Source organism: Elephas maximus, chromosome X, assembly GCF_024166365.1.
Source record: "Elephas maximus indicus isolate mEleMax1 chromosome X, mEleMax1 primary haplotype, whole genome shotgun sequence".
NCBI classification, from domain to species: Eukaryota; Metazoa; Chordata; class Mammalia; order Proboscidea; family Elephantidae; genus Elephas; species Elephas maximus.
The window spans coordinates 72,848,394-73,136,751 of NC_064846.1; positions in this window are offsets into that span (position 1 = coordinate 72,848,394).

Consider the following 288,358-nt stretch of genomic DNA (forward strand, 5'->3'; position numbering starts at 1 on the left):
TATAGGGATTGAGAGGTACCAACTATTCTTGGACCCCTGTCATGGGTGACTGGGTGACCTGAGTAAACCCACCAGTCCTTAGGCCCCTGATGTGGATAGGTGAGGACACTGTTTACTTGGTAAAGCAGTGTGAAACATCAAACATCTACCTGTCCACCGCATAGCTGAAACAGTTGGAATCTGCCAACAAGGGCCTATTCTCCTCATATAGGCCCATACAGGTCCATGCAGGGGGAGAATGTTACTCAAACTCCATGAACCTTTTATGCCTGGACAGGAGCCGCTTCTGTCCTGAGTTCCCCAGGTTAGTGGAGCTGCCAAATTATCTTTTTCCCCAACTGTGAATTTATTCCTTCTCCACGGTCAGGAGGATGGCTCTAGGCACTCAACAGGGCCTATCCCAGGCCCAGGGAAATCAACAGCCCCTGAAGCCAGCTTGGGAGTGGGGGGTACTGTAAAATATATGCAAGTACTTAGCTTTTGCTAAGAGCGCCTTTCTTCTTGGCTCTGGAGGTGTGAGTAGGCTGTGTGGCTGTCTGCTTCTCCCTGAGGAAACTGCAGCTGAACACTAGTACCAGCCCACCACAGCTGCTCCCGGGAATGGTGCCTGAGGGCTCCCAGGTATTCAGCTCCTGTAACTCCTCTCCACTTCTGAGCTGTTTCTTCCCCCGCTGCCCCTCAGTTCATTTTCTAACTTGCCTTTGATGTTCAGGTCTCCTAGCTTGTCATAAATATACTTGTTTCACTTGGTTTTTCAAGTCATTGTTGTAAGAGGACTCACCGGAAGTGTCTGTCTGTCTATTCCATCTTGACCCTGCCTCCAGCGCTATGCCTCTTAATGTTGCAACTCAGAGAACAGTTTTTTAATCATGTCAGCCAGCCAACAGAGTTGGATTATCCTATAAATCAACCTGTTAACATTGTCCTGTATGATCAGGACAATATTTGTTTAATGAAAGATAATACTTTTTTTTTTTTTTTTTTGGTATATAACCACATTCAGAATGAGCCAGAAAATTTTGCTCTTTTTCTTGATTTCCTTACTGTCCTTAAATTTGCTACTTTTCATGTCATGCTGCTGGATAACACACTCTTTCAAACTATGTGTGTTACCTTTTTAGAAAGAATGGTTCTTCAGATTTTGTTTTATCTGTAAATATTATTTCCTAAATTTCTCACATCTGACCTGGGAACAAATAAATGCAATTATATATTTAAATCCTTTAACATTTTGTGCATGTTCTTGTTAAATTTAAGAACATATGAAACAAGATTAGGGATAATAACTTATCTTCTCTTCTTCCAGTATCTTCTGGAATATGTCCTGCATATGGATAAAAAATAAACAGAATAAGCAGTGGAGCTGAAAATGTTACTAAGAGACTAAAAGCAAGATTTGTTAAAGATGAGCTATCATGCAGAAAATCTGCTAGCAGAAAATTGAAAGTTGACTGTAGATGTAAACCTGGTTGTAGCCTACCTTGAAAAAAGATATCTGAAAAATTAAATGTCACATGAAGTAGTTGGTGAAAAAAAAAGAAAATAAAAGTGAGCCTTCAGGACTTACAAATGCTTTTTATAGATATAGTTGTATACACTGGGAGAACTGTCTGTAATACCCGTGATTTGATCAAATCTTAAAAGGCACTCTGGCTGCCTTTTAATGTTCACAGCATTAGTGTTACTACTGAGGAAAATGAATTATTGAAGACCAGCATTGATAAATTAATATAAAACTTCTTTTTATATATATGGGATAAACTTGAGGAAAAATAATGGTGTCAAGAGAATTATCTATTTCCATTAATAAGCCATAAATAATAGGACAAGATAAAGGAAAAAATGTAAATTGATGAATCAAGGAAAAGAAAGTAAAATCCACTGGATTTTTCAGAAGTTATTGGGACTTAATCGAAACAATTCCCAATAGTCGTCCCATTCATCAGATTTTCCAGGAAAGTGATTTTTAACATGCAGGGCCTGTCTTCCTGCAAGACCAGATTGACAAATTCAAGAAAAATTGCATTACTAAATAAATATTTCATTTTAAAGATATCAAAAGAGTCTCACTCATAATGTTTTGAACTAGAGCTAGAAGCTAGAAATTAGAAATTGTACCACACAATATTTATGATCATCAGGAAAAATGTAATTAATGCCTTTAAATAAATTTATTTTTAAGATCTGGTCTTAATAGATTGTATGTAGCTCTTGTTTTAAATGTAACCACATATATCCAGAAGAATTATGTAATCTAATATTAAATATTGATTTCTTTAAATGGTTCTTGACTAATTGATTTTACTATCTGCTTTAAAGCTAGGTAATGTGTACATTTAGTGAACATATATCAATTTGAGTATTTATTTCATGTTTGCTAGATATAAAGGATATAGGAATGTAAGATATTGTCCCTGTAATTAAAAAAAAAAAATAGAGTTATTAGGGTAGGTAGATATATAAACCAAAAATAATTAGTCAGTATTGTTAAGAGCAATGATAGTGAATGCAAAGAAGCTGTGGAATACACAAGAGGTGCATTTAATTAAGATAAAGAGGAATGTGGAGAGATAAGAGAAGCCACAATTGAGCTAAATTTTGGAAGACAAGTAGGTGTTGCTGAAGAAAGACTGGAGGCAATTCTGTTCTAAGGGAAATGACATGAACAAAGACCAGAAGTTTCAAGGTGGCATCTGCTGTCAGGAACTTGAAGTAATCCATTATTGTTGAAATATAGAATGCTCACGGAGGAGGAGACTTAACTATGAGTGCAAGCCTTAGACTGTAAAGAGTCTGGTGGACCATGTTAAGTATCTTGAACTTTATAACCTCAGAGATTCTGAGGCAACATTGAAAGATAAGCTGCAGAGTGACAATGTCAGTTTTACATTTTATAAAAGTAACTCTGGTAACTAACACAAGGTGGGATGAGGTGGGGTGTAGTGGGATGATGTGGGATGGGTAGCCTGCAAAAGACTGAAGATTAAAACATGTTAGCAGTCTGTTGCAACCAAATATGATAGTGACAGTAGAAATGGTAAGAAGGTAGTGAATTTAATAGATATTTGTAAAAATGGGGTGGGGACAGTATCTGACCTCCTCAACCCCACAAAGGGGAAGGAGAACCAAGATCAACAGTGCAAGGTTGACCTCCATGAGGTGGAGGCCAGACAAGCCTCCTCTCTCTGCCATCTTTACTAATTCTGACACCAGCCATCCCTCACACAGCACTCTCTACTTCTCTGCTGGGTTCGATAATCCATTACAATGGCCACACAGAACTCAAAGACCATACTCACAATTATGGGGTTTATTAGGGAAGTAACAGTTACAGTTCAGGCCCAGGAACACTCAGGATACAGTTCTTCCATCAGGATAGCCTCTTCCTAACCTTGCTTGCAGGCAAGTCTCTTCCTGGCCTTCAGTCTCTGCCCAAAGGCACAGAGCTTTCTCTCTCCATTGGCCAGGAAGCCTACTACTCTGTCTTCTGCTGCCAGGTCTCTACTGCTGGGTTTCTCCTTCTGTGGTGGTGGGTTCCTCCTCTCTGCTCTGGAATTGGCTCTCTTTTAAGGCAAAGTTGACCAATCCCCTTGGTGGGCTACAATTACCCTATCACATAGTCCACCCAATAACCTGGGTGGGAGTTACAAGACCATGGCTAGAAAGACTACACACAAAAGTAATTAACTGTACCACAATATTTTTAGGAAGTAAAATTGAAGATATTTAGCTGTAATACCACCAGTGTTCCCAGTTGAGGCATTTTTCTTCGGGAGTACTCTGCAGTCCAGGTACAAGAGCAGAATAGGCAGTTGGTTGAGTTGACCTAGTGCTAGAATTTTTAAGGTGATGAGTATAATTGACAAGGTAGCAGATTATCTGAAGGTGCTGGTGAGAAATTAAGTGATGATTTAAAGTGAACTTTGAATTGTGTAGTATATCCACTCACCCATTGAAGAGCATTTGGTTATTTCCAGTTTGGGGAGAAGAAGGCTTTTTACTATATTCTGACTGTGGTGTTTGTTACACAAAATTATGAATGTATGGAAAAAACCCTGGTAGCATAGTGGTTAAGAGCTACGGCTGCTAACCAAAAGGTCAGCGGTTCAAATCTACCAGGCACTCCTTGGAAACCGTATGGGGCAGTTCTACTCTCTCCTATAGGGTCGCTAAGAGTTGGAATTGACTCGATGGCAACGGGTACAGGTATGAATGTATTAAAACTCAAAGACCTATACACCAAAATAGAAGGTGAATTTTGCTGTCTAAATATTAAAAAAAAATAAATAACTGCACAGTAGTTCAGTAAGAAAGGAGCCCTGGGGGCACAACTGTTAAAAGATTGGTTGCAAACTGAAAGGTTTGCCATTTGAACTCACCCAGCAGCTCCGGGGGAGAAAGGCCTGGTGATCTTCTTCTGTAAAGATTGTTGTTATAGTGTGCTGTCAAGTCAATTATGACTCATAGTGATCCTCTAGGACAGAGTAGAACTTCCCCATGGGGTTTCTGAGGCTGTAATGGTTAAAGTGCTCAGCTGGTAATCAAAAAGGTTGGAGGTTCAAACCAACCAGCTGCTACATGGGAGGGAACAGTCTGTTCCCTTAAATATTACAGCCTAAGAAACCCTATGGGGCAGTTCTACTCTGTCCTAGAGGGTCACTAAGAGTCACAATCAACTCACTAAAAAAAAAAAAAAAAATTTTTAGCAGGTAACAATTCAGTAAGTGAGCTATTGATCAGATGATTCAGATATAAAAACAAAACTTGAAGATCAGTTTATACTTTATACAATAGGAAATATTCAATAAAAACAAAAATTTTCATGGTTCAAATGGCTGGTGTTTCTGTTTTTATTCACTTATTTATCACCACAAATAAGTGCAACATGTATGCAACCTTGTTCATCTGACTCCAATTGATTCAAGCTTTTGTCTTACCCACAGCATTTTTCTTATCCCAGATAACACTAAGTCACAATCAGTCCAAATATAAAAGGTGTCACAAGATTTAAGAAATACATATATTCCTCAAAAGGAAATGCAAAGGAAAGTTTCAGGTGTAAAGTCTAATTTTCTGACTAGTTTACATTATAAAATTGGAGATGGACTTGTATAGTACTATTTACTCTATTAGTGATCTGAAAGGGCATTTGACTCTGGCATGTTCGTTCATTGCTAGTGTTGCAGTCTTTTCTGTACTCTACTGAACAGGATCTGAACCATTGAAGTGTAGTATTATATGGTGCCTCAAGCCTACAAGAAAATTTTAGTGCTCCCATGTCAACTATTTTTTATCCAAGTTTGCATTGAACTTGGTCAAGTAAATGTTGGTAAGAGAAATTATGACAGGAAAAGAATTGGTTTGTGGGAGAATGTGACTGAACACCATTTCCGAAACATTTCCTTAGAATTACACAAGCTGGAATGGTATTCTATAACTTAATTTTTAACAGATGTTAAATTGATACTACATACTGTTTAACTTAAATGTTCAAATCAAATAAAGTATGTCTGTTTATATGTATGCTAATTTTTAACAAACGGTGAACAATTGATGTTGTATACTGATTAACTTAAGCATTCAAATCAAATAAAGTATGTCGGTTTATATTTATGTTTATATCCCTCTATATTTTGAAATAAATTCTTTTTCTTTCATCTGATTAAGCCAGTACACAATTCTCTCTTCTCCTGGGTCTGTCTTTTCCCTGTCAACATCACTGGGGAAATACTAGGAAGAAGAAAAGAGAAACACAGCACATTTGCACATTTCTTAGTTATTTCATAGCATGATATACCTAATTGGCATGATACCAAGCCAAGCTTCCAACTCTACCTGGGTTAAAGGAGTAGGGCGAACAGTGCAGATTCATTATAAAGTGTGCCTGGCAATTTCTTCTCCAACTCCCTTTCTTAATCATTCAATATGAGATTATTTTCATTTATTTTTTATTACTATGATAAGAATAAGAGACAGGGAATTTGAAAAGAATATGGTTGATGTACGGAAGTACCTGTCGTCTTTATTTTTATTTTTATATATGAAAGGTAGTATGTTAAGACATTTAATGAAGTTTCTATGTATTTGAACCCCTGTTAATAAATATTAAATGTGACTTACTAAATGCTAAAGTTTCTTTTTTTTTTTTAAAATATTAAACCATCTCTCTGACACTTTAATACTTACATATAATATCGATAGAAAAAGATCATTGTAGGAAGGGCATTGCATTTCAGTACTTATTTTTCTAGGAAAAAAAAACTGAAAGGAATTTGAAAAAAATGTTTTAAGGAACTGAAAATCTTTTTTAGAAGTAGGTTTTAATGGGGAAATTGAGGTGAACAGCCACCTATGGTTGAGCCATCTACTAAAAGCTGTATACCGGTAACTGTAATTGTGGATGGTGACTGGTTTGAAAGAAGGGTCACATCATTAGCTCTCAGTTCAGCAGCTTTCCAAGGGTCACGGTCTGAAAATTTTGCTCCAGCTAAACATAGACCGGAAGAGGGACATTGATTAATTTTCCCTGGGTGTGTTCTAGCTAAGAAAAACCATAAAACTGGAAGGATTATCAGAGATACTTTAGGGAACCAAAAAGAGCTAAACAACACTAATATAGTCCTTAATCTCTAGGGCTTGGAAAACACCAACAATCTGCTTAAACAAAGCAAATCCAAAAGGCTTTTAATAAGAAGAAATAGCAATGCCTTCTCAACATGAAGTGCAAAAGACTGGAGCTGCAGCCAAATACCAGACCTGGGGTCCAATTAAAAAACCTGGACCTATTAAGCCAGTTGTACGTAGATAAGTATGCACTTCCATGGATTGTTTTTATCAAATTTTGCTTTTGGCCTTAAATCAAGGTAGCAGCAGGCTCCAAGTCATTAAACCAAAACATCCTATAAACACATTACATTCTTAGAAAATGACATTGCCAAATTTAAAAATCAGGTTAGAAAAAGACTCCTTGTATCCTTCACTGCAGCTGCAAAGAGGCCATTATCGTAACTGCATAGCAAGCAGCTTAAGCAATGTACTAGACTAATTTAAAACGTTTTTTTTGAGGACCAAATGCCTCGGCAAGATCCATAAATAAATGTTACCATTTGTGGTAAAATATTTAATAAGCTAAAATTTTCCTATTCTGGTAGAAGTAGGCTTGGAGTCTAGAATTAATGTACAAAATGATCCAGAAAAGAGTTGAACTAGGAGGCAGAGGAAGGGATAATGAACATCTATATTAGCTATAAGGTCTCTGTATGGTGCAGTTTGCCCTTCAGTGTTAAAATTAGAGTTGGTGGTTTGAACCCACACAGCTGCACCACAGAAGAAAGACCTGGAGAGGTGCTTCCACAAAGATTACAGCGAAGAAAACCCTATGGTGTGGTTCTACTCTATAATACGTGAGTTTGCCATGAGCTAGAATCAACTGGATGGCAATGGGTTGTTTTGTTGTTGTTCTATTGATTAGAGCTCCTAGTGGTGACAAGTAACACTTTCCCAAGGGCTGCATGCCTACGTGAGAAGCAGTACAGGGCCTATTCAAAGTCAAAGCAAAGCTGAGGATTCTATTAGGTCTGGTGTTCCTTTTTCCTGCAATAACGTTTATACTTATAAACACATATGCCACAAACTTGAAGCTACTTTAAAAACAAAACAAAATAAACAGAAAACACACACACACACACACACACACACCATTTTACATTCTGGGAACACAGAAGAATTGCTACGGTGATCAGAGAACAAAAAGTTTACTATATCAGCGCCAAAGTTTTTATGATCAAAACACCTTGGATGCCATGACTAAAAATTAAGAATTTGATATTTGAACAGGGCTAAGTACATTTTTTAAGTACATTGTTTTTTTAAGTATATATATTTTAAAATTTTTTATTGTGCTTTAAGTGAAAGTTTACAAATCAAGTCAGTCTCTCACACTAAAACCCATATACACCTTGCTACACCCTCCCAATTACTCCCCCGCTAATGAGACAGCCTGCTGTCTCCATCCACTCTCTCTTTTCCTGTCCATTTTGCCAGCTTCTAAACACCTCCACCCTCTCATCTCCCCTCCAGGCAGGAGATGCCAACATAGTCTCAAGTGTCTACCTGATCCAAGAAGCTCACTCCACACCAGCATCCCTCTCCAACCCATTGTCCAGTCCAATCCATGTCTGAAGAGTTGGCTTCGGGAATGGTTCCTGTCCTGGGCCAACAGAAGGTCTGAGGGCTATGACCACTGGGGTCCTTCCACTCTCAGTCAGACCATTAAGTCTGGTCTTCTTACGAGAACTTGCGGTCTGCATCCCACTGCTCTCCTGCTCCCTCAGGGGTTCTCTGTTGTGTTCCCTGTCAGGGCAGTCATCGGTTGTGGCTGGGCACCATCTAGTTCTTCTGGTCTCAGGATGATGTAGTCTCTGGTTCATGTGCCCCTTTCTGTCTCTTGGGCTAGTAATTACCTTGTGTCCTTGGTGTTCTTCATTCTCCTTTGATCCAGGTGGGTTGAGACTCAATGATGCATCTTAGATGGCTGCTTGCTAGCGTTTAAGACCCCAGACGCTGCTCTTCAAAGTGGAATGCAGAATGTTTTGTTAATAGATTTTATTATGCCAATTTACTTAGCTGTCCCCTGAAACCATGGTCCCCAGACCCCTGCCCCTGCTATGCTGGCCTTCGAAGCATTCAGTCTATTCAGGAAACTGCTTTTGGTTTAGTCCAATTGTGCTCACCTCCCCTGTATTGTGTGCTGTCTTCCCCTTCACCTAAAGTAGTTCTTATCTACTATCTAATTAGTGAATACCTCTCTCCCTCCCCGTCTCATAACCAAAAAAGAATGTTTTCTTCTCAGTTTAAACTATTTCTTGAGTCCTCGTAATAGTGGTCTTATACAATATCTGTCCTTTTGCAACTGAGTAATTTCACACAGCATAATGCCTTCCAGGTTCCTCCATGTTATGAAATGTTTCACAGATTCATCACTGTTCTTTATTGATGTGTAGTGTTCCATTGTGTGAATATACCGTAATTTATTTATCCATTCATCCATTGATGGGCACCTTGGTTGCCTCCATCTTTTTGCTATTGTAAACAGTGCTGCAGTGAACACGGGTATGCATATAACTGTTTGTGTAAAGGCTCTTATTTCTCTAAGATATGTTCGGGGGGGGGGGTTTCCGGACAATATGGTAGTTCTATTTCTAGCTTTTTAAGGAAGTGCCAAATCGATTTCCAAAGTGGTTGTACCATTTTACATTCCCACCAGCAGTGTAGAAGTGTTCCAATCTCTCCACAGCCTCTCCAACATTTATTATTTTGTGTTTTTTGGAATAATGCCAGCATTGTTAGAGTGAGACGAAATCTCATTGTAGTTTTGATCTGCATTTCTCTAATAGCTAATGATCGCGAACATTTCCTCATATATCTGTTAGCTACCTGAATGTCTTCTTTAGTGAAGTGTCTATTCATATCTTTTGCCCATTTTTTAATTGGGTTATTTGTCTTTTTGCAGTTGAGTTTTTGCAGTATCATGTAGATTTTAGAGATCAGGCGCTGATCAGAAATGTCATAGCTAAAAACTTTTTCCCAGTCTGTAGGTGGTCTTTTCACTCTTTTGGTGAAGTCTTTGGATGAGCATAAGTGTTTGATATTTAAGAACTCCCAGTTATCTGGTTTTTCTTCTACATTCTTTATAACGTTTTCTATACTGTTTATGCCATGTGTTAGGGCTCCTAACGTTGTCCCTACTTTTTCTTCCATGAACTTTATCGTTTTAGATTTTATATTTAGGTCTTTGATCCATTTTGAGTTAATTTTTGTGCATGGAGTGAGGTATGAGTCTTGTTTCATTTTTTTGCAGATGGATATCCGGTTATGCCAGCACCATTTGTTAAAAAGACTGTGTTTTCCCCATTTAACTGTTTGGGGGCCTTTGTCAAATATCAAATGCTCATATGTGGATGGATTTATGTCTGGATTCTCAATTCTGTTCCATTGGTCCATATATCTGTTGTTGTACCGGTACCAGGCTGTTTTGACTACTGTGGCAGTATAATAGGTTCTAAAATCAGGTAAAGTTAAGGCCTCCCACTTTGTTCTTCTTTTTCAGTAATGCCTTATTTATCCGTGGCCTCTTTCCCTTCCATATGAAATTGGCGATTTTTTTCTCCATCTCATTAAAGAATGTCCTTGGGATTTGGATCGGAATTGCATTAAATGTATAAATCACTTTTGGTAGAGTAGACATTTTTATAATGTTAAGTCTTCCTATCCACGAGCTAGGTACGTTCTTCCACTTACGTAAGTCCCTTTTGGTTTCTTGCAGGAGTGCACTGTAGTTTTCTTTGTATTCGTCGTTTACTTCTCTGGTAAGATTTATTCCCAAGTATTTTATCTTCTTGGGGGCTATTGTAAATGGTATTGATTTGGTGATTTTCTCTTCGATGTTCTTTTTGTTGACGTAGAGTAATCTAACCGATTTTTGTATGTTTATCTTGTATCCCGATACTCTGCTGAACTCTTCTATTAGTTTCAGTAGTTTTCTTGAGGATTCCTTAGGATTTTCTGTGTATAAGATCGTGTCATCTGCAAATAGAGATACTTTGACTTCTTCCTTGCCAATCTGGATGCGCTTTATTTCTTTATCCAGCCTAATTTGGCTAGGACCTCCAACACAATGTTGAATAAGAGTGGTGATAAAGGGCATCCTTTTCTGGTTCCCGATCTCAAGGGGAATGCTTTCAGGCTCCCTCCTCTCCACCGTACAGCTGAAATGGTTGGGGTTTGCCAACAAGGGCCTATTCTCCCAAAATAGGCCCACACAGGTTCCTGCAGAAGGGAAAGGTGCTCAAGGTCCATGGGCAGTTTATGCCTGGAGAGGAGCCACTTTTGTCCTGAGCTCCCCCAGTTAATGGAGCTATGAAATTATCTTTTTCCCCCATTTGCAAATTTCTTCCTTCCCCAAGGCCAGGAGGACGGCTCCAGGTGATCTCCAGGGTCTATCTCAGGCCCAGAGATTCAGCTGCTGAAGCTGGGTTGGGGGTGGGGGGCACGGTAAAATATACGCAAGTACTTAGCTTTTGCCGGGAGTGTCCTTCTGCTCAGGTTCTGGAGGTGTGAGTGGGTGGTGCGGCTGGCTGCTTCTCCCTGAGGAAACTGCAGCCAAATACTAGTTCCAGCCTGCCTCCGTCACTGCGCTCCGGGAATGGTGCCTGACAGCTCCCCGCGATTCAGGCCTGGTAACTCCTCTCCACTTCTGAACGGTCTCTTCCTCCGCCTGCCCCTCATTTCGTTGTCTAAGCTTGCCTTTGATGCTCAGGGCTCCCAGCTTGTCAGAGATATACTCGTTTCACTTGTTTTTTGGGTCTTTGTTGTAAAGAGGGCTCGACGGAAGTGTCTGTCTATTCTGCCATCTTGGCTCTGCCTCTGTGCTAAGTATATTAATGTAAACTTAAATGTTAGAGTGTGGGTAGCTTTCAAAAAAGCCTGACTATATAATTTATTTTTATTTTATAAGGTTTTATAGAAATGGTTTATGCAAAGTGTTATTCTATTTAGAAAAAATAAGTAACCCAAAAAGATTTGGAAAGATTATCTCAGGCGTAAAAATATCAAGGTCATTTCTTGAGTCTCCCAAGTATGATACCTTTAAAGTAAATGAACAATTTCCCCTGAAGTTTTAAGGCAATGTCTTTTAAGTTGCTAATATATATCAACTTTTTAAGATATAGTAAAAATTCAGCACAAGTCACTTATAATTTGCCACTTTAAGTTAAAGTTTAAGATTACCTACAGAAGATTTTTTTGTCTTATCCACCTCTCTGAAATATAGCTGTTTTTGGGAAAAAAACTGACATAGACAAATGTTTTTATACTAAATCAGCCTTTTTTTTTTTTTTTACCAATTAATTGATGTGTGTTTCATAAGTAAAATATAACATTACTTTCTTTATTCTTTGGTGCTGTATCCCTTTAAGTATCCTGTATCCCTTTTGTTTTCCAACTTTCCATATATTACTTCACATACATACTTTTTCAATTCATTCTAGGTTTTCTGATAAATTTCCATAAAAAATAGTTAAAACTGCCTTCGTGCTAAAAACTGATCAAGAAACTCAATCATAGGCAGGTTTTTGTGTGGATGTATATTTTCAAGTCATTTAGGTAAACTCCTAGAAGAGTGATCATACGGTAAGCCTATGTTTAAAATGTTTAGCTTTGTGAAAAAAACTGCCAAAATAACTTCCAAAGTGACTGTACCACTGTGCATCCCCAGCAGCAATGAATGAGAGTTCCTGGTGCTCCACCTTCTCGCCAGTGTTCGATGTTGTCAGTGTTTTGAATTTTAACCATTTATCCCTTCTAATAGGTGTGGGGGGGGGGGCATTGGTTGTTGAGTGGTAGAATTCTTGCTTTCCACACGGAAGATGTGTGTTCCCTTCCCAGCCAGTGTACCTCATGTGCAGCAATAACTCATCCGTCAGCGGAGGCTTGCATGTCACTATGATGCAGAACAGGTTTCAGAAGAACTTCCAGACTAAGACAAAAAAAAAAAAAAATTTTTTTTTTTTTTTTTTTTAAGACAAGCTAGGAAAAAAGGCCTGGTATTCTACTTCTGAAAAGAAGCCAAAGAAACTCTATGAATCACAGTGGGTGTAATCTGCACAATCATGGCAATGGTGCAGGCCTGGGCAACATTTTGTCCAGTTGTGCATGGGGCGGACGTGAGTCATGACCTACCCTACTTGTCCACAACTAGCAATAGTTGAGTGTAGTGACATCTCAGGGTTCTTTTAATTTGCAATTCCCTAATGACACATGAGGTACTTAGGTGATACAAATGGTTTATGCTCAACTGTTATATTGATGGTTCAAATCCACCCAGAGTTACTGTGGAAGAAATGGACTGGTGACTGCTTCCATTAAGATTACAGCCAATAAAAACCCTATGAAGGAGTTCTACTCTGTAACATCTGGGGTCTCCATGAGTTGAAATTGACTTGATGGCAACAACAACAACAATGGCATATGACATTGAGGATCTTTTCATATGTTCATTTGCCATCCGTATATGTTCTTTTGTGAGGTGTCTGCTCAGATTTTTTGCTCATTTTGTAATTGGATTGTTTGTTTTCTTACTTTTGGGTTTTGAGCATTCTTTGATTAATTTTGTATAATTTCCTTATCAGGTACGTGGTTTTCAAATATTATCTCCCAGTCTGTGGCCAGTCTTTGTGTTTGTCATTTCTTATATACTTCCTTTGGACATTTTACTGCAAATCATTAAACTAACCATTGGTTTCACTTTAAATTATTTGAGAAAACACTGAAGAGATTTTTGACACTACTAGTGAAATTTACTTCTACTAGAGCATAGATCAAAAACCAAATGTGAAAAGATTGTGAGTCTGGCACTTCTGTCATATAAAATTGCTCAGCTAATCATCTAATTCAAAACTGAAAAAGTATATTATATTATCTCTAAGAAACTTGGACCCACAAGTTCCTTTTAAAAGGCATGGAAGAGTTTCAGTAGCAATCTAAAGCAAAAAAAAAAAAAATCACTTTGCTAAAACGAAAACAGAAAGGTAGATTAGATGAAATAAAATAAAATAAGGCAGTCAACTAAAGTAAAAAAATACTAAACTTCTTTCTATACATTCCTAAGTGGTATGCTTCCATTTCTATAGAGCATATGGATTATTGAGATACTGATGAAAGCTAATGACCTAGAGATTTTTTGAAACTAATAAGCTAAAACAAAGATGGGTATCTGATACTGATAAAAAGTTAATTACGATACACAGAGGAAAAATTTGCCCTTTTAGAAGTCAAGGTGAGTCAAAGCTACAGCAAGCAATAAGAGAATTTTGCGGAGTGGAATGAGATGAAGTATGGATCTCTTAAATGTAAAACCACAAAACCATGAGTAAAAGTCCATGTGATTTAACATCATGTCTATTATAAAATTATTGCAGTTCACGTTTAGAACATTACATTTGTAACTGAATTGTATCCAAGTTTTTTGGAACTCAGGGATTATTTTATATATATGTGTGTGTATATATATATAAATATATATATATTAAACCAAATATGTAAAGGATTGATTTAGCCATATATACCTTAGTTCAAATTAAAACATTATATTGTCAAGTCAACCACACAAAAAAAGTATTTAACCCATAATGCATCTCCATGACTACTGCTTTTCCACATTTTTCATTGAAATTTACCATGATTCAGCTTTTCTGTTGATTAAATATGACTTTCTATTTGTTTTGGGGACTTACCTACCATGTACAACATTGCTTCTGTGATAAAATTCCTTCTAAATTGCAAACAACAAAGTGAACTTTTGGGAAACAAGTTGTTGATAAGCTGAGGACTATAGTCAATACAATTCACACCGATGCAAACTATTTTCCAAGCCCACTAGTGAACTTCATTCTATTATAAATGTTTCTTCAGATGTGTTAGTAAGATAAGAAATGTATCTTGACTAGGGATTTATCCACGATAAAAATGGGCAGAAACTAACTTCAAAAATTATATTCTCCTGAGTGATGGGTATAATGACATATACATCAGTATTCAATAACATTCCAATTACTCATATACTTAAGGGCCTGGTGTTTGATGGACGGTTTTTGTAACCATTAGGAACATAATTTTAAACAACGTTAGCTTTTCTGTCATCTTGGTGGTTTGGGAATCAATGATTCACCCTGATCCTGGGGGGACCTCCATTCCAAACCATATTTCAGACAATGATTAATTAAGCCTCACAGCACCTTGAGAACTACTCTCTAAATTACGTACAAGAGACAAAGTAAAAGCATTAAAAGTTAAGTAACTTTTTTTTTTTAGGTCATAATGAAAGACAGGGTTATTACAATTACCCAAACAAAGCTAACTATACTGCACTACAAATGTTAGACTGGCATCATTGTGCCAAGTACCTAAAGTGATCATAGTGCCAGGCACATATGCTACAGGGCATTGGAAGCTGGGAGGTAGTAAGACAAATCAAGATTTTCTCTGGCATAAAAACCCAAAACATCGGGAACTGTCTTTCTTCCTCTGCTATTCTCTGGTGCTCACCCTCTTCCTGCTTGCCATTTTGTTTCTGTGGTGAAGGAGCTGATAATTAGGAAATAAAATGTCTAAATCATCTGGATGACACATGAAGAGTGGGCCGGTAAATTATGCAAGAGGCACACAGTAAATATGCTGGCCCAGTTTAACTAGCAGCTGAGGACTGACCTAGATGCTAGCCACTTTTAAAAGTAGCAGCTGCGGATTTTCTGCCTCTGGGCAAACATTTTCTTAAGTGTGGAAAGTTGCCACAAATGGAGTGTTAGTAGAGGGACTTCAGGATGCTATATCTCCATGAAGAAAATGTGTGAGGTATTTTCTATATGAGAATTACAAAGTAAGTTCTTTAGTTGCCTGAAAATCAGAGACTATGGACAGCTCTCCCTAAGCAAGAAAATGTATTATGCTTGTTCTAAACCCTGGTGGCGTAGTGGTTAAGTGCTACGGCTGCTAACCAAGAGGTTGGCAGTTCAAATCCTCCAGACACTCCCTGGAAACTCTATGGGGCAGTTCTCCTCTGTCCTACAGGGTCACTATGAGTCAAAATCAATGGCAGTGTTTTTTTTTTTTTAAACAAACAAAATGTTCAACAACAAAGAATGTTGAAGTATTATGTTTTCTTGTATGTGTGGAAATAACTCAATGATTTTGTGCATGTTTTGGATCATTGTGTCTACCATGGTCTTGTCAAGAAGGAATGGCACACTCAAAAGGGGTGATTGAAGAGGATTAATGGAAAGACTATTTACAGGTATGGGAAAGATTAAGGGAAAGAAGCAAGGCTTGGTGAAATACACCCGGGGCTGTAAACAGCAGGGAGTTTTTATGGCCATAGGACTAAACTGGTGGCATAGCGGTTAAGAGTTCGGCCACTAACCAAAAGGTTGGCAGTTTAAATCCACGAAGTGCTCTTTGGAAACCATATGGGGCAGCTCTACTCTGCCCTATAGGGTCACTATGAGTTGGAATTGACTCGACGACAATGGGTTTGGTTTTTGTTTTGTTTTGTTTTTGGTTTAGGACTAAACTGGCAAGGATGAGGAGTAGTTATAGCAACTTTAGGAGAGTTGTAACTATAGCTGTAGGAAACTGATGCTCAGTAGGAGCTGCGGCCTTGGGTAGATTATTGTAGCCACTGCCAAATCATAGCTGGCAAGGAGTGAGATAATGGATTAAATACTTGAATTTCTCTCTTTCTCTATTTGTGTTCTTCTGACTATGATTTTTATTGGCAACAAAAAGCCAGAGGGAAAGGTACCTGGGTTAATGCAGTCCATAAAAATCAACATCTCAGGGCACAGAGAGATAGGAAATGGTAAAGAGAATATCTTGAAGAAGCAAACTGAAAACATTTAGCACAGTCTATCGTTTTTGTCTCTCAGAGTCCACTCTTGTGCATGATCTGAATGAAAACGTGTATCCCAAACACAGGGGACACAAAAATTCCAATCAGCTATCCTGTCATTGCAAGATAAAATCAATCATATTCGTACTTAAAATCTGAAACACCATAAATCTTTAGTAGAAACGGGGTTGGGGGGGTGGATAATTAATATAACACATAGCTGTTACTATACCTGCTTCTGTTCACAATGTGTAAGATGGTAATCATAGTTTCTTTTTCCTACGACCCATTCCATATTCCATTTACTTTTGACAGTGTCTTGATTAGATAATCTCTTTACCTAATAATCAAAACTTGCATTTCCATAATATCTGAGTTCTTGATGGTCCTACTTTTTAGTGAGTTTCATATTTTATGTTAACCAGGACCATTACATCAAGAGAATACTAAGAATTGTCTGCTTAATCACCTAAGTTCCAGACAGATTCTGTCTTCTTTGCTCCCACTGTGTAGCAGCAACCTGATTTCCCCTTGGTAATCTGATTTAATTAGTCTAGCCAGTACAGTGACTCTCTTCTGGACCTGTCATTTCAGCATCAGGAACGTAACGAAGGGACAGTCTCAGCTTTAATCTTAACAAACCATGACTGTATTCCTGCTGGAAGTATTCTGCCCTTGAGCACCAGGACCTTCAAATCCACCAAATTCAAGGTCCTAACGATGAGAAATAAACATTCCTCTAGGGAGTTAGGTATAAGAGTGAGCACAGCATTCATACTCAGTCCCTTGGGTCCAAGACCCATGCATTTAGGCTATGGGGAAGAAAGCATCATATTTTGTCCACCAATATGAGGAGTATACCACATCCTGTATGACAGTATCCCAATATCACAAGGTGTTGTCTATCAGCTGGTATTGTCACTGAAATTTCTGAAGAATGTTTGATTGTGCTATCAAAACATTTGCTCCTGGATAGTAGGGTAGTGGAGCATAAACCCATTGAATTGTGTGTGCCTGTGCCCATTGCCATAATTTCTTCTCCGTAAAATAGTATCCTTGTTTATAGAAGATGTTGCATGAGATACAACAACAATAGATAAGACATTCTGTAGGTTTAAGCATGGTGATTATGGTCTGGGAAAGCAAATCCATATCCAGACTATGTGCACATTCTTGTGAGGACAAATTGCTTCCCCCTCAATAGTGGAAAAGGTCCAATATAATCAATCTGCTACCAGATAACTGGCAGGTTCCTCCAGGGTTAGTTACCAAAATGGGGGCTCAAATTTTGCCTCTATTATTGGGAGATTGTGTACTTAGTAGCAATAGTAAATAGTCCATCAGCCTTGGGCAGGGGAAATCTATGTTGTTGCAAATGTGCATAGTATCCAAACCTGCCATCATGTCTAATTTGTCTATGAGCCCATTGAGTAGACACTGTAGTGGGGAGAGAAACTGACTGACATCCACATAATATGCCTTTTTGTTCATCAGACAGCCTCTTTCACAGTGAATGCCTTCTGGTTGAGAAAAATTTACACGATAAATGAATATCCTCATATCCAGTGCCTATTTTGAGAATTCCCTTCATATGACATTTTCTCAAATCCTGTCACTAATTTTCTAACATTATATATCCCTGTCAAGATAGCCAACTCATTAGTCTCTGCCCATGAATCTGCACAGACCCGTAGCTTAGGTCATCTCTCTTTCTATGTACAGTGGACAATGAGATGTATCACTAGAAATTCTGTCTTCCAATAGAATTTCCCTTCACTCCAGCTTTCTGGAATACCCCTAATTGAAGGTCTAATATACTGGCCATCCATTTCTGGTTGGTACTAGCACACCACACAGACTTAAATATAAACCTGGCTTACCTTTATTCTTCCTTCAGTAAATGGTCATAGTAATCTTTCCTTGAAACCATAGCTGTAGGTTAATGAAGAAGGAGGAAAAAAATAGAGATACCAATGAAGTCTGAACTATCTGCTCATGTACTTAACTTCTACCTTTCAGACCTGCTGAGGATCTGTCTTGTATATACCATTTTATTCAAAAGCGGAATGCTGACGCATGCATTCAATTTTATGAATCAGATAACACCTAGTTCATATGTAGTGATTTGGTATGACGTAGTCACTTGGGAAGCCGACGATCAGATGTTCAGTCTCTTTCAGGGACTATCAAGGCAGGAGCTGATTTTCAAATGGAGAAAAGCTATTGGCAAAAGAGAGCATACTCTTACTCCAAATTCCTATATATGTAAGATTTTATTCTCCTTTTGGGACTTGTCAGAGATTCCATGTATTATCTAAGATATCTTAATGAACACTCATAATGCAACTGAGCCTGTTGGGTCATGAGACCCAAGGAAAGATAACATTACAGCCTTAAACCACTGAGGCATCATTTCTAGCTGTATCACTGAAAACTCTCTCTCCAATGGGTTACTTAATAAATGAGTCAAAGCAGCATTCCCAAATGTGATATGTGTTATCTCCAAAATCCAAAGAGGTTCATTGTATCAGTTCCTTATAACTGTAAACAATGTTGTATAACAACTCACCCTGAAAATTAATGATTTAAAACATGCAGAATTTATTTAGCTCTTTTTGTCATCTGGGTGGATCTTCTCATCTGGGCCAGGTTAGGCAATTTGGGCTAAGCTTTACTCATTTTGTTGTATTCAAATTGCAGATCAAGAGGGCTTAGCCAAGATGATAGACTATTCAGACACACTAAGTAATCCCGCTGCAACAAAGACCTGAAAAATCGAGTAAAACAAATACTTCAATCCTACCTCTCTCCTCCACCCTGCCACCCATGGCCCCAAGGGGACCCACCCAGATCCCAGGCCCCTTCCCACTGGCTCCAGACCCCTCCTGCCATATGCCGTGTCCTGGAGGGGACTCGGTTAGACCTCAGGCCATTCTCTGCTGGCTTGGGACTCAATCCACCCACAGACCACAGTGGCCACACTCCAATCCCTGGCCTGGTCCATGCTGCAGACAAATGACCCATCTGTGCCTCTTCCCTTCCTGCTAGACCTGCCCTGCTGCACCATAGCTGAACAACTAGCCCTGCACACCAGGACAAGTTGGTAAGAACTATTGTGTCCACAGATGAGCAAGCAACAAAGCAACCCAGCCCATCCGCCCAGACATAACCAAAAAAAGCAGGATGAAACAAGCAAACTTAACAAATCAAAAAAGAAAATAATACCTGAATGTTTCAGAGACAGCAAATAATATCAAAACATATATATATTAAAAAAAAAACAACAACAACAGACAAAAGGGCTCTAGTAAGTGACCAGAATAAAGCTCCAGCAGAAGAAAAGGCACTGGAACTATAGGGAATTCAAAAGTCTAACATTCAGGGATCTCCAAGAGATTAGGAGAGAGATCAAGGAAAATGCATATTGCAGATCAGCAAGTGGCTGGCTCGTCTAGAATAGCTTTGCCTTGAACAGTTCTCTCTACATAATCTCTTATTTTATTATGGGCTGGGAACTGGCACAACATCATTTCTACCTCATTCTATTGGCTGCTATAAGTCACAAACTAAGGCTGAATTCAACAGGTGGGAAAATAGATTCCACCTCTTTATCAGAAGAACTGCAATATGACATTCAAAAGAATATAGATAAAGGAAGGCTTGAATAGTTGTGTCCACTTTTATGACTGATCTACCATCGTCTGCCCGCTGACCACAATTATTCCCCTCCTTTATACATGCAAAATATATTCTGTCGCTCCCCAAACCCACAAAAGTCTCATCCAACTCATTTGGAGCACTAGAATGGCAGGTAGGGGAGGTGTGTGGATATGTCACAATCTAACTGCAGGCAATGAGGAATTGCATTGTCTGTAGAAAATTCAACACCAATAATAAAACCAACTAAAAATTGGTTTGCTTTTTATTATCATCACAAACTAGCAATTCTAAATAATAAAAAATAATAGAAGTGATAAAAATTCTCTTTGTTGAATCCAGATATAAATCCATCCACATATGCGCACCTGATATTTGACAAAGGCCCAGTGTCAGTTAATTGGGGAAAAGATAGTCTTTTTAACAAATGGTGCTGGCATAACTGGATATCCATTTACAAAAAAATGAAACAGGACCCATACCTCACACCATGCACAAAAACTAACTCCAAATGGATCAAAGACCTGAACATAAAGTCTAAAACGGTAAAGATCATGGAAGAAAAATTAGGGACAGTGTTAGGAGCCCTAATACAAGGCATAAACAGAATACAAAACATTACTAAAAATGCCAAAGAGAAACCAGATAACTGGGAGATCCTAAAAATCAAACACCTATGCTCATCTAAAGACTTCACCGAAAGTGTAAAAAGACCACCTACAGACTGGGAAAAAATTTCAGCTACGACATCTCTGAACAGCACCTGGTCTCTAAAATCTACATGATTCTGCTAAAACTCAACCACAAAAAGACAAACAACCCAATTAAAAAATGGGCAAAGGATATGAACAGGTGCTTCACTAAAGAAGACATTCAGCCGGCTAACAGATACATGAGGAAATGCTCTCGATCATTAGCCATTAGAGAAATGCAAATTAATACTACAATGAGATTCCATCTCACTCCAACTAGGCCGGCATTAATCCAAAAAACACAAAATAATAAATGTTGGAGAGGCTGTGGAGAGATTGGAACACTTATACGCTGCTGGTGGGAATGTAAAATGGTACAACCACTTTGGAAATTGATTTGGCACTTCCTTAAAAAGCTAGAAATAGAGTTACCATACGACCCAGCAATCCCACTCCTCGGAATAAAACCTAGAGAAATAAGAGCCTTTACATGAACAGATATATGCACACCCATGTTTATTATAGCACTGTTTACAATAGCGAATAATGGAAGCAACCAAGGTGCCCATCAACAGATGAATGGATAAATAAATTATGGCATATTCACACAATGGAATACTACCTATTGATAAAGAACAGTGATGAATCTGTGAAACATTTCATAACATGGAGGAACCTGGAAGGCATTATGCTGAGTGAAATTAGTCAGTTGCAAAAGGACAAATATGTATAAGAACAATGTTATAAGATCTTGAGAAATAGTGTAAACTGGGAAGAACACATTCTTTTGTGGTTATGAGAGGGGGGAGGGAAGGAGGGTGGGAGAGGGGTACTCACTAATTAGATAAAAAAGGACAGCAAAGTAGGGGCAGGGGTTTGGAGACCATGGTTTCAGGGGGCATCTAAGTCAACTGGCATAATAAAATCTATTAAGAAAACATTCTGCATCCCACTTTGAAGAGTGGTGTCTGGGGTCTTAAACACTAGCAAGCGGCCATCTAAGATGCATCATTGAGTCTCAACCCACCTGGATCAAAGGAGAAAGAAGAACACCAAGGACACAAGGTAAGTATGAGCCCAAGAGACAGAAAGGGGCACATGAACCAGAGACTACATCATCCTGAGACCAGAAGAACTAGATTGTGCCTGGCCACAACCGATGACTGCCCTGACAGGGAACACAACAGAGAACCCCTGAGGGAGCAGGAGAACAGTGGGATGCAGACCCCAAATTCTCATAAAAAGACCAGACTTAATGTGTGACTGAGACTAGAAGGACCCCAGTGGTCACAATCCCCAAACCTTCTGTTGGCCCAGGACAGGAACCATTCCCGAAGCCAACTCTTCAGACATGGACTGGACTGGACAATGGGTTGGAGAGAGATGGTGATGTGGAGTGAGCTTCTTGGATCAGGTGGACACTTGAGACTGTGTTGGCACCTCCTGTCTGGAGGGGAGATGAGACGGTCAAGGGGTTAGAAGCTGGCAAAATGGTCACGAAAAAAGAGACTGGAAGGAGGGAGTGGGCTTTCTCATTGGGGGAAGAGTAATTGGGAGTATGTAGTTTTTTTAGTAAAGTGTATATAAGTTTTTGTGTGAGAGACTGACTCGATTTGTAAACTTTCACTTAAAGCACAATAAAAATTATTTTTAAAAAATTATCTTTGTTTTCAGAATGGACTGCTCTCAGTGTCTCTCCTTTTCCCCTCTTGCTATGCCAGGTGTCTGCCTTGAAGTCCAGGATTTCATGATCTACATCAGGTCTGCATGCAGCTCCTCAGACCTGGCTCCTCTTGGTCTTCAATCTGTGAACTAATAAGTCAAGTTATATGTCCACCCCACTGCACACAGACATGCCCAGAACACAATGTGCTACAGTGGCAAGAAAATTGTAATGGATACTATCATTCAAAAAAGGGAAGTCACAGGTCCATAGTAATTCTTAAAGCCAGTTGGGTAATTGTCAAAAGGTTCCCTTATCCTGGGGTCATATTATATTCCTTTTTTGTTCCTAAATTCACCAGCCTGTTATTGGATACTCAGTCCTTAGATATTTCTAGCTCTTGAATCTATTCTCTGAGGCAACCTTTCTCGCCCATCACCTTTTTGGCTACTTATAAAGAAAAGGCCTACATTGGCAGTTGAATAGATTTGCATCTACTGTGCTACAATTAGAAGCAATGTTGTTGTTGTTGTTAGGTGCCATCGAGTCAGTTCCAACTCATAGCAACCCTATGTACAACAGAATGAAACACTGCCTGGTTCTGTGCCATCCTCACAATCTTTCTTATGCTTAAACCCATTGTTGCAGCCACTGTGTCAATCCATATCATTGAGGGCCTTCCTCTTTTTTGCTGACCCTCGCCTTTACCAGAAACACTGGTGGTGTAGTGGTTAAGTGCTATGTGTGCTAATCAAAATGTCGGTAGTTCATATTTACCCGGCGCTCTATGGGGCAGTTCTACTCTGACCTATAGGGTCGCTATGAGTTGGACTTCATGGCAATTGGCATGTTTTTTTTTCCTCCTTTACCAAGCATGTCCTTCTCCAGGGACTGACCCCTCCTGACAACATGTCCAAAGTATGAGAGACATAGTCTTGCCATCCTTGCCTCTAAGGAGCATTCTGGTTGTATTTCTTCCAACCAGATATGTTCGTTTTTTTGGCAGTCCATGGTATAGTCAATATTCTTCTCTGACACCACAGTTCAAAGGCCTCAATGCTTCGACCTTCTGTATCCATCGTCCAGCTTTCACATGCATACGGGGTGATTGAAAACACCATGGCTTGGATCAGGCACACCTTAGTCTTCAAGGTGACAGCTTTGTGTTTCAACACTTTAGAGAGGCCTTTTGCAGCAGATTTGCCCAACGCAATGCATCTTTTAATTTCTTGACTGCTGCTTCCATGGGTGTTGATTGTGGGTCCAAGTAAAATGAAATCCTTGACCAGGTCAATATTTTCCCTGTTTATTATGATGCTGCTTATTGGTCCAGTTGTGAGGATTTTTGTTTTCTTTATGTTGAGGTGTAATCCATACTGAAGGCTGTGGTCTTTGATCTTCATCAGAAAGTGCTTCAAGTCCTCTTCACTTTCAGCAAGCAAGATTGTGTAATCTGCATATCACAGGTTGTTAATGAGTATTCCTCCAATCCTGATGCCCAGTTCTTCATACTGTCCAGCTTCTCGGATAATTTTCTTAGCATACGGATTGAATAGGTATTGAGAAAGGATACAACCCTTTCCTGAGTTTAAACCACAAAATATTCCCTTGTTCTGTTTTTGAACTATGTACAGGTTCTTCATGAACACCATTGTGTGTTCTGGAATTCCCATTTTATATTATCCATAATTTGTTATGATCCACACAGTCGAATGCCTTTGAATAGTCAATAAAACACAGGTAAAAATCTTTTTGGTATTCTCCGCTTTCAGCTAGGATCCATCTGACATCATCAATAATACCCCTGGTTCTGTGTCTTATTCTGAATCTAGCTTGGATTTCTGGCAGTTCCCTGTTGATATGCTGCTGCAGCCACTTTTGAATGATCTTCAGAAAGATTTTACTTTGGTGTGATATTAACGATATTGTTTAATAATTTCCACATTTGGTGGGATCACCTTTCTTGGGAATAGGTATAAATATAAATTTTTTTTTCCATTCAGTTGGTCATGTAGCTATCTTCCAAATTTCTTGGCATAAACAAGTGAGTACTTCCAGTGCTGCATCCATGTGTTGAAACATCTCAACTGGTGTTCTGTCAATTCCTGGAGCCTTCAGTGCAGCTTGAACTTTTTCCCTCAGTACCATTGGTTCCTGCTCGTATGGTACCTCCTGAAATGGTTGAACATTGACCAATTCTTTTTGGTATAGTGACTCTGTGTATTCATTCCATCTTCTTTTGTTGCTTCCTGAGTTGTTTAATATTTTCCCCATAGAATCGTTCAATATTGCAACTCCAGGCTTGAATTTTTTCTTCAGTTCTTTCAGCTTGAGAAAAGCAGAGTGTGTTCTTCCGCTTTGGTTTTCCATCTCTGGGCCTTTACACATGTCAGCATAATACTCTGTCTTCTCAGGCCACCCTTCGAAATCTTCTGTTCAACTCTTTTACTTCATCATTTATTCCTGTCACTTTAGCTACTGGATCAAGAACAAGTTTTAGAGTCTCTTCTGATATCCAATTTGGTCTTTTCTTTCTTTCCTGTCTTTTTAATGACCTCTTGCTTTCTTCATGTATGATGCCCTTGATGTCATTCCACAACTGGCCTGATCTTCAGTCATTAGTGTTCAATGTGTCAAATCTATTCTTTAGATGGTCTCTAAATTCAGTTGGGATATACTCAAGGCCGTGCTTTGGCTCTTCTTGGCTTGTTCTAATTTTCTTCAGTTTCAATTTGAACTTGCGTATGTGCAATTGATGGTCTGTTCTGCACTTGGCCCCGACCTTGTTCTTAGTGATGATATTGAGCTTTTCCATCATCTTTCCCCACAGATGTAGTAGATTTGATTCCTGTGTATTCCATCTGGCGAGGTCCACGTACGTGTATGTTCATCGTTTATGTTGGTGAGAAAAGGTGTTTGCAATGATGAAGCCATTGGTCTTGCAAAATTCTATCAAATGATCTCTGGCATTGTTTCTATCACCAAGGCCATATTTTCCAACTCTGGATCCTTCTTCTTTGTTTTCAACTTTCACATTCCAATCTCCAGTAATTATCAATGCATCTTGATTGCATGTTTGATGAATTTCACACTGCAGAAGTAGGTAGAAATATTCAGTTTCTTCATCTTTGGCCTTAATGGTAGGTGAGTAAATTTGAATAATAGTTGTATTAGCTTGTCTTCCTTGTAAGGATATGGATATTATTCTATCACTGACAGCGTTATATTTCAGGATAGACCTTGAAATGTTCTTTTTGATCAAGAAAGCAATGCCATTCGTTTTCAAGTTGTTGTTCCATGGTAAACCATAACATTGTTTGACTCTAAATAGCCAATACCAGTCCATTTCAGCTCACTAATGCCTAAGATATCAATGTTTTTGTGTTCTAATTTGTTTTTGAAGACTTCCAATTTTCCTAGATTCATACTTTGTACATTCCACATTCTGTTTATTAATGCCTTTTTGCAGCTGTTTCTTCTCATTTTGAGTTGTGCCACATCAGCAAATGAAGGTCCCGAAAGCTTGACTCCATTCACGTCATGAAGGTTGACTCTACTTTGAGGAGGCAGCTCTTCCCCAGTCATGTTTTGAGTGCCTTCCAACTTGAGGGGCTCATCTTCTGGCACTATATCAGACAATGTTCCACTGCTATCCATAAGGTTTTCACCGGCTAATTCTTTTCAGAAGTAGACCACTGGGTCCTTCTTCCTAGTCGGTCTTAGTATGGAAGCTCAGCTGAAACCTCCCCACCAAGGGTGACCCTGCTGGTATTTGAATACCAGTGGCATAGCTTCCAGCATCGCAGCAACATGCAAGCCCCCACATTACAAAAATCTGACAGACAAGTTGGGGGTTAGAAGCTATAGATTAGATGTTTACATTGGAACATGAATGGACCTTAAAGGGATAGTGTGAATAGAAAAAAAAAAAGGGAAAAAAGGATAAAATCTAAAATATAGTGTAATTCTCAAAAATTAAAAATACTTTCCTACAAAATGATAACAATTTTGCAAGCACACATATGAACAAATGTTACAAAATTAACACATTAAAATGGTTGCTGTGGGAGGAGGAAGAAACATGGCAAATAATGATAAAATGAGATAAATAAAAGAATGAATGAACAAATAAAACAAGAGAGAAGCCTTGCCTAACCCAGTGAAAAAATATACCTCAATCTGAAATGTATGATCAACTCAATCCTATGGCTATACAGAAAAGATTATTGTTCTTTTAATTTGTACTGGTTCATATTGAAATAAAAGAAAATCATCATGAATTATTTTAAGAATATTTAATCACATAATCAAATGTTTAAATTTCTGGTGGGCACAAAATATGTCTTACTCATAAAGAGCACCAAAAAAATTGTAGGTATTTTGAAAAAAAAAGTTATATCAATGATAATATTTTTTCCCAAATATGATCAATAACTGCCTAAGGATATAAGGATAGGAAAGTTTAATTATGAACTTATTAATTTCTATATACTCCCACATGGTCCACTGTTTATAAAGTCTATTTTCAAGGCTTAAGATGGGGCCATGAATAATTGGGTAGCACAATGTAATCCTTACTCAGACAGAATTTTCAGTAATTAACATCCAAAAGCCAACCCTAGACTGCCTCTCTCTGAAAAGCTCCCTCTTCTGTACTGAGAATCCTCCCCACAATACAATAATGAACCTTTTAGGATTATTTTGAAGATTATTGCTTAATGATGAAATACAACTAATGAGAAGAAATTGTCTAATGTTTAAAAATCAAGCGACTCATTTACCACTCAAATGAATTTGACGGTGATACTACTTAATGTTTCTTCTGATTTACCCACATTGATTAAAGATAACTTTTTCATAAAATGAGCTTTCAATACTAATTTGTCAACAAATCAAATGCTTACACTATGCATCTGAGAGATTAGTGATATTTCTTAAAATATCACAGTTTGCAAGCTAATTTGTTACATCTATTAATTATTTGAACTTGGTAGAATTATGATTCTCAAGGGGACAAGATATATTTAAGTTTTATTTCCTGAATGGACTACTATCACAGTTTGACTGCTAAGTGATATTTAGGTTTGTAATCAAATATCTCAACTCTTTTTATGCATTCAGAGGGAAATAAGAAAAGTCCTCTAGAGCAACATGTATTTCCCTCTAAATATATATCTTATCCTAATAAATTATGCTGTTTGATGTTTCCACTTTAGTGATACATTCATATACGATATAGCAGCATTCAGAAATCACTGGGAATTACACCTTATTTCAAACATGACCAATTGTCAAATAAAAAATTTAAATAGCTTCATCCAGAGGGGGTAATATACTTTGATAAATTCAAACTTTTAAAGAATTTAACACTTTAATCACAAGATTCATAAAGTATGAACTTTTATCACTTAATAAATTAGGCTTTTTAAAAAACTGTTCACAATAACAAAGCAAAATATCTAATACTGCTATGCTGCTTTCACTACACAAGAGTTCTTTTAAACTTCCCAATACTGGTGCAACAAATTAAAAATGGCCACATTCCTCCCATCAAGAGGTGGTGTTTATGTCCCTTCCCTTCGAATGTAGGCAGCCTCTAAAACTGATTTGATCTATAATTAATGGTGGAAGTGATGCTGGTTGGTGCCAGTTACTGGGTCCAGTTCTTAAGCTGAGCCATCACTAAGATATGTAACTACTGAGAGACTACCACTTTGAAGAGGTCACATGTAGTTACACTGGTCAACAGATGCAGCTGAGTGCAGCATTCCAGCCATCACTTCCAAAACACTGGGCATCTGAATAAAGGTTCTACATCAGCCCATCTGCCAGCTAAATACCATTATATGAATTCAGTAGGCAACACATTGACCAGAAGAATCACCCAGCTTATTTATACCTGTTTGAATTCCTGATCCATAAACTTGTGAGATATACTAAAGTAATTTTTGGCTTAATAAGACTTTGAGTTTTGGGTTAGTTTGTTACGCAGCAATACGTAACAAGAATAAGCAGAAATGATAGTCTCTGGTAAGAATAAATCAGTTGCCGTCAAGTTGATTTCAATTGATGGTAACCCCATGTGTTTCAATGGCTGTGACCTTTCAGAAGTAGATCGCCAGGGTTTTCTTCTAAGGCACCTCTGGGTAGATTCGGACCACTACCTTGCTTTTAGTAGCTGAGCATGTAACCATTTGTACTACCCGGGGACTCATTCTACTAAGAATACTATTTATTTATTCAAAAACATGTTATATACATGGCACTAAATTATATTATGTGTCTCATGCTGGGTCGTCAAGAGAAACAAAATCAGTGCAATGTAAAAACATGTATCTAGAGAGATTTATATTAAGGAAACGGTTTATGCGGCTCTAGAGGCTGGAAAGTCCTATGGTTCATGGATCAAGCTGGAGGGTTCTCCTGACTCACATAGCTGCAGGGGCTGGTGAACCCAAGATCTCCAGATCAGACTGCAGGTCTCTGGCTCATAGGCTCTGGAGGCCGAAAAAAAAAAAAGAATCCCAAAATTGTCAGGTAAGCTGCTAGCTCAAGTCCCAAGACCAGGAGCCAGCTGCAGGTTCCAGAGCAAGAAAGACAGTGAACTTTGCCAGAAAGGCCACCAGTTTTGGATGCAGGCCACACCCACCAAGGAAATTGCCTTTCAACTGATCGGCTGCTCATAATGGATTCTATCAAGGAGGTGATTACATTATATCAGATCTAATTACAGAAGTGATTACATCATTACATAGCTGTCAATCTATACCATAACTGCAACCACTGAGAAACATGGCCCAGTCAAGGGATGGCAGTTCAAACCCACCTCGAGTCACCCTGGAAGAAAGGTCTGGTAATCTACCTCGGAAAGGTCACAGCCTTGAAAACCCTATGGAGTTCAGTTCTACACTTCACACACAGGGTCACCATGAGTCAGAATCAACTTGATGGCAACTGGTAATGTTTCTTGTTGCAAGAGAAATATATGCTCCTTACCTGCTTAAACTAGTGTTTGTCATGTTTGTTGTTTGTTGTAGCTAACCAAAATTCTACCAATACAGAAGAATTACTGGAAAAAGAAATCTGGTCTAGTCATTTAGACAGGATGTATTATTTTTAGAGATATGTGGAAATGTATGGCCTTGACAGGGAATAACATTAAAAAAAAAAAAAAAAAAGGAATGTAAGTAATAAATTAGTTAGCAGTCACACAAACAAGAAAATACTACGGAAAGACACTGAAAGCAAGCTACAAACCTTGATTAATCACAATCCAAAAAGAACGATTTATTTGGATTTAGTTTAAATTTAACATTAAGTAATTTTAACCACATTTTGTTGGTTTAATTTACCTAAAGTATGAAATAAAATTGAAGTTAGGTGTCAAAGTGCTTGCTAAAATTTTATCTCAAAAATGGAAGAAAATATTTAATTTTTCCATAATTATTATTTAGTTCAGTGGAAATGGATTTCTTATCTGCTACAGAAAAAAGCTCCCGTCTTCCCTGAAGTTTAAAAAACACTAAAAAAGCAAACGGAATTAATTGTATGAATTGCTACCTGTCTTATCTAAACCTGAGCATTACATAAAGTTTGGCAGTCCTGTTTTCCCTGTTTCATTTTCCCCCTGAAGTAAGCACACAAAGGAAAATACACTTTCTGCTCCAGAAGAATGACAGTACTAGATCTCATTTTAATAAACAAATGATCTTCTTTAATGATTTGTTAATTAATATGCTAGAATTTTGGACTCTTAAACTAAAAGCATTTTAATGGCTTTAAGGAGCTAGTCAATATAGGCACAAATATACAATTGGATTGGATTTTTACAGCTATCAGCACATACAAGAAACTTTCCTGTAAAGTTGGAACTAAGAACAACCACAGAGTATGAACATATATTTAACCTACAAAACCTTTATACTACTTTCAAAATGCTTGTTACCTTCCTAGTTATTTTCAAAATAGGCTTAACTTATCACTAACTTAAGAAAATTAGTATTTATTCTACTCAAATGTACAGCACAGGGCTGTAATGGAAGAGCTGTGTGCATGTATATATATATGTACATCTGCTTTACAAACACTAGTATTATGAATCAACTGCAGCCAAAACACAGAAGAGAAAGTAATTAATTTGCCTTTGAATGTGGAGCATATATTCATATAGGACATGGTGCTTGATCCAGGATTTAAGGAACCATGTTAATGATGCAAGACTGAAAACAGTGGAAAGCCATTCCCAGCAAAAGAAGCAGAAGCACTTGTTTTGTTGATCATGAATTTAGTCAATTTTTTTCTTTAAACATGATGATTCATTTCACTTGTAGTGAACTTTACTTTTGAGGAGTCCAAATTTAAACTATGTAATCTATTAAAATAAAATGTACACAAAGACAATTGCATTGGGATCTTAGTTATACAGAAGGTTCACTATGGGTCCATATGGCACAATATCTTTCAAGGCAACTTCATTTACAAAATAATTCATGAAAGACCCTGTGGTTATAATTTTATTATAGCTTATTATTTGATTATTCAAATTTAACAAAATTTACATAACTCACTGTCTTAGTCATCTAGAGCTGCTATAACAGAAATGTTACAAGTGGATGGCTTTAACAAAGAGAAATTTATTTTCTCACAGTCTAGTTTTTTTAGTAGGCTAGAAGTCCAAATTCAGGGCATCAACTCCAGGGCAAAGCTTTCTCTCTCTCTCAGCCCTGGAAGAAGGTCCTTGTCATCAATCTTCCCCTGGATTAGGAGCTTTTCTGCACAGGAACCTCAGGTTCAAAGGACACACTGTGCTCCCGGCACGTGATATGAGGTCCCCCTCTCTGCTCGCTTCCCTTTCCTTTTATCTCTTGTAAGATAAAAGGTCGTGCAGGCCACACCCCAGGGAAACTTCCCTAATCCTCTTCAACATAATCCAATCTTGCCTCATTAGCCACAGGCAGAAATCAGGATTTACAACACATAGGAAAATTATACCAATCACAAAATGGAGGACAACTATGCAATACTGGGAATCATGGCCTAACCAAGTAGACACATGTTTTGAGGGGACACAATTCAACCCATGACACTCATTGATTAATATTTTCACGCATTTTTCGTACGTTTTCACATGTCCTCATGATCTGTATATGGCTCCATGTTCCAAGCTAACATTCTCTAGCTAAGTTTCATGGAGGAATTTTAGTGGAGGTACCTAATTTTCACATAATCCTGGCATCTTAGAAATGGATTCAAGTGTGCAGAACTTAGTCTGCACAAATTAGCTTAGTATTTTTTTTTTAATTTCAACTATTAATGTAATTGGCGAAAAGAAGACTGTGCAATAGTGGGAGCAATAATTTGGCTTCGAATCTAGATATAACTAATAGAAATTCCCTAAATACCTGAATTCTTCACCAGCAAATTATAATCACTGAAGATTCATTAGGGGGAGGGGAAGAGAATATTTCAAGGAGATATTCAAGATAAAAATCACTATTTTCAAAAGCTTTTTCCTTACTTTTCAACATAATCTTCTGATAAACTAGGTAAGCCCAAGGTTTTCTATTGCTTAGGCCAGTGCTTCACTTTAATTTCTTTCTTTTCATATTTCTGGCATTTGTTTGTACTTTTCATTTTTAATTTTATCAAGAACTTTGTTTTAGGTGTGATGCTAATAATTTTTTTTTATACTAGCTAGCATTTATTTTTTAGCATTTATCAAGTGCCCAGTATATGAGAGGCACAGTGCTTCACATTGATTTAAATATGATGGAGGTATTACTATAATTCCCATTTTACAGATGCAGAACTGAAATGCCAAATAAATAAGGGACTTTCTCCAGGTTGTACAACTAGTAAGTGGCAGTGCTAGGATTTTAACTGAGATGGGTTCTGGCTCCAGAGTCCATTCTCTTAACCCAATGTTTTATTGTAATATGTAACATATGCTGGAAGCTTAGTTTTAGACTTAACCTGTCTTTTTAATTTTAATAGAGAATATTAAATGTTTACAATTTTTATAACTGAACTATCCTCCAGAAATAACTTTATCTGCTCAAACTTTAATTTTTTTTTTGCTGTTTCTCTTTTTAAAATGTATCCTGTTATATCAAATGCTACTTTGTTCTCGTTGTTGTTCACCAGTGTTTGAAGAGTAAGCCTTCTATTTTATATCCATTGGTACTACCAATTGCCATGTGGAAATCATATTTGGACCTGTGTTTCTCACAGTAGCAAAGCCAAGAATAAACTGGGGGTTATTGATAAGCTAGCATAAGGAAAATTTCAAACTTTTACATCTTTTAAACATGAAACTTTTGACCCAGACTATTATTTCTATTTTTATCTTATGCATTCATAAACTATTTGACCTTCAAATTGCTTTGTAAACATATTTATAAAATTTTTAAGTCATTATATATTCTAAAATTTATGCCAGTTTTTCTATGCCATGTCTTTTTCATTCCTGAAGAGTATTATCCCTGAAACTTGTATTCCTGAAATATCTGTTGTTTTATACATGAATGCCTACTTGAATATACAGGGAGTCTTTTGGTCACAGCATTTTTCCATCAAAATACTGCTGATAGTATACCATTTTCTTCTATGATTTAACGTTATACAGTAGAAGCCCACAAATCCCTGCTTTTCACTTTATGTAGAGCTATCTGGCTAAATTCAGGGGATAGAGAAACAAGTTAAGTCACACCAAAAATAGCCAGAAAGATCCATAATGTGGAGCATTCTACGAGAAAACTGACTTGGACTCTTCACAAAGTCAACATCATGAGAAAAAGAAAAAGAGGTGGGGAAACTCTTTTAGATTAAAAGTGACTTAAAGAGGCATTATAACCAAACAAAATGTATAAACCTGTGGTATATCCTAGTACAAGGAAAACCAGAATTAACAAAAAGACATTTTGAGGACAACTGGAGAAACTTAAATGCGGAATGATATCAGGGAATTATTGCTGATTGGTATCAATGGTATGAGGTCATTAGGAAAATGGCCCCATTCTTAGAAGATGTATGCGGAAGTATTTAGAGGTGTTGTTTCATGATGTCTGCAACTGAAATGTCTCAGAAAGGAAAGCATGTGTGTGTGGGTGTGTGTGGGTGTGTGTGGGTGTGTGTGGATGTTATTGTTGTAATTGTTAGGTGCCATTGTCAGTTCCAAATAATAGCTACCCTATGTACAACAGAACGAAACACTGTCAAGTCCTGCACCGTCCTCATGGTTGTTGTTATGCTTGAGCCCATTATTGCAGCCACCTTGTCAATCCATCACGTTGAGGGTCTTCCTCATTTTCGCAGACCCTCCATTTTACCAGGTATGATGTACTTCTCCAGGGACTGGCCCCTCCTGACAACCTGTCCAAAGTAAGTAAGACAAAGTCTTGTCACCCTCACTTCTAAGGATCATTCTGGCTGTACTTTTTCCAAGACAGATTTGTTTGTTCTTTTGGCAGCCCATGGTATATTCAATATTCTTCGTAAACACCACAATTCAAAACCATCAATTTTGCTTGTCTTCCTTATTGATTGCCCAGCTTTCACATGCATATGAGGCGATTGAAAACGCCATGGCTTGGGTCAGACACACCTTAGTCCTCAAAGTGACGTCTTTGCTTTTTAACACTTTAAAGAGATCTTTTGCACCAGATTTGCCCAATGCAATGTGTCCTTTGACGTCTTGACTGCTTCCATGGGTATTGATTGTGGATCCAAGTAAATTGTCTCTGTGTGTGTGTGTGTGTGTGTGTGTATGTATATAGATACATACATACACAGAGGGAGAAAGATAGAGGAAAAAAAGCTAATAGAGAAAATGTTAATTATTTGATTTAGGTGGAAAGTATATGGATGTTCACAATATTATTCTATCTACTTTTGACATTTTTCAAAATAAAATCTGGGAGAAATAAAGGAAATAGTTATGCTGGTGTTTTCTTTGTATGGTTACAGAATCCTTTATTTTTGGGAAATATGACTATAATGTTGTAGATTTTTGTCTCTTTTCATTATTTTTGCCTGATATCATGAGTCCTTCCAACTTCTATTTGTCATTAAAAAAAAAACTGCATTTAAGTTTAGGTGTTTGTGTGTAGCTACATTTATGACAAAAAGCGTGAATTAGCCCTCTGTTTTTTGCTACAACCTATTCTCTTCAAAAATCTATCTAGTACAAATTTCTTTAAGAGTATGTGGTTGGCATCCTTCCCTTGTGTCCGGGGCAGATTTGTCCCTGTGTTTAAATTCCTTTGGTCTTTCTTTCATCACAATTTAAAGAGCAGGAATTTTGCAACTGTGCTTGTGCTAAAAATATCACTGTACACACTGGATTGTAGATCTTTTCTTTACGTACACGTTTTTCCCCTCTCTTTGGAAAGAAGAATTTCCTGATTTTCTTCTGTCCTTACAAACCAAGGACTCTAATGCTCTTGCTGAGCATTAGAACTATGTATAAGTATTCTCATGACAAACTTGGAAACAGGAGATACTGTAAAATGACAGCGACAAAATACAAACATAAGTAATCCATGTTTTGACACAAACAGACCATTAGGTTATGTGTGCTGCAATTGAAAATGCATAGTTCCATTTGAAAGATGCTATGTTACAACGGAATGTGGAACTGGCATCAAAATCAAAAGCTATGTGAAAATCTTAATGATTGGTGAGTGTTGGATGGATGTGAGGTTGAGAAATTAAAGATAAAGCAAAAATTATACAAATCTCAAGGAGATGAGACAGAATAGAAAGTGCTTTCTTTAAAAAAAAATCCAGACTTTGGTATTTTCAATGGGTAATATGTGGAAACTCTATGGGGCAGCTCTACTCTGTCCTATAGGGTTGCTATGAGTTGGAATCGACTCGAGGGCACTGGGTTCTGGGTTTAATATGTGTGTTCCAAATTTCTTCCTGAGAACTCTCTTCTAAGCGTTAAACCATTAATTTTAACAACCAGAATATATGGTTTCAATCACTCTAGCTTGCCCTGAATTACAAAAGGGGGGGTTTGGTTTGTGGGTGAGCTTAGCTCCATAATTCTCTGCTTTTTAGCACTGAGGCTGCTTAAAGATATCTACAGTACCAAAGCTGAAGGAGACTGTGGAAAATACTTCATTTTTAAAATTATCTTTCTCCTCAAGAAACAAACATAGAAACAAATGTATGGCTTAAAGTGCAGAGTTGTACAATATTTTCTATTTCACAAAAGAAATTTCACTCTTTCCTAGAGCCCCATATTAATCTTCGTAATTCTGTATTTTCTCTATTCAGCATTCTGCTTCCATACTCTGATTCTAACAGTGAAAAATGAAGGAAAACACAATGTCTCTGATTTTCCGCAATGTTATAGATTATTACATTATTTATACTAGTCAAATCCTAAGGTGAATCACTGTGCCAAGGTATTGTGAAATATAAGCATTGTGTATTCAAGAGTAGAAGTGGATTGCTTTAAGAAAATCTTATATTAAACACAAAAGGAAAAAGAGAAAAAAGGAATATAAATAAATAAAGATGGCAAGGGTAAAAGGGTAATTATTTTACCAAAATAGAATTGTCTTTAGAAATTAATCAGGAAGGTAAATAATTTTCCTTTGAGAACTTAAAATTATGCTTCAAATTTCAAACGATTTTTGTCCAAATATCCGTTTGCACAATGAGATATGCTTGTATACTCTTAGATTGTACCTCTACAACTCCAAAATGATCTTAGTTAGAGTTTAGACCATTGTTTCTCAGATCATAAAAATCACCTAAAATGCTTTTAAAGATACAAATTTCTTGGATCCAAGCTTAGACCTAACGCTCAGAAACCCCAGGAAATGAGCTTAGGGATCTATATTGTATCAAGCTTCCTGTTTGGCTAGTTTGGGAAACACTAGGTTAGAAATGCACGGATGTTAGAAAAAAAATCAATAAAATATGTGTTGTCAATTTTGGTGACTGGCCAAAGATTAAAATCATACTTTCACTGTCTTTAAGTTACCTATTATGTCCTGCTTTTTGTTGCAAGAAAATTAGAGTCATATGGAATTTTTCCACCGCCCATCTTTCAGTTCGTTGTGCTTTCATGGCTTGTGTGTTGCTGTGATGCTGGAAGCTATGCCATAAGTATTTCAAATACCAGCAGGGTTAACCATGGTGGACAGGCTACAGCTGAACTTGTAGAGTAAGTCTGACTAGGAAGAAAGGCCTGATGATCTACTTCTGAAAACTAGCTAATGAAAATTTTGTGTATCACAACCAAATATTGTCCAATATGGTGCCGGAAGATGAGTCCCGTGGGTTGGATGACACTGAAAATATACTGTGACTGCAACAATGAACTCAAGCATATAATGGTCAGGAAGATGGCATAGGATGGGGTGACATTCTGTTTTGTTGTGCATGGGATCATCACGAGCAGAACCGACTTGATGGCAACTAACAATAACAACATAAAATTTTTACAGTATAACTTTTTATGCATGAGTCATAATTACATTTCCCTCTGAAATTTGACATAAAATCATAACATCAGATTTTTGAGGGTCTATTGCATGCTGTTTACCCACTACAGAATGTCTACTACCATCCATTGACCCCACTACTCCTCTGTCAGTTTGTCGTACCATGGTAGCTTGCCTGTTGCTGTGATGCCGAAAGCTACGCCACCGGTATTTCAAATACCAGCAAGGTAACCCATGATGGACAGGTTTCAGGAAGCTTCCAGACTAAGACAGACCAGGAAAAACAACCCAGCAGTTTACTTCTGAAAAAAATGATCCGGTGAAAACCTTATGAATAGCAGCTGTCATGGATTGAATAGTGCCCCCCAAAAATCCATGTATCAATTTGGATAGGCCTTGATTTCCAGCATTGTGTGATTTTGCACCATTTTGTCATTTGATGTGATTTTCCTATGTGTTGTAAATCCTATGATATTAATGAGGTGGAATAAGTGACAGTTATGTTAATGAGGCAGGACTAAATCTACAAGATTGGATTGTGTCCTGAGAATAAACTGTTTGTTAAAGCCATCCACTTGTGGTATTTCTGTTATAGCAGCACTAGATGGCTAAAACAGCAGGGGAATATTGTCTGATGTAGTGCTGGAAAGTGAGCCCCTTAGGATAGAAGGCACTCAAAATATGACTGGTGAAGAGCTGCCTCCTCAAAGTAGAGTTGATGTTAATACCTAGATGGAGTAAATCTTTTGAGACCTTCATTTGCTGATGTGGCATGGCTCAAAAGAAGAAACAGCCAAAAATATCCGTCAATAATCCAAACATAGAATGTACGAAGTATGAATCAAGGAAAATTGGAAGTCATCAAAATGACAGGGAACACAACAGAGAACCTCTGAGGGAGCAGGAGAACAGTGGGATGCAGACCCCAAATTCTCATAAAAAGAACAGACTTAATGGTGGACTGAGGCTAGAAGGATCCCAGTGGTCATGGCCCCCAGACCTTCTGTTGGCCCAGGACAGGAACCATTCCCGAATCCAACTCTTCAGACATGGATTGGACTGGACAATCGGTTGGAGAGGGATGCTGGTGAGGAGTGAGCTTCTTGGATCAGGTGGACACTTGAGACTATGTTGGCATCTCCTGCCTGGAGGGGAGATGAGAGGGTGGAGGGGGTTAGAAGCTGGCGAAATGGACACAAAAAGAGAGAGTGGATGGAGAGAGTGGGCTGTCTTATTAGGGAGGGAGTAATTTTAGCAAGGTGTATATGGGTTTTTGTGTGAGAGACTGACTTGATTTGTAACCTTTCACTTAAAGCACAATAAAAATTATATATATATAAAAAGATTTGATGTCTTGAAAGCTAATGACCAAAGATCAGAGTAGTGAGATGTCATCAAGGACATCAGAAATGAAGAAAGCAAAGGTCATTAAAAAAACAGGAAAGAAAGAAAAGACCAAATGGATGTCAGAAGAGACTTTGAAACTTGCTCTTGACCAAAGAGAAGCTAAAGTGAATGGAAGAAATGATGAAGTAAAAAGCTGAACAGAAGATTTCAAAGGATGGCTCAAAAAAACAAAGTAAAGTATTAGAATGAAATGTGCAAAGACCTGGAGTTAGAAAATTAAAATGGAAGAACATGTTTGGCATTTCTCAAGCTTAAAGAACCAAAAAAAAAAAAAAATTCAAGCCTTGAGTTGCAATATTAGAGGATTCTATAGGCATAACATTGAATGACAAAGGAAGCATCAAAATAAGATGGAATGAATACAGAGAGTTGCTGTACCAAAAAGAATTGACCGACATCCATTTCCAGACCCAGCATATGATCAAGAACTGTGGTACTAAAGGGAGAAATCCAAGCTGCAAATGAAGAGAATTGCGAAAAACAAGGCTCTGGAATTGATGAAGTACCAGTTGAGATGTTTCAGCAAATGGAGGAAGTGCTGGAAGTGCTCATTCATCTATGTCAAGAAATTTGGAAGACAGCTACCTGGCCAACTGACTGGAAGGGATCCATATTTGTGCCTATTCCAAAGAAAAGTGATCCAGCAGAATGTAAAAACTATTGAACAATATCATTAATATTCCACACAAGTAAAATTTTGCTGAAGATAATTCAAAAGTGGTTGCAGCAGTACATCTACAGGGAACTGCTGGAAATTCTAGCCAGATTCAGAAGAGGACTTGTAACCAGGGATATCATTGCTGATGTCAGATTGATCTTGGCTGAAAGCAGAGAAAAGAGAAAGATGTTTACCTGTATTTTACTGACTGGGTGGATCATAACAAATTATGTATAATATTTTTAAGAATGGGAATTCCAGAACACTTAATTGTGCTCATGAGGAATCCATAAACAGCCCAAGAGGCAGTTGTTCAAACAGAACAAGGGGATACTGCATGGTTTAAAGTCAGAAAAGGTGTGAGTCATGGTTGTATCCTTTCACCATTCTTATCCACTCTGTATGTTGAGCAAATTGTCCAAGAAGCTGGACTATATGAAGAAGAACATGGCATCAAGATTGGTGGAAGACTCATTAACAGGCTGTGATATGCAGATGACACAACCTTGTGTATTGAAAGTGAAGAGGGCTTGAAATACCGATGAAGACCAAAGACTACAGCCTTCAATATGGATTATACCTCAACATAAAGAAAACAAAAATCCTCACAACTGGACCAATAAGCAAAGTCATGATACCTGAAGAAAATATTGAAGTTGTCAAGGATTTCATTTTACTTGGATCCAAAATCAACACCCATGGAAGCAGCAGTCAAGAAAGAAAAAGAAGTATTGCATTGGGCAAATCTGCTGCAAAAGACCTCTTTAAAGTGTTCAAAAGCAAAGATGTCACCTTGAAGACTAAGGCGTGGCTGACTCAAGCCATGCTATTTTCAATCGCCTCATAAGCATGTGAAAGCTGGATAATGCATAAGGAAGACTGAAAAAAGAATTCATGCCTTTGAATTATGGCATTGGTAAAGAGTATTGAATAAACAGTGGACTCCCAGAAGAACAAATAAATCTTGGGAGAAGTACAGCCGGAATGCTCCTTGGAAGCGAGAATGGCAAGGCTTTGTTTCATGCACTTTGGACATGTTATCAGGAGGGATCAGTCTCTGAGAAGAACATCTTGTTTGGTAAAGTGGAGGGTCATCGAAAGAGAGGAAGATCCTTAACAAGATGGTTTGACACAGTGGCTACAACAACGGGCTCAAGCATATCAAGTATTGTGAGGATGGCGCAGGACTGGACAGTGTTTTGTCCTGTTGAACACAGGGTCACTATGAGTTGGAATTGACTGGCGGGCAGGAACCTGCATCTTCAACAATATTCATTGATCGGTATCTTTAAGGAGGTCACTGAATAGAGTGGTTACCAATTCAGGCTTGGACCCTTATACTTGGAATTGTAGTCACTGCCCTGACACTAAATAGTAGACCTTAATCAAATTATTTAACAACCTGTGCCCCAGCTTCCCTGAGAGATTAAAACTGAGATTAAAAAACAGAATAGGAACTGACTCATAGGGTAATTATAATGATTAAATAAGTTAATGCATCCATAAACACCTGACATCTACTAAGTGCTCAGAGAATATTATCATATCACATGGTATTTTCAGATAAGCATTACAATTAAGTTATGGTTAAATGGGTAAAACTCTTAGGTTGTGGCGGTGTTTCAAACAGGAGTAGTTCTGCAACAATTTCCCAGATTATGAATGCTCTTGAAATTTTGATACTGCTTTTTTAAGCATTAGGTAAAAAATTCTAGATATAAATTAACGATGTAGACATGTAGAGTGAAAGTAAATGGATAAAGCATCACAATTAATTTGAACTCCATCATTTATGATAATTGGGTAGAGGCTGATCTCTAGTTCACCTTTGCTTCTCAAACCTTTTCTTCAAGGAGTATGAACATTAACTGGATAAATATAATTGAAGACTTATGTGTAAAATCCTCAATAATTCATTGCTTCAAATACCCTGGGACACTGTAAAAATGTTATTATATATACTTTTTTTTTTACATACTCCTTGGGTTTTTTGGGGCGGGGGCAAGTCTTCATAGATTTCTACTAAACCAGTGGTTTCTCAAATGTGACTGGACATCTGAATTATCTGAATATTACCCAGAATTTTTGCTCTATGGACCAGATTTAAGGTACCAAAAAATACATCCTTAGTCTATTCGAAAGTGTTATAACTCAATTTAAAATAACTCAAACTTTGAGCACTTCCAGATGCTACTCCAGAATTTTCACATCCTGCATGTTTCTACTTCCAAAGCCAATTCTATCATATTATGAATGCTCAATACAATGTTGTTGTTAGGTGCCGTGGAGTTGGTTTTGACTTATAGCGACCCTATGCACAACAGAATTAAACATGCCCAGTCCTGCACTATCCTCACAATTGTTGCTATGCTTGAGTCCATTGTTGCAGCCACTGTGCCAATCCATCTCGTTGAGGGTCTTCCTCTTTTTTGCTGACCCTCTACTTTACCAAGCATGATGCCCTTCTCCAGGGACTGATCCCTCCTGAGAATATGTCCAAAATATGTGAGACATAGTCTCACTATCCTTGCTTCTAAGGAGCATTCTGGTTGTACTTCTTCCAAGACAGATTTGTTCGTTCTTTTGGCAGTCTATGGTATATTCTTCGCCAACACCACAATTTAAATTAAAGTCACTTTTCCTGACTTTAATCCATGCAGTATCCCCTTGTTCTGTTCAAATGACTGTCCCACGTGTCTGTCAGTTTGTCGTACCATGCGGGCTTGTGTATTGCTGTGATGCTGGAAGCTATTCCACCGGTATCCAAATACCAGCAAGGCCACCCGTGGTGGACAAGTTTCAGCTGAGTTTCCAGACTAAGACAGCCTAGGAATAAGGACCCAGTGGTCTACTTCTGAAAAGAATTAGCCAGTGAAAACCTTATGACTAGCGCGGAACATTGATATAATGCTGGAAGATGAGCCCCTAAGGTTGGAAGGCACTATAAAGAAAAAAAAAATAAAGAAGACTGGGGAAAAGTTGCCTCCTCAAAGTAGAATCGAACTTAATCATGTGGATGGAATAAAGCTTTCGAGACCTTCATTTGTTGATGTGGCATGACTGAAAATGAGAAGAAACACCTGCAAACATCGTGGAATGTATGAAGCATGAATCTAGGAAAACTGGAAATCATCACACATAAAATGGAACACATAAACATCGATATCCTAGGCATTAGTGAGCTGAAATAGACAGGCATTGGCTCAATACCACACTGCTCTTTAAATCCCTAAATCTGACCACATCTACCACCACCACCACCTTACACACACACGCACACTGTCTACCACCAAGGGCTCTGCTTTCCTTTCTGGAACTCAAAAGTAATAATCAGCAAACCTTTCTACATATTCAAACTGTATTTTGAATATTTCTTTCACTTTATTTCACCCCTAAAGGTACTACTCTTTTCTCAGTCCTCTCAAGTAAAGCCCTCTCCCATTCACATCACACCAGGGTATGGTGGTGAGGTAGACAGCCTCCATGCTTCCCACTGCCACTTCCAAACTGCCCCTTCTTTTTTTTTTTTTAATAACTTTTATTAAACTTCAAGTGAACGTTTACAAATCCAATCAGTCTGTCACATATAAGTTTACATACATCTCACTCCCTACTCCCACTTACTCTCCCCCTCTTGAGTCAGCCCTTTCAGTCTCTCCTTTCTTGACAATTTTGCCTGCTTCCCTCTCTCTCTATCCTCCCATCCCCCCTCCAGACAAGAGTTGCCAACACAATCTCAAGTGTCCACCTGATATAATTAGCTCACTCTTCATCAGCATCTCTCTCCCACCCGCTGACCAGTCCCATTCATGTCTGATGAGTTGTCTTCGGAGATGGTTCCTGTCCTGTGTCAACAGAAGGTCTGGGGACCATGGCCACCGGGATTCCTCTAGTCTCAGTCAGACCATTAAGTTTGGTCTTTTTATGAGAATTTGGGGTCTGCATCCCACTGATCTCCTGCTCCCTCAGGGGTCCTCTGCTGTGCTCCCTGTCAGGGCAGTCATCGATTGTGGCTGGGCACCAACTAGTTCTTCTGGTCTCAGGATGATGTAGGTCTCTGGTTCATGTGGCCCTTTCTGTCTCTTGGGCTCTTAGTTGTCGTGTGGCCTTGGTGTTCTTCATTTTCCTTTGCTCCAGGTGGGTTGAGACCAATTGCTGCATCTTAGATGGCCGCTTGTTAGCATTTAAGACCCCAGACACCACATTTCAAAGTGGGATGCAGAATGATTTCATAATAGAATTATTTTGCCAATTGACTTCGAAGTCCCCGCAAACCATGTTCCCCAGACCCCCGCGCTTGCTAAGCTGACCTTTGAAGCATTCATTTTATCCTGGAAACTTCTTTGCTTTTGGTCCAGTCCAATTGAGCTGACCTTCCATGTATTGAGTGTTGTCTTTCCCTTCACCTAAAGCAGTTCTTATCTACTGATTAATCAATAAAAAACCCTCTCCCACCCTCCCTCCTTCCCCGCCTCATAACCACAAAAGTATGTGTTCTTCTCAGGTTTACTATTTCTCAACATCTTATAATAGTGGTCTTATACAATATTTGTCCTTTTGCCTCTGACTAATTTCGCTCAGCATAATGCCTTCCAGGTTCCTCCATGTTATGAAATGTTTCAGAGATTCGTCACTGTTCTTTATCGATGCGTAGTATTCCATTGTGTGAATATACCACAATTTATTTACCCATTCATCCGTTGATGGACACCTTGGTTGCTTCCAACTTTTTGCTATTGTAAACAGAGCTGCAATAAACATGGGGGTGCATATATCTGTTTGTATGAAGGCTCTTGTATCACTAGGGTACATTCCTAGGAGTGGGATTTCTGAGTTGTATGGTAGTTCTATTTCTAACTGTTTAAGATAACGCCAGATAGATTTCCAAAGTGGTTGTACCATTTTACATTCCCACCAGCAGTGTATGAGAGTTCCAATCTATCCGCAGCCTCTCCAACATTTATTATTTTGTGTTTTTTGGATTAATGCCAGCCTTGCTGGTGTGAGATGGAATCTCATCGTAGTTTTAATTTGCATTTCTCTAATGGCTAATGATCGAGAGCATTTTCTCATGTATCTGTTGGCTGCCTGAATATCTTCTTTAGTGAAATGTGTGTTCATATCCTTTGCCCACTTCTTGATTGGGTTGTTTGTCTTTTTGTGGTTGAGTTTTGACAGAATCATGTAGATTTTAGAGATCAGGCGCTGGTCTGAGATGTCATAGCTGAAAATTCTTTCCCAATCTGTAGGTGGTCTTTCTACTCTTTTGGTGAAGTCTTTAGATGAGCATAGCTCTTTGATTTTTAGGAGCTCCCAGTTATCGGGTTTCTCTTCATCATTTTTGGTAATGTTTTGTATTCTGTTTATACCTTGTATTAGGGCTCCTAGGGTTGTCCCAATTTTTTCTTCCATGATCTTTATCGTTTTAGTCTTTATGTTTAGGTCTTTGATCCACTTGGAGTTAGTTTTTGTGCATGGTGTGAGGTATGGGTCCTGTTTCATTTTTTTTGCAAATGGATATCCAGTTATGCCAGCACCATTTGTTAAAAAGGCTATCTTTTCCCCAGTTAATTGACACTGGTCCTTTGTCAAATATCAGCTGCTCATACGTGGATGGATCTATGTCTGGGTTCTCAATTCTGTTCCATTGGTCTATGTGTCTGTTGTTGTACCAATACCAGGCTGTTTTGACTACTGTGGCTGTATAATAGGTTCTGAAGTCAGGTAAGGTGAGGCCTCCCACTTTCTTCTTCTTTTTCAGTAGTGCTTTGCTTATCCGGGGCTTCTTTCCCTTCCATATGAAATAGGTGATTTGTTTCTCTATCCCCTTAAAATATGACATTGGAATTTGGATCGGAAGTGCGTTAAATGTATAGATGGCTTTTGGTAGAATAGACATTTTTACTATGTTAAGTCTTCCTATCCATGAGCAAGGTATGTTTTTCCACTTAAGTATGTCCTTTTGAATTTCTTGTAGTAGAGCTTTGTAGTTTTCTTTGTATAGGTCTTTTACATCCTTGGTAAGATTTATTCCTAAGTATCTTATCTTCTTGGGGGCTACCGTGAATGGTATTGATTTGGTTATTTCCTCTTCGGTGTTCTTTTTGTTGATGTAGAGGAATCCAAGTGATTTTTGTATGTTTATTTTATAACCTGAGACTCTGCCAAACTCTTCTATTAGTTTCAGTAGTTTTCTGGAGGATTCCTTAGGGTTTTCTGTGTATATAATCATGTCATCTGCAAATAGTGATAACTTTACTTCTTCCTTGCCAATCCGGATACCTTTTATTTCTTTGTCTATCCTAATTGCCCTGGCTAGGACTTCCAGCACAATGTTGAATAAGAGCGGTGATAAAGGGCATCCTTGTCTGGTTCCCGTTCTCAAGGCAAATGCTTTCAGGTTCTCTCCATTGAGAGTGATATTGGCTGTTGGCTTTGCATAGATGCCCTTTATTATGTTGAGGAATTTTCCTTCAATTCCTATTTTGGTGAGAGTTTTTATCATAAATGGGTGTTGGACTTTGTCAAATGCCTTTTCTGCATCTATTGATAAGATCATGTGGTTTTTGTCTTTTGTTTTATTTATGTGATGGATTACATTAATGGTTTTTCTGATATTAAACCAGCCTTGCATACCTGGTATAAATCCCACTTGATCATGGTGAATTATTTTTTTGATGTGTTGTTGGGTTCTATTGGCTAGAATTTTGTTGAGGATTTTTGCATCTATGTTCATGAGGGATATAGGTCTATAATTTTCTTTTTTTGTAATGTCTTTACCTGGTTTTGGTATCAGGGAGATGGTGGCTTCATAGAATGAGTTGGGTAGTATTCCGTCATTTTCTATGCTTTGGAATACCTTCAGAAGTAGTGGTGTTAACTCTCCTCTGAAAGTTTGGTAGAACTCTGCAGTGAAGCCGTCCGGGCCAGGGCTTTTTTTTGTTGGGAGTTTTTTGATTACCGTTTCAATCTCTTTTTTTGTTATGGGTCTATTTAGTTGTTCTACTTCTGAATGTGTGAGTTTAGGTAGGTAGTGTTTTTCCAGGAATTCATCCATTTCTTCTAGGTTTTCAAATTTGTTAGAGTACAATTTTTTCATAATAATCTGAAATGATTCTTTTAATTTCATTTGGTTCTGTTGTGATGTGGTCCTTCTCGTTTCTTATTCGGGTTATTTGTTTCCTTTCCTGTATTTCTTTAGTCAGTCTAGCCAATGGTTTATCAATTTTGTTAATTTTTTCAAAGAACCAGCTTTTGGCTTTGTTAATTCTTTCAATTGTTTTTCTGTTCTCTAATTCATTTAGTTCAGCTCTAATTTTTAGTATTTGTTTTCTTCTGGTGCCTGATGGATTCTTTTGTTGCTCAGTTTCTATTTGTTTAAGTTGTGGGAACATTTCTCTGATTTTGGCTCCTTCTTCTTTTTGTATGTGTGCATTTATCAATATAAATTGGCCTCTGAGCACTGCCTTTGCTGTGTCCCAGAGGTTTTGATAGGAAGTATTTTCATTCTCGTTGCTTTCTAAGAATTTCCTTATTCCCTCCTTGATGTCTTCTATAACCCAGTCTTTTTTCAGGAGGGTATTGTTCATTTTCCAAGTATTTGATTTCTTTTCCCTAGTTTTTCTGTTATTGATCTCTAGTTTTATTGCCTTGTGGTCTGAGAAGATGCTTTGCAATATTTCGATGTTTTGGACTCTGCAAAGGTTTGTTTTATGACCTAATATGTGGTCTATTCTAGAGAATGTTCCATGTGCGCTAGAAAAAAAAGTATATTTTGCAGCAGTTGGGTGGAGAGTTCTGTATAAGTCAATGAGGTCAAGTTGGTTGATTGTTGTAATTAGATCTTCCGTGTCTCTATTGAGCTTCTTACTGGATGTCCTGTCCTTCTCCGAAAGTAGTGTGTTGAAGTCTCCTACTATAATTGTGGCGGTATCTATCTCACTTTTCAATTCTGTTAAAATTTGATTTATGTATCTTGCAGCCCTGTCATTGGGTGCATAAATATTTAATATGGTTATGTCTTCCTGATCAATTGTCCCTTTTATCATTATATAGTGTCCTTCTTTATCCTTTGTGGTGGATTTAAGTCTAAAGTCTATTTTGTTAGAGATTAATATTGCTACTCCTCTTCTTTTCTGCTTATTGTTTGCTTGATATATTTTTTTCCATCCTTTGAGTTTTAGTTTGTTTGTGTCTCTAAGTCTAAGGTGTGTCTCTTGTAGGCAGCATATAGATGGATCGTGTTTCTTTATCCAGTCTTAGACTCTCTGTCTCTTTATTGGTGCATTTAGTCCATTTACATTCAGCGTAATTATAGATAGATAAGTTTTTAGTGCTGTCATTTTGATGCCTTTTTATGTGTGTTGTTGACAATTTCATTTTTCCACATACTTTTTTGTGCTGAGGCGTTTTTCTTAGTAAATTGTGAGATCCTCATTTTCCTAGTGTTTGACTTTATGTTAGTTGAGTCATTACGTTTTTCTTGGCTTTTATCTTGAGTTATAGAGTTGTTATACCTTTTTGTGGTTACCTTATTATTTACCCCTATTTTTCTAAGTAAAAACCTAACTTGTATTGTTCTATATCGCCTTGTATCACTCTCCATATGGCAGTTCAATGCCTCCTGTATTTAGTCCCTCTTTTTGATTATTGTGATCTTTTACCTATTGACTTCCATGATTCCCTGTTATGTGTATTTTTTTTAATTAATCTTAATTTGTTTGTTTTTGTGATTTCTCTATTTGAGTTGATATCAGGACGTTCTGTTTTGTGACCTTGTGTTGTGCTGATATCTGATATTATTGGTTCTCTGACCAAAAAATATCTTTTAGTATTTCTTGTAGCTTTGGTTTGGTTTTTGCAAATTCTCTAAACTTGTGTTTATCTGTAAATATCTTAATTTCGCCTTCATATTTCAGAGAGAGTTTTGCTGGATATATGATCCTTGGCTGGCAGTTTTTCTCCTTCAGTGTTCTGTATATGTCGTCCCATTCCCTTCTTGCCTGCATGGTTTCTGCTGAGTAGTCTGAACTTATTCTTATTGATTCTCCCTTGAAGGAAACCATTCTTTTCTCCCTGGCTGCTTTTAAAATTTTCTGTTTATCTTTGGTTTTGGTGAGTTTGATGATAATATGTCTTGGTGTTTTTCTTTTTGGATCAATCTTAAATGGGGTTCGATGAGCATCTTGGATAGATATCCTTTCGTCTTTCATGATGTCAGGGAAGTTTTCTGTCAGGAGTTCTTCAACTATTTTCTCTGTGTTTTCTGTCCCCCCTCCCTGTTCTGGGACTCCAATCACCCGCAGGTTATCCTTCTTGATAGAGTCCCACATGATTCTTAGGGTTTCTTCATTTTTTTTAATTCTTTTATCTGATTTTTTTTCAGCTATGTTGGTGTTGATTCCCTGGTCCTCCAGATGTCCCAGTCTGCATTCTAATTGCTCGAGTCTGCTCCTCTGACTTCCTATTGCGTTGTCTAATTCTGTAATTTTATTGTTAATCCTTTGGATTTCTACATGCTGTCTCTCTATGGATTCTTGCAACTTATTAATTTTTCCACTATGTTCTTGAATAATCTTTTTGAGTTCTTCAACAGTTTTATCAGTGTGTTCGTTGGCTTTTTCTGCAGTTTGCCTTATTTCATTTGTGATGTCTTGAAGCATTCTGTAGATTAGTTTTTTATATTCTGTATCTGATAATTCCAGGATTGTGTCTTCATTTGGGAAAGATTTTGATTCCTTTGTTTGGGGGGTTGGAGAAGCTGTCATGGTCTGCTTCTTTAAGTGGTTTGATATGGATTGTTGTCTCCGAGCCATCACAGAGAAACTAGTTTTTCCAGAAAATCCGCTAAAAAAAAACTGCAGTCAGATCCCTATCAGAGTTCTCCCTCTGGCTCAGGCTATTCGGATGTTAATGAAGCCGCCTGCGTCCAGTCCAAATCCCGGCAGGACGGTTCCCTGGCTGGGACGCTGCTCTCCCCGTTCCAAGACCAGTCACTGCCTCCCGGGGACTTCTTCTACCGGCTGTGTCCCACGCCGCCCGCGGAACCGGCTGGTCCCCCTCCTGGGGTTAGTTCAGGGGGGTGGAGCAGCTCTCTGTGCTTGTGCCGTACCTGACTGGTACGCTGGCTCCAGGCTCTGAAAACAATCGCTGCTTCCCCGTATTAGTTCGTTCTCCGTCTCTAAATCTGTGTTTGTTGTTCAGGGTTCGTAGATTGTTATGTATGTGATCGATTCACTTGTTTTTCCGTGTCTTTGTTGTAAGAGGGATCCGAGGTAGCGTCTGCCTAGTCCGCCATCTTGGCCAAACTGCCCCTTCTTCCTTAAAATCCTGAGCTCCTTTAAAATATAAGACCCAATTTTACTATTTGTGATTGCTACATGTTGTTGACATCTATCCACGTGGACACAACCATTAATTTATGAAATATTTTAGCTTAACACTTAGATCACTGTATCCCCCTCCATCTACATTTGTGAAGACTTCCTTATCCATATAGACAAGCAATCTGGCGCCTTAACTTCTCATTTTCTTGACCTCCAATTATTCAATTATCTTTTCTTCAAACCCACCTCAACTACCCAATCTCATGGTCCTTTCTAGACCAGTAGCTTTCAAACTCTTTAGACCATGACAGCTGCTTGCTCCATGTGTACACCAAGTGATATTGTATAAAAAGCATACAACCATGCTAGTTGGATTCGCTGAAAATTTATAACTTAGATTCACAAGTGGGTATGCAGCACTGACGAAAAATTCTACTCTGTTTCTTTAAAAAATAAATTTCTGTCTCTCAATGTCATCTATTTTAATCATTTTTTCTCCTCAGATTTCCATGCAGAACCACACATCTTAGCTAAATGACTTTGATGTATATTTCACAGAAAAAATAGAGGCAATCAGATTGTAATGAGGTCAGTCTTAATATCATCAATTCCACTAACTTTCCTACGTTTACACTTATGAGCTCTGTATTCTAACAAAGTAGAGCAAGTGAGACTGTTCTTATTTAAGCAAGCCCCTTCACTTTTCCCTGAATTCCACACCCTCCTGTCTTCTAAAGGACTGTATTCCTGCACTTGTTCCTGTTTATCATCAAATCCCCTCTCTAATGAATCAATTCTAGCAGCATATATTTTAGTGCATACTACTACTACTGCTGCTACTGGTGCTGTTGCTCCTGTTACTACCAATACCTTGAATCCAGACACTCCTCAAAGCACTCCTCCATTTTCCTGCATCTCATCATAGAATAAATTTTTGCCTGGAGGAATGGGCAATCTACTAGCCAAAGCCTCTGCTCTAGGACTGCCTCCTCTTAGAGGGAGAACATTTTCTTCTATTTATCTTTTGCTAGCCAAGCTAGGCACTTGCCTAGAGAGAATAACTTTGTCTTAGTTACAAAGCAGTGCTCCCAGAATAGGCTAGCAAAAGCCCTGGGAATGACTCAGGCCTCTGCTCCCTTGACCTTTGTTCTATCTACACAGTCTCCTTGGATGGTATTATCCAGTTTCGTATCTTCAAATTTGTTTTCTGACCACTTCTTGTACTCTGGATTTTATACCCAACTGCTTACCCAAGATCTCAATCTGCATGTCTAATAGGCATCGCAAACTTAGCTTCACTAAAATAGAACTATAATTTCTCTGCAACATATGCCCCTCCAAATCTTTTCCATCTTAGTGAATGAAATTGTTTTCCTCTTTCGACTGTTGCACTACTAGAAGAGTTCTCCACATGGAAGTCAGTTATCTTTATAAAACTTAAATCAGATCATATCACCGTCCACACTTAGCACTTTCCAATGGACTGGATTGTATTAAGAATAAAATCCAGTATCCTCACCATGGCCTGCATATCACTACATGATCTTTCCCCTGCTTACATCTTCTGCCTGTCTTACTTCCTTTCTTTCCTTGCTTCAGTTCACTAAGTTCCAGAATCAGTGGGTTTCTTTAGGTACATATTACCAGGCTTTACACTTTCTAATCCTGTAGCTTGTAACAGTATTCCTCCAAAATTTATGACTGATTCCTTCTCATCTTTTAAGTCTCAACTCAAATACAACATTTCAGAAATAGTTCCCTGAAATGACCCTAACTAGTGCAGAGTCGCATGTTTCCCACCAGTCAATCTCTGCAATATTATTGTATTTTATTTTCCTGAAAGCATTTATTTTCCTGAGACCAGAAGAACTAGATGGTGCCCAGCTACAACTGATGACTGCCCTGACAGGGAACACAACAGAGAATCCCTGAGGGAGCAGAAGAGCAGTGGGAGGCAGACCTCATATTCTCATAAAAAGACCAGACTTAACGGTCTGACTGAGACTAGAAGGACCCAGAGGTCATGGTCCCCATACCATCTGTTACCCCAAGACCGGAACCATTCCCAAAGACAATTCTTCAGACAGGGATTGGACTGGACTATAAGATAGAAAATGATACTGGTGAGGAATGAGCTTCTTGGATCAAGTGGACACATGAGACTATGTGGTCAGCTCCTGTCTGGAGGAGAGATGAGAAGGCAGAGGGAGACAGAAGTTGGCTGAATGGACACGAAAATAGATGGTAGAGAGGAGTATGCTGTCTTATTAGGGGGAGAGCAACTAGGAGTATATAGCGAGGTGTATATAAATTTTTGTATGAGAGACTGACTTGATTTGTAAGCTTTCACTTAAAGCACAATAAAAATTAAAAGAGCGTTTAGTTTCTGAAAATATCTTATGAATTTATTTGCATGTTTATTTTTCTCTAGTAGAATATGCACTGCATATAGGCAGAGATTCCCTTTGTCTCATTTTCATTTGCAGCCTTAGCACTAAACAAATAGTAGGGATTCAAAAACTATATATCAGCTGATTGACGAATGAAGCAATACTTATAGAAAAATGAGGGTTCACATCCTAATGGTATGTATCAAAGAATGACATTAGTTATCAAATTTCACTAAGTCTTAGTTTTATCATTTATAGAACACAAAAAAATAAAGATGCCCACCTTTGAGAGTTGTTCTGCAGGTAAATATAATGTACATTAAAAAGCTTATAAAAATATTTAGCAAATGTTTAGAACTCAATTATAATTTCTAAAAATAACTAGTTTTATCTGAATTCTGTAATTAGCACATGCTGCTGATTAAGACTAACCACCTCCAAATGATCTGAATTGATTTTCATTGTTATCCATATATTCAAAAGGTTATTTAAGCACTTCTTCAACTATCAAAACATACACAATTTGAAAAATATATATTGGGATGGGGTGTATTAAATGTAAATAAGTTCACAAACTTTAACAGGAGGCATTTGTTTAGCCAAGATCTACCTCATTTTTAATAATATTATCCTCACTCTTTTTCTGGCTTTACATTGATTCATGTAAGTATATAAACAAGGTTTGTAAATTGTCAATAAGCAAATGAAGGTTAAATAGTTTAGTAATTAGCCAAATTATGTGTAATTTGTGTAACAAATCATGTTCTATAATTTGCAACATGACTAAATTAAAACCCTAATGTTGCATCTTCCCTATAGATCTTTTTGCTCTTTCAGTTCATTTACAAAAAGAGACAAAAAACAAGCATTCACCATTGAGTTATATAACATTTTTTCAAGATTAAAATGGAAAATAAAATACAGCAAAAATGAAGCGCTACTGGAACTACATAACTTGGACACTGTCCTAATGCAAGTGTCATTAGAAACTTTATTAGTATACAGTCATTATTGCTAGTTGGTACTATACAAAACACTCTTAAGAATATATGACCACATAGTCTAGGGAGTAATCTAATAAATGTGAAAATTCATTTTGTGTTATTCCCCGTTGACAAAAATTAGTATTTTCTCAATGGCTGACAACAGGTTTAATAGATAGAAGGAAAAGGCAGTGTGCAATAAAGTGTACAGTAAAACATTAACTTCAAATACATTGCAAATTTTCTGTTGAATTTCAATACTTTGGGGCCTTTTAGAGATAGAAATATTTTAAATTTATAACATTCTAATATTTAATGGTGTGAGCACTGATATAATGAACTTAAGTCTTCTTGGAATTTGGAGTAATCTGGGCTTGTAAATTTTATGTTCAGAAATGTTTATATTTTATATTAAAGATAATTGAAAACACAATTTAATTCTAAATTTAGGTGCATGAATCTGGACTGAAGAGTAATATGGATCATTTTCAAAGGTTTTACCAAATAACTGTGGACAAAGCTTTATAGGTTGGAACATTGAATCTTCCTCTGTATAGTATCTGGGAAGACAACACTTAGCCAATCCTATCAGCTATTTGGAAAGGCTGGTGGCGTAGTGGTTAAGTGCTATGGCTGCTAACCAAAAGGTCAGTAGTTTGAATCCGCCAGGTACTCCTTGGAAACTCTATGGGGCAGTTCTTTTCTGTTCTATAGGGAAGCTATGAGTCGGAATCGACTCAACGGCAGTGAGTTTGTTTTGTTTTTTTATCAGCTTTTTAAGAATTATGTTGCAAAACAACGATTATTATGCAGGAGGCCTTCAAAACAAACATGGTTCTAATTTTCACAATTTTTTTTCCCTCGGATGAACATGGATGTAATAATCTAAAGCAGTGAAAACATAAACTAAGTCCCACATTAATATTTAAATTTATTGATTCTGACCAACAGCACATGTTCCCACAAATATATTAAATAATTAAGCAATTTGTCCCTATGACCTTTCATAGGTTTTAAGAAAATGAAATGACATATTCATACAAAATTTCAGGCTGCAACATTAAGATCAAACATAGAAAACACTATCCAAAACACTCGGTATCTATGAGGAAGCATCCAGCTTCAGGGAGGGGGAAAAAAAAAAAAGAAGCAAAACACTTTAGCAGTCCTTCATCCAAGCTGAATACATTTTTTTCATGTTTTCTTATTGGATTTATTTCTTCCTATAGGCAATTAAAAACTGTTTAGCATCAACACCGTAGGGAAAGTAAAATAAATTTCTGGTCCTCAAAGGGAATAGGCAATTTAGAAGGGGATAAAATGGGCTTTGTTAATCCAAACCAATTTAGGATATGTTTTCTTAAAATATTGTTGGATGGAATCATAATCATTTAGAGATGATTTTCAACACAATTAATTTCTGAGGACTAAAAAAAAAAAAATTTTTTTTTTTTTTAAAAGAACTAGCCTGGCATCGACTTTCACTGCAAGATGCCATCAGTCTCCTAATTATACAAGCAGCACTTAATGCTCTTCCATAACCACACCTTATTTCTTAGACATTCCATATTTAGACAACTTTCTTATTGTTTAGAAATTCCCTATGACGTGTATAGAAATAGTTACTAAAACACCCACAATCATGTTGTTCTTTAATGACAGATGGTTTATTGGCAATATATACTGCAATTACTTAGTACACTAGATTCAGGAAAGAAAAAAAATTGTAAGGTAATAATAAGAAAAATGGAAATACTTCACAAGAAAAAAGAAAATGTAGCAAGGACTTGATCAGTCAACAGACCAAAGAAGAAATACAAAGGAAAAGCGAATACAAAAGCATATTCTTTTCTATTCATAATGAAATGAATGCTTTTTGCAATAATATATTTTCTTTAACCTATTACAAAAATGTATTTTGAATGAAAATTTGCAATGTTGTAAAGGGTTCAGGGACATGGTAATTTTTGTAAATTAAGTTTGGAAGATGTTGTTGTTAGGTGCCGTCAAGTTGGTTCTGACTCATAGTGACCCTATGTACAACAGAACAAAACACTGCCCAGTCCTGCGTCATCCTCAGTCATTTTTATGCTTGAGCCCTATGTTGCAGCCACTGTATCAATACATTTCATTGAAGGTCCTCCTCTTTTTTTGCTGACCTTCTACTTTACCAAGTATGATGTCCTTCTCCAGGGACTGGATCCTCCTGATAATATATCCAAAGTATGTGAGATGAAATCTTGCCATCCTGCTTCTGATTTGGGAGGTAAATTATTTTTAAAAGTTTCCTGACAGGGGAGAATTGTGTTGTATAGGCATATCAAAATGGATGGATGGGCAAATACAGAAGATAAGTAGATAAACAAATAGGTTTAAAAATAAACATTAAGCCCATTTACAATAGCATCAAAAATAATAAACTATTTAGGAATAAATTTAGCCAAAGAGTGCAAACCTTATACTCTGAACACTGCAAAACTTTGTTAAAAGAAATTAAAGAAAATCAAAACAAATAGAAAAGCAACATATATTTATGGTTAGGAAGACTTAGTATTGTTAAGATGACCATCTCCCCAAAGTGATCTAAAGACTCAGGGCAATCTCTACAAAAACATCATGTGATTTCTTTGCAGAAATTTAAAAGCTGATCCTAAAATTCTTATGGAAAGGCAAGGGGCCTAGAAAAGTCATAACGATCTTGAAAAAGAACAAAGTAGGAAGAGTCATAATTACTAATTTTAAAACTTACTACAAAGCTATAGTAATGAAGAGAGTAAGTTACTGGCATGATGATAAACTTATAGATAAATGGAATGGAATTGAAAATCCAGAAATAAATCTTCACATTGAGGGCCAATTAATTTTTGTCAAGGGTCCTAATAAAATTCAATGGGAAGAACAACAGTCATCACAAAATTATGTTGCTGGTCAACAGAGAACCCCTGAGGGAGCAGGAGAACAGTGGGATGTGCAGACCCCAAATTCTCATAAAAAGACCAGACTTAATGGTCTGACTGAGACTAGAAGAATCCCGGCAGTCATGATCTCCAAACCTTCTGTTGGCCCAGGACAGGAACCATTCCCAAAGACAACTCATCAGACATGGAAGGGACTGGTCAATGGGCTGGAGAGAGATGCTGATGAAGAGTGAGCTACTTGTATCAGGTGGACACTTGAGACTGTGTTGGCATCTCCTGTCTGGAGGAGAGGTGGGAGGGTAGAGAGGGTTAGGAACTGGCAAAACCATCACGAAAGGAGAGACTGGAAGGAGGGAGCGGGCTGACTCATTAGGGGAAGAGTAAGTGGGAGTATGGAGTAATGTGTATATAAGCTTATATGTGACAGACTGACTTGACTTGTAAACTTTCACTTAAAGCACAATAAAAATTATTTAAAAAAAAAGGTATGTTGCTGGGACAACTGAATAGTCATATGCAAAACAATGAATATGGACCCCTTGTTTTTTTTACCCGAAATTCCACACAACATTACATATAAATGGATCAAAGGAGCTAAGACTGTAAAATTCTTCAAAGAGAACGTAGATGTACAACTTCATGGCCTTGAATTAGGCAATGGTTCCTCAGATATGACATTAAAATCATAAGCAATAAAAGAAAAAATGATAAACTGGACATCATCAAAATTAAACATTTTTTGCTTCAAAATACTATCAAGAAAATGAAAAGACAAACCACAGAATAAGAGAAATTTTTCGCAAATCAATATATCTGATAGGGGACTTGTATCTAGAATACTTACATCTCAATAACAAAGAGACAACCCAATGAAAAAATGGGTAAAAAATCTGAACAGGTATTTTTTCAAAGAAGATATACAAATTGCCAATACCTGAAACCCGTGGCCATCAAGTGGATTCTGACTCATAGCGAGGACAGAGTAGAACTACCCCATAAGGTTTCCAAGAAGTGGCTGGTGGATTTGAACTGTTTGGTTAGCAGCCGCAGCTCTTAACCACTATGCCACCAAGGCTCCCAAATTGCCAGTAGGCACATGCAAATATGCTCAGCATCACTACCTATCATGGAAATGCAAATCAAAACCACAGCCATATACCACTTCATGTCCTCTAGAATTAATATAATAAAAAGTCAAGATATTAAAAAATGTTGGCAAGGATGTGGAGATATTGCAACCCTCATACATAATGGTGGGAATGTAAAATGGTGCAGTCACTTTAGAGAACAGTCTGGCAGTTGCTCATACGGTTAAACATAAAGTTAACATACCAAAAATCAAACCAAACCCCTTGCTGTCAAGTCAATTCTGACTTATAAGTAACCCTATAGGACAGAGTAGAACTGCCCCATAGAGTTTCCGAGGAACACCTGGTGGATTTGAACTGCTGACCTTTTGGTTAGCAGCTGTAGCACCTAACCAGTACACCACCAGGGTTTCCAAAGTTAACATAAAAAAAAAAATTTTTTTTTTTTTAACCCAGCAACTCCACTAATAGGTATATACTCAATAAAAATTAAAATGTATGGCCACACAAAAACCTCAACATGAATGTTCATAGCAGTATTATTCATAACAGTTAACAAATGGAAAAAACCCAAATTTCCATCGGATGACGAATAGGTAAATAAAATGTGGTATATTCATACAATTCTATCGAGCAGTAAAAAAGAATGAAATACTGACACATGCTACAGCATGGATGAAACTTGAAAACATTACACTAAGTGAAAGAAGCCGGTCACAAAGGACTACATATTATATAATTCCATTTATATGGAATGTTCAGGATAGACAAATATGTAGAGACAGGAAACAGATTTGTGGTTGCCTATTTTTTTTTTTAGTACTGGGGGAGGAGATTGACGGGTGATGGCTATGGTGCAGATTTTCTTTTGGGATAATGAAGATGTTCAAAAATTGATTGTCTGAAAGCCATTGAACAGTACATTTTAAGTGGGTGAATTCAGGGTATGTAAATTATATCTCAATGAAGCTGATAAATAAATAGTAAAATCACACTGATTTAGCAACAGCTTTTTTGGGGGGGAAAAAAAAACCTGTCATATATATGTGTGCATATGACGTATCTTTTTTTCTTCCATTGTAAGAAATATCCTAGTTTTAGAAAGTTAAATTAATATAATAAACTGGGAATCAAGGAATTACATCCTATCAAATATCTTAACATGTGCATAACCTAGAAATTCTCCAAGAATATGTTAATATTGATTTAATTATAAGAATGTTCAATATCAAATCTTTTTGATTAAAATATTTTATTGTGATGTATATAAATACCACATATATGTAACAAAACATTTGCCATTTCAACATTCTTCATATGAACAGTGACAATAATTGTGTTTATCATGTTGTAAACCAATGATATACATATATTACTTTTTATTTAATTGGGGAAATGTTAATATATTTTTGAGGAAATATGTTTAAAGCAGCTTATAACTATAATCTATATTTTTTGAGGTTTATTTCTATACATGTATATACGATATGAAATAATATGCCCTACAATGGTCAAAGGTGATATAATTACAGATATGCCCAATTTATTTTTGACACCTAAAGTATTTTGTGTATTTTTAAATAATAAGAATATTGTAATTTTATAAACAGATAAACCTGGAAGTGATTCCCAATCTGTTACCACTTCAATAACCATGTTTGCATATTTGCATATGCTGAGGAGCAGTTTGCCAAATTGTAAAGGCACCTTATTTAAGGAAAACTGGCAAAAAGCAAATGCATTGATGAAAAGACCCCATTTAGTGCTCTAGTACAAAATCTAAGCAAGAAATAATTAGTTTCTGAATCAAGATAGTAGAAGTGAAGGTTGAGAAAAGAGGCCAGTAGAAAAAATTTTGGGGGGTTTCAAGTAATGGGCAACAGAGAGAGAAGGAGGAGTTAGAGCTGTCTAGAAAACACGGAAAAAAAGATTAAGCTTGGGAAGACAATAAATTCTGTTTTGTGACTGTTGAGTTTGAGTATCTTTGAGACATCTTTGAGATGCTAGTTCCAAGTTGGAAGTGAAACCGAGGCTTAATATACAGATTTGAAGGCAAAATTTGGTAATAATTTAGATTTTCACCAAAATTAATTATTGTGAAATGAAGTCTTGTTGGTACAAAACTATTGTTAAAATAAAAAAAAAAAATTAGTGGCTTTTTTTAATTTAACAAGGTTCAATAAGATTAGAGATTTGATCCATTGAACACTAATGACCAAAGACCAGACAAGTTGTGGAATGACATCAAGGACATCATACATGAAGAAAGCAAGAGGTCATTAAAAACACAGGAAAGAAAGAACAGACCAAATTGGATGTCAGAAGAGACTGAAACTTGCTCTTGAAAGTTGAGTAGCTAAAGCAAAAGGAAGAAATAATGATGTAAAAGAACTGAACAAAAGATTTCAAAGGGCAGCTCGAGAAGACAGAATAAAGCGTTATAATGACATGTGCAAAGAAAGAGCTGGAGATAGAAAACCAAGGGAAGGACACACTCGGCATTTCTCAAGCTGAAAGAACTGAAGAAAAAATTCAAGCATCGAGTTGCAATAGTGAAGGATTCTATGGAGAAAATATTAAACAACACAGAGCATCAAAAGAAGATGGAAGGAATGTACAGTCATTATACCAAAAAGAATTGGTCAATGTTCAATCATTTCAGGAGGTAGCATATGATCTGGAACCAAAGATACTGAAAGAAGTCCAAGCTGCACTGAAGACATTGGCAAAAAAACAAGGCTCCAGGAATTGACGGAATACCAGTTGAGATGTTCCAACAAACAGATGCAGCTCTGGAAGTGCTCACTCATCTGTACCAAGAAATTTGGAAGACAGCTACCTGGCCAACTGACTGGAAGAGATCCATATTTATGCCTATTCCCAAGAAGGCGATCCAGCTGAATATGGAAATTATCGAACAATATCACTGATATCACACACAAGTAAAATTTTGCTGAAGATCATTCAAAAGTGGCTGCAGCAGTATATCAACAGGGAACTGCCAGAAATTCAAGCCGGATTCAAAAGAGGACATGGAACCAGGGATATCATTGCTAATGTCAGATGGATCTTGGCTGACAGCAGTGAATACCAGAAAGATGTTTACCTGTGTCGTATAGACTATGCAAAGGTATTCAACTGTGTGGTTCATAACAAATTATGGATAACATTTTGAAGAATGGGAATTCCAGAACACTCAATTGTGCTCATAACGAATTTGTACACAGATCAAGACACAGTCGTTTGAACAGAACAAGGGAATACTGTGTGGTTTAAAATCAGGAAAGGTGTGTATCAGGGTTATATCCTTTCATCATACTTACGCAATGGTTTTTGAATGATCTCCAACAAAATTTTATTTGTGTGTGATATTAATGATATTGTTAGATAATTTACACATTCTGTTCGATCACGTTTCTTTGGAATAGGCATAAACATGGATCTCTTCCAGTCAATTGTCCGTCTTCCAAAATCCTTGGCACAGATGAGTGAGCATTTCCAGTGCTGCATGTGTTTGTTGAAACATTTCAGTTGGTATTCCATCAATTTCTGGAGCCTTGTTTTTCACCAACATCTTCAGTGCAGCTTTGACCTCTTCCTTCAGTACTATCACTTCATGATCATTTGCTAAATCCTGAAATGTTTGAAGGTCAACCAATTCTTTTTGGCACAGCAACTGTGTACTCCCTCTATCTTCTTTTGATGCTTCCAGGGTGGCTCAGTATTTTGCCCATAGAATCTTTCAATATTGCAACTCAACTTGAATTTTTTCTTCAGTTCTTTCAGTTTGAGAAATGCCGAGTGTGTTCTTCCCCTTTGGTTTTCCAACTTCAGGTCTTTGCACATGTCATTATAACACTTTGGCTTCTTGAGCAGCCCTTTGAAACCATCTGTTCATCTCTTTTACTTCATCATTTCTTCCACTTGCTTTAGCTATTCAGCATTCAAGAGTAAGTTTCAGAGTCTCTTCTGACATCCAATTTGGTCTTTTCTTTCTTTCCTGTGTTTTTAATGACCTCTTGCTTTCTTCATGTATAATGTCCTTGATGTCATCCTACAATGAGTCTCATCTTCAGTCATTAGTGCTCAATGGGTCAAATCTACTCTTGAGATGGTCTCTAAATTCGGGTGGGATATACTCAAAGTTGTACTTCAGCTCTCGTGGACTTGTTCTAATCTTCTTCAGCTTCAACTTGAACTTACATATGAGCAGTTGATGTTCTGTTTTGCATTTGGCCTCTGGTCTTATTCTGACTGATGATATTGAGCTTTTCCATTGTCTCTTTCCACAGATGTAGCTGATTTGGTTCCTGTGTATTCCTTCTGGTGATGTCCACGTGTATACTCACCATTTATATTGTTGAAAAAAGGTATTTGCAATGAAGAAGTCATTGGTCTTGCAAAATTCTATCATATGATCTCCAGCATCGTTTTTTATTACTAGAACCATATTTTCCAACAACCGTTCCTTCTTTTTCGTTTCCAGCTTTCACATTCCAATCACAGTAATTATCAATGCATCTTGATTGCATGTTTGTTCAATTTCAGACTGCAGAAGATGGTAAAAATATTCAATTTCTTTATCTTTGGTCTTAGAATAAAAACTGGAAATGCTTTACATAAAAATATTAGGTTTTATTAGAATACCTATATTTAAAATATGCTTTATGATATTTTACCAGCTTGCAAAAACAATATTGAATTTACTTAGCCTTTTCTGAAGTACATAATCTACCCAAAAAACATATCATTGAAAATCTTTAACAAGGTTTGGTACTCTGGGGCAGGCTCAGATGTTATATTGATGTGCCTTCTGTCCATTCATTCTAGCTGGATGCAACTGACTTTAAATTAGACAAGGATCCTGCAAGTTCCTTTCTCTATCTATCTATCTATCTTTCTTTTTCTCTCGTTTTGTTTTTTCCTCTAATGGAAAATAAAAAATCTCAGAAGAGAATATCCAAATTAACAACACAATGCTAGGAAAAAGAAATCCCTGAGGGAAGACACTATGAAATTAGAGGATCTTGCAAAGAGTTTGTTGGTAAGCTGTGCAAAGTGACTTATTTTTCTGTCACACTTTTATTTCACAAATATAAAAAGGAAAACTAATATAAACAGTGCATTTCACAGTTAAGCTGAATAAGCACTTTTAACTTAATCTATAATTTACAATTGGAATGCTCATCAGTGATAACCCATTTGTGATGGCTTGTAATTGAAATTGCTCACCATCAATCAACATACCCTATCCTTACCATAAACGGCATTTCTTAATTTACACCACTCTCTTCTTGACATATGTTGTAACATTTATTATGTAATTGTTACTATTGAAAGTATTGCTTGATGCTAATATTTTATCCTTGATTTTATGACCCAAGTGTTATCCTCTTAAAATCAAAGGGTTAATGTGTTCCCCCAAGGTATTCTAGGAGGAATATTTTTCCCCCTTAGTACTGCAAAAACATAAAGCAATTCAATTCATAGCCCTTTTAAATAAGTGAATGGTAATTTTTGTAAGAGGCTGAAATACTGATTAACTCAGGAAGCATTTAATTTATGTAATGATAACTTCTTTTTATCATATACTGGCATACTTAACAAATATTTTAAAGATTATGGAAGATATTAGCCAAAAGATAGATTGCTGACTAAAAAACTTCAAAATTAACTTTTTCAAGTATTCTAAATTTTTTCCCTTTTATTCATCACACATCTTAATCATCTATTAACATTTTGGATCAGATCTTTTCATTTGAATTGGGTTGTATATCATTTGCAATTCATTTCAAATAATACACACAAAAGGCAGGGTTGATCAAAATTTATGTTTATTTGATATTTGTTTTTTGGAGTAAGCTCAAGCATTCAATAAAACTGAATGAATAGGGGGGCGGAGCCAAGATGACAGACTAGGCAGACGCTACCTCGGATCCCTCTTACAACAAAGACACGGAAAAACAAGTGAATCGATCACATACATAACAATCTACAAACCCTGAACAACAAACACAGATTTAGAGACGGAGAACGAACTAATACGGGGAAGCAGCGATTGTTTTCAGAGCCTGGAGCCAGCGTACCAGTCAGGTACGGCACAAGCACAGAGAGCTGCTCCACCCCCCTGAACTAACCCCAGGAGGGGGACCAGCCGGTTCCGCGGGCGGCGTGGGACACAGCCGGTAGAAGAAGTCCCCGGGAGGCAGTGACTGGTCTTGGAACGGGGAGAGCAGCGTCCCAGCCAGGGAACCGTCCTGCCGGGATTTGGACTGGACGCAGGCGGCTTCATTAACATCCGAATAGCCTGAGCCAGAGGGAGAACTCTGATAGGGATCTGACTGCAGTTTTTTTTTAGCGGATTTTCTGGAAAAACTAGTTTCTCTGTGATGGCTCGGAGACAACAATCCATATCAAACCACTTAAAGAAGCAGACCATGACAGCTTCTCCAACCCCCCAAACAAAGGAATCAAAATCTTTCCCAAATGAAGACACAATCCTGGAATTATCAGATACAGAATATAAAAAACTAATCTACAGAATGCTTCAAGACATCACAAATGAAATAAGGCAAACTGCAGAAAAAGCCAACGAACACACTGATAAAACTGTTGAAGAACTCAAAAAGATTATTCAAGAACATAGTGGAAAAATTAATAAGTTGCAAGAATCCATAGAGAGACAGCATGTAGAAATCCAAAGGATTAACAATAAAATTACAGAATTAGACAACGCAATAGGAAGTCAGAGGAGCAGACTCGAGCAATTAGAATGCAGACTGGGACATCTGGAGGACCAGGGAATCAACACCAACATAGCTGAAAAAAAATCAGATAAAAGAATTAAAAAAAATGAAGAAACCCTAAGAATCATGTGGGACTCTATCAAGAAGGATAACCTGCGGGTGATTGGAGTCCCAGAACAGGGAGGGGGGACAGAAAACACAGAGAAAATAGTTGAAGAACTCCTGACACAAAACTTCCCTGACATCATGAAAGACGAAAGGATATCTATCCAAGATGCTCATCGAACCCCATTTAAGATTGATCCAAAAAGAAAAACACCAAGACATATTATCATCAAACTCGCCAAAACCAAAGATAAACAGAAAATTTTAAAAGCAGCCAGGGAGAAAAGAATGGTTTCCTTCAAGGGAGAATCAATAAGAATAAGTTCAGACTACTCAGCAGAAACCATGCAGGCAAGAAGGGAATGGGACGACATATACAGAACACTGAAGGAGAAAAACTGCCAGCCAAGGATCATATATCCAGCAAAACTCTCTCTGAAATATGAAGGCGAAATTAAGATATTTACAGATAAACACAAGTTTAGAGAATTTGCAAAAACCAAACCAAAGCTACAAGAAATACTAAAAGATATTTTTTGGTCAGAGAACCAATAATATCAGATATCAGCACAACACAAGGTCACAAAACAGAACGTCCTGATATCAACTCAAATAGAGAAATCACAAAAACAAACAAATTAAGATTAATTAAAAAAAATACACATAACAGGGAATCATGGAAGTCAATAGGTAAAAGATCACAATAATCAAAAAGAGGGACTAAATACAGGAGGCATTGAACTGCCATATGGAGAGTGATACAAGGCGATATAGAACAATACAAGTTAGGTTTTTACTTAGAAAAATAGGGGTAAATAATAAGGTAACCACAAAAAGGTATAACAACTCTATAACTCAAGATAAAAGCCAAGAAAAACGTAATGACTCAACTAACATAAAGTCAAACACTAGGAAAATGAGGATCTCACAATTTACTAAGAAAAACGCCTCAGCACAAAAAAGTATGTGGAAAAATGAAATTGTCAACAACACACATAAAAAGGCATCAAAATGACAGCACTAAAAACTTATCTATCTATAATTACGCTGAATGTAAATGGACTAAATGCACCAATAAAGAGACAGAGAGTCTAAGACTGGATAAAGAAACACGATCCATCTATATGCTGCCTACAAGAGACACACCTTAGACTTAGAGACACAAACAAACTAAAACTCAAAGGATGGAAAAAAATATATCAAGCAAACAATAAGCAGAAAAGAAGAGGAGTAGCAATATTAATCTCTAACAAAATAGACTTTAGACTTAAATCCACCACAAAGGATAAAGAAGGACACTATATAATGATAAAAGGGACAATTGATCAGGAAGACATAACCATATTAAATATTTATGCACCCAATGACAGGGCTGCAAGATACATAAATCAAATTTTAACAGAATTGAAAAGTGAGATAGATACCGCCACAATTATAGTAGGAGACTTCAACACACTACTTTCGGAGAAGGACAGGACATCCAGTAAGAAGCTCAATAGAGACACGGAAGATCTAATTACAACAATCAACCAACTTGACCTCATTGACTTATACAGAACTCTCCACCCAACTGCTGCAAAATATACTTTTTTTTCTAGCGCACATGGAACATTCTCTAGAATAGACCACATATTAGGTCATAAAACAAACCTTTGCAGAGTCCAAAACATCGAAATATTGCAAAGCATCTTCTCAGACCACAAGGCAATAAAACTAGAGATCAATAACAGAAAAACTAGGGAAAAGAAATCAAATACTTGGAAAATGAACAATACCCTCCTGAAAAAAGACTGGGTTATAGAAGACATCAAGGAGGGAATAAGGAAATTCTTAGAAAGCAACGAGAATGAAAATACTTCCTATCAAAACCTCTGGGACACAGCAAAGGCAGTGCTCAGAGGCCAATTTATATTGATAAATGCACACATACAAAAAGAAGAAGGAGCCAAAATCAGAGAAATGTTCCCACAACTTAAACAAATAGAAACTGAGCAACAAAAGAATCCATCAGGCACCAGAAGAAAACAAATACTAAAAATTAGAGCTGAACTAAATGAATTAGAGAACAGAAAAACAATTGAAAGAATTAACAAAGCCAAAAGCTGGTTCTTTGAAAAAATTAACAAAATTGATAAACCATTGGCCAGACTGACTAAAGAAATACAGGAAAGGAAACAAATAACCCGAATAAGAAACGAGAAGGACCACATCACAACAGAACCAAATGAAATTAAAAGAATCATTTCAGATTATTATGAAAAAATTGTACTCTAACAAATTTGAAAACCTAGAAGAAATGGATGAATTCCTGGAAAAACACTACCTACCTAAACTCACACATTCAGAAGTAGAACAACTAAATAGACCCATAACAAAAAAAGAGATTGAAACGGTAATCAAAAAACTCCCAACAAAAAAAAAGCCCTGGCCCGGACGACTTCACTGCAGAGTTCTACCAAACTTTCAGAGGAGAGTTAACACCACTACTTCTGAAGGTATTCCAAAGCATAGAAAATGACGGAATACTACCCAACTCATTCTATGAAGCCACCATCTCCCTGATACCAAAACCAGGTAAAGACATTACAAAAAAAGAAAATTATAGACCTATATCCCTCATGAACATAGATGCAAAAATCCTCAACAAAATTCTAGCCAATAGAACCCAACAACACATCAAAAAAATAATTCACCATGATCAAGTGGGATTTATACCAGGTATGCAAGGCTGGTTTAATATCAGAAAAACCATTAATGTAATCCATCACATAAATAAAACAAAAGACAAAAACCACATGATCTTATCAATAGATGCAGAAAAGGCATTTGACAAAGTCCAACACCCATTTATGATAAAAACTCTCACCAAAATAGGAATTGAAGGAAAATTCCTCAACATAATAAAGGGCATCTATGCAAAGCCAACAGCCAATATCACTCTCAATGGAGAGAACCTGAAAGCATTTGCCTTGAGAACGGGAACCAGACAAGGATGCCCTTTATCACCGCTCTTATTCAACATTGTGCTGGAAGTCCTAGCCAGGGCAATTAGGATAGACAAAGAAATAAAAGGTATCCGGATTGGCAAGGAAGAAGTAAAGTTATCACTATTTGCAGATGACATGATTATATACACAGAAAACCCTAAGGAATCCTCCAGAAAACTACTGAAACTAATAGAAGAGTTTGGCAGAGTCTCAGGTTATAAAATAAACATACAAAAATCACTTGGATTCCTCTACATCAACAAAAAGAACACCGAAGAGGAAATAACCAAATCAATACCATTCACGGTAGCCCCCAAGAAGATAAGATACTTAGGAATAAATCTTACCAAGGATGTAAAAGACCTATACAAAGAAAACTACAAAGCTCTACTACAAGAAATTCAAAAGGACATACTTAAGTGGAAAAACATACCTTGCTCATGGATAGGAAGACTTAACATAGTAAAAATGTCTATTCTACCAAAAGCCATCTATACATTTAACGCACTTCCGATCCAAATTCCAATGTCATATTTTAAGGGGATGGAGAAACAAATCACCTATTTCATATGGAAGGGAAAGAAGCCCCGGATAAGCAAAGCACTACTGAAAAAGAAGAAGAAAGTGGGAGGCCTCACCTTACCTGACTTCAGAACCTATTATACAGCCACAGTAGTCAAAACAGCCTGGTATTGGTACAACAACAGACACATAGACCAATGGAACAGAATTGAGAACCCAGACATAGATCCATCCACGTATGAGCAGCTGATATTTGACAAAGGACCAGTGTCAATTAACTGGGGAAAAGATAGCCTTTTTAACAAATGGTGCTGGCATAACTGGATATCCATTTGCAAAAAAAATGAAACAGGACCCATACCTCACACCATGCACAAAAACTAACTCCAAGTGGATCAAAGACCTAAACATAAAGACTAAAACGATAAAGATCATGGAAGAAAAAATTGGGACAACCCTAGGAGCCCTAATACAAGGTATAAACAGAATACAAAACATTACCAAAAATGATGAAGAGAAACCCGATAACTGGGAGCTCCTAAAAATCAAAGAGCTATGCTCATCTAAAGACTTCACCAAAAGAGTAGAAAGACCACCTACAGATTGGGAAAGAATTTTCAGCTATGACATCTCAGACCAGCGCCTGATCTCTAAAATCTACATGATTCTGTCAAAACTCAACCACAAAAAGACAAACAACCCAATCAAGAAGTGGGCAAAGGATATGAACACACATTTCACTAAAGAAGATATTCAGGCAGCCAACAGATACATGAGAAAATGCTCTCGATCATTAGCCATTAGAGAAATGCAAATTAAAACTACGATGAGATTCCATCTCACACCAGCAAGGCTGGCATTAATCCAAAAAACACAAAATAATAAATGTTGGAGAGACTGCGGAGAGATTGGAACTCTCATACACTGCTGGTGGGAATGTAAAATGGTACAACCACTTTGGAAATCTATCTGGCGTTATCTTAAACAGTTAGAAATAGAACTACCATACAACCCAGAAATCCCACTCCTGGGAATATACCCTAGAGATACAAGAGCCTTCATACAAACAGATATATGCACACCCATGTTTATTGCAGCTCTGTTTACAATAGCAAAAAGTTGGAAGCAACCAAGGTGTCCATCAACGGATGAATGGGTAAATAAATTGTGGTATATTCACACAATGGAATACTACGCATCGATAAAGAACAGTGACGAATCTCTGAAACATTTCATAACATGGAGGAACCTGGAAGGCATTATGCTGAGAGAAATTAGTCAGAGGCAAAAGGACAAATATTGTATAAGACCACTATTATAAGATCTTGAGAAATAGTAAACCTGAGAAGAACACATACTTTTGTGGTTATGAGGCGGGGAGGGAGGGAGGGTGGGAGAGGGTTTTTTACTGATTAATCAGTAGATAAGAACTGCTTTAGGTGAAGGGAAAGACAACACTCAATACATGGAAGGTCAGCTCAATTGGACTGGACCAAAAGCAAAGAAGTTTCCAGGATAAAATGAATGCTTCAAAGGTCAGGGGAGCAAGGGCGGAGGTCTGGGGAACATGGTTTGCGGGGACTTCGAAGTCAATTGGCAAAATAATTCTATTATGAAATCATTCTGCATCCCACTTTGAAATGTGGTGTCTGGGGTCTTAAATGCTAACAAGCGGCCATCTAAGATGCAGCAATTGGTCTCAACCCACCTGGAGCAAAGGAAAATGAAGAACACCAAGGCCACACAACAACTAAGAGCCCAAGAGACAGAAAGGGCATCATGAACCAGAGACCTACATCATCCTGAGACCAGAAGAACTAGTTGGTGCCTGGCCACAATCGATGACTGCCCTGACAGGGAGCACAGCAGAGGACCCCTGAGGGAGCAGGAGATCAGTGGGATACAGACCCCAAATTCTCATAAAAAGACCAAACTTAATGGTCTGACTCAGACTAGAGGAATCCCGGCGGCCATGGTCCCCAGACCTTCTGTTGACACAGGACAGGAACCATCCCCGAAGACAACTCATCAGACATGAAAGGGACTGGTCAGCAGGTGGGAGAGAGACGCTGATGAAGAGTGAGCTAATTATATCAGGTGGACACTTGAGATTGTGTTGGCAACTCTTGTCTGGAGGGGGGATGGGAGGATAGAGAGAGAGAGAAGCCGGCAAAATTGTCACGAAAGGAGAGACTGAAAGGGCTGACTCAAGAGGGGGAGAACAAGTGGGAGTAGGGAGTGAGATGTATGTAAACTTATATGTGACAGACTGATTGGATTTGTAAACGTTCACTTGAAGCTTAATAAAAAAAAAACTGAATGAATAAATACTTTAAAGAAAAATGAATTTTATTTGTGAGAGGTTAAATATAAATGATGTGATGCAATTCAGCCTAAAGTTTCACTATCCCATTTGCCTCTCAGCATACACTGGGGTGAGTGGGACATGGAGATGGTTGTGTAACTCTGAAAAAGCATCAGATGTATGAATTATTAAATTACTTGAGCATGGTTTTCTTTATCACCAAAACATTAAACTTTTCTTCTTGTTAACCCTTCCTCCTTTGAGATCCTGCAATGTTTTGTAAAAATACAGTTTTTAACACAATATCTGCTCTTGCTCTTACGGCTGTTTGTGAATATGTTTGATCTGGCCTTCAGAAATAAAAGCTCCTTGAAAACAGGGATCATGTCATACACATGTTTTTCGTCTCCTAGTTAGCACTTGGTATTTTTGTACCATTCTTGAGCAGCTATCAGCTCTTGCACAAAACTCTCTTTGGTGACCATCAAAATTGTATTGTGTTCAAGGGCTTTATATTCTACCAGAAGGCTTAAAGCCTATGGAAGTGTGATGGTTAAGATTGTATATCAACTTGGCTGGACCATGATTCTCAGTGGTTTGGCAGTCATATGATGTTGTGCTGATAATCCCCATGATGGGATCTGATGTGAGTAGCCAATCAGTTGAAACGGAGTTTCCCTGAGTGTGTGGTCAGCATTGAATATAAGCAGATATTCTGGCAAGGCTCGTGGCTTTTTGCTCCCTCTTGATCCTGCAGTTGGCTCCTATTCATCTGACCTCCAGGTCTTGGGACTTGAGCAGCAGCTTACTTGCTGTCTTGCCTGCCTATCTTGGGATTCATTGATCTTTGCAGCCTGTGAGCAACAACCTTGTTCTCTGACCTGCCAATGTTGGGTTCAACAGTCCCTGCAGCTACTTGAATCAGGAGTAAGACCCCAGCCTGACCCACAGACTTGGGACATTCCAGTCTCTACAACCTTGTGAGCCATTTCCTTGATATAAATCACTCTCTCTATATATGTTTATACGCTTTATTGGTTTTGTTTCTCTAAAGAACCCAGCCTAAGATGGGAGGGAACACCAAAAATCAAAGGAGAAAACAAAGAAAGGAAGAAGCCAAGAAAGAAAATGTAAAAGAAGAAAAATAAGGATTATATTATTAAGGAATTCTAACACGTTATTCAATTGATATGCTAGCACCCATTCCATGAGTTCTATGCTTCTGTGGTGTAATAAGTGTACATTTTAGGAGAGAAACTGCAGAATTCACCTAGTCTGTAAATTTAGCATTAGCCAGTATTGCAGGAAAAATATTATAGGAAAAAATATAATTTCCTGCAAATCATGAAAATATGCACAGAACTGTATGCTGAGAACCATGGGCCAATATAAATAACCTGCTTAAAAAAAAAACCTGCTTACTTACTATTATATGCCTTCAGCTCTGTGTACTGTGTAATATCATAAAACTATAACAGTTCCTAAATTCCAGGAGATTTCAATTTATTTTAGAAAAGCAAACTAAGGTACACATGAAACTGAATATTTAGAATCAAGGTTTCGTAGAAAATAAATGATCAGCCATTGGACTAACTGAACAATCGCAATTTTTAGATGGTTTTACTCTCTTAGTATTATATTTTGATTTTGAACAAAAAATTATATTGTGTAACAATTGTTAGATTTAGGAATATATTTGTATTTTGAAATTAAGTAAGTAAAATACAGAAATTAAGTACAAGATTTGGAGCAAGAGAGTGACACTAATGACTATGGATGAGGTCATTGAAAAATACTCAAGGATTTTTTTTTTTTTTTTTAGATTAAACAGCATTTCAAGAAGGAAGTAAGTTTTGCCTCAAATTCTTCAAAAAAGGAGAATACTATAGTATTGGTAGTAATGCATTACACTGACTTGTGTACTTTGCTGTCTGTAAATTCTTATTGATGGTAGACTAAAACTCAGACAAAAGCACTTAACGTAAATCTTATGAAAATATGGATTTGCTTCTAAAAATTAAATGAAACCAGTCTCCAAGTGGTCTAGTAATTTTTTTTAATTACAAAATACAAGGAGCTAAGGTAGAAATGAAAAATATCAAAATTGAAAAGATTTCGTTTTATAATAGAGATTTTCCATCAACTGGTTGGTTGAACTTACTGCATTTTTATGTAAATAATATTCGCCTTCTGTATTTGTCAGCTGCACCCTCCCCCCACGAGATACTTTTGTAAGCAAGCACCCTATGCTAAATTGTTTACAGCAACATGTGGAAGAGGATTGGCTGGCACCGTGGCGCTTGTGAGGGTGCCTCGAGAGCGGTGAGGTGGGGGAGGGGAGGGCGCGGCTGGCAAACAAACGCAGAAGGCATGCATTATTTGTGTAAAAATACTGTAGTTGGACCTTTAATATTTAAAACCATTTCCCATTGGCTGTGTTCTGACCGACTGAATTATTGAGCTATTTTATTAGCGTGTAACCCCAAATAGTTTATATCGAAACTCTCCTAGTATAAACAATTTGGATTCCTTGGATAATTATTCTATCATGTTTTAAACCATCTTGGAGCAAGAGGGAACATACATGCATTCATTTGTTTCGAAAGTCCTTAATTAAAATATGTTTTGTTTCAAGTACTTTAAGCCAGAGTATACATCCTTTCAAAAAACTTTTAAATCCTTTATGCTGGAAATATCTGGTAGTGCAGTGGTTAAATTCTTGGCTTCTAACTGAAAGGTTGGCAGTTTGAACCTACTAGCAGCTCCACAGGAGAAAGATGTGGCAGTATGCTTCCATAAAAATGTATAGCCTTGGAAACCCTAGGGGGCGGTTCTATTTTGCCTTATAGGGTCACTATGAGTCAGAATGGACTCCGTAGCAATGGGCTTTTGGTTTAACTGAAATGAGATAAATTTCTAATATTATCTGACCAAAAAAACCCTCATAATATCTATTTTTCTTTGCTTCATTATCACACCTTCTTGAAACAGATGGAATCTTATCTATTTTGAAATACAAAGCCAAGCACATCATTGTGTTAATTACTTCACTAAAAAGTGGGACCAATTTAAAGCCTTTCCATTGTATCTCCCTGTGCATAATAATAATTTTCATTTATAAATTATTTATCTGAATTTTTTTTGAGTCTTTAGATTACACATATATTCTGATGTACAATACAAAAACAATTAAGAAATGTACGGACTTAAAATGTAACAAGTTTTACCATGCAGTATAGTGTTTTCCTTATGAATGACAGTAAAATATGTAATCTATGTGTCCAGATTTGAGTATACTACTTATTGTTACAAAATTGCAACAAGATGTTACTATACTTCCAGATTCAGTGAAAATAATTTTTCAGTTACTATTAAATACTGGTTCTTGTTTGAAATGTTAAAAAGAACAATAAGTATTTGTCAGATATGAGGAAATTCGGATGTTCATACCTTTAAAGTAAGTACCCTGGCATAAATACAGTACATAAAATACATGAAAAGTTTCCAGAGCAGTCCACTGCTTTAAAAAAGGAGACATGCAGATGTTTAGCAGTGCAAACAGGCGCTAGACTACTGAACAACAGTGTCTTACGCTGGGTTCTCTAGAGAAACAAAATGAACGATGTGTATATATGTAAATATATATAGAGAGAGATTTATCTTAAGGAAATGGCTCATGTGGTTGTAGAGGCTGGCAAGTCCCAAGTCCATGGGCCAGGCATCAGGCTGGAGACTTGTCCTGACTCCTGTAGCTCCAGCAGCTGACAAACCCAAGATCAACAGGTGAGATGCAGGCCACTGGCTCATGGGCCACCAAACCAAAAACCAAACCCATTGCCATGGAATCACTTCCGACTCATAGCGACCCTATAGGACAGAGTAGAACTGCCCCATAGAGTTTCCAAGGAGTGCCTGGTGGATTTGAACTGCCAACCTTTTGGTTAGCAGACATAGCTCTTAACCACTACACCGCCAGGGTTTCCTCATGGGCCACCACTAGAGCCACTGCCATCGAGTCAATGAACAGAGGCTGACAAATCCAAGATTGACAGGTAATATGGAAGGAAGCTGGCTCAAGTCCCAAGAGCCAGAGGTCAGATGATGATGAGCCAGTTGCAGCATCCATAGCAAGGGAGTGAGCTTTGTTAGAACATCTATATATAGTGGATGCAGACCACACCCCCAAGAAACTCCCTTTTCAACTGATTGGCTGCTCACATAAGATAAAAATGGAGGATGATTACATCAGATCACAAAAATAGAGGATGACTACATCATTACATAACTGCAAAAAGATATCATTACATAACTGCCAGATCACTGATAATCATGTCTCAGCAAAGTTGACACACAACGTTAACCATTACAGACACAGATGCTTCAGGGGAGAGGCCTGATGATCTCCTTCCAAAAGGTCACAGCCTTGAAAATCCTATGAGGCAGTTTTACCCTGCATTCATGGGGTCCCCATCAGTCAGAATCAACTGAATATAAACTAACAACAGCACTATTATAACTGAAATAATCTTGAAATATTTACCATGCATAAACTATGTATAAAATTATTTTTAGCATCTACTTTAAATATGACACTCTCTGATGCCATGAAAAATAATTTTTATTGTTATTAGTGTTTTTATTAAAAATAGAAAGTAAACTCACTTCAGAATAAAACTTATTTAAAGTAAGAAAAAAATTTAAAGGAATTGTAATTATATTAGATATAAGGAAAGTTAGACAGAATTTTGAGTTCATAAGTAAACAGATATTGAATCAAATTATTGTTGTTGATAGGTACCATCGAGTCAGTTCCAACTCATAATGATCCTATGTACAACAGAATGAAACACTCCTTGGTCCTATGTCATCCTCATAATCATTGCCCTGTTTGAGCCCATTGCTGCAGCCACTGTGTCAATCCATCTCATTGAGGGTCTTCCTCTTTTTTGCTGACTCTCTACTTTACCAAACATGATGTCCTCCTCCAGGGGCTGGTCCCTCCTGAGAACAAGTCCAAAGTACTTGAGATGAAGTCTCATCCTCCTCGCTTCTAAAGAGCATTTGGGCTGTACTTCTCCCAAGACAGATTTGTTCGTTCTTCTGGCAGTTCATGGTATATTCGCTCCTCTTCAACAACACCATAATTCAAATGCATCAATTCTTCTTTGGACTTACTGAATAATCAGATTATAATGATTTTTTTTTTTTTTTTAGAAATCCCAGAGAGTCCTCATGATTTAAAAGCCTTTTTTTTTTTGTTGTTAACTGATAGAACAGTCACTAGAAGTCTGGCCATGAGCCAACCCAAAGCACCTGTTAAGAATATACTGAAAAGCATATTCTATTAAGATATCTAACTACGGTGGGACTGATTGGGGCCAGTGGTGGTAAGGGTCAACTGGTGGCACCTAATAGGCAAAGACAAGGTGGATGTGCTTACCATAATGGATAGCAGAGTCAAAGCAGTAATCGCAATAGTCTGACTCATGTGGAATTAGGTGTTGACTATCTAGTCATTCTTATGGATTGAATTGTGCCCCCAAAAGTGTGTGTCCACTTGGCCAGGCCATGATTCCCAGTATTGTGTGATTGTCTACCAGTTTATCATCTGATGTGATTTTCCTATGTGTTGTAAATCCTGCCTCTATGATGTTAATGAGGCAGGATTAGAGGCAGTTATGTTAATGAGGCAGGACTCAATCTACAAGATTGGGCTGTGCCTTAAGTAAATCTCTTTTGAGATATAAAAGAGAAAAGGAAGCAGAGAGACAGGAGGACCTCATACCACCAAGAGAGAAGCATTGGGAGCATAGTGTGTCCTTTGAGCTAAGGGTCCCTGCCCTGAGAAGCTCCTCAACCAGGGGAAGATTGATGACAAGGACCTTCCTCCAGAGACAACAGAAGAGAGAAAGACTTCCCCTGGAGCTGATGCCCCGAATTTGGACTTGTAGCTAACTAGACTGTAAAAGAATAAATTTCTCTTTGTTGAAGGCATCCACTTGAGGCATTTCTGTTATAGCAGCACTAGATAACTAAGACAGTCATGCTGTTCTAGGAGTGAAATAGATAGGAAATCTACTAAAGCTTTACTTGATCAGTACAAGTGGAAGAATTCTAAGTCAAGTGAAATGCAGTCTAACTTGAATAACCAGAATACAGAATCATGGCCCCCCAATCAATTCCCATACTTGAGCCAGTTTACAAACCCACAACCCACTGAAAGAAGGTGAGCCTGGGTCTACTTGAGGAAAGACCCCACCAAAAAAAAAAAAGCTGCCAAAAATTCACACTATTAATCTTTCTCCTAGCCTTCCCCAAAGGGATCTCTGGCCTGTTACAAAAGTGACTGTTCATTGGGAAAAAGGAAATTACCAGACGTTTTGGGGATTACTGGATGCTAGTTCTGAAGTGGCACTAATTCCAGGAGACCCAAAATGTCACTGGGGCCCTCTTGTCAGAGCTGGGCATAAAGAAATCAGGTTATTAATGTAGTCTTAGCTCAGGTTAATCTCACAGTGGGTCCAATGGGTCCCTGAACTCATCCTGTAGTGATTTCCTCAGTTTCAGAATACATAATTGGAATAGACATACACAGCAACTGGCATAACCCTCACATTAGATCATTTTGCGGAAGGAAATCAAGAGTAGTAAATCAAAAGCAATGCTGTGTTCCTGGAGATATTGCAGAGATTGGTGCCACCATCAAGACTTGAAGGATGCAGGGGTGGTGATTCTCACCAAATCCCTGTTCAACTTGCCTATTTGGCCTGTGAAAAAACACATGGATCTTGAAGAAAGACAGTGGAGAAAAAAATTTTTTTTTTTTTTTTTTTTTTACAGTAGAATATCCTAAATTTAACCAGCTGATGACTCAAATTGCAACTGCTGTTCCACATGTGGTTTTATTGCTTGGGCAAATTAATACATCTCCTGGTACCTGGTATGCAGCTATTGGTCTAGCTAATGCCCTTTTCTCCATACCTGTTTTGAAGTATCACCTGAAGCAGTTTGCCTTCAGCTGACAAGGCCTGTAATACACTTTAACTATCCTACCTCAGGGCTATATCAGTTCTCCAGCCCTATGTCATAATTTAGTCTGTAGTGACCTTGATTGCCTTTCCATTCCACAGAATATCAGACAGGACCATTACATTGATGACATTATGCTGACTGGTCCTTGTAAGGAAGAAGTATAAATTACTTTGGATTTACTGGTAAGACCTTTGCATGCTACCTTGTGGAAAATTAATCTGGCCAATATTTAGGCACTTTCCACCTTAGTGAAATTTCTAAGAGTTCAGTGGTTTTGGGCACGTTGAGATATTCCTTCTAAAGTGAAGAATAAGTTTTTCCATCTGGCCTCTCCTACAACTAAAAAGGAGCCACAATGCCTGCTGAGCCTCTTTGGATTTTGGAGATAACATATCCCTTATCTGGATATGCTATTCTGGCCTATTTATCTAGTGACTTGAAAAGCTGCTAGTTTTGAGTGGGACCCAGAATAAGAGAAAGCTCTGCAATAGGTTCAGGCTGTTGCAAGTTGCTCTGCCACTTGGGCCATATGATGCAGTTGATCCGTTGGTTCTTGGAGTGTCAGTGACAAATAGAGATGCTGTTTGTAGTCTTTTACAGGACCCCTACTGGTGAATGACAGCACAGATCCTTAGGATTTTGGAACAAAGCCCTGCCACACCCTGCAGATAAATAATCTTTTGAGAAACAGCTTTTGTCTTGTTACTGGGCTTTAGTAGAAACTGAAAGCTTAACCATGGGCCACCAAGTCATCATGCCTGTCACAAACTGGGTGTTGTCTGACACACAGAATCATAAATTTGTACGTACACAGCAGCATTCCATTGTTAAATGGAAGTGGTATATATGAGATTGGAATTGAGAAGGACCTGAAGACGCAAGGAATTTGCATGAGGAAAAGATCCAAATGCCTATGGTCTCCACTCCTGTCACATTGCCTGCCCTCCTTCCAGTCTGTGCCTATGGCCTCATGGGAAGTTCTTTATGATCTATTGACTAAGGAAGGGAAAATACATGCTTGGTTTACAGATAGTTCTGTGTGACATGCAGGCACCACTGGGAAGTGGATAGTGGCAGGACTGCAGCCCCATTCTGGGACCTCCCTGAAGGACAGTGGTGATGGGAAGTTCTCCCAATAGGCAGAACATTAAGCATTGCACTTGGTTGTTCACTTTGCTTGGAAAGAGAGAAGGCCAGATGTGTGATTGTATACTGTGTCATGGGCTGTGACCAATGGTTTGGCTGGATTATCAGGGACTTGGAAGGAACATGATTGGAAAATTGGAGACAAGAAGGTGTGGGGAAGAGGTAAGTGGATAGATCTCTCTGAATGGGCTAAAAAAGTGGAGATATTTGTGTCTCATGTGAATTGTCACCAAAGAGTGACCTTGGCAAAGGAGATTTTAACAATCGAGTGGATAGGATGACATAGTCTGTGGAAACCAGTCATCCTCTCTCCTAAGCCACTCCCATCATTGCCCAGTGGCTCATGAACAATGTGGCCATAATGGCAGGGATAGAGGTTATGTATGGCTTCAGCAACATGGACTTCCACTCACCAAGGCTGACTTGGCTACAGCCACTGCTGAGTGCCCAATCTGCCAGCAGCAGAGAACAACACTGAGGGCCCAATATGGGACCTTGAGGTGTTCAGTCAGTAACCTGGTGACAGGTTGATTATATTGGATGGCTTTCATCATGGAAAGGGCAACATTTCATTCTTACTGAGATAGACACTCTGTATATGGATTTGCCTTCACTGTACTCAACACTTCTGCCAAAACTACCATACACGGATTTACAGAATGACTTACCCACCATCATGGTATTCCACACAACATTGTCTCAGATCAAGGGACTCAGTTCACAGCAAATGAAGTGTGGCAATGGGCCCATGCTCATGGAATTCACTGGTCTTAGCATGTTCACCATCATCCTGAAGCAGCTGGCTTGATAGAATGATTGGACAGCCTACTAAAGACACAATGATGGTGTCAGCTAGGTGGCAATACTTTGCAGGGCTAGGGAAATGTTTTCCAGGAAGCTGTATATGCTGTAAACCAGAACCCACTATATGGTGCTATTTCTTTCATAGCCAGGGCTCATAGGTCTGGGAATCAAGGAGTGGAGATTGGACTGGCACCACTCACTAGTACCCCTAGAGACCCACTCACAAAATTTTTCCTTCCTGTCCGTGCAACTCTATGCTCTGTGGGTTTAAAGGTCTTAGTTCCAAAGGGAAGAATGCTCCCACCAGGAGACACAGCACTGATTCCATTGAACTGGAAGTTATAAATGCTACCCTGCCACTTTGCCTCAAGATCAACAGGCAAAGAAGGAAGTTACCTTTTTGGCTCATGTGATTGATCCTGACTACCAAGGGGAAGTCAGACTGGTGTTGCATAATGGAGATAAAGAAAAGTATGTCTGGAACACAGGAGATCCTTCAGGATGTCTCTTAGTAATAGCATGCCCTCTGATTAAAGTCATGGAAAACTACAGAACCCAATTTTGACATAACTACTAATGGTGCAGGCCCTCCAGGAATGAAGGTTTTGGTCACCTCACCAGGAAAAGAATCATGACCAGCTGAGGTGCGTGCTGAGAGTAAAGGAAATACAGAATGGGTGGTGGAAGAAAAAAAAAAAAGAAGGTAGTCCTAAATACCGGCTACGACCACGTGACTGGTTGCAGAAAAGAGGACTATAATTGTTATGAGTATTTCTTACCTATTTTATTATATGTGTATGTGTCTATATATACAAATATATATAGAGAGAGAGCAAATGTTTTTGTTTTCTTCCCTCCCTTATCCCGTCACTTATAAAATTTAAGATGTACACGGTGCTAGTGTGTTTTTGGATGCACACATGCTAGTTTTATGACCCTATAGTTGTCTTTATTGAGAGATTATGCATGGCTTAAGGAGATGTGTACAGATGCCAGTGTAACAAGGGGTAGACTGTGATGGTTAAGGTTATGTGTCAACTTGTCTAGGCCATGATTCACAGTATTGTGGAATTGTCATCCATTTTATGGGATTGCATAATTATGTGTTGTAAATCCTAAATTTCTGTATGTTAACGAGGCAGAGTTAGTGTGTAGTGTATCTTGAGTCATGCTCTTACTAAAGGCCATGACTCAAGTCACAGCCTGACTCAAGTCACAGCCTTACTCAAGTCATCAACTTATTCAAGTCACCACTTTACTCAAGTAAGGAGAATTTCCTTAAGCTTGCATCCGGTATATATGAATGCTCTGGCAGAGCTCTGTCTCCCTCTGGACCCTGTATCCAGCTCATCATCATCTGACCTCCAGTTGTTGGGACTTGAGCCAGCAGTCTGCTGTCTGAACTGTTGATTCTGGGATACGCCAGCTTCTGCAACCCTATGAGTCAGCAGTCTATTATCTAGCCTTATTTGCTAGCTTCTATAGCCTTGTGAACCAGAAGCCTGTGGTCTTACCTGATTCATCAGCTTCCACAGTACTGTGGACCAGCAACCTCTCATCTGATCTGCTGATTTGGGTTCCTCAGCACCTGCAACCACAAGAGTCAGGAGAAGCCTCCAGCCTTACACCTCACCAATAGATTTGGGACTTTCCAGCCTCCACAATCATGGGATGAATATCCTTGAGATAAATCTCTTTATATATTAGTTTTGCTCCTGGTTTTACTTCTGTAGAGAACCCAACCTAAGACAGAGACCTATATCCCTCATGAATATTGATGCAAAAATTTTCAACAAAATTCCAGTCATAAGAATTAAACAACATATCACACACACACACAAAAAAATCATACATCATAATGAAGTGGGATTCATACCAGTATTGTGAAGGTGGTTCCAAATTAGAAAACCAATCATTGTAATTCACCACACAAATAAAAGAAAGGAAAAGAACCATATGATCATATCAATTGATTCAGAAAGAAACATGTGATAAAATGCTACACTGTTTCCTGTTAAAAACTCCCAGCAAAACAGGAATAGAAGAGAAATTTCCCAACATAACTAAGGGCATAAAAACCAACAGCCCACATTATTCTCAATGGTGAAAGACTAAAAGCCTTCCCCTTGAGAATGGAAATAGCACGAGTATGCTCTTTATTATCTCTCTTATTCATTATTGTACTGGAAATCTCAGCCAAAGCAATAAGGCAAGAAAGAGAAATAAAAGATATCCAAGTGAAAAAGGAAAAAATAAAATTATCTCTATTCACAGGTGACATAATCCTATACATATAAGACCTTAAAGATTCCACAAGAAAGCTGCTGGAATTAATAAAAGAATTCAGCAATGTTGCAGAGTACAAGATCAATGCACAAAAGTCAGTTTGGCTCCTTTATACTTACAAGGAATATTCTGAAAAGGAAATCAAGAAAACAATACTATTTGCAAATTTGCAGTAGCCCTCAAAACAATAAAATACCTTGGAATTAACCTAACCAGGAACATAAAAGACTTATATAATGGAAATTACAAAACATTCATTTACATATATACAAGAAACTAAATTAAAAGAGACCTGTGTAAATGGAGGACATTCTGTGCTTAATATAGTGAAAATGGCAATATTACCTAAGGGGATCTACAGGTACAATGCAATCCTGATACAAATCCCAGCAACATTCTTTACTGAAATGGAAAAACAAATGATCAACTTTATACGGAAAGGAAAGAAACCCCAAATAGCCATAGCAACATTGAAAAGGAAGAATAAAGCAATAGGCCTCACACTTCCGGTTCTCAAAACATACTATACAACCACTGTAATCAAAACAACCTGGTATTTGTTCAATGACAGACACATAGATCAGTGGAATAGAATAGAGAACCCAGAAATAAATCCATCCATTTATGGACAATTGATCTTCGACAAGGGGTTAAAAAGTCTATTCAATGAGGGAGAAATAATCTCTTTAATAAATGGTGCTGGCAAAACTGGATATCCACTTGCAGAAAAATGAAACAGGACCCATACCCCACACCATACATAAGAAGTAATTCGAAATGGATCAAAGACCTAAATATTGAACCTAAAAATATATGGTTCCTGGAAAATAACATAAGGAGAAAACTATGGGACCTAATCTTTTATGAAAATAGTCTAACAAACATAACTACAAATGTATGATAAAATAGTAGATAGATATTTGCAACCTCATAAAAATTAAACAATTAGATATTTGCAACCTCATAAAAATTAAACACTTATGCTCATCAAAAGACTTAATCAAAAGAGTAAAAATGCAACCTACAAAATGGGAAAAAATTTCTGGAAATGACACATCTCTTAAGAGTCTAATCTCTAAAATTTATAAAAAAACTTCAACAACTTAACAACAAAGAGACAAACAATCCAACTATAAAATGGGCAAAGAATATGAACAGAAAGTTCACCAAAGAGGACATCAAGTGGCTGACAAACACATGAAAAGATGCTCACGATCATCAGCCATTAGAAAGATGCAAATCAAAACTACAATGAGATACCATCACACTCCAGCTAAAATGACAGTGATAAAAAAAATAGTAAAATTAAAAAAAAAAGATAACAAATATTGACAAGGATGTGATATGTTCTGGACTCTTATCCATTGCTGGTGGGACAGTAAAATGGTACAACCACTCTGGAAAATGGCATGGTGCTTTCTCAAAAAAAAAAAAAAAAAAAACAGAAAAAGATACCTTGTGATCCAGCGGAAACCCTGGTGGCGTAGTGGTTAAGTGCTACAGCTGCTAACCAAGAGGTCGGCAGTTCAAATTCTCCAGGCTTTCCTTGGAAACTCTATGAGGGGCAGTTCTACTCTGTCCTATAGTGTCACTACGAGTCAGAATCGATCGACAGCAGTGGGTTTGTTTTTTTTTTTTTTTTTTTAATGATCCAGCAATTCTACTCCTAGGTATAGACCCTAGAGAGCTAATAAAAGTGTCATGAACAAACATGCCTACTTACATTCATTCCAGCATTATTCACAATACCAAAAAGATGGAAATAACCTAAGTGCCCATCAATGGATAATTGGATAAGCAAAATGTGGTATATGAATACATTGGAATATAATGCAACCATAAAGAACAATGATGAGTCCAAGAAACATATTATAACATGAATGGACTTGGAGGACATAATACTAAGTGAAATAAGTCACTCACATAAGAACAAATATTGTACGATCCCACTTTTATAAGAAGACGAGAATAGATATACAGAGAGACTATGTTCATCAGTGGTTACTAGGCAGGGGCAAGGGAGAAGGGGAATCTCACTCTAGATCATAGATACTTGTTATTTTTGGTGATGGGAAAAGTAGCAATGAATGTGAGTGTTGGGTTGTAGGAGATGGTGTAATAGACAATTGATACATTGCAGACTTCCAGGATTCTTCTCTTGCACCTCTTGATTTGTGGTAATACTGTTGTTTGCTTTATTGTTATTCATCTTCAGAAGTGTGTTTTATGAATTTTTCTGTGTGTATGTTATAGTTCACAATAAAGCATTTAAAATAAACAATTGATGGGAAATGCTCTTATATGAGATTAAGTAATATTCAAATAACAGACACATCATTCTAATTAGATGAGAGTCACTGTTCTAGAACTTTATGAATAGTAACTCTGAATCCTTACAACACTAGGTGGTAAGTGCTATTATTCTCCATGAGATGAGAAAATGAATGGAGGCACAGAGGCTTTAAGTAACTTGCCCAAAGTCTCATAACTAGCAGGTGGTGGAGCTGGCATTCTAAACCAGGCAATGGATTTTATTTTTCTATTAGTGTTTGGCTGCTAACCAAAGTCAGTGTTTCCAACTCACCAGCCACTCCGTGGGGGAGAAAGACGTGGCAGTCTGCTTCCACAAAGATTTACAGACTTGGAAATCCTATGAGGCAATTCTACTCTGGCCTATAGGGCTGCTGTGAGTTGGAATCGACTTGATGGCAGTGGGTTTTGGTTTTAGTTTTATTAGCCACTTCACTATATGTCCAAGTTAGAGACAATGGATATTTGCTGATAACTAAATGCCCATGAGATATTTGTTGAGCTGAAATGTTCTTGGCAAATAAAATTAAAATATGTAAAGGAAAAGGAAAAGATATTTCAGCAATTATTGTTTGAGGGGTTTTTGTGTGTGTGTGCATGTTTGTTTGTTTTCTTTTGTTTTTTTCTACCCCAACAGTTAGGGTAGCAGTGGGAGATACAGGTGGATAAATTATTATCAGTCTTTACCTACAAGCTAAAAATTTCAACCAGAAAAGAATAGCACATTGTGTTAACCCCTTTGCATAGTGAGATTTTTTTCTTTTCACCCATGACTGTGTTTTCTAAACAATTTTTAAATAAATATAGTAGTTACTGTTTTACATGATCAGTAATTGTAAAACCATTTGTAAAAACACATAGAAAGTTTTAATATCTTTCTATCTGTAAAACTATATACTATTGATTACAGGCTACAGTAATTGCAAATGTAAAGGATTTATTTATCAGTACCTTTATAATAATCTGCAAAAAGTAAATGATATTTAAAACTTAGTAACCAAAACCTAACTGGCAGTTTCGTTTTCCAGCCATAGGAAATTGTGATTTTTCAATATAAGGAATCTTTGAACAACACATAGTTCATATATATACAACCCCAAAAAACCAAACCCCTTGCCATGGAGTCGATTCCAATATATAGGACAGAGTAGAACTGCCCCACAGGGTTTCCAATGAGCAACTGGTGGCCTTTTGTTTAACAGCCATAGCTCTTAACCACTGAGTCACCAGGGCACCTTGATTTGCACAAGAAAGGAGATCAAAGGATCGTCTTTCAAATCTGTAAAATTAAAAAAAAAAAAAAAGACTTTCTTAGAGAGAAGCTTTATTTAGAAAGGGGGAAAGAGAAAGAAACTATTGTAGTAATGGGGGAGAACACCTACAATAGGGACAACACTCCAACCATAAAAATCTTGCAAGTGTCTCAAAGAATTAGGGAAAATGTGTTTTCTCTTACAGAGACTTAGAGTAAATAAAGATAGGAAAAACCCAGGTGCGGGGAAATGGGATGAAAGGGTGACATCATAGGACAGTAAATCAGAATGTTTTACGCTGAGGTTAACCTATTCTCAGGGAGGGATTCTTAAAAAGGGGTTGTATATTGGCTGAATGTGAGGGCCCAAGTTCATAGATTTGGGGAAAACAGATGTTTAACCAATGTTTGGTTAAAAAACACTTTGTTTCTGATTGATCAGTGGAGGCAAACAATTCAGTTAGTCATTTATGAGTCAGGGAATGAGAATTTGTAGGTTCTATGTCTGGCCTAGGAGCTCTGGCAGAGCAGTGGTTAAGAGCTTGGCTGCTAACCAAAGGGTCGGCAGTTCGAATCCACCAGCCGCCACTCCTTGAAAACACTATGGGGCAGTTCTACTCTGTCTTATAGGGTCACTATGAGTTGGCATTGACTCAACAGCAATGGATGTCTGGCCTTCTCCTGGGTAAACAAGGCATCAGTCATGAGACTTTTCTAAGTCATATGGGGAGGATTGTTATTTGCAGTAAGTTGTTATCCTGAACACATTGAGTGGAGGGACTTCATTAGCTGTTGCTGTTTTCCAGTGTCAGTAGCATCACTATGAGGGGCACAGGGATACAGAATACACCGGGTGACATTGTCAGAGGGAGTGGAACCAAAATGGCTGTCTATAAAATTTTTGTGCAGTGCTTCAGTAGAAATTTATTATTTTTTATAAAAATACCCCTGTAGTTAGGTATAACAACAAAAACAATTTTTATAAGCCCAGCTTACATCTATCAATATGCCTACAAGTCTAAAACTCTGCACTAATCTACTTTTTGAACTTTCTAATATGCTTCGCAAATCCTGGTGGTATAGGGGTTAAGTGCTATGGCTGCTAACCAAAAGGTTGGCAGTTTGAATCCACCACGTGCTCCTTGGAAACTCTATAGGGCAGTTCTACTCTGTTCTATAGGGTCGCTATGAGTTGGAATCAACTTGAGGGAAATGGGCTTTTTGTTGTTGTTGTTTTAATGTGTTCCCGTCAGAGCTGTCATTATTACCCAATTACAACGGTGCTTCAAATAATGAGGTTTTGCCTGCACATGCTACAAGCATGTGCTATTGTTTTCATTGCTTCTGGTGTTTTTATAGTTGCTGATTTTATCAGGTTTTCTGGTGTTTTAGCTGCAATATTGTGGTAATTAATATTGGTGAACCTGTATCAGTAACTTTTCTGAGAATGAAGTGGTAACTACAGGAAAAGAAGGAGTGATATATGGGAATTATGATTTACAGGTAACATTAGTACAAAAAACATTATTAAGGATTCTGTATGGTCTGGTACAAAGAATTGACACCTTTGAATTGTGGTGTTGGCGAAGAATATTGAATATACATACCATGGACTACCAAAAGAATGAACAAATCTGTCTTAGAAGAAGTACAACCAGAATGCTCCTTAGAAGCAAGGACAGCAAGACTGCGTCTTACGTACTTTGGACATGTTATCAAGAGGGATGAGCCCCTGGAGAAGGACATCAAGCTTGGCAGAGTACAGCGTCAGCAGAAGAGAGGAAGACACTCAATGAGGTGGATTGACACAGTGGCTGCAACAATGAGCTAAAGCATAACAACGATTATAAGGATGGCTCACACCGGGCAGTGTTTCGTTCTGTTGTGCACAAGGTCGCTATGAGTCGGAACCGACTCAACAGCACCTAACAACAACAACATGGTCTGGTACAGGAGAAGATCTATGGTGGGGTGACACCAACCCTAGTGACACCACTGTCCAGTATCATGGGGTCCAGGTACAATTCAATATTAAAAAAATCAAAATTCTTAAGAATAAAATACTATGGAAGTAATTTTATATTTCTATGCCATATTTCTAATGTGTATTATTTTATTATTATTATATCTATAGTATTATGTCTGGGTTATAGTATTAATATATCTATAGGAACTAAACTATAAAAAATAAAAAAATAAAAATAGTACCTATTAAATCCTATGAACTCTAAAAATACTGTTCAGTATCCGGTCTGAAAAGTTATGTGGCTAGAAAAACATTTTAAAATATGATGATAGTGGCATCATGAATTATGTCTACAACAAGATGAAGTTGAGGTTTTCCATTTATCTGTAAAATGTGATCCAACTATGCAGTCAAATAAAGAATAATTAGGCCAAGACCGATACTCAGATATCTTAATATTTGGGTTGGTTTTCTCTATTTATGAATATAAGCTGATAACTGCCAATTTATACTTTATCTTTGTTGTTAGGAGATAAAATGGAAGAAAATTTAGGCTTCTTGATGTTCCAAACCATAAAAACTTCAGTTTTTAGAAGATGCTAGTTGTTTATCCATTGTTTATCCATAATAGATATTACGAACATTGTTTTTGGTATATCTTATATGGCAGAAAATATTTCCAGACTCTTGGATATAATTTTTACTGTATTCTTCCTGTGTGGTAAAAATAAAGGGCATCATAACTACAAGGTAGTTCATTAGATGCAAAACAGAAAAGGTTACATTTTAAAACACTAGAAGAAAATGAAATAAAATAGTAAATCCTGGGAATTAAGATAATTTAAAAATTGCAAAATATAAATATACAAAAATCAATCTTTATGAAGAGAATCAAAAAGCATATTGCAACCTCAATACGTTTTCTTTATAGTTCCTTACAAAATAATAATAATAACACATCAAAAGTGTATTGTATAAACACTTGTAGTTTTGCTCTTTTGCGATTAATTTCTGGGTGTTTCAGAAACATGTTTCTGCTCATGTTTTATTAGGTTGTAGATTTAGGACCCAAAAAGAGCAGAAAAGCAGGGTAGATCTTGGAAAACTTGATCCCCGGAGACACTGACTTTCCTGTGTTCCTGCTTTTGTCCCTTATTGCCACTACCAAATTAAGAATAAAATAGTCTCCAGAGTTATGGGAGAAACTGTAGATTTCTTCAACAAAATATTTTTACCTTGGATAGGGATGTTAATAGTCTGCTACCTATATATTCTGGTACAATTGGAGTCTAAATAAGTTTAAATAGGATAAAAAAGCCAAGAAAATATTTGGGCCTGCTAACTGCTTCTCAGATTATCAACAGTACCAGATACCATGAGTTATTTAATAAATAATTATTTTGAATACAATATCTAGCAAAGTACTAAAAAAACTAGATGACGCATAATTGTTAAATGAATTAAATTCTGTTAAAAAAAGAACTATAGTTGGTATTCTAGTAGATGATATTGGGGGAGGGGCAGGTTTTATATATGTGAAAGCAGGAGTCGCTGGGTGATGGAGTTAATGCACTCCACTGCTCCACTGCTAGCCAAAGGGTTGGAGGTTTGAGTCTACCCAGAGATGCCTCTGAAAAAAAGGGCTGGAAATCTCCTTCTGAAAAATCAGCCATTGAAAACCCTATGGAGCACAGTTCTACTCTGACACACATGGAGTTGCCATGAGCGAGAACTGACTTAACAGCAGCTGGCACTGGTATGTGAAAGTAATTATCTCCATTTTATATTCCTGGAACCTAAGGACAAAATTGGTAAAGTAAATTGTACCTGTTCAATTCAAAAAGTAGCAAATTAAGGATGTGAGTCCAGTTTTTCGCAACCCAATTGTTAAGACTATGAGATTGCCACTAAACCATCAAGCTTCCCAGATAAAGATCTATGGGATTTCAAAAGATGGTTAGATCACTTTTTCCTGGGTGTATGCTGGGGTTAAAAAAAAAAAAAAAAAGAAGGAAGAAGTTGTTGGAAAAGTGTCAATGAATTCAACTATGCCCAAAAGAAAGATGGCATTTCAGGCAAAATGAATAGCAATAATATAAATGAATAGAGAAGGGGCACACGCGGGATATATAGCAATTCAGTTGGATGGTGCACAGGCTAAGTATAAGGAAGTACAGGGCAAGAATACAGGACAAGTGTGGCTGTAGACATCTTGTAAAGACCCTAAAGTTCACAGTGAAGAGTTTACATTTAATGCTATAGATGCTGGGGAACCATTACAGTTTTTAACTAGGGAAATATATAATCAGAAATGTGATTTAGAAATATTAATTCAACTGTAGGATAAATTGGAAGAGGAATTTAAAGGAGATGAGAATATCAATCAGGAGTTCCGGATTCAGATAGTTGCAGTGGAAAAGGAGTTGAGGAAGCTGATGAAAAATTTACTGTGAAACTAGGAACAAAAGGGACTTGAATGCTATTGAATATAAGAACCAAGCAAAATAAAGAGCCAAATATTCTTTTCAGGTTTCTAGTCTGGGTGACTGAGTAGATGGTAGTGTCACTGGTGTAAGTAGATAACCTAGATGGAGGAGCTATTTTGAGAAGCAGCATGTTGTGCACTGTTTTGAGCTTGGGTTTGAGTTGCTGGTAACATTAAGCTGACCATGTGAAATTGGTGTTTGTAAGTAAAAAAATAGTTGAATATTGACAATTTCATATAATTCAACCCTATACATCCTGAAAAGATATAGACAAGGCGGCTGGAAATAGAATATTAGCAATTGGAATAAAGATCAGGATTAAAAAGGCAGATTTTGGGCATCATTCATAAAAAGATAGTGATTCATCGGATTGGCTGATGTACACAAGGAAGACAGAAGAGAAGATGGTTAACAAATTAAATAAAACTTTGGGGGATTGGGAAAAGTTATGGGCATTTGTTTAGATTAAGAAGTAGTGATCAGTCAAAAAGGAAAAAAAAAGCAAAGAAAGTGCATTGGAAGGTGAGATAATTTTGAAGAAGGGGGTTCAAACAGTTCTAAAGATGGATGAAGACTAAGAATGCACTATTATATTTATTGAGAGGTTTCTGTAGAGTAAAATGAAGATGTTTAAAGTTTGAGTGGGAAATAGAGAACTGGAGGTGATTTTAAAAAGCTAGGCATTTCTGAAATATAGCAATAAAATTAAAGACATTGATTCATTGCATGGGAGCTGGAATTAGACCCAAGGTATGAAGGGATAAGTGAGAATTTTTTTTAAGGATTTGGAAAATGAACATGTATTTAAAGAACTAAAAATCATACCAACAGAGAAATGATAAAGAATAAAAAGACATATTTTCAAACTGGAATCCAGGCTACAGGGAGGGATTTGTTTTGGAGAGGAGTAAAATCACTTCTCTGAGAAAGGGAAGAACGCACAAATGGCAAAGTATACTTAATGAATTCAAGTCACTGCATTAAATAACTCCAGAGTAACTATTTATACAGTAGTCTTCATGTATAGTGTCCCCCAGGGTTGAGCAGTACATATACTATGCACCCATCTACAGTGGCCTTGATGACTCAGGTAGAGTCACTAGTGTAGTCAATAGTGCTGGTAACTTTATAATATCTTAAGTAACTTTACAATATCTTAATATGTTAACACTACACATTGGCCCACTAAGTGTTTTGCCCCAACCCAATTCTCAGAACTACAAAAGCTGTACAAAGTATTTAAAACGCTGATGATGGAATGTACCTAGAGTAAGCCAAATTACAAGATTTAAGGGTACAGTCTTCCAGACTGCCAATCTGCCCAAGATATCTGACACTACCTGAAAAGACTTAGCATCCAACTATAAATTTAGAGGAAAGAGTCCACACACGATCACTCTCATTTCTGACATCACCTATAAGTTCAGGAGGTTCCCAAAACCACCCTCAGATTCAATAATTCACTGGAAGAAGTCACAGAACTCACTGAAAGCTATTATATTCAGTTAGTTTCTTACCGATGTGTCCAGCCCCCATCCTAAGCAAGGACACTGCCAACAGGTATGACATAGATTACCTCCCAGAAGCTGAGAGCAAAGGCCAGACCTCTCTTTGAGCAAAAACATTTTATAAAATTCAATCTCCAAACATGATATAAAAAAAGAAAACAAATAACTAGGAGTAGAGGAAATTTCCTAAAGAGAATTTATGATAAACACCATTCTTAATGGTAAAATGTTGTAAGTTTTTCCTCTAAGATCACCATTTCCATTCTACATTGTTCCAAACTAAAACAAATAAGGCAAGAAAAAGTAATAAAAAAAGGTAATGATTGGGAAAAATAAGTAGAACTGTCATTCACAGATGACATTTCTGTTTATGCAAAAAATCCAAAAGAATGCACAGAAAAAATGTTTAAAAACAATGCATTAATATAGCAGGGTTGCTGAATACTAAGCTAGTATAAAAAACAATTTAATTTTTATACACCAGCAATCAGCAGTTAAATATTTTTTAAGATATCAGTTACAATAAGGTTAAAAGATCAAATACCTAAGATAAACGTAATTAAAAATGTTAAAATCTTTACACTGAAAACTACAAAATTTTGAAAGAAGCTAAAGAATCAAATAAATGAAGGGATATACCACGTTATGGGTTGGAAAACAGCACTGTAAACATATCGATTTTCTACAGATTCAATGCAATTCAAACAAAAATCCCACAAGTATTTTATAGGCAAGTTTAAAAATTATTCTAAAATGTATATGAAAATGCAAAGGGCCAGAAATAGCCACATTTAAGAACAAAATGGGAGAACAAACTTGATTCATTATTAATAATTTTTTTTAAAAGTACAAGAATTTTGATAACATTTTATTGACTCAAAAATAGACAAATGGATCAACTGAACAGATTGTAGAGTCCAGAAAAAAAAAAAAACTCTCATACATAGGGACACAATTTTGCTAAATATGCCTCTAAAGAGAAGGTAGTTAAAAGTTCCCCTTTCAATAAATAATGGCTGATCAATTAGTAACCCATATTAAAAAAACAATATACTTGACTCCTATCTGACTCATTCAAAAATCAATTCCAGGAGTATTATAGATCTAAAAGTGAAAAGCTCTAGGAGATAATGTAAAATAATATCTAATTATTTTGTGATAAAAAAAATTTTTTAATTATTTTGTGATAGGCAAAGAGAAAAAGAACCAAACCTAGACAGAAAAATTTATAGATTGAATGTAATAAGAATTAAGAACTTCTGTTCATCAAAGTTACCACCATTAAGGGAATAAAAAAACACAGGGCAGAGTGGGAGGAGATATTTGAAACATTTAACTGGCAAATGACTCATATTAAAATACATAAAGGATGCCTACAAATCAATAGGCAAAAAAAAAAAATACAGTAGAAAAATGGGCAAGATACTTGAACACGCACTTCACATGAAAAACATATCTAAACACACAGTAAATATATGGAAATCTGATCAAGACCATTGTTGTAGTTGTTATTGTTAGGTACCATTTAGTCCATTTTTAGTGACCAGAAGAATAAATATTAAACCACAGTGACATATAACTACAAAACCACAGGAATTGCTAAGGTCAACAGGACTCATTCATATGATTAGAGATACAGAAGATTTGGGATAGTTTAAAATCTAATGCTATGATGGCAGGGGTATATGTTTATAGCCAATTGGAAAAACTATTTAGTATTATCTACTAAAATGATTTTATGCATAATCTATGACCCAGCCTGACCCAAGCCATGGTATTTTCAATCGCATCATATGCATGTGAAAGCTGAACAATGAATAAGGAAGACCGAAGAAGAGTTGATGCCTTTGAATTGTGGTGTCGGTGAAGAATAATGAATATACCATGGACTGGAAAAATAATGAACAAATCTGCCTTGGAAAAAGTACAACCAGAGTTCTCCTTAGAAGCAAGGATGCTGAGACTGAGTTTACATACTTCGGACATGTTGTCAGGAGGGATCAGTCCCTGGAGAAGGACATCATGCTTGATAAAGTACAGGGTCAGCGGAAAAGAGGAAGACCCTCAATGAGATGGCTTGACACAGTGGCTGCAACAATGGGTTCAAGCACAATGATTGTAAGGATGGCGCAGGACTGGGCAGTGTTTCATTCTGCTGTGCATTGGGTAGCTATGAGTCGGAACCGACTTGATGGCGCCAAACAATACAACATGACCCAGCAGTTTGGCTCATAACTATATATCCGTTGGGAAAATATGCACATGTGCACAAAAATCCATGTGCAAAAATGTTCATAACAGCTTCATGTACAGGTGGTCCCCAGCTTATGACATATTGAAGTTATGAAGACCTGCACCTAAGACTGTCTCTTTTTTTTTGTAGGTCTTATCGTTAGTAATACGTACTACATACAATGTTGTGGTGCGTAATTTGCTGATAAAATCATTCTCAGATGTTCACTCAAAGATGTTTAATGTTATAATTTATTGTTCAAAACACTGCCATATTGCAGGCAATAATGAAAACTAAGACAGAAAAAAAAAAAGGCATTCAACTTAGATCAGAACTGACTTACAACAGAGTTGTCAGAACGGAACCCTGTCGTAAGTTGAAGACTACTTGTATAATATCCCCTAGCTAAAAACAGCTCAAATGCCATTAATAGCAGAATAAAGACTAAGAAAAATATATATTTTTATTGCTCATGTAGAAATTTTTTTTTAATTTTTACTGTGCTTTAAGTGAAAGTTTACAAATCAAGTCAGTCTCTCATACAAAAAATTATATAAACCTTGCTATATACTCGTAATTGCTCTCCCCTTAATGAGACAGCACACTCCTTCCCTCCACTCTCTCTTTTTGTGTCCATTCAGCCAGCTCCTAACCCCCTCTGCCCTCTCATCTCCCCTCCAGACAGGAGATGCCAGCATAGTCTCCTGGGTCTACTCGATCAAAGAAATTCATTCTTCACCAGTATCATTTTCTAACCCACTGTCCAGTACATTCCCTATCTGAAAAGTTGGCTTTGGGAATGGATTCTGTCCTGGGCTAACAGAAGTTCTGGGGACCATGGCCACCGGGGTACCTCTAGCCTCAGTCAGACCATTAAGACTAGTCTTTTTAAGTGAATTTGGGGTCTGCATCCCACTACTCTCCTGCTCCATCAGGGGTTCTCTATGTGTTCCCTGTCAGGGCAGTCCTTGGTTGTAGCTGGGCACCATCTAGTTCTTCTGGTATAAAGTGGATGTAGTCTCTGGTTTATGTGGCACTTTCTGTCTCTTGAGCTCATAATTACCTTGCGTCTTTTGTATTCTTCATTCTCCTTTACTCCAGGTGGGTTGAGACCAATTGATGCATCTTAGATGGCCGCTTGCCAGCATTTAAGACCCCAGACATCACTCTCCAAAGTGGGATGCAGAATGTTTCCTTAATACATTTTATTATGCCAATTGGCTTAGATGTCCCCTGAAACCATGGTCACCAAACCCCTGCTCCTGCTACGGTGGCCTTCCAGGCATTCAGTTTATTCAGGAAACTTCTTTGTTTTGGTTTAGTCCAGTTGTGCTGACTTCTCTGGTACTGTGTGATATCTTTCCCTTCACATAAAATAGTTCTTATCTACTATCTAATTAGTGAATACCTTTCTCCCTCCCCCTCTTTCCCCCCTCCTAACAAGGAATGTTTTCTTCTCTGTTTAAACTATTTCTTGAGTTTTTATAATAGTGGTCTTATACAATGTTTGTCCTTTTGCAACTGACTAATTTCACTCAGCATAACACCTTCCAGAATCCTCCATGTTATGAAATGTTTCACAGATTCCTCACTGTTCTTTATCGATGCGTAGTATTCCATTGTGTGAATATACCATAATTTATTTATCCATTCATCTGTTGATGGCCATCTTGGTTACTTCCATCTTTTTGCTATTGTAAATAGTGCTTCCATGAACATGGGTGTGCATATATCTGTTTATGTAAAGGCTCTTATTTCTCTAGGATATATTCCAAGGAGTGAGATTGCTTGAATGTATGGTAGTTCTATTTCCAGCTTTTTAAGGAACCATCAAATTGATTTCGAAAGTGGTTGTACCATTTTACATTCCCACCAGCACTGTATAAGTGTTCCAGTCTCTCCACAACCTCTCCAACATTTATTATTTTGTGTTTTTTTGATTAATGCCAGCCTTGTCGGAGTGAGATGGAATCTCATTGTAGTTTGGATTTGCATTTTTGTAATGGCTAATGATCATGACCATTTCCTCATGTATCTGTTAGCTACCTGAATGTCTTCTTCAGTGAAGTGTCTGTTAATATCTTTGCCCATTTTATAATTGGGTTATTGTCTTTTTGCAGTTGAGTTTTTGCAGTATCATGTAGATTTTAGAGATCAGGTGCTGATGGAAAATGTCATAGCTAAAAACTTTTTCCCAATCTATAGGTAATCTTTCTACTCTTTTGGTGAAGTCTTTGGATGAGCAGAGGTGTTTGATTTTTAGGAGCTCCCGGTTATCTAGCTTCTCTTCTGCATTGTTAGTGACGTCTTGTATACTGTTTATGCCATGTATTAGGGCTCCAAATGTTTTTGCTAATTTTTCTTCCTTGATCTTTATCATTTTAAATTTTATATTTAGGTATTTGATCCATTTTGAGTTAGTTTTTGTGCATGGTGTGAGGTATGGGTCTTGTTTTATTTTTTTTGCATACTGATATCCAGTTAGGCCAGAACTATTTGAGTTTTTTCCACATTTAACTCTGCTTTGAGCTTTATTAAATATCAACTGCTCATATCTGGATGGATTTATGTCTGGATTCTCAATTCTGTTCAATTGGTCTATGGATCTGTTGTTGGACCAGTACCAGGCTGTTTTGACTACTGTGGTGGTAGAGTGAGGTCTTCCACTTTGTTCTTCTGTTTTCAGTAAAGCTTTACTTATCCAGGGCCTCTTTCCCTTCCATATGAAGTTGGTGATTTGCTTCTGCATCTCGTTATCAAATGCCCTTGCAATTTGGATCGGAATTGCATCGAATCTATAGATGGCTTTTGGTAGAATACACATTTTTACAATGTTAAATCTTCCTATCCATGAGCAAGGTATGTTTTTCCATTTAAGTAGGTCTCTTTTGGTGTCTTACAGAAGAGTTTTGTAGTTTTCTTTGTATAAGTCTTTTACATCTCTGGTAAGATTTCCTCTAAATGGCATTGATTTCGTGCTTTCCTCTTTGATGTTCTTTTTGTTGGTGTAGAGGAATCCAACTGATTTTTGTATGTTTATCTTGTATCCCGATACTCCACTGAACTCTTCTATTAGTTTCAGTAGGTTTCTTGAGGATTTTTTAGGGTTTTCTGTGTATAAGATCATATCATCTGCAAATAGAGATACTTTGACTTCTCCTTGCCAATCTGGGTGCCCTTTATTTCTTTATCTAGCCTAATTGCTCTGGCTAGGACTTCCAGCACAATGTTGAATAAGAGTGGGGATAAAGGGCATCCTTGTCTGGTTCCTGATCTCAAGGGGAATGCTTTCAGACTTTCTCCATTTAGGATGATGTTAGCTATTGGGTTTGTATAAACGTCCTTTGAGGGATTTTCCTTCTATTCCCATTTTGCTGAGAGTTTTTTTATCATGGATGGGTGTTGAACTTTGTCAAAAGCCTTTTCAGCATTAATTGATAAAATCATGTGATTCTTGTCTTTTGTTTTATTTATATGATGGCTTACATTAAATGTTTTTCTAATGTTGAACCATCCCTGCATACCTGGTATAAATCCCACTTGGTCATGGTGAATTATTTTTTTTGATATGTTGTTGAATTCTATTGGCTAGAATTTTGTTGAGGATTTTTGCATCTAAGTTCATAAGGGATATCGGTGTATAATTTTCTTGTTTCTTAATGTCTTTACCTGGTTTTGAAATCAGGAATATGCTGGCTTCATAGAATGAGTTTGGGAGTATTCCATCCTTTTCTATGATCTGAAATACCTTTAGAAGTAGTGGTGTTAATTCTTCTCTGAAACTTTGGTAGAGCTCTGCAGTGAAGCCGTCTGGGCCAGGGTTTTTTTGTTGTTGTTGTTTTTGTTGGGAGTTTTTTGATTACCTTTCCAATCTTTTCCTTTGTTATGGGTCTATTTAGTTGTTCTACCTCCGTTTGTATTAGTTTAGGTAGGTAGTGTGTTTCTAGGAATTCATCCATTTCTTCTAGGTTTTAAAATTTGTTAGTGTAGAATTTTTCATAGTAATCTGATATGATTCTTTTAATTTCAGTTGGGTCTGTTGTAGTGTCACCCAACTCATTTCTTATTTGGGTGATTTGCTTCCTCTCCTGTTTTTCTTTTGTCAGGCTGGACAATGGTTTATCAATTTTTTTTTAATTTTTTCAAAGACGAATCTTTTGGTCTTGTTAATTCTTTCAATTGTTTTTCTGTTTTCTATTTCATTTAGTTCTGCTCTAATTTTTACTATTTGCTTTCTTCTGGAGCCTGATGGTTTATTTTGTTGCTTTCTTTCTGTTTATTCAAGTTGTAGGGATAATTCCTTAATTTTGGCCCTTTCTTCTTTTTGGATGTGTGCATTTATGGATATAAATTGGCCTCTGAACACTGTTTTCGCTGTGTCAGAAAAGCTCTGATAGGAAGTGTTTTCATTCTCATTGAATTCTATGAATTTCTTTGTTCCGTCCTTAATGTCTTCTATAACCCAGTGTTTTTTGAGGGTATTGTTCAGTTTCCAAGTGTTTGATTTCTTTTCATTCCGTTTTCTGTTATTGATTTCTACTTTTATGGCCTTATGGTCAGAGAAGATGCTTTGTAATATTTCAATGTTTGGATTCTGCTAAGGCTTGCTCTACGACCTATTATGTGGTCTGTAGGTTCACTATGAGTCGGAATCGACTCGACGGCACTAGGATTGTAGAGAATGTTCCATGTGCACTAGGAAAGAAAGTATACTTGACTGCTGTTGAGTGGAGTGTTCTGTATATGTCTATAAGGTCAAGTTGGTTGATTGTGGCATTTAGATCTTTTGTGTCTTTATTGAACTTCTTTCTGGATGTCAAGTCTTTCACTAAAAGTGGCGTGTTGAAGGCTCCTACTATAATAGTGGAGCTGTCTACCTCACTTTTCAATGCTGATAGAGTTTGTTTTATGTATCTTGCAACCCTGTCATTGGGTGCATAAATATTTAATATGGTTAAATCCTCCTGGTATATTATCCCTTTAATCATTATATAGTGTCCTTTCTTATCATTTGTGGTGAATTTAACTTCAAAGTCTTTTTTTGTCAGAGACTAATATTGCCACTCCTGCTCTTTTTTGATTGTTGTTGGCTTGATATATTTTTTCCTTCTTTTGAGTTTTAGTTTGTTTGTGTCTCTAAGTGTAAAGTGTGTCTTTTCTAGGCAGCATATTTTATGTATATGGATCATTTTTTTTTAACCATTCTGCCACTCTCTGTCTCTTTATTGGTGCATTTAGTCCATTTACATTCAGAATAATTATGGATAGGTATGAATTTAGTGCTCTCATTTTGATGTCTTTTTTTGTGGGTAGTTGACAGTTTATTTTTCCCACTTAATTTTTTTGTTCTGAGTAGTTTATGTTTATATATTGTCATTTCCTCTTATTCACTGAAGTTGATTTTGTTTCTGCTGAGTCTTTTTTTCTTGTGTTTTATTTTGATGTGTAGGAGAGTTTGTCTCCTTTGTGGTTACCTTAATACTTACCCCTCTTTTTCTAAATTTTAAACCTAATTTTTATTTCTTTATATTGCCTTGTATTCCTCTCCATATGAAAGACCTGTGACATTTCTTAAAAAAAAAAACAAAAAATTTTTTTTTTTTTTTTTTTTTTTTAGTCCCTCTTTATTGTTTTATGTTGTCTTCTTTTACATAATTACATCGCTGTTCCCCTGTTTTAAGAGTTTTTTTACCTTGATTTATTTTTGTGATTTCACTGTCTGGTTGACATCTGATTGCTCTGTCCAGTCTTCTAGTCTTGGGTTGGTGTCTGATATTATTTATTTTCTAACCAAAGAACTCCCTTTAGTATTTCTTGTAGCTTTTTTTTTTTTTTTTTTGTGAATTCCCTAAACTTGTTCATCTGGAAATATGCTAATTTCACCTTCATATTTGTGAGACAGTTTTGGTGGATATGTGATTCTTGGCTGGCAATTTTTTCCTTCAGTGCTTTATATAAGTCATCCTACTGCCTTGTTGTGTGCATGGTTTCTGCCGAGTAGTCCCAGCTTAGTCTTACTGACTCTCCTTTGTAGATGACTTTTTGTTTATCTGTAGCTGCTCTTAAAATTCTCTCTTTATCTTTGGTTTTGGCAAGTTTGATTATAATATGTCTTGGTGACTTTCTTTTAAAATCTACCTTATGTGGAGTTCGATGAGCATAGATGCTCATCGAACTCCACATAAGGTAGATTTTAAAAGAAAGTCAGGGAAGTTTTCTGCCAACAAATCTTCAACAATTCTTTCTGTATTTTCTGTTATCCCTCCCCGTTCTGGTACTCCAATCACTTGTAGGTTATTTCTTTTGATAGAGTCTCACATGATTCTTTTCTTCATTTTTTAAAATTCTTTTATCTGATTTTTTTCAAGTATATTGGTGCCAAGTGCCTTGTCTTCAAGTTCACCAATTTTGCCTTCTGCATACTCATTTCTGCTCCTCTGATTTTCTATTGAGCTGTCTAATTCTGTAATTTTATTGTTAATCTTCTGAATTTCTGATTGCTGTCTATGAATTCTTCCATCTTATTAAATTTTTCATTATGGTCCTGAATAACCTTTTTAATTTCTTCAACTGCTTTATCTGTGTGTTCCTTGGCTTGTCCTGCTTATTGCCTGATTTCCTTCCTGATATCTGGAAGGGTTCTATATATTAATCTTTTGTATTGTGCATCCAGTAATTCCAGGAAGACACTTTCATCTGGAAGATCTCTTGAGTCTTTGTTTTGAGAGCTTGTTGATTTGATATTGGCTGTTGTCATTGAGCCAGCTATAAGTTATTGTATTAGTTTATGTTTGCTTACTCTATCGTAGCTTCTTGCTTTGCTTTTTTTTATATGCCCAAATGAGTTGCTTGAGTGAGCTAGCTTGATTATTTTCCCCTTTGAAGCTCCAACGTCCTGTCACCAGATGGCTAGAGCTGTTATCAGGTATATCAGTCTAGGAGTTCATTCACTTTTCTTATACAGATTCAGCTCAGGTGTCCAGGTAGGCACTCACCAAGTGTGTGGTACAGGCTCTGTCCTATAGTTTTAGAGGATCAAGGGTGATTGGTGTAGGTACCGGTATCTGGTTGCAGCAGGGAGTCACGCTCTGAACAAGCAGGGTGCTAAGAATCATCCCCCAAGCATCTCTGAGGAAAGTGCATCCCTCTTCCCTAGAACATACAGGTGGGTGTGTTCTGCAGATGGGCCATGGGAACCAAGGATAACTGGGAGGTACCAGTTATCCTTGGAACCCTGTCGCAGGTGGCTGGGTGACCTGAGTGGAGCCACAAGTCCTTAGGCCCCTGATGTGGTTAGGTGAGGACCCTGTTTAATAGGCAAAGTGGTGTCAAATGTCAAACACCCACCTCTTTACTGCACAGGTGAAACAGTTGCTGTCAGCCGGCAAGGGCCTATTCTCCTGAAATAGGCCTAACAGGTCCATGCAGGTGGGAAACATACTCAAAGTCCATGGACCATTTATGCCTGGAAAGGAGCCTCTTCTTTCCTGAGCTACTCAGGTTAGTGGAGCTGGCAAATTATGTTTTCCCCCATTTGCAAATTTATTCCTTCTCCAAGGTCATGAGGATGCCTATTGGTACTCAACAGGGCCTATCTCGGGCCCAGGGAAATCAACAGCCACTGAAGCTGGCTTGGGGGCGGGGGCACGGTAAAATGTACACAAGTACTTAGCTTTTGCTGAGAGCACTGTTCTTCTCTGGTTCCGAAGGCATGAGTAGGATATGTGGCTGGCTGCTTCTCCCTGAGGAACTGTGGCCAAATGCTGGTACGAGCCCACCACAGCCACTCCTGCAAATAGTGCCTGAGGGATCTCAGCGATTCGGGTCCTGTAACTCCTCTCCACTTCTGAACCATCTCTTCCACCCCATGCTGCTTAGTCCATTTTCTAACTTTGCCTTTGATGTTCAGGGCGCCTACCTTGTCACAAATATAATCGTTTCACTTGTTTTTTGGGGTCTTTGTTGTAAGAGGGCTGGCTGGAAGCATCTGTCTATTCCACCATCTTGGCCCCTCCTTCAAGACTAAGAAATATTAACAGTATAAGTTTTTGGCAGTGTATTGGAGTCCTTCTTCAAGGGGGCCCAGCCTTCACTTTGATCAAGAAGTTTTGGGTCTGTAAACTCGTTAAAATCTGGGAATTGATTGAAGGGCCTTGACTCCACATCTTTAAGACTAACTAGACCTGAGAACCAATTTAGAAAATTCTTACTTATGATTTTGTTTCTCTAGAACCACTCTCAGAACCAAGTGTCTTAGCCTGGGTTCTCTAGAGAAGCATAACCAGTAAAGTGTTTAAATATATATATACAGAGAAAGAGAGAGAGAGATTTATATCAAGGAAAGGGCTCTCATGGCTCTTAGAAGCTGTAATGTCCTAAGTCTATGGAGCAGGAAAGAGGCTTCTCCTGATTCATGTAGCCAAATTGGCTGGTGAATGCAAGATCAGCAGGCTGGAGAGCAGAGCTGTTGCTTACAGGCTGTGAAGTTCGATGAATCTCAAGATTGGCAGGCATGACTGCAGGTAAGCTGCTAGCTCACTTCACAAGAACCAGAGGTCAGACAAACAGGAGCCAGTAACCAAAAGCCCCAGCAAGGAGAGCTGGAAGGACCAGGTGGCAGACAGTGGGTAGATGATGGCTGAGCGGACAGTGAACCATCACTGGCCCTGCCCCCACCAGTACCACTCACAGCTGATCCCATCGTGGGGGTGATCACATATGAAATCTCAACAGGGAGGTGATCACAACATTATATGGCTGCCAAAACACTGAGAATCATAGCCCAGCCCAGCTGATACACAATCTTAACCATCACATTAATATATTTATAAATGAACCACAGCAGTATGCAAAATGGATTAATTTCACAAATATAATGTAAAGTGAATAGGCTAGACAGAAATAATATACGTTATATGGTTCTATGAAGCCCTGGTGGTGCAGTGATTAAGAGCTTGACTGCTATCCAAAAAGTCGACAGTTCAAATCCACCAGCTGCTCCTTGGAAACTCTATGGGCAGTTCTACTCTGTCCTATAGGGTCGCTATGAGTTAGAATTGACTCAGTGGCAGTGAGTTTGGCTTTTGGTATATAGTTCTATATTATAAAATATATAAACAGAAAACTAATGTATGTTTTTAGAATTCTGTATTATAGTTATCTTTGCAGAAGAGGGAGAAGGAATTGATTGGAAAAGTGTATGAAGGAGTTTCTTGGATACTGGTAATACGATAGTTATTACCATGGTGGTGGCTACACAGGTATGTTCAATTTATGAACATTCAGTGAGCTCTAATCTTGCAATTCACAGATTTTTACTTATGTATGTTATTGTTCAATAAAATGTTACAAAATAATTATTAACGGCATGTCAGTTTTTTCTTTCACTATTCTGTAGTTTCTGACAAAAACAAATTCAGGATGATCAATAGTCATAATGTTACATTTTTTCCTTTTCTATGGAACCAATAAATAATAACTCAGTAAATTAATGCATATATATATATATAAACAAATATATATGTATAATTTGTTTTTTAAAGGCCTTAATCCTAATTTATATAATTTCTCAAACAGGCAAGCCCTACATAGGGAGACAGGAATAGAGATATAGATGTGCTTTTGCTTCAATGTTCGAAGGTCTAGAATTTACTTATATGCATAATATGTTTACTCAAGCTTTATGTACTTAATATGATATTCTCCTCCTTTTCCATCCATATTAGTTATTTTCTAGCACCTGGTATCTGTGATTTCACCGTTGTGCATACCTCCTCAAAAAAAAATCCTGTCTATGTCTCTCTGGAGAAATGTGAACTCTAACACATGTGAATCAGATCTAGTCTTGAGTCATCAAATCTGATTATGGAGATGCCATTTGTCATAGTCTACTTGTAAAGCCAAGCAGTGATTCACCACTTTTCACTCCTTTTCCCTGCACTCCTCTGGTCATTTGAATATCCAAACAACCATGTAGACTAGATTTTAAACCCTTTTACGAAGAATTGTTACAGAACAAGAAACCAAAACTCTAAACTCCTAGGACCACATTTTTTTTTTTTTTTTTTTTTTTTTTTTTTTTTTTTTTTTTTTTTTTTTTTTATAATAACTTTTATTAAGCTTCAAGTGAACGTTTACAAATCCAATCAGTCTGTCACATATAAGTTTACATACATCTCACTCCCTACTCCCACTTACTCTCCCCGTCTTGAGTCAGCCCTTTCAGTCTCTCCTTTCTTGACAATTTTGCTGGCTTCCCTCTCTCTCTATCCTCCCATCCCCCCTCCAGACAAGAGTTGCCAACACAATCTCAAGTGTACACCTGATATAATTAGCTCACTCTTCATCAGCGTCTCTCTCCCACCCGCTGACCAGTCCCTTTCATGTCTGATGAGTTGTCTTCAGGGATGGTTCCTGTCCTGTGTCAACAGAAGGTCTGGAGAGCATGACCGCCGGGATTCCTCCAGTCTCAGTCAGACCATTAAGTTTGGTCTTCTTATGAGAATTTGGGGTCTGCATCCCACTGCTCTCCTGCTCCCTCAGGGGTCCTCTGCTGAGCTCCCTGTCAGGGCAGTCATCGATTGTGGCCGGGCACCAACTAGTTCTTCTGGTCTCAGGATGATGTAGGTCTCTGGTTCATGTGGCCCTTTCTGTCTCTTGGGCTCTTAGTTGTCATGTGGGCTTGGTGTTCTTCATTTTCCTTTGCTCCAGGTGGGTTGAGACCAATTGCTGCATCTTAGATGGCTGCTTGTTAGCATTTAAGACCCCAGACGCCACATTTCAAAGTGGGATGCAGAATGATTTCATAATAGAATTATTTTGCCAATTGACTTAGAAGTCCCCACAAACCATGTTCCCCAGACCCCCGCGCTTGCTCCGCTGAGCTTTGAAGCATTCATTTTATCCCGGAAACTTCTTTGCTTTTGGTCCAGTCCAATTGAGCTGACCTTCCATGTATTGAGTGTTGTCTTTCCCTTCACCTAAAGCAGTTCTTATCTACTGATTAATCAATAAAAAAACCCTCTCCCACCCTCCCTCCCTCCCCCCCTCGTAACCACAAAAGTATGTGTTCTTCTCAGGTTTACTATTTCTCAAGATCTTATAATAGTGGTCTTATACAGTATTTGTCCTTTTGCCTCTGACTCATTTCGCTCAGCATAATGCCTTCCAGGTTCCTCCATGTTATGAAATGTTTCAGAGATTCGTCACTGTTCTTTATCGATGCGTAGTATTCCATTGTGTGAATATACCACAATTTATTTACCCATTCATCCGTTGATGGACACCTTGGTTGCTTCCAACTTTTTGCTATTGTAAACAGAGCTGCAATAAACATGGGTGTGCATATATCTGTTTGTATGAAGGCTCTTGTATCTCTAGGGTATATTCCGAGGAGTGGGATTTCTGGGTTGTATGGTAGTTCTATTTCTAACTGTTTAAGATAACGCCAGATAGATTTCCAAAGTGGTTGTACCATTTTACATTCCCACCAGCAGTGTATGAGAGTTCCAATCTCTCCGCAGCCTCTCCAACATTTATTATTTTGTGTTTTTTGGATTAATGCCAGCCTTGCTGGTGTGAGATGGAATCTCATCGTAGTTTTAATTTGCATTTCTCTAATGGCTAATGATCGAGAGCATTTTCTCATGTATCTGTTGGCTGCCTGAATATCTTCTTTAGAGAAATGTGTGTTCATATCCTTTGCCCACTTCTTGATTGGGTTGTTTGTCTTTTTGTGGTTGAGTTTTGACAGAATCATGTAGATTTTAGAGATCAGGCGCTGGTCGGAGATGTCATAGCTGAAAATTCTTTCCCAATCTGTAGGTGGTCTTTTTACTCTTTTGGTGAAGTCTTTAGATGAGCATAGGTGTTTGATTTTTAGGAGCTCCCAGTTATCGGGTTTCTCTTCATCATTTTTGGTAATGTTTTGTATTCTGTTTATACCTTGTATTAGGGCACCTAGGGTTGTCCCAATTTTTTCTTCCATGATCTTTATCGTTTTAGTCTTTATGTTTAGGTCTTTGATCCACTTGGAGTTAGTTTTTGTGCATGGTGTGAGGTATGGGTCCTGTTTCATTTTTTTGCAAATGGATATCCAGTTATGCCAGCACCATTTGTTAAAAAGGCTGTCTTTTCCCCAGTTAATTGACACTGGTCCTTTGTCAAATATCAGCTGCTCATACGTGGATGGATCTATGTCTGGGTTCTCAATTCTGTTCCATTGGTCTATGTGTCTGTTGTTGTACCAATACCAGGCTGTTTTGACTACTGTGGCTGTATAATAGGTTCTGAAGTCAGGTAAGGTGAGGCCTCCCACTTTCTTCTTCTTTTTCAGTAGTGCTTTGCTTATCCGGGGCTTTTTTCCCTTCCATATGAAATTGGTGATTTGTTTCTCTATCCCCTTAAAATATGACATTGGAATTTGGATCGGAAGTGCGTTAAATGTATAGATGGCTTTTGGTAGAATAGACATTTTTACTATGTTAAGTCTTCCTATCCATGAGCAAGGTATGTTTTTCCACTTAAGTATGTCCTTTTGAATTTCTTGTAGTAGAGCTTTGTAGTTTTCTTTGTATAGGTCTTTTACATCCTTGGTAAGATTTATTCCTAAGTATCTTATCTTCTTGGGGGCTACCGTGAATGGTATTGATTTGGTGATTTCCTCTTCGGTGTTCTTTTTGTTGATGTAGAGGAATCCAAGTGATTTTTGTATGTTTATTTTATAACCTGAGACTCTGCCAAACTCTTCTATTAGTTTCAGTAGTTTTCTGGAGGATTCCTTAGGGTTTTCTGTGTATATAATCATGTCATCTGCAAATAGTGATAACTTTACTTCTTCCTTGCCAATCCGGATACCTTTTATTTCTTTGTCTAGCCTGATTGCCCTGGCTAAGACTTCCAACACGATGTTGAATAAGAGCGGTGATAAAGGGCATCCTTGTCTGGTTCCCGTTCTCAAGGGAAATGCTTTCAGGTTCTCTCCATTTAGAGTGATATTGGCTGTTGGCTTTGCATAGATGCCCTTTATTATGTTGAGGAATTTTCCTTCAATTCCTATTTTGGTAAGAGTTTTTATCATAAATGGGTGTTGGACTTTGTCAAATGCCTTTTCTGCATCAATTGATAAGATCATGTGGTTTTTGTCTTTTGTTTTATTTATGTGATGGATTACATTAATGGTTTTTCTGATATTAAACCAGCCTTGCATACCTGGTATAAATCCCACTTGATCAGGGTGAATTATTTTTTTGATGTGTTGTTGGATTCTATTGGCTAGAATTTTGTTGAGGATTTTTGCATCAATGTTCATGAGGGATATAGGTCTATAATTTTCTTTTTTTGTAATGTCTTTACCTGGTTTTGGTATCAGGGAGATGGTGGCTTCATAGAATGAGTTGGGTAGTATTCCGACATTTTCTATGCTTTGGAATACCTTTAGTAGTAGTGGTGTTAACTCTTCTCTGAAAATTTGGTAGAACTCTGCAGTGAAGCCGTCCGGGCCAGGACTTTTTTTTGTTGGGAGTTTTTTGATTACCGTTTCAATCTCTTTTTTTGTTATGGGTCTATTTAGTTGTTCTGCTTCTGAATGTGTTAGTTTAGGTAGGTAGTGTTTTTCAAGGAATTCATCCATTTCTTCTAGGTTTTCAAATTTGTTAGAGTACAATTTTTCATAATAATCTGAAATGATTCTTTTAATTTCATTTGGTTCTGTTGTGATGTGGTCCTTCTCATTTCTTATTCGGGTTATTTGTTTCCTTTCCTGTATTTCTTTAGTCAGTCTAGCCAATGGTTTATCAATTTTGTTAATTTTTTCAAAGAACCAGCTTTTGGCTTTGTTAATTCTTTCAATTGTTTTTCTGTTCTCTAATTCATTTAGTTCAGCTCTAATTTTTATTATTTGTTTTCTTCTGGTGCCTGATGGATTCTTTTGTTGCTCACTTTCTATTTGTTCAAGTTGTAGGGACAGTTCTCTGATTTTGGCTCTTTCTTCTTTTTGTATGTGTGCATTTATTGATATAAATTGACCTCTGAGCACTGCTTTTGCTGTGTCCCAGAGGTTTTGATAGGAAGTATTTTCATTCTCGTTGCTGTCTATGAATTTCCTTATTCCCTCCTTGATGTCTTCTATAACCCAGTCTTTTTTCAGGAGGGTATTGTTCATTTTCCAAGTATTTGATTTCTTTTCCCTCGTTCTTCTGTTATTGATCTCTAGTTTTATTGCCTTGTGGTCTGAGAAGATGCTTTGTAATATTTCGATGTTTTGGACTCTGCAAAGGTTTGTTTTATGACCTAATATGTGGTCTATTCTAGAGAATGATCCATGTGCGCTAGAAAAAAAAGTATATTTTGCAGCAGTTGGGTGGAGAGTTCTGTATAAGTCAATGAGGTCAAGTTGGTTGATTGTTGTAATTAGATCTTCCGTGTCTCTGTTGAGCTTCTTACTGGATGTCCTGTCCTTCTCCGAAAGGGGTGTGTTGAAGTCTCCTACTATAATTGTGGAGGTATCTATCTCGCTTTTCAGTTCTGTTAAAATTTGATTTATATATCTTGCAGCCCTGTCATTGGGTGCGTAAATATTTAATATGGTTATGTCTTCCTGATCAATTGTCCCTTTTATCATTATATAGTGTCCTTCTTTATCCTTTGTGGTGGATTTAAGTCTAAAGTCTATTTTGTCAGAAATTAATATTGCTACTCCTCTTCTTTTTTGCTTATTGTTTGCTTGATATACTTTTTTCCATCCTTTGAGTTTTAGTTTGTTTGTGTCTCTAAGTCTAAGGTGTGTCTCTTGTAGGCAGCATATAGATGGATCGTGTTTCTTTATCCAGTCTGTGACTCTCTGTCTCTTTATTGGTGCATTTAGTCCATTTACATTCAGGGTAATTATAGATAAATAAGTTTTTAGTGCTGTCATTTTGATGCCTTTTTATGTGTGTTGTTGACAATTTCATTTTTCCACATACTTTTTTGTGCTGAGGCGTTTTTCTTAGTAAATTGTGAGATCCTCACTTTCATAGTGTTTGACTTTATGTTAGTTGAGTCGTTACGTTTTTCTTGGTTTTTGTCTTGAGTTATAGAGTTGTTATACCTTTTTGTGGTTACCTCATTATATACCCCTATTTTTCTAAGTAAAAACCTAACTTGTATTGTTCTATATCGCCTTGTATCACTCTCCATATGGCAGTTCAATGCCTCCTGTATTTAGTCCCTCTTTTTGATTATTGTGATCTTTTACCTATTGACTTCCATGATTCCCTGTTATGTGTATTTTTTTTTAATTAATCTTAATTTGTTTGTTTTTGTGATTTCCCTATTTGAGTTGATATCAGGACGTTCTGTTTTGTGACCTTGTGTTGTGCTGATATCTGATATTATTGGTTCTCTGACCAAACAATATCCTTTAGTATTTCTTGTAGCTTTGGTTTGGTTTTTGCAAATTCTCTAAACTTGTGTTTGTCTGTAAATATCTTAATTTCGCCTTCATATTTCAGAGAGAGTTTTGCTGGATATATGATCCTTGGTTGGCAGTTCTTCTCCTTCAGTGTTCTGTATATGTCGTCCCATTCCCTTCTTGCCTGCATGGTTTCTGCTGAGTAGTCAGAACATATTCTTATTGATTCTCCCTTGAAGGAAACCTTTCTTTTCTCCCTGGCTGCTTTTAAAATTTTCTGTTTATCTTTGGTTTTGGTGAGTTTGATGATAATATGTCTTGGTGTTTTTCTTTTTGGATCAATCTTAAATGGGGTTCGATGAGCATCTTGGATAGATATCCTTTCGTCTTTCATGATGTCAGGGAAGTTTTCTGTCAGAAGTTCTTCAACTATTTTCTCTGTGTTTTCTGTCCCCCCTCCCTGTTCTGGGACTCCAATCACCCGCAGGTTATCCTTCTTGATAGAGTCCCACATAATTCTTAGGGTTTCTTCATTTTTTTTAATTCTTTTATCTGATTTTTTTTCAGCTATGTTGGTGTTGATTCCCTGGTCCTCCAGATGTCCCAGTCTGCATTCTAATTGCTCGAGTCTGCTCCTCTGACTTCCTAGTGTGTTGTCTAATTCTGTTATTTTATTGTTAATCTTTTGGATTTCTACATGTTGTCTCTCTATGGATTCTTGCAACTTATTAATTTTTCCAGTATGTTCTTGAATAATCTTTTTGAGTTCTTCAACAGTTTTATCAGTGTGTTCCTTGGCTTTTTCTGCAGATATCCTAATTTCATTTGTGATATCATTAAGCATTCTGTAAATTAGTTTTTTATATTCTGTATCTGATAATTCCAAAATTGTATCTTCATTTGGGAAAGATTTTGATTCTTTTGTTTGGGGAGTTGGAGAAGCTGTCACGGTCTGCGTCTTTAAGTGGTTTGATATGGATTGTTGTCTCCGAGCCATCACTGGGAAACTAGTTTTTCCAGAAAATCCGCTAAAAAAAAAACTGCAGTCAGATCCCTATCAGAGTTCTCCCTCTGGCTCAGGCTATTCAGATGTTAATGAAGCCACCTGGGGAGGGTGGGGGAGGGAACAGAGAGATAGGAGAGTAGCACTTCAGAATATAGCCAGAGTTGCTTGTCTTGCTTGGAAAGACTATTATATCTGAGATTCCCGCGGGCGCGTCGCCTATGTGTGCTGTCTGTGTGGAGATTGCCCCCGGGGGGTCTGGCCCGCTGGAGTCACGGTCAGATCCTCCGCTTCCAGCCCCACGCCCAGCGTCAAGGCTCCCCTACTGGGACGGTGCACTCTCGACTCCAAAATCAGTCGCTGCCTCCCGGGGACTTCTCGTCCCTCCAGCCGCGTGGCCGTGCCGCCCCCGTGAACCAGGTGGGCCCCCTCCCGGGGTTAGTTCAGATGGGTGGAGTAGCTCCCCGTGCTTGTGCCGCGACCGAGTGTCCCGGCTGGAACGCTGTTCTCCCCGCTCCAATACCAGTCGCTGCCTCCCGGGGACTTCTCCTACTGGCTGCGTCCCACGCCGCCCGCGCGACCCGGATGGTCACCTTCCCGGGGTTAGTTCAGGGGGTGGAGCAACTCTCCGTGTTTATGGCGTACCTGCGTGCAGTCCAAATCCCTGTGGGACGGTTCCCCGGCTCGGGTGCTGCTCTTTCTGCTCCAAGATCAGTCACTGCCTCCCGGGGACTTCTCCTAACGGCTGCGTCCCACGCCGCCCGTGGAACCGGCTAGTCCCCCTCCCGGGGTTAGTTCAGGGGGGTGGAGCAGGTCTCTGTGCTCGTGCCGTACCTGACTGGTATGCTGGCTCCAGGCTCTGGAAACAATCGCTGCTTCCCCGTATTAGTTCGTTCTCCGTCTCTAAATCTGTGTTTGTTGTTCAGGGTTCGTAGATTGTTATGTATGTGATCGATTCACTTGTTTTTCCGTGTCTTTGTTGTAAGAGGGATCCGAGGTAGTGTCTGCCTAGTCCGCCATCTTGGCTCCGCCTCCCTAGGACCACATTTTCTAGAAATTGGGGGCAATATTTTAATAATGTGTGGTGGACATTGTGATTGCTTATCGGAGCCCTGGTGGGACAGTGGTTAAGAGTTTCAGCTGCTAACCAAAATGTCAGCAGGTGGAATCCACCAGCCACTCCTTGGAAATCCTATGGGGCATTTCTACTCTGTCCTATAGGGTCACTGCGAGTCAGAATTGACTTGATGGTAAAAAAAAAAACCATTGCTGTCAAGTCAATTCCGACTCACAGCGACCCAATGCGACAGAGTAGAACTGCCCCATAGGGTTTCCAAGGAGAAACTGATGGATTCAAACTGCCAACTCTACTTGATGGCAACAGGCATCAAAATTCATTCTAGTACTGCTTCATTGTTGAGCAGCAATGAGAATAGCTCTAACCTCAGTTGCATTGATAGGCCCTGAGTGTTTAAACAATTCAAGATAATCTGAATATTTAGATGAAATTACTTAGGATTAATTCAGAGATGATCCAAATAGATAAACTCAATGAGGTCTCTGTGGGTAGAGACTGTTTCTGGATGTCAAGGAGGAGAGGTACAGCCCTTGCAGTTAGAATGAGGAAAATTTGGCCTGATGACAAGGCTGACCAATGAAAGAAGGCAGAGAGAAATATAGAGGAATGGAGCCAGAGCCCTGATAGAATTTTTCTCAAAATAAAGGTATATATACCTTTTCTCAAAACATATATACACCTTTATTTTTATGCTTATTTTATGGGTTTCCTGTTAGGGGAAACGCATCCTGTTACAGACAGCAAAATAACAGAATGTTATTAATCAGAATAATGAAAATTAAGAGATTAAACTCAATTTTATCATAGCAATATATAAGTACCTCTCAGTTTATGTACCACTAGACTGTGAGGAATCACAAATGTTTTCTGTAAAGGGCCAGCTAGTAAATGTTTTAGGCTACACAGGCCAAATACAGTCTCTGCGACATATTCTTCCTCTTTTTTTTTTTTTTTAATTGTCAACCATTTCAAAAGGCAATAATTATTTTTAGTTCAAGGGACATTCATAAACCCTCAGCAGATCAAATTTGTCCTGCTGTTTTTAGGTACCATTGAGTAGGTTCCATCCATAGCTACCCTACATACAAACAGAATGAAACACTGCCAGTCTTGTGCCATTCTCATAATAGTTGTTATGCTTGAGTTCATCATTGTAGGCACTGTGTCAATCCATTTCTTTCAGGGTCTTCCTCTTTTTCACATACCCTCTGCTCTACCAAGCATGATGTCCTTCTCCAGGGACTGGTCTGTCTTGATAACATGTACAAAGTATGTGAGCCATCCTTGCTTCTAATGAGCATTCTGGCTGTATTCTCCTAAGACAGACTTGTTCGTTCTTCTGGCAGTTCATGATATATTCAATATTCTTCATAATAATTCAAAAGCATCGATTCTTCTTCAATCTTCCTTATTCATTGTCCAGCTTTCATATGCATATGAGGCAATTGAAAATACCATGGCTTGGATCAGGCGCACCTTAGTCCTTAAAGTGACATCTTTGCTTTTGAACACTTTAAAGAGATCTTTTGCAGCAGATTTGTCCAATGCAATGCGTTGTTTGATTTTTTGACTACAGTTTCCATGGGTATTGACTGTATATCCAAGTAAAATGAAATCCTTTACAACTTCAATATTTTCTCCGTTTATCATAATATTGTTTATTGGTCCTGTTGTGAGGATTTTCATTTTCTTTATGTTGAGGTATAATCCATACTGAAGACTGTGATCTTTGATCTTCATCAATAAGTGCTTCAAGCACTCTTCACTTTCAGTAAACAAGGTTGTGTCATCCGCATATCACAGGTTGTTAATGAACCTTCCTCCAATCTTGATGTCCTGTTGTTCTTCATATAGGCCAGCTTCTCGGATTATTTGTTCAGCATACAGATTGAATAAGTATGGGGAAAGGATAAAACCTTGATGCACACCTTTCCTGACTTTAAACTAAGCAATATCCCCTTGTTCTACTTCAACGACTGCCTCTTGGTCTACGTACAGGTTCATATTAACTGGTCTTCCTTGTAGGCGTATGGATATTATCCTATCACTGACAGCGTTGTACCTCAGGATAAATCTTGACATGTTCTTTTTGACAACGAACGCAACAATGTTCCTCTTCAATTTGTCATTCCCAGCATAACAGACCATATCATTGTCTGAATCAAAATGAATGGCCAATACTGGTTCATTTTAGCTCACTAATGCCTAGGATATGGATGTTTATGGGTTCTATTTCATTTTTGATGATTTCTAACTTTCCTAGATTCATACTTAGTATGTTCCACGTTCCTATTATTGATGGACGTTTGCAGCTCTTTCTTCTCATTTTGAGTCATGCCACATTAGCAAATGAAGGTCCCAAAAGCTTGACTTCATCCACGTCATTACAGTCGACTCTACTTTGAGGAGACTGCTCCTCCCCAGTCATATTCCAAGTGCCTTTCATGAGGGATTCATCTTCCACAGCTATATCAGACGATGTTCCACTGCTATTCATAATGTTTTCACTGGCTAATTTTTTTCAGAAGTAGACCAAAAGGTCCTTCTTCCTGATCTGTCTTTGTCTGGAAGTGCAGCTGAAACCTGTCCACTGTGCGTGATCCTGCCGATATTTGAATACCAGTGCCATAGCTTCCAGCATCACAGCAACAAGCAAGACCCCAGAATACGACTGACAGATGCGTGGGAGCAGATTTGGCCTACTAGCTATCATTTGCGAATCCCAGCATCAAAGTAAAACTAACTACTATAATGAATGATCCCCAAAATTTCAGTGGATTAATGAAATACAAAGGTATCTCTTTTTCACATAATAATCCAATATAAGTACATCTAGTCAATAAGTGTTTTGTTTTTTCTTGTGGGGTTGCCAGATAAAATACAGGATGCCCAGTTAAATTTGAATTTCAGGTAAACAAGGAATGCCTTCTCAGTGTAAGTATGCCTCATGCAATATTTGGGAAATACTTATTATAAAAATATTCATATTTATATTCAGTTCAAATTTACCTGTATGCCCTGTATTTTTATTTGCTACATCTTCTACTCTCATCCCCATATAGTGATTCAGAGACTCAGGTTCCTTCCATATTTTGATTTATCCATCTTTTAAAGCTCCCTTAGTCCTCCCCATCCAACTGGTAGATGAAGAAAGAGAGAGTGGATAGAACACACTTTTTAACCACCAGAGCCTAAAAGTAACACATATCCCTTTCATTAATATAGCACTGGTAAGAGCTAGTCACAAGGCCCCTCTGGACACAAAAAAACAAGGTAGGCTTAATTATGTAGTACATGACTGGGTAGGCCTTTTTTGGGAAAAACTCTATACTACAGAAGAATTTTTTTTTTTTTTTTTTTGCAGCTAAATAGCTATCTTTGCCAAAACTTATTTTTACTTTCAGGATTGGATTACTACAAAAATATTTAAATTACTGTATCTCTTTTTATAGATAATTTTTACCTATATCTACAAATTGTTTTACAGACCTTAGTATTCATATTCATTATATCTAACATTTATTTACTTATATGATATGTTTAGGTTTATTTTTGCAACATTTATTACCATTTTAAAGTGGGCAATCATGACACGAATTAGTGAATTAAGTTAAGCAAATAAAACACATTTTTCATAAATTCTGTTAATACTCTGAGGCAGTTTTATTGGCTTATCCCTTTATAATTCGTAGGGCTATCAGAGTTCCAGAAACCCTGGTGGTGTAGTGGTTAAATGCTACAGCTGCTAACCAAAAGATTGGCAGCTTGAATCCACCAGGTGCTCCTTGGAAACCCTATGGGACATTTCTATTCTCTCCTATAGGGTCACTCTGAGTTGGAATTGACTGGACTACATTGGGTTTCGGACATGAGATATCAGGAAATTTTCTCAGAACAAAATGTGTTGCAAGTGGCTCAATTTACTTAGAACTTGACTCCTTGTCAATATTTGAACACCTGTTTTTTTTTTTTTTTTCATTTTTGAAGAAAAACAATGACATATTATTGGGTATATTCAATGAAGTACATAGAATAATGACTCCACAAAGATGTCCATGTCCTAATCCATAGAACCTGTGAATATGTTACTTTATATGCCAAAAGAGGCTTTACAAATGTGATTAAGGTTATGAAATTTGAGATAGAGAGATTATCTTGGATTATACAGGTAGGCACAATGTAATGACAATTATTAGTTAGGGTTCTTCTGAGAAACACAATCAATAGGATATATATACGTGCATATATACACACATATATATAGATAGATACAGAAAGAGAGAGAAATTTTAAGGAATTGGCTTAAGCAATTGTAGGGGCTGCCAAGTACAAAATTCATAAATCAGACAGCAGAATGGAACCTCTGGCAGTCTTGAGAGTGAAACTGATAAGCCAAGAAACAGGTCGAACACTGCAGCAAGATATCTATTTTACAGACATGGGGCAGAAATTCTTCTCTCCCGTTAACCTCAGATATTTGCTATTAAAACCTTCAAATGGTTGAAGGAGGCCCACCCACACTATGGAAGGTAATCTGCTTTACTTAAAGTCGACGGATTGTAAATGTTAATCACATCTAAATACCTTCATAGCAACATCTAGACTTGTTTGACAAAATAACTGGTCACTGTAGCCTAGCCAAGTTGACTCATGAAATTAACCATTACAGTCTAAAAAAAAAACCCCTTGTCAATTTGGCACCCACACACATCTCCTTAAGCCACGCTTGATCTCCAAATAAAGACAATAACAAAGTCTTACTTCCACCTAACATGATACAACTATTCTGCATATAACCGAAAATCCTCTATCCTATCCCCAGAAGAGGATGCAAAGTCCATGGATGATGTTCCTTCCTTTTCTGCATATCCTGTGATTTAAATACTATCATGTAAATATTATTTTTATACGATAAGTAAGGGTGTAAGAGATGGAAGAAAACAAAGATATTTGCTTAATACACATACACACATGCAAACATATTCTTAGCAAAATTAAGAAGACATACGACTAATACAGTCCTTGTTTCTGCAACTGATCACATGGTTATAGCTGGTATTGATAGCCCATTTGATAATCTTTTTCCTCAACTGGTCATGGTTCTTTGCCTGGTGAGGTGACCCAAAACTTCATTCCTGAAGGGCCCAGGTCGTTAGTGGTCCTGCCTCAATTGGGTTGTTGTAGTTTTCCATTGACTTTAGTCACAGGGTTGGTAGTAATAACAGATATCTGAAAGGATCTCCTGCATTCCAGACATACTCTTTTTTACCTCCATGGTGCAGTAGCAGACTAACTTCCCTTTGATAATTAGGATCAATCATCCCAGCCAGTACTGGCTACTTTGTTGACTAAGAACCATGAGGCCAAAGTAGCCGGGTGACAGTCTTAACTTCTTGCTAAATATAATCATTGTTGTTTTTCCTGGTTGAAGTATTTCTTGCATTAGAACAAAGATCTCTACAGCAGCAGAACATAAGATCGTAAAAATGTTGCTGTTGTTCTTAGGTGCCATCAACTCGGTTCAACAGAACAAAACGCTGCCTAGTTCTGTACCATCCTCACAATCATTGTTAGTCTTAAGCCCATTGTTGCAGCTGCTGTGTCAATCCATGTCATTGAGGGTCTTCCTCGTTTTTCGCTGACCCTCTACTTTACCACACAAGATGGCCTTCTCCAGGGAGTGATCCCTCCAGACAACTTGTCTAAAGTATGTGAAATGTAAGAATAGTATGTGATCCTAAGAATAGGAACCAAAAACTTTGCTATTGTACCACTAGGGGAAATAGTAAATATTGCTATTCTTATTTCCAGCCATGAATCCTGGTTATGGGAAAACAACACCATAAATCTGACATTGATTTAGAGCATATACAGCCTCTTAGAGAACATTACTCCTGTCTTGCAAGGTATGGCCACCTAGATGGCACCATAATTGAGCCTTCAAAAGATCATTCCACAAGAAAGCTACTAGATCTAATAAATGAATTCAGTAAAGTGGCAGTATACAAGCTCAACACACAAAATTCAATTTTTTTTGCACCAACAATGAACAATCTGAAAAGAAAATTAAGAAAAGAATGTCATATACAATAGCATCTAAAATAAAAAAAAATACCTAGGAATAAACTTAACAAAGAAAATGATTTGTACACTGAAAACTATAAATCATTGTTAAAAAAAAAATTAAAAGAGACCTAAATAAATGGAAGGACATTCCATTCTCATGGATCAGAAGACTTAATATTATTAATGTGTCAAAATTTCATAAGACAATCCATAGACTCAACACAATACCCAACAACATCCTGACAGCCTTTTTGCAGAAATGGAACAGCCAATCATCATATTCATATGGAACTGTAAGGGGCCCCAAACAGCTAAAGCAATCTTAAAAAGAAGAGCAACTAGGAAGGCTTATATTTCTCAATCTCAAAACATATTATAAAGCTACAGTAATCAAAATCGTCTGGCTCTGGTATAGTGATAGACATATAGACCAATGGAGTAAAATTGAGAGTACAGAAATAAACCTGTACATCTAAAGGCCAATTGATTCTCAGCGAGGGTGCTAAGTTCATCCAATGGGGAAGGAATAGTCTATTTAATAACTGGTGCTGAAACAATTAGATTTACACAAAAGAATAAACTTACCTTACACAATCTACACAAACTAACTCAAAATGGATCAAAGATCTAAACGTAAGAAATAAAACCATAGAACACTTAGAAGAAAACATAGGCATAATGCTATAAAAAAAAAACCAAACCAGTTGCTGTTTTTTCCTACTCATAGCAACACTATAAAAAACTGTCCCATAGGGTTGTCAATGAGCGGCTGGCGGATTCGAGCTCTCAACTTTTTGTTTAACAGCTGAGCTTTTTAACCACTGCTCCACCAGGACTCTAGGACTTAGTTTTTTACAGTGGATTCTTACATATGACACCAAATGCATGAGCACCAAAAGACAAATAGATAAAATGAACTTTAAAAAATTAAATATTTTTGTTCACAAAAGAGTTCATCAGCAAAGGGAAGAGATAACGTACCGATTAAGAGAAAAGTTTTGGGAACCTGTATTTGATAAGGGTTTAATAGTATACAGATACATAAAATATTCCTAGAACTTAACAGCAAAAAGACAAACAGCCCAATAAAAAAATGGTCAAAAGGCTTGAAAAGACGTTATACACATTTCACCAACAAAGAAATACAAATAACTAACAAACATATAAAAAAGTTCAACACCATTAGTAGTTAAGGAAATGCAAATCAAAACTACAATGAGATATACTTCACACCCACTAAGATGGCTATGATTAAAAAAAAAAGGAAAACAACAGGTGTTGGCAAGGATTAGAAATTGGAACTCTCACCCATTGTTAGTGACAGAAAAATGATACAGTTGCTGTGGAAAACTGTTTGGAATTTCCTCAAAAAGTTAAACAGAATTACCTATGATCCAGCAATTCCACTCCTAGTTATATACCCAAAAGAATTGAAAGCAGGAACATAATCAGACACTTGTACACCAATGTTCATTACAGCAATATTTACAATAGTGAAAAGATGGTGCAAGTTTCAGCGTCTAGTCTGACATCCATTTTGGTCTTTTCTTTGTTTCTTGTTTTTTTAATGACCTTTTATTTATTCATGCATGATATCCTTGATGTCATGCCACAACTCGTCTGGTCTTCGGACATAAGTGTTCAGTGCATCAAATCTTTTCTTGAGATGGTCTCTAAACTCAGGTGGCATGCATTCAAGGTTATACTTTGGTTTTCTTGGACTTCCTTTGAATTTCTTCAGCTTCAACTTGAAGTTCATATAAACAATTGATAGTACACACTGCAGTTGGCCCCTGCCTTTGTCTTCACTGATAATGTGGAGCTTCTCCACAGGTGTAGTTGATTTGATTCCTGTGTAAACCATCCGATAGGTCCATGTATATAGTCATAGATTGTGTTGTTGGAAAAAAAAAGTTTTTATGATGAATAAGTCATTGGTCTTGTAGAATTCTATTAGGCAAAATACAGCATCATTCCCATAACCAAGGTCGTATTTTTCAACTAAGGATCTTTCTTTTTTGTTTCCAACTTTCACATTCCAATCACCAGCAATCATCAATGCATCTTGTTTACATGCTTGATCAATTTCAGACTGTAGCAGTTCTGAAACTCTTCAGTTTCTTCATCTTTAGTATTCATGGTTGGTGTGTAAATTTGAATAACAAACAAATCTGTCTTGGAGTAACTACAGCCAGAATGTTCCTTAAATTCAAGGATGGCGATACGAATTACCAAGACATCATGCTTGGTAAATTAGAAGGTCAGTGAAAAAGAGGGAGATCCTCAATGAGATGGATTAGAAAAGTGGTTGCAACAATGGACACAAACATAGTAATGTTTATGAGGATGGCTCAGTACTGGGCAACTTTTTGTTCTGTTATACGAGGGGTCTCTATGAGTCAGAGCTCACTGGACAGCACCTAACAACAACAAAAGATGAAAACAGCCTAAATGCCCATCTGCAGATGAATGGATAAACAAAATGTGATATATATATATAATGAAATATTGTTGTTGTTAAGTGCTGTCGAGTTGGTTCTGGCTCATTGGTGACCCCATGTACAACAGAATGAAACACTGCTCTCACATTGTTGCAGGCACTGCGTCAATTCATCTCATTGAGGGTCTTCCTATTTTTCACTGACATTCTACTTTACCAACCATGATGTCCTCCAGGGACTGGTCCCTCCTGAAAACACATTCAAAGTACATGAGACAAAGCCCCACCATCTCCACTTCTAAGGAGCTTTCTGGCTGTACTTCTTTCAAGTTAGATTTGCTCTTTTTTCTGGCAAAAAAAAAAAATCCAAACCCATTGCCGTCCAGTCAAGTCTGACTCATAGCGACGCTATAGGACAGAGTAGAACTGCTCCATAGAGTTTCCAAGGAGTGGTTGGTAGATTTGAACTGCTGACCTTTTGATTAACAGCCAAAAGCCTAAACACTGTGCCACCAGGGTTCAGTTCTTCTGGTAGTCCATGGTGTATTCAATATTCTTTGCCAACACCATAATTCAAAGGCATAAATTCTTCTTCAGTCTTCCTTATTAATTGTCCAGCTTTCACATGCACATGAGGCTATTGAGAAAATCATGGCTTGGGTCAGGTGCACCTTAGTCCTCAAAGTGACATGTTTGCTTTTTAACACTTTAAAGAGGTCTTTTGCAGCATATTTGCCCAATGCAATATGTTGTTTGATATCTTGACTGCTGTTTCCACGGGCATTGATTGTGTATCCAAGTAAAATGAAATCCTTTTACAATTTCAGTATTTTCTCCATGTATCATGATGTTGCTTATTGGTTGAGTTGTGGGGATTTTTGTTTTCTTTATGCTGAGGTACAATCCTTACTGAAGGCTGTAGTCTTTGATCTTCATCAGTAAGTGCTTCAAGTCCTCTTTAATTTCAGGAAGCAAGGTTGTGTCATCTACATATTGCAGGTTGTTAATGAGTCTTCCTCAATCCTGACGCTTGGATTATTTGCTCAGCATTCAGAATGAGTAAGTATGGTGAAAGGATACAACCCTGACACACACCTTTCTTGATTTTAAACTGTGCAGTATTGCCTTGTTCTATCCAAAAAACTGCCTCTTTTCCTATGTACAAGTTCCTTACCAGCACAATTAAGTGTTCTGGAATTCTCATTCTTCACAACGTTATCCATAATTTGTTATGACCCACACAGTCAATAAAACACAGGTAAGCATCTTTCTGGTATTCTTTGCTTTCATCCAAGATCCACCTGACATCAGCAATGATATCTACATCCTCTTCTGAATCCAGCTTGACTTTTCGGCAGTTCCTTATCAATGTACTGCTGCAACCGTTTTTGAACTATCTTCAACAAAATTTTACTTGTGTGTGATATCAATGATATCGTTTGATAATTACTGAATTCTGTTGGATCACCTTTCTTTGAAATGAAGTATTACTCTGCTATAAAAAGAAATTAAGTCCTGATACATGCTACAACATGGATAAACCTTGAAAACATTATACTCATGGAAATAAGTCAGTCCCAGAAAGGCAAATATTGTATCATACCACTTAAATGAAATATTTGGAATAGGCAATTGTTTAGAGACCAAAGTTTATTGGTGGTTTTCAGGGGTGGGAGGGAGGGAAAAAGAGAATTTTATTGCTTAGGGAACACTGGGCTCCTGTTAACAGTGATGGACAAATTTGTAAACTAGTAGTGGTAATGGTTATACAACATGATGAATGTAACTAATGTCAATGAATTGTACATATAAAAAATGTCAAAATGTCAAATGTTGTCTTAGTTATCTAGTGCTGCTATAAGAGAAATACCACAAGCAGTAACAAACAGAAATTTATTTTCTCATAATTTAGGAGGCTAGAAGTCTGAATTTGCCTATTTCAAATAGATTTTGGATGAAAGCAAAGGATACACAGAAAGACGTTTACCTGTGTTTTTATTCAGCTCTGGAGGAAGATCCTTGTCTCTTCTGAGCTTCTGCTCCTGGGAAATCTTCTTGTGGCTGGGCATCTCTCTTCCCCCGTTTCTGCTTCTCTCATTTGCTTGTTTAATCTCTTTTATATCTCAAAGGAGTTTGACTTAAGACAACCCTGCACTAATCCTGTCTCATCTACATCTCATGCATAAAGGTTAAGATTTACAACACATATCTTTGGGAGACACAATTCAATTAGTAACAATTTTTTGTTACATATTTATTTATCACAATAAAAAAGAGGGTCATTTCAGTATTCTATCAAACCAACCACTATAGGATGATGGGGAACATGTTAAAACAAGTGAATTTCCTGAGCATGGGCCCATTGCCAAACTTCATTTGCTATGAAGTGAATTCCTTGATCAGAGGCAATGCTGTGTAGAATACCAAGACAGTAGATAAGGCATTCTATAAGTCCACACACTCTCTGGTCCCATTGTTGTGGGAGTTCTGAGCCTTGGCTAGAAAATTCTTCCCTTGAGTCCCGAAGTTTCAGTAACGAAAACTACATTGCTTTATGGGTTAGTTCTCGTTCTTTTCTGATACCACCTTTTTCACTGCGTTTGCCACTGTTTACCAGGAGACAAGAAAGACATGAGGGTTTTCCCTTGAGGAATAGTATCAACAACATCAAATGTGGTGACAGGGTCATAAAGCCAGAGTGCCATAATGACATTATAAACAGTTTGAAACCCAGTTCTCATGCCTTTAACAATCCAAACCGAGAGCAGCTGTAAAACTGTCATTAAACAAAGGCATTATTAGCGGGGCTGCAGGAAACTCCCTCAGCTCTTTTAACAGTTTTATTTTTAGTCACACCAAGTCTGCCAGCAGACCCCTGAGATACCATGGGAGCAGGTGGGAATATGAGAGCCACTTCGATTTTCAGCGGTGGTACCAGTTCATCCCGGTGAGCAGTGGGATAGATTACTATCATCCCACTACTCCCCATCAGGCCAGAAGGAGGCCAGTAATGTTGCCAGTTTACATTTCCACTGGGGAGGTCCTTCTGCAATGATATCATTAATACTCCTAGGAAAGAGTGGGGTACAATCTAACCCTAGATGTCAGTGATTAGGGTTAAACACCCATTCCCACCTGACGTAGAGTCATCACTGTGTCTTCCTCACTTTGCCAGGATTTGCTAGTATTGTGAGACAGATCCCCTAGCACGGGGTAATAGGCCTTCACCCCGTGATAATCCACCCGAACAGGGGCTGTGGACGGGATCCCTCAGCTGGGAGTGGTGGCTGCACTGCCCAAGCTACTGTTGCTGTGCCAGAGCACCTGGAGCTGCTGGTGTGGCCCCAGCCGCTGCCATCCCAGCAGCCAGTGGACCTGGTGTTCTCAGCTCAAGTCCTGACAGAGCTTGCTGCAAGACAGGATTGGCAGCCAGCCTACCCACACTTCACCACTCTGAATGATCAAAATTTTCTGTGCTCCCTCGTCACGGAGGCAGGCAAGCCATGTTAAGAGATCCTGTTCTGCCTTCTGCCCTTACCAATTCTTAATCTTCCTGATCCCTTTTTCAGTAAAAGTCTGCACCTTATTTCATGTTGTAGTGTGTTCATCAGCACCCGCTGCCATTTCCCACATAATTACTGGTCTAAGTGGATATGCTCCATCATCCCCTGTCACAGTCTGGCTGGCCTGCATGCGGGCGTGCCCTGAATGAGTATGAAAACGGATATAGACCTTGATTAAATTGGGGATGGTACCGCACGCTTCGCATTCGCCGACCTCCCTAATATGAGAATCCACCCAGCACGCCAGCTCAGTCGGATAATGACAGGTATATCAGAATCCCATTTATCACCCACCTCCCCACGTAGTCAGGCAAGGGAACAACTTAGATCGTCTGTCTCCAAGCCAGATCCTCTGCTCAGATCTGTAAGCAGGGGAGAACCTTCAGCCTAGACCAAAATGCGTGTCAATTATTTACTTTAGCTACACAGCCATCACCCTGCTCGCTGCTCCAAAACTGAGATGAACTGGGATGAAAAACAGGCTCATACAGGGTTGTATCCCTCAGTAATTAATTGGCCTTACTCAATGGCATTTTACAAGCTTTGTTTACTTACTTAGCAGTTAGTTAGAATGCAAATGATTGGAGTAAGGTTCATTGCGGAGTTGGTCTCCCTCAGAACCCCATTTCAGTGTGAGTTGACACAGAAAATCTCTTCTGCACACATAAAGCTCCAACATATTGAATTAAAATACACCCTACACCAACATGACTTCATAAATACAACAAACGACACCCAATGGAATGCGGAAAATTTCAAACAATATCATCAATATCACACACAAGAAAAATTTTGCTGAAGATCATTGAAAAGTGGTTACAACAGTGCTTAGACAGAGAACTGCCAGAAATTCAAGCCGGATTCAGAAGAGGACATGGAAAAAGGAATATGATTGCTGGTGTCAGATGGGTCACGGCTGAAAGCAGAGAACACCAGAAAGATGTTTACCTGTGTTTTATTGACAATGCAAATGCACTTGGCTGTGTGGATCATAACAAATTAGGGATAACATTGTGAAAAACAAGAATTCTAAAACACTTAATCGTGCTCATGAGGAACCTGTAATTAGACACAGAGGCAGTCCTTTGGACAGAACAAGGGGATACTAAGTGGTTTAAAGTTGGGAAAGGTGTGTGACAGGGACGTATCATTTCACCACACTTTTCAGTCTGTATGCTGAGCAAAAAACCAGGAAAGCTGGACTATAGAAAGAATAACGGGGCATCAGGGTTGGAGGAAGACTTATTAACAACCTGTGATATGCAGATGACACAATCTTGCTTGGTGAAAGTAAAGAGGACTTGAAGCACTTACAGATGAAGATCAAAGGCTACATACAGCCTTCAGTATGGATTACACCTCAACATAAAGAAAACAAAAATCCTCACAACTGGACCAATAAGCAATATTATGATAAACGGAGAAAATATTGAAGTTGTAAAGGATTTCATTTTACTTGGATCTGCAATCAACAACCATGGAAGCAGCAGTCAAAAAATCAGATGACACATTGCATTGGGCAAATATGCTGCAAAAGATCTCTTTAAAGAGTTGAAAAGCAAAGATGCCACCTTGAAGACTAAGGTGAGCCTGACCCAAGCCATGCTGTTTTCAATTGCCTCATATGCATGTGAAAGCTGGACAATGAGTAAGGAAGACTGAAGAGGAATTGATGTCTTTGAATTGTGGTGTTGGGGAAGAATATTGAATATACCATGGACTGCGACGAGAACGAACAAATCTGTCTTGGAAGAAGCATAGCCAGAATGCTCATTAGAAGCAAGGATGGCAAGACTTCGTCTCACAAACTTTGGACCTGTTATCAGGAAGGACCAGTCCCTGGAGAAGGACATCGTGCTTGGTAGAGTAGAAGGTCATCAAAAAATAGGAAGACCCTAGAGGAGATGGATTGACACAGTGGCTGCAACAATGGGAATGGTGGGAGCTGGGGATTGTTTCCTTCCGCTGTACATAGGAATGCTATTAGTCGCAGTCGACTCATAGGCACCTAACAACAACAAAACATAACGAAGAAAACTCATTCACAGATGTGATTATAACTGTAGGTATAACCAAAACAAAAAATCGAACCTATTGCAGTTGAGTCAATTCCAACTCATAGTGACCCTATAGAACAAAGTGAAACTGCCTCATAGGGTTTCCAAAGGTCAGGCACACCTCAGTCCTTAGAGTGACATCTTTGCTTTTGAACACTTTAAAGAGATCTTTTGCAGCATATTTGCCCAATGCAATGTGTCATCTGATTTTTTGACTGCTGCTTCTATGGGTGTTGTTTGCAGATCCAAGTAAAATGAAAGGGATTCTAGCTGCCAACCTTTAGGTTAGCAGACTGAGCTCTTAACCCCTGTGCCCCCAGGGCTCCAATCCTTAGGTATACAACACATATTTTGGGGGGACATAACTTAATCCCTAACACCAGTAAAGTCATATTTCTTTACATAAGTCATGACTGTACTGATGCATTCATATTGCAGTGATTTTAAAAGCTATAAGGCAATGATTTTTGTGCTTTCATATATGTACATTGTACCTCAATAAAAATTATGTTTTGAAATACACCCGGAAATATTTTAAAAAATGGACACCAGTGTTGATGAGAATCCTATCTTCACTTTTGCACCAATGTATGTTGGCTTTTCCTTTTAGGCTTTAAACTTATCCATTGACACTAGATCTTGCATTTGCCCAATCAGTTTGGGTTTATTCTGATTTATTCCAAATTCTGATCACAACTACTCTTGACTCACATTCTGCCACACTCCCTGGAATTTTGACGAAGCACCACACTTTGGTTTGAGATTCAGACTTTTGATTGAGTGTTAAAAGCACATAGTAACTCTACTTTCTTGCTCAGAATAGAAAGCGACCTCTTCCACTTCGTTGATTTGTGTTTATTTATTTCTAATTTTTATTTTTGGTGAAAATATACACAGTAAAACTTGCTCCCATTCCAGTTTCTAGACATAATGATCACTGACTGGCTAAATTTTTCATAGGGTTTCAACATTCTCTTTTTTTCTTTTCTAGTTGTTTCATTGCCATTTACTTAGTCTCCCTGTCCCCCAAACTTCTCATCTATGCTTTAAAATAACTGTTGACCCTTTGGTCTTACATAGAATTTTTTTTTCAAGGGTGACAATCTTTACTCTTCAGGCTAAACTGTTACTTAGTTTAAAGGTGACTTCAGAGAATAGTTTCAATTCAAGATCTGAAGAGCAACTCAGGGTCATGGTCTCGGGGACTCCTCCAGGTACAATAAAAAACTTGTTGCCGTCGATTGGATTCTGACTCATAGCAACCCTATAGGATAGAGCAGAACTGCCCCATAGAATTTCCAAGGAGTGCCTGGTGGATTCAAACTGTCGACCTTTTGGTTAGCAGTTGTAGCACTTAATCAACTACACCACCAGGGTTTCCAGACAAAACAGGTTCAGTAAATCTGGATTCTTAAAGAATTTGAAGTTCTGTTCTATATTTTTCTCCCTTTTTATCAGGATTCATCTATTGTGTTCCCGATCACAAAGATCAGTAGTAGTAGTCGGCCACCAGGGTTTCATTTGACCATCCTAGTAGGAGCAAAATGATATCTCGTTGTGGTTTTTATTTGCTGTTCTCTGATGGCAAATTACATTGAGCATCTTTTCATGTGTCTGTTAGCTATTTGAATATTCTCTCTGGTGAAGTGTTTGTTCACGTTCTTTGCCCAGTTTTTGATTCAGTTGTTTGTCTTTTTGTTGTTAAGTTGTATTAAGTTTTCTATAATTTTAGATATTATACCCTTACTGGTTATATCATTGTCAAAGACTTTTTCCCAGTCTGTAGGGTGTCTCTTTATTCCTTTGATAAAGTCATTCGATGAACATAAATATTTAACTTTTATGAAGTACCAGTTATCTTTTTTGTTTTCTGTTGCTCCTGCATTCACTGTGTTTGATAATCCATCCTTGAAAAAGTTACATCCCAAAGATTTGCTCCTGCATTTTCTTCTAAGAACGTTGTGATTTTAGATTTAACATTTAGTTAGTTGATCCTTTTTGAATTAGTTTTTATGTATGGTGTGAGGTGTGAATCTTGTTTCATTTTTCTGCATGTGGAAATTAAGTTTTGCCAGCAACGTTTGTTGAAGAGACTGTTCCTTCCCCATTGAATGTATTCAGCTCCCTTGTTGAAAATCGATTGATCATAGATGTTTGAATTTCTTTCTGGATTTTCAGTTCTATTCCATTGATCTAGGTGTCTGTCATTAAACCAATACCAGGCTCTTTTGAGTACTGCAGCTGTGTAATATGCTTTGAAGTCAGGAAGTATGAAGTCTCTTTGTTCTTCTTCGAAATTGCTTTGGCTCTTTGGAACCTCTTGTCCTTCCATATAAAATTGAGGATTGATTTTTCCATTTCTGTAAAGAATGCTGTTGGAATTTTGATCCAGTTTGCATTGTATCTGTAGATCACTTTGGGTAGTATTAACATTTTGACTATATTAATACTTCCAATCCATGAACATGGAACATCTTTCCATCTATTTAGGTCTTCTATAGCCTCTTTCAGTAGTGTTTTATAGTTTTCATTGTATAACTATTTCACATCCCTGGGTAAATTTATTCCTGGATATTTTATTCTCTTGGATGCTATTGTAAATTGAGTTGTTTTCCTAATCTCCTTTCAGATTTCTCATTGCTGGTGTATGGAAACTCAATTGATTTTTGTGTGTTGACCTTTTATCCTGTGACTTTGCTAAATCCCTCTATTAGTTCTAGAAGCTTTTTAGTAGATTCTTTGTGATTTTCTATACATAGGAACACTTTATGTGCAAATAGAGGTACTGTTACCTCTTCCTTTCCAATTAGAGTATCTTTTATTTCTTTTTCATGCCTTAGTGCTCTAGCAATTTCTTACAATATAGAATAGTAGTGAGCATCCTTGTATTGTTCCTGTTTTCGAGGGGAAAGTTCTCAATCTTTCTCCATTGAGCATAATGTTGATTGTTGGTTTTTCATAAATGCCCTTAATCCTGTTGAGGAAATTTCCTTTTATTCCTATCTTGTTAAGAGCTTTTATCAAGAAACGGTGCTGGGTTTTATTAAATGCCTTTTCTGCATTGATTGAAATGATCATGTAGTTCTTTTCCTTTGTTCTATTAATGTTGTGTATTTCATTGCCTCATTTTCTAATGTTAAATGAACTTTGCATTCCTGGAATAAATCCCACTTGATCATGATATTTAATTCTTTTAGTATGTAGCCAGATTCTGTTTTATAGTATTTTATTCAGAATTTTGGCATTTTTTTTAATATTAGTAAGGGATATTGTTCTGTAGTTTTCTTTTCTCGTGGTTTTTATTTTTTTTAAATAATTTTTATTGAGCTTTAAGTGGACATTTACAAATCAAGTCAGTCTGTCACATACTAGCCTATATACACCTCACTCCATACTCCCACTTACTCTCCCCCTAATGAGTCAGCCTGCTCCCTCCTTCCAGTCTCTCCTTTCGTGACAATTTTGCCAGTTTCTAACCCTCTCTACCCGCCTGTCTCCCCTCCAGACAGGAGACGCCAACACAGTCTCAAGTGTCCACCTGATACAAGTAGCTCACTCTTCATCAGCATCTCTCTCCTACCCATTGACCAGTCCCTTCCATGTCTGATGAGTTGTCTTCGGGAATGGTTCCTGTCCTGGGCCAACAGAAAGTTTGGGGACCATGACCACCGGGATTGCTCTAGTCTCAGTCAGACCATTAAGTCTGGTCTTTTTATGAGAATTTGGGGTCTGCATCCCACTGATCTCCTGCTCCCTCAGGGGTTCTCTGTTGTGCTGCCTGTCAGGGCAGTCATTGGTTATGGCCGGGCACCATCTAGTTCTTCTGGTCTCAGGATGATGTAAGTCTCTGTTTCATGTGGTCCCTTCTGTCTCTTGGGCTCATAGTTATCATGTGACCTTGGTGTTCTTCATTCTCCTTTGATCCAGGTGGGTTGAGACCAATTGATGCATCTTAGGTGGCCGCTTGTTAGCATTTAAGACCCCAGATGCCACATTTCAAAGTGGGATGCAGAATGTTTTCATAATAGAATTATTTTGCCAATTGACTTAGAAGTCCCCTTAAGCCATAGTCCCCAAACCCACGCCCTTGCTCCGCTGATCTTTGAAGCATTTTTTTTTTTTTTGTCTGACTTTGGTACCAGGGTAATGCTGGCATCATGGGAAGAGTTAGGGAGTATTCCTTATTTCTCTACTTTGTGGAAGAGTTTGGGCAGGATTGGTGTCAGTTCTCTAAATGTTCTATAGAATTCCCCAGTGAAGCCATCTGTTTCTGGACTTTTCTTTTTGGGAGATTTTTATTACTGATTCAATCTTTTCACTTGTTATGGGTCTGTTGAAGTTCTTCATTTTGAGTCATGTGCTTCTGGGAATTTGTCAACTTCATCAAAGTTATCAATTTTGTTGGAATACAGTTTTTCATATTATTTTGTTATGATCCTTTTTACTTCAATTGGGTCAGTTGCAATGTCTCTGCCTTCATTTCTTATTTTAATTATTTGCACCTTCTCTCTTTGTTTCGTCGGCCTAGCAAGTGGTTTGTCAATTTTTTCAAAGAATCAACTTCTGGTTTTGTTGATTCTTTCTACTGATTTTCTTTTTTAGTTATTTCAGCACTGGTCTTTATTATAACTTTTCCTCTAGTAGCTTTAGGTTTACTTTGCATTTCTTTTCTAGTTCATTAAGCTGTAAAGTTAGACTATTTGTGACCTTTTTTACTTTTTACTATAGGTATTTATTGCTATAAATTTTCCTTTGAGGACTGCCTTTGCTGTATCCCATAAGTTTTGGTATGATGTGTTTTCATTTTCATTTATCTCTAGGGTTTTTTTTTATTATTATTACTTCACTCTTGATTTCTTCCTTTACCCAATAGTTATTTAATAGTGTGTTGTTTAATTTCCATGAATTTGTGTTTTTAGTTTTCCTTCTGCTGTCAATTTCTAATATTTCTTTGTGGTCAGAAAAGACACTTTGTATAGTTTCAGTCTTTTTAAATTTGTTGAGACTTGTTTTGTGCCCTTCCATATTTTGGAAAATGTTCCACGTGCACAGGAGAAAAAAGTGTATTGTTCTAATGATGGTTGGAATGTTCTCTATATGTCCATTAGGTCTGGTTGGCTTAGGGTATTATTTAAGTCATCTATGTCCTTACTGATCTTCTTTTTAGATGTTCTGTCTGTAATTTAAATTGGGGTATTAAAGTTTCCAACTATTATTGTGGAATTCAATGTATTATAATACATTGAACAACTACTACTTCTTTCATATCAGTGAGTATTTGTTTCATATATTTTGGAGCACTGATTTTATGTGCATATATGTTAATAATTGTTATGTCTTCTTGATGAATTGACCTTTTTTTTAATTTTTCTTGATGAATTGACCCTTTTATTATTACATAATGTCCTTTTTATCCTTATAACAGATTCTGATTTAAAGTCTATTGTATCTGATATCAGTTTGGCCATCCCTGCTCTTTTTTGGTTACTAGTTGCATGGAATATTCTTTTCCATCCTTTTACTTTCAATCCGTTTGTATCCTTGTGTCTAAGGTGTGTCCCTTGTAGGTAGCATAAAGATGGATCATTTTTTAAATCCATTCTATCATTCTCTGTTTTTTGAAAGGGGAGTTTAGACTATTTACATTTAAGGTAATTACTGAAAGTACAGGGTCTACTTCAGTCATTTGGTTGATTGTTTTGTGTGTGTGTGTCTTATATTTCTTTTCCTATCTCCCATAGTTCTGTTACTTTATGTGTTTAGCTACTTTTTTATATGTTGAGCCTTTTTGATTTCTTCCTTCTTCCCTTCTATTTGTTTTGTATATGTATTTTCTTAGTGGTTACCACAAATAATACATTGAACAACGTACAATTGCAACAACTTATTTCAACTTGCTGCCAATATTTAACATGCAAACAGCAAGTAACAACACAACATTAAAATACTAAAACTCTATTTCCATTTTGCTCTCTCCCCTTTTGTTGTTGAGTCTCCAGTTAGATTGATGTTCATCCTGTATCTGATAGGTTTAATTTGTACTTATTTCTTACACATTTGTATCATTTGTGGAATTTAACTCTTTCATTTACTCCCTGAAAATACTGTAGAGGTGGTCCTTATATTTGCCCATGCCATTACTTTTATTGGAGATCTTACTCTCTTTTTCCTTTCCCTTATGCAGATTTGAGCACACCCATTCCTCACTTATCAACATGGTTAGATTCCAAAGATCAGGTCATTAAACGAAAATCTGCATTATGCAAAAATGGAGGAAGACTACTGCAGATAGCAAAATGGAGGATGACTACATCATTATATAACTGCAAAATTATATCATTACATAATTGCCAAATTACATCATCATGTGACTGCCTAATTACATCATTGCATAACTGCCAAATTACAACATTACATTACTGCCAGACACTGAGAATCATGACCCAGCCAAGTTGACACATAACATTAACCAAGCCATTGTTACTCTCTCCTCACACCTCAGTGTTCATTACTGCCAGATGTACTACATTTAAAGCACAAAATAGTCTGATAGTAGATTTTTTTTACTATTGTCTTAAATTTTAAATATCGGACAATGAGATAATTGATAAGTGAGGAGTAGTTGTATTTGTCTAGTGTTCTTTCCATCTGAAGAACTCCCTTAAAGTAATACTTGCAGAGCAGGTCTAGCAGTAGCAAATTTCCAGAGCTCCTGTTTATTTGGGAATGTCTTGATTTTCGCTCATTTTTGAATGATAACTTTGCCGGGTAAAGAATTCTTGTTTGACAATTGTTTTCATTCAATACTTTATGTATGTTTCTCTATTTCTTCTGGCCTCCAGGGTTTCTGAGGAGAAATCTACACTAATTGTTATGAAGGACACTTAATGTGTTGTGCTTTTCTCTTGCTGCTTTCATAAATTTCTCCTTGTTTTTTGTTTTCAAGAATGTTATTACAAGTGTCATGACATATACCTCTTTGTATTTCTTCTGCTTGGAATTTGTCTAGCTTCTTTCAGGCTCAATTCCTTATTCAGATCTGGAAAATTCTCTATGCTTATCTCTTGGAAAATTTTTTCTATGTCTTTTTTACTATCCTGCTGTTCTGGAATTCTAAAAATCCTGATGTTGGATTTCTCAGCTGAACCCCAGGTTTCCATTTGGCTTTGTTCATCTTTCTCTGTTCTTTTCTCTTGAAAATTGATATGTTCATTACCCTGTCTTCTAATTCACTTATTCTATCTTCTGTCTGCTCAAATTTATTGTTGAAAGTTTCTCTTGCATTTTCTAATTCAATTATTTTTTTCAATTCCTGTGTTTCTCTCTCTCTCCCTCTTTTTTTTTAGCATTTACAATCTACTTATTGAGTTTCTCATTTTCTTCCTCATCTTGCTCCCTGATCTCCATTAGTCTGTTGTCTGTGTGTTCTTTGCTTTCTTTGAAGTTATTTATCATTGTTGTCTGGAGGTCTATTTTTCTTATTAATCTGGTTTCCATTAGAGAAATTTCTGCTTCTTTATGGTTTTCTTTTGATTGGGCCATCTTCTCCTACAATCTTTCATGTTTTATAATTTTTTGTTGAGCATGAGGTATTTCTGTAGCTTACTGTAATAATCTGGAACTCAGAATTTTTTATATTTCCAGGAATTATCTTTAATACTTTAATTTCACTTTCTTCCCCTAAACTGCACTAGGGGGCAGTCTGGCCCCTTGGTTCTTCCAGCATGGACTCAGCTGTTCTGTGGTGGGGTCTAAAGTATTTTATTGCTGTTGTTTTTAACCTAGTGTTATACTCTGGCTCCACAGATTTAAGTGATTTGTAAATCTTTACATTACTGAGTGCTGATTCTAGGTGATTTTTCTCAAGGTGGCTGGCGTTACTGGGGTTTAAGTTTCTCTCTGAGGTCTGTGGGATGGGATGTGTCCTTCCTGAGATGACTGCAACACTGGGGCTACATTCCCTCACATCTATCTGTAGGGAGAAGCCAGAGCTTTCCCTCTATGGCTGATTTCACAGGCACAGGAATTTCCCACTGGCCATGGGTAGAAGAGATGGGGCATGGCTTTCCTGAGGTGGATGGGAAGTAGTACTCTGTGTCCTTTCTGAAGGGGCAATTCTGAACAGGCTTTCCTGTGGTGCCTGTTTGTTAAGTATGGCATCAGTTTTTTCTAGTTGGGTTGCCTGTTTGATGTACTTTTCTCCTCCTGGCTGATGGATGGTTCCTGTGGCTCTTCTGTGGGTCCAGGTCTTAGTGCCTTCTTGCTTCTGGACTCAGCTGACTCAGTAGCACTCACCTACAGTGTTTCAGCATCTCTGTGCTCTTCTCCAAGTGTGCACTTAGGCTTCCCCACTCCCTGCTGGTGAGTTCCCACAGCCAATCGACACCACTTTATTTGGACTGTACTTTCTTTAGTTTCCTGGATTTGAAATTCATGTGACAATATGCCACTGTCTCTCAGTTCTGCCCTGACTGAGAAAGCACCACACCCCTTTTGTAAGACATTTTCAAGTCTATTTACCTAGTATCTCTGAGCAAGTCCTCAGTGTAGATGCCATCCTGTGTTCTTTGTTCAAGGGTGTTGCCAGTCCACATCCCCAAAATGGCCATAGTGAGCTGAGCCTGCAAGTAGCATGGGCTGTCAGCAAACCTCAGCATTTTCACCATCCCTGCTCTATTTCTCTAATGATTTGGACTCACCTTGGTTCTCCAACACTTCCACTGTTGTCCAGAGCTCTGAAATCTCTGTCTGTGCTAGTTTTTATTTGTTGTTCACTGACTTAGTTGTAAGGGGATAGAGGAGAGCAACTGCTTATGCTGCCATCTTGCCCCTCCCTCCTACACCGTATCTTTGAAACTTTATTCATAACTTTGTTTTATCACATGCACACAAAAAACTATCTGATTATGAACAATGAACAATATAGAAATGAAATGTTATATTGCAAACAAAACAGTATGATTTGGAAATAATTGTTTTATTAATATCTAATCAATAAATGTTCTCTCAATAACCAATGCTCATTTCTGATAAACAGTGTTCCCTACTAAAAGGCTTTTAATTTATAGATCTCTAAGGCAGTTTTCAAGGAACACTGGTGGTGCAGTGATTAAGAGCTCATCTGCTAACAAAAAGGTCAGCAGTTCCAACCCACCAGCCACTCCATGGGAGAAAGATGTGGCACTCTGCTTCCTTAAAGATTAATTTAATTTTAATTTTCCTTGGAAACCTGATGAGGCAGTTCCACTCTGTCCTATAGTATGTCTATGAATGGCAATTGACTTGAGGGCACACAATAAAAACAAAAAGGCAGTTTTCCCCTATTTGTATGCATTCCTAAAAATACCAAGAGGTGTTTTGAGGGGAAAAAGGTGTGTGTTTGTAGAGGATTCTATACTCAAATAAACTTAGGAAATGCAGAGTTTAACAAAGAAAAATGCTTCAGACAAACTTTCTGAAGCTTATTTGTAAACAGAATTCCTTTCAGAAACAGTTTGTTTTAACCTGCCCTTCCCACCTCCTTGGAGAGACATATTGAAACCTTTGAGAAATCTTGCAGGAAAATAAAATATTTTAACTTCATTTACCTCGGTTTTACCAAATTTATGTTACCACATAATCTTGTGTTTATAGCTATACTACTTATTAATATTCCATAAAACTATTTTCCATAGAACAAAGTTTGAGAAATACTGCTTTATGCTCTTACCTCTCTGCATAGTGAAACACTCATCGAACTAATAACAAAGTGAAGGAATTAACCTTCCTCCACAACAGGCATTAATAGAAGATTTTATCATTTCTGAGGCTGAGAGGAAAGTTCTTTTGAAGCCCTATAGTGCTGTAATATGAAAGGTTGGCTCCATATTAAAAATATGCCTGGATGGTCTCTGAGCAAGGGGAAAATAAATTAGAAATTCTATCCCATCCCATAGGCCACTGAAAATGTAGGAAGAATTTTGAAAGGCTTGTGTTTGAAGATATCCCTTCTGACTACTAAACATGCCTAAAATAATTAATGCTATGTGGTGTGATCACAGCTTGAGCTGCTGATTTCTGCCTGTGTTCAATAGTCAAGGAAAGCAGGGGAAAAGTCCTCTCCACTAACAACTTTGTATTTTCAAATTTATTTGTTTGCTTGATGATTTAAATGGCAAATTGTAATTGAAATAATAGTTTTTTAAAATCTCAATAAAATGTACCCAGGCATTTTCAACTGGTTGCCTAGGACCTATTCCATAAATTTGAGTGTTTGCTGGTGTGTTTCTAAATTTCAGCTTGCAATTTCTAAAGTCAAGACATGTGGAACTCACCTTTTGGGAGGCTGTGGAATAGTAAAACTATGAAACCTTTCACAGACAGGAAAGGTATAAAAACTTCTGGTCAATCATCTTACATTCAATGCTCATAATGCTAGTTATTATGAGTTACAAGCATACTCTGTGCAAGGACTGAAATCAAACCATTGTTATGTTTTGTCTGCTTTTCAGACTGCTGAATCCTATATTTGTCAATACAAATCAAAATTATTAGACTACTTTACCCCATTGGAAAGAAATCTTCAACATTGATACAAGACAAATTTGGTCCAGACAAAATAGTGCCTGACTCACTTCTTTCTATTTCTCTAATCCTAAGTACAATCATAAACCCAGGAAACAGCATAAGAGGCAATTGAAGGAGAGCTTTAAAATGTGGTAGGAGGAAGGTGGAATGTCTGGTACCCCAGGACAGAAGGAATGACCCATCTTCAACAAGTGGCCCAGCCCTGGTAGCTATTTGGCATCATGGGTATGACATTCCCTCCGCTTCAGAGACACTGGGGAGGCTGGGTGACACCACCAACAGGAATTCTACCACAGGAATAATCTGGTCCAGAAGTTTCTTTTTCCCACTAGACCTGAGACTTCCCTTTACAGAGACACCAAGTGTCTTAGTTATTTAGTGCTGATGCAACAAAAAATACCAGAAAATGGTGGTTTTAAAGACCATACATTTATTTCCTCACAGTTCAAGAGCCTAGAAGCCCAGATTCAGGATATGGATCGTGGAGAGGGAGGGGATCCTTCCTTGCCTATATCAACTTCTAGTAGCTGCCAGCAATCCTTGGCATTCCTGGCTTTGTAGATGCACCTCCTGTGTATGACTGTCTTCATATGTTTTCTTCCTCCTGTGTGTGACTCTGTGTCTATTCTAATCTATTTATAACTCAAAAGCAATTAAGTTTAGGGCTCATCTTACTCTGGTATGGCCTAATTAATGCACACACACAAAAATTTTATTTCCAAACAGGATCACATCCACAGGCACAGGGACCAGGACTGTATTACATATTTGGGAAGGACACAGTTCAATCCACACCACCAAGGTAGACAGTGGGAGACCACAGGCAATAACCTATCATAACAACCCAGACCAAGAAGTACTCTTCATTCCCCTCAGATAAGGCAGTCCCGCCATAACAAGTGCTTGATCAGAGAAGGTTCTTTTTCCAGGCAGGCTAAAGATTTTTATTCCTTACCTAGAAACACTTGGTCTCACATACTTTGGACATGTTGTCAGCAGAGACCAGTACCTGGAGAAGAATATCATGCTTGGTAAAGTAGAGGATCAGCAAAAAGAAGGAAGACCCTCAACAAGATGGTTTGACACAGTGGCTGCAACAATGGGTTCAAGCATAACAATTTTTGTGAGGATGACACAGGACCAGGCAGTGTTTTGTTCTGTTGTACATAAAGTTGCATTGGGTTGGAACCTATTCGATGGTACCTAACAACAATGACAACAGCTGAGAAACACCAGGGCAGTCCAGTCTAGAGAAACCCTTTCATTCCCCTGAAGCAACACCATCAAGGACCACTGGGAGCCAAAGTAGTATCAAACAAATCAAACAGACGAAAATAATACAAAAAATTGTTGTTAGGTGCCGTCGAGCCAGCTGCTACTCATAGCAACCCTATATACAACAGAACAATACACTGCTCCATCCTGTGCTATCCTCACAATTGTAGTTACGAACCTAAGAATAACAACCACAATTCATATGAAATGTCCAAAACCTGGAAATCTGTAGATACAAATGTAGATTAGTGGTTTCTTAGGGCTGGAGTGGGAGTGGGTGCTGGGGAAAAAGTTGGGTGATAACTGAAGAGTATAGGCCTTCTTGCTGAGTGGAGAAAAATATTATAAAGTTAACTCTGATGATGGCTACAATCTGAGAATATCCTTAAAACTACTGTAAACTATTTAAAAACTGTAAACTATTAGTACACATTAAATAGGTGAATTGTAAGGTATGAACTATATCTCAATTAAGCTGTTAACAAATCAAATGCATTTCTGTATACCATCATTGATCATGTGGAATACAATAATAATAATACAATATCATTTATAATTCCTCCAAAGAAAATAAAATACTTAGGCATACAAACCAAATAAGTTGCAGTAGAGTAGACTCTGACTCATAGCAAACCTATATTTAGGCATACACTTAGCCAAACATGTACAGAATCTGTATGGTGATAATTATGTAATGCCAATAAAACAAAGAATTGATAACTGAATAGATATACTATGTTCATGAATTGAGAAACTCAACATAGTAAAGATAATGCCACCCTAAATTATTTATTTATATATTTATTTATTTATGTTGTTAGGTGCCATAAATTTGGTTCAATCTCATAGCTACCCTGTGCACAACAGAACAAAACACTGCCCAGTCCTGCGCCAACACCGTAAACCTTGTTATGCTTGAACCCATTGCTGGAGCCACCGTGTCAATCCATCTCATTGAGGGTCTTCCTTTTTTCTACTGACCCTGTACTTTACCAAGCATGAAGTCCTTCTCCAGGGACTGATCTCTCCGGAAAACATGTCCAAAGTCTGTAAGAGGTAGTCTTGCCATCCTTGCCTCTGTTCAAACAACTGCCTCGATCTATGTACAGGTTGCTCATGAGCACATTTTTTTAAGTGTTCTGGAATTCCCACTCTTCACAATGGTATCCATAGTTTGTTACGATCCACACAGTTGAATACCTTTGCATAGTCAATAAAACACAGGTAAACATCTTTATGGTATTCTCTGCTTTCAGCCAGGATCCATCTGACATCAGCAATGATATCCCTGGTTCCACATTCTCTTCTGAATCTGGCTTGAATTTCTGGCAGTTCCCTGTTGATATACTCCTGCGGCTGCTTTTGAAAGACCTTCAGCAAAACTTTACTAGTATGTGATATTAATGATATTGCTCAATAATTTCTGGATTTGGTTGAATCACCTTTTTTGGGAATAGGCATAAATATGGAACTCTTCCAGTCGGTTGGCCAGGTAGTTGTCTTCCAAATTTCCTGGCCTCAACGAATGAGTACTTTCAGTGTTGCATCTATTTGTTGAAACATCTCAATTGGTGTTCTGTCAATTCCTGAATTCCTGGAGCTTTGTTTTTCTCCAATGCCTTCAGTGTAGCTTGAAGTTCTTCCTTCAGTACCACCAGTTCCTGATCATATGCTACCTCCAGAAATGGTTGAATGTTGACCAATTATTTTTGGTATAGTGACTCTGTGTATTCCTTCCGTCTGTCAGTTTGTTGTACTGTGGGGGCTTGAGAGTTGCTGTGATGCTGGAAGCTATGCCACCAGTATTCAAATAGCAGCAAGGTCATCCATGGAGGACTGGTTTCAGCTGAGCTTCCAGACAAAGACAGACTAGGAAGGAGTACCTGGTGGTCTACTTCTCAAAAGAATTAGTCAGTGAAAACCTTATGAATAGCAGCAGAACATTGTCTGATATAGTGCAGGAAAATGAGCCCCCCAGGTCGGAGGGGACTCAAAATACAACTGAGGAAGATCTGCCTCCTTAAACAGAGTTGCCCTTAATGACTTGGATGGAGTCAAGCTTTTGGGACCTTCATTTGCTGATGTGTAAGTGCTAAAAAGTAGAAGAAACAGCTGCAAACATCCATTAATAATTGGAATATGGAATGTACGAAGTATGGATCTAAGAAAATTTGAAGTTGTCAAAAATGAAATGGAATGCATAAACATTGATATCCTAAGCATTAGTGAGCTGAAATGGACTGGTATTGGCCATTTTGAATCAGACAATCGTATAGTCTATTATGCAGGGAATGATAATTTGGACAGGAACGACATTGCATTCATTGTCAAAAAGAATATTCCAAGGTCTATCGTGAAGTATGATGTTGTCACTGATAGCATAATATTTGCGTGCCTACAAGGAGGACCAGTTAGTACGATTATTATTCAAATTTATGTACCAACTCTAAGGCCAAAAATTAAGAAATTGAAGATTTTTACCATCTTCTGCAGTCCAAAAGTGATTGATCATGCAATTGGGATGCATTGACAATTACTGGTGTTTGGAATGCAAAAGTTGGAAACAAAAAAGGATTGGTAGTTGGAAAATAAGGCCTTGGTGATAGAAAGGATGTCGGAGACCGTATGATAGAATTTTGCAAACCAATGACTTCATTGTAAATACCTGTTTTCACCTACATAAACAGGACTATACACGTAGACTTCAACAGATGGAATACGCAGGAATAAAATCAATTACATCTGTGGAAAGAAACAATGGAAAAGCTCAACATCATCAGTCAGAATAAGGCCAGGGGTCAAATGCAGAACAGACCTTCAATTGTTTATATGCAAGTTCTCGTTGCAACTGAAGAAACTTAGAAGTCCATGAGAGCCAAAGTACGACCTTGAGCATATTCCACCTGAATTTAGAGACCATCTCAAGAACAGATATGATGCATTGAACATTAATGATCAAAGTCCAGAGGAGTTGTGGAATGACATCAAGGACATGATAAATGAAGAAAGCAAAAGGTCATTAAAAAGACAAGGAAAAAGAAAAGACCAAAATGGATGTCAGAAGACACTCTGAAACTTGCTCTTGAACTTTGAGTAGCTAAAGCAAAAGGAAGAAACAATGAAGCAAAAGACCTGAACAGAAAATTTCAAAGTTCAGCTCAAGAAGACAAAGTATTATAATCACATGTGCAAAGAGCTAGAGATAGAAAACCAAAAGGGAAGAACATGCTCAGCATTTTTCAAGCTGAAAGAACTGAAGAAAAACTTCAAGCCTCAAGTTGCAATAGTGAAGAATTCTATGGGGAAAAACAGTAAACACAGGAAGCATCCAATTATTTATAGGTTTAGTGAATTTCATATCAAAGACCCAGAAATTTTTTTTTTCCAGATGCAGACAAACTTGCTCAAACATTTACATGGGAGGAATGATGTTGGCACAATAAAGACCTCCAAAAAGCTACTCCTTCATAAATGTTATAAGAACACTAGCAATAATTATCAAAATCAATTTTTTCAGAACTCTGAAAATTAACCAAAAGCTTGCAACAACTTAAAGAGCATTTATTCAATAAAAACTGTGGAATCTCAGTGAGAAGAGCACCTTTTGCTGCAAAATTTAGTTATCCTAATCCGATTCCCCTTCCTACAACTGTATCACCTCCCACCTAAAAAAGCTAGTTGCTTTCAAATCAATGTTTGTCATGGAGACACAATGCTACACAGCATGCAACTACTCCATAGAGTTTACTTTAATCATTATGGGATCACACCCACAAGCCTTTCTTCTGTGGCTTCACTGCTTGGGTTCAAACCACCAACCTTTATGTTAGTAGTCAAGTATAAACCAATTGCCCCATTATGAACCTTCTCAACTCTACGGTGGCCTGAAAACCAACAGCTTCACAAACAGCATAGTAGCCTAGCAGCCTAGGTGCCACTGAACAGAGTAGAACTTTTGCTTCCATAATTCAATAAGACATTCTATGTGTCTCCGTGTAAGAAATCCAAGACCATTTCCCAATTATTTAGAATTTTTATTTATTTATTTATTTATTTTATTGTGCTTTAGGTGAAAGTTTACAGCTCAAGTTAATTTCTCCTACAAAAATTTTGACACATATTGTTATGTGACACTAGTTGTAATCCTTATAATGTGACAGCATACTCCCCCTTTCCACCCTAATTTTCCCTTGTCCATTCAACCAGCTCCTGTCCCTTTCTGCTCTCTCATCCCACTGCCAAACAGGAGCTGCCCATTTAGTGTACTGTATATACTTGAACTAAGAAGCACATTCTTCACAAGTATTATTTTATGTTTTATAGTTCAGTCATTTTTGTCTGAAAAGTTGGCTGCTGGAATGGTTTTAGCTTTGGGTTAAGAGAGAGTCCGGGGGCTATGTCTTTGGAGGTTCCTCTAGTCTCAGTCAGACCACTAAGTCTGGTCTTTTTATGTGAATTTGACTTCTGCACCACACTTTTCTCCTGATCCATCAGGGACTCTCTGTTGTGTATCCTGTCAGAGTGGTCATTGGTGGTAGCCAGGCACCATCTAGTTCCTCTGGACTCAGACTGATAGAGTCTCTGGTTTGTGTCCCATTTGTCCCTTGGGCTAATATTTTCCTTGTGTCTTTGGTGTTCTTCATTCTCCTTTGCTGCAAGTGGGATGGGACCAATTCATCATCTTAGATGGCCACTCCCAAGCTTTTAAGAAGCTAGACGCCACTCACCAAAGCAGGATGCAGAACATTTTCTTAATAAACTTTGTTATGCCAATTGACCTAGATGTCCCCTGAAACCATGGTACCCAGACTCCCGCCCCTGGTCCTCTGTCCCTGGAAGTGTTTGGCTGTGTTCAGGAAACATCTTGGTTTTTGAGCTGACTTCCCCTTCCCTTCCCCTAAAATAATTCTGAATTCCTCTCTCCCTCCCTCCCAACCCTTGTAACCATCAAAGAATGTTTTCTTCTGTGTTTAAACCTTGAGTTCTTATAATATCGGTCTCATACAATATTTGTCCAATTGTGACTGACTAATTTCACTCAGCATAATGTCTTCCAGATTCATCCATGTTGTGAGATGTTTCATGGATTCGTCATTGTTCTTTATCATTTCATAGTATTCCATTGTGTGTATATATCATCATTTGTTTATACATTCATCTGTTGATGGGCACCTAGGTTGTTTCCATTTTTCTGTTACTGTGAACAGTGGTACTATGAACATGGATGTGCTTATATTATTCATGTGACAACTCTTATTTCTCTAGGATATATTCCAAGGAGTGGGCTTGCTGGATCCTACGGTGCTTCTATTTCTAGCTTTTTAAGGAAGTGCCAAATCGATTTCCACAGTGGTTGTACAATTTTACATTGCCAAGAGCAGTGTATAAGTGTTCCAGTCTCTCCACAATCTCTTGAACATTTATTATTTTGTGTTTTTGGATTAATGCTAGCCTTGTTGGGGTGAGATGGTATCTCATTGTAGTTTTGATTTATATTTCTCTAATGGCTAATGATCCTAAGCATTTCCTCATGTACCTGTCAGCCACATGAATGTCTTCTTTGGTAATGTGTTTGTTCATATCCTTTACCCAATTTTTAATTGGGTTATTTGTCTTATTTTTTGTTGTTGAGGTGTTGCAGAATCTTGTAGATTTTGGAGACTGAACCCTGATGGAATATATCATTGCCAAATTTTTTTTCCCAGCCTGTAGGTTGTCTTTTTACTCTTATGGTAAAGTTTTTGATGAGTGTAAGTGTTTGATTTTTCGGAAATCTGAGTTATCTAGTTTCTTTTCTGGAGTTTGTGCATTGTTAGTAATGTTTTGTATTCTGTTTATGCCATGTAGTAGGGCTCCTAGCATTGTCCTTATTTTTTCTTCCATTATATTTATCATTTTAGATTTCATATTTAGGTCTTTGATCCATTATGAGTTAGTTTTTGTACATGATGTGAGGTATGGGTCTTGTTTCATTTTTTTGCAGATGGGTATCCAGTTATGCCACCACCATTTGTTAAAAAGACTGTCTTTTCCCCTTTTAAAGGACTTCAGGCTTTTTCAAATATCAGCTGAATTTACATCTGGATTCTGAGTTCTGTTCTACTGGTCTATGTATCTGTTTTTGTACCATTACCAGGCTGTTTTGACTACCATGACAGTATAATAGATTCTAAAATCAAGTAGTGTGAAGTGTCCCGCTTTGTTCTACTTCTTCAGTAGGCTTTACGTATCTGGGGCCTCTTCCTTTTCCATATGAAGTTGGTGATTTTTTTCTCCATCTCTTTAAAAAATGTCCTTGGAATTTGGATAGGGATTACATTGTATCTGTAGATCCGTTTGGGTAGAATTGACATTTTCACAATGTTGAGTCTTCCTATCCACGAGAAAGGTATTTCTTTCCACTCATGTAGGTCTCTTTTGGTTTCTTGCAGTAGTGTCTTGTAGTTTTCTTTGTATAGGTCTTTTTACATCTCTGATTAGATTTATTCCTAAGTATTTTATCTTCTTGGGGGCAGTTGTAAATGGTATTGATTTGATGGTTTCCTATTCAAAGTTCTCTTTGTTGGAGTAGAGGACTCTAACTGATTTTTGCATTGTTATCTTGTATCCCCCATACTTTGGCAAAATCTTCTATTAGTTACACTAGTTTCCTTGTAGATTCTTTGAGGTTTTCTGTGTATGAGATCATATCATCTGCAAATAGGGATACTTTTACTTACAATTTTGGATGCCCTTTATTTCTTTTTCTTGCCTCATTGCTCTTTCTATGATCTCCATAGCAATGCTGAATAATAGTGCTGATAAAGGACGTCCTTGTCTGGATCCCGTTCTCAAAGGGAATACTTTCAAACTCTCTCCATTTAAGATGATGTTGGCTGTTGCCTTTGTATAAATACCCTTTATTACAATGAAGAATTTCCCTTCACCTATTTTGCTGACAGTTTTTATCATGAATGGGTGTTGGACTTTGTCAAATGACTTTCCTGAATCAGTTGATAAAATGTTGCAGTTCTTGTCTTCTGTTTTATTTATGTGATGGATTACATTGATTGTTTTTCTAATGTTGAGCCCTCCCTGCATACCTGGTGTGAATCCCACTTGGCCATGGTGAATTATTTTTTTGTTATGTTGTTGAATTCTATTGGCTAGAATTTTGTTGAGGATTTTTGCCTTTATGTTCATGAGGGATATTGGTCTGTAATTTTCTTTTTTAGTGGTGCCTTTACCTGGTTTTAGTATCAGGGATATGGTGGCTTCATAGAATGAGTTAGGGAGTATTCCGTCTTTTTCTATGCTCTGAAATACCTTTAGTAGTACTGATGTTAGCTCTTCTCTGAAAGTTTGGTAGAACTCTGCAGTGAAGCCGTCAGGGCCAGGGCTTTTCTTCTTGGGAGTTTTTTGCTTACCTTTTCCATCTCTTCTTTTGTTATGGGTCTATTTAGTTGTTCTACCTCTGTTTGTGTTAGTTTAGGTAAGTGGTGTTTTTCTAGAAATTTGTCCATTTCCTCCAGGTTTTCAAATTTGTTGTAGTACAACTTTTCATAGTATTTTGTTATGATTCTTTTAATTTCAGTTGAGTCTGTTGTGATTTTGCCCATCTCATTTCTTATTCAGGTTATTTGCCTCCCTTCCTGTTCTTCTTTTGTCAGTTTGACCAATGGTTTATGGATTTTTTGGTCTTTCTTTTCAAAGAATCAGCTTTTGGTCTTGTTAACTCTTTCAATTGTTTTTCTATTCTCTATTTCATTTTTTTCTGCTCTAATTTTTATTATTTCCTTTCTTCTGTTGCCCATTGGCTTCTTTTGCTACTCTCTATTTTTTAAGTTGTAGGGTTAATGTTTTTCTTTGGGGCCATTTTTTCTTTTTGGGTATGTGCATTTATTGCTGTAAATTGACCTCTGAGCACTGCTTTTGCTCTGTCCCAAAAGGTTCTGGTAGGATGTGTTTTCATTCTCATTTGATTCTGTGAATTTCTTTATTCTGTCCTTAATTTCTTCTATAACCGCATAGTTTTTGAGCCAGGTGTTGTCCAGTTTTCACGTATTTGATTTTTTTCCTTGCTTTTTCTGTTATTGATTTCTACATTTATGGCTGTATTGCCAGAGAAGATGCTTTGTAATATTCTGATGTTTTGGATTCTTTTAAGGCTTGCTTTGGTGCCTAATACATGGTCTATTCTGGAGAATGTTCCATGTGCGTTGGAAAAGAAAGTATTCTTGGCTGCTGTTGAGTGGAGTGTTCTTTACATATCTATGAGACAAGTTGGTTGATTGTGGCCTTTAGATCTTCCATGTCTTTATTGAGCTTCTTTCTGAATGTTTTGTCCTTTACCGAAAGTGATGTTTTGAAGTCTCCTACTATTATCGTGGAGCTGCCTCTTTCTCTTTTCAGTGCTGCTAGAGTTTGTTTTACATATTTTGGAGCCCTGTCATTGGGAGCATATATGTTTAATATGGTCATGTCCTCCTGGTGTATTGACCCTTTTGTCATTATGTATCCTTATCCTTTGTGGTCGATTTAACTTTAATGCCTATTTTGTCAGAGACTCATATTGTCACTCATGCTCTTTTTTGATTGTTGTTTGCTTGATATATATTTTTTCCATCCTTTCAGCTTTAGCTTGTTTTGTCTTTGAGTCTAAGATGTGCCTCTTGTAGGAAGCATATAGATGGATCATTTTTTTTAATCCATTCTGCCACTCTGTCTCTTTATTGTTGCATTTAGTCCATTCACATTCAGTATAATTATTGATAGGTTTGACTTTACTGCTGTCATTTTGATGCATTTTTTGTGATGTTGACAGTTTTCTTTGTTCCACTTAATTTTCTGTGCTTAGTTTTTCTTTATGTATTTTATTTTCATGTTTTTCATTGTTGCTGATTTTGTATTTCCTGAGTCTTCATGTTTTTCTTGTTTTTTATTTTGTTGTGTAGGATTGTTAGTCTCCTTTGTGGTTACCTTAATATTCACCTCTATTTTTGTAAGTTTAAACCAATATTTTATTTCTTGATATCACCTTGACTTCCTCTCCATATGAAATATGGCTACATTATTTAGACCATCTTTTTTGTTTTAATGTTGTCATGTTTTACATATTAATGTCTCTGTTTCCCTATTTTCAGTGTTTTAGCTTTGATTTATTTTTGTGACTTCCCTACTATCCAGGTTGATATCTGGTTGTTCTGTCCTGTGTTCTAGTCTTGGGTTGTTATCTGATATTATTGATTCTCTATCCAGAGAAAGCTCTTTAGTATTTCTTGTGATTTTGGTTTAATGCTTACAAATTCCCTTAATTTCTATTTATCTGGAAATGCCCTAATTTCACCATCATATTTAAGAGGCAGTTTTGTTGGATATATAATTCTTTGCTGGCAATTTTTTTCTTCAAGACTTTATATATGTCATCTCATTGCCTTCTTGCCTACATGGGATCTGTTGAGTATCAGAGCTTAGTCTTATTGACTCTCCTTTGTAGATGACTTTTCATTTCATCTTAAATTCTCTATCTTTGGTTTTGGTAAGTTTGGTTATAAAATGTCTTTGTGACTTTCTTTGAGATCTACCCTATGTGGAGCTCAATGAATTTCTTGGATAGATATCTTCCCATCTTTAATGATATCGAAGAAGTTTTCTGCCAATTAATCTTCAACAATTCTCTCTGTATTTTCTGTTATCTCCCCTGTTCTGGTACTCCAAACACTCATAGGTTATTCCTCCTGAAAGAATCCCACATAATTCTTAGGGTTTTTTTTTTTTTTTTTCATTTTTTTATATTATCTTACTTGATTTTTCCCAAACAAATTGGTGTCAAGTGCTTTATCTTCGGTCTCACTAATTCTGACTTCCATTGCCTCAATTCTGTCCCTATGACTTTTTATTGAGTTGTCTAATTTTTTGGTAATTCTGAAATCTTATTGTTAATCTTTTGGAATTCTATCCACTGTCTCTCTATGTATTCTTGCAGCCTGTTAAATTTGTCCTTATGCTCTCATATAACCTTATTAAGTTCCTCTATTGCTTTGTCTGTGTGTTCCTTGGCTTGGTCTGCATTTTGCCTGATCTCCTTCCTGATCGCTTGAAGAACTCTGTATATTAATCTTTTGAATTCTATGTCCAGTAATTCCAATATCTTCTCTTCCTCTGAGAGGTTTCTTGGTTCTTTGTTTTGGTCGCTTGTTGAAACCATCACGGCCTGCTTCTTTATGTGACTTGATATTGACTGTTGTCTCCAAGCCATCAATAAGTTATTATATTTATTTATTTTATGTTTGCTTACTGTGTCCTAGCTTCTTGTTTTGTTTTGCTTTTTTTTGATATGCCCAAATAGGCTGGTTGTGTGAGCTACTTTGATTATTGGTGTCTTTCAAGCTCTCACATCCTGTCATCAGTTGGTTAGAGCTGCTACTAGGTATGTGAGCTCAAGAGTCCATTTACTTTTCTTGTGTGGATTCAGGTGTCTAGGCTGTCAGTTACCTAGTGTGTGGTGTAGGCTCTCACCTACAGTCCTAGACAGGCAGGGCTATGTAGGGGTGATTGGAGCAGGCACAGGAATCTGCCTGTAGTGGGGGGTTATGTGCTGAGCAACATAGGAGCCTGATGGCTGCCCTTGAGTGCCTGGGTGGTAGATACGTCCCTGTTCCCTAGAGCACATAGGTATTTGGGTTTTACAGCTGGACTTTGGCTGTAAGGACTGGGAAGCACCACTTATTCTTGGACCCCTGTCTTTGGTGGCTAGGTGGAGTGGGTGGAGCCACCAGTCCTCAGACCTCTGATGTGGACAGGTGAGGACCCTTCTTAATTGGTAGGGCAGTATCAAATGTCACAAATCTGACTCCCCCTTATCTGTTGCAGCTGAAAAATAAGCTTCAGGTATGTACCCTGTTATACTATGCTAATGAGGGCCTACTCTGTTGAAATGGGACCACACAGGTGTATGCAGGGGTGAAAGACATTTAAAATCTGTGGACCTCTTACATCTGTGGCTAGGCAAAGGGGCTGTACCTGCTCTGAGGTCCCAGTTTAGGAGCGCTGGCAAATTGTTTTTTCCTTTTTGTTATTTTTATGTTAATTTTTTCACTCTCCAAAGCCGGGATAATGGCTTGGGGAGTGCTACGGATACCACTTCTGGCCCAGCGGGCTCAGCATTCACTGAAGCCAAACCAGGACCAGAGCAGGGCAGGGAGGGGGGTGGATAAATGGGAGAGAGGTACTTCCTAGAAGGTGAAGGGTTTTTCTGATCCCCGTGCAGTTGGTTAGATGCTTGCACTTAACTTTCACAGATCCAGCGTCACTTTCCCCTGGTTCTACAGGCTTGTGCATACTCTCCACCACTTCATTTCTCCTGGTGTGAAAAACATGTCCTGAGAGCTACTGCTTGCCTCAGCCTACACTAGCCAGCCAATCCAGCCTGTAGGATGCAAGCCAGGTCAGGTCTGCAAATCATCACTGCTTCTGAACTGTCTCTCCCTCCCCCTGCTGCTCACCCTGACTCCTCAACTTTGCCTTTGATGTTCAGGGCTCCTAGATTTTCACATATAATTCATTCATTTGTTTTTATGGGTCTTTGTTGTAAGAGGTACCACAGAAAGGGTCTGACTACTCTGCCATTTTGGACCACCTCCTATTTAGAATTTTTAAGGGAGAAAAAGTAACATGACATCTCAGATTTTCCTTGTTTTTGAAGACCTTAACAGTTTTGAGAAGTTCTGATCAGGTATTTTTAGAATTTCCCTCAGTTAGATTTTGTCTAATGTTTTTCTCATGACTAGATTGAGATTATAGTGTTTGGGAGAAAAACCACACAGGAAAATATCATTCTCATCACATCAAAGTATATATCAACATGATTTATTAATGTCAATGTCAGCATTGATCCCCTAGCTGAGGTAGTGTTTGTGAGGTTTCTCCAATGTGAAGTTATTTTTCCCTTTCTATGCTGTATTCTTTGGAAGGGAGTCACTATGTACGGTTTACACTTACGGAGAGGGGAATTATGCTCCACCTCCTTAATGACAGAGTACTTAAATAAATTATCTGGAATTCTTTTGCATGTGAGATTTGTTTACTCTCCTTCCATTTATGTATATATGCATGCATATATGTGTGTATGTATGAGTGTATACCTGTATGTATTCATTCATTTTTTATATCTGTAGAAATTCTGTGTATTTATTTTATATTTTTATAATATTTTATAGTGCTTTTGGCAAAAGTTTACACAGCAAATTAGGTGCCCATTAAATAATTTCTATACATACAGCTCAGTGACATGGGTTACATTTTTCACAATGTGTCAACATTCTCATTATTTCCATTCTGATTGTTCAGTTTCCGTTAATCTAGCTTCCTTGCCCCCCCCCCCCACAACTTCTCATTTTTGCCTTAGGGTAATTGTTGAGCATTTGGTCTCACACAGATAATTTTTTAAAAGAGCTCAGAGCTCACTGGTGATATTGTTTATTTTCTGATCCAATCTGTTATTTGTCTGAAAGGTGACCCCTAGGAGTGGTTTCAGTTCCATGTTTAAAGGGTATCTCAGGACAACAGTCTTAGGGGCTCCTCTAGTCTCTACCAGTCCAATAAGTCTGGACTTTTTTGAGAAATTGAGTTTTGTTTTACATTTTTCTCCTATTCTATCTGGAACCTTCTATTGCATCCTGGTCTGGACAGGGACTAGAAGTAGCTGTGCATGGTCTAGTTCTTCTGGCCTCAGGATACATGTGGATGTGGTTTGTGTGGGCTAATAGATCTATAAAGTAGTTTCTTATTTGAATCTTTAGTTGCCTTCTTTCTCTTTTGCTCTAGATGAGTAGAAACTAATAGGTGTATCTCAGATGGCCACTTGCAAGCTTTTAAGACCCCAGATGCTACTCACCAAACTAGGTTGTCAAATGTTAACTTTAGCAAATATGTTATGCCAATTGACTGAGTTGTCCCTTGAGACTAAGGCTTTATGCCATTGAACCCAGTAAACCAAACTAGTGAGGTATTTGGTTATGTCTAGAAAGTATTCATAGCTGTACAAAAATGTGCTTTATTATATATATATGCATATGTATGTAGAACACACACATTTGTACATATATCTACAGAAACACCTATATATGCACATGCATTTACTAACATATACCCTCCTATACAGATATATGCATACGTATCTACCTGTGTAACCACACACATATTTCTTGGTTGTTATTGCTATTGTTGCAAAATTGTATACATTGTAGCAATTACCAAAGTGTCCCTTTTTCTTGTGTACTTCTTAGTGTCATCATTTACTTTGGTCAAGATGTGCAGACTTCACCTGCATTTGGTACTGTGTTTCCCATCACCAAGAATTATAAGGGTCTACAATCTAGAAGGAGCCCTGGTGGCATAGTGGTTAATGAGATTGACTGCTAATCAAATGTCAGCCATTCAAATCCACGAGTTGCTCCTCGAAAACCCTATGGGAGAGTTGTACTCTGTCTTAAAAAAAAAAAAAAACAGGGTTGCTATTCATCAGATTCAACTCAACAGTAATGGTTTATTTTGTTTTGTTTTTTATTTTTTTTTTAGAAAGTAATTCCCTCTCCATCCCACGCCTAACTCTGGTGTCTGTCAGTTTGTCATACTGTGGGGCCTTGCTTGTTGCTGTGATGCTGGAAGCCATGCCACTGGTATTCAAATATCAGCAGGGTCACCCATGGCAGACTGGTTACAGCTGAGCTTCCAGACTAAGGCATATTAGGAAGAAAGACCCAGCAGTCTACTTCTGAAAAGATGTAGCCAGTGAAAACCTTATGAATACCAGCAGAGCATTGTTTGATATAGTCCTGGAAGATGAGCCCCTCAGGTTGGAAGGCACTCAAAAGACGACTGAGAAAGAGCTGGCTCCTCAAATTAGAGTTGACCTCAAAGACATGGATGGAGTCAAGCTTTCGGGACCTCTATTTGCTGATGTGGTACTAATCAAAATGAGAAGAAACAGCTGTAAATATCCATTAATAATTGGAAAATAGACTGTATGCAATATGAATCTGGGAAAATTGGCAGTCATCAAAAATGAAATGGAACGCATAGACATTTATATCCTAGGTATTAAGAAAAAAAAGGTATTAGTGAGCTGAAATGGACTAGTGTTGGTTATTTTGAATTGGACAGTCATATGGTGTACTGTGCTGGGAACCACAACTTGTACAAATGAATGGTGTTACATTAATGGTCAAAAGAACATTTCAAGATTTATTCTGATGTACAACACTGTCAGTGATAGGATAATATCCATACACCTACAAGAAAGACTAGTTAATACAATTATTCAACTTTACATACCAACCACTAAGGGCAAAGATGAAGAAATTGAAGATTTTTACCAGCTTCTGCAGCCTGAAATTGATAGAACATGCAATCAGGATGCATTGATAATTACTGGCAACTAGAATGTGAAAGTTGGAAACAAAGAAGAATCAGTAGTTGGAAAATATGGACTTGGTGATAGAAATGATGCTGGAGCTTGCATGATGGAATTTTGCAAGACCAATGACTTCTTCATTGTAAATACCTTTTTTCAACAACATAAATAACAAATATACACGTGAACCTGGCCAGATGGAGTACAAGAATCAAACTGACTATATCTGTGGAAAGAGATGATGGAAAAGCTCAGTATGATCAGTCAAACAAGGCTAGCTGCCGACTACGCAACAGACCATCAATTGCTCATGTGCAAGTTCAAGTTGAAACTGAAGAAAATTAGAACAAGTCGATGGAGACCCCAAGTACAACCCTGAGTATATCCCACCTGAATTTAGAAACCATCTCAGGAATAAATTTGAAGTGCTAAACACCAATGACCGAAGATCAGACAAGTTGTGGAATGACATCGAGGACATCATACATGAAGAAAGCAAGAGGTCAATACAAAGACAGGAAAGAAAGAAAATGGATGTCAGAAGAGACCGTAAAACTTGCTCTTGAATGTCGAGCAGCTAAAGTGAAAGGAAGAAATGAGGAAGTAAAAGAGTTGAAAGAAGATTTCATAGGGCAGCTCAAGAAGACAAAGTATTATAATGACATGTGCAAAGACCTGGAGATGGAAAACTGAAAAGGAAGAACACACTCTACATTTGTCAAGCTGAAAGAACTGAAGAAAAGATTCATCCCTCGAGTTGCAATATTGAAGGATTCTATGGGGAAAATATTAAATGACTCAAACCAAAAAACCAAACCCATTACCGTCGAGACAATTCTGACTCATAGTGACCCTATAGGACAGGGTAGAACTGCCCCATAGAGTTTCCAAGGAGCTCCTGGCAGATTTAAACTGCTGACGTTTTGGTTAGCAGCTGTAGCACTTAGCCACTACACCACCAGGGTTTCCATTAAATGACTCAGAACCATCGAAAGAAGACAGAAGGAATACACAGAGTCACTATACCAAAAAGAATTGGCCGATATTCAGCCATTTCAGGAGGTACCATATGAGAAGGAATCAATGGTACCGAAGGAAGAAATTCAAGTTGCACTGAAGCGCATTGGTGAAAAACAAAGCTCCAGGAATCGGCAGAATACTAACTGAGATGTTTTAGTTGGAAGCACTTATCTATGTCAAAAAATTTGGAAGACAGCTACCTGGCCAACCTACAAGAAGAAATACATATTTATTTATGCCTATTCCCAAGAAAGGTGATTCAACTGAATGTGAAAATTATTGAACAATATCATTAATGTCACATGCAAGTAAAATTTTGCTGAAGGTCATTTAAAAGCAGCTGTAGCAGTATATCGACAGGGACCTGCCAGGAATTCAGCCGGATTCAGAAGAGGACATGGAACCAGGGATGTCATTGCAGATGTCAGATGGATACTGGCTGAAAGTAGAGAATACCAGAAAGATGTTTACCTGAGGTTTATTGACTATACAAAAGCGTTCGACAGTGTAGATCATAACAAATTATGGATAACATTGCAAAGGATGGGAATTTCGGGACACTTAATTGTGCTCATGGGGAAGCTGTACATAGATCAAGAGACAGTCTTTCAAACAGAGCAGGGGATGCTATGTGGTTTAAAGTCAGGAAAGATGTGCATCAAGGTTGTATCCTTTCACCATATCTATTCAATCTGTATGCTGAACAAATAATCTGAGAAGCTGGACTCCATGAAGGAGACTGGGCCATCAGGACTGGAGGAAGACTCATTAACAATCTGCATTATGCAGATGACACAACTTTACTTGCTGAAAGTGAAGATTTGAAGCACTTACTAATGAAGATAAAAGATTGTATCCTTCAGTATGGATTACACCTCAACATAAAGAAAACAAAAATCCTCACAACTGGACCAGTGAGCAACAACATGATAAAAGGAAAAAAGATTGAAGTTGTCAAGGATTTCATTTTACTTGAATCCACTATCAGCCCATGGAAGCAGCAGTCAAGAAACCAAGACACATTGCATTGGGCAAATCTGCTGCAAAAAGACCCTTTTAAAGCGTTGAAAAGCAAAGATGTCACCTTGAAGACTAAGGTGCGACTGACCCAAACCATGGTGTTTTCAGTCGCCTCCTATGCATATGAAAGCTGGACGATGAATAAGGAAGACTGAAGAAGAATCGATCCCTTTGAATTGTGGTGTTGGACAAGAATATTGAATATACCATGGACTGCCAAAAGAACGAGCCAATCTGTCTTTGAAGAAGTACAGCCAGAGTGCTCCTTAGAAACAAGGATGGTGAGACTTGTCTCACATATATTGGAGAGATTATCAGGAGGGTTCAGTCCCTGGAGAAGGACATCATGCTTGGTAAAGTAGAGGGTCAGTGAAGAAGAGGAAGATCCTCAATGAGATGGATTGACACAGCGGCTATAAAATTGGCTTAAGCATAACAATGATTGTGAGGATGGTGCGGGACCAGGCAGTGCTTTGTTCTGTTGTACATGGGGTAGCTATGAGTCCGAACTGACTTGATGGCGCCTAACAACAACAACCCTGGTAACCACCAAAGAACATTGCTATCCGTATGTGTACCTATTCTTGTCTTTTGCGAAAGTGCAATCATACAATATTTGTCCTTTTGTGATTGACTTACTTCACTGAGCATAATGCCCTCCAGGGAAACCCTGGTGGCATAGTGGTTAAGTGCTACGACTGTTTACCTAAGGGTCGGCAGTTTGAATCTACCAGGCGCTCCTTGGAAACTCTAAGGGGCAGTACTACTCTGTCCTATAGGGTCGCTTTGAGTCGGAATCGACTGGATGGCGGTGCGTTTGGGTTTAATGCCCTCCAGATTCATCCCTGTTATGTTTTGAGAATGCAATATTATTTATTATAGGTGAATAGTATTCCATTGTATGTATGTTCCACAGTTTGTTTATCCATTTATCCGTTGATGGGGAATTAGATTTTTTCCATCCTTTTGCTAATTGAATAATGCTGCAATGAACATAGATGTGTGTATGGGTATTCGTGTCACTGTTCTTAAATCTCTAGGGTATAGTCCTAGGAGTGGGATTGCTGGATCATAAGGTCTCTCTATTTGTAGCTTTTTCAGAACTCAGCATACCATTTTACATAGTAGTTGTATCATTTTACAATGCCACGAGCAGTGGAGGAGCCCTGGTGGCCCAGTGGTTAAGAGCTTGGCTGCTAACCAAAAGGTTGGCAGTTTGAATCCATCAGGCACTGTAGGGTAGTTCTACTCTGTTGTATAGCGTCACTATGAGTCAAATTGACTTGATGGCAATGGGTGTGGGTTTTTTTTTTTTTTTTTTTTATCAGCAGTGGATAAGGATTCCATTTTCCCCACAACCTCACCACCATTTGTTGTTTTCTGTTTTTTTGTTTGTTTGTTTGATCAGTGCCATTTTTGCAGGGGTGAAGTGGTATGTCATTGTGGTTTTGATTTATATCTTTTCATGTGTTTGTTGGCTACTTGAATGTCCTCTTTATTTATCTTTTTCTTATTGAGTTGTTGGAGTTTTCTATATATCTTAGAGATTACAGCCTTATCAAATATGTCAGTTCCAAAGAATTATTCTCAGTCTGTAGGATCTGTTTTTACTCTTTTAAGGACCACAAGTATTTAATTTTTAGGGAGTCCCAGCTATCTGATTTGTTCTCAGTTGTTTGTGCATTTGTAGTTGTGCTTGATAATCTATTTTTTGAAAAAATTTGGGCCCCATACTTTTGTTCCTATATTATATATATATATAACTTTATAGTTTTAGCCTTAATATTTAGGTCTTTGATCCATTTTGAGTTAATTTTCATGTATGGTGTTAGGTATGGATCCTGTTTCATTTTTCTGCAAATGGATATCCAGTGTTGCCATCACCATTTGATAGACTGTTTCTTTCCCATTGAATGGGTTTTGAATCCTTGTCAAAAATCAGCTGCCCATAGATGGATGGATTTACTTCTGGGTTCTCAATTTTATTCCTTTGGTCTATGTGTCTGTCATTGAACAAGTACCGTGCTGTTTTGATTACCGTGGCTGTATAGTATGTTTACAGATTGTGAAGTGTGAGGCCTCCTAGGTTTGTTCTTCTTGTTAAATATTGCTTTGGCTATTTGAGGCCACTTTAATTTCCATATAAATTTGGTGTCTTAGTCAACTAGTGCTGCTATAAAAGAAAATACCAAAAGTACATGGCTTTAACAAAGAGAAATTTATTTCCTCACAGTAAAGTAGGCTAAAAGTCCAAATTCAGGGCGTCAGCTCCAGAGGAAGGCTTTTCTCTCTCTGTCGGCTCTGAAGGAAGGTCTTCGTCATCCATCTTTCCTTGGTTTGGGAGCATCTCTGTGCAGGGACCCTGGGTCTAAAGGATGCACTCTCCTCCAGGTGCTTCTTTCTGGTGGTATGAGGTCCCCCTGTCTCTCTGATCCCTTCTCTCTTTTATATCTCAAGAGATTGCCTCAAGACACAATCCAATCCTGTAGGTTGAGTCCTGCCTCACTAACACAACTGCTGCCCATCCTCCCTCATTAACATTGCAGAGGCAGGATTTACAACATACAGGAAAATCACGCCATACCTGGAATCATGGCCCAGCCCAATTGATACACACATTTTTGGGGGGACGTAATTCAATCCATGAAGGTTGGTGATTAATTTTTCCATTTCAGTAAAGAATGATGTTGGAATTTGGATTGGGATTACATTATATCTATAGTTTGCTTTGGGGAGTATTGGCATTTTCACAATGTTAAGTCTTCCAATTAATGAGTGTGGAATGTTCATTCATTTATGTAGATCTCTCTTAATTTTTCACAGTAGTGTTTTATAGTTTTCATTGTATAAGTCTTTTACGTCTCTGGTTGGGTTTATTCCTAGTTATTTTATCCTTTTGGGGGCTATTGTAAATGATATTGTTGTCTCGATTTCCATTTCAGAGTTCTCCTTGCTATTGGAAAGGAGTCCAAATGATTTTTGTGGGTTGACTTGCATCCTGCCGCTTTGTTGAGTCTATTAGATCAACTAGCTTTCTTATGGAATCTCTGGGATTTTCTACGTATAGGATCATATCATCTGTGAATAGAGATAATTTTACTTCCTTTCAAATTTGAATACACTCTATTTCCCTTCTTGCCTTATTGCTCTGTCTAGAATTTTCAGTACAATATTGAACAAGAGTGGTGTTAGTGGACATCCTTGTCTCATTCTCATTCTTCAGCAGAAAATGCTCAGCCTTTCTCCATTGAGAATAACTTTAGCTTTTGGTTTAGTACACAAGCCCTTAATTTTGCAGAGAAATTTCGCTTCTATACCTATTTTGCTGAGTTTTTTTTTCTTTAATCAGAAATGGTGTTGGATTTTATTAAATGCCTTCTCTGCATCAATTGAGGTGATCATGTGATTCTTTTCCTTTGCTCTATTTATGTGGAGAATTACATTGATTTTCTGATGTTGAACCACTCTTGCATTCCTGGTGTGCATACGTGATGTTTGATTTTTTTAAATATGCTGCTGAATTCTGTTGGCTAGAATTTTGTTGACAACTTCTGCATCTATATGTATGAGGGATATTTTTCTGTAACTGTCCTTTTTTTTGGTGTCATTATGGGTTTAGGAGCCCTGGTAGCACAGTGGTTAAACAATCAGCTACTAACCTTAATGTTGGTGGTTCAAAGAACCTACCAGTTGCTCCACAGGAGGAAGATGTGGCAGTATGCTTCCATAAAGATTACAGACTTGGAAACACTATGGGACAGTTCTGCTCTGTCCTGTAGGGTCACAATGAGTTGGAATGGACTCGATTGCATTTGGTACATGAATTTGGTATCAGAGCGATGCTGGCTTCATAGAATGAGTTAGCAAGCATTCCTTCCTTTTCTATGTTTTGGAAGAGTTTGAGTAAAATTGGTGTCGATTCTTCTCTGAATGTGGTAGAATTCTCCAGTGAATCCATCTAGGCTGGGGATTTTTTTGTTGTTGTTGTTGGGAGTTTTTGAACATCTTCAATCTCTTCTTTTGTTATGGGTCTGTATAGGTTTTTTACCTCTTTTTGTGTTATTTTAGGTAGATAGTGTGTTTCTAGCTGTTTGTTCATTTCTTCTAGGTTTTCAAATTTTTCTAGTAATCTGTTAGAATCTTCTTTATTTCAGCTGGATCTGTTGTAACATCTTCGGTTTCAATTCTTGTTTTGTTTATTTGATTCTTCTCATTTTTTTCCTTTGTCAAATTGGCCAGTGGTTTGTCAATTTTATAGATCCTTTTAAAGAACCAACTTCTAGTCTTATTAATTCTTTCTATTGTTTATCTATTTTCTATTTCATTTATTTCTGCTCTGATCTTTATTAATTTCTCCCCTTTGATAACTTTGGTGTTCTTTTCCTTTTCTACTTGTTCAAGTTGTCGAGCTAAGCTATTGATTTTGGATCATTCTTCTTTTTTAATGTATGTATGTACTGCTATTTATTTCCCTCTGAGCACCTCTTATGCTTCGCCCCGAAGGTTTTGGTATGCTGTGTTTTTATTCTTGTTTGATCCTCCACTTTTTTTTTTAATTTCACTTTTGATTTCTCCTGTGACCGAGTAGTTTTTCAGTAATGTGTTACTTAGTTTCCCTGTATTTAATTTATTTTCCTTGTTCTTCCTGTTATTGATTTTTAGTTTCATGTTGTTATGGTCTGAGAAGATGCTCTGTATAATCTTTACCTTTTAAAATTTATTGAGGTTTGCTTTGTGGCCTAAAATACGGTGTATTCTGGAGAATGTTCCACTCGCATTGAAGAAGAATGTGTATTGTGCTGCTCTTGGGTGTATGCTCTATATATGTCTGTGAGATCCAATTGCTTGATAGTATTGTTTAGATGGAAACCCTGGTAGCATAGTGGTTAAGTGCTACGGCTGCTAACCAAAGAGTCGGCAGTTCGAATCTGCCAGGCGCTCCTTGGAAACTCCGTGGGGCAGTTCTACTTTGCCCTATAGGGTTGCTATGAGTCGGAATCGACTCGATGGCAGAGGGTTTTTTTTTTTAATGGCCCCAGGTCTGCTCTGGTCCCACTGGCTGACCCACTAAGACATTTTTTTTCTCCTTCCCTTTCTTTCTTTTCTTTCTCCCTCCAACCTATCCCCATATGTCACCTCTGCTCCTGTCCAATGAGCTGCATCACACTGCCAGTGAGAAAGACACCAGCTCACCACCACCTTGGTTCCACCGCACCCCTACCAGCTGGCTCCCGCAAAGCCATATTTATGTATTTATTTATTTTCTTTTTCTTTTTTTCCCACTCTTTCTTTTCCTTCTCCCTCCCACCTAACCCCACATGCCACTTCCCTTCTCTACAGACCATGCCACTCTGCTCAGCTAGAAAGTCACCAGCACATGGCCTCCCAGGGCCTGCCCCACCCCTACCCATGCCTGCTAGGCTGACATTTTTTTCTCTCTTTTTTTCTTTTCTGTTTCCTTTCCTTCCTTTTCTTTCTTTCTTCCACCTAGCCCTATATGACACCTCCGCCCCATCCTACAGGCCTCGCCTCACTGTCTTGACTAGACAGCCATATGCCCAAAGTCACCTGGGTCCATCCCACCCCAACCCACAGTCTACAGCCACACTGCTATTTTCGTTTGTTTGGCATTTTTTGCTTTTTTTCTCTTTCTCTTCTTTCCTCCTCCTGTTTAGCTCTGCACTGTACATCACATCCCTTCTCTTCCAATGGGATCTTGAGTCCACCCCACCCACACTCACTGGCCCCCAACACACTGCCAGTTTCTTAATTTTTTTTATTCTTTTCTTTTCTCTCTCTGCCTTTCCCTTTTGCCTCTGATCTAGCCCCGTGTGCCACCTCCCCACTTGTTGAGGGACACTGCTGCACCACTACAGCTGGAGAGCCAAAGGCACGCCACTGCCTTGGTTCTGCCCCACCCCCACTGCACCACCACTTATTTTATTTTTTCCTTTCTTTTTTATCTTTTGCTTTTGTTCTTTTTCTTTCTACACCCCAACTAGCCCTGTACTCCAGCCCCCTTCCCACTTGCCTCTGACATGCTGCTTGGCTAGAGCACCCCCAGTGCTCAGGCCAGGTGCTACATTGGGCCTGCATTGCCTCCCTTTCCTGCTACTTGACCATCTGCTGAATAGTGGGATATGACCCTGCACCACAACACATCCAGCACCGTCACCTATATGGTGAGGGGCTGAGAAGGCTCCCATACTGCTGGACCAACATCAGAAGACAGACAGCACTCCCTCAGTCCACCCTCAGCCTCCTCGCCAAACCAATGTACAGCAAAGTGAGCTTGGCCTGCCAGTTGCTGCCCTGCCCATGTGGACAAAGTGGTGAGAATTATCGTGCCCTCGGATGAGCAAATAGTAAAACACACCAGGCCAGCCCATCCTGACACACTAAAACAAAACAAAAAAGCAGGATGAAACAAACACATACAATCAATCAATAAAAAAAATGATTTCTTAAAGTCTTGATGACAGCAGAAAATGACAAAAGACAGGACAAAATGGCTCCAGCAAATGACCAAAATAAAGAATCAGATGACCTCTGGTAGAAGAAAAGGAAGTGGAATTACCAGATATGTAATTCAAAAGGCTAATATTTAGGGCTTTCCAAGAGATAAGGAAAGAGATCAAGGAAAACATAGACAAAACCAAGGAAAAATAGAGAAAATAATGAAAAACACAGACAAAAATAATAAAAACATAGCTAAAATCAAGGAAAAACACAAAGCAATAGAAGAATTCAGGAAAATAATAAAAGAACAAAATGTCAAAATAAATAACTAGAAATCATACAAAAACAGCAATTAGAAATCCAAAAGATAAACAACAAAATCTCAGAAATGGACAAATCAATAGCAAGTTTTAGGAGCAAATTTGGAACAATGGAAGACAGAAACAAGTGAGATTAAAGATAAGTCCATGGATGTGAATTTGTTTGAGAAAAAATGAGAGAAAAGAAGGAAGAAAAATTAAGAAAACCTAAGAATTTTGTGGGACATAATAAAGAGCAAAAATTTGTGTGTGATCAGAGTTCCAGGGCAAGAGGAGAAAATGGGAAAAACAAAGAAGATTTTTGAAGGTTTGCTGGCAGAAAAGTTCCCAAATATCATGAAAGATAAAAAACTGACCATTCAAGAAGCTCAGTGAACCCCATATAGGATAGACCCTAAAAGAAAGTTATCAAGGCATATAATCACACTTGCCAAAAACAAAGACAGTGAAAGAATCCTGAGAGAAGCTCAAGAAAAAAGGAGTTACTTACAAAGGGGAAACAAAAGACTAAACTCTGATTACTTGGCAGAAACTATGCAAGCAAGAAGGCAATGGGATGACATACATATAACTGAGCGAGAAAAAAAAAAAAAAAAAACTGCCAAAGAAGAATAATACATCCTACAAAACTCTCTCTCAAATATGATGGTGAAATTAGAACATTTCCAGGTAAACAGAAATTTAAGGGAATTCACAAAAATCAAGCCAAACTTACAAGTCCTCTGGTTAGAGAACCAATGACATCAGAAAACAATATAAGTCTAAGACACAGGACAGCATCAGCCAGATACCAACTTAGAAAAAATACTCTCGATAATGAAACAAATCTAAAAGACTTAAAACAGGGAAGCATAGACATCGATCTGTAAATGACCACAAGGTCAAAACAATAAAAGGGGAAGCACTCAGTGTTGGTATAGAACTTTCAAATGGAGAGGAAGTCAAGGTGATATCAAGCAATAAAGAATGGTTTAAACTTAGGAAACGAAAGGTAAATTTCAAGGTAACCAAAAAGAAAGTTAGCAAACCTACCCATTTTAAAAAAAGAAAAACATAAAGATACAGTGAACACAAAATCTGTAATAAGAAAAGAAAATCAACAAACAAATGGAACTCAGCCCAGGAGAGTAAGAGGAACAAAGAATATGTCTGCAGCACAATGAGAAGCACAACAATGAGACAGCAATAAACTCATACTTAACAATAATCACACTGAATGTAAAAAAAGGATTAACTATGCAGGTAAAAAGACAGAGTAGCAGAATGGGTAAAAAAAAGACCCATCAATATGCTGTCTACTGGAGACATCTTAGACACAAAAACATACATTTATTAAAAATCAAAAGATGGAAAATATATATGAGGCAAAAAGTAACTGTAAAAGTACAGGGGTGGCAATACAATCTCAGATGAAATAGAATTTAAGGCAAAATCAACCATAAAAGACAATGAATGACATTATATAACGATTAAAGGGGCAATACACCAAGAAGACATAACCTTAATAAATATCTACACATCCAACGACAGGGCCCCAAAATGCATAAAACAAACTCTAACAGCACTATAATGAGAAATAGTTCCACAATAATAGTAGGAGAATTCAACACAGGGCCTCTCAGTGAAGGACAGAACATGTAAAAAGATACTCAGAAGAGATACAGAAGATCTATAGGCCAAAATCAATCAATTGGACCTCATAGACATATACAGAACACTCCACTCAACAGTAGCAAAGTGTACATTCTTATCGAACACAATAGAGTATTCTCCAGAGTAGACCACATTTTAGGTCACAAAAGCACTCTCAATAAAATAAAAAACATCAAAATAATACAAAGCATTCTCTCTGACCACAGCACCATAAAAGTAGAGATCAATAACAGGAAGAGCAAGGATAAAAGGTCAAATACATGGAAACTTAAAAAATAATAAAACCTTGCTTTAAAACGACTGGGTGATAGAAGAAATCAAAGAAGGATTTAAAATTCTTAGAATCAAATGAGAATGAAAACACATCATACCAAAACCTTTGAGACACAGCAAAGGCAATGCATAGAGGTGAATTCATAGCCATAAACTCATACATCAGAAAAGAAGAACAGGCCAAAATCAAAACGTCAGCCCTATGACTCAAACAAATAAAAGGAAAACAGCAAAAGAAGCTCATAGCCATCAGAAGAAAGGAAATAAAGATAACAACAAAAATAAATGAAATAGAGCTTAGAAAAACAATAGAAACAGTTAAAAAAAAAAAAGAATGTTGGTTCTTTGCATGGATCAACAAACTCGACAAACCAATGATCAAATTGACAAAAGAAAAACAAGAGAGGAAGCCAAATAACCCAAATAAGAAATGAGATGGGGGTACATTACAACAGACCCAACAGAAGAAAGGATGTTAACAGAGTACTATGAAAAATTGTATTCCAACAAATCTGAAAACCTGGAGGAAATTGACAAATTTCTAGAAACACACTACCTACCTAAACTAACACAAACACAGAGAGAAAATCTGAAGAGACCCATAATGAGAAGAGACTGAAGAGGTAATAATAATAAAAAAAAAATCTCCCAACAACAACAAAGGCAAAAGCCCTGGCCTGGATGGCTTCACTGAAAAATTCTACCAAGCATTCAGAGAAGAGCTCACACCAGTACTACTCCAACTATTTCAGAGCACAGAAAAGGAAGGAATACTCCCAAAATCATTCTATAAAGCCAGTATAACCCTGATGCTAAAGCCAGGCAAAGACACCACAAAGAAAATTACAAACCAATATCTCTCATGAATATAGATGCAAAAATTATTAACGATTCTAGCCAAAATAATTCAGCATCATATCAAATAATAATAATATACCACAACCAAATGGGATTCATACCACATATACAAGGATGGTTCAACATTAGAAAATCAATCAACATAATCCACCACATAAATAAAACAAACAAAAACATAAATCACATGACCAGCTCAATCTATGGAGAAAAAGCATTTGATAAAGTCCAACTCCCATTCCTGATAAAAATTCTCAGCAAAATAGGACTAGAAGGGAAATTCTTCAACATAATAAATGGCATCTATATAAAACCAACAGATAACAACATTCTCAATGGAGAGGGGCTGAAAGCATTCCCCCAGACAACAGGAACAAGACAAAGTTTCCCATTATCAATCACCGCTCCTACTTAACATTGTGCTGGAAGTCCTAGCTAGAGCAATAAGGCAAGAAAAAGAAATAAAGGACATCCAAATTGATGACAAAGAAGTAGAACTGACCCTATTTGATGATGATATGATATTATATGTAGAAAACTCAAAAGATTCCACAAGAAAACTACTGGAACTAACAGAAAGATTCAGCAGATTACCAGGATCCAAGTTTAACATACAAAAATCAGTTGGATTCCTCTGCACCAATAAAGACAACTACAAAAAGGAAATCAGGAAAACAATGCCATTTATTACAGCCCCTAAAAATAAAATATTCAGGGATAAATCTAATCAGGGATGTATAAGACCTATACAAGGAAAACAACAAAACAACACTGCAAGAAACCAAAAGAGGTCTACATAAATGGAAAAATATACCATGCTCATGGATAGGTAGACTCAGCATTGTGAAAATGACAATTCTACCCAAAACAATCTACAAATACAATGCAATTCCGATCCAAACACTTACAGGATTCTTTAAATAGATGGAAAGACTAATCTTTAACTTTATATCAAAAAGAAAGAGGCCCTACATAAGTAAAGCACTATTTAAGAAGAATAAAGTAGGAGGACTTGCACTACCTGACCTCAGAACCTACTATACTGCTAAGGTACCCAAAACAGCCTGTTACTGGTACAAAGACAGACACATTGACCAATGGAACAGAATTGAGAATCCAGATGTAAATTCATCCACTCACAGTTACCTGATATTTGACGAAGGCCTAAAATCCATCAAGTGGGGAAAAGGCAGTCTTTTTAACAAATGGTGCTGGCAAAACTGGATGTCCATCTGCAAAAAAATGAAACAAGACCCATACCTTACACCATACAAAAAAATTAACTTAAAATGAATCAAAGACCTAAATATAAAACCAAAAAGTATAAAAATCTTAGAAAAAAAATAGGATCAATGCTAGAGGTTCTAATACATGGCATTAACAGGATATAAACCATGACTAACAACACATGAACTCCAAAAGATAAGCTAGATGACTGGGATCTTCTAAAGTTAAACACTTAACGCTCATCCAAAGACTTCACCAAAAGAATAAAAAGATTACCTACAGACTGGGAAAAATTTTTCAGCTATGAAAAATCCAACAAAGGTCTAAACTCTAAAATCTACAGGAAAATCCAACACCTCTACAACAAAAAGACAAATAATCCAATTAAAAAATGGGCAAAAGATACGAACAGACACTACAACAAAGAAGATATTCAAGCAGCTAACAGACACTTGAGGAAATGCTTGCAATCACTAGTCATTAGAGAAATGCAAATCAAAACTACAGTGAGATAACATCTCAACCAGACATTACTGGCACAAATTAAAAAAAGAAAATAACAAATGTTGAAGAGGCTATGGGGAGATAGGAAATCTTACGCACTGCTGGAGGAAATGCAAAATGGTATTATCAGTTTGGAGAACAATATGGTGCTTGCTTAGAAAGCTAGAAATAGAAATACCATATGATCCAGCAACCCCATTCCTAGAAATATATCCTAGAGAAATAAGAGCCATCATATGAATAGACATATGCATATCAATGTTCATTGCAGCATTGTTCACAATATCAAAAAGATGAAAACAACCATCAAGAGATGAATGGATAAATAAACTATGGTACATACACACAATGGAACACTACTCAATGATAATGAACAATGATGAACCTATTAAGCATCTCACAACATGGATGAATCTGGAGGGCATTATGCTGAGTGAAATAAGTCAATCAAAAAAGAACAAATATCGTATGAGACCACAACTATAAAAACTCATGAGAAGATTTACACACAAAAAGACACAATCATTGATAGTTACGAAGGAGAGGAGGCATGGGGAGGGAAAAACACTAAATAGACAATAGATGAGTGGTAACTTTGGTGAAAGGTAAGACAGTACACAATACTGGGGAAGCCAGCACAACTTGTTCAAGGCAAGGTCATGGAAGCTCCATAGACACATTTGAATTCTCTGAGGGACCGAAATACTGGGCTGAGGGCTGTGAGGACCATGGTCTCAGGGAACATCTAGGTGAATTGGCATAACATAATTAATAAAGAAAATATTTTATATTCTACTTTGGTGAGTAGTGTCTGAGGTCTTAAAAGCTTGTGAGCAGCCATCTAAGGTGCTCCTCTGGTCTCATCCCATCTGGAACAAGGGAGAGTGAAGAAAACCAAAGACAGAAGGGAAAGATTAACCCAAAGGACTAATGGGCCACTAGTACCACATCCTCCACCAGACTGAGTTCAGCACAACTAGATGGTGCCTGGCTACCACCACTGACTGCTCTGACAGGGATCACAATAGAGGGTCCTAGACAGAGCTGGAGAAAAATGTAGAACAAAATTCTAACTCACACACACAAAAAATGAAAGGCCATACTTAATGGTCTGACAGAGACAGGAGAAGCCTCAAGAGTATGGCCCCAAGACACTCATTTAGCTGAGTAATAAAGTCACTCCTGAGGTTCAGCTTCAGCCAAAGTTTAGACAGGCCCATAAAATAAAATGAGATGAAATGGGCACACCAGCTCAAGGGCAAGGATGAGAAGGCAGGAGCGGACAGAAAAGCTGGTAATAGGGAACCCAAGGTCGAGAAGGGGAAAGTGTTGACATGTGGTGGGGTTGGCAACCAATGTCACAAAAGAATATGTGTACTAATTGATTAATGAGAAACTAGTTTGTTCTGTAAACTTTCATCTAAAGTACAATAAAAAAAAGGACAAAGCATATGAACAGACACTTCACCAAAGAAGATGTCTGTCTTAGGCTGGGTTCTCCAGAGAAGCAAAATTAGTAAAGCATATAAATACATATAGAAAGAGATTTAGATCAAGGAAACAGCTCATGTGATTGTAGAGGCTGAAATGTCCCAATTCCATGTATCAGGATAGAGGCTTCTCTCAATTTGTGTAGCCACAGGTGCTGGCGAACCCAAGATTGGCAGGTTAGAGAGCAGGGCTCCCTCTCTCAGGCTGTGAAGATCAATGAATTTCAAGATCTGCAGATAAGTTGATAGCTCAAGTCCCAAGAGCCAGAGGTCAGACAAACAGGAGACAGTGCACGATCCAGAGTGAGCAAAAAAGCCAGAACTCTGCTTATATTTGGATGCAGGGCACACCCCCAAGAAAACTCCCTTTCAACTGATTGGTTACTCAGAGCAGATTCAATCATGGGAGTGATCACATATAAACACTGAGAATCATGGCCCAGCCAAGTTGGCACACAAACTTAACCATCACGATGTCCAGGCAGCTAAAAGAAACCTGAGGGAATGCTTGCAATTATTAGCCATTAGAGAAATGCAAATCAAAACTACATTGAAATATCATCTCATGCTGACATTACTGGCATTAATAAAAAAAAAAAAAAAAGAAGAAGAAAAAACAGAAAATAACAAGTGTTGGAGAGGCTGCTGGAAGATTGGAACTCATGCACTGCTGATGGGAAAGTAAAATGGCACAACCAATATGGAAAACACTATGGGGCTTCTTTAAAATCTAGAAACAGAAATACCATATTATCCAGCAATCCCTCTACTAAGAATATACCCTAGAAAAATAGGAGCCATCACACGGAGAGACATACGCGTACCCATGTTCATTGCAGCATTATTCACAATAGCAAAAAGATGGAAACAACCTAAGTGTTCATCAACAGATGAATGAATAAACAAATTATGGTACAGACACACAATGAAATACTATGCAACAATAAAGAACAATGATGAAACATCTTAAAATGTGGATGAATCTGGAGGGCATTTTGTTTAGTGAAATAAGTCAATCACAAAAGGACAAATACTGTAAGAAATCACTATTATAAAAACTGAAGAAAAGGTTTACACACAGAAAGAAAGAATCTCTGATGGTTACAAGGAAGGGAAGGGTTGGGTAGGGGAAATCATTAACTAGGTGGTAGATAAGTGTTAACTTTGGTGAAGGGAAAGACAGTGTACGATATGGGGGAAGTTGGCACAACAAGTCATAGAAGCTTCATAGACACATTCAAACATCTTGAGGGACTGAGTTACTGGGTCTGAGGCTTGCTGACCATGGTCATCAGAGTCATCTAGGTTAATTGGCATAACAAAGTTCATAAAGAAAATGTTCTACATCCAAATTTGGTGAATAGGTTCTAGGGTCTTAAGATCTTCAAGCTGACATCTAAGATATTCCACTGGTCCCACCCTATCATCTAGAGCAAGGGGAAGAATGAAGGAAAAATTATCTTCAAAGGAGTGAGACTGACATTGATTTGTCGATAACCACAATTGAGGCCTGGAGAAGTAGTATACATAAAATGTACTGAATAGCCAACCTAGAATTTGATACCCCAAAAAACCACCCTTCACAAATGAAAGAACTGCCAAAGATATTATCAAAAATAAAGAAAATTAAGTGCCAATATTCCTCATGAAAATAAGTACAAATATAATTTATAAAATGGTACCAAATAAAATCCAGCAATTTATTAAAAGGTTAAATATCATGATCAAAAGAATTTATCCCAGAAATGCAGAGTGCATTAATATTCAAAAATTGATTGATGTAATTCACCAAATTAACAGAATAAAGAAAAAAGCAATATGATCATTTCAATAAATGCTGAAAGAGTACTTGACAAATTTCAACACCTACTAATGATAAAATCATACTTTCAGAAATTGAGTAATGAAAGGGAACTTCCTCACTAATAAAGGACCTTTTTAAACTACAGCTAGCATCAAAGTAAATGGTGTTTATTGAACATTTCTCCCTAAGAATAGGAAAAAAGTTAATGATGCTCATTCTCTTCACTTCTGTATAACATTGTATCGGAAGTTCTAGACATTGAACTAAAAAGTAAAAATAAATAAATAAAAGTATAAAGATGAGAATGAAAAAAAACCTCTTTCCATTTGCAGACAAAATGATTGTTTAAATAGAAAATCCTAAGGAATTAAAAAAAGTCCTGCTAAAACCAAGACAGTTTGACAAGGTCAAAAATTCCAGGCTAATATACAAAATCTAATTTTATTTTTATATAGTAGAAAAATGCAATTAGAAACCAATTTCTATCCATTCTCATACAACATCAAAATAATAAAATATTTGAAAATAAATTTAACAAAAGATGTGAAAGGCCTGTACAGTGAAAACTAAAATAATTTGTTAGGAGAAATTAAAGTTGCCTTAAATAAATGGAGAGACATTCAGGTTTGGAAGAGAGATATCTGTGAAATAGCCCCATTGCCGTCAGGTTGATTCCAATTCATAGCGACCCTACAGGGCAGAGTAGAACTGCACCCATGGAGTTTCCAAGAGTGTCTGGTGGATTCAAACTGTAGACCTTTTGGTTAGCAGCCAAATGCTTAACCGCTGCACCACCAGGGCCAATATCATCAAAAAAATAAATTCTCCCTATATTGATCTATAGGTTCAATAGAATTCCAATCATAAACCCAGTAGAATTTTTTTGTTTGTTTTGTTTTCTTCTCGGTAGAATTTAGCAAGCCAATTAAAAAATGTGCATGAAAATGCAAAGGACGTAAAATATCCAAATAAGTTTTTTTAACTAAATAAAGGAGTTGGAGGACCTGCATTAACTAATTCAAGACTTGCTCTAATGTTACAGAAACCAAGACAGCGTGATACTGCCAGAATGACCAACAAACCTTTCAATGAAAGAGAATAGAGAACCCAGAAGCAGACCCATATTTATATGGTCATTTTATTTTCAACATGTGTTGAAACAATACTATGGGGAAAGGAAATTCTTTTTAACAGCTGGTTCTGGAATAAATGGGTACCCATATACAGGGGAAAAAAATAATCACAACCTCTGTGTCATAAAATCATTTGGGATAGATCATAAGCCTAAAAGTAAAAAAAAAAAAAAGATAAAGCATTTAGAGGAAAACAAAGGAGAATAGCTTTATGGCACAGACGACGGTTTCTTAGACAGGAAATAGAAAGTAATGACATAAATGAAAAAAAAAGGCAGAAATAAACTTCTATAAGATGAAAAACTTCCACTCGTCAAAAAAGGCATTGAGAAATAAAGGTTGAACCATGGGCTGGGAGAATATATATATATATATTTTACTGTGCTTTAGGTGAAAGTTTATAGCTCAATTTCTCATACAAAAATTTATTCACGTATTGTTATGTGGTACTAGTTGCAATGCCTACAATGTGACAGCACACTCCCGCTTTCCACCCTGAGTTTCCTGTGTCCATCCAACCAGCTCCTGTTCCTTTCTGCCTTTTCATCCTGCCTCTGGACAGGAGCCACCCATTTGGTTTCGTGTATTTGCTTGAACTAAGAAGCACACTCTTCGTGAGTATTATTTTATGCTTTATAGTCCAGTCTAATCTTTGAGGAGTTGGCTTCGGGAATGGTTTTAGTTCTGGGTTAACAGAGCACCCGGGGACCATGTCTTCTGGGGTTCCTCCAGTCTCAGTAAAACCATTACGTCTGAATTTGAGTTCTGCACCACACTTTTCTCCTGCTCCATCAGCGACTCTCTGTTGTGTTCCCTGTCAGGGCAGTCATTGGTGGTAGCAGGGCACCATCTAGTACCTCTGGTCTTGGGCTCATGGAGTCTCTGGTTTATGAGGCCCTTTTGTCTCTTGGGATAATGTTTTCTTCGTGTCTTTGGTACTCTTCACTCGCCTTTGCTCCAAGTGGGTTGGGATCAATTGATGCATCTTAGATGGCTGCTCACAAGCTTTTAAGACCCCAGAAGCCATGGGATAAAATATTAAAAAAAAAAAAACTAACAAAATTTGTATCCAGAACTACACAGAGTCACTGCACCAAAAAGAATTGGTCAATGTTCGATTGGTTTAGGAGGTAGCATATGATCAAGAACTGATGGTACTGAAGAAAGAAGTTCAAGCTTCACTGAAGGCATTGGTGAAAAACAAAGCTCCAGGAATTGAGGGAATACCAATTGAGACTTTTCAACAAACAGATGCAATGCTGAAGCACTCTCTAGTCTACTCCAAGAAATTTGGAAGACAACTACTTGGCTCACCAATTAGAAGAAATCCACATATGTGCCTATTCCAAAGAAAGGTGATCCAATGAAGTATGGAAATTATCAAACAATATTGTTAATATCTCATGCAAGTAAAATTACACTGAATATAATGAAAAAAGTTGCAACAGTACATTGACAGGGAACTGCCATAAATTCAAGCTGGATTCAGAAGAGCATGTGGAACAAGGGATATCATTGCTGATATTGGATGGATCTTTGCTGAAACTATCCAAATGCATTTCTCTGTGTGGTTCATAACAAATTTTAGATAGCATTGTGAAGAATGAGAATCTCAGAACATTTAATTGTGATCATGCGGAACCTGTACATAGACCAAGAGGCAGTCTTTCAAATAGAACAAAGGGATACTGCATGATTTAAAATCAGGAAAGTTTTGCGTCAAGGTTGTATTCTTTCACCATACTTATTCAATCTGTATGCTGAGCAAATAATCCGAGAAGCTGGCCTGTATGAAGGAGAATTTGGCATCAAGATTGGAGAAAGACTCAACAACCTACCAAACTCAGGTGACACAACCTTGCTTGCTGAAAGTGAAGAGGACTTGGAGCACTTACTGATGAAGATGGAAGACTACAGCCTTCAGTTTGGATTGCACCTCAACAAAAAGAAAACAAAAACCCTCACAACTGGACCAATAAACAACATCATAATAAGCAGACAAAAGATTGAAGTTGTCAAGAATTTCATTTTACTTGGATCCACAATCAATACCCATGGAATCAGCAGTCAAAAATTCAAATGGTGTATTGCATTGGGCAAAGCTGCTGCAAAGGCTCTCTTTAAAGCATTCAAAAGCAAAGATATTACTTTGAGGACTAAGGTGTGCCTGAGAATGAATAAGGAAGACTGAAGAAGAATTGATGCTTTTGAATTATGGTGTTGTCAAAGAATATTGAATATATCATGGACTGCCAGAAGAATGAACAAATCTGTCTTGGAAGAAGTACAGCCAGAATGGTCCTTAGAAGTGAAGATGGTGAGACTTCATCTCACGTACTTTGAACATGTTATCAGGAGAGACCAGTCCCTGGAGAAGGACATCATTCACGGTAAAGTAGAGGGTTGGTGAAAAACAGGAAGATTCTCAACGAGATGGATTAACACAGTGGCTATAAAAGACGGCTCAAATATAGCAATGATCGTGAGGGTGGCACAGGATCGGGCAGTGTTTCCTTCTGTTGTAATTAGGATCACTATGAGTTGGAACCAACTTGAGTGCAGCTAAAATTAACTAAAATGCAGAATATACAAATAACTCATATAACTGGACTATAAAAGACAAATAAGCAAATACATAAGAAGATATACAACTGGCCTGCAAGCACATTAAAGGATGCTCAACATCATTAGTCATCAGGAAAATGCAAATTAAAACCACTATAGGATACTGTTACACACCGATTTGAATGGCGAAAATTAAAAAGACAGAAAACACCAAATATGGATGAGGATGTGGAGAAACTAACTTGTATACATTGTTGGAGGGAGTATAAAACGATTCAAGTACTTTGGGAAAAGTAATCCTTGGCTGCAAAAAAATTGCCCTAAACATCAAGGTTTAAAACAATAACAAGCATTAATATCTCACAAGGTTCTTGTGAATTAGAAATTTAGAAAAAAATCTAGCTTGCGGTACTATCTCAATGTTTCTCCTGAAGCTGCTATTGAGGCATTGGCTGGGGCTGCCGTTATTTAAAGGCTTGATTTACCTCAAAGACTTCTGAGGCTTATTCACGTGCATGGCAGAGTTCATATTGGCTCTTGGCAGGAAATTTCAATTTTTCACAGTGTGGACCTCTGCATAGAGCTGCTGAAGCATCCTTATGACGTGGTATTTTGTTTCCTCTAGAGAGGTTAATTCAAGAGAATGAGGTCGAATCTATGTCTTTTATGGACTAGCCGAGGAAATCACATACCATCATTTCTGTTACACAGGTCAGTGCCATTCAAGGCGGGAGAGGACTGCACTAGAGCATGAATACCAGGTGAGGCTCATTGGGGGCTATCTTAAAGACTGGCTATCACAGCCAGGGAAACCCTGGTGGCATAGTGGTTAAGTGCTATGGCTGCTAACCAAAAGGTTGGCAGTTTGAATCTGTCAGGTGCTTCTTGGAAACGCTATGGGGTAGTTCTACTCTGTCCTATAGGGTCGCTATGAGTCGGAATCAACTCGACGGCACTGGTTTTTTTTTTTTTTATATCACACCCAGTTTCTTATAAAATTAAACATACAGCTATGCTATGCTAATTCTACTCCTAGGTATTGGCCCAAGAAAAATGAAAACTGTAGCATAGTGAATAAAAGACTACACAAAGACTAGTAAAAGAATGTTTGTGGTAAGTTTATTCATAATAGCAAAAAACAGGAGACTACGCAGCGTCTTCCAAAAAGACCGTGAATAAACAAACAGTAGTTGTCATGGATTGAACTGTGACCCCCCCCAAAATATTTGCCAACGTGGCTAGGTCATGATTCCTTTGTATGATTGTATGGTAGTCTACCACTTTATCTTCTGATATGATTCCCCTATATATTGTAAACCATATCACTATGATGTATTAAAATGGATTAGCGGCAGTTATATTGATGACGTCTACAAGATTAGGCAGTGCCTTAAGCCAATCTCTTTCAATATATAAAAGAGAGAAGTGAGCAGAGAGGCATGGGGACTTCATACCACCAAAAAAGCAGCCCCAGGGCAGGGTGCATCCTTTGGACCTGAGGTCCTGTGCTGAGATGCTCCCAGATCAAGGGAAGATGGATGACAAGGACCTTCCTCCAGAGCCGATAGAGAGGGAAAGCCTTCCCCTGGAGCTAATGCCCTGAATTTGGACTTGTAGCCTACTAGACTGGGAGAGAATAAATTTCTCTTTGCTAAAGACATCTTTGCGGTATTTCTGTTATAGCAGCACTAGATGACTAAGACAGTAGTAAATTCATACAATGGAATACTATGTAGCAGTAAAAAGAAAAAAACTATGGACACACATAATAATGTGGACTAGCCTCAAAATCATGTTGAGTGAAAGAAAGACTAAAAGAGTACATACTGTATTTATGATGCCATTTACATGAAGTTCTAGGACTAGCAAAACAAATATGTGATTTAAGATATCAGATAGGATTTGGAAATATTTGGGAAAAAGCATGAGGATTCTTTCTTGAGCGATGATAACATTTGATATCTTGATAGCAGTTGTGTTACACTGGTATTTGAATTTGTCGAAACTCAGCACCTGTACACTTAAGTGTTATGCATTTTGTGGTATATAAACTTGACTCAAAAGAAAAAATATATATATAAATATAAAATTCTACTTAATGATATTCATGCTAAATATTTAAAGGGGTTGTACTTTAATATGTAAAAAAGAGTGGCTTGATGATAATGTAATGGACAGATATGTGATAAAAATATATAGTCAAATGTTAATGGTGGAATGAAGACAGTGGGTATAAAAGTCTTCACTGTGAAATTTTTAATGTTGCTGTATGTTTGAAAAATTTTATGACATTTGGAAAGATGTTAATGAAGGCAAAACAAAGGCATTTTCAAGAAAAGCAAACAAACAAAAAACCTGAGAGTTCACACCTAGCAGAATTTCACAAAATGAAATTTTAAAGTCTGTATTTTAAGCAAAAGAAAAATTATGCCAGTTGTAAGGTGAAGATATATTTAAAAATGAAGAGAAAATAAAGGTATAAATACTTATGTTATCTAAATATACACCAATGTATAAAAAAAATTGTATTTTGAAATCTAAGAAAATGTATTAATGTAAAATAATCGAAAACAATGGAATATAAATAAGAAAAGGAGTTAACAAAATAAAGTTAATTTTATAATTTGAAAAATAAAAATATGTATATAATTTTTAGTGTAATAAGTGAAAAAGAAATATGTATTATGTCCAAACCAGTATAAAAGTAAAATAGAATGAAAAAAAAATTAAGACAAGAAAGAATAAAAAAGAAACATGAAAAAAAGGACATACAGAAAACAAATAATAAATAGTAAAAAAAAAAAAAATAGTAGCATTACGTTAAAATATTTTAGTAATTTTATTATATGTAAATGGACTACATGTAAAAGACAAAAAAAAGATTCATATTGGATAAAAAATAAAACTCAACTACTTGCTGTTAATATTAGATACATTCAAAGAATGAGAAACAGTGCATAGCTGAGAAGAAAACCTACACCTAAGTAGCCACCTATTTCTGAGAAAAGTTTCATGGCAATACAGTGGGGAAATTATGTTCTTTTCAATTAATGGTGATGAAAAAAATGAATATTGACCCATATCTTACACCATTAAGGAAAAAAAATTTGAGGTGAATTGCAGAGCAAAATATGAAAGGTAAAATAATAAAGTTTTTTAAAAGAAAATAAAAGAGAACATCATTAACATTGTAGAGTAGGCAAAGTGCTAACCATGAAGAGAAAAGTGAGATTAATTAATCATTATTAAGATTAAATAACTTTCATTCATAAAAAGGCACCATTAGGAGCATGAAAAAGTAGGCTATAAAAAAAACAAAAAAAAGAAAGAAAACCAGATAACCCAAGAGAGATAAGCAAAACACTTAACTAGACACACCACGAAAGAAGACATCCAAATAGCTAATAAACATAAGAACACACTTAACATTACTAGCCATAACCCCCAGCCCCAGTAGAGGAAGTGCAAATTAAATCCATAATGAGGTACAACAACATATCCATCAGAATGGTTATGATGAAAAAAAATACAAGAGTTTGTGAAGATGTGGAGTAACTGAAACTCTCTTACTTTGCTGATGGAAGTGTTTTGAAACGACCACTTTGTAAAACCATTTGGAATTATATACTAATGCTAAATATATGTGCTACCTAAAAAATGACCCAGTAATTCCTCTCCCAGGGATATACACAGTGTAACTGCATATGTATGTTAACCAAATATCAGATACGAGAATGTTCAAGGCAGCATTATTGGTAATGGACCCAGGCTAGACAACACATAAATGCACAAATGCCATCCATACATAATTTTTGGTATATTCACACAGTGGATTACTATATTGAGATGAGAAGAGGCAAACTATAATTATATTCATTGATATAGATGAAATGCAAAACATATGTTTGAGTCAAACATACCAGATCATTAAAAAAAATTCTTAGAATATTATTCCTTTTATATAAAATTCAAAAATGGAAAACACTCATCTATGGTGTTATGAAATCAGGATGCTTGGAGGGGAGGACAGGCTATTGAAAGGGGACGAAAGAGACTTCTGGGATCCTAGTGATATTCTGTTACTTGTTATGGTTGCTGGTTGCATGGATAATCATTTATCAAGCTATATATTAATGATTTTTTCAAGTTTCTGTTTGTAATTTATACCACAACAGAAAGTTTTTTTAAAAAAAACTATGAGAAATCAAGAGCAGTTACCCTCAGGGGGAAGGGTATTATTGCTTGGAATGAGGCAAAGGAGACACAAAGCTGATAATGTTGCTCTTTGATCTGGGTGCTGGCAGCATAATTGACCATCACAAGTTATGTACTTATAATTTGTGCGCATTTAGAATGTTCTACTTCAATACAAGAAAAAACATGATACAAAGATAGCAAAAAAAAAGCGGCGTAATGGAAAAAAATATGATGTAAAGTCAAGAGAAATTTGGTTAGCTGTTACTAATAGAAAAAAATAGGGATAATGTAGACACTAAGGCAAAAATCATTACTGGTAATGAAGATTCAGACAGCAGTTTCTACTCACATCTAATAAATAGTGATTCTAATTTTATATGTATTAATAAGATGACCTCAACAAATATAAAGAACAATTGATGTAAACAAACGGGAAAGTAGACAAATTCCCGTTCAAACTAAGTAGTATTAACATATCTCTCTCAGTTATTGATAGAATATTGTTGTTAGTTGCTTCTGAGTTGACTCTAACTCATGGTGACTCCACCGTGTACAACAGAAGGAAATGTTGCCCCAACAGTTGATAGACTAGGAAGAGGAAAAAACCACAACAACAGGTTCCAACAGTTGGAAAAGTGGCTCTCTTCAGGTGAGGCCACCCCCAGGAGCAGCCAACCATCAACACTCCCAGCAGCTGGAGAAATGAGTGCTTAAGTTCTAAAGAAAGGTGAAACACATGGGTAGCGCACCACAGCTCCCACTACACACAAAATAAAACACAGATCATACGGTGAAACAAACAAGAAAAATAAAAGGAATAATAAAAATAGCATAATATAACCAATGATGACAGAAATAAGGCAAAATTACCATATTAGTACTTGAAAAGAGGACCATATTTATTTATTTTTTTAAAAAGATTCTCAGATTGGATCAATGAAACACCTAAATCTAAGTAATTTAGAAAGGCTTGAAAAGAAAAGCATGGACAAAAAAAATGGAAACAACCAAAGTGCCCATCAGAGGATGAATGGGTAAGCAAAACGTGGTACATACATACAATAGAATACTACACAACCATAAACAACAATGATGAGTCTGCAAGACAGTTTAACATGGATGGACCTGGAGGGCATAATGCTAAGTGAAATAAGTCAACTAAAAAAAAAATTTTTTTTTTTTAAAGTCAACTACATAAGGACAAATATTATATGATCCCCTTTTATAAGAAGACAAGAATAGACACACATAAAGAGACCAATGTTCAATGGTGAGTACCAGGGGAGGAGAAAAGAGAGGGGTAAGCATGCTCTAGATTATGAATACTTGTTATTTTTGGTGATAGGAAAAGTGACACCAAATGTAGGTGTAGCAAGCACAGCTTGACCAAAATAAATGATGTCACAAAGAAGCCCTCAAGAGAAAAGGATGATTGTATTAAATAAATTGACATATATAATTTGGCAACAAAACCAATGATGACCAAATAACCACTGCATGGTCACATAGGTATATGTACAGGCAAATTGGTATATGGGTAGGTGCGGGCATACACATAAGTGTGCACTGATAGAAGTATCTATATTATGTGTAAGTACAGATATGTGTGTGCAGGCACACCATATTCACAGAAGACACAATTACAGATGCTTCTCAAGTATAACCAAATACCTTGCGAGATTGGTTTTCTAGGTTTGAAGGCTTAGGACCTTGGTCTCATGGGACAACTCAATCAATCAGCATAATATAGTTCACGAAGTTCATGTTCTGCATCCTAGTTAAGTAAGTAGCATCTGGGGTCTTAAAAGCTTGTAAAAGGGTATCTAATACACAATTATTTGTCTCTACTTGTCAGGGTTTTTTTTTTTTTTACTTGTCAGGAGCAACAGAGTAAGAAGGTTATCAAAATCACAGAGAATAAACAAGTCTACAGGGCTGATAGTCTATGTTCTCCACAACTTCAACTACCCTCAGACCAGAAGAACTAGCTGGTGCTTGACTAACACCACTGACCAATTTGACCAGGGACACAATAGATGATCCTGGTTAGAATTGGAGAAAAATGCAGAACAAAACACAAATTTATAAAAATGGCCCAATTAACTGGACTGCTGAGACCAGAGGACTCCCTAAGACTATTGACCTGAGACGCTCTTCAAACCTTGAACCAAAACAATCCCCCGAAATCACCTTTTAACAGAAACAGCAGTGACACAAAAAATAAAGGCTATTACTGTTAGATGGGTGATCTATCAAAAAAAACATGTATGAGTCCAAAAGATCAACATTTATTCCAAAGCAAAGATGAGAAGATAATGAGGTAGGTAATCTACAGTATTGGAAATGGAGCAACCAGAAAACAATGAGAATGTTGACACAATGTAAAAAATGTAACTAATGTCATTGATCAATTTGTGTGGAAATTATCAAACAGGAACCTAACATACTGTGTAAACTTTCATCAAAAACACAATAAAATATTATTTTTAGGAGTTTAAGTGTTTTATTTACCTATTTTGATTTTTTAATACATTGTCATATTCTTTCACCCCATATGATTATATAGCCTTTATAATTTCCGTTTCTTTTTTTCTCTTTCCAAAGTTATTCTCTTTTCTTTTTATTATATTTTAGATGAAGCTTTACAGAGCAAACTAGTTTCTCATTAAACAATACGCATATTGTTTTGTGACATTGTTTGCTAACCCCATGACAGGTCAACACTTCCCTTTCCACCTTGGGTTCCCTATTACCAGCTTTCCTGTCCCCTCCTGCCTTCTAATCCTTCCCCCTGGGCTGGTGCGCCCATTTAGCCACATTTTGTTTTGTGGGCCTGTCTAATCCTTGGCTGAAGCGTGAACCTCAAGAGTGACTTAATTATTGAGTTATAAGGGTGTCCAGGGGCCATACCTTTGAGGTTTCTTCAGTCTGTCAGATCAGTTAAGTCTGGTCTTTTTTTGTTTGTGTGTGAGTTAGAATTTTGTTCTACATTTTTCTCCAGCTCTGTCCAGGACTCTCTATTGTGATCCCTGTCAGAGCAGTCAGCGGTGGTAGCCAGCACCATCTAGTTGTGCTGAACTCAGTCCAGTGGATGCTGTGGTACTTGTGGCCCATTAGTCCTTTGGGATAAACTTTCCCTTGTGTCTTTAGTTTTCTTCATTCTCCCTTGCTCCAGACGGGGTGAGACCAGTGGAGTGTATTAGATGGCTGCTCACAAGCTTTTAAAACCCCAGGTACTACTCTCCAAAGTAGAATAGAGAATATTTTCTTTATGAACTATGTTATGCCAAATGAGCTAGATGTTCCCTGAGACCGTGGTCCCCACAGCCCTCATCCCATTAATTCAGTCCCTCAGGGAGTTTAGCTGTGTCTATGGAGCTTCCATGACCTTTCATGGGACAAGTTGTGCTGGCTTCCCCAGTATTATGTACTGTCTTATCCTTCACCAAAATTACCACTTATTTATGATCTATTTAGTGTTTTTCCATCCCTACCCCTCCCCTCCCTTGTAACCATCAAAGGGTGTTTCTTTTTGTGTGTAAATCTTTTCATGGGTTTTTATAGTAGTGGTCTCATACAATATTTGTCCTTTTTTGAGTGACTTATTTCACTCAGCGTAATGCCCCCAGATTCACTCAGGTAGTGAGATGTTTTGCAGATCCATCATTGCTCTTTATCACTGAGTGTTATTCCATTGTGTGTATGTACCATAGTTTATCCATTCATCTGCTGATAGGCACCTAGGTTGTTTCCATTTTTTTGCTATTGTGAACAATGCTGCAATGAACCTGGGTGTGCACATGTCTATTTGTGTGATGACTCTTATTGCTCTAGGACATATTCCTAGGAGTGGGATTGCTGGATCCTATGGCATTTCTATTTCTAGCTTTTTAAGGAAGCCCTGTATCATTTTCCAAAATGGTTATACCATTTTGCATTCCCACTACCAGTGCTTAAGAGGTCCAATCTCCCCACAGCCTCTCCAACATTTGTTATTTTCTGTTTTTTTTTTTTTTCCTTTCTTTTGATTCGTGCAAGTAATGTTGGGGTGAGATGGTATCTCATTCTGGTTTTGATTTGTAATCTCTAATGGCCGGTGATTGCAAGCATTTTCTCATGTACCTGTTAGCCACCTGAATGTCTTTTTTAGTGAAGTGCCTGTTCATATCCTTTGCCCATTTTTTAATTGGATTATTTGTCTTTTTGTTGTAGAGGTGTTGGAACAATAAAATATTATTTAAAAAAAAAGAAAGAAAGAAAAGCATGGGCAAAGGTACATCAGATAAAGTTGGATTTGAAGCAAAATGCATTAAGGGAAATAAACCAGGGGATGTTCTAATCATAAATGTGATATAATCATAACTATTCTGTGAAGACAGAATAGTTATAATTACCTCTCCAAACTAATAACATCAAAATTGCTCTGAGTAAAACCAACAGGAAACACATTAGTGGTAAGACTGTAATTGACCTTTCTGGACCCATGATACAGATTTAAAAAACGAAGAACTAAGGGTACAAAATATCTAAATAATTGATAAGGCAGATAGATGATAGATAGAAAGCTAGATGATGATAGATAGATAGAAAGGTGATAGAGATAGATAGATGGATAGATAGACAGACAGATAGATGATAGATGATAGATAGATAGATAGATAGATAGATAGATAGATAGATAGATAGATAGATAGATAGATAGATAGATAGATAGATAGATGACAGACAGATAGATAGATAGATGATAAGTATAGGGGCATAGATACATAGACATATAAATAGAAATAGAGATATTCACAATATGGAAAAAGGCCAGTTTTTTTTTTTTTTCCAGAAGCCCGAGGAGCATTGACAAAAAATAACCAAAGAAAGCCTCGGCAAACTAAAAATTCCATCGATAGTTGGAAATTGGCCGAAAGAGAAGCATAAAATGTCAAAGCATGCTACGTCTGTATTTTAAATGAAGACATATTTCCAAATATTAAATTTCTGGATATGTAGTCAGTATAAGAAATTAAATATGGTCACTGGTTTTTATTTGGATATTTAATCTTTTCAAGGATTATTCTAACATCTGAGGACAAGGCAATGAGATTTCTAACCAATGAAATAGCCCACTGGGCAGGAAACATGAATATTTTTAGTTTCTTCTTTTTCTTTCTTTCTTTTTTTCTGTTTCTTTCTTCCTTTCTTTTTCTTTCCTTCTTTCTTCTCTCTCTATTTCTCTTTCTCTCTCTCTCGTTCTTTCTTTCCTTCCTTCCTTCTCAGTACATTACAAATAGCCTTATTATTACTAATTTTGATGAAAATCATTACAGTTTATCACATCTTAATGTTTGATTTAAAGCAATCACTGAAACAAGTAAGGTCAAACAACAAATAAAGAAAAAAATCCTAAAATAAAAGTAATGAGTGGAAATTTTTTAAATGTCTCTATTTTTTCTCAGATATTTTTATAGCACCTTGACAACTAAGAAATACATTTAGAGACAGTTCTCTATTGTGTCTTAATAAAGCTATGAGACAATGGCATTAAATAGATTGATGAGTTCATTTCATTTTTAAAGATAGTAATAATCATTTTGTTTTAAGGATTAAATACCGTTTTTTTTTTCATACTTGAAGCTTTTAATGCAGCCCCATAACATGAAGTATGGGGATTCCGAATGCTTATAGGTCTGAAGGAGTTGTGTGAATGCTAGTGACTAGTAGAAATACGGAGACATCTTCAGTCTTTGCTAATGTGCAGGTCATGGTTTTTATGCAGTCCTTTCCTTTGATACTTTCACCAAATCTTAAACATGCATCTTAAAATAAGGCTCCCAGTTGCACATAAACCAAAAGACTGCACAAACTTCTGTATAAAAGCTCCTATACTGAAGGGATAAATAGTACTCCATTTACTGTCAGTGTTCACTCAATAGAGACTTCAAAAGAGATTTTGACATCGTTGGATAGTAAATCATTGTTAATACTGGAAGAATACTTTCATAATTTTTAAATATTCAAATCTATGTGTAGTGATTAAGCTCTCTTTCTCTAGGCAGTTGAGGAATGTCAAAACATCTTATTTTCAGTTGGTGTGCTCACTGTATCACAACATAACAAACTCTAGCACAGGTGTTTCTGTAATTGTGATATATTCAGAAAATTTTCTGTGTTTAATTGCCCTCAAATCCGTGCTTCCATCTGTTTGGTAGTTTGGAGCAAATCACTTGGCTATATAACAGGAAAACATGGGACAAAATTGGCTCTCTTCAAATCAACTAGAAATTTTATTAGCCTTGGGCATTTTCTGGGTTCATATTCCTATTGTCTGTATGAGAGTTTATAATAATTTATGGGTCAACAAAGTCCAGTGGGTTCAATCAAAATAAAGTATTCCAATAGATTCTGAATATATTAATAAATTGTGAAGCCTTAGCCAGCAACCTGAAACCTTTCTACATTTGAGTAGAACAATTCATGGAGATGGTGAAAGTTATCAGTGTGCATATGTGCAAATGTGCTGTTTGATTTTTCGACTATGCCTATGCAGTCCCTGTTTGGAAACTGAATACATCTGGGGTGGAAGAGGTAGGGTATAAAAAATAAACAAAGAGAAGATTAGTTTCAAGAAGTCTCATAAACAAATTAGTATCTTTATTAGTTGTGATATTAATATAGCAGAGTTCTTATCTCTCAGTGGAACTACTGAGTTTTCTTCTGGGCATCAGCCAAGAACTCCAGACTCTATCCTAAATAACTCAGCATTTTAACACTCTCATTCTTTTTGCATTTTTTTTCCTCCTTATCATCTGGAGAAATTTAGGAAATAATAAAGGATAGGAAGATCATGAACTAGGCTTTATGAGGATCCTGGCTTTATTTTTTGATTATTCTATCCATTCATTTGTAGGAAACCAACTAACCCATTGCCATAGTGTCAATTCCAACTCATAGTCACCCCATAGGGCATAGTAGAACTGCCCCATAGAGTATCCAAGCCTGTAAATCTTTACACAAGCAGGCAGCTGCATCTTTCTCCCATGGAGAAGATGGTGGGTTTGAACTTTTGGTGAACAGCCAAGAACTTTAACCACTGTGTCACCAGGCCTCCTAGGAAGTAGAGAGCATTTTATCACAACCCTTTCTCTACAAAGGCAAAACTAATTTTTCTATCTCTTCTACACTTTCTTGTGTCCTTCTCCACTTTTGGCTGACATTGAAGTCCCTTAAAATGAGGAATTGGCTCATTGGCTTAGAGGGTGACTGCATTCAGGGAGGCAAGTAACTTAGAGCTCTATTAAGCAGAGAGTAGGTTAATAGCAAACTGAGGGATAGTTGTATGCTCAGAGATAAAAGAAAAACAATATACAGACAATCAAGGAAGAAAATCTATGCTCAATATAAACCAACTGGTGTTATCAGTTCCAAATTATTGACTAGAGTTGGGGACTGACTTCGTCTTATACGCTATTTCTTTTGTAAATTACTTTTAAGGCAGAATTCAAAGAAATATAATATAATATAAACAAATGTCTACAGTACTTATCTTATTCTGGGTTCTCTAGAGAAGCAAAACCAGTAAAGCTTATAAATATATATACCCATAATATAGAGAGAGATTTATATTAAGGAAATGACTCTTGTGAGGCTGGAACATTCCATGTCTGTGGGTCAGGATAGAGGCTTTTCCTGATTCACTTAGCCCCTGGGGCTGGCAAACCCAAGATTGGCACGTCAGACAGCAAGGCTCTTGCTCACAGGCTGTGAAGATCAATGAATCCTAAAATTGGCAGGCAAGAAGGCAGGTAAGCTGCTAGCTCAAGTCGCAGGAACTGAGGCCAAACAACAGAAGCTAGCTGCAGGATCCAGAGCAAGCAAAGCCCTCAAGCTTTGCCAGAAAGTTCACTTATAGTCAATGCAGGCCACACCCCCAGAAAATTCCCTTTCAACTGATTGGCTACTCACAGCAGATTCCATCGTGGAGGCGATCAAACTATACCAAATCTCATCACTGAAATGATCACATCATCACACAAGTGCCAAACTACGTCATAACTGAGAACCATGACCCAGCCAAGTTGACACACAACAGTATTCATTAACTATTAAAATTAAGATCTCCATGAGAGTTTGTTACCCAATATGTGATGATATCTGTAGGTGACATTTATGACACAGATATTTTTCTGTTTCTTAAATATTTAAACTGATGATACAGATGTATGTGTGTGTGTATATATTTGTGTTTGTTGTTAGGCACCATCAAGTCAGCTCCAATTCATAGCAACCCCATGTACAACAGAATAAGATTCTGCCTGGTCCCTCACCATCCTCACAATCATTGCTCGGTTTGACTTCATTGTTGCAACCACCGTGTCAACCCATCTTGTTGAGGGTCTTCCTCTTTTTTGCTGACCCTCTACTTTACCAAACGTGATGTCCGTCTAGAGGAACTAGTCCCTCCTGATAACATGTCCAAAGTATGTGTGACAATGTCTTGCCATCCTCACATCTAAGGAGCATTCTGGCTGTACTTCTTCCATGACAGATTTGTTCATTCTTTTGGCAACCCATGGTATATTATTTAGAAAGGTGAAAAGGTTAAGGAAAACTCTTCCAAAATAGAGATTTTTATTTTCTAATTAACTTTCTAATGTATTTAATCATGTTTCTGCTGTATTTAAAGTCATAATATGTCCTTCAAATTTCATGGTTCATTTTTTATAATGTTATGTATTGTGAAGTTTGTATATACTTGTAATATTCAGAATATTTATATGATAACTGGTATTTCAGAAGAAGTGTTTTATGGCTTACATTATTTTCCTAAAAATAATTTTTTTAAAAAATGTACCTTTGTCTCACCTTTAATTAACTAGGATAAGTCAAAGCTAGTTATTGCCAAATAACCAGATCAATTTCAAAGTAATTACAATTTTGATAATAATTCTGACTGCTTTATTTTCATTTTTTCTTAATGATATACTCTGTACAAATGAATTATAATGTAACCTGTATTAAGGCAGTGACATAGTCTGTTTTATCTTCTGTTATATCCCCAATACCTAGCTCAGTTCCTTCAACATGATAGGCAGTCAAAATACAGCTATGGAATGAATACATGCATGTTACCAAAGAGTTGCTTTTAGTTGAAGATAAAGTATTAAAAATATCTTTTATGAGACAACCGAATATCAAAATGTGAAAGAATAAAGTTGAACCCCTACCTTATACCATACACAAACATTAACTCAATATGCATCAGAGACCTAAATGTAATAGCTAAAATTATAAAACTATTAGCAGAAAACACAAGAGTAAACCTTCATGACCTGGGAATAAGCAATGATTTCTTAGATATGACACTAAAAGCACAAGTGACTGAATAAATACATACATATATAAATCAAATTACATAAAAAAATTTTTAAAGTTTTGTGCTTCAAAGAACTAGATAAGGAAAGTAAACAGGAAACTGACACAACAGGAAGATGTAAATTATGTGTCTGATAAGAGAGTTGTATCTAGAACATATAAAGAACCCTTACAACTCATCAACAAAAAGACAAACAACCCAATTTTTAAAATGGGCCAAAGATTTAAATAGACATTTCTCCAAAGAATATGTATGAGTAGCCAAAAAACACATGAAAATATCCTCAATATCCCTGATCATTAGGGAAATGCAAATCAAAACCACACAGAGATACCACCTCACATCCAGTAGAGTGGCTATAATCAAAAAGACAGACAATAACAAGTTTTGGCAAGGATGTGGAAAAATTGGAAGACTTATTCATTGCTGGAGGGATTATAAAATGACATAGGCACTTTGGAAAATAATTTGGCAGCTCTTTGAAATGTGAAAGTTAGAGTTATCATAGAGCCCAGAAACTCCATGTGTTCAAAAGAATCTATTCAAGAGAAATGAAAATTAATGTCCACACGAAAACTTGTACATGGATGTTAAAAACAACATTCTTCATAATAACAAAAATTGGAAAAAAAAATGTCCATCAGCTGACGGATAGAAAATCTAATGTGCTATATCCATACAACGGAATATTATTCAACCCTAAAAATAGGAATGAAGTGCCGATACCACACAAACATGCATGATCCTTGAAAACATTGCTAAATGAAAGGAGCCAGTCATGAAAGACCAATATTGCATGATCCCATTTATGTAAGATATCCAGAATAGGCACATATATAGAGATAGAAAGTTGATTAGTGGTTGCCAGGAGCTTGAGGATGGAAAGACAGAGAGTGATGGATAACGGGAATGGGTTTTTTTTTTAGGGTGATAAACGTATTTGAAAATTAGATAGTGGTGACGATTGCTCAACTCTGTGAATACACTAAAAAACACCATATTGTATACTTTAAAAGGATGTATTTTGTGGTGTGAAAATTATATCTCAATAAAGCTGTTAAAATATTTCATTTGTTTCAAATATTTCAAAACTGTTTAAACAGTGTAAAATTTTTTTTATTACCAATTCCTTGTAAATTTCCTGAGTAAAGGACATTTTAGTCATTTTTTCTCTCTGTCTTAGGTATCTAGTGCTGCTATAACAGAAATACCACAGGTGGATGGCTTTAAGAAACATAAATTTATTTTCTCACAGTTTAGGGTCTAGAAGCCTGAATTCAGGGCGCTGGCTCTAGGGGAATGCTTTCTCTCTGTTGGCTCTGGAGGAAGGTCCTTGTCTCTTCGACGCTTCTTTTCCTGGGTGATCTTCATGTGGCTCGGCATCTCTCTTTCCTATCTCTGCTTCTTTTATTTGCTTGTTTAACCTCTTTTATATCTCAGAAGAGATTGACTTAAAACACACCCTACACTAATACTGCCTCATTAACACAGCAAAGAAAACTCATTGCCAAATAGGATTATAACCACAGATACGGGGATTAGAATTTATAACACATATTTTGGGGGGACACAATTCAATCCACAGCACTTCTTTCTTTTAAAAGCCTCTCTAGGTATAGCAATTCCTTTTATATAATACACTCAGTAAATATTTGATGAATGATTGAAGAAGTATCTTAAAGCACATGCTTATAAAAAAGGCTATTATAAGGTGCTACATTTACATAAGGTATTCCAACAAAATTAAGCACATTAGAGACACTCTAAAGTTTTTTATTGGTTAAATACTGAAGAACAGCTTTCTTGGCTGCAGGGATTTAATCATATTTGTCTTATTTTTCCACCAACCAATGAATAACTCCTTGTTCCCAAGGAGTCTTTTAAATTTGATTCATTTGGCAAGCTACAGTTTGTTTCAATGTCTGCCCTCCAAATTTTAACTAGCTCTTTTAAGCTTCTTAATCACTTTACACATCTATTCAAGAACTCTTTGCTTACTATCTCAAGTTAAATGATCTATGCTTGACTTTCTAGCCTCTTTATAAATTGACCCATCTTCCCTAGGCACACATATTATTCACTACTCTTCAATAAGATCCATTTACTCTAGTAAGTCCTACTGCCTTCTGGTCTTCTACAGTTGTCATATTCATTCTTATTTCTACAAGGCTCACATAGCTTCTTTTGCTTAGTATCCATCTACCATTTTCTTCATCTATCCAGAACTCATTTATCAAAGCTTAATTTGAGTTCCAACTTTTCTATAAATCTGAGTTGACTGCTTGCTCTATACCACACTGATCTTGTCATTTTACAATTTCCCATTTCGTTTATGGTCAGCATTGGAAGTTTAGCTTTTAAATGCTATTGTATTATTTTATGAAAAAGAAAAATAGTCTTGGGTATGATCAAGAATAGAAATCAGGGTCCTTAATGTTTGTGAAAGGAAAAAACAACTATTCTTTTTCTCTACTAGTCTGGGTCCACAGTTACTATTATCTATACTGCGTTATTTCCTAGTATCAGAAAGAAAAAAATACATTATCATCTTTTTGGCATTAGATTAAAGAATGTAGATATTTGAATTCACTATAAAAAAAAGTGACAGAGAACCTCTTTGTAGCCTACTTGGCACTATAGACAGCACCATGCTGTCACTCTACAGCAAAGACCCAAAAAACTAAGTAAAACAGATACAACCATCAATCCTGGAACCCTAAACATCAAATGAAGGGACAAAAAACTCGATCAAGCACAGAATGGAATAAGAAGCTCACAGAAAACAGAGAAAGTGGAGAGCTATGGATTTGAGGTTCCCTACCAGCTAACACGAGACAGATTCACCATCTTGGACTACAGCCACCAAGGAATGCAGACAGGGAGTACCTGAAGGCAACTTCATGGAGCTCCCAACAAGAGACAGAGCACCCAGTAACCAGGGATACATGCTTTCCCACCCCCGCCCTTCTTCACTCTACATGGCCTCTGCTGCTTTCAACTGACCATGGTGACTAGGCCAGAGAGACACTAGCTCACTACCTTCCCCCACCAGCCAACACCTTTGGCACAAATTTTTCTTTCTTTTATTTTTTTGTCACAATTTTCTTGGCTTTTTGTTTCTTCTTTCCCTTTCACTTCTTTCCTTTCCTTTCTCCCACCAAGTTAGCATCGTGTGCTATCCCCACCCCTTCTTCGCAGGCTGTGTCACACTGCTTGGCTAGAGAGCCTCCAGTGCGTGGCCTCCCTGGGTTTGCATCACCCCACTGACAGGCTCCCTCAGGGAGTTTTTTTGTTTTGTTTTGTTTCTCTCTCTCCCTTCCTTTCCTTTCTTCAGCCCAGCTAGCCTTCTTGAAAAACTGTGCCACACAGCTCAGCTAGAGAGCACCAGCACACAGGCCCCCCAGGTCCACACCACCCCCTCTGGCAGACTCCTTAGAACATTTATTTTTTGTTTGTTTTTGTTTTTCTTTTTTTTTGTTGTTGTTGTATTTTCTGTATCTATCCACTTCTTCCTTTTCTTTGTCCCATCCACCTAGACCCGTGCACTGCCCCCGCCCTTCTGGACAGGCTGCACTGTATCACTGGACTGAAGAGATTTTGGCACTCTGTCTCCCTGGTCTGAACTGTCCCTACAGGCTGACCCCCTCAGCACCATATTTTTAATTTTTCTTTATCTTTCCCCTTCTCCCATTTCCTTCTCCCTCCCATCTAGGTCCTGCACTGCCATGCTACTCAGTGAGAGAGACATCAGCTCGTTGTCACCTCAAGTCAGTCCCACACCCAGCAGCTGACTATCCCAGCACCATATTTCTTTTTGTTATTGTTTTTTATTCTTTCTTTCCCTTCTTTCCTTTCTTTTGTCCTGCTGACATAGCCCTGGACACAGCACGTGCCCCTTCTTGACAAGCCAAACCTCACTGCTCAGTTTAGAAAGCCAATGGCATATAGCCTTGCAGGGTCTGCCATGACACCACAATTTCATTTACTTTTTCCCTTTTCATTCGTATTTCATCTTTTTTTAATTCTGTTTCTCTCTCTTCTTTCTCTCACCCACTTAGCTTCACACGTTACAACCTCTCCATTCTCTCCTGTCTGTCTTCAAGATGCACCAAGCACCACACCCCTGAGCAACACAGGCAAGAACCAGCAGACCCTGCCCTGTGCTGCCCCCTGGTCCTACCATGTCGGCTCAGTACATGCCACAAGCAACCCATCGTTGCCTCCCCTGCTGGATGTGCCCTGCTGCACCATGACTGAGCAACCAGCCTTGTCCACCTTGACAAGGTAGTGAGAAGTATCGTGTCCAAAAACAGGCAAGAAACAAAACATGCCAAGTCCACCTGCACAGATATAACCAAATTTTTTTTTAAAAAAAAGCAGAAAAAACAAACCTAAAGTCAATAAATGAAGAAAATAATTCCTGAATGTCCCAAAGACAGCAGACAACATCAAAACATATTAAAAAAAAATAGGACAGGATGGCTCCAGAATGTGACAAAAATAAAATAGGAGTTGACCTTCCATTAGAAGAAGAGGCCCTGGAACTACCTGATAAGGAGTTCAAAACTCTAATATTCATGGGCATTCAAGAGACGAAGGAAAATGTGGACAAAAATAAGAAAAAAGTAGACAAAATCATGGAAAATGGAAGCAATGGAAGAATTCAGGAAAATAACACAGGAACAAAATATCAAGATAAACAAACAACTGGAAATCACACAAAAACAATTACAAATCCAGAAGATAAACAGCAAGATTTCAGAACTGGAAAGTGTAATAAAAGGCCTCAGGAGCAAATTTTAAACAATGGAAGACAGGATCAGTGAAATTGAATACAAATCCTTAGATACCACTTTTTTGGAGCAAAAATCAGAGAAAAGAATGAAGAAACCCTGAAAATGATGTGGGATACAATCAAAAGCAAAAATTTGTGTGTAATCAGAATTCCAGAACAGGGGGAAAAAAACAGAAACTACAGTGAGGATCTTTGAAGATTTGCTGCAGAAAACTTCCCTAATATCATGAAAGATGAAAAGCTGATCATCCAAGATCAACAAACCCCATATAAGTTAGGCCCCAAACGAAAATCTCCAAGACATATCATAATCACACTCTCTAAAACAAAAGACAAAGAACAAATTCTAAGAGCAACTCAAGAAAATGAAAAGCCACATACAAAGGGGAAACAATAAGACTAAACTGTGATCACTTGGCAGAAACCATGCAGACAAGAAGGCAATGGGATGACATATATAAAACATTGAAAGAAAAAAAATTGCCAACCAAGAATAATATATCCTGCAAACTCTTGCTCAAATATGATGGTAAAATTAAGACATGTCCAGATAAACAGAAATTAAGATAATGTGTAAAAACCAAACCAAACTTACAAGAATTATTATTATTATTATTTTTGATTAGAGAACAAAAATATCAGACAACAACCTTAATCTAGGATACAGGAGAGTGTCAGTCAGATACCATTCTAGGTAATGAACTTTCAAGGATAAAACAAAACTAAATGATTTACAGCTGAGAACCAGAGAAGTCAATCTGTAAATGACAACATCATAACAATAAAAGAAGGAATAAGCTGTGTAGATATAGAACTTTCAAATGGAGAGTAAGTTAAGGCAATATCAAGTCGAAGTATAAACTTAGGAAGATAGGGGTAAATTTCAAGGTAACCACAAAGAAAGTTAACAAACCTGCTCATCAAAATAAAGAAGAAAAACATAAAGTCTTAGTAAACACAAAATCTACAAAAGAGAAAAAAATCCACAACCAAAAAGAATTCAGTACAGGAGAGTAAGAGGAACAAAGAAAATATCAGCACCACAAAAAAAGAGAAAAAAAACTATAAAATGACAGCAATAAACTCACCCCTACCAATAACCATAGTGAATGTAAATGGCTTAAACACACCCATAAAGAGACAGAGGTGACAAAATGAATTTAAAAAAAAAGGACACATCAATATGCTGTCTATAAGAGACACACCTTAGAAACAAAGACATAAAAATATTAAAAATCAAGGGGTGGAAAAAAAAATATATCAAGCAAACAGCAACCAAAAAAGAGCAAGAGTGGCAATACCAATCTCAGATAAAATAGACTTTAAAAAAAATCCACGATAAAAGACAAGGGAGGGAATTACATGATGATTAAAGGGACAATCCACCAAGAAGACATAACCATAATAAATACCCATGCAGCCAATGACAGGTCTCCAAAATACAAGAAAACAAACTCTAACAGCACTAACAGAGAAATTGACAGTTCCACAATAACAGTTCCCACACATCCGTCAGTTTGTCATACTGTGGGGACTTGTGTATTGCTGTGATGCTGGAAGCTTTGCCACTGGTATTCAGATAACAGCTGGTTCACCCATGGAGGACAGATTTCAGCTGAGCTTCCAGACTAAGAAATACTAGGAAGAAGGACCTGGCAGTCTACTTCTGAAAAGAAATAGAGAAAACCTGATGAATAGCATCGGAACTTTGTTTGACATAGTGCTGGAAGATCAGCCCCTCAGGTTGGAAGGCACTCAAAAGATGACTGGGGAAGAGCCATCTCCTCAGAATCAACCTTAATGACATGGATGGAGTCAAGTTTTCTGGACCTTCATTTACTGAAGTGGAAAGACTTAAAATGAGCAGAAAGAGCTGCAAGCATCCATTAATAATCACAACATAGACTGGACAAAGTGTGAATCTACGAAAATTGGAAATAGTCAAAAATGGAATGCATAAACATCTGTATCCTAGGCATTAATGAGTTGAAATGGACTGGTATTGGCCATTTTGAATAGGACAATCTTATGGTTTACCATGCCAGGAATGACAACTTGAAGAGTAATGGCTTTGCATTCATCATCAAAATGAACATTACAAGGTCTATCACTGTCAGCATAACACTGTCAGTGATAGGATAATATCCATACCCCTACAAAGAAAGACCAGTTAATATGACTATAATACAAATATATGCACAAGCCACCAATGCCAAAGATGAAGTAATTTAAGATATTTACCAACTTCTGCAGTCTGAAATTGACCAAACATGCAGTCAGGATGCATTGATAATTACTGGTTATTGAAATGCAAAAGTTGAAAACAAAGAAGAAGGACTGGTAGTTGAAAAATATGGCCTCGGTGACAGAAACGATGCTGGAGAACGCATGATAGAATTTTGTAAGACCAATGACTTCTTCATTGCAAACACCTATTTCACCAACATAAATGGGTGACTACACACATGAACCTCTCCAGATGGATACACACGAATCAAATTAACTACATATGTGAAGACAGACGTTGGAAAAGGTCAATATCATCAATCAGAAGAAAGCTAGTGGCCGACTATGGAACAGACCATGAATCGCTCATATGTAAATTCAAGTCGAAGCTGAAGTCCACGAGAGCCAAAGTATGACCTTGAGTACATCCCACCTGAATTTAGAGACCATCTCAAGAATAGATTGACATGAGGAACACTAATGAATGAAGATCAGACTAGTTGTGGAATGACATCAAGAACATCACACATGAAGAAAGCAAGAGTCATTAAAAAGACAGGAAAGAAAGAAAAGACCAAAATGGATGTCAGAAGAGACTCTGAAAGTTGTTCTTGAGCCTAGAGTAGCTAAAGTGAAAGGAACAAATGATGAAGTCAAAGAGCTGACAGAAGATTTCAAAGGGCCACTCAAGAAGACAAAGCAAAGTATTTTAATGACATGTACAAAGACCTGGAGATAGAAAAGCAAAGGGAAGAACACACTCAGCATTTCTCAACCTGAAAGAACTGAATAAAAAACTGAAGCCTTGAGCTGCAATATTGAAGGCTTTGACTGGGAAAATATTAAATGACACAGGACTTATCAAAAGAAGGTGGAAGAAATACACTGAGTCACCATACCAAAAAGAATTGGTCCACATTCTACCATTCTGGGAGGTAGCATATGATCAGGAACCAGTGGTACTGAAGGAAAAAGTCCAAGCTGAACTAAAGGCATTGGTGAAAAACAAGGCTTCAGGAATTGAAGGAATACCAATTGAGATTTTTCAATAAATGTATGTGCATTGGAAGTGGTCACTCTTCTATTCTATTCTATATTTATGCTTATTCCCAAGAAAGGTGATCCAACTCAGTGCAGAAATTATCAAATAATATTAACATCACTTTCAAGTAAAATTTTGCTTAAGATTAATCAAAAGCAGCTGCAGCAGTATATTGACAAGGAATTGCCAGAAATTCAAGCCAGATTCAGAAGAGGATGTGGAATGAGGGATATCATTGGTGATGTCAGATGGATCCTGGCTGAAAGCAGAAAATACCAGAAATATTTTTACCTCTGTTTTCTTGACTATGCTAAGGCATTTGACTGTGTGGATCATAACAAATTATGGATAACATTGTGAAGAATGGGAATTCCAGAACACTTAATTGTGCTCATGTGGAACTTGTACATAGATCAAGAGGATGTTGTTCAAAGAGAAGGGGATACCATGTGGTTTAAAGGCAGGAAAGGTGTGCATCAGGGTTGTATCCTTTTAATGTACCTATTCAATCTGTATGCTGAGCAAATAATCCGAGAAGCTGGACTCTATGAAAAAGAAAGGCGCATCAAGATTGGAGGAAGGCTCATTAACAACCTATGTTATGCAGATGACACAGCCTTCCTCCCTGAAAATGAAGAGGATTTGAATTACTTGCTGATGAAGATCAAAGACCACAGCCTTCAGTATAGACTACACCTCAGCATAAAGAAAACAAAAATCCTCACAACCGGGCCAATAAGCAGCATCATGATAAACAGAGAAAAGATAGAAGTTGTCAAGGATTTCATTTTACTTGGATTAACAGTCAACTCTCGTGGAAGCAGCAGTCAAGAAATCAAAAGACGCATTGCACTGGGCAAATCTACTCCAAAAGACCTCTTTAATGTAGTCAAACTCAAAGATGTTGCCTTTAAAACTAAGATGAGCCCGAGCCTAGCCACGGTATTTTCAATTGCCTCATATGCATGCAAAAGCTAGACTATGAATAAGGAAGACTGAAAAAGAATTAAAGCCTTTGAATTGTGGTGTTGGTGAAGAATATTGAATATACCATGGGCTGCCAAAAGAACGAATAAATGTATCTTGGAATGTACAACCAGAATGTTCCTTAGGAGCAAGGATGGTGCAACTACGTCTCACATACTTTTGACCTGTCATCAGGCGGGATCAGTCGCTGAAAAAGGACATCACACTTAGTAAAGTAGAGGGTCGGCGAAGAAGAGGAAGACCCTCAATCAGATGGATTGATGCAGTGGCTGCAAAAATTGGTTTAAGCATAACGGTAATTGTGAGGATGGTGCGGGACTGGGCAGTGTTTCATTCTGTTGTATATAGGGTGGCTATGAGTCAGAACCAACTCAAAGACACCTAGCAACAACAACAGAGTAATAGGAGACTTCAACACACCACTCTTGGTAAAAGACAGCACATCCAGAAAGAAACTCAACAAGGATACAGAAGATCGAAAGGACACAACCAACCAACTTGACCTCATAGATATATATAGAACACTCCACCAAACAGCAACATATATATTCTTTTCCAATACACATGGGACCTTCTCCAAAATAGACCACATCTCAGGCCACAATGCAACCCTGAAAAAAAACTAAAAGATTTAGATAATAGAAAGCATCATCTCTGATCCCAACACTATAAAAGTAGAAACTAATAACAGGAAGAACAAGGAAAAAAAAATCAAATATGTGGAAACTGAATAACACCCTACTTAAAAACCACTGGGTAATAGAAGAAATCAGAGATAGAATAAAATAATTCCTAGAATCAAAGAAGAATGAAAACACATCATACCAAAGCCTTTGGGACACAGCAAAGGCAGTGCTCAGAGGCCAATTTATAGCAATAGATGCACACATCAAAAAAGAAGGGACCAAATCAAAACATTAGCTGCACAACTCGAATAAATAAAAAGAGAACAGTAAAAGAAGCCCACGGCCACCAGAAGAAAGGGAATAACAAAGATCAGAGCAGAAATAAATGAAATACAGAATAGAAAAACAATAGCGATAATCAACAAAACCAGAAATTGGCTCTTTGAAAGGATTAACAAAATCAACAAACCACTGGCCAAACTGACAAAAGAAAAACAGGAGAGGATGCAAATAACGCAAACAAGAAACAAAATGGAGGACATTACAACAGACCCAACTGAAACAAAAAGGATCATAATAGAGTATTATGAAAAACTATACTCCAACAAATCCGAAAACCTAGAGGAAATGGACAAATATCTAGAAACACACTACCTACCCAAACTAACACAAAATGATGTTGAAAATCTGAACAGACTCATAACGAGAGAAGAGATTGGAGAGGAAATAATTTTTAAAAAATCCCAACAAAATAAAGTCCTGGTCCAGATGGCTTCACTGGAGAACTCTACCAAACATTCAGGGTAGAGCTTACACCAGTACTACTCAAACTATTTCAGAACATAGAAAAGGAAGTGATACTTCCTAATTCATTCTATGAAGCCAGCATAACCCTGTTACTAAAATCAGGCAAAGACACCACTAAAAAAGAAAATTACAGTCCAGTATCTCTGAGGAATATAGATCGAAAACAAAAGAAATACATGATCTTCTCAATTGACACAGAAAAGGCATTCAACGAAGTTCAGCACCCATTCCTCATAAAAACTCTAAATAAAATAGGTTTAGAAGGGAAATTTCTCAACCTAATAAAGAGAATCTATGCAAAACCAACAGTCAACATGATTTTTAATGGAGAGAGGCTAAAAACATTCCCCTTGAGTATAGGTACAAGACAAGGATGCCCTTTATCCTTACACCTATTGAACATTGTGCTGGAAGTCTTAGCTAGAGCAATAATGGAAGAAAAATAAAGGGCATCCAAGTTGGTAAAGAAGAAGATAAATTGTCCATATTTGCAGATGATATGGTACTATACATAGATAACACAAAAGACTCCACCAGAAAACTACTGGAGCTAGTAGAAAGACTCAGCAGATAAGTAGGATAGAAGATTAAAATACAAAAATCAGTTAGATTCCCATACAAAAATAAAGAGAATGATGAAAAGAAAATCAGGAAAACAATATCATTTATAATACCAAAACCAAATCCAGTGCCATCGAGTCGATTCCAACTCATAGCGACCCTATAGGACAGAGTAGAACTGCCCCATAGAGTTTCCAAGGAGCACCTGGTGGATTCAAACTGCCGACCTTTTGGTTAGCACCTGTAGCACTTAACCACTACACCACCAGGGTTTCCATGATTTATAATAGCCCCTAAAAAAACAAAATACTTAGGAATAAATCTAACTAGGGAAGTAAAAATCCTATACAAAGAAAACTGCAAAACACTACTGCAAGAAACCAAAAGAGATCTACATAAACGGAAAAACATACCATACTCATGGATAGGTAGACTCAACATTGTGAATGTGACAATTCTACACAAAGCATTTTACAAATACAATGCAATCCTGATCCAAATACCAACAACATTCTTTAAAAAGTTGTAAAAACAAATCATTAACTCTATATGGAAAGGGAATAAGCCCCAGATAAATAAAGCACTGTTGAAGAGAAGAATAAAGTAGGAGGGCTTGCACTACCTGACCTCAGAACCTACTATACAGCTACGATAGTCAAATCAGTCTGGTACTTGTACAAGGGCAGTAACATTGACCAATGGAACAGAATTGAGAATGCAGATGCAAATCCATCGACCTATGGTCACCTGATCTTCGACAAGTGACCCAAGTCCATCAAATAGGAAAAATACAGGCTTTTTAAAAAATTGTGCTGGCAAAACTGGATGTCCATCTGCTAAAAAAAAAAAAAAAAGAAATGAAACAGGACCCATATCTCACACCATACAGAAAAAACTAATTCAAAATGGATCAAAGACCTAAACATAAAGCCAAAAGCTATAAAGTCATAAAAGAAAAGATAGGATCAACACTCACCCAAATACATGGCATTAACAAGATACAATCCACAACCAAGAACACAAAAATTCCAGAAGCTAACTAAGCTAGATAACCTGGATCTTCTATAAATTAATCACGCTGATCAAAAGACTTCACCAAAAGAGTAAAAAGAGAACCAACAAACTGAGAAAAATTTTTTTGGCTATGACAAATCCAACGAGGTCTAATCACTAATCTCTACAGGAAAAACTAACACCTCCACAACAAAAAGACAAATAATCCAATTAAAAATGGGCAAAGGATACGAACAGACACTTCAACAAAGAAGATATTCGAGCAGCTAACAGACACATGAGGAAATACAATCATTAGCAATTAAAGAAATGCAAATCAATACCACAATGACATACCATCTCACCTCAACATTACTGTCTTGAATCAGAAAATAGCAAATGTTGGAGAGGCTACAGAGAGACCGGAACTCTTATGCACTGCTGGAATGCAAAATAGTACAACTGTTTTGGAAAATGATATGGCACTTTCTTAAAAAGCTGGAAATAGAAGGACCATAGGATCAAGCAATCCCGCTCCTAGGAATATGTCCTAGAGAAATAACAGCCATCACGTGAATAGACATAAGCACACCCATGTTCATTGCAGCATTATTCACAACAACAAAAAGATGGAAATAACCTAAGTGCCCAACAACAGATGAATGGATAAACAAACTATAGTACATACACAGTGTAATATTATGCAATGATAAAAAACAATGGTGAATCTCTGAAGCATCTTACAACATGGATGAATCTGGAGGGCACTACGCTGAGTGAAATCAGTCAGTTACAGAAGTACAAATATTGTACAAGACCACTATTATAAAAAAAAAAAAAAGCTACTGAAAAGGTTTACACACAGAAAGAAACATTTTTTGATGTTCATGGGAGGGAGGAGGTGTGGGTAAGGAAAAATACTAAATAGACAAAAGATAAGTGTTAAATTTGGTGAAGGGTAAGACAGTACACAATACTGGGGAAACCAGCACAACTTGACCAAAATCTTCATACACACACACACACCCAGTGCTGTCGAGACACATCCAAATATCCTGAAGGACTGAATTACTGGGCTGAGGGCTGCGGACCAAGGGCTCAGGGGTATAACATAATTTATAAGGAAAATGTTCTATATCCTATTTTAATGAGTAGTGTCTGGGGTCTTTAAAGTTTGTAAGTAGCCATCTAAGATACTCCACTGGTCCCACCCAGTCTGGAACTAGGGAGAGTGAAGAAAACAAAAGACATAAGGGAAAGATTAGTCCAAAGGGACTAATGGACCACAACTACCACAGCCTCCACCAGACTGAGTCCAGCACAACTGGATGGTGTCTGGCTACCACCACCAAATACTCTGAAAGGGGTCACAATAGAGGGTCCTGGACAAAGCTGGAGAAACACACAGAGCAAAATTCTAACTCACAATAGAAAACCAGACTTACTAGTCTGACAGAGACTGGAGAAATCCCAAGAGTATGGCCCCCTCATACCCTTATAGTTCAGTACTGAAGTCATTCTTGAGGTTTACCCTTCAGCTAAAGATTAAACAGACCCATGAAACAAAACAAGACTAAAAAATAGTACTCTAACAAATTTGGAAACCTAAAGGAAATGGAAAAGTTTCTAGAAACACGCTACCTACCTAAACTAACACAAACAGAAGTAAGACAACTAAATAAACCTATAACAAAAGAAGAGATAAAAAAAAAAAGATACTTTAAAAATTCCAAGCAAAAAAAAGTCCTGACCCTGATGGCTTCACTGGAGAATTCTGCCAAACTTTGAAAGAAGGGTTAACACCAGTACTACTAAAGGTATTTCAGAGCATAGAGAAGGATGGCATACTCCCAAACTTTTTCTATGAAGCCAGCACAACACTGATACAAAAATCAGGTAAAGACACCACAAAAAAAGAGATAACTACAGACCAATATCCCTCAAGAACATAGATGCAAAAATCCCTAACAAAATTCTAGCCAATAGAATTCAACAACATATCAAAAAAATAATTCACTATGACCAGGTGGGGTTCATACCAGCTATGCAAGGATGCCTCAATATTAGAAAAACTATCAATGTAATTCTTCACATAAATAAAACAAAAGACAAAAACCACATGGTCTTATCAATTGATGCAGAAAAGGCCTTTGACAAAGTCCAACACCCATTCATGATAAAAACTCTCAGCAAAATGGGAATAGAAGGAAAATTCTTCAACATAATAAAGAGCATCTATACAAAGCCAACAGCCAACATCATCCTAAATGGAGAGAGCCTGAAAGCATTTCCCCTGAGAATGGGAACCAGACAAGGATGCCCTTTATCACCACTCTTATTCAACATTGTGCTGGAGGTCCTAACCAGAGCAATTAGCTAGAAAAAGAAATAAAGCACATCCAAGTGGGTAAAGAAGAAATAAAAGATGATATGATCTTATACACAGAAAACCTAAAGAATCCACAATAAAACTACTGCAACTAATAGATTTCAGCAAAGTATAAGTATACAAGATAAACATACAAAAATCAGTTTGATTCCTCTACACCAACAAAGAGAACTTTGAAGAGGAAATCACCAAATCAACCCCATTAGCACCCAAGAAAATAAAATGCTTAAGAAAAACCAGAGACATAAAACACCTATACAAAGAAAACTACAAGACACTGCTGCAAGAAACCAACAGAGACCTACGTAAGGAGAAAAACATACCTTGCTCATGGACAGGAAGACTCAACATTGTGAAAATGTCTATTCTACCCAAAGCGATCTACAGATACAATGTAATCCCGACCCAAATTCCAATGGCATTTTTTAATGAGGTGTAGAAACAAATCTCCACCTTCACATGGAAAGGGAAGAGGCCCCAGATAAGTAAAGGATTACCGAAAAAGAAGAATAAAGTGGGAGGCCTCACACTACCTGATTTTAGAACCTATTATACCACCACGGTAGTCAAAACAGCCTGGTACCAGTACAACAACAGATCCATAAACCAGTGGATCAGAATTGAGAATCCAGAAGTAAATTCACCTACCTATGAGCAGCTGATATTTGATGGAAGCTGAAAATCCATTAATTGGGGAGAAGACAGTCTCTTTAACCAATGGTGCTGGCATAACCGGATATCCATTTGCAAAAAAATGAAACAAGATCCATCTCTCACACCATACATGAAAACTAACTCAAAATGGACTAAAGACCTAAATATAAAATCCAAAACCGTAAAGATCGTGGAAGAAAAAACAGGGACAATGCAAGGAGCCCTAATACAGGGCATAAACAGAATTCAAAACATTGCTAACAATACACAAACACCAGATGAGAAACTAGATAACTGGGAGCTCCTAAAAATCAAACACTTATGCTCATCCAAAGACTTCACCAAAAGAGTACAAAGACAACCTACAGAGTGGGAAAAAAAAATTTGATTATGACAAATCTGATCAGAGTTTAATCTCTAAAATCTACAAGATATTGCAAAACCTTAACAACAAAAAGACATATAATCCAAATTAAAAATTGGACATAGGAAATGAACAGGCACTTCACCAAAGAAGACATTCAGGCAGCTAACAGATAAATGAGGAAATGCTCATGATCCGTAGCCATTACAGAAATGCAAATCAAAACTACAATGAGATTCCATCTTACCCCAACAAGGCTAGCATTAATCCAAAAGACACAAAATAATAAATGTTGGAGAGGTTGTGGAGAGACTGGAACACTTATACACTGTTGGTGGGAATTTAAAATGGTGCAAGGGCTTTGGAAATTGATTTGGTGCTTCCTTAAAAAGCTAGAAATAGAAATACCATACGATCCAGTAATCTCACTTCTTGGAATATATCCTCAAGAAATAAGAACCATCACACAGATAGATATATGCACACTGGTGTTCACTGCAGCATTGTTCACAATAGCAAAAAGGTAGAAACAACTAAGGTGCCCATCCAAGTATGAATGGATAAACAAATTATGATATATTCACACAATGGAATAGTACACCACCATAAAGAACAACGATGAATCCTTGAAACATCTTATAATATGGGTCGATCTGGAAGGCATTATCCTGAGTGAAACTAGTCAGTTGCAAAAGGACAAATATTGTATGAGACCACTACCGTAAGAATTCAAGAAAAGGTTTAAACACAGAAAGAACACATTCTTTGATGGTTACGAGGGTCGGGAGGGAGGGAGAGGGGCATTCACTAATTAGATAGTAGATAAGAACTACTTTAGGTGAAGGGAAAGACAACACACAATACAGGCAAGGTCAGCACAACTGGACTAAAACAAAAGCAAAGAAGTTTCCTGAATAAACCAAATTCTTCAAAGGCCAGGGTAGCAGATATGGGGGTCTGGAGACCATGGTTTCAGGGGACATCTAAGTCAATTGGTATAACAAAACATATTAAGAAAACATTCTGCATCCCACTTTGGTGAGTCGTGTCTGGGGTCTTAGACGCTAGCAAGTGGCCATCTAAGATGCATCAATTGGTCCCAAACCACCTAGAGCAAAGGAGAATGAAGAACATCAAAGACACAAGGAAAATATGAGCCCAAGAGACAGAAAGGGCCACATAAACCAGAGACTCCATCAGCCTGAGACCAGAAGAACTAGATGGTGCCCAGCTACCACCAATGACCACCTTGACAGGAACACAACAGAGAGTCCCTGATGGAGCAGAAGAAAAGTGGGAGGCAGAACTCAAATTCTAGTAAAAAGACCAGACTTAATGCTCTGCTTGGGACTGGAGGGGCCCCAGAAGACATGGCCCCCGGACTCTCTTTTAGCCCCAAACTAAAACCATTCCTGAAGCCAACTCTTCAGACAAAGATTAGACTGGACTACAAGATACTAAACGATACTTGTGAAGAGTGTGATTCTTGGCTCAAGTAGATGCATAAGACTAAATGGGCAGCTCGTGTCTGGAGGCAAGATGAGAAGGCAGAAGAGGACAGGAGCTGGTTGAATGGACAGGGGACATACAGGGTGGAAAGGAGGAGTGTGCTGTGCTGTCACATTATAGGGGGAGTAGCTAGGTTCACATAACAATGTTTGTATAAATTTTTGTATGAGAAAGTTATATGAACTGTAAACTTCCACTTAAAGCACAATAAAAAAAGAGAGAATAAACACACCAGCCTAGGGGCAAGAATGAGAAGGCAGGAAGGGACAGGGACACTGGTAATGGGGAACCCAAGTTCAAGATTGGGAGACTGTTGTTTTGTCATGAGGTTGGGAACTAATATGACAAAACAATATGTGTATTAATTGTTTAATGAGAAACTAATTTGCTCTGTAAACCTTCATCCAAAGCACAATAAAAAAAATGAAAAGAAAAATAAAGGAAAGACTTCTGTTGCAAAAAAAAAAAGAATAAAACTTTTCTAAGTTAAAAAAAAAAAAAGATAGTTACCCTCTTGTGAATGATCGTGGCTGGAAGAGGGCAGAAGACTTGCTTTTGGAGCACTGGGAATGTTCTGTTTCTTTATCTAGGTGCTGGTTACATGGATGTGTTCACTTTATGAAAAAGCTTTAAGCATGATTTGTGCACTTTTTCTGAGTCGATGTTATGCTTCATTATGTTTTTGAAAACACAAAACTCAATGTACAGAGAGATATGTGTTAATCGAGTCCCTGGGAAATTTCTATTCCTTTTTCTTCCTGGAATTCAACTCCAGAAGGAATTCCCTTTACAAGTACAGAATTTGCCAGTGCTGTCATGGTTAAGCTTGAAATGAAAGAAAAGATACATTCGTTATTGATTCTTGTGCTAAGATACACTTTATCATGGCTAATACAATACATCAAGTTGTACCATCAGAGTTCAACAGGAAACTTTTTTGTGTGAAATAAATAAGCAAACTATTATTTTTAGCTTGTATCTTCAGAGTAGGGGATAATTATATTTTATCTGAACCCCTGACTTACTGCCTGTACATTTAGTTGAGATTTCTCTTTTTCTTCTCTCCAAAGCAATGGGAAGCAAAATCTAAGTCATTTCACTGGAATTTTTGTCGCTGTTAGTTGCTGTCAATTGGCTCTGACTCACGGTGACCTTATGCATGACAGAATGAAATGTTGCCAAATCCTGCATCGTCTTCATACTCATTGGTATATTTGAGTCCATTGTTATAGCTATTGTGTCAATTCATCTCATTGAGAGTTTCCCTCATTTTTGGTGGCACTCTACCAAACTCAATCAAATTAATGCCACTTAAAATGCTCTCAAAACCAATGGTGGAGACTTGCCTCCTCCCCTTTACCTTAAAACTTCCTCTGAGGATTCCTGACACCACCATCAAGACCAGTGTTGATGCCTCACCCACCTTGAGACCAGAAGAACCAGATGATGCCTGGCTGCCACTACTGAACATTCTGATCAGGAACATAATAGACGAATCTTAATAAAAAAGGAGAAAAATGTGGAACGGAACTTCAAATTATTAAATAATCTAGACTTTCTGGACCTATTGAGGCTGGAGGAGTCCCTGAGGCTATGGCCCTGTGTTGCTCTTCAAACACTGAATTGAAACGAACCCCTGAAGTCATCTTTGAATTAACACTCCAGAGAGTGACCCTTTATTATTGTGTTTCTCTTTTTTAAAAAATTATCTATATAAGACCAAAGGGTCAACAGCTATTTTAAAACATAGATGAGAAGGTAGGAGTGGGGCAGGGAGATTAAGTAAAAGGAAGTGAAAGAACTAGAACAAAATAACGAGGATGTTGACACAATGTGAAGAATGTAAGTGCTGTCACTGGTCATTTTGTTTGAGAACTATGGAATGGGAACAGGCTTTGCTGTGTATATTCTCACCAAAAATAAAATAAAAAGTGACAGAGTTCAAATAAGCAGTCTGATAAGTGGTCTAACCAAATAGCTATATTGCCCAGAAATTAGAATAAAACAATACAATCATGTATAAAAGGTAGTTTTACCCTATATTAAATCTTGTCTTAGTTATCTAGTGTTGCTATAACAGAAATACTACAAGTAGATGGCTTTATGAAAGATAACCCCTGAGCCACCAGGACTATCGGTTTTGCATCTATCAGCCAAAATTCATTTCAGTATTTCTAACTGCTTACATCTACATACCTATTCTTTAAATTCTCCTTTGAATTAGTTTTAAAATCTTACTGGTTTCTTCATTTTTTTTTTAGTTTCATTGTAATAAAACATATATAACATGAAATTTCCTATTTTAGCCATTGTTAAGTGTACGATTCATTGGCATTCATCGCATTCACAATGTTGTACATTCACCACTGTCTACTTCCAAAATTTTTCATGGCCCCAAACAGAAATTCTGTACCATTAAGCAATAGCTCCCCATTTCTGTCTCTCCCTCAGCCCCTGATAACCTCTAATCTACTTTCTGCATCTATGCATTTGCCTATTCTTGATATTTACATGTTAATGATTATTGTAATGTTTGCCTTTTTGTGCTTGGCTTTTTTCATTTAGCATAATGTTTTCAAGGTCAATTCATGTCTTAGCATGTATCAGAACTTCATTCCTTATAATGAATGAATAATATTCCACTGTCTGTATAAACACCACATTTTGTTTACATCCCACAAAACCACCAGAATTATTGTAGATGGTCTTCATTTTATTGAAGAAAGAAAATCTATTCATAAGCTTATTATTTACTATTGTTAATATAAAGTTTTGAGGCAAGAACATATCCCTTTGATTAATCATATATGTATGTGGTATCACCAGTTTTTGAAAAATACATTAAATGGTTAACTAAAATCATAAAAAAGAGGATAGAATTTTGGAGCACTAAATGACAATGACTTTTGTATTACAGAGAAGATAATCTCCAGTTTCACAGTCCTTTTACCTATTTTCTTCAATATATCTTGCTAAATCAATTTGCCTAAAATTAATATTTCTAATAGAAATGGATAAGGTCTAATTAATTTGCTATACTGGCCTAGCATGATATCCTAACAAGTAAGCACTTACTTCAAATGTTAATGAAGTTTTATTAAACCATTCTTTCAGGTCATTCTGAAGGTACTAAGATTTCTGGGACATTATGTTACTATATAAGTTTAAGCAAATATCTTCACCTCTCCATCTTTTTCCATTGATTACTATTTTCCCCTTTAGGTCTACAGAACACAATAATATGTCCTTCAGGAACTGTGGAGTAGAGAGGATTTTCTTAACTTTCTAAGATTAAGTCTAAACTAGCTTTATTGAACAATCACTTGTTTTCTTGAAACTCCTTTGCAGAATTGTTTGTAAATACAGATTCAAACCCAGTTACCGTCCCTTGAATTGAGCAATTAAGTGCAATAAGTGTTTGCCTTACTCCCTAAAAGGGTGTATTGATTGTAAATACATTTATAGGTGGAAGGGCATTACCTAATATATATGTTTATTATGTAATGCAGTTCTTTACCAATAAAAGCTTTTATTTTACATGCCAAAGTAAGCCCTTAAATTTTGATCACCAGTGTCCCTAGCCAAAGACCAGAAACAATACGTCAATAATAAAAATTAATTCTATTCTGTCAGGAGCTGAGGGAGGAAGCTTTCTTTCCATGATTCCACCTGTAGGGAACATCACTATGGAAGAAGGAGGTGAATATTATTTACCTCGATACCTTCCTCTCTTGGAGTGAGCCTTCCTACCAAAAGGAGACATTCTCTACTCTGCTATTCCTCTTTTAAAGATGTAGTTCCCATGGGATTTGACCTTTTGTTGTCCAGTTAAACTGGCTATTGTTGACTACGTGGATAGGCCTGTCTAGTTCAGGCTTGAAATATTAACATGCCCCCTTACCCACATAATTCAGGGGTGATAAATGAATAAGCTCATTTTTCCATAGACCTAAGCCACATTCCCTAAGTTTGTTTTTATTAATAATTAGGATGATATTTTTATTTATATCTGACTTTTGCATCTTGTTATTGACAAAGAAGGTGGTGAAAAGAAATGTTCTTTATTAACTCTGCAATTTCTAATATTTATCCAGCAAACGATCTGAAACCTGTAAAAATGTTGTATGGGTGATGTCTGACCTCCCCTAACATCACCAGGGGGAAGGAGAATCAAGATCAACCACCCAAGTTTGATTCCTATGAGGCAACGCTCAGACATGCCTCCCCTCTCTGCCATCTTTACCAATTCTGACACCAACCGTCCCTCTCACGGCGCTCTACTTCTGTTCTGGGTTCTATAACTTATTGCAATGGCCACACAGAATTCAGACAATACTCATGATTATGAGGTTTATTAGGGAAGTAACAGGCTATAATTCAGGTTGAGGAACGCTCAAGCTACAGTGCTCTCAGGCACACCTCTCCCTGGCCCGAGGCCTCTGCCCAAAGGCATGCAGCTTTCTTGCTCTGCAGACTGGGTCTCTGGTTGCCAGGTCTCTGCTGCCGGGTCTCTGCCACCACTTCTCACTGTCTTCAGTCTTACAGCTCTCTTTCTCTCTCTGTCTCCTGGTTCCAGGAGCTTCTCAGCCAGGGATGCTGGGTCCAAAGGGCATATAGGCTCCTGGCTGTTCTTCTTTGGTAGTGGTGGGCTCCTCTCTTTCCCACCTCTGGGATGGCTCATTTCAAGCCCAGCAGGATGGCAAAACTGACCAATCCCTTTGCAGTCCCTATCTGCACAGTCCCACCTGATCACCTGGGTGGTAGTTACAAGGCCATGGCAGAAAGTGATCCACAAAAGTGATCCATTGCACTACAGAACCAATTTCAAATTTACCTAATGTTCAAAAGTTTATATAATATTACAAGGTACATAGATTTATTAATCACACCTAAGTTTTATAAAGTAATCTTTCAGATTCATGGCCTTTGGAAATTCTAGTCCTGTAAGAAAAAGTAGAAAAGGCTCTCAAGTCATAAGGTACTTAAATGTATTATTAGAGTTGCCATTTAAAGCACAGTATGACTACTGAAATATGAATTCCAGATTAACTGCAAATACCTTATTTAATGAAAGTATTTTCTGAGACTGTATTTTTACACAAATAAGATGTGCCTTCTGAGTTTGTTTGCTGGGCAGGCCCTCCACATCTCCACGAGGTATTTTCTTAAGTGTGTTATGCTATCTGTTATTATTATTTTTTTACAGAACCATGTAGAAGAGAATTGGTGTGGTGGCGCTTGTGAGGGTGGCTTGAGGGGAGAGGGTGTCCATCAAACAAATTATCTGCCTAGAAATATGATAATTATACTAAAAAAAATTATTTGTGTGTCTGAAATTCAAGATTAACTGGGAGTCCTCTATTTTTATTTGCTAAGTCTAGGAACCCTATATGTTAGGATATTAGGATTAAAATTTTAAATTTATCTAGATGTGTTTTAGGTTCAGTGAGATTTTAAATATACCATCTGAGATGCCTTTTTTTAATAATAAAATTATCAACTACTTTTATTTTTAAAGAATTTAAAAATCATCTAATAGTAGTATAGCTCATTTGAAAATGAGTAGAACACATCGCTATGATATATTAGGATAAAATTATTTTAGCTACTTTTATGAACATACAAATTCAAGATAAAAATTTAGAGAAAAATTATTTTTTGATCTTCAACTACAAAATATTCTTCTCTACCCCTACCAAAAATAAAAGTTACAACAATGTTATTGCTTGTACAATAAAATCAGTTTGAGGTGTCCAAAAAGAGGTACGAAAGAGTACAGCAATTTTAGTTCATTGTCCACAATTATTATTAAGAACCATCTACTATAGCTACCCATCATGAATCTGTCAGTTTGTCACACTGTGGTGGCTTTGCATGATGCTGTGATGCTGGAAGTTATATCACTGGTATTTCAAATACCAGCCACAAAGTCATTCATGGTGGACAGGTTTCAGCAAGATTTCAGACGAAGACATAATAGGAAGAAGGACCTGGAAGTCTACTTCTGAAAAAACTGGTGAGTGAAAACCTTATGAATAGCAGGAAAAACATTGTCTGATACAGTGAGGTAAGATGAGCCCCTCAGAGTGGAAGGCACTGAAAATAAAACTGGGGGAGAGCTACCTCCTCAATGTAGAGACAACCTTAATGATGTGGATGGAATCAAGCTTTTGGGACCTTCATTTGCTGATGTGGCAGGACCAAAAGGAGAACAAACAGCTGTAAATATCCACTAATAATCAGAACATGGAATATATGAAGTATAAATCCAGGAAAGCTGAAAGTGATAAAAAATGAAATGGAATACATAAACATCGATATCCTAGGCATTAGTGAGCTGAAATGGAGTGGAATTGACCATTTTGAATCAGGCAATTATATGGCCTACAATGCCGGGAATGACAAATTGAAGAGGAATGGCATTGCATTCATCATCGAAAAGAACATTACAAGATCTATCCTGAAGTACAATGTTGTCAGTGGTAGGATAATACCCATATGCCTACAAGGAAGACCTGTTAATACGATTATTATTCAAATATATGCACCAACCACTAATGATGAGGAAATTGAACATTATTTTACCAATTTCTGCAGTCTGAAATTGACCAAAATGCAATCAGGATGAATTGATAATTACTGGTGATTGAAATACAAAAGTTGGAAATGAAGAAGGATCTGTAGTTAGAAAATATGGCCTTGGTGAAAGAAATGCTGTCAGAGATTGCAAGATAGAATTTTGTAATAATGACTCATTCATTGCAAATACCTTTTTTTTTTTTTTTACAACATAAACGTTGACCACACGTGGACCTCACTGGATGAAAAACACAGGAATCAAATAGACTGCATCTTTGGAAAGAAATGATAAAAAAGCTCAATATCATCTGAACAAGGCCAGGGGCCGACTGTGGTATAGACCATCAGTTGCTCATAATCAAGTTTAAAGTTGAAGATTAAAACAAGTCCGTGAGTACCAAAGTACAACATTAAACATATCCTACCTGAATTTAGAGACCATCTCAAGAACAGATTTGACACATTGAACACCAATGACCAAAGACCCAACCAGTTGTGAGATGACATCAAGGACATCATACATGAAGAAAGCAAAAGGTCATTAAAAAGACAAGAAAGAAAAGACCAAATGGATGTCAGAAGAGACTCTGAAATTTGCTTTTGAGTATAGAGAAGCTAAAGCAAATTCAAAAAAAAAAATGACATAAAAGAGCTGAACAGACTTCAAAAGGCAGTTGGAAAGATAAAGTATTATAATGAAATGTACAAACACCTGGAGTTAGGAAACCAAAAAGGAAGAAGAACCTGGGCATTTCTCGAATTGAAAGAACTGAAGAAAAAATTCAAGCCTTGAGTTGCAATTTGACGGATTCTATGGACAAAATATTGATCAACCCAGGAAGCATCGAAAGAAGATGGAAAGTATACACACAGTCTCTGTACCAAAAAGGATTGTTGATGTTCAATCATTTCAGAAGGTATCATATGATCAAGAACTAATGATATTGAAGGGAAAAGCCCAAGCTGCACTGGAGGCATTGGTGAAAAACAAGGCTCCAGGAAATGACATAATGCAAATTGAGATGTTTAACCGTATGGATTCGGCACTGGAGGTGCTCAATCACCCATGCCAAGAAATTTGGAAGACAGCTATCTGGGCAACTGACTGGAAAATATCCATATTTGTGCCCATTCCAAATAAAAGTGACCCGAGAGAATGTGAAAATTATCAAACGATATCATTAATAATTCATGCAGGTAAAATTTTGCTGGAGATAAATCAAACGTGATTGCAACAGTAAATGGACAGAAAACTGCCAGAAATTCAGGCTGGATTCAGAAGAGGATGTGAAACAAGGAATATCATTGCTGATGGCAGATAGATCTTGGCTAAAAGCAAAGAATACCAGGAAGAAGTTTCCATATGTTTTATTGACTACACAGAGGCATTTGACTGTGTTGATCATAACAAATTATGGATAACATAGCAAAGAATGGAGACTCCAGAACTGTTAATTGTGCTCATGAGGAACCTGTACATAGGCCAAGAGGCAGTCTTTGATCAGAAAAAAAGAGATACTGCATGGTTCAATATAAGGAAAGTTTGAGTCAGGGTTGTGTCTTTTCACCATACTTATTCAATCTGTATGCTGAGCAAAGAATCAGAAAAGCTGGAGTAGATGAAAAACAGGGCATCAGGATTGGTGGAACACTCATTTATTAACAACCTGCAATACGCAGATGGCACAACCTTGCTTACTGAAAGTGAAGAGGATTTGAAGCACTTACTGATAAAGATCAAAGACTACACCCTACAGTATGGATTACATATCAACATAAAGAAAACAAAAATCCTCACAACTGGACATTATGACAAACGAAGAAAATATTGACGTTGTAAAGGATTTCAGTTTACTTGGATTCACAATTAACGCCCATATATGCAGCAGTCAGGAAAGCAAACTATGCATTTCATTGAGGAAATCTGCTGCAAAAGACCTCTTTAAAGTGTTCAAAAGCAAAGATGTCACTTTCAGGACTAAGGTGTGCCTGAGCCAAGCCATGGTGTTTTCAATCACCTTCTAATGCATGTGAAAGCTAGACAATGAATAAGGAAGATCAATTTTTTAAGAAGAATTGATGCATTTAAATTATGTTGTTAGCAAAGAATATCAAAGAACAAACAAATCTGTCTTGGAAAAAGTACGGCTGGAATGCTCCTTAGAAGTGAAAGTGGCAAAATTTTGTGCCATGTACTTTGGACACATTATCAGGGGGGACCAGTCCATGGAGAAGGACATCATGCTCGGTAGTCAGTGAAAAATAGGAAGAGACTCAACAAGCTAGATTGACACAGTGGCTGCAAAGAAGGCCTCAAGCATAACAACTATTCCGAGGATGGTGCAGGACTGAATGGTGTTTTGTTATGTTGTACCTAGGGTTGCTATGAGTCAGAACCAATGCGATGGCACCTAACAACTACAACACTATAGATACATTTTTGATTCATCTGCAAATATTTCTCTAATTTTTCTACATGCAGGAGACTCTAAGGAATATCATCTCTGCTTTAATTATAGAAGAAACCCTTGACTTAATTGTTACCCATTTGACTCTAGTTTTAAAAATACTTGGCTTCTAGTCTCCCTTGTATAGCTTCTCTCATTCAAGAACTTATCACTACTTGATCTCCAGTCTTGGCCTACTGATTATTTGATGTATGTGTAGTTAGGATCTCTGGTACATACACAGCTCACATAAACTCAGCTGAGAAACACTTAAACATTAAATCTCCACAGACCCACTGCCGTGGAGTCAATTCTGACTCATAGCGACCCTATAGGCCAGAGTAGAACTGCCCCATAGAGTTTCCAAGGGTCGCCTGGCAGATTTGAACTGCTGACCTTTTGGTTAGCAGCCGTAGCACTTAACCACTACGCCACCGGGGTTTCCACAGACACTATATCCGGGAGAAATTTGGTATTTTAAACATATTGTTCTAAAGAGAAAATATGGTGGCCATGTTTTTACCCACTGGGAAATCTTTTCTGAGCTCTGTTCTTATGCTGCAATTATCATTTTTATTATTTTAGTGAAAAGGAGTGAGGTTTTTAAGATCCATTCCACTGAGTTAGCATGGGAAGAAGGGAGAACAAACACAAGAAGCATGAGACTGCTTGGAAAGAGGCAAAAAGCTACATATCTCAAGAGAGAAAAAAAAGGTGAGGATAAGTATGTTTGCAAAGAATAGCTTTGAATGATTTGGCTCTTACATATGTAATAATAAAAATATTGAGTGTGAAGTGAACTTTGAATAAATATATAAGGAAACATGTTGTTAGCTGTCTTCATGTTACCCCACCCCACTCATGGCAACACCATGCACAATGGGATTGATAGTAGATCACCAGGCCATTCTTCCTAGTCATCTTAGTCTGGCAGTTCTGCCGCAACTTGCTCAGCATCCACTGACCGATGAGTGGTAGCTGTTCTTGAGATGCACTGGCTGGAAATTGAACCCGAGTCTCCCGCAAGGAAGGTGAGAATTCTATCACTAAGAAACATAGTATTGTTTAATGGTAATAAGGACCCTGAGACAAGGCAGAGATCGCCTAGAATAGAATGGGTTGAACTAAATGTTATTAGAAGCAAATTGAGCTAAGTGTTTCACCAATTTTCTTTTAGAGAGGTAGAATTAGGAGTTATTATGAGAGACACATTATCCAACACTAACAGTTTGTTGTATGAATTATCTTTAAGAAAACTGCATAATAAATTAATATTTTGATTCCACAGTGTGGATTCATTTATCCTCCATTAATCCTTTTAATGTCTTAAAAGGCTCTTGAGGGTAATATTCTGATACCCTAAATAACTAGAATGGATTCCTTTTTATAAAATGGAGTCAAAGTATGGTTCTTTTATGTCTTATCAGGGTATTGTTTTTATCATTATCAGTCTGTCCCATAATATTGAACCTAAGTTGGACTCTGAATGTAAAGTTCGTCACTTGGTCCAAGGCTTGCTGTATCATCTCAGCATTTGTGATGCCCTTACCTTGAGCCAAAGTAGGTCAACATTTAAAATACATCATCAGAATACCCCGGGGGAACTTGCTAACATGAAGAGTTTTAGGCCGCAGCCCAAATGCTCTAATTCAGGCTTACTTATTAAAGTAACACCCAGAGACTTGCATTCTGTGATGCTGATGTAAGTAGATTGTAATACAAGCTTGGGCTAGCTGGAGCTGAGAGGAGCAGTCCCTCCTTCTCTATCCATAGGCACTTGACTATCATCCTTCTACTAAGAGTTGACCAGTACGGTTAGTATGATACTTGCTTTCTACTGCCATTTTTAGGCAAGACTGCTAAGCACTAGCTGCTGAAATGATAATCACTCAGGCAACCTAAAGAAAAGTGCTCTGTGAAAAAGGTTTATTACCCTTTAAAACACTGTGCCCTCAGAGAGTTTATGCCTGCCAAATTTTGAAATATATCAGGCACACGATTATGTGGAGTTTTTGTTTGTTTTAAATTGCGATTTTCTTCAGCATCTCTATTTCTACTAAGAGAGTGAGGAAATTAGGCTATTTTGAATATCTGACCATGTACCTAACTACAGAAGTTAATCTTAAATGGCTGGCATTGAAGGTTTAGAAATGTACAGATCTCATTAAAAAAAAAGTTCATTTTTTAAACTTTGTAGTTTTAAAATGGGCTGTTTCATCAATAGCATATGAATTTTAAATAGACTAATTGTTTTTTTACCTAGACATGTAAGGACATGAGACCGTAACTCCACATTTATTATATTATTTTATGTAGACACCAGCTACTTCCCCTCTCTGCTAAACAGTACTTATTATACAGGAGAGTGCACTTCATTTATTATTTACTTCTCAGCGTTTTAATTCTCTCTTAAATCGGAAGCTGAATTTTGCAACAGTATTGATTAAAACATAATATCATCCATTATAAAAAAGGAGTTCGTTCAGACTCACAACTTATTGAAAATCCTACAAAATTATATATTGTATTGAACACCGTGATCTTTCACGGTATCCTGAAGAAACCCACAAAAAAACAAGCAATCATTTGCTTACCATTTGAGCAGATCTTCTACATCTAAGTGTGGGCCAATTTGGGCCAGGGGATTGGGGTGAAAAGGGTGTTGCTTTGTTGATGCATGAGAAAACAAAATTCTACCTACTGGAAGATCAATTTGCTAACTTATTGACTTATCTAATTTATTTACCTTAAAAAGTGATTCCTCTTCTGTACTTGTTAGTGATGCCAGTTCAAACATTCGTCTCTAATGCTCATTTTGTTAACACATTGTTGCAGGACTATGAATAACAAATATATCAAAATCATCTTCAAACATTTTATCTAGAAAAGTCAAGCTATTTTGTTTTAAATGAAAACTCCACCAAAATTAGTGGTTAGGTTTGACAAATGATTATTTTTGAGATACTGCATAACAACTTCTACCCTTAAAAAGCAAATAATTTCTTGGTGTGCGTGTGTGCGTCCATGTAATATCAGACTACTCTTTTCTGTCAGTAGCTGAGAAGATAATATTTTTACTGACTTTTTTAATGGAAAAAGATGCAATATTAAGGTCTCGTATGATGCCATGAAACAAAAAGCAAGTGATATTGCTCAAAGCCTTGTAATGCCTCTAAAAAAAAAAAAGAAAGAAAGAAAAAAAACAGCCTTTTCCTTTTTTTCAAAAACTTTCTTAAAAAATAAAAGTCCAATAATAAACAGTCTTTGCTGCACTTTCATTCTGAAACAGCTATAGTTGTGTCAATGTCATTGCAGCTTTCAGAAGCTTGTAATTTAAAGTAAGATTTGTCCCCATCATTTTTTGGATCTAGAAATAGTCACATGGAGCGGCAGCACTGTGGAAGCTATAACGTTACCTACCGCCGTAGTAGGATAAGAACTAAAAGGAGATTGCAAACACAGAAATAAAGTTGACACCTCCCTTACCAAATACACACAAAAATGCAAAAAGAGCCAAGACAAAAGGAAGGAACAGAGGCAAGGAGGGAGGGAGGAAGGAAGAGAACTCAGCAAAAAAGAGGCTAAAATGTCAAAAGGGTCAAACTATTGGTCCCTGTTTAAAGTTGGTAGGCATTTGTCTGATGGCTCATTTGGTAGCTTCACTCATTCAGTATTAGTAAAAGAAAAACTATTCAACTGAGTCCTCCACCTAGTCTATTCCAACCATTCTCGTACTGGTGGCAAATAATGAGAAGAAAAACCTCTAGATTGCTTGAACCCAAAAATCTGTCCTGTGGCCAGAAATCAGGGCAGATATAATTAGAAATTCAAAATCTTTTTCAATTCGTTTTCCCCTTATGACAGTTATTTTAGAACTAAAATGAATATCTCCAAGTCCAAAATTTAAATCCCCAAAAGTACTGTTTCAGTAGAATTGTCTTAAAAAAAGTTTTAATCCTATCTTTCACAAGGGTCAGAGAGACCTCTTATAATTTTGTCTCTTTCTCAAGGTTAATTCTAGAGTTTCTCTAAATATAGGAAATTATTATACACTTGGTTTGTCAATCTTAGGGAAACATCTAGCTCAATTAGCCTGGTATAAGAATTTATTTGCAACTATTCTTTATTATGCAGCCCTTATCAACCTTATAAGGATTCAAAAACGGATATTCCATTGCTATGCAAATGACCTCTTCCCATAAATTAAAAAGAAGAACTCTAATCTAGTGTAAATTTAAGTGTAGTAAAACTTTCAAACTCTTAAAACACACACACACACACACACACACACATCCAAGAGACCCACAGGCTTTTTGCACATTGCTATGATGGAGTATTTTTTTTTTTTTTTATGATGGAGGAAAGTATTGCTAGTGTATTCCGAAGTTTCTATAATCAAGAGAACAGTAACAATAAGCTGGTACAGGCCCATCACTAACATTAATTGAGAATTAATGACCTATCCACAAAGTTGAGGTAGAACAGCATAGCAACTAGCAACTATCAGGAGCTTGTGGATTTTAGAAGTTTTCGTTAGGCACAAGTTCAATGGAGGAAAGGGAATTAGCAGTCCTGCTCAGTCTCTGCGTGTGTGATAAATCTTATTCAAGAACTTGTTTCCTGATGAGAAGGGGGTTAAATCCTTGCTAGTAAAAAAAAAAAAAAAAAGTTATCAGTATATGGTTTCTGTCTTTAAAAGATATGCCCTGTGGACCTATTCCAGAGGCGGCCAAGGGCAAATTGCAATGCATGAGAGCAAAGATATGTCTGTGCTTTATGAAAGACAAAGTACAATCTAGTTAGAAATATATACATGAACTTAGAAGTAAGTTATTCTCCTTGATAAACAGACTGGTTGCAAGGAGATTTACTTGATTTTAACCAATTGTTTCAGGATGGCACTCCCTTGCACAGGTCTGAACAACTCTGGAATTCAAATTGTTTCACTCGTCAGCTGATCAGGATGAGAAAAGCATATATATATGTAAAATAAATTTATAATTATACACTTATATACATATATTTATATGTAACATATATAAATATATGCTATTGTATATTTCTGCAGGCTCCCAGCAAGAAAGAGAATCCAGTTTGAATGGCCCAAGACAAGAAACCTGAATTAAAGAATTGCTCACAAAATTATTGGCAGGGTGAAGGGAATCAGTAAGGAATATTGAGGAAACAAGAGTAACAGCAGGAAGGCGCTATGTCCCATAAAACCAAAGGGGAAAGGAAAGTAAATAGTTATATCAAAGCCTAATGAGAGCTGGGACTAGATTGCAGGGGATCACTGGAAAGAAACTATAAATTTAGAGAATAGCATCTCATGCCAGAAATATAGCATGGAGGAAAAGAAACTACCATGTAAGGAATACACTGACCTTTCTCCCATTCTTCTGTCTACTGCTTCTGCCTTCCACTGGTCAAACACAACTGGAAGTCAGTCCAGCCTGGTTGTCCAGGTAGTTTATTCTGTAGTCCATGCAGTTCTGTCTCCTGGAACAAAAACAGAACAGTGAAGGGTGGAAAGTAGATCTTAGAGCGAGGGTAAGGCTGGGGGCAAATGGGGAATAACCAACACAAAATAATCATATTAATGTGTTGGAATTTTTGACAACAACCTTCACCCTTGTCCATTCACTAACTCTGGTAGGTTGGGTTCCTCAGGAAGCAGACTCTGAGATGGTGATTAGAGGACAGAGGATTTATTAGACAGTGTTTGTAAAATCAATTCCTGGGAAAGAAAAGGAAGTCAAATGAGGCAATGGAGAAGTTGAGCTACAGTTCATTCTCACTGGAATGTATTGGTTGATTTTGTGATGACTTCTGAGGATAGAATGACCCTTCAGAGTTGTCCTGACTTAGGGTGAAAGGTGAGTCTTTATGCTCCCATGGGGATCAGTCTTTTGATGTGGGAATGGGGCTTGACCTTGGGCAAGGTAGACCTCTTCAGCTGAGACAGTCATTGAAGGGGCTGACTATTGAGGACTGTCTACTAGAAGCACTCCCAGAAGCTGCACAGTATGTCCTTTATTCATGAAAAGAGATCTGGGTGGTGTCTAACAACATCCACCACACCAATTTTCTGAGAAGCGTCAGTTTTTAAGTGAACTAGACAGGTCTCTAGACATGGTAAGATTTAATTCCTTCATTTCATTCATTCATTGAACACTTTTATTGAAAGCTTGCTGTATATAAGTCCCTGTACTATGCTTTGATGACATAGCCATGAAAAAAATAGACATGGTCCCTGCTGTCTTGAAATTTAGTGACAGAAAACATTTAAACAGTGAGGTTGCTGTTGTATAATAACTGCCATGTTGCAGGGAATACCACGTCAATGGAGGCACAGAAAGGGGGTGTTCAACTAGAATTTAGATGCATCAGAGGAGTCATGCTAGAAGAAATGCTATGTGTGGGGCTGTGATTCTAAGTTCGTAAGAGTTATCAACATGAAGAGGGGCGGAAAGAATGTTCCAAAGAAGGGAAACAGCGTGTGTGAAGTTCTGGAAGAAAGAGAAAATGCTATGTTTTGGAGAACTGAAACATGTTCAGTGTGATGAGTCTAGAATACGAAAGGTGGTTGGTGAAGACAGTGATATGTGAGATTTTGAAGACATAGTGATGGGGTTATGAAGAGGCCTATAAGACATGTTATAAAATCTAGGTTTATCTTTAAACCAATGGAAAGTCACTGAGGGTTATTTTTTAATTAGGAATAGTACGTAATCATCTTTGCATTTTGGTTTAAGTCAGCTTTTCACTTTCCTTATTTATTTCCTCCTTTCTTTTATGTATTCCTTGAACAAACATTTATTGTTTGCCTACTATATACCAGGCAACAGATGCTCAGGTGCAGTGTTAAACGAAGCCTTGGAGGATGAATTGTAGGGAGCACAATAAACAAAAGAACAGTTTGGAAGTTAACTGCAATAGCCCAGTTGAGGGATACTAGTGGCTAAGATGATGGCATTCCTGGAAACGTAGAAAACTAAAAGGTTCTGAAGAATGTTTAAAAGACAGATTTAAAAGGAAATTTTGATTGGCTGGTTGAGGAATATGATGGAGAAGGAGGATTCAAGAATGACTTCCACATATTTGGTTTTAGCACAGGAGACCCAGTGGCTTGGCTGCTAACCAAAAGGTGGGCAGTTTGAATCCACCAATTGCTCCTTGGAAACCCTAGGTAGAGACTGGTGACTTTCACTGAGATGAAAACAGGGGGGAAAAAAGTGGTGTTTGCAGTTTTTGACATTTCAAAGTGCATGTGACACTTTTAAGGGAAGTCCAGGTGGTCTGGACTACACAGGTCCAAACATCAGAAGAGCGATCTTGTGTTTAGCCAGTGATTTCTTGTCATTTTCCATTTATTTATTATTATCATTATTTTTGATCTTTTGAAACTGTCCCTTTAGCTATTGGAATGGTGTTTATGTGTATTCCGAAAGCAATAGTTCCTGTGTTCACAAAAATCTATGTACCCCTGCAGCCCTGTGGGCAAAAAGAGAGATTTCATTTACATTGACATTGCCTTTGTTGTGATACAATCATGCCTCCCCCAATCCCAGAATTCTTTTAAACTTCCCCACACAACACAGTAGGATGTGTTCTCTGAAAGAACCCAACCTTGACTTCCTAGCCACTTCTAAACACATCATTGTTGCTAGACAATATACTTCCAGGAGCTCCCAGATACATTATTAAATTTTGTGAAATTCCACGTTTAACATGAAGTAAAACACTAAATTAAATTCAGGTTTTGTTTTTATGTGATTGTTTACTCTTTTTTTTTCTCCTGTTAGTAAATATCGGGGAAGAAAGTTTCACGTCATGTGCTTTTTAACTATAACATGTGATTCATCTGAAAATTCTTCAATCATATTTTCATCATAACTATACAACTGCATTCCTTGAGTTTCAAGTATAAAATTCTGGTATCAAATACCTTAATAATTACTTGATAAATGAAAAGAATATTTAATGTTATAAGCTGTGCCTGGAAATTTTGACATGCCATTTTAATTAATTCTCACCACAACTATGCTTAAAAAAAAAAAAAAAAAGTAGGTAGTAAATTTCCGTTTCACAGTTGGGGAAACTTTATTCCCGATCACAATCCTGGTGACTGACTCCCACTTGGCAGATCTCCTGACAATTTTATAGTTCTGCCAATTTCTAAAGTCTGTTATAGTAGAAGCTGTCAGTGCGCCACCTATATCCCCAGCCTGACATCCAATGGGCAGCACCAGCATTTTTGTCAGTTGGCTATCCTCCTGCTACCAGAATCCACTTTGCCCATTCACGTGGCTGCCCAGAAGTACCTGGGGCATACAATCTATTAGATCTTCGTTAAATAAAACAAATTGTCCTTTATGAGATAACAGCACATGACAGACATCTTGGAATTAATTCAGTTCCAACTGATCAGCAGTTTTGTTCTCCCCCTGACAGAGAAGATATGAAAATGTAAGAACACTGGGAACTTTAGAGGAAAAGGAGAGGTACAAAAAAGGGAAACGATGAAGAAATTGTTGGTTATGATCACTAAAGAGCAATTTTATCAAATATTTTATTGATTGAGGCAAATGCTTAAGCTAAAAAAAATAGATTTTTAAAAACTACCTGATTAGTAGAAAAGTAAAAGGAAAGTTTACTGTTTTGATAAGAATCACCAAAAGGTAATGTTTGTGGGTTTTTTTTTTTTTTAATATCTCTGGGACTGATCATTTTGTAATCAAAATTCAATATATCCTTTCCTTCAGCTTTTAAAGAGGTCCAAAGTCACCATATTTTAATTGCCAACAAAAAAGATTCCAAGGGGACACTCAGTCCTCCACAGCAGGGAAAGAATAAATGGATTATGAAAATGCAATGAAAACAAAGCAGCCTTATGAAAAATTTTTGAAAATACATTGAATTTCAGTACAGGTGCAAAGAAAACATCATTCTTATTCTTCTATTTTAATTAGTCTTTCGAGCTTAAAATTTTTTAAATTACATGTGCGGAATCTTCCCTCTTTGTTAACAATTGAGCTGGACAAAAAGCTTTGTTTCTCTGGAGATCATCCATACTCTTTTATAAAAACTGCTGCAAGTAAGCTCCAATAGAAGGACAAACAAGTGACTTTTCACATCATCTCTAGTTGTTTCTCAAAAGACTCCCATACAATTTCAATCTTCAATAAGACTTTTGTGTCTTCTTCAAGAAAATGTTTACCTCTGAGAAATACTCAATTTGGAAGGCAGATGGGGACAAAAAAGGGACTTGCTACTGATCAGTTGTAACCATTTGAAAATAACAAAAGTACTGTAAAATCCCTGCTGCTTACACGGCATTAAATAAAAATTAATTAACACAGAAGCTGAAATTGTCTATTTTCATGACATGTTTTTCAGTTGCTAATACCACCATTCAGAGTAGTGCTTGCTTGTAGAGTGCTTTTAATAACATATGTGTGTTTGTTTATAAATGGCACTTATACTAACGGTTTATAATCAGTTGATATAAAAAGCTGTTATTTAGAATGACTAAGTTATTATTCTATTAACAATTGCATTTTTATTTAAAAACATAATTATGCTATGCTTTTTTTTTCATCTTGCATTTTATTTTGACACTTGTAATGCTCTTGAAACTTACTACTTCTTTCACTAGAAATATTTTCATTAAGAAATGGCTTAATAAACTCCAAACGCAATTAGAAAGCCAAGAACACAATTATAATTCTAATTAAGTTAAAGATCATAATTGTATTTATGATATTAAACAGAAACAAAAGCTGATTCAGAAACAGGAGACCATCTTTCTTACTTATAGTCTGTTCCACTTCAAATTTTGCATAGTTAGACATTGGTCAAGTGGATCTTCAAGGATCTTTCACTTGAATTTCAATTACATAATCTAATTTTTAGAGACTGTTTGTTAAAACTATTAAAAATTTGCATACACTAAGAAACAGCTGACACAATGAACCTGAGGGCATCTTGAGGATATTGCTTGTGGATTTGCAAATTCCAAACACAAGCCACTGTGAAATATAGTTTTATTATTTAAAAGCTATATTGTTCAAATATGACCTAATGTTCATAATCATAAGAGAGTTTAATTTATTAAAAATTTTGAAACACTATTATTTACCTGAATAAAGTCTTTTATTTTGGTCAAGATATGTTAATATATTTAGACTTTTATAAGTATCTAAAGAAAAAATAGAAACAAATATTTTTATACTTATATTTAACTCCCAGGTATTTAGTCTTGTTTTAGGTTGATAAGTGCTTGTCTTACAATAGAACAATTAAAAAAAAAAAATTCTCCTGAGTCTTACCTGTTCCTTAAGTTGTACTGGGAATCTGCAAATTACCCCAGGCCAGGAATGAGGGGTGGAAGAGGTATATGAATTGTCAGGTCACCTCAAAACAATTCTCTCTTTTCTTGAATTTGAGTTTATTTCATCTCCATTGCTTCCATATTTCTCAATTCCTTTTTATATAAGTCACCCCATTGTCCTGTTGCCTGCATGGTTTCTGCCAAGTAGTTCGAGCTTATTCTTATTGACTCTCCTTTGTAGGTGACTTTTCAATTATCCCTAGCTGCTCTTAAAAGTCTCTATTTTTGATTTTGGCAAGTTTGATTATAATATGTCTTGGTTACTTTTAAAGTCTACCTAATGTGGAGTTCAATGAGCATCTTGAATAGATATCTTCTCATCTTTCATGATATCAAGGACGTTTTCTGACAATAAATCTTCAACAATTCTGTCTGTATTTTCTTTTATTCCTCCCTGTTCTCATACTCCAATCACTTGTAGGTTATTTCTCTTGATAGAGTCCCACATGATTCTTAAAGTTTATTTTTTTTAATTCTTTTATCTGATTTTTCTTCAAATATATTGGTGACAAGTGCTTTATCTTCAAGTTCAAAATCCTGCCTTCCACTTGCTCAATTCTGCTCCTCTGACTTTCTATTGACTTGTCTAATTCTGTAATTTTATTACTAATCTTCTGAATTTCTGATTGGTGTCTGTCTATGGATTTTTCCAGCTTATTAAATGTTTCATTGTGTTCCTGAATAAGCTTCTTAATTTCTTCAACTGCTTTATCTGTGTGTTCCTTGACTTGTTCTGCATATTGTCTGATTTCCCTCCTGATGTCTTAAAGGGTTCTGTATATTATTCTTTTGTATTCTGCCTCTGGTAATTCCAGAAATGCACTTTCATCTAGAAGATTCCTTGATTCTTTGTTTTGAGGGCTTGTTGAGGTGATCATGGTCTGTTTCTTTATATGACTTGATATTGACTGCTGTTTCTGAACCATCTATAAGTTATTGTATTAGTTTTTTTTATGTTTGTTTATTGTATCATAGCTTCTTGCTTTGTTTTATCTTGATAAGTCCAAATGGGTTGCTTGAGTGAGCTGGCTTGATTATTTTCACCTTTGGAGCTCTGACGTCCTGTCCCAGATGGCTAGAGCTATTATCAGGTATATCAGTCTAGGAGTCCATTCACTTTTCTTGTATGAATTCAGCTCATGTGTCCAGGTAGCTGATCATCAAGTGTGTGATACAGGCTCTATCCCACAGTCTTAGAGGGGTAGGTGTGATTGGTGTAGGTATCGGTATCTGATTGCAGCAGGGGGCCAAGTTCTGAATAAGGCAGGGGGCTGAGAATCATCCCCCACGTGTCTCTGATGAAAGTATATCCCTGTTGCTTAGAGCGTACAGGCAGGCGTGTTCTGCAGACAGACCACGGGCACCCAATGTTTTTGGTTGTAAGGACTGGGAGGTACCAGTTATCCTTGGACCCCTGTCACAGGTGGCTGGGTGATTGGAGTGGAGCTACCAATTCTTAGGCCCTTGATGTGGGTAGTAGAGGACCCTGTTTAATAGGCACAGTGGTGTCAAACATTGAACACTCACCTCTCCACTGCACAGCTGAAACAGCTGTAGTCTGCCAACAAAAGCCTATTCTCCTGAAATAGGCCCACACAGGTCCATGCAGAGGGGAAAGGTACTCTAAGTTCACGGACCGTTTATGCCTGGACAGGAGCCACTTCTGTCCTGAGCTCCCCCAGTTAGTAGAGCTGGAAAATTATCTTTTCCCCTAATTGCAAATTTATTCCTTCTCCATGGTGAAGAGAATGGCTCTAGGTACTCAACAGAGCCTATCTCAGGCCCAGGGAAATCAACAGCTGCTGAAGCAGTTTGGGGGCAGGGTGGTGTGGTAAAATATAAGCAAATACTTAGCTGTTGCTGAAAGCGCTGCTCTTCTCTGGTGTGAGTAGGTTGTGCGGCTGCTTGGTTCTCCCATTGGAAGCTGCTGCTGAATGCTAGTAGCAGCCCATCACAGCCACTCCCGGGAATGGTGCCTGAGGGCTTCCGGCCATTCAGGTCCAGTAACACCTCCCCACTTCTGAACCTTCTTTTCCTCCTTCCTCCCCCTGCCCCTGAGTTCGTTTTCTAACCTTGCCTTTGATGTTCAGGGCTCCTAGTTTTCATAAATATACCTGTTTAACTTGTTTTTTCAGGTCTTTGTTGTAAGAGGGCTCACTGGAAGTGTCTGTCTATTCTGCCATCTTGGCCCCGCCCCCTCTCAATGCCTTTAAAAATACTACTCCTGTCTTTTATTTGCTTTTTATTCCCGCTTGTTACAACAAAAATATTGGCCTGTCATTAACTACTGGGTCTTACCTGGAAGTAGATAATTTTAAATATATTAAAATTTTAAATCTTTTTATCCAAACAGAAAAAAAAAAAAACCCTTTATCATCAAGGCAATTCCAACTTAGCTACTCCATAGGACAGAGTAGAACTGCCCTCATAGGGTTTCCAAGGAGCAGCTGGTAGATTCAAACTGCCAACCTTTTGGTTAACAGCTGAGCTCTTAACCACTGCACCACGAGGGCTCCAAACATACATTAAAGAAATAAAGAGGAAGACACAAAATGAGAGAAGATATTTGCAATATATGTATTTCAAATGACTAATATTCAGAATATATAAAGGATTCTTTCAAATAAATAAGAAAAATCCAGATGATCCAATAGAAAAATGAGCAACAGAGGATATTTACATGGTCAACAAACACATGAAAGGTGCTCAGTTTTATTAATCATCAGGGGAATGCAAATGAAAACTACAATATGATACTACTATACTCCAACACTAAAGACTAAAATAAAGACAGAAAAGGCCAAGTATTAGAGAAAAAGTAGAGCAATTAGAATGTTCATACACTGCTGGTGGGAGGGTAAACTAGTATTATTTACTAAAGCTGAACATATGCATGCCCCAAGACCTAGCAACTCTGCTCCTGTGTCTATTCACCAAAAACAGGTTCAAGAAGTTTCATAATAATGTTATTTATAATAGCCCCAAACTGGAAACTACATAAATAGCCATTGAGAGTAATTTTGATAGATAAGTTATGGTATATTCACAGAAAGGAATATATATACCTAAAAAGTAAAGAGAATAATCTATATTGCTGCACAGATGAAATTGACAAACAACAGTGAGCAAGAGAAACTAGAATTAAAAAAAAATAAGACAAGCTACAATATGATTCAATTTATATAAAGTTGAAACAAACTGGGTTAGCATGCAAGGTATTGGTTACCTATGTGGAATAATGATAGTAAAAGAGTGTTGAGGGGGCTTTCTGGAGTGTTGGTAAGTTTCCATTTCTTGATCAGGGTTCTGATTTCATCAAAGTGTTCACTTGTGAAAATTAATTGAGCTGTTCACTTATGATATGCATGCTTCTCCATATGGGCATTATACCTAAATTTTAAAGTCCATGAAAAGTGAACAAGAGAGATTTTTAGTTTCAGCTCTGACAAGCAAAGAGCTTGAAAATCATCACCCCTGCCATTACAACAAGAAAAATGCTGAACAAACTAAAAATCAATGAATTTTTTAGACCCATCAGTAATTGAGGTCATAGGGTTCAACTGCTTGAGACTGAGTGTGGACAAGGTTGAGAGTGAGAAATTCCTGGGAGCCCAGTCATACAGGATCTTCATACATTCATGGATTTTACCTCCAGAGACCCAAACAGTTTCTCACAGTAAAAATTTCAGAAAATCTCCCTCACATTTCACTCGAGGGAGGGAAAAAGCAACTATTTGGAAATATACCCAGCATTTTCTTCATAATAAAGGTCTTGACTCCAACAAAAAAAAAGAAAAAAACATAACCAGTGCCTTATATGACCTAGGAAGGGAAAGTAGCCAACTTCTGCCAGCTTTAGCCTTTCTGTCTTACATAAGGAAAGAGAGAAAAAAAAGTCTAAGAAACACTGCTAAATGTCACAGCTCAAGGACTCAGGCCCACTCACACACTGAGCATTAATACAATTATAATGTTTCTTCCCCACACATATACCTTACCAACACATTAACAAAGCTATGTTATAATAAAAAATGGACTACTACTGAAAGGGCTATAAGACTTTACTTAAGAAGGAATTCTTGGGGAAACACAAAATAAAAGAGAAAACAAAAGCACTAGACAAAAGTGAAGACTCTGACACTTGGAACTACAGCAAACATTAAACACAGTCCATCTCCTAGCCAGATTAACATAAAGCCTCAAACTAATGACCTATTTGTTTAGGTTCTTATTACCCAATATCAGGAACTTCAATAAACTCCCATTTCAACAAAAAATTACAAGACATGCTAAAAGGCAAATGTTTATGGATTGAATTGTGTCCCTCCAAAATATATGTCAACTTGGTTAGGCCATGATTTCCAGTACTGTGTGATTGTCCTTCATTTTGTGGTTGTAATTTTCCTATGTGTTGTAAATCCTAATATCTGCCTGTGGTTAATGAAGCAAGACTAGATTATGTTAAAGAGGACTAGGGTAGAATTGTAACACCCTTACTAAAGTCAAATCCCTGATCCAATGTAAAGGGAGTTTCTCTGTGGTGTGGCCTGCACCACCTTTTATCTTACAAGAGATAAAAGGAAAAGGAAGTGAGCAGAGAGAGAGGGACCTCTTACCAACAAGAATGCAACGTGCAGGGAGCAGAGTGCATCCTTTGGACATGGGGTTCCTGCTCGGAGAAGTTCCTAGTCCAGGGGAAGATTGATAACAAGGACCTTCCTCCAGAGCTGAGAGAGGAAGGCTTCCCCTGGAGTTGACGCTCTGAATTTGGATTTGTAGCCTACTAGACTGTGGTATTTCTGTTACAATTCCGACTTATAGAGACCGCATAGGGTTTCCAAGGCTATAAATCTCTAGAAGCTGACTGTCACATCTTTCTCCTGCAGAGCCACTGGTGATTTTGAATTGCCAACCTTTTGGTTAGCAGTTGATTGCTTTAACCACAGCATCACCAGGGCTCCTTAGACAGCATATCAAAACAAACCAAATCCGTTGCCGTCGAGTTGATTCTGATTCATAGTGACCCTATAGGACAGAGTAGAACTGCCCCATACAGCATCCAAGGAACGCCTGGTGGATTCAAACTGCTGACATTTTGGTTAACAGCCCTAGCTCTTAACTGCTACGACACCAGGGTTTCCGAGACAACACATAGTAGGATCATAAGTTGTTATGCATTCTTCCAATTTTACCTTTTAATTGGAAAGTTTAATCAATTCACATTTAATGTAATGACTGACAAGTAAGAACTTCTGCCATTTTGTTACTTGTTTTTTGTATGTCTTGTATATTTTTGGTTCCTCATTCCCTCCATTACCACCTTCTCTTGTGTTAGATGACTATATCCTACGGCACTAAATTGTTTCACTTTTTGTTTTGTTTACTACATATTTTCAATTATTTCTTGGTGGTTTCCCTGTTGATAATAATTTTTTCTCTATATTTTAGCTATTTGTATTTTTATCCGTTTTAACCATATTTAAATGTACAATTCAGTGACATTACTTACATTCACCATGCTGTACAACCATCAGTTCTACAGATTTCCAAATGTTTATCACCCCAAACACAAACTCCATATACCTTAAGCAATAACTTCTCATCTCACCCTTCCTCCAGCCACTGGTAACCATTAATAAACTTTTGTCTCTATGCATTTGCCTATTCTGGATATTTTATACGAGTGGTATCATACAATACTTGTCCTTTTGTATCTGACTTATTTTACTTACGATAATGTTGTCAAGACTCATCCAAGTGGCAATATGTATCAGAAATTAATTTCTATCTATTGCTTAATAATAATCCATTGTGCACCATATTTTGTTTTTTCATTTATCTTTTGATGGACATTTCGGTTGTTTCCACCCTTTTGTTGTGAATAATGTTTCAGTAAACATTGGTTACAAGTGTCTGAGTCACTGCTTTCAAGTGTTTTGGGTATATACCTAGAAGTGAAATTGCTGAGTCATATGGTAACTCTATGTTTAACTTCTTGAGAAAGCACCAAACTATCTTCCACAGTAACTGCTGTTTTACATTCCCACAAGCAATGCACTATGGTTACAATTTCCCTACATGCCAAAATATGTTTTTTTTTTCTTTTTGTTTTATGATAGCCATTTGTCTAGTTATCTAGTGTTGCTATATCAGAAATTCTACAAATGGATGGTTTTAGTAAACAGAAATTTATTCTTTCACAGTTTAGGAGGCTATAAGTCAAATTCAGGGTGTCAGCTCCAGGGGAAGTTTTCCTCTCTGTCGGCTCTGGGGGAAGGTTTTTGTCATCAATCTTCCCCTGGTCTAGGAGTTTCTCAGCACAGAGACCCCAGGTGCAAAGGACCTGCTCCCAGCCCTTCTTACTTGGTGGTAGGAGGCCCCTCTCTCTCTGCTCACTTCTCTCTCCTTTTATCATTGTTAGATAAAAGATGATGCAGGCCACACCCCAGGGAAACTCCCTTTACATCAGATCAGGGCTGTGACCTGAGTAAGGGTATTCCATCCCACACTAATCATCTTTAACATAACCTAATCTTACCTCATTTACCGCAGACAGAGATTAGAATTTACAACACATAAGACAATTACATTAGATCACAAAATGAAGGACAACTACACAGTACTGGGTATTATAGCCTAGCCAAGTTGACACATATTTTTTGGAGACACATTTCAATTCATGACACCATTCAAGCGGGTATCAAGTTGTGGTACAGTGAATTACTTAATATGGCCCTTCTAGCCAATGATGGTCTTATGATTTCCACAATATGGTTGGGTAGGACTGCAAATAAGGTGTCTGTGGTCCACCAAGAGGATTGGACAACCTGCTAATGCAAATAAGGTGCATGGAACCCACGTGGAAATACCATTACCTTTGAGTTGATTCTGACTCATAGTGACCCTATAAGACAAAGTAGAACTGTCCCATAGGGTTTCCAAGGAGGGGCTGGTGGATTCGAACTGCCAAACTTTGAGCAGTTCTTAACCATTGTGCCACCAGGGCCCCCCTCGTGGGAGTGGGGCAAGACAAATAGGAGTATGGAACCCTAACAAGGGGATTGGTCAGTTTGCCATCTCACTAGGCTTAAAGGGAGCCAATCCCAAAAGCAGAGAGGGGACCTCACTATCATCAAGAAAAAGAAGAGCCAGGAGCGGAACATGTCCTTTGGAGCTAGGATCTCTGTGCTGAGAACCTCCTAGACCCAGGAGACAGAGAACTGTAACACTGGAGATAGTCTGAGATGGCAAGAAGCGGCAGCAGTGAGGTAGCGGCAGCAGAACTAAGAGACTGGCGTGAAACGGCACAGTGGGCTTCCTGGGCCATGGAGCGAGGCAGTTACAGTGGGTGTGCTGACCCATAGAGTAAGAGAGCTGAGCAGCTTCAGGCAGAAGGCTTGTTGCCAGAGTGAGGTGCCTCCAGGCACTTGGCAGAGTTAGCCTTGGCAACCTATGGAGTGAGAAAGCTGAGCGCCTTTGAGTTGAGGCTTCCTGGAGGAGTGGGGGTAAGTCTGGGCACTTATTGGTGTAGATAGGAGTTTTGTAACACTTGCCTGAGCAGGGCAGAGGCCAGGTGGAGGAGCTAAGGGGCCAAAGAGCCAAGGGTCCAAGGGGCCGAGGGGCCAAGGGCTGAGAGAGAGGACTGCCTGTGGGCATAGCTGAGAAGCTGTCTTGTTGAAAACCAGTAAACATTGGTTACAAGTATCTGAGTCACTGCTTTCAAGTGTTGTGAGTATATACCTAGAAGTGAAATTGCTGAGTTATATGGCTTTATTTATGGAATCTCAATTCTAATCCCTTTGTCAATATGTCTATACTTATACCAGAATCACACTCTCTTGATTACTGTAGCTTTATAGTATATTTTGAAACTGGGAGTGTGAGTCCTTCTACTTGGTTCTTCTTTTCCTAGTTTGTTTTGGCTATTTGGGGCCCCTGCAAATTCCATATGAGCTTGAGGATCAGCTTTTCCACTTCTCCAAATTATTCTTTGGAATATTGACAAGGATTGCCTTTGATCTGTATATCACTCTTGGTAGTATTGCCATCTTTACAATAGATAGGCTTCCAATCCACGAATACAGGATGCCTTTCCATTTATTTAGGTCTTCTTTAATTTCTTTCAGAAATGTTTTATTGATTTCAGTGTACGAGCCTGTCACCTTGTTGGTTAAATTTATTTATAGTTATTTTATTATTTTAATGAAATTACAAATGGAATTGCTTCTTTAATTTCCTTTGCAGATTGTTTATTGCTTGTGTATAGAAACACAACTGATTTGTGTGTGCTGATCTTGTACCCTGCAACTTTGCAAAATTCATTTATTAGCTCTAGTAGCTTTCTTGTAGATTTCTTGGGGTATTATATACACAGGATGCAAAAATGGCAAGACTAAGTTTCACATACTTTGGACATGTTATCAGGAGGTATCAGTCCCTGGAGAAGGACACCACGCTTGGTAAAGTAGAGGGTCAGGGAAAAAGAGGAAGATCCTCAGCAAGATGGATTGACACAGTGGCCGTGACACTGGGCTCAAGCATAACAACGATTGTGAGGGTGGTGCAGGATTGGGCACTCTTTCATTCTGTTGTATGTAGGTTCACCACTAGTCAGAACCAATTATATGGCACCTAACAACAATAACAGGATGATGTCATCTGTAAATAGAAATCAATTAACATTTTCCTTTCTGATTTGGATGCCCCATCTTTTTTTTTTTTTCTTCTTATTTAATTACTATAGCTAGAATTTCAAGAACAATATTTAATGACAGTAGTGAAAGTTGGCATCCTTGTCTGGTTCCTGATCTAAGCAGAGCAGTTTCAATCTTTTACGTATTGATGCTAGCTCTGTGTGTGTGCGTGTGTGCTTGTTTTTTGTAAATGTCCATTATCATGCTGAGGAATTTCCCTTCTATTCCTAGTTTGCTGAGACTTGTTATCAAAAAATTATGCTGTATTTTGTCAAATGTTTTCTCTGCATCAATTGAGATGATTTTGCACTTTTTTTGTTCTGTTGATATGTACAATTAAGATCTACATTATAATAGTCTAGTTCAAATTAATATCAAATTAGTTTCATTAACATACAAAATCTTTGCTCATCTGTAACTCCATCCCTTTATATTATTAGGTCTAAAATTGTATTTTTATATAATGTGCACCCATCAACATAGATTTGTAATTTTCTTTTATGCAGTTGTATTTTTAAATGATAGAGAAAAAAAAGTATTACAAACCAAATATGCAAAACTATTGCTCTTTATATTTAACTTTTGTTATAGATTGAATTGTATCCCTCACAAGATATATTGATAATCTTGTTCCTGTGAATATGACTCTGAAATAGGTCTTTTTGTTATACTAGTGAAGCCATACCGGGATAAGATTGATCCTAAACTGGAAAGGGAAAAATTCCAGGTTAAGGATGCATAGCGAGTCATTTCAGGAGACTTATATGTGAAACTGAATTATTGGCAGGACTATAGAGAGCAACACACATTCAAAGTGACATGTCCATTGCCATCTTTGATTGGGGTACCACTGTATCTGACTCTGCTCAAAGTCCAACAGGCAAGAGATTTGGTTGCTGTGCAATGCATCTGCTTCCCTTGTTTTCTAAGAGGGAGATTAGGTTTCAAGCAGGGCTTCAACTCATAATTTTTCCCTTTCTGGTTATCATTCCTGTTCTCCCAAATTTAAAAAATTTGGGTCTGTTCTGGTTTCACTTCATCAGCCATGAGTGAACTGGGAGGAACTGGTTCAGAGGCCTGGAGAAATCTCCTGTTGTTATGCATGTTTTTTTGTAGTGTTCTCAAATCACATTTTTCTGCAATATGTCTATGGCATTGTTATGTTGCTTCTGTAATAATCTTAAGCCACAGATGCATAAGCTACTTATAATTGACTTAGAAATAGAAATGTTCACCTTTGTGAGGCTTCCTAAAATTGACTCTAAGTCATTAGAAAGCTATTTAGAAAATTTGTAAACTTGGACATAGAAGAATGTCAAGTATGTGAAGACTGTAAACAATATTTAAAAGACTTTGACCTAGCATGCTGTGATAAATGAAAACATAACGTAGTTAATCCTTGTAAACTAACCTTGAGACATAAGTCTAAACAAACTGCATAATCTCTAACCTTGAAGAGAAAATGCAACATTCATTTAACCTGTAACCATACAGAGAAAATATAACATACTGGTCTTTGACTTCATAATGGCCCTTACTGTAAGGGGTCAAGGTGAAAAATTCACATATAAATCCTGAATTTCTGCATAGTCACTGAGAGAAGTCCGAGATGGAGCATTACCCTTTCAACTCTGACACTCTCCAAAGAGAAAAAACTACCAGAGACATAGGCTGGGACTCTGCTAGCCACTGACCTCAAAGCCCACTTATGAGGGACTTCCTTGGAGTTCAAGTCATGGTCAATCTTTCCTCTGCAAACCACTCAAAAAGGGTAAACACCTGAAGTCTAAAGATTCGGACTCTAACCATTGAACAAACATTGTAATTGTAATTGTTAATTTGGAATACCTGTCTGTAAAAAGAATGTCACGAGGTCTCATTTGCATGCCTTGCCATGACTACCTTGCAATAAACTAAATGAGTTTATGCATGAACAAACATGAGCATTTCTTTCTTTTTTAAAATAATATTTTATTGTGTTTTCAGTGAAAGTTTGCTCATAGTTTAGGTTCCCAATCAACAACTTCTACACAAGTTGTTCAGTGACATTGGTTACATTCTTCCCAATGTGTGAACATTCTCATTATTTCTGTTCTTGTTCCATTTACTAAGGATTTCTTTATTTATATCTAAGACTAAAATCCTACACAGTGCTGTGCAGAACAATTCCAACTAAAGTTTGTAGCTGCTCCACCCTAACGGAGATGGACATAAACTCTTACGCCTTATGTGTGGGCTGTACATAGACTTCCTTCCAAGTAATATAGTAAGGAAAACCGGAAAAAAAGAGCAACTTTGCAAAGGAGAAACCTGACATACACTACTTCAGCCAGATGATCAAGGTCAGCATCAGAAGTCATAAATGCTGTTGATAGTATATGCCTTTGATATGATGTGATGAAAATGCCACTTTATCTGTGTGGTGTTTCTCCCCAAAACCATAACCCCAGTCTAATCATGATAACATGAGACAAATCCTAATAGGGGGCATCCTGCAATATACTTGACCAGTACTTCTCAAAACTGTCAGGATCAAGGAAAATGAGAAAAGAATCACAGCCAAGAGGATTCTAAGGAGACATGACAACAAAATATAATGTGATATTCTGGATTGGGTCCTCGAATAGAAAAAGGATATTAGTTCAAAACTAAAGGATCTGAATAAAATGTTGACTTTAGTTAATAAGAATGTATCAATATTGTTTCATTAATTGTAAAAAAAAAAAAATGTACCCTACTAATATAAGATGTTAATAATACAGCAAACTTTGTGCAGAAATTGGGCAGGACTGGGTAATATAGGAGGAACTCTCTTTTCTATATGCTCAATTTTTTTGTAAATCTAAAACTGTTCTAAAAAATAGTCTATTAAGAAGAGCTAAAAAAAAGGATTTGTGTTCTATTAACATACTTATAAGTCTCTTGATGATGGATTTATTTTTTCCAATTCAATTTAACAAGCCATTTATACATCTAGCAGTATTCCAGGTTTTATGGAAGATTCAAAAGACTTCTGCAGTCAAGAAGCTTAAAATCAGAATCTCCTCATTTTTTCACCTATGGGCTATGGATGTAGTAATACATCCAAAGGAATTAAAAAAGTTTGGCTTTAATCCTCCTGCCCTTTTGAGGCCAACCCCACCCCTCATTCTCTTAGTTCATATACATACCTCTTTCCTCTGCTTTTCTGAAAATGTCATCCCATGTCGATGTTCAGTCAAGCCAACTCCCTCTTAGGCCACCTAGTTTAGGATATGATACTGCCCATTCTTGCTTGTGACCTTCATTCTCATACCTAGCTACCTAGGGTCCACTCCCCTACACTTGAAGGGAGACTAGGGATATAGGGTGAGGGTGAGGGGGGTTGTTTTTCCGAGTGGGAAGTGCTACTTTCCCTGGTGCTACCTTCATTACACTAAATCAAAGTTCGAACACTTTCCATTCACCTCTATTTAAATTTTCCTCTACAACAGTTTTCCTCTCATGGCTACATTCTTTAGGCTTATAAAGGTAACAATGTCCTACTCTCTAAAGTGAAATAAAACAAACAAAAATCCAGTTTATGTTGATGAACAAAAGACAAAGAAACCATCCTGTACCAGGTAATGATGTAACTTAATGACTTTGTAGAGACAGTACTCGTATTTTTTTCTAACTAAGAGAAATGATGATACTAGTGAAGATTTTAAGTTCATTGGATAGGGTCTGAGGTGTCAGGGCAGGGGCCAACATGTCGGGTTAGTTATACTGTATGGTGTTCCTTTATCTACACCATTTAGGTGAATGCCTCCATCTGTGCACAGGAACAACTCTTTATGAGTGGTAATAAAATCCCCACATTTTCATATTCAGATACACCTAATATTTAGGAATCATAGTAAGATACTCAATTTTCTTCTAATTTGCAGGTTAAAGGAAAAAATAAATTATTTGTTCTGCAGAAAGAAGTCTTTAGCTTTGTTCTCTTTTGTGGGTAATGTCAACTTTTAGCTGTTTCAGTTGCATTAAAATTTAATAATAAAGAAAAAGAAACTAAGAACATGTGACTGAAGACATCAGAGTCATGGCTGTGGTTTTAGAATAAACAAACATGAAATTATAAGTTTCACAAAATATTTTTAAAAAGACTAGAACAGTTCAGTACCCAGGGGGCCTTTGTACAGTTCTGCATAAAAAAAGGATTTTTTATTTTTCTGTATCTCTCAACCTAGACTGGAAGGGTAAATGCACCCTCAAACACTGAATGCATCAGATTATACCTTACCTTCAAGAATGATGCTAAACTTGCAAGGTTCTCATGCATGCTTTTTTTTGATGAAGCTAGATCTCTAAAACTATTTTAAAATACTTTTTTTTTTAGATCTCTAAAACTATTTTAAAATACGTAATGAGGAAATCTTACCTAACATCAAATACCTACTGAGTCACAGACAGATTTTGCCTTTGCTCCAAGAAAAATCAGCCATAAGTCACATCCGTGTTATATAAGAAGAAAATCCAAAACCTTGAAGATAAATGATGATTTAGCTATTAAAATGGCTAATGTGTAACCTATAGTTCAGCTTCTTCAAAGAAATACCTTCTCTAGTAATTATGCAATTAATGCAGAACTTTCTATTTTGAGAAACACATTATTACTTTACTGAATTATTCCACATCAACCCGTGTAATGAGGCCACCTAGAGAAGCTAACCTCAAACAATCAATTTATTACTTTTTCTCAAAGCCTTTGATTGTAAGATGATGAAGAGTGAAAAGTCATGATGTATTGCCAGGTGACACAAACAAATATACATATTATTCATGACCCCAGTAAGGTACAATTTTCACCGTCAAATCAGCATTTCTTATCCTCAGATCTTGAAAAAAAGAAATAGTGGTGTATCCTGAAAAAAAGAAATAGTGGTGTATCCTGGCACAAACTCTTCAAAATAAGTCTTTTTTATTGTGAGGAGGTTCATGCCAGTGAGGGCATGGGGACGTGGCACTTATCTAGATGGACTGTCTGTAGCCTTAGTTACCGACCTATATCATGTCACTAATTAACTAGCTCACTTTACCACCTGCTACTCATGGGTATCAAATTAATGAGCTTTCTGGAATGAAAGGGGATAAGTCTTTCAGTGTACTGTGACTTGACTATGTAGATTTGCATGTGAACAGCATCATTTCTGGGTAGGCAATGCAGGAAATACTTCATATCTACGCTAGCTGTGGGATATAAAATCGTTTCTTTCCTTTTTTCTCCTCCCCCCCCCACCCCCGCCGCTTTTCCTTTTATTGTCTTTATTTTCAGGCTTAAATGCAGAATAAGACTACATAAAAATCCCCTAATATACTGTTTAAATAGAAAAATGTTCCACAATATTCTACCCCCCCCAAAAAAGAAAAAGGACTTATGTAAGGCTACTTTGATCCAATTTGCTTTTTCATTCTCAGAGAGCAACAACAGATCGTCCTTATGAAATATTAAAAAAGCTGACTGTTAATACTAGTCTTTCATGTGTAAACTAGTAATAAATTAGTTTCATACTCAGCACACACTCAGCACTTCTCCCATATCTATGCTCCTCTTTAAACTTCACTCATTATATTTATGAATGGCCTTTCCTTTTACATCTGGATGATAAGAAGTGCAGGACGAGAGTTTTATTCATCAATACACCTCCGACAATCTGTAAAGCAGTGGTTTGAGCATTGTTGTTAGGTGCTGTGAAATTGGTTCCCACTCAAAGCAACCCTACCTACAATAGCACAAAACACTGCCTGGTCCTGCACCATCCTCACAACCATTGCTATGTATGAGCCCACTGTTGCAGCCACTATGTCAATCCACATCATCCAGGGTCTTCCTCTTTTTCGCTGACCCTCTACTTTACCAAGCATGATGTCCTTCTCCAGGGACTGGTCCCTGCTGATAACATGTCCAAAGTACATGAGACTAAGGAACATTCTGGCTGTACTGCTTCCAAGACAGATTTGTTCCTTTTTCTGACAGTCCATGGTATATTCAATATTCTTTACCGACACCATAATTCAAATGTATCAATTCTTCTTTGATCTTTCTTATTTATTGTCCAGCTTTTGCATGTGTAAGATTGAAAATATCATGGCTTGGGTCAGGTGCACCATAGTCCTCAAAGTGATATCTTTGCTTTTCAACACTTTAAAGAGACCTTTTGCAGCAGATTTGCCCAATGCAGTATGTCGTTTTATTTCCTGACTGCTGTTTCCATGGGCATTGATTGTGGATCCAAGTAAAATGAAATCTTTCACAACTTCAATATTTTCTCCATTTATCATGATGTTTCTTATTGATCCAGTTGTGAGGATTTCTGTTTTCTTTATATTGAGGTGTAATATTTGCTGAAGCTGTATTCTTTGTCATCAGTAAGTGCTTCAAGTCTTCTTCACTTTCGGCAAGCAAGATTCTGTTATCTGCATATCACAGGTCGTTAATGAATGTTCCTCCAATCCTGATGCCACATTCTTCTTCATATTGTCCAGTTTCTGGGGTTATTTATTCAGCATACAGATTGAATAAGTATGGTTAAAGGATATAACCTTGACGTACACTTTTTCTGATTTTAAACCATGCAGTTTTCTTTTACTGTATTCGAATGACTGCTTCTTTCATGGTCTATGCACAGGTTCCACAAAAGCACAGTTAAGGGTTTGAGCATTTGAAGCCCTCAACACTAGACTCTTATACTAAACATAGAAAGTCCCTGAATGGTGTAAATGGTTAAACTCTCAGCTACTAACTGAAAAGTTGGAGGTTCAAATCCACCCAGAGGCACCTCAGAAGAAAGTCTTGGTAATCTGCTTCTGGAATGTCACAGCCTTATAAACCGTACGGAGTGCAGTTCTACTCTGCACATATGGGATTGCCATCATTCAGAACTGACTCTATGGCAATGGGTTTAGTTTTGTAAATGCCAAACATTATTGAAAAAGACCAACAAATACAGCCATATATTTTTACCAGTTAAAGGTGACGAGCAAGAGAAAAGGAAAGATGATATACAGAAATGAAGAAAGAGAAAACAGGAAGTATAACAGAAAGTTGGAGGGAAAGATACATGTTAACAATCATTAAAAAAAAAAAGTAGGCTGGAGGAAGAAGCCAATGGTGGAAAGAGAAAAGAAAGAGGACTTAACATATTTTCAAAAGATTATAGGAGACCAGCTGGTGCAGTGGTTAAGAGCTTAGGCTCCTGCTAACCCAGAGGTTGGAAGTTTGAATCCATCAGCGACTCCTTGGAAACCGTATAGGGCAGTTCTACTCTGTCCTTTAAGATCACTGTCATGGATTGAATTGTGTCCCCCCAAAATATGTGTCAACTTGGTTAGGCCATGATTCCCAGTATTGCATAGTTGTCCTCCATTTTGTGATTGTAATTTTACTGTGTGTTATAAATCCTAATCTCTGCCTGTGGTTAATGAGGCAAGATTATATTATGTTAAAGAGGACTAGGATAGATTTGTAACACCCTTACTAAGGTCATATCCCTGATCCAATGTAAAGGAAGTTTCTCTGGGGTGTGGCCTGCACCACCTTTTATCTTACAAGAGATAAAAGGAAAAGGAAGTGAGCAGAGAGTAGGGATCCTCATACCACCAAGAAAGCAGTACTGGGAGCAGAGTGTGTCCTTTGGACTCTAGGTTCCTGCACAGAGAAGCTCCTAGTCCAGGGAAAGATTGACGATAAGGACTTTCCTCCAGAGCCAACAAAGAAAGCTTTCCCATATATCTGATGCCCTGAATTTGGACTTGTAGCCTACTAGACTGTGAGAGAATAAATTACTTTTTGTTAAAGCCAACCACTTGTGCTATTTATGCTATAGCAGCACTAGATAACTAAGACAGTCGCTAGAAGTTGGAATCAATTCACCAGCAAAGGAATTTTTTTTTATTAACCAAAAGTCAGACCCCCTAACTAAAAAATGGACTTCATCGTATTATCCCTTTATTCAATAAGTATAAATTATGTTGCTACTATGTGCCAAACACTGCTCTAGGGGCTGCTGTTTGGCTTTCAGAGCTGACATTTTGTGTGGGAGTGCAGGGAATTAAAAAATAAATAAATAAATAAAGGAAAAAAAAATAAGGTAGTAAGAAATGCTGTGCAAAGAAATAATAGTGATACAGTGAAGAGTAACTGGGACCCAACTTGAAATTGAGTGGTTGACATTTAAGCTGAAATTTGAATGACAAAAGAAGGTCTGGCTCTGTGGCTAGCAGAAGAAAGAGCATTCCAAATCCAGCAAATAGCTAGTTCAAAGGAAATAAATTAGGAATTAGCTTAACTTATTTGAAAGTAAAAAAGAAGGTGCTGAAACAGAAAGGAATGGGGAAAGTGCTTCAAGATGAAGCTGAAATAGCATGCAGAGGCCAGATCATAAAAAAAAAGTAAAAAAGAAGGTGCTGAAACAGAAAGGAATGGGGAAAGTGCTTCAAGATGAAGCTGAAATAGCATGCAGAGGCCAGATCATAAGTTCAGGGTAAATAGTTGTTCTTTTATTCCTTAATGAGGGGACGAAAATCAAAGGTTTACATAGCCACTATATTACACAACTGGGACACAATTCACCTAATATTCCCAATGAATGCTTCCCCCTGGAGTTTAATCGTGGCAGGACTGGCAAACTCGGGCATGACATGATCCAATGTATGGTTTCTGTTTTTCTGTAAATTTCTCTCTTGCTGCTCTGTGCAGTAATGATTTTAGGAGAAGAAACAAAGAGACCATATAAGAGGGTATTGCAGAGAGAGATGATAATTGCTTAGAGAAGAATGACACTGGACTAGGGGGAGAAGTCAAGAGAATTTTAGTATATGTTTTGAATTTACTGATGGATCGAACATGGGCTTAAAGGAAAGAAAATAATCAAGGATAATTTCTTGCTTTTTGGCTTGAGCAATGGATTGCAAGGTAGTTGCATTTATTGAGATGAGGAAGACAGGAGGGGAGTTTGTTTGGTGAAAATAAAAAGATTGTTGCTATGGTTATTCAGTTTATCTACTATGCAGCCCTCGGAGAACACCATTCTCAATGTAGACATTGCAGATTTTCATATTTGTTAGAACATCTACTAGAAAATTTCAGAATAGTGTCCCATTTTAATAATATCAATATATTGTATTTTTCTGACAATTAGAATCATTTTATGTTGAAGACCTTGAGTTCCTGGTTTCTAATTCACATTAGGATGCTGTATAAAAGTGTGAAACCCGATAGTTTTATTTTAGCTATATTAAACAAAATATCTGTTAGATATCTTAGTGGAAATGTCAGATAGACGGATGATAGTTTTGAGTTCTGGGGATAAAGTCTAGAATTACAGACCCGGGAATCATTGACATAGCATTCAAGTCGAAGGACAAGATGAAATTACAAAAGCAGAAAATATAGATCGAGGTAGCATATTCATCATTTTTTACATTTCTTAACCTTCTTAATTATAGAATAGTAAAATCCTAGAATTAAAAAGAACTCTAGAGGTCATCTCTAACACTATCTAAAATGCATGGATCATCATTATAGCATTTTTAAAGGTGTAATCATATATATATTTTTAATCATATTATCTTTGAATATATTCAGCTAGAAGAAGCTTGCAACTATGTATTGCAGCCCATTCCATTACTGAAAAATTTCTTTAAAGTCTCTCCTCACTTACAGGTTCTGCATGGGCTATAACAGATATTGCCTGGAAAGTTGGATGAAAACAAGCAAAGACATTGGTCAGGTCCCTGGAGTTGAAGTACTCAATCTCTGCCCCAGAAGTCTAAATTAAAGTCTCCCTGAATTTACTATCAAAGAATAACTTAGACTTTGGAAAGACACCGGCTTGTTGTATCTTCCTATCAAATTCTAAATGTACATAATAATATGATTACAAATTTTCTGATGAAGACTTTATTCCTTAAAGTTACACATCTTTTTCCCACCCAACATATTTGAGCTATGCCTTATAATGAATCATAATTCCTAGTCAGGTGTAAAGTCTTCACTTTGTGGAATGCAGAAGTGTTTATTTTATTGCATAATTGCCGTTTGATACCAAGGAAATGGAGCCTTGGTAGCACTGTGGTTGACAGCTTCGCTACAAACCAAAAGATTGGCAGTTCGAATCCACCAGTCACAACTTGGATACTCTACGGTCCAATTCTACCCCGTCCTATACGGTTGCTATGAGTCAGAATCAATTAGACAACAACGGGTTTTTTTTTTTTAGTTACCAAGAAAATATGCCAGCTTTAAAGAAATATCAAGGGAACTTTTCTCCCCAGGTTTTTGGATTAGGGAAAGAATGAATTTTATATAACTGTAATCACTGAAGGCAGAACTTTTGGATCCTGGCTTAGCAACTACAGCTGCCCTGAAGTCGTTTGCATGGCTAAGCAGTGACCCATGCAGTGTCACTACATACAGCTGCTAAGACTACGCCCTGAACAGCTCCAAGGGTGCCATTCTCATAGACCATGATGTGATTGGGGCCTCTCGGAGTTTTGCAACATAGTGGCCCTGGCTCTATAAAGTAATCAGTATCCATAAGGCCTAAAAATTGGAAAAGATGGATAAGAGAATAATAATAACAACTCAATTTTATTGAGCTCTTTCTAAGTGCCAAGAGTTAAGTGCTCTGCCGAGACATTTTGTATTTAATCTTCACAGCTATCCTATGGGGTAGATATTATTTTCTCAGTTTCTTAGGTAAGGAATACCAGTATAATCATGTTATTACAAAAGTTATGAGTAAATACAAGAAATAGTTAAAAGAGTTTTTAAGCTGCCACCTCTAATGAGTTTTCAAAACATGTCTATGATGTATAACGTACATATGAACCCACTGCCATCGAGTGGATTCTGACTCGTAATGATGGGTTTCTGAGGCTGTAAATCTCTAAGGAAGCAAATGGCCACATCTTTCTCCCACAGGGCTGCTGGTGGTTTCGAACTGCTGACCTATCAGTTAGCAGTTGATTGCTTTAACCACTATACCACCAGGGCTCCTTGAACAGAGCATGTACTTACTTAAAACTCTTCAAGGATTCCCCATTACCTGGAGAATAGAATACGAATTTATTAAAAGTAGTAAGTGATCTATCCCCTATCTACTTTTCTAGCTGCTTTGAATCCTTGCTCTTCCTCTTGCCTAAACTCCAGCCACTCTGAAATGACCTAATCCCCAAATACACCTTTTTTTTTTTTTTTAAGCAACAGCACCATGTTGTAAAAATGAAATTTCAGTCATGAACTTTAGTACATAATACAAAGAGGAGTTGCTTTAGCTGACACAGGGGACTGTGTATCTTAAATCCCTCTCCGCCAAATCTCTGTTATATGATTCCTCCCTATGCAAATGTAAAGCTCCACCACACATTATTTGAAAAGCCCTGCTCCATGGCAACTAGTGCAGTGTCGAAGGGCTTAATGAATTTGCACTGCATAAGCTGCCTCTAAGAATTCTGGAACATATTAAAGCAGACCTTATAGAAACCCAGTAACAATGATGCTTCTGCCTATCTACTGAATTATTGCACTCTTAGGATAAGCCATTTTCTTTCTCTTTTCTTCCCTGCTTCATCATCTATAAAATGAGGTGAGGTCTTTGATGTTCACTTCAAGCTCTAAAACTTTATGAGTCTATTAATGCTCATATTATAGAAAATTAAACACCTCAATTGAGTATGGAATTTCATTTTCCTTCTCCCAATAGTTGCACACTGATTTATTCACTCAGTGATCATTTATTGATACTATGTTATGTGAAATGAATGGTAGTAGGTGCTATTGGTGCAATATAAATGAAGTAAAAAAAAAAAAAAAAAACAAACTGTGAAACTTGCCAGAAAGAAGCCTAAGGAAGACGGTTAAAGGAAGAGAGAGACAAAGGTGACAAATGTATACACAAATGGTTTGTATATGAACCAAAGCACAGGCATCATTTTGCTCTCAATTAACTATAAAATCAATGCAAAAGGAACATACACATCCACACTCACGTGCACGCAACACACAAGGATTATTAATACGTTAACAGGGCTGGCTTTCTTTGAAGGTTCGATTGAACAGGAAGCAATGTGTAAAGGACGACAGCAGCTTAAGAAGTCCTATGATAAAAAGCATTGATATTCAAATGAAAAACTTGCATGTATGATATAGCAAGGCTCCTGGCCGGTTGGAAGAGAAGGGGTATGTGTAGATGTAACAAGAAATGCCATGGAATGGGTAGAGTAGGTGGGAGATAGAAGGAGAAAAGTTGAAGAAAAGCCTTCAATTCCAAGTAAAGGAGATGGTATACAACCTTGCTATTAAAAAGATCCAATGCAGCATTGAAGGATTCTATGGACAAAAAATTGAGTGATCTAGGAAAAATCAACAAAAGATGGAAGATATGCACATTATCACTTTATCAAAAAAATTGATCGACATTCGACCATTTCAAGAGGTAGCATATGATCAAGAACCAATGGTATTAAAGGAAGAATTTCAAGCTCTACTGAAAGCAGTGGAGAAAACAAGCTTCAAGAATTGAAAGAATACTATTTGAAACATTTCAATAAAGGAGATGCAAGGGTGGAAGCGTACACTCATCTATGCCAAGAAATTTGGAAGACAGCTACCTGGCCATCTGCTAGAAGAGATCCATATACATGCCTATTCCAAAGAAAGATGATCCAACAGAATACACAAATCAGCAAATGCTATAATTAATATATGCAAGTAAAATTATGCTGACAATAATTCAAAAATGGTTGCAGCAGTACATTGACAGGGGAGTGCCAGAAATTCAAGCCAGATTCAGAAGAGGACGTGGAACAAGGCATATCATCGCTGATGTCAGATGGATCTTGGCTGAAAGCAGAGAATACCAGAAGGATGTTTATGTGGGTTTTATTGACTACACAAAGGCATTCTACTGTGTGGATCATAACAAATTATGTATAACCTTGCAAACAATGGGAAATTTAGAACACTCAATTGTGTTCATGCAGTTGTGCTCCTGCAGAATAATCTGAGAAGCTTAACTATGTGAAGAATGTGGCATCAAGACTGGAGGAAAACTCTTTAACAATTTGCATTTTGCAGATGACACAACCTTGCTTGCTGAAAGAGAAGAGGACTTAAAGCACTTACGGATGAAGATTAAAGACTACAGCCTTCAGTATGGATTACACCTCAACATAAAACAAAAATCCTCACAACTGGACCAATAAGGTACCTCAAGATAAATGGAGAAAGGATTGAAGTTGTCAAGGATTTAATTTTACTTGGATCCTCAATCATCGTCCATGGAAGCAGCAGTCAAGAAATCAAAGGACGCATTGCATTGGGCAAATCTGCTGCAAAAGGCCTCTTTAAAGTGTAAAAAAGCAAAGACGTCACTTTCAGGACTAAGGTGCGCCCGTACCAAGCCATGGTATTTTCAGTCGTCTGGTATGCATGTGGAAGCTGGACAATGAATAAGGAAGACTGGACAAGAATTAACGCCTTGGAATTGTCATGCTGGGAAGAATATTGAATATACCATGGCCTGTCAAAACAATGAACAAATCCATCTTGGAAGAAGTACAGCCAGAATGCTCCTTAGAAGCAAGGATGACGAGACTTCTTCTCACATACTTTGGACATGTTATCAAGAGGGATCAGTCCCTGCAGAAGGAAATCATGCTTGGTAAAGTGGAGGGTCAGCGAAAAAAGGGGAAGACCTTCAACAAGATGGATTGACACAGTGGCTGCAACAATGAGTTCAAGCATAACAACAATGGCACAGGACTTGGTAGTGTCTCGTTCTTTAGTACACAGGGTCGCTATGAGTCAGAAGCAACTCGAAGGCACCTAACAACAATAAATATTTATACATGCATTTCACTCATGTTGCTCCTCTAGAGAACCCAGCCTAAGATGTCACATTTGAAATAAAGAATTACTGTCCTCAGTGATTGATTTAATACACTAAAAGAGAAAAATCAACAAATTTCAAAGGTGTTAGTTTCACAGTATCAAGAAGAACATAGTGCCAATAACAATAATGTTTGGGAAAAGGGGACAGACTGAGGATGAAGAGATATGGTTCAGTATGCTACTTTAAATATGCTAATATTCAGCTGCCAAAAAGAGCTCTAGCTTCCTTTTCACCTTGGGGACTGCTAGGTGAAGATGAAAATTTAAGAGAGTATCTATAAGCTCCACTTCCCTTCAGGGGAAATTAATTTTAAAAGGTACAACTCTTTTTATTGAATTAACAGCATGGAACTTACAATATTTTCATATTTAATTTTCAACCATCTTCAATCTCTTGATAAACTACAAATATAAAAAAAAAAGTGTCACCTATGCACCATAAAAAAAAAAAAAACTTGCCTTTAAATATAGGGTTTTGTAATTGTACTAATAATGCTACACAGTTTCAGGTTTTCATTTAAGGAGAAAAAAATATTTATTTAGAATCAAATACTTTGGCTTTGGGGCTCTACCTCATTAAGGATAAAGTACTCTTTTGTTACCTACACATACACACATACACTCATGCACATGCATTGTAACAGTGTTGTATTTCTTTTCCCTGAAAATCTGCTGCTTAATCTACACTGGTATCAAATGCCAACTTTGGAGAATGAGAACATTTATATTAGAAAAAATACACTATATGACTTAGATGAGCAAAAACTTCCAAACAGCCCTATTATTTCAGATATTTTGACTTATTTTTTGATGCACCAAGGAAAAGTTATACATTGATATTGAGGTGGTTGCTAAACTACTCCTGCCCTCACCATAGAAGCAGGCTATATGGGGATTTCAGGGCAAAACTGTCTATGTGCAACCACCTTCCTACTCTTTACGCTTTTAATTTCAGGTAATTCCACAGCTAAAAATCATAAACAAGTTCCAAGAAAAACCAGTGCCAGACCACCAGACATGCACAGATAAATCAGCAGACTCATGTCAAGGAACCAAAAGACTCCTGTCAAGGAATGAAAAATCACCGGATTTATATCTTCCGCGAGAGCCAAGAGCATTTCAGAGGCGAAGGGTCGGATAGTCGCTTCAGAGCCAATTCCTAGCCCTGCCCCGCAATGAATAATCAGCAAAAATCATGAATATGTATAGCTTCCTGAGTCTGCTTTCTATGGTGCCCTCATGAAAGCTGACCCTCTCCCAGTTTTGGGGAGCTGCCTTGGCGACTGCAGTCCTGGCACTCTCCTTTACTTGGCCAACTAAATAAACGTTTTCGCTTTGCCTTGATAGCTGTGTCCCTTTCCGTTCACAAAGGCTGCGCTGAGTGGGGACCTGGACCTGGCAGTTCCTAGTTCCTTCCGACGGTTACAATATTAATGTTTTAAAATAGTCAGACAACAAAATAAATACCCTTTCCAGACTAATGCATTCTGAATGTTACTTGAAGGATAATCACTATCTGAAAGAATGTTGAACTGCTTTATAAAATTCCAATATGAGGCCTTGTTCTTACCCGGCAAAGTCATTTCTAATATTCTCTTATTTTGTTCATTAATAAAACTGTGTGCAGTAATAACTTACATCCAGTTCTTTTGCCTACAACAAATTCGAAAGACAGAGTTTGTGCCCCTTCTCTTGTTTTGGTACACTTGAATTTCTGATATTCTTGCTATTTTCCAAAATCTGTGGCTCTGCCTATTTTAAACTAAAAAAATAAAATGCATTAAATGTACACTCACTAAAAGGAAAAATGCTACCCTGTGGTGTGCATATTTTCTTCATAATGTACCTATTTAAATGCAGATGACCTTAGACAGTAAAATATGTCTTCCCCTAGATGGGTCATATATATGATAATGATGGAGTGATTAAGACATTGCAATTTGTACCTCATTGGGTCAAGATGTTAGTTTCAAATCTATTATCTTTGTCTTTGGTACCTCATTTACATTAAAATTAGTAGTTGGAAAGGATTTTATCTGACTTACAGTTTAGTAGAAAAAAGAGGAAACTGAATTTTTGTTTTTTTTTTAGTTATGGATGCAACTCTAACAATTGAAAGAATTTAACCATTAATCCTGTACTGCCTGATATATAAACACAAGTTAACTAAATTGCAAGATGAGGGTCACTAAAAAGTCTGATTCTATACTTTATTAATGAAAATGAGCCATTGAGATTAGCCTTTAATGCAGTATTGGAAAAGAGGCAGTGGTGTCCAAAGGCTAAGCATACAAGGTTCTGATAACCTTCCTTTTTCAGCTCACAGTGATTTTGAAAGTAAATGAAAATCTGTACTCTCTTAATTTATACTTTTTTTTTTTTTTTTTGGTTATTGTTCTTAAAATAACAACTGGATTTGTTATACGGTGGATATTTTCTTGTATATTGATCAAAAACTGTCACCACATATAAATCAATATGCTATTTCTTCCAGACAAATTAGGATCTAACTGTGATGTTAACAAATAGCTGCTTCTGGGTGAAGCCTCTGTCATTTAAAAATAATAATATATATATGTCTATTAAGAAGAGAAAATTCGCTTTTCAAGTGTGTGTTTATAGAAAAAATAGAATTCAGAATACATCTTTTAAAAACTCTTTAGTGTATCTATAGCTGATTTTAATAATTTTGACTTGGTATGTTACTTGTGCACATCTTCAATCTCTGTCACTGAATGGATATGTAATCAGCCTTTTACTTCGGTACCAAACCTTCGTACCCCACTATTTCTAAGACAGAGGTTCCCTGGCTGCAGAAAATTCCACTGACTCAAACAGCTTGCTTGGCCCATCCCAGAGCTTTATATTAACATTCTGGTTCCCCTTTCCTTAAAGGCTGCCTAGCACTAGAGGAAATCTGCAGAAACCAGTTTGGGTGCCATGTTGACATTCTGGATAGCCCTTAAGCTTATTAAGTACCAATACATAGTAACGTTTACCCCTCCAGGTGGAGTTTAACCACACCAGGCATGAAATTATATGCAAACCCCCTTGCACCTACGTAGCATGATTAAGAATGTTGCTGACCCGCTCCTACATTCCAGCACCTGGCAGCTCCATCCTTAACTCTCCTCAAACTGGAAACAACCCAATGTCCTCCAGCTAGTGAATGGTTACACAACCAGTGGCACCTCCACACCATGGAAGGCAACTCTGCAAAGAGAAGGGGAGAACTTTTGACAGAGACAACCTCGATGAACCTGGAAGGCATTGTGCTGAGTGACCTGTCTGATGCCATCTGCACGATGTTCTAGAAGACAGAGCTATGGGACAGAGGACACGTCTGTGGTTGCCTGGACTGGAGGGTTTTGGGGGGTGACGGAACATTCTACATCCTGACTGTGGTGCTGGTCACACAAATCTACACTTGGGTAAAAACTCATAGAACTGCTACTTCTAGTTTGTTGCACTGTCTGGGTGTTAAAAGCTTGCAAGTGGCCATCCAAGGTATGACACTTGGTCTGTATTTGCAATAGAGGAAGGAGTCAGGAATAGGAGGAGGATATGGAATGTGTGGCTAATTGCCTCCATGAACTACCACCTCCTTTGCCATGACACCAGAAGAACTGGATGGTGCCTGGCTACCATTACAGAACATTTTGATCAAAGAGTCCATAGAAGAATCCTGATCAAAAGGGGGAAAATGCAGAACAGAATTTCAATTCTCATGAAATCCAGACTTTTTGGGACCATTGAGGCTGAATGAACCCCCAAAACTACTACCCTGAGGTAATCTTTAACCCTGAAACCATAAACCAAAAATAGACCCTGAAGCCGTCTTTAAACCAAACAGCAGTCTAGCTTATGGAGTGAGGAATGTCTGCCATAAGCATCGTGCTCTTTTAAAGAACTTACTACATGGGATCAAATTGTTAACAGCAACTTGAAAAGTTAAATAGGAAGCTCAGGGGAAGTGAGTCCACGTCAACAGGTAAGGAACAAATTGGAAAGAGTGGGTGTAAAGGGCTGTACAACCCAAAGAATGTAATCAGTGTCACCAGAGCAGAAGTATGAGTTGTTGGTATATGTTTTACCAGTGTATTTTCAACAATTAAAAAAAAAAAAAAAAAACTCACAGAGCTGTGCACCAAAATAAAAAAACCAAAACTTAAAAAAAAAAAAAAAAAGAATGTTGCTGGTGTAACTTGTATGAACTTCCTGCTTGTAAACCCCATAAAAGTAACTTGCCCTCTTGCCCTCTCTGGGCAGTCTTGGTGGCAGCAGTCCCAACTGTTCCTTTGCTTGCCAATGAAGTAAAAGCACCTTTCTTTCTTTTTTGTTTTAATTCTACTTTAAATGAAGGTTTACAGAATTAGTTTCTCATCAAACAATAAGTACACACATTGTTCTATGACATTGGTTAACAACCCCACGACATGAGAACACTCTCCCTTCTCAACTCTGGGTTCATTATTACCAGATTTCCCCTTCCCTCCTGCCTTCCAGTCCCAGGGCAAGTGTGCCCCTTTAGTCTTGTTTTGTTCCATGGACTTGTTCAATCTTTGGCTGAAGGATGAACCTCAGTGGTGACCTCATTACTGAGCTGAAAGGGTGTCTGGGGGCCATACTCTCAGGGTTTCTGTAGTCTCTGTCAGGCCAGAAAGTCAGGTTTTCTTTTTGAGTTAGAATTTTGTTCTATATTTTTCTCCAGCTCTGTCCAGGACCCTCTATTGTGATCCCTGTCAGAGCAGTCAGTGGTGGTAGCTGGGCACCATCTCCTTGTACTGGACTTAGTCTGGTGGAGGCCGTTGTAGATGTGGTCCATTAATCCTTTGGACTAATCTTTCCCTTGTATCTTTAGTTTTATTCATTTTTCCTTTCTCCTGAAGGGGTGAGATGAGTAGAATATCCTAGACGGTCGCTCACAGGCTTTTAAGACCCCATGGGCTACTCACCAAAGTAGAATGTAGAATGTGTTCTTTATATACTATGTTATGCCATTTGAGCCAGATATTCTGTTGGATCGTCTTTCTTTGGAAAAGGCACATATGTGGCTCTCTTCCTGTTGGTTGGCCAGGTAGCTTCTTCCAAATTTCTTATTGTAAACGAGTGAGCCCTACTAGTGTCATATCTTTTTGTTGAAACATCTCAGTTGGTATTCTGTCAATTCATAGAGTCTTGTTTCGGCCAGTGCCTTCAGTGCAGCTTGGACTTCTTCCTTCAGTACCATCAGTTCTTGATCATACCTCCTGATGGTGGAACATCAACCAGTTCTTTTTGGTAGAGTGACTCTGTTTATTCCTTCAATCTTCTTTTAATGTTCCAGCGTCTTTCAATTTTTTGCCGATAAAGTCCTTTACTATTGCAACTCAAGTCTTTAATTTTTTTTTCTACTTGTTTTGTCTTAAAAAATGCCAAGTACATTCTTTCTTTTTGGTTTTTTTAACTCCAAGTCTTTGTACATTTCATTGTAATACTTTACTTTGTTGTCTATATCCACCCTTTGAAATCTGTTCAGCTGTTTTTCTTTACCACTTCTTCCATTTGCTTTAGCTACTGTACCTTCAAGAACAAGTTTCAGTCTCTTCTGACATACGTTCTTGTATCTTGTTTCTTTCCTCTTTTTTTAATTTTTTTTAATAATTTTTATTGAGCTTTAAGTGAACGTTTACAAATCAAGTCAGTCTGTCACATATAAGCTTATATACACCTTACTCCATACTCCCACTTACTCTTCCCCTAATGAGTCAGCCCTTCCAGTCTCTCCTTTCGTGACAATTTTGCCAGTTTCCAACCCTCTCTACCCTCCTATCTCCCCTCCAGACAGGAGATGCCAACACAGTCTCAAGTGTCCACCTGATACAAGTAGTTCACTCTTCATCAGCATCTCTCTCCAACCCATTGCCCAGTCCCTTCCATGTCTGATGAGTTGTCTTTGGGAATGGTTCCTGTCCTGGGCCAACAGAAGGTTTGGGGACCATGACCACCGGGATTGCTCTAGTATCAGTCAGACCATTAAGTCTGGTCTTTTTATGAGAATTTGGGGTCTGCATCCCACTGAACTCCTGCTCCTCAGGGGTTCTCTGTTTTGCTTCCTGTCAGGGCAGTCATCGGTTGTGGCTGGGCACCATCTAGTTCTTCTGGTCTCAGGATGATGTAAGTCTTTAGTTCATGTGCCCCTTTCTGTCTCTTGGGCTCATAGTTATCGTGTGACCTTGGTGTTCTTCATTCTCCTTTGATCTGGGTGGGTTGAGATCAATTGATGCATCTTAGATGGCCGCTTGTTAGCATTTAAGACCCCAGATGCCACATTTCAAAGTGGGATGCAGAATGTTTTCATAATAATATTATTTTGCCAATTGACCCAGAAGTCCCCTTAAGCCATAGTCCCCAAACCCCTGCCTTGCTCCGCTGACCTTTGAAGCATTCAGTTTATCCTGGAAACTTCTTTGTTTTTGGTCCAGTCCAGTTGAGCTGACCTTCCGTGTATTGAGTATTGTCTTCCCTTCACTTAAAGCGGTTCTTATCTACTAACTAATCAGTAAATAACCCTCTCCCACCCTCCCTCCCTCCCTCCCTCGTAACCACAAAAGTATGTCTTCTTCTCAGTTTATACTATAAATCAAGATCTTATAATAGTGGTCTTATACAATATTTGTCCTTTTGCCTCTAATTTTGCTCAGCATAATGCCTTCCAGGTTCCTCCATGTTATGAAATGTTTCAGAGATTCGTCACTGTTCTTTATTGATGCGTAGTATTCCATTGTGTGAATATACCACAATTTATTTAACCATTCATCCGTTGATGGACACCTTGGTTGCTTCCAGCTTTTTGCTATTGTAAACAGAGCTGCAATAAACATGGGTGTGCATATATCTGTTCCTGTGAAGGCTCTTATTTCTCTAGGGTATATTCCGAGGAGTGGGATTTCTGAGTTGTATGGTAGTTCTATTTCTAACTTTTTACGAAAACGCCAGATAGATTTCCAAAGTGGTTGTACCATTTTACATTCCCACCAGCAGTGTATAAGAGTTCCAATCTCTCCGCAGCCTCTCCAACATTTATTGTTTTGTGTTTTTTGGATTAATGCCAGCCTTGTTGGAGTGAGATGGAATCTCATCGTAGTTTTAATTTGCATTTCTCTAATGGCTAATGATCGAGAGCATTTTCTCATGTATCTCTTAGCTGCCTGAATATCTTCTTTAGTGAAGTGCGTGTTCATATCCTTTGCCCACTTTTTGAATGGGTTGTTTGTCTTTTTGTGGTTGAGTTTTATCAGAATCCTATAGATTTTAGAGATCAGGCGCTGGTCGGAGATGTCATAGCTGAAAATTCTTTCCCAATCTGTAGGTGGTCTTTTTACTCTTTTGGTGAAGTCTTTAGATGAACCTAGGTGTTTGATTTTAAGGAGCTCCCAGTTATCTGGTTTCTCTTCGTCATTTTTGGTAATGTTTCATATTCTGTTTATGCCTTGTATTAGGGCTTCTAACTTTGTCTCTATTTTTTCTTCCATGATCTTTATCGTTTTAGTCTTTATGTTTAGGTCTTTGATCACTTGGAGTTGGTTTTTGTGCATGGTGTGAGGTATGGGTCATGTTTCATTTTTTTGCAAATGGATATCCAGTTATGCCAGCACCATTTGTTAAAAAGACTATCTTTTCCCCAATTAACTGACACTGGGCCTTTGTCAAATATCAGCTGCTCATATGTGGAGGGATTTATATCTCCCACTTTCTTCTTTTTTTTCAGTAATGCTTTTTTTTTTTTTTTTTCACTTATCCGGGGCTTCTTTCCCTTCCATATGAAGTTGGTTATTTGTTTCTCCATCACATTAAAAAATGTCACTGGAATTTGGATCGGAAGTGCATTGTACATATAGATGGCTTTTGGTAGAATAGACATTTTTACTATGTTAAGTCTTCCTATCCATGAGCAAGGTATGTTTTTCCACTTAAGTAGGTCCTTTTTAATTTCTTGTAGTAGTACTTTGTAGTTTTCTTTGTATAGGTCTTTTACATCCTTGGTAAGATTTATTCCTAAGTATTTTATCTTCTTGGGGGCTACTGTGAATGGTATTGATTTGGTGATTTCCTCTTCGATGTTCTTTTTGTTGATGTAGAGGAATCCAAGTGATTTTTGTATGTTTATCTTATAACCTGAGACTCTGCCAAACTCTTCTATTAGTTTCAGTAGTTTTCTGGAGGATTCTTTAGGGTTTTCTGTGTATAAGATCATGTCATCTGCAAATAGAGATAATTTTACTTCCTCCTTGCCAATCTGGATGCCCTTTATTTCTTTGTCTAGCCCAATTGCTCTGGCTAGGACCTCTAGCACAATGTTGAATAAGAGCGGTGAGAAAGGGCATCCTTGTCTGGTTCCCGTTCTCAAGGGAAATGCTTTCAGGTTCTCTGCATTGAGAGTGATGTTGGCTGTTGGCTTTGTTATGTTGAGGAATTTTCCTTCAATTCCTATTTTGGTGAGAGTTTTTATCATAAACAGGTGTTGGACTTTGTCAAATGCCTTTTCTGCATCAATTGATAAGATCATGTGGTTTTTGTCTTTTGTTTTATTTATATGGTGGATTACATTAATGGTTTTTCTAATATTAAACTAGCCTTGCAAAAAAAATTTTTTTTTTTTCTTGCATATCTGGTATAAATCCCACTTGGTCATGGTGGATTATTTTTTTGATATGTTGTTGAATTCTATTGGCTAGAATTTTGTTGAGGATTTTTGCATCTATGTTCATGAGGGATATAGGTCTATAATTTTCTTTTTTTTAAATGTCTTTACCTAGTTTTGGTATCAGGGATATGCTGGCTTCATACAATGAGTTAGGCAGTATTCCGTCATTTTCTATGCTTTGAAATACTTTTAGTAGTAGTGGTGTTAACTCTTCTCTGAAAGTTTGGTAGGTCTCTGCAGTAAAGCCATCTGGGCCAGGGCTTTTTTTTTTTGTTGGGAGTTTTTTGATTACCGTTTCAATCGCTTTTTTTGTTATGGGTCTATTTAGTTGTTCTACTTCTGATTGTTTTAGTTTAGGTAGGTAGTGTTTTTCCAGGAATTCATCCATTTTTTTCTAGGTTTGCAAATTTGTTAGAGTACAGTTTTTCATAATAATCTGATATGATTCTTTCAATTTCAGTTGGGTCTGTTGTGATGTAGCCCATCTCGTTTCTTATTCGGGTTATTTGTTTCCTTTCCTGTATTTCTTTAGTCAGTCTGGCCAATGGTTTATCAATTTTGTTAAGTTTTTCAAAGAACCAGCTTTTGACTTTGTTAATTCTTTCAATTGTTTTTTTTGTTCTCTAATTCATTTAGTTCAGCTCTAATTTTTATTATTTGTTTTCTTCTGGTGCCTGATGGATTCTTTTGTTGCTCACTTTCTATTTGTTCCAGTTGTAGGGACAGTTCTCTGATTTGGCTCTTTCTTCTTTTTGTATGTGTGCAGTTATCGATATATATTGGCCTCTGAGCACTGCTTTTGCTGTGTCCCAGAGGTTTTGATAGGAAGTATTTTCATTCTCGTTTCATCCTATGAATTTCTTTATTCTCTCCTTAATGTCTTCTATAACCCAGTCTTTTTTCAGGAGGGTATTGTTCATTTTCCAAGTATTTGATTTCTTTTCCCTAATTTTTCTGTTATTGATTTCCACTTTTATGGCCTTGTGGTTTGAGAAGATGCTTTGTAATATTTTGATGTTTTGGATTCTGCAAAGGTTTGTTTTATGACCTAATATGTGGTCTATTCTAGAGACTGTTCCATGTGCTCTAGAAAAAAAAGTATACTTTGCAGCAGTTGGGTGGAGTGTTCTGTATAAGTCAATGAGGTCAAGTTGGTTGATTGTAGCAATTAGGTCTTCTGTGTCTCTATTGAGCTTCTTACTGGATGTCCTGTCCTTCTCCGAAAGTGGTGTGTTGAAGTCTCCTACTATAATTGTGGAGGTGTCTATCTCAATTTTCAGTTCTGTTAAAATTTGTTTTATGTATCTTGCAGCCCTGTCATTGGGTGCATAAATATACAATATGGTTGTATCTTCCTGGTCAATTGTCCCTTTTATCATTATGTAGTGTCCTTCTTTAACCTTTGTGGTGGATTTAACTTTAAAGTCTATTTTCTCAGAAGTTAATATTGCTACTCCTGCTCTTTTTTGCTTATTGTTTGCTTGATATTTTTTTTTCCATCCTTTGTGTTTTCGTTTGTGTCTCTAAGTCTAAGATGTGTCTCTTGTAGACAGCATATAGATGGATCGTGTTTCTTTATCCAGTCTGAGACTCTCTGTCTCTTTATTGGTGCGTTTAGTCCAGTTACATTCAGCGTAGTTATAGATATGTGTTTAGTGTTGTCGTTTTGATGCATTTTTATGTGTGTTGTTGACAATTTCATTTTTCCACTTACTTTTTTGTGCTGAGACGTTTTTCTTTGTAAATTGTGTGTTCTTCATTTTCATAGTATTTGACTTTATGTTTGCTGAGTGGTTATGTTTTTCTTGGTTTTTATTTTAAATTATGGAGTTGTTATACCTCTTTGTGGTTACCATAATATTTACCCCATTTTTCTAAGTAAAAAACTAACTCGTATTGTCCTATATTGCCTTGTATCCCTCTCCATTTGGCAGTTCTATGCCACCTGTATTTAGTCCCTCTTTTTGATTATTGTGATCTTTTACATATTGACTTCAATGATTCCCTGTTTTGAAAATTTTTTTCTTTTTAAAATTAATCTTTGTTTTTGTGATTTCCCTATTTGAGTTGATATCAGGATGCTCTGTTCTGTGACCTTGTGTTGAGCTGATATGTGATATTATTGGTTTTCTGACCAAACAATTTCCTTTAGTATTTCTTGTAGCTTTGGTTTGGTTTTTGGAAATTCTCTAAGCTGGTGTTTATCTGTAAATGTCTTAATTTCACCTTCATATTTCAGAGAGAGTTTTGCTGGATATATGATCCTTGGCTGGCAGTTTTTCTCCTTCAGTGCTCTGTATATGTCATCCCATTGCCTTCTTGCCTGCATGGTTTCTGCTGAGTAGTCTGAACTTTTTCTTATTGATTCTCCCTTGTAGGAGACCTTTCTTTTATCCCTGGCTGCTTTTAAAATTTTCTGTTTATCTTTGGTTTTGGCAAGTTTGATGATAATATGTCTTGGTGATTTTCTTTTTGGATCAGTCTTAAATGGGGTTCGATGAGCATCTTGGATAGATATCCTTTCATCTTTCATGATGTCAGGGAAGTTTTCTGCCAACAGATCTTCAACTATTCTCTCTGTGGTTTCTGTTATCCCTCCCTGTTCTGAGACTCCAATCACACACAATTTATTCTTCTTGATAGAGTCCCACATGATTCTTAGGGTTTCTTCATTTTTTTTTTAATTCTTTTATCTGATTTTTTTTTCAGCTATATTGGTGTTAATTCCCTGGTCCTCCAGATCTCCCACTCTGCATTCTAATTGCTCAAGTCTGCTCCTCTGACTTCCTATTCCGTTGTCCAATTCTGTAATTTTATTGTTAATCTTTTGGATTTCTGAATGCTGTCTCTCTATGGATTCTTGCAACTTATTAATTTTTCCACTATATTCTTGAATAATCTTTTTGAGTTCTTCAACTGCTTTATCAGTGTGTTCCTTGGCTTTTTCTGTAGATTGCCTTATTTCATTTCTGAGGTCATCCCTGATGTCTTGAAGCATTCTGTAAATTAGTTTTTTATATTCTGTATCTGGCAATTCCAGGATTGTATCTTCATTTGGGAAAGATTTTGATTCTTTAGTTTGGGGAGTTGTAGAAACAGTCATGGTCTGCTTCTTTATGTGGTTTGATATCGACTGCTGTCTCTGAGCCATCACTCAGATATTGTAGTGATTTATTCTATATTTGGTCACTGAGTCTTATCTTGTTTTGTTTTCTTTCAATATACATAGATGGGCTACTAGATTGCGCTGTCTGGATTGTTGTAGCCCTTGAATCACTTATGTCCTATTACCAGCTGGTTTGGGCTGTTACTAGATATATAAGCCTGATTCCATTCACTATTCTTGAGTAGAATCTGATTTTGGTTCATCAAGTGTGTGGTGCAGACTGTCACCTATCCACCTAGAGAAGTAGTGGTGATAGTTGTGTGCACCAGTTTCTAGTAGCAGCTGGGGTTCACATTCCAGGGGGGGCAGGATGCTGACAGGCTTCCCCCAAGTGTCAATGAGTTAGGTGTGTCTCTATTCCTAAAGCACCTTGGTGGGTGGTCTCTGCAGCTGTACCTTAGGCCCCCAATGTAAGTACCTCTACAGATTGGTATGTGTCACCCTCCTTAGACCCCTAAGGCAGGAGGCTAGGTGGTCTGGGGGAGCTTCAGCCCTCAGTTCCCTGTAGTGTGTCAGTGAGGGCTCTGTTGAATAGGCAGAGATATCAGACCTGGGAAACTTGTCTTTCCAGTAAATCTGCTAAAAAAAAAATGCAGTCAGATCCCTATCAGAAATGCCTTTGCATTATAATAGCCACCTTGTTCCCTGTAGGGATGAAAGCTGGAGACTGTGGATCAAATATGCTTGACTGGAGCTGGTTCTGTGTTTTTTGTCCAATTAGGGAAGGATTTTTGGTCCCTGGGTTTTTTGTAGCTGCTTCTCTCAGGCCAGGAGAGTGGGTTAGGAAAAGACCATGAAAGAAAGAAAGAAAGAAAGAAAGAAAGAAAGAAAGAAAGAAAGAAAGAAAGAAAGAAAGAAAGAAAGAAAGAAAGAAAGAAAGAAAGAAAGAAAGAAAGAAAGAAAGAAAGAAAGAAAGAAAGAAAGAAAGAAAGAAAGAAAGAAAGAAAGAAAGAAAGAAAGAAAGAAAGAAAGAAAGAAAGAAAGAAAGAAAGAAAGAAAGAAAGAAAGAAAGAAAGAAAGAAAGAAAGAAAGAAAGAAAGAGGAAGAAAGAAAGAAAGGGAAGAAAGGAAAGAAAGAAAGGGAAGAAAGGAAGAAAAAAAGGAAGGAAGGAAGGAAGGAAGGAAGGAAGGAAGGAAGGAAGGAAGGAAGGAAGGAAGGAAGGAAGGAAGGAAGGAAGGAAGGAAGGAAGGAAGGAAGGAAGGAAGGAAGGAAGGAAGGAAGGAAGGAAGGAAGGAAGGAAGGAAGGAAGGAAGGAAGGAAGGAAGGAAGGAAGGAAGGAAGACCGCAGAGCATTTCACTCTCTGGCTCAGGAAATTCCAACCAATGTTATTGAAGCCACCTGGGAAGGGGAGGGGAGGGTTCAGATAAATAGGAGAGAGTAGCGCCCCGGAATATAGACAAAGTTACTTATCTTGCTTGGGATGACTGTCTCATCTGAGATTCCCAAGGGGCGCGTCGACTGTGTGAGCTGGCTGGGTAGAGATTGCTCCTGATGGTCAGGCCCGCGTACCGTGCTTGGGCTGTCTCAGAAGCTGCAGTTAGTTCCTCCGTTCCCAGTCCAAAGCCCAGCGCCAAGGTTCCCCGGCAGGGATGCCTCACTCCAGGCTCCAAAACCAGTCCCTGCCTCCCAGTGACTTCTCCTCCTGTCAGCCGCGTTGCTGCACTGCCTGCATGCACTGGCTGGGCTTCCCCTGAGGTCAGTTCAGGGGGTTAGGGCTGTGCCCCGTGATTGTGCCATCTCAGGATGCTGTGCTCAGCTGCCCTGCACCCGGTCCAAAGCCCAGCGCCAAAGTTTCCTCACTCGGATGCTGGCTCCAGGCTCCAGAAACAGTCGCTGCTTCCCCGTGATTGTTCGTTCTCAGTCTCTGTTACTCAGGTCAACTCTTTAGATCTGTGTTTGATGGTCAGGGCTCGTAGATTGTCATGTATGTGATGTGATCGATTCACTTGTTTTTCTGAGTTTTTGTTGTAAGAGGGATCCGAGGTAGCGTCTACCTAGTCAGCCATCTTGGCCCCCCATCCTTTCTTTCCTCTTTTTAATAAACTTTTTCTTTCTTCATGTATGATGTCCTTGATATCATCCTACAACTCTTCTGGTCTTTGGTCATTAGTGTTCACTGTGTCAAATCTATTCTTGAGGTGGTCTCTAAATTCATGTGGGATATACTCAAGGTCCAACTATGGCTCTTGTGGGCTTGTTCTAATTTTCTTCAGCTTCAACTTGATCTTTCATATGATCAACTGATGGTTTATTCTCCAGTCAGCCTCTGGCCTTGTTCTGGCTGATTATATCGAGCTTCTCCATTGTCTTGTTCCACAGATGTAGTTGATTTGATTCCTGTGCATTCCTTCCAGCCAGGTCCTCCTGTATACTCATCGTTTATGTAGTTGAAAAAAGGTATTTGCAGTGAAGAAGTTGTTGGTCTTGCAAAAGTCTACCATGTGATCTCTGGCATCATTTCTATCACTGTGTGGTATTTTCCAACTATTGATCCGTTTTTGTTTCCAAATTTCACATCTAATCCTCAGTAATGATCAAGGTATAGAGCTTGAAGTTTGAATGTAAGGAAATAAGAATTATCGACCTCAAATTGAGTGTGCTATTATCAGCAGTGCCAGAACATGTAATCATATTATTTGTTCAAATGAAAAAATTGTGTAAGTAGCTAAACCATTTTTTTAATTTATAAAATTTCCATTCAGATCATGAAGTAAAAATGACAGTGTGTATATCTAGAGAATGTTTTCTCCTTTGTAGCCTTGCATTGACTGCCATAAATGAAGGGATTTCCCTTATTTTATTCCTCTTAGCCTTTCATTACAGAAAAGAAGTTTTCCTGGAAGACATCTTGCCTTAGAAGGCAGTCTTCTGAAGCCCAAAACTTTACTAAAGGCAGTGTTAGAGTGGGGCTTCAGCCTCAAAAAATGTAATTATGAAGGGAAATTTACCAGCCCTCTGTATCTGAAAAAGCCCCCTAAGCTGATAGTGGATTTCTGAATTTGCCAATGGTTTGTGTTCTTTATACAAGAACAGCATGTATTTGTAGTGACATCATCATAGATAAATTCGCTTAAATACGTAGTCAAATTATCCTAACAATGAATGTTCACATTTAGCTTCCTATGTAAAGACATGATTTCAACTGAAAAAAAAAACCTATTAAAAATTCTTCTTTACACAGAAAGTCTTCACTCATATTTATATCCATTAAAAGACCAGAAACACCAGAGATAATTTTTACGTGAATTTATAGACATTTTCTTAGTTAAGGACTCTTAAACGGTACTGGTCATCCTTATAATTTTTATAATTGCATCAAAGGGTTGATTTTCTTTTTTTAAATGAAGACAAAGTACAGCTAAGATTCATTTTGCCTGAATGGCAAGACATAGCGACTCCCAACTCTTTGATGCCATATTTTTTTAAAAACTCCTTGGAAAAATATAAAGTGCCACTAAATCAATACATGAAATGACAGAGGGTAATATTAGAAATTATTTGTTCTTCAAGAGTTAGTTTGTTAAATTTGTCAATCACCTGATGGTATCAAGCTCATTACCTCTGTTAGAGAAAGAAAGGAAAACTTCAATTCTAAACCTCGATAGTTTAAGTTCATTAGCCCTGAAATTCAGTTGATCTAGGAGGAAAACCACTAATTAAATTCAATTTCGTGTCTTAAAAGTGATTGGTATGCCTCCCGCCTAGCTCTCCTCAGAGCAAGTGAATTGGTCACTGGTCATAATGACCTTTTAAATATGGTAACTAGAAAGAGTTGAACCCTACAAACCAGCCCCATAATGGGTTTCCAAGTGTCTGACCAACAGAGACATTGAGAAGATTGAGGTATCATCTTCTGTGTTAAAGGAATTGAAATCAATTCTAATAAATGGCACTTACATTTAATTAACTATTTCAGGAAGGATAGAATGTTACATATTCTTCCATAGTCTTTCATTCACCCACAAACTTCCATCTAAAGCAAATATGTGTTTAAGGAAATGGAAATATTTATACTTAACCTCTTTCATTCAGTGTCTTAGTTTCCTAGGGCTGCGATAACAAAATACCACAAAATGGATGGCTTTAAAGAACAGAAATGTATTTTCTCAAAGTAATGGAGGCTAAAAGTCCAAATCAGGGTCTTAACCCTACCAATTCCTTTCGTGGGCCTCTTTCCTATTTCTAGTGACTACTGTTTTTTTTTTCACTGCAAAGCCTTGGCATTCGATTACTGCTTACAGATGTATCTGCCTCCCTCATCACATGGCATCTAACCCTGTGTGTGTGCCCCTCTGTGTCTGTATGCTATTTTAGAAGACATCACTCAGAAGTGATTAGGTTCAGATCTGCCTTCCTCCAGTATGACCCCATTAACATAACAAAAGAAAAACCGTTTTTCCAAACACAATCACATTCACTGGTATGGGGTCAGGTCTTCATAGCTTTTCGGGAGACAAAACTCAATCCATAACACTTGGTTTCCTGATCTCTACAAGGAAGATAATAATATTAACTAACACACGTAAAGAACTAAAAATGGTGCTAAGTTCATAATCTACACTCAATAAATGTCAGTATATTATTACACACTGCTCTCTTGGACAACAAAGAATTTACAGGACACCCCAGAAGGGCATACCCTGGGGTCAAATTCAACAAATTTAAATACCAAAATATTCAACAGTGGCTATGGTTTAAATCAGTGATGGCAGATGTAGAGCACATTTGCTGTTGCATGCTATCTACCCAACTAGCTGAATATTCATAGAATTCTTTGATGTTCAGCAAAGGCATGATATCCAATTCTTGTATCAACTCATTATGCCAAAACTAATCCATTTTGATATGGCATACAAAGAGAAATCTATTTGCCATCTCTGCCTTAAATGATCACTTGGTAGTATAAAAAATAAAACCCACAAAAAGGCAAGTAGATGGCTAGCAAATACTAATGACTAATTAGTAATGTTTTCCATTACTAATTGTAATGGATCCATTTCAAGTCCCCCGCCCCCCATTAATATAAATGTTTTAAGGTTGATAAGGAGAAGGAAGCTTAAAATTAAAAAGGAGAAATCAGAAAACCGGATGCCATCCAGTCAATTCCAACTCATAGTGACCCTAAAGGACAGAATAGAACTGCTCCATAGTGTTTCCAAGGAGCAGGTGGTGGATTCGAACTGCCAACATTTTGGTTGGCAGCCATAGCTAGCTGTAGGTCTTAACCACTGTGCCAAAAGGGCTCCAAAACAGAATAAAGTGAGAGAAAAAGAGAAGATAAAATGGAGAAAAATAAGAAATAGGTTACTGAAAGGTATCAAAGAGGAGTCATAAGAAAATTCTTCTAGAACAGAATATGTTGTTCCCCTCTAATTTCCTAAGGATTTTTTCAATTAGATTGAGATGAAGTAAGCAGTAGTAAGTATTTCAAAGGGATTCGTATTTTATTACCTAACAAAAATATCCTGGTTGTGTTTTCTTATGATATGAAACAATTGTCTTATCATTGGGATATGTATAAAATGTCTATTGTATTTTTCTTTATTTTTTTGTGTTTCGTATTAGTTTCTGAATTCTTATTTCCGATTACAGGTTAAAACACAAAATCAAAAGATATTTAACATAATCGGAATGATGTATTCCATATAATGTGTAGGGACATAATTTTATTGTATAATTTTTTTATTATCTTAAAGGTTATATAATATAAAATATTTAAAATTCATTATTTTTAAGTTATGCAAAAGGTTTAAAGTATTAATCACCTATTACAGTATTTTTAGGTTTCATTTGTCTTGTGCACATTTAACATATATTGTTCTAACCTAAAGTTTTATGAAAATTAGAAAAGAATGGAAAATATTGGGGAATAGGACCTGGTAGATAAGTGTATGGAGACAACACTTATTTTGTGTTTTTTGATCAGGGAATACTGTAATTACTAGAGATTTTAATTTTTATTTTGTGGTTTATATTTTCAATGGCAATGTGATCTTTGTGGAAGAACCATAGTATATTTTTAGAAAAGACTAATTATACTTAAAGTTTCAAATATAATCACATTAGAAGTATATCATCTGGCCAAATGTTCTCAGTTTACAGCAAGTTATAGACATTTCCTAATGTAATAAAGACAAGCCCCTATGGAGGAGACATATGAACTTCCGTAAATAGTACAAGCACTGGAATTAGACAGACCTGAGTAAGAATCTAAGCTCTAGCACTTAAAAGCACAGTTATTTGGAGAAGTTACTTAATTTCTTTTAGCAATGTAACTATGAACTACGGATAATAATTCTATCTCACAGGGTGGCTGTGAGATTTATACAGGTCATTGTATGCAAAGCATCTTATAAATAGTAGGTAGAAAAATAAACATTTTCCCCTGTTCTTTTGACATTAGATTTTGGAAGGGAATAAGAAAGGAAACAGAATCTAGTACACTCCACTGCCAATATGAGAAAATGTTGGCTGATGTTTCTTTATTATGGCTGTAAAAAATAAGGTTGTTTCATGTTTGTTTGGCATTAAAATGGAATGGCCACCCCTGCCTGAATAAAATTTCCATTAAAAAATTCAAAAATGTTTATCAAATATATACTGTGAACAAAGCACTCTATGAGACAACTGTGGAGAGGAAGAAATGAATACTAACTCTTTAAGTAGCCTATAAACTTTACAAGCATATGTTAATAAAAATTTCAACAATTCAAGCTGCAATTTAAGGAATATACATAGTTTGGCTCAGTTTGCAATAAAATCACAAATTTATGTTAGTAGCTTCTATGTCATATTAAAAAAAAGTATATGTGCTTGTGCGTGGTGTGAGTACATACATGTATACATATATATAATATGCAGGCCACGAAATTTATTTTTTACATATGTACTCAAAGCCTCACAAATATAATTTCTTTAGTATACATACAAATAGATAATTATTTTTTATTATTATTTTACTAAGTTTCTAAAATATTTTTCACAGGAATTATAGTGGATAATTACTTTGATGTGTCTTGGATTAATAAACTTCAGTTTTTTAGCTCTTTCGCTATCCTTCCCCTCTTCTCACAGTTGTCCAGGCAACCTGTATAATAGCACTTGAGAGTTACAAAGTACATGAGTATATTAAGACTTTGGCACATTCTTGATTGTATGCTCGATTTTCTAGGAAAAAACCCAAAACAATCTTAAATAGAATTATGACCTTTATCCAATCCCTCAGGAATCAATGGCATATTACATAATGTTAGAGAGTAAGAATAGAACGGTGAAAGCATCAGCAACTAAAGAAAAATACAGAAGTTGGACATCACAATGAAAATCCTCTGTGCTGCAAATGATACCATCAAGAAAGTGAAAAGACAACCCAAAGAATGAAAGAAAACTTTACAAATCATAGATCTCTTAAGAGTCTAGTGTACAGAATATGAGAAGAACTCTTACAACTCAACAATAAAAATCAAAAACTCAGTTTAAAAATGAACAAAGAATTTGAATAGACATTTCTTCAAATAAGATATGCACAGGTTCATTAAGTCCAATAAAAAATGCTCAGTGTCATTTGCTGTTAGGTGCCATCAAGCCAGTTCCGACTCATAGCGACCCTGTGTACAACAAAATGAAACACTGCCCGATCCTGCACCATCCTCACAACCATTGTTACGCTTAAGCCCACTGTTGCAGCCACTGTGTCAATCTAAGGCATTGAGAGCCTTCCTGTTTTTTCACTGACACTCTAATTTACCTAGCATGATGCCCTTCTCCAGGCACTGATCCCTCCTGATAACATATCCAAAGTGTGTGAGACATACTCTCACCATCCTTGCTTCGAAGGAGCATTGTGGTTGTACTCTTTGAAAGACGGGTAAGTTCTTTCTTTTGGCAGTCCATGGGATATTCGGTATTCTTCTCCAACACAATTCAAAGGTGTCATCTTCTTTATTCATCATTCAACTTTCATATGTATAGGAGGCGATTGAAAACACCATGGCTTGGGTCAGGCACACCTTAGTTTTCAAGGTGACATTTTTGCTTTTCAACACTTTAAAGAGGTCTTTTGCAGCAGATTTGTCCAACGCAATATGTGTTTTGATTTCTTGACTGCTGCTTCAATGAGTGTTGACTGTGGATCCAAGTAAAATGAAATACTTGGCAGCTTCAATCTTTTCTCCGTTAATCCTGACGTTGCTTATTGGTCCAGTTGTGCGGATTTTTGTTTTCTTTATCTTGAGGTGTAATCCAGACTGAAGGCTGTGGTCTTTGCTCTTCAACAGTAAGTGCTTCAAGTCTTCTTCCCTTTTGGCAAGCAAGGTTGTGTCATCTGCATAACACAGGGTGTTAATGAGTCTTCTTCATATAGTCCAACTTCTAACATTATTTGCTAAGCATAGAGATTGAATAAGTGTGGTGAAAGGATACAACGCTGACCTACACCTTTCCTGACATTATATCACAAAATACCCCCTTGCTCTGTTTGAATGACTACCTCTTGATCTATGTACAGGTTCCTCATGAGCACAAATAAATGTTCTGGAATTCCCTTTCTTTGCAATGTTACCCATAGTTTGTTATGATCCACACAGTTGAATGCCTTTGCATAGTCAACAGAACACAGGTAAATATGCTTCTGGTATTCTCTGCTTTCAGCCAGAATACATCTGACATCAACAATGGTATCCCTGGTTCCGTTTCCTCTTCTGAATCCAGCTGGAATTTCTGGCAGTTCCCTATTGATACACAGCTGCAGCCACATTTGAATGATCTTTAGCAAAGTTTTACTTGCTTGTGATATTAATGATATTGTTTGATAACTTCTGCATTCAGTGGGATCACCTTTCTTGGGAATAGGCACGCATATGTATCTCTTCTAGTCGGTTGGCCAGGTGGCTGTTTTCCAAATTACTTAACATAGAAGGGTGAGTACTTTCAGTGCTGTATCTGCTTGTTGAAACATCTCAGTTGGTATTCCGTCAATTTCTGGGGACTTGTTTTTTGCCAATACCTTCAGTGCAGCGTGGACTTCTTCCTTCAGTACAATTGGTTCCTGCTCACATGGTACCTCCTGAAATGTTTGAACGTCAGCCGATTCTTTTTGGTTTAGTGACTGTGTATATTCCTTCCATCTTCTTTTGATGCTTCCTGAATCATTTAATATTTTCCCCATAGAATCCTTCAATATCGCAACTTCAGGCACGAATTTTTTCTTCAGTTCTACAGCGTGAGACATGCTGAGTGTGTTATTCCCTTTTGGTTTTCCATCTCCAGGTTTTGTACATGTCTTTATAATACTTTACTTTGTCTTCTCGAGCCACCACTTGAAATCTTCTGTTCGACTCTTTTTTTTTTTAATTTTTATTATGCTTCGAGTGAAAGCTTACAAATCCAGTCTCTCACACAAAAACTTATATACACCTTGCTACATACTCCCAATTGCTCTCCCCCTAATGAGACAGCCCGCTCCCTCCCTCCACTCTCTATTTTCGTGTCAATTTTGCCAGCTTAGAACCCCCTTTACTGTCTCATCTCCCCTCCAGGCAGGAGATGCCAACATAGTCTCAAGTGTCCACCTGATCCAAGAAGCTCACTTTGCACCAGCATCCCTCTCCAACCCATTGTTCAGGCCAATCCCTGCCTGAAAAGTTGGCTTTGGGAATGGTTTCTGTCCTGGACCAACAGAAGGCCTGGGGGTCATGACCACCAGGGTCCTTTTACTCTCAGTCAGGCCATTCAGTCTGGTCTTTTTATGAGAATTTGGGGTCTGCATCCCACTGCTCTCCTGCTCCCTCTGGGGTTCTCTGTTGTGTTCCCTGTCAGGGCAGTCATCAGTTGTAGCCAGGCACCATCTAGTCCTTTTGGACTCAGGCTGATGTAGTCTCTGGTTTATGTGACCCTTTCTGTCTCTTGGGCTTGTAATTACCTTGTGTCCTTGGTGTTCTTCATTCTCCTTTGGTCCAGGTGGGTTGAGACTAATCGATGCATCTTAGATGGCTGCTTGCTAGCGTTTAAGACCCCAGATGCTACTCTCCAAAATGGGATGCAGAATGTTTGCTGGTTTTTTATTTGCTCGATCTCCATTAATTTAAAAAAAAAAAATTTATTGTGCTTTAAGTGAAAGTTTACAAATAGTCAGTCTCTCACACAAAAACTTATATACACCTTGCCACATACTCCCAATTGCTCTCCCCCTAATGAGACAGTCCACTCCCTCCTTCCACTTTCTCTTTTCGTGTACATTTTGCCAGCTTCTAACCGTTTACCCTCTCATCTCCCCTCCAGGCAGGAGATGCCAACATAGTCTCAAGTGTCCACCTGATCCAAGAAGCTCACTCTTCACCAGCATCCCTCTCCAACACATTGTCCACTCCAATCCCTGTCTGAAGTGCTGGCTTTGGGAATGGTTCCTGTCCTGGGCCAGCAGAAGGTCTGGGGGCCATTACCACCTGGGTCCTTCTAGACTCAGTCAGAACATTCAGTCTGGTCTTTTTATGAGAATTTCGGGTAAGCATCCCACTGTTCTCCTGCTCCCTCATGAGTTCTCTGTTGTGTTCCCTGTCAGAGCAGTCACCAGTTGTAGCTGGGAACCATCTAGCTCTTCTGGTCTCAGGATGATGTAGTCTCTGGTTTATGTGGCCCTTTCTGTCTCTTGGGCTTATAATTGCCTTGTGTCCTTCGTGTTCTTCATTCCCCTTTGATCCACGTGGGTTGAGTCCAATTGATGCATCTTAGATGGTCGTTTGCTAGCGTTTAAGACCCCAGACGCCTCTCTCCAAGGTGAGATGCAGAATGTTTTCTTAATAGATTTTATTATGCTAATTGACTTAGATGCCCCCTGAAACCATGGTCCCCAAACCCCCACCCCTGCTACGCTGGCCTTAAAAGCATTCAGTTTATTCCAGAAACTTCTTTGTTTTTGGTTTAGTCCAATTGTGCTGTCCTCTCCTGTATTGTGTGTTGTCTTTCTTGTCACCTAAAGTAGTTCTTCTCTACCATCTAATTCACCTCTCTCACCCTCCCTCCCTCGCCCCTCTCGTAACCATCAAAGAATATTTTCTTCTCTGCTTAAACTATTTCTTGAGTTCTTGTAATAGTGGTCTTATACAATATATGTCCTTTCAGCTGACTAATTTCACTCAGCATAATGCCTTCCAGATTCCTCCATGTTATGAAATGTTTCACAGATTCATCACTGTTCTTTATGGATGCATAGTATTCCATTGTGTGAATATACCATAATTTATTTATCCCTTTATCCATTGATGGGCACCTTGGTTGGTTGCTTCCATATTTTTGCTATTGTAAACAGTGCTGCAGTGAACATGGCTGTGCATATATCTGTTCGTGTAAAGGCTCTTATTTCTCTAGGATATACTCCAAGGAGTGGCATTGTTGGATCATATGGTAGTTCTATTCCTAGCTTTTTAAGGAAGTGCCAAATCGATTTCCAAAGTGGTTGTACCATTTAACATTCCCACCAGCAGTGTATAAGTGTTCCAATCTCTCCATAACCTCTCCAACATTTATTATTTTGTGTTTTTGGATTAATGCCAGCCTTGTTAGAGTGAGATGGAATCTCATTATTATTTTGATTTCTATTTCTCTAAAGGCTAATTATCGTGAGCATTGCCTCATGTATCTGTTAACAACTTGAATGTCTTCTTCAGTGAAGTATCTGTTCATATCTTTTGCCCATTTTTTAATCAGGCTATTTGTCTCTTCGTAGCTGAGTTTTTGCAGCATCATGTAGATTTTAGAGATCGGGTGCTGATCAGAAATGTCATACCTAAAAACTTTTTCCCAGTCTGTAGGTAATCTTTTACCTCTTTTGGTGAAGTCTTTGGATGAGCATAGGTGTTTGATTTTTAGGAGCTCCCAGTTATCTAGTTTCTCTTCTGCATTGTTAGTAATGATTAGTATACTGTTTATTCCATGTAACAGGGCTCCTAACGTTGTCCCTAATTTTTCATCCATGATCTTTATCTTTTAGATTTTATATTTAGGTCTTTGATCAATTTTGAGCTCGTTTTTGTGCATGGAGGGAGGTATGTGTCATGTTTCGCTTTTATGCAGATGGAAATCCAGTTATGCCAGCACCATTTGTTAAAAAGACTGTCTTTTCCTCATTTAACTCCTTAGGGGTCTATGTCAAATATCAACTGCTCATATGTGGATGGATTTATGTCTGGATCCTCAATTCTGTTCCATTGGTCTATGTATGTGTTGTTGTACCAGTAACAGGCTGTTTTGACTATTGTGGCAGTATAACAGGTTCTAAAATCAGGTAGAGTGAGGCCTCCCACTTTGATTTTCTTTTTTAAGTAGTGCTTTACTTATCCAGGGCCTCTTTCCCTTCCATATGAAGTTGGTGATTTGTTTCTCCATCTCATTAAAAAATGTTGGAATTTGGATTGGAATTGCATTCAATCTGTAGATCACTTTTGGTAGAAAAGAGATTTTTATAATGTTAAGTCTTCCTATCCCTGAGTATGGTATGTTTTTCCACTTATGAAGTCTCTTCTGGTTTCTTGCAGAAGTGTTTTGAAGCTTTCTTTGTATAAGCCTTTTACATCTCTGGTAAGATTTATCCCTATGTATTTCTATGTATTTTATATTCTTGGGTACTACTGTAAGCACTATTGATTTGGTGGTTTCCTCTTCGATGTTCTTTTCATTGGTGAAGGGGAATCCAACTGATTTTTGTATGTTTATCTTGTATCCCGACACTCTGCTCAACTCTTCTATTAGTTTCAGTAGTTTTCTGGAGGATTCCTTAGGGTTTTTTGTGTATAAGATCATGTCATCTGCAAATAGAGATACTTTTACTTCTTCCTTGTGAATCTGGATTGCCTTTATTGCTTTATCTTGCCTAATTGCTCTGGCTAGGACCTCCAGCACAATGTTGAAAAGGAGTGATGATAAAGGTCATTCTTGTCTGATTCCTGATCTCAAGGGGAATGCTTTCAGGCTCTCTCCATTTAGGATGATGTTGGCTATTGCTTTGTATAGATGCCCTTTATCGTGTTGAGGAATTTTCCTTCTATTCCTATTTTGCTGAGAGTTTTTGTGATGAATGGGTGTTGAACTTTGTCAAATGCCTTTTCTGCATCAATTGATAAAATCATGTGATTCTTGTCTTTTGTTTTATTTTTGTGATGGATTATATTAATTGTTTTTCTAATGTTGAACCATCCCTGCATACCTGGTATGAATCTCACTTGGTCATGGTGAATTATTTGTTTGATATGTTGTTGAATTCTATTGACTAGGATTTTGTTGAGGATTTTTGCATCTAGGTTCATGAGGAATATAGGTCTGTAATGTTCTTTTTTGGGGTGTCTTTACCTGGTTTTGGTATTAGGGATATGGTGGCTTCATGAAATGAATTTGGGGTATTCCGTCCTTTTCTATGCTCTGAAATACTTTAGTAGTAGTGGTGTTAACTGTTCTCTGAATGCTTGGTATAACTCTGCAGTAAAGCCGTCAGGGCCTGGGCTTTTTTTTTTTTTTATTGCTGGGAGTTTTTTGATTATTTTTTCCATCTGTTGTTCTACCTCTGTGTTAGTTTAGGTAGGTAGTGTGTTTCTAGGAATTCATCCATTTCTTCTAGCTTTTCAAATTTGTCAGAGTAAAATTTTTCAAAGTAATCTGATACGATTCGTTTAATTTCAGTTAGGTCTGTTGTAATATCACCCACCCCATTTCTTATTTGGGTTATTTACTTCTGTTTTTCTTTTGTCAGTTTGGCCAATGGTAGATCAATTTTGTTGATTTTTTCAAAGAACCAGCTTTTGGTTTTGTTAATTCTTTCAATTGTTTTTTTTCTGTTTTCTGTCTCATTTAGTCCTGCTCTAATTTTTATTACTTGTTTTCTTTTGGTGCCTGAGGGTTTCTTTTGTTGCTCTCTTCCTATTTGTTCAAGTTGTAGGGATAATTCTTTGATGTCTGCCCTTTCTTCTTTTTGTATGAGCACAATTACTGATATAAATTGACCTCTGAGCACTGCTTTCGCTGTGTCACAAAGGTTCTGATAGGAAGTGTTTTCGTTCTCTCTGGATTCTTTGAACTTCTTTATTCCATCCTTAATGAATTCTATAATCCAGTCTTTTTTTGAGCAGGGTTTTGTTCAGTTTCCAAGTGTTTGATTTCTTTTCCCTGCTTTTACTGTTATTGATTTCCACTTTTATGGCCTTATGGTCAGAGAAGATGCTTTGTAATATTTCAATGTTTTGGATTCTGCTAAGGCTTGCTTTATGACCTAATATGTGGTTTCTTCTACAGAATGTTCCATGTGCACTAGGATAGAAAGTATAGTTGGTTGCTGTTGGGTGGAGTGTTCTGTATATGTCTATGAGGTCAAGTTGGTTGACTGTGGCATTTAGATCTTCCATGTCTTTATTGAGCTTTCTGGATGCCTTGTCCTTCACTGAAAGTGGTGTGTTAAAGTCTCCTACTATTATTGTGGACCTGTCTATCCCACTTTTCAATGCTGATTGAGTTTGCTTTATGTATCTTGCAGCCCTGTCATTGGGTGCATAAATATTTAATAGGGTTATATCTTCTTAGTATATTGTAACTTTAATCACTATATAGTGTCATTCCTTATCCCGCATGATGGACTTAACTTTAAGATCTATTTTGTCAGAAATTAATTTTGCCACTCCTGCTCTTTTTTGATTGTTGTTTGCTTGATCTCTTTTTCTCCATCCTTTGAATTCTAGTTTCTTTTTGTCTCTAAGTCTAATGTGTGTCTCTTGTAGGCAGTGTATAGACGGATCATATTTTTTAATCCATTCTGCCACTCTCTGTCTCTTTATTGGTGCATTTAGTCCTTTTAAGTTCAGCGTAATTATGGATGGGTATGAATTAAGTGCTCTCATTTTGATGTCTTTTTTTGCGTGTTGTTGACAGTTTCTTTTTCCCACTTAATTTTATGTGCTGAGTAGATTCTCTTTATATATTGTCCTTTCCTCATATTTGTTGTTGTTGATTTTGTTTCTGCTGAGTCTCTATTTTTTCCTTGCATTTTATTTTGATGTGTAGGATAGTCTGCCTCCTTTGTGGTTACCTTATTATTTACCCCTATTTTTGTAAATTTAAACCTTACTTTTATTTCTTTGTTTCGCCTTGTCTTCCTCTGCACATGGAATTTATATGACTACATTTCTTAGTATCTCTTTATTGTTTTAATGTTCTTGTCTTTTACATAATAACATCACTGTTTCCTTGTTTTGAGCATTTTTTTAATCTTGATTAATTTTTGTGATTTCTCTGTCTGGGTTGATATCTGATTGCTCCGCCCAGTGTTCTAGTCTTGGGTTGATACCTGATATTATTGATTTTCTAACCAAAGAACTCCCTTTAGTATTTCTTGTAGTTTTGGTTTGGTTTTTAGGAATTCCCTGAACTTCTGTTTATCTGTAAATGTCCTAATTTCACTTTCATATTTTATTGACAGTTTTGCTGGGTATAAGATTCTTTGCTGGCAATTTTCCCTTCAGTTTTTATATAAGTCATCCCATTGCCTTCTTGCCTGCATGGCTTCTGCTGAGTAGTGTGAGTTTATTCTTATTCATTCTCCTTTGTAGGTGAATTTTCGTTTATCCCTAGCTGCTCTTAAAATTCTGTGTTTATCTTTGATTTTGGCAAATTTGAGTATGTCTTGGTGTATCTCTTTTAAAATCTACCTTACGTGGAGTTCGATGAGCATCTTGGATAGACATCTCCTCTTTTTCATCATATCAGGGAAGTTTTCTGCCAACAAATCTTCAACAATTCTCTCTGTATTTTCTGTTATCTGTCCCTGTTCTCATACTCCAGTCATTCATAGGTTATTTCTCTTGATCAAGTCCCACCTGATTCTTAAGGTTTCTTCATATTTTAAAACCTTTAATCTGATTTTTCTTCAAATATTTTAGTTCCAAGTGCTTTACCTTCAAGTTCACCAATTCTACCTTCCACTTGCTCGATTCTGCTCCTCTGACTTTCTATTGAGTTGTCTACTTCTGTAATTTTATTATTAATGTTCTGAATTTCTTATTGCTGTCTGCCTATGGATTTTTTCAGTTTATTAAATTTTTCATTATGTTCCTGAATTATCTTTTTAAATTCTTCAATTGCTTTATCTGTGTGTTCCTTGGTTTGTTCTGCATATTGCCTCATTTTCTTCCTGATGTCTTGAAGGGTTTTGTTATTAATCTTTTGTATTTTGGCTCTGGTATTTCCAGGAATGCACTTTCATCTAGAAGATCCCTTGATTCTTTGTTTTGTGAGCTTGTTGAGGCGATCATGGTCTATTTCTTTATGTGACTTGATATCAGCTGTTGTCTCCAAGCCATCTATAAGTTACTGTATTAGTTTGTCCTATGTTTGCTTACTGTGTCATAGCCTCATGCTTTGTTTTGTTTTGATATGCCCGAATGGGTTGCTTGAGTGAGCTAGCTTGATTATTTTCACTTTTGGAGCTCTGACGTCCTGTCCCCAGATGGCTAGAGTTGTTATCAGGTTTACCAGTCTAGAAGTCCATTCACTTTTCTTTTATGAATTCAGCTCAGGTGTTCAGGTAGCTGATCATCAAGTATGTGATACAGGCTCTTTCCTACAGTCTTAGGGGGCAGTGGTGATTGGTGTAGGTATTGGTATCTGGTTGCAGCAGGGGGTCCCACTCTGAAAAAGGCATGGTGCTGAGAATTGTTACTCATGTGTCTCTGAGGAAAGCATGTCCCTGTTCCGTAGAGTGTACATGTGGGTGGGTTCTGCAGATGGACCATGGGCACCCAATGTTTTTGGTTGTAAGAACCAGGAGGTACCAGTTATCCTTGGACCACTGTCGTGGGTGGCTGGGTGACCTGAGTGGAGCTACCAGTGCTTAGGCCCCTGATGTGGGTAGGTGGTGACCCTGTTTAATAGGCAAAACAATGTCAAACATCAAACACCTGCCTCTCTGCAGCACAAGTGAAATGGTTGGAGTCTGCCAATAAGGGCCTGTTCTCCTGAAATAGGGCCACACAGGTCCATGTAGAGAGGAAAGGTACTCAAAGTCCACAGACCATTTATGCCTGGACAGGAGCCGCTTCTGTCCTGAGCTTCCCCGGTTAGTGGAGCTGGCAAATTATCACTTCCCCCTATTGCAATTTATTTCTTTTCCAGTGTTGGAGGATGGCTCTAGGCACTCAACAGGGCCTATCTCAGGCCCAGGGAATTCACCCCCTGAAACTGGCTTGGGAGCGACTGGTTGGGGGGCACTGTTATATATACACAAGTACTTAGCTTTTGCCAAGAGCCCTGTTCTTCTCTGGTTCTGGAGGTGTGAGTAGGCTGTGTGGCTGGCTGCTTCTCACTGAGGAGGCTGTGGCCAAACACTAGTACCAGCCCACTGCCGCTTCCCCTGGGAATGGTGCCTGAGGGTTCCCCACAATGCAGTTCAGGTCTGGTAACTCCTCTCTGCTTCTGAACCATCTCTTCCTCACCTGACTCCTCAGTTCATTTTCTAAGTTTGTGTTTGATGTTCAGGGATTCTAGCTTATCATAAATATACTCGTTTCACTTGTTTCTTGTTGTAAGAGGGCTCGCCAGAAGCATTTGTCTCCACCTCCTGTTCAACTCTTTTACTTCATAATTTCTTCCTTTTCCTTTAGCTACTCAACATTCAAGAGGAAGTTTCAGAGTCTCTCCTGATATCCATTTTGATCCTTTCTTTCTCTTCTGTCTTTTTAAGGACTTATTGTTTTCTTCGTGTGTGATTTCCTTGATGTCATTCCACAACTGCTTTGGTCTTCAGTCATTAGTGTTCAATACCCCAAATGTATTCTTGAGATGGTCTCCAAATTCAGGTGGGGTGTATTCAAGGTAGTGCTTTGGCTCTGGTAGACTTGCTGTAATTTCCTTCAGTTTCACCTTGAACTTGCATATGGGCAATTAATGATCTGTTCTACAGTTGGTCCCTGGCCTTGTTCTGACTGATGATATTGAGCTTTTCCATCGTCTCTTCTGACAGATGTAATAGATTTGATTCTTGTGTATTCCACTTGGTGGGGTCCGCCTGTATAGTCACTGTCTATGTTGGTGGAAAAAGATATTTGCAATGAAGAAGTCATTGGTCTTGCAAAATTCTATGATTCAATCTCCAGCATTGTTTCTATCATCAAGGCCATATCATCCAATTACCTATCCTTCTTCTTTGTTTCCAACTGTCACTTCCAATCTCTAGTAATTTCCAATGCATCCTGATTGCATGTTTGATCAATTTCTGACTGCAGAAGTTGGTAAAAATCTTCAGTTTCTTCATCTTTGGCCTTAGTGGTTGGTGCATAAATTTGAATAATAGTCATATTAATGGATCTTCCTAATAGGCGTATGGATATTATCCTATCACTGACAGTGTTGTACATTAGGATAGATCTTGAAATGTTCTTTTGACAATGGGTGCAATGCATTCCTCTCCAAGGTGTCACTCCTGGCATAGTAGACCATATGATTGTCTTATTCAAAATGGTCAATACCAACCCATTTCAGCTTACTAATGCCTAGGATATCAATGTTTATGCATTCCATTTCATTTTTGACGACTTCTAATTTTTCTAGATGCATACTTTGTACATTCCACATTCCAGTTATTAATGGATGTTTGCAGTTGTTTCTTCTCATTTTGAGTCATTCTACATCAGCCAATGAATGTCCCAAAAGCTTGACTCCATCCACGTCATTAAGCCCAGCTCTACTTAGAAGAGGAAGCTCTTTCCCAGTCATCTTTTGAGTACCTTCCAACCTGAGGGGCTTATCTTCCAGAACTATATCAAACAATGTTCATTCTGCTGCTGTTCTTAAGGTTTTCACTTGCTAAATCTTTTCAGAAGTAGACCGCTGGATCATTCAACATCATTAGGGAGATGCAAATTAAAACTGTAATGAGCTACCACTTCAAAACCACTAGGAAAGGTATAATCAAAAAGACAGAATGTAACAAGTGTTCACAACAGTGTGGAGAAATTGGAATACTCAAAAACTGCTACTTAGAAAGTCAAATGTTGCAGCCATTTTGGAAAACAGTTTGGCAGTGATAAAGGGTTAACCTAACCACAGCAGTCCATAACCACAATAGGCCAGCTTGTATGTCAAATCTGAAAAGCTTGAAACAATAGGAAACTGCCTCAAAGGAGAGGGACAGAATGCTCTAACCAGTTCTTTGGACAGTGGATGTGCATATGAAAACTAAATAATTTATCCCAGGGAACGAATTGAAGATCTACTAGGTATCATATGTAGCCCATAAAACAAATAAAAAACTACCATCATATGACAGACCCAGAACCCCTGAACCAAGAGATCAAGTTGTTAGAGAAGAAAAATAAGAAAAGGTCATCTAATCATGATCTTAGTTCTTTGCCTTTACTTAGCCAATCATAGTCTGTTAGTCATTTACTCATAATGAATCAGCACTTATCAAAATTGTATAAAAAGCACTTATAGATTGTACTTCTTTGGATTTTGATCTGTTTACATCCTGAGTAAAAAAAAAAAAAAATTTTTTTGAGTACTTGACACCAATTTCCCATTTTGTTTTCCAATATGTCACAATAAAAATCTCTTTGCTACAGATGGCTTTGGCGAAAGTTGTTTCTCTTCAACAGCAGTTCTTCAAAAAGTTAACCATAGAGTTCTAACCACATGACCCGGCAATTTCACTCCTAGTTATATACCCAAGAGAAATAAAAATATATGTTGACACAAAAACTTGTACATGAATGTTCACAGCAGCATTATTCATATAAGCCAAAAATTGGAAGCAACCCAAGTGTCCATCAACTGATGAATCGATTATCAAAATGTGGTATATTCAGACAATGGAATATTATTCAGCAATATAAAGAAATGAAGTATTGATGCATGCTACAGCAAATCTGAACCTTGAAAACATGCTAAGTGAAAGAAACCAGAAACAAAAGGCCACATGTTGTATGATTCAATTTATTGTTTTCTAGAATAGGCAAATCCATAGAGACAGAAAGTAAATTAGTGGTTGCCAAGGACTGGGGAACAGGGGGAAATGGGATTTCTTTTTATGACGATGAAAATGTTTTGGAACTAGATAGTGATGATAGTTTCATGACTCTATAAATATACAGAACACACACACACTGAATTGTGCACTTTAAAAGGGTAAGCTCTAAGTTACAAGAATTACATCATAATTAAAAAAGAACATATCAGGGGTTTTAAAAAAATCTATTTTAGCAGTAGAAGCCTCCTTGTTTTTTAATAAAATCTTACACAAGCCTCCAATAAATGAATTAACAACCAAAAGCTGGGTGGTTTATATGAAGTAGGGGATGGAGAATTCAGAGCTATCACATTTGGCATTACACTTACCCTCTAGCACAGCCTTTGAAACAATTCCACAAAATCATGGAGTCCCATAGAGTTTGAAAACTTTTGGGTTAAATGACTTTAGAAGTCTCCGCAAGCTCTGAGAATGTTTTTATTAATATAGTCGGAAAATTTTGACAAAGTTGATCTGTGACTAAATGCAAGGTTTAATTCAGGTGGGCAGTAACTAACTAATTTAGTCAAAAGAGCCAACCATTTTCAATGTCAAAAACAGCATAAAAAGTACAGTGTAATCTAATGTCGTTAGTCTGAACAACGCATTTAAATGAACACTGACTTTCTCCCCACTTCATGAAACTTTTAGAAAGAAAATTTATTTTCTTTCTTTTACATTTCTTTAAATTTGATCAAACTCTTGAAAAATAAATATGGAATATAGGTGAAAACATTTAGGACTTATAACCAGAACATATTAAAAACTCTTAAAAAATCACTGTTAAGAACCTACATACTCAATATAATGTCTAAAATTTTTAATATCTCCCATCACCAAGTGCTGGAGAGGGTATGGAGCAACTGCAAGTCTTATACTCTGCTGGTGGGAGTATAAGATAGTGCGACCATGTTGGAAAACAGTTTGGTAGTTTCTAAAACCAAACAAAACCAAACCCATTGCCATCGAGTTGATTCCAACTCATACCGACCCTAAGGGACAAAGTAGAACTGCCCCGTAGGGTATCCAAGGAGTGCCTGATGGATTCGAACTGCAGACCTTTTGGTTAGCAACCATAGCTCTCAACCACTAAGCCACAACCCAACCTTTCCAATCCAAAAAAAAAAAAAGCCCACCCAAAGACTTTTATAAACAATGTTCAGAGCAGTTTTCATTAGTAATACCCAGAAACTGAAGACAACTCAAATGTCCATCGACAGGTGAATATGAGCAAACTGTAGTACATCCATACAATGAATACTGCAATCAAAAATAATGAACTACTGACTAATGCAATTATACGAATGACTGTCAAAGCATTTTGATAAGTTAAAGAATCCAGATACAAAAGATACCTATTTTATGATTCTCTTTAAACAACATTCTAGAAAAGACAAAATTTGGGAAACAAAAAAACAAGACAGTGGTTGTCAGACCGTGGGGGAGAGGTGAGATGGGGTTTCACTGCAAAGGGGCATGAGGAACTTTTTAGAGTGGCGGAAATGTTATATCTTGATTGTGTATGGTAGGGGTTAGACAGTGTATACATTTGCCAAAACTTGACCAACTGTAAACTAATAAAGCATACATTTTACTGTATGTAAATTATACCTCAGTAAGAATTATCCATACACAAAAGGGGCAATTTATGAACATATGTGCTATTTACTATCTGTAACTCTGCTACTCTATCATTGACCCTGAGAGTACATGCCAACCTTTACTATAGAAATAAGTAGTTTCCCCCAAATTTCCCTTGACCCACTAATAACGCAGATATACCAGAAATTAAATCACTGAATCAAGAAAAATAATGAGTTTTTCAAAGAATAAGATTATAATAATAATAATGATACTATATATATATATATATAAAGAATACAATATATTCCACAACTGATCTAGCAATCTAAAAGTATTATGAAACTTAATGAAAAGGTGACTAAGATAAAGGTAAGTCAGGAGTGATGCCAGTAGACAAAATGAATGCCAAGAGGAAATGCTCATTTGATAGAAGTTAGATATAGTTCAGCTGAGCTTTCTAGAAATTCTCTCTATATATTTCAAAATATTCATAAGATTAAAAAAAAAAAAAGGCTGGTGCAGAGCAAAAGAACAACTGTTTCTGAAATCAAAAACAGGTAATTATTCTCTACATTTCTCATAAGAAAAACACTTTGGAATTTAGTTAGAACATTCTACAAGTAAATATCATGATGAATTTGTTAGGGCTATTTCTGCTAACATTTCTTTATTTCTGCTAACATTCCTCAATATAGATTAATGGCAAAATGCCCAAACCTTAAAAAAAAAAAAAAAAAAAACTATTGGGGCTTGTTTGGCTTAATCCAAGAAAAAAAAAAAAAACTACCTCGAAGAATCGGTGAACTGCATATCCTTCAGCCAATCCTCTCCAAATAGTCTTTCTTTCAATTTAGCTTTTGATCAATGTAGAGTGAGGGTGAGTTTTAGGTTAAACCTTCTGACAAGAGTAGGTATTACTTGTAGTGCAGCTAGCTCATGTTGACCCTTTTGTGAAGAGTTATGTACTTTCCCAGTATTTCAAGTGAAAGTTGCAATCAACTCTTTCTCATAAACATTGAGGATTTTAACAAGGAACTGAAGCTAAATAAGGAGGCCATTCAACATTTGCAAGGAGAGCTGATGGCACCTCTAGGCAGAATCCTGTCTCCTAAGTAAACAAATGAGTTGTCAAGGCCTTGAGTTATATACAACGAGCAAAAGAGCTGATCTGTTTGATGTGTAGCTTTCACTTATGCTACCATCATGCTTGGTAAAGTACAGGGTCAGCGAAAAAGAGGAAGACCCTCAATGAGATGGATTGACACAGTGGCTGCAACAGTGGGCTCAAGCATAGCAACAAATGTGAGGATGACACAGAACCTGGCGGTGTTTGGTTCTGTTGTGCTTAGGGTCGCTATGAGTCAGAACCAACTTGATGGCACCTAACAACAACATCATCCCTATGCTTATTCTTCAATAAGTTGTTCAATCAGCACGTTATTGAGCATATACTATTTGCCCGTCACTGTTACTGCAAAAAAAAAAAAAATTCTATCATTTTGTGACCAATATTCAAGCAGGAAAAGACAGTAAAAAATATATATTACAATGCCTAAAACATAGTAAGTGTATTGTTATAAAAACAAAAAAACTAAAATTAAAAAAAAAATAAAGATAAAATGGTGAGTTGAGAGTTGATAAAAACATGTTTTAAATAATAAAAGAACTGAACAAAAAGATAAAATTATTTTTAAAGAATTAAACAATTGATTGGAAACATGAATAGATGAGATTTAAAACTACAAACACAAAATAACAATGCTAAAATAAAGCATACATACAGCTTATATATATATATTAGTATAAGAGGAAAATAATTCATTTCAATTAAATAAATGAAAGAACACTTTTTAAAAGAGACTTCCTTTTTGTACAGCATTTTTAGGTTTACAGAAATATTATGCAGAAAACAGTTCCCGTATACCCACTCCCACACACAAAATTTCTCCTATTATTAACATTTCCCCTTAGTGGGGTACATTTGTTACAATTGATGAGCCAATATTAATACATTATCAACTAAAGTCCATACTTTCCATTAAGGTTTATTCTTTGTGTTGTAAAGTTTTGTGTGTTTTGAATAATGCATAATGTCATGTATCCATCATTATACAGTAAAACCTGCAAAAGCTGGAACCCATGTAAGGTGAAAAGCCTGTCAGAGAAGGAATACTCTAATATTTTCCACTAAAACAATTACTACAGACTAATAAATATTCTTGAAAGCCAGAACCTTCGAGACACAGACAGAATCAGAAAATCCTTGATATTGCAACCTGCATACGAGGAATTGCAGACGGGAAAACTGGAAATAGTTTCAAAAGTACAAGATCAGAAAAGTTTAGTCTTCCACTTCGTATTGCATTGTTACTGCGTATAAGTACATACTGTGCATCCCTATTGTTCTCTGAGTACTTCTATTTGTATTTTTGCCTTTTTTTGTTTCTGGCCTGTAAATTTTTTCTGGCAAATAACAACATCCGTAACTTTGGAAGAAGCTAAGAGTCACTAATACTCTAATAACTTCCTTTATTTTCATTAAAATCTAGCAAAGCACACTTTTTTTTCCTTGTATAAATTGACAGGTTTGATTCTTCTTATGCTTGATTTTTAGTTTTCACTTTAACTATTTGTAACTTAGACACATTATTAGAATTTTCAAATTCCACTCCTACATTTTCTTGAAATTCTTTCCTTCCAAACTTCTTTTGCTCAAAAAATAGAGAAGCATTTCCTCACTTAACACATTCAGGGTGTGTACAAAAGCAAAAATATTCTTCTCATGTTTTTTTCTTAAATATTTTACTGAATTGTGTTAACTTTATCATATCATATAATGATGATAGTTTTCAATTTTTTCTTTTTATTTGAGATAGTCATGATTTCGAGAAGATAAAAAATTCCCTAATTTTTATAAAAACTTATTTACTTTTTGGTTCCTGTTTAATAAAAAAAGCTTATTCCTTCACAGCCGTGGACAAGACAGTGAGAAATTTATCTGTGAAAGAAAAGTTTGATATTGTCAAAATAATAACTGAAGAGAAAAAAATTGTCAAGGAAGCTGTAATTAAGTTCAATTGCTGAAAAAGGCAAATTTACTCAATTATGAAAGAAAAGGATGAAGTGAAAAATACGTGAGGAGCACCAACGTAAAAGTCAAGAAAGGAAGGGGTGGAAATTATGCAGAAATCAACAGATCTCTTGAGTTGTTTCTTCAAGCCTTCTCCATTATGTTCCCATTTCAGGACCTATCCTGCAAGCAAAGGCGAAGGAAACAGCGACGGCATCTCAGCATCTAACGGGTGGCCTCAGAGCTTCAAAAAAACAAAAACAAAAAAAAATAGAATCACTTCCAATGTAGCTTGTGGGGAATCAAAGGAGGTTGACAAAGTTGTTCAAAATTGATTCACTAAATTAAGAGATCACAAGGGAATATGATCCTAAAAAAAAGATCCTAAAGACATTGTAAATGCTGATGAGTCTGCTCTGTATTGCAGCACAATGCCTAATAAGACCCTGAAAATAAAGGGTGGAGAATCCTCTCTAGGTTAGTTTTGAAAGAGCTGCTTACCTTCCTCTTGATCACGTTTGAGATATCATGGTTAATTGGAAAAAGTGAGAAATCGAGGTGCTTCAAGGACACAGAAATTAATTTGTTTTCAGGAGAATGGAAATGGAATAAAAATGTTTGGATGATGGGAGCAATTTACGATGAGTTTTAAAAAAACTCAACAATAGCATGAAAAAGCAAAATCAAAGCATTCTTTAGTTCACTGACAATGCCACTTGCGTTGGTCACTGCCCCTGTCCAATATTAAAATATTTTTTTTCCACCATCCATGAGGTCAGTCCTATAACCTCTGGATAATGGCATTATCCCATATATTAAAGGAAATTACTGCTTCAAAAAGCGATTGCCAACACTGAGATGTGCCAGATGGCATTGGCGATTTGGGGGAAAACGGATGTTCTTGATGCAATTTTATTTCCTAAGTGATCAGTCACAATAATTAAGGAAGAAACCATAAGAAAATGCCTTAGAACTGTAGTTTCTTATTTGGCAGTGGTGATAGTATACAAAACAATTATCCAACCCGATAACATCATGCAGATTCAGGACACAGTAAATGACATAGTGGTGTTTCAGAAAATAGGGTCAGTGCCACCTCTTACATTGATATTGACAAAGAAATTGTCACAGAAATGGATGATAAAAACCTTCAAGCATTTGTGGATTTGAAATCTAAAGATGACGATGATGAAGATGATGAAGACCTACCATTAGAAGAGTCTGAGTTTTTAAGTCAAACACAAGTTTTCAGCTATGTGAAGGCTTTGAATGAATTTGAAAAAGTTAAAGAAGACCAAGAGTTTTTTGATGAGGCTACAGACTTAGAAATTTGTTTCAATAATTTCACCAAAAAACCAAAACAAACTAAAGAGTGGACATTAGATGTTTTTATTAAAAATGAATTTTACCCATATGTTTGAATGGTATATGCATATATCTGTACATAATTTGAATAAACATGCAAATCATAAAAAAATGGTTTAGTTTCTTTTCCAGTCCTACAAAATCAAAAAGAAACACTTTCTGGCAGTTTATGAGGTAGGATTCTCAATAGAGAGTGATAGAAACGTGGTAAGACTGCACCCTGTCAAAGCCATAAAACTTGTGAGACTTGGAAAAACAAGACAGTTCCTTCAAGTTCGGATCTCACAGGTTTCACTGTAGTATCAATACAGAATAGTTTTACTGCCCCCAAAATACCCTGTGTTTCAGCTATTCGTGCCTCCCCTCTTCTCTCTGAAATCCAGGAAACCACTGACCTTTCACTATCTCCATAGTTTCGTCTTTTTCCAGAATGTCCTAAAGTTGAAATCACACAGTATGTATCCTAATCAAACTGGCTTCTTTTATTTAATGATATGCACTTAAGTGTCCTCCATGTCTTTTTGTGTCTTGATAGCTCATTTCTTTTTGCTGCAGAATAACACTGTCTTGTATGGGTGTACCACGGTGTGTTTATTCATTCACCCATCGAACGACATTGTGCACAATTTTTGGAAAACATAAATAGAGCAACTATCCACATTCATGCGGAGGTTCATTTGTGAACATACATTTTCGACGGATTTAGGTAAATACCTGGGGACAGTCGTGGTTCGGTAGTAGAATTCTCACCTTCCATGTAGGAGTCCTAAGTTGGATTCCTGGCCATGGCACCTCATGTGCAGCCATCACGCATCTGCCAGGGGAGGCTAGTGTGCTTCTAGATGCTGAAGATGTTTTAGTAGAGCTTCCAGACTATGACAGACTAGGAAGAAAGGCTTGGCGATGTACTTCCAACAATCAGTAAATAAAAACCCTATGGGTCAAAATGGTCTGACCTACAATCAGTTATGGGGATGTTGCAGGATTGAGCAGCAATTTATTCCATTACCATGGGATTGCCATGAGTTAAGGGTGACTAGATGGCAGCTAACAACAACAGGTAAAATATCTAGGAGTATAATTTCTGGACTGTATGGTGGGACGAGGTTTTGCTTTTTGAGAAATACCAAACTGTCTTCCAAAGTGGCTGTACCATTTTGCATTCCTGCCAGGAATTAATAAGAATTCCTGTTTCTCCACATCCTCACCAGCATTTGGTATTGTCAGTTTTTTTTTTAATTTCAGCTATTCTAATAGGTGTGTAAGGAGCCCTGGTGGTGCAGTGGTTAAGCGCTTGGCTGCTAATGGATAGGTCAGCGGTTTGAACCCACCAGCCTCTCCAAGTGAGAAATATGTGGCAGTTTGCTTCTATAAAGATTACATCCTTGGAAATTAGTGTGTATCTAATTGTTGTTTCAGTTTGCAGTTTTCTAATGGCATATGATATTGAGCATCTCTTCATATGCTCATTAGCCATCTGTATATCTTTGCTGGGAAATGTGCCTCTTCAGATCTTTTGTCTATTTTATAATTTGGATGTTTATTTTATTATTGTTGAGTTTAAGAGTTCTCGGAATTGATTCGAAGGCAATGAGTTTATAGGGTTTCAGAGTTCTTTATATATTTTAGACACAAGACCTTTATCAAAAATGTGTATAATATATCTTTTCATTTTCTTAACAGGGTATTTTGCACAGCAGAAATTTTTAACTTTAGTGAAGTTCAACTCACCAATTTTTTTAAAAAATAAATTGTACATTTAGTGTTGTATCTAATAAGTCACTGCCAAACCCAAGGTCACCTAGATTTTCTCATCTGTTGGCTTCTGTAAAGTTTTATGGTTTGTGTTTTACATTTAGAACTATGATTAGGTTTGAGTTAGTTTATGTGCAAGACTTTAGATCTGTTTCTAGATTTTTTTTTTTTTTTTTTTTTTGCCTGTGGATATCCATCCTTTTCAGCACCATTTGCTGAAAAGACTATCCCTTCTTCATTGGATTGCCTTCCTCCTTTGTCAAAGATCTAGTTGAATATGTTTGATCTATTTCTGGGCTTTCTAGTCTATCCCACCATTTGCTTGTCTATTCTTTTGACACTACCACACTATCTTGATAATATTGCATTATTATCTTTTAAATGTGCATGGATCATTAGTGATGGCTTCTCTTTCATTTGTTATTAGTAATTTGTGTCTTCTCTCTCTTTTTCTCTGGCTTAGCCTAGTTAGAGGTTTATCAATTGTATTTGTTTTTTCAAAGAGCCAGCATTTGGTTTTGTTTATTTTTCTATTATATTACTGTTTTCAATTTCATTGATTTATGCTCCATTTTTCTATTACTATTTCTTTTCTCCAACTTTCTTTGTATTTAATTTTCTCTTCTTTTTCTTGTTTCTTTAAGTGGAATATTAGATTATTAATTTTTATTATTTCTAATATATTTATTCAAAGCCATAAATTTCCTTTAAACACTACTTTTGCTATATCACACAATTTTGATAAGCTCGATTTTCTTTTTCAGTTAGTTCAAATTTTAAAAAAAATCTTTTGAGACTTCTTTAATCTATGTGTTATTTAGAAGTATGTTGTTTAATCTTCAAATAGTTGGGAATTTCCAGATGTCTTTCTGTTATTAATTTCTATTTTAATTCCATTGTGGTCTGAAAGCATACTTTGTGTGGTTTCTATTCTTTTAAATTTGTTAATGTGTGTTATTGCCCAAAATGTGATCTGTCTTGGTGAATGTTTCATGCAAGCTTGAGAAAAGTGTGTATTCTGCTGTGTTTGGATGAAATATTGTATATATTTCATTTAGGTCCAGCTGAGTGATGGTTTTGTTCAGTTCAGCTATGTTCTTACTGATTTTCGGTCTGCTGGATCTTTAAGTTACTGATAGAGGATGTTGATGTCTCAAATTATAATAGGAGATTTATTTATTTCTCCTTGTAGCTCTATCAGTTTTTGCCCCACATAGTTTGATGCTCTGTTCCTAAGTGCATACACGTTCAAGATTGTTTTGCCTTCTTGGAATATTGACACCTTTACCTTTTATGTAATACCCCTCTTTATCTCTGGTAATGTTTCTTCCTCTGAAATCTTCTTTGCCTGAAGTTAATATAGCTACTCCAGCTCTCATTTGACTAGTGTTAGCATGGTATATACTTAATCATCCATTTACTTTTACTCTGTGTCTGTCTTTATATTTATAGGGGGTTTCTGGTGGACAATATATAGTTGGGACTTGCTTTTTTTATCCATTCTGTTAGTCTTTGTCTTTTCATTGGCGTATTTAACCAATTCACATTTAAAGTGATTATTGATGTATTTGGATTAATATCTATCATGTTTGTAAATGTTTTCTATTAATTGGCCTTGTTTTTGTTTCATTTTTGTCTTCCACTCTTTTTCTGCCATCTCTGGTTTTAATTGAGCTTTTTATATGATTCCATTTTCTCTCCATTCAGCATATCAATTATATACCTTTTAATTTTTTGTAGTGATTTTTCTAAAGTTGCCATACGTATTTACAAGTAACCTAAGTCCACTTTCAAATAACACAGCACCACTTCATCCATCACATTCCTTATAATAGCATTGCTCCAATTTATTTCACTTGCCCATAATGTATAATCATCTAATATATTGTTGGTATTATTATATGAGTAAAGTGTTATCTGTTAGATCAGCTGAGAATAAAAAGCATAAAAGGTTTAATTTTACCTTTATTGATTCTTTTTGTTTGTGTGTAATTCTGAGTTTCTGACAGATATCATTTTCCTTCTCTCTGAAGAAATTTTCTTAAACATTTCTTGCAAGACAAGTCTACTAACAATATATTCACTCAGTTTTTGTTTTCCTGAGAAAATTTTATTTCTCCTTTGCTTTTGAAAGTCTGTTTTGCTGGATACAGAATTCCAGATTTTTTTTTCCTTTCATTCAACACTGAATATTTCACTGTATTTTCTTCTTTCTTTCATAGCTCCTGAAAAGAAGTGTGCTGTAATTTTTTAACATTGTTCCTCTATAGGTAAGATTCCACACTTTTCTGGCTTCTTTCAAGATTTTTTTTTTTTTTTGTCTTTGATTTATGTAGTTTGAATATGATATGCCTGGGGGGTGGGTGTATGTCATTGGTATTTATTCTGATTGGTGTTCTCTCAACTTCCTGGATCTGTAGTTTGATATCTGTCATTAATTTTCAAAACTTGTCATCCATTATTACTTTAGATATTGCATCTGTTCCTTTCTCTCTCTTTTTTTCTTCTATTATTCTAATTATGCATATGTTAAACCTTCTGTAATTGTCCCACAGTTCTTGGATAGTATCTTCCTCCCATCCTTTTTTTCTTTGATTTCAAATTGGGAAGTTTCTATTTACCTATCTTCAAGCTCACTGATTCTTTGCTTGGCCTTGTACAGTTTAATAGTGAGCCCGTCAAAATAATTCTTCATTTCTCATACAGTGTTTTTGATTTCTAGAATTTCTTTTTGTTTTTTTTTCTTATAGTTTCCATCTCTGTGCTTATACCGCCTATCTGTCCTTGCATGTTGTCCATGTTTTCTATTATAGCCCTTAATATATTTTAAAAAAATTACTCATAGCTATTTTAAGTTTCTAGTCTGATAATTAAAAATTCTGTATTAAAGTTAAGTCTGGTTCCGATGCTTATTTTGTCTTTTTAGAATGTGTTTTCTGACTTTTAGTATGTTTTGTAAATTTTTTGTTGAAAGCTAGACATGCTGTACTGGGTAACAGGAACTGAGGTGAACAGAGCTTTAACTGTAAGATTTCATGTTTATCTGGCTAGGAGTTAGGCTGTGTTCACTGTTTTTTGTAGCTGTAGTTGTCAGAGGCTATAATTTTCTCTGGCATCCTTGTTTTTGTCTCCCCTGTTGTCTTTGGGTCTCCCTAGAGATTTCTTTTTAAATAATATCTGTGTTGCAATTCTTTCCTTTATAATCCCCTGTTATTATACAGAAGCCTCATTGATGTGGTGATAAGATCTGGGAGGAGTTAAAAAAAAAAAAAAGAGAAAAAAAAAAAAAACCACTGCCATCGAATCAATTCAACTCATGGCAACCCTATTGTACAGAGTAGAACTGCCCCATAGGGTTTCCAAGGAGCAGCTTGTGGATTCGAACTGCAACTTTTTGGTTAACAGCCAGGGTCTTAACAACTGTACCACCAGGGCTCCAGGAGGAGAGAAAGTGATCTATAATGCTCTATAGTGCTATAATTACATCTTATTCTATCAGTGAGCCTGTATTCCTGGACTGTGATCTTCACAGGTACTTCTAAGATTTTTATTTGCCTCTCTTGGGTGAGAAAGGAAGGCTAGAGAGAACTGTAGTTGGGTATTTCCATTCTCCCACATGGGTTAGGCTCTGGTAAAACCTATGTAAGTTAGGGTCTTATACAATACTTTCCCTTGAGGGAAGGATTTTGTTAGAGAACAGAACTCTGAGAATATTTTAAAATGATCACTTTTCCCCTTTCCTACTGAAAGCACAAGGGGGATTTTCCTTGAATCTTCACAATGAGAATTTGGTGGGACTTCTGGAGGTAGAACTCCTAAATGTGTGGGATACCCCACAGACTGGGTACCCCTGAACTTTTAGCTTTCAAGCTAGTCCATGTTCAGCCTCCAACAATTTGCCAATTACACTTTAATTGCTCCTACTCGTATATAATTGATATGCTGAATGGGGAGAAAATGGAATCATATTAAAGGCTCAGCTGAAACTGGAGATGGCAGAAAAAGAAGCTCCAGTGATGGGCTTCTGCTTCTGACCTTCTGCTCCAGGTAAGCTGTGGTTCTATTTATCTGCCTCCCTGTCTAGTTTATAGGGCAGTGGCTTATCCTGTGACCTCAATTCCTAAATAGATCTAAAAAGAGATATTTTTAAGTTTGCACAGCTTTTTTCTTGTTGTTAGGATGGGAGTGACCATTTACAAGCACTGTACATGTCACAGCAGAAATTGAAAGTCAGTAGTATACTTTTAAGAAGGAAACTAACAAACATAAAAATTCAATGTATATAAGTCTGTAAAAATATCATTAGGCACTGGTGGTTTTGTTTTTTAATGTAACCATTCCTGTCCTAGCAACAAGATTTGAACCACCAACCTTTTGGCTAGCAGCCATAGTTCTGAACCACTATGCCACCAGTGTTTCCATAAGCTGGTAGGAACATATAAATGATAATTTTCATAAATTGCTGTAGACTGAGTGTGATTTAGCGTAAGAGTGACAAACTATTGAGGACTACTCTATTAGGAGGAGGCCCCACAGTTTCATGGGCTTTGCCTCTGGGAATTCTAACATCACAATGAAGATACAAGAAAAATCTCCTCATGGCTCTGGCAGGAGGAGGGGAATAGTTGTTGTTTTTGTTGTTAGTTGCTGTAGAGTTGATTCCTACTCATGGTGACCCCACTTGTATAGAGCAGAACTGCTCCAAAGATTTTTAAGGCTGTGACCTTTCAGAAGCAGATCACCAAGCCCGTCTTCCAAGGTGTCTCTGGGTGGGTTCAAACCTCCAACCTTTCAGCCAGTAGTCAAGTCCTTAACCCTTTTTCCCAACCAGGGACAACCAGGGAAAAATAATCATGAAATATTCCCAGAGTTTTCTCCATAACAAAAGTCTACTCGCCAGGATGGAAACCTTTACCAGAATTATTTTCCCACAACCATGGGAGGGGCATTCCACTCATTCCATCTCCCTCCAGTCTCCCTGTTTCACCTATGAGGTGGGGGAATATTTACAAAAAGAAACACTTATGAAGGTCACAGGCTAGGCCCACAGGCCCAATAACACTGAAATTTAAATGAAAGATTGCAGAATAATCACCCCCTCCCACACTTTACTAACAACTAACAGGACTCCAGATGAATAATAGCAAATTACAGCTGCAAGAGGTGCAAGGTGCAGGCTATCTAAGGTGGAGTTCTTGGAGGAATACAAAGCCAAGAGAGGAGCAAGGAAAAAAAAAAAAAAGGACTCTAGGAAAAATTGAAGCCTCCGGCACATACAGGGACAGCAAACATTAAACAAAACTCAACTCCTGACCAGTTTAACATAAATCCTTACATAAGAGATCTATATATCTGGTATTTCATATCTGACTTTCACCAAATAATGTAAGGCACATGGAAAGACAAGAGAAACACACAATCTAAAAAGGCAAAGCAGGGCTCAAAACCAGATTCAAATATAACTCAGATATTGTAATTAGCAGATAGGTAATTTGTAGTAACTATTTTTTTTTTATGGTGGCACAGTGGTTAAGAACTCTGCTGTTAACCAAAAGGCTGGTAGGTTGAATCCACCAGCTACTCCTTGGAAACCCTATGGGGCAGTTCTACTCTGTCTTATATGGTTGCTATG